The sequence below is a fragment of the Diceros bicornis genome, chromosome 35 (assembly GCF_020826845.1).
Source record: "Diceros bicornis minor isolate mBicDic1 chromosome 35, mDicBic1.mat.cur, whole genome shotgun sequence".
NCBI classification, from domain to species: domain Eukaryota; kingdom Metazoa; phylum Chordata; class Mammalia; order Perissodactyla; family Rhinocerotidae; genus Diceros; species Diceros bicornis.
The window spans coordinates 19,986,619-20,274,976 of NC_080774.1; the positions used below are offsets into that span (position 1 = coordinate 19,986,619).

At 48.9% G+C, this 288,358-nt stretch overlaps 1 protein-coding gene across 1 annotated transcript; it reads left to right on the forward strand.

Annotated features, from left to right (window-relative positions):
- Positions 1 to 1,506: 1,506 nt before the first annotated feature.
- On the forward strand, positions 1,507 to 231,668 carry MYO18B (myosin XVIIIB). Its single transcript, XM_058532289.1, has 42 exons — positions 1,507 to 1,554; positions 3,272 to 3,430; positions 8,419 to 9,669; positions 10,190 to 10,256; positions 11,070 to 11,182; positions 12,512 to 12,688; positions 17,043 to 17,241; positions 19,113 to 19,255; positions 20,065 to 20,165; positions 23,416 to 23,479; positions 34,409 to 34,553; positions 56,404 to 56,577; positions 59,800 to 59,890; positions 61,901 to 62,093; positions 65,585 to 65,665; positions 67,728 to 67,875; positions 74,712 to 74,871; positions 77,688 to 77,871; positions 78,691 to 78,913; positions 82,266 to 82,375; positions 93,544 to 93,609; positions 98,352 to 98,480; positions 100,288 to 100,431; positions 101,488 to 101,577; positions 114,993 to 115,112; positions 115,456 to 115,564; positions 119,156 to 119,280; positions 124,494 to 124,648; positions 128,363 to 128,486; positions 129,318 to 129,518; positions 133,775 to 133,885; positions 138,096 to 138,200; positions 143,485 to 143,637; positions 160,928 to 161,041; positions 162,410 to 162,526; positions 164,835 to 164,918; positions 166,003 to 166,140; positions 168,525 to 168,710; positions 198,155 to 198,285; positions 208,472 to 208,516; positions 209,805 to 209,942; positions 230,432 to 231,668. The coding sequence occupies exons 1-42, from the start codon at positions 1,507 to 1,509 to the stop codon at positions 231,666 to 231,668; spliced, it is 7,653 nt and encodes a 2,550-aa protein (XP_058388272.1).
- The last annotated feature ends 56,690 nt before the right edge of the window (positions 231,669 to 288,358 follow it).

Below are 288,358 nucleotides of genomic sequence, written 5' to 3' on the forward strand. Positions count from 1 at the left end.
AAAACACTAATTTGAAAAGATATATGCACCCCTATGTTCATTGCAGTATTATTCATAATTGCCAAGACTTGGATGCAACCTAAGTGCCCACCAGTGGATGAATGGATAAAGATGTGGTATATATACACAATGGAATAGTATTCAGCCATAAAAAAGATGAAATGGTGCCATTTGCAACAGCACGGCTGGACCTTGTGGGTATTATGCTAAGCAAAACAGGTCTGACAGAGAATGACAAATACCATATGATTTCACTCATATGTGGAAGATTAAAAAAAACAAACACTTAGATATGGAGAACAGATTGGTGGCTACCAGAGGGGACGGGGGTGGAGGGTAAAAGGGGTAAAGGGCACATGTGCACGGTGACGGACGGAAACCAGACTTTTGGTGGTGAACACAGTACAGTCCATACAGAAACCAAAATATGATGTACACCCGAAACTTACATAATGTTATAAACCAGTGTGACCTCAATTAAAAAAAACGTTATGAATATTTGTCAAGGCTCTCATATGATGCTAAATGTGCTAAATCGTTTCTCCAAGCGCTGGGCCAATTAATAGCTTTTGGTTTCCTGCCCTTTCCTAATTTGCATGGTGAAATTGTGGAGCCAACTGCCCCTTCACAAAAGAAAAACACCATTCTATGGTGTTAGAAGTCAGGATAGTGGTTGCTGTTGAGGGAATAGTAACCAGGAGGGGCAGGGGAAGGGTCAAGGGGGCTGGTAAGGTCCTGTTTATTTTTTGAATTGAGATGTGATTTAATACAGCAACATATTCAATCTTCTTTGTACAGCTGGATGAATTTTTACGTTCGATACACTAGTGTCGCCATCCCCTGCATCAAGATACAGGACATTTCCATTGCTCTAGAAAGTTCCTCGTGCCCTTCCCAGCCCAAAGCTAACAGCTCCTCTGACCTCCGTCACTGTAGATTAGATTTGCCTGTTCTCGAGCTTCTTATAAATAAAATATTTTTATTTGAATTTAATTTTATTTTTAATAATTTTAATTAAAATTATTTTCATTTTATTTAATATTTTAAATTTAATTTAATATATTTTAAAATAAAATTTTTTTTGAAAAATTGAAAATAATATTTTTAATTTGATCAGGGTGCTGGTTGTATAGTTATGTTCTTTACCGGAGAGCCGCTGTGCTACACACTTAGGATTATGTACTTTTCTGCTTGTGTGTTATCTCTCCATGAGAAGTTAGAGTGGGGGGTCGAGGGGGAGGATTTCAGGGCACTGTCCACTGTGTGGCTGGCGGCCTCCGTGCTGGCGGTCCCCCTCCCAGGTGTAAATGACAGTGAGTTGTGCCCGGTGGTCTTGGTTCGTGGCGTGGGAGGGGTGGGAGCGGGCAGTGCCCGTGACTGACCTGTCTCTCTTCTCTCCCCTGCCGTGTCTCCATGTCAGTCCTGTGTCCCTCCACCTCATGTGCTGTGTGTGTCCCTAAAGCCTCGTTCCGTGCCGACCGGCAGAGCCCCATCCATCGTCCCAGCATGGCCATCTCATCACGCCTCGCCCTGTGGGAGCAGAAGGAAAGTGACGCTCGGGGCTGGGCTGCCGCCGCGGGGGCCGGCTCCACCCTCGGAGGACAAGCCATGCCCGGGTGGCCCGGGCTGCCCCCTCCCACCTCAGCCAGCGCCTCCTCGTGGCGTGTCCCGTGCCACCTCCCATCTTCTCCCAGCCAGCTGGGTTAGCCGTGGCCTCCCCAGCCCAGCTGGGCATTAGTGACCATGCCCTTGACCCCTCCCGCGGCTGCCTGGTCTTGCCCTGCTCCTCAGTGGGAGGCGGGGGAGTGAGGGTCCACCAGCTGTCCCGTCTCCATCCTCGTGGCAGCTCTGACGAGCACGGGCCTTTGTGTGGCAAGAAGGGGGGGGGTGGAGAGGGGAGAGGCAGAGCTGTCACCTGCCAGGCTTCTGCCACGGCCGTGGGTTTCCGTGGTCCCTGCCTTCTGTCACCACGGAGAACTGGAAACGGCCTCTTCTCCCCAGTTATTCCTCTTTTCCCTTTCGTGTTTCTCGCAAGATCCCACGAAGGGCCGCCTCTCTGAGGTGTGTTTCCTCCGCCCTCATCCCACCCGTGGCTTTGGGATTGAAGAGTTGGAGGCTGAGGGGTGGGACGAGCAGGAAGCTTCTCTCGGGCTGCCCCCTGGCTGCCTCCGCCCTCCCAGACCCATCTGGGTGCAGCGTGGAGAATGAGGCTGGAAGGCAGCAGAGGCTGACCCCCGCTGAGTGCCCTTAAGTCTCCCTCTCACTTATGACCTGGGCTCCGGTCCGCGGGGAGACGGGGGCGTGGTGTAGACGTGAGCCCCGCCTCGAGTGTCCCCTGCTTTGTCTCCTGGCCTGTCCTATCTCCTCCGGATTCTCCGGTTATCAAAGATCACGTCTTTGCCAGCCACACGCAGAGGACCTTGACAAGGAGCCTATTTTAAGCCAGTGTGTAGCTTTGCCATAGAAAGCTCTGGAGATTTCTCTTTTTTTAACTCACGGGCAGTCTCAGTGATGCCGGTTAAAGACACACCCCAGTCGGCCACAGCCAGTCCCAGGCCTCGGCCCCCAAGACAGAGTCTGAGCTGCAACCCAGGTCCAGCCAGCTCTGGCCTGGACCACGGTTCTGGGGTAAAATGCCGGTGTCCACCTGCCGGCTTTAGGGCCCAGTGTTGGGGAGCCCCTGGCTGCCCAGGTCCCGGTTTAAGGAGCATCAAGAAGTCCCAGCACTGGCTCAGCGGCACGGGCTGTAGCCAAGGGTTGGATCCTTATATAAACCGTGGCTGTCGCCCCTCCCCGCCTCACCGCGTTCCTGGCGCCCAGCGAGTGATTAATTCATGGATTAATCTATTCTATTAACTACAAGCTGAGGTGGGGCAGGAGAATAAGATGATCCATTGGATCTCTGCGATCCAACCCCTTCTGGAAACTAGAAAAGCTCCTCTCAGAGGTCCTCCCAGAGATGGATGTTCCCGTGCAAGGAAGGAAACCAGCGGCCTTGATGGTCCAAATTCACATTATGAGGAACTCAGTCCGGGCAGGAACATATTGACTGGAGTAACCTCTGTTGCTCGTGCATTCCATTTTCACGCGCCATCTCGGTGCCTCGCAGAGCCCCGGCCTCGTCTGCTTTGCCGTGGCGTCTCGTACGTGGGCTTGGTCATGCATGTCCCCCTCGGCCCCCTCCCAGGCTCCATCACAAACTTTTTCAAGAGCCACTTGCCCCCGCTGGTTCACTCACTGACCTTTCTTCTTCCCTGCTTCTGCTGAACAGATTCGGGAAGAGGACAAAAGCCCTCCGCCATCCTCGCCCCCTCCCCTTTTCTCTGTCATCCCCGGGGGCTTCATTAGGCAGCTGGTCCGGGAGACGGAGAAAGAGTCCAAGGAAGCGAGACGGAGGAAAGAGGTGGCACTTGCCTCTCCAGAACTAGAGGTAAGTGGCCCCGCGGGAAGGGGACCAGGTGCCTGTCAACACCCCCATCCTGTCCTGTGAGCCTCCGCTGAGTCCCTCTCCATCCTGCCTTTGCCCCTGCTGTCCCCACTTTGAGGAATGTCGTTTCTTCAGCTTGATCTATTGAACTCCTATGCATCCTTCAAAACCCAGCTCAAATAGTACATCTCTGGAAAGCTCTCCCGTTGCCTTCCTCCCTCTGAGTCCCACTGCACTTAATTGTGGTCAGCATAGTAATTACTTGATCATATGACTTATTTGACTAAGGATTCCTTAAGAGCAACAACTCTCTCTCTTATTCGGCTCTGTATCTTAAGCACCTCTCGTAGACTTGGTTTATAGTGAGTGCTCAACAAATGTTTGTCGAATGAATGAACGAATGAATGATATCAGTTGATGTATGATGGTGGGATCATTTTCCCCTACTTTTGCGGAAAGGGAAACCTAGATATTAGCTAAGAATGTGTACCTAGCTTACTTTTTTTTTTAAACTTTTTTATTTATTTACTTTTTCCCCCAAAGCCCCAGTAGATAGTTGTATGTCATAGCTGCACATCCTTCTAGTTGCCGTATGTGGGACGCGGCCTCAGCATGGCCGGAAAAGCGGTGCGTCGGTGCGCGCCCGGGATCCGAACCCGGGCCGCCAGCAGCGGAGCACGAGCACTTAACCGCTAAGCCACGGGGCCGGCCCTGTACCTAGCTTACTTTAAGCAGAAAAGATATTCAGTTGGTATTCACTGGTCATAGCTGAATTGGTTGTTAAACATTGGAATCCTTCCACACCAGGTGGTAAACGGCCATGGCCCCAGCCCCCCAACTGCCCTCCAGGGGCAGTGCTCATCTCGGCCCCTCCTGTGAGTCCCTCGGAATGGCCAATAATTAAAGGGTTAATGCTTAGCACAGGTGAGACCTCCGTACCCTGCTCCTGCTGGCGTCCCTTCTGATTGGTTGGTGTCTATAGAAACCCTTAATTATTCTGAATAGCACTGCTGGGTTGAAGCAATAGCTGGACAAGACGCAGCCCCTGACTTCAAGAACTTGCAAATTTATCCCTGCTGGTGGCCGGTGCCGTCTCCCTCAGCCAGGGAACCTGGACAGGGTGACGAGGCTGGACGCCAGGGAGGCGTGCTTAGAGAGCAGTGCACCTCGAGGAATGCCCTTTGTTCATCTTCATCTATTAAACTGCTATGCATCCTTCAAAACCCAGCTCAAACAGTGCGTCTCTGGAAACAGTACCTCTGTGTTAGGGGGAATCGCATCTCCCTGTGCCCCTCCAGCGCCCCCTTGAGGCGCGATAAATGCTGCAATGATTGGGCTGAGATCTGGTGGCCTCAGGGCCTGGAGCTGGCTTGAGCCCAGCGGCCACCCTGGCCCCACCTCCCCCTCCCCTTCAGCTGTTGTTTGTCTGGCCGGCCCCCCCACGCGCCTGCGCCTGTCCAGTTACAATGACTCGGCTGCGTCAGAGAAGTCTCCGGCAGCTGAACAGCAGCAGCTGCCGAAACCCCCCTGCCAGGTCTTTGTGGGGGAAGGTGATAGGGAGGACAGGCCCTGCCCCTACCCCTGACTGACTCAGACATAAGTGGGAGCCAAAGTCCCCCCGTGGGCTGTTGTTAGATCATGATGAAATGTTACTGTGTGCCGTTTATCACCAGACGACGTTCCCTTTGCTGCTTGCGGGTTTATTTGAAACCCTGTGCAGTAGATGGGGGAGATGGAATTATACCCACTTCTCAGAGGTGGAGACTGAGGCTCTGAGAGGTCAAGCGACTTGCTCAAGGTCGTGAGGCCAGACAGAGGCAGAGCCAGGGCAAGAGTCTATGTATCCTCTGCTCTCGTGAGCTGCCTGGGGAAGGGCCAGTCTGGTGAGTCAGGGCGCTGGTGTGGCGGCCACAGAGGCCTGCAGAGGACAGGGTTCCCCAAGGCTGCAGGCCATGCTGTGTCGCTGTGCACAAGCTAAGAAGCAGGGCCGAGCAGAGGATGGGGACAAACTGTCACCGCTGCGCCTGGACAGAAACTCAGAGCCAAGACGCAGGATGGACAGGCCTCAGGCCACAACAGGTGGCTGGACCAGGGACCGAGACATTCCTGGGCCTGGAGCAGGGCAGCCTCGGGACATGTTCCTGCGAGGTGGCAAGCCCTGGCTGGCTCCTGCCAATTGAATTTTCTGTCCCAATCCGTAGATAACTCCAGACTCTCTCTCCTCATCGCAGCACAGCCGTTTCATTTGATCCTCGCGTCATCCTTGCCAGGAGCCACTGGAATCCATCACCATTTTGTAGGAATGGAAGACGAGGCTCAGGGAGGTGACGTGGTCTTCCTAAGGCCACCCGGCCAGTGAGGGACAGGGAGAGGCTGGAGTAACGCTGGGGTAGAAAGAGACCCATATCGAGTGTCAGGAGGACTGGATTCTGGCTCTGGCCCCAGCACTCTGAGTGGTCCAGGTCAAATCCCTTCGCCGCTCTTGGCCTCAATTTGCTCATCTGTGAAATGGATGTACTGTGAGTTCCCTCTCGGCTCCTGTGACCCCAGGGGAGCTGCTGCTCCCGTGTCCTAAGGAGGCCGCACGGGGGACTGAGGGCTTTGGTGGCTGTGAAAATCCAAACGAAGAGAGGTCACGGGTGGTGGCAGGAGGCTGGGACTGGTTATCCCGTTTGGCCCGTCCCCACGGGACTGTCTCCTCCATGGTTGTTGGTTAAAAATAAGGCACTGACTCACTTTTCAAAATGGTGTAGACGGGGGTGAGATTCACCAGGGGCAGCCAATCCCCCTTCCGGGGCTGTGTCCTGTCTGGGCCCGGAAGGTCAGACTTTCCACCAGGCTACGGGCCCTAGAGCGGTGGTTCTTGGTCCTGTTTGCGCACTGGGATCCCCGAGGAGCCACGGCCCAGCCACATCAGGTCTGGGAGTGGGGCCAGCGCGTGAGTATTTTTACAGCTCCCGGGAGATCGCAGTGAGCCCCAGAGAGACAAGAAGGACATTAACACTCAGCGGTTACGGGCACCGGCTTTCGGCTCAGAGGGGCCCGCATGACTTTATACTCCTGCTTTGTCTCTTGGGCCACCTGACATCTTTGTGTTGGCTTCCTTATCTGTAGAACGGGGAGAAGTTCAGAACCTGCTGTGTTGGGTTCTTATGCGCGGTAAGCAGGATGTGCATGAGGTGATGAAGGGCCCGTTGCGCGGCTCTATAGATGAAGGCTCTTATTAGTATCATCATCGTCATTACAAAGATGAAGAGAGACGCTGTGCTCTTGAGGCCTCCACCACCTAAAAGAGGAGAGAGACCCAAATCAAAGCCAGAAGACAGAATGTGGCCATTGTTGGAGATGGTGGCCCGCCAGTGCCCCGGGCCTTCCTGGGTAGATGAGACCATTTCTGACTGAGGTCCTCAGGCAAAGGTGTGCGGAGGATGTGGCCTTTGAGCTGGGTGTAGAAAGATGAGAAGAACATGGATGGGTGAAGAGGGGAAGGGCGTTCCCGGAAGCAGGCTCAGCATGAACGGAAGCATGGAAGCAAGGAGGCATCAGGTGTGGTAGGAGATGCCCGCGTGGCTAAGGTGTGGGGACAAATGGGGACATTGAGACCAGAATGGGGGGGCTCCTCATTGAGGACTTGGGAGTGGCAGATAGTAGTGTTGAATGATTTTCCCACAGCCTGTGGGCAGCGGCCCAAATCTTTTGATCACATTTAAAATGATGGGCAGCAAATTGAAGGGACGCCAGCTCAGAGGCTGTGACAGTGGCCCAGGTGAGAGAGAGTGGACCTGGGTTTGAGAAAGGAGACAGAGATGTGAGGCTTTGCAGGCTGGAATCAACACAATCCTAGGGCTGTTTTAGACGCAAGAGGAGGATGGGAACCGGACATTCCAGGCCCAGGGGTGGGAGGCTGGTCTCAGTACCATCCAAGATGGCAGAACTCAGACTGGGACAGGTGGTGAGGCCAGGGCAGGGTGGAACTGCCCGTGAGGTCGCTTTCTGCAGAGACAGAGGCAAGGCTGGCCCCGAGAGCAATTCAGGCCACAGCCAGGCTGGTTGAGGATGGAGGGCTGGGCGGGGCTGACAAAACAAGGCAGTAAACGGGCCTGGGAGAGGAGCAGGCAGTGGAGACCTGAGGGGATGACGTAGCCCCAATGTCTGCGTCAGGAAGGAGTGGAGGGCCTCGGGGCAGGACCCAGGGCCCTCACCTGGTATGGGGGCGCAGGTGTGGGTGCCAGGATACCAGACATGGCGGCAGCTCAGTTCGTTCAGATCTCTGCGATTTCCAAAGTCTTTTTCCACATCGCATCCTACAAAATACCTGGATGGTGGGGTGGCATCTGCCTGCATAGATGGAAAACTGAAGCTCAGAGAGGACAGGTGATGTTGGCCATGTCACCCAGCTGGAAAGTGTCTGGGCCGAGACTGGCACAGGTCCTCTGACGAAAAGCCCCAAGTCCTCTCCCTGGTGACACCTTCCTGGCCCAGCAGGAAGAATCAGGCAGAAATAACAATAATAACAGCTACAACAGCAACAATAACAACGGCAGCAGCAGCTACTGTTACTGAGGACTTACTATATGCTGGGCTCAGTGTCTGTGTATTATCCTGAGTCCTCACACCCACCTTGCAATGTAGGCCATGACGATCCTCATGTTGTTGATCAGGAAACCGGCTCAGAGAGAGGGAGTAATTTACCTAAGGCCGCACAGCTAGTGAGAGGCAGAGTTAGGAGTTGAATTTGGGTCTGTCGGGCTCCAAAGTCCACTCTCCTTCCACTCCGTCCCTTGGTCTTGAGGTGCCGGCTTGAGGTCTAGGGTGTTGGGGTTTGACTCATTGCCGGGCACAGTGCCCATCAGATCCTGTAGGTGCCTGAGGGTCTTTGGATGGATGAGTGGCTGGGTGGACAAATGAATGAATGAGTGAGTGAGTGAATGAGTGAATGACAGGCTGTCAGATCAGCAAGCAGCTGAGTAGGATTGTGGTCTCTCTCCTAGACCCCAGAAATTTCCACTAGCCAACCCAACAGCAAGTCCAACGATGGCTCCAAATCTGGAAGCCAACACATTTCCCAGGACAACCGGTCCAGCTCTCCCCAGAACGCGAACATTCCGGGCAAGGAGAGCGAGGGCGCTGGCCCCGCGGGCCCCATGCTGATGACCAGCATCAATGGCGAGAGGCCCCAGGAGGCGGGCCCCGGCGGGACGCCAGCCAAAAAACCCGTGCCCTTCAGGAGAGGTGTGAGGAGGGGCGACGTGTTGCTGATGGTGGCCAAGCTGGACCTGGAGTCAGCCAAGCCGGAGCAGAGCCCGCCCCCGGGGGCCCCCGCCCGCGAGTCCCCACCCCCAGCCACAGACCCTGGAGGGGAACACAAAGGGGACACCTCATGGCCTCCTCGTGGCCCCCAGGCCAGCACTGAGGACGCAGCCCCGAGGGCTGAGGAGACCCAGACTGGGGGTCTTCGGGACTCAGCAACTGTGCTTCCGACAAAAGGCGAGAAGGCTCAAGACACGGTGGGGAAAGGGGGCGGGGCCCCTCAGACCAAAGGGCTGAAAGGCGATGAGCCCCAGGGCAAAGAGAGGCCAGGTGAGGGGGGACAAACAGGGACAGCAGAGAAGGGGGCAGGGGACCCCTCAAACAAGATGGCAAAGGGGAGTCTATCTAAGGATGCAGGGGGTGAAGGGAAGCGGGCTGGGGCTCAAATTCCGGTGAGAAAGTGGGGAGGTTCCTTGGGCAGAAGGAGCAAGGGGGTCGGTCCCCAGAGTGACAAGGACAGAGAGGGTGCGCTCCTGAGTAAGGCCGAGAAGACAGACGGACCTCAGAGCAAGGCGGAGGCGGGCGAAGCGCAGGGGAAGGTCGGGAAGGTGGGGGAAGCTCCCGCAGTGATGGAGAAAGCGGGTGACGCTCCGAGGGTGCCTGGGAAGCCAGGGGAGCCCCAGGAGGAGATGCGAAAGGTGGGGCAACCTCGGAGGGAGTCCGATAAGGCTGGGAGGAAGACAGAGAAGGGCTGTGAAGCCCCTGAGGAGGTGGATGCACGTGGGGAGACCCCGGCGGTGGCCGGGAAGGGGGGCGGGCCGGACAGCAGAGGGCAGAAGGTGAAGGAGCCCTGTGCAAGAGTGGACAAAGGGGCTGAAGCCCTGGACACAGAGCTGGAAGGACCTAGACAGCCTGCTCTGGAGAGCCACGCAGAGAGGCCTCAGACACAGGAGAACCAAGAGGGGCCGGCCCAGAGCGGAGACTCGGACCAGGTGAGGGGCTGCAGCCCTGTGAGTGGGGAGGGGCAGGCGGGACCCTCCAGAGAAGGAGGATGGGAAGGACTTGCCCCTGGGGGTGGACAAGGCGGAGACAGGGATGGACAGGGAACTGGAGAGGGGTGCCAGCCCAGAGGAGGGGACAGGCGGGGGTCTTGAGCACCCCCTGCACCTGTCCCGGAACGAGATTCTCCACAGAGTGAGGAGTTCCCAAGAATGCGAGATGTCCCCTTATGGCTGTGCTTGCTCTCAATGTCACATGATGGTCCTCATACTTGGGGCCGCATAAACAGCAGATTGCTCAACATGCGGATCGCTGGCCCCACCTTGGAGCTTCCCATTCAAAAGGCCAGGGCTGGGGCCACAGCATCTGCATTTAAATAAGCCTCCCCATCCCCAGAGATTTCAGTGGTCCCAGACCACACTGGGAGCAGCTCCCATGTAAGGGGTTCCCCCTCACACGGGGGTGGGGAGGGCAGCGTGGTTCTGCTTTAATCTCTGTGGGCTTTGCTCTCAGGCTCCTGAAGACAGGTGGTACGAGGCAGAGAAGGTCTGGCTGGTTCAGAAGGATGGATTCACTCTCGGTAATTAGGGGTGTTAGCGCATCTGAGGCGTCTAAGATTTTCCTCTTGAGCCCCCTACTGCTGCGAGCTGTGTTTGCCGGGTCCTGATCACAGTCTGGGGAGAACGGAGAAGGATAAGGAGCGGCTGAGACTAGCATGGGGCTATGTGGTTTTGGGGTGGGAATAGCTGAGTGTCAGCTCACTCTTGGCGGCTGGTCCACTCGGTGCTGTTTGCAAAGGCTTTTGAGCATTGGTGATTAATCATTTAACTAATTCATTAATGCAAGAACATCGCTTGGTTCCTACAGCGTTCCACAAGGAATTTGGAGTCTAGTGCAAGTGGGCAAATAGGTTTCGTCTCATGAGCCCACTTTTGTCCATTAGTTGTGACCATGCTCCACCGAGAAGCAATTCTGAGTCCCAGTCAGGACATGGCTGGGAAGAGTGATTGATTAGTGATGTCTGTCATGGGCACTGGGAGGGGAAAAAGCAGCCTGCATGCCATTATCTGCCATCCCAGTTCTAGGTATGTGATGGGTCCATGCACCCAATGACCTGGGTGCCTACTCTGTGCCTGGCACTGTGCCAGCTGATAAAAGCCCAAGGGGGGTCAGACCCAGACTCTGTCCTCAAAGTGTTTGGGTCATAATTCAGAACCCTCCAGTGAATAGGCCCTAAGGGGAGAGGATGCTGCCCCTTTCTGACCTGTCCCGGGACCCCTCTCCAGCTGCCTGGTCTGGCTCTGCAGCTCAGAGCTGTCTTTCCTCTCTTCTCCACTCCCCTTCCCTGCCCTCCCCTCCTCTTCCCTCGCTCTCTGTTTGGCCTGTCCACCAGCAACGGTGCTGAAGCCAGATGAGGGAACAGCCGACCTGCCGGCAGGAAGGGTGCGCCTTTGCATTGATGCTGACAAAACCATCACCGAGGTGGATGAGGAGCATGTTCATCGGGTGAGCCCCCTGTCCCCTCCCTGCCTGCTGCACACCTTCCTCCCCCGCCCCTGCACGAGGGTTCCTTGAACCTGACTGCAGATTCTATGTGGGCTTGCTGCTCTGGAGGGAGTTACAAGAAGACCACTATTCTCATGGCTCTGCTGGAGATATATTGTTAGGGGGTCATTACTCTGTCTTGCGGTGTCCCCTTTATGAAGATACATTAAGAGACAGGTTTGTCAGGTCTTCGGACTGGGAGTTCTTCTGTTTGACCCAAGAAAGTGATGGCTTTTCATTTTATGGACATTGCAAATCATGTTACAGAGCGTGTTTCCTTTTTCACCCTGGCTGCCAGGGAACTCAGAGCCAAATTTGCTGCTTGCCATTACCCATAGCATAGGTTCCAATGGCCTATATTTTGGGTATCAACCTTCCTTTTAGTTTTGCTTTTTCAGTTGTTTTGCGTAATTTTTGCAGCGCACCATAAATCTGTTTGAGGATAAGTCGAAGAATAGTGATAGGAAAAAAAGGTCCTGTCCTGATCCTTTTCCACCCCTCACAGCCTACTAATGGAGAAAGAGTTTCCTCTAGGAACTCCACATGGGCCTTGTTCATCTTCATCCCTCTCTGCTCCTCCTCTGTCCACCCCAGGCCCTCCACTCCCATTGGTGTTGGGAGTTTGCAAAGGGCCAGGGCCCTCAGGAGAAAGGCTGACCCATAAAAGAGCCGAGGCTTGATCCAAACCCCAGAGCATTAGGCCCAGAAAATTCCCTGAAGTTGGAAAGAACGTAGGAAGCCTTTTAGAATGGATGCCCCTAGAAGAAGGTGTAATCGTCCATTGCTTCCAGAAGGGTTTGGGCATACTTCCAAGGGATCAATGCAGGATGGGCTATCAGAGAAAGGAACTGTTTGGCTATTGGCCTCCATCCTTGAGTGTCACAGAGCACACTCAGAGCTCCCCACAAGACCCAGAAGAGGAGGAAACAGCAGTGGATGCCGTCTCGGTCTGGAACACCACCCTTCTCTATGTGGTATTTGAGATACAGAAGGCGCTCTGCATCTTGCCGTGTCTGTCTTAGGAGCATCTCCCCTCACGGTGCAGGGAGTGCAGGAAGGCAGGACCAGTGTGACGAGAGGGTGGCTCTCGGGGTGCACAAGGGGCAAAGGAGAAGGGCCGCCCCTATTTCATCTGTAGGGTTTCGTCTGTCTCCAGAGTCCTCGTGTTCTGTTCTGGTCTTCAGCACACAGCTCTCCAGGGACAGGGCCCCCAGGGCTGTGTGTGTGTGTGTAGGGGTGGTGGTGTAGCGGCCCAGGAGGCCAGAGAACGCTCTCTGTCATGGTTCGCAGGCCAACCCCCCTGAGCTGGACCAGGCCGAGGACCTGGCCTCCTTGGTCAGTGTCAACGAATCGAGTGTCTTGAACACGCTTCTGTGCCGTTACCGGGCTCAGCTGCCGCATACCTGCACGGGGCCGGACCTGATCGTCCTCCAGCCTCGGGGGCCCCCGGCGCCCTCTGCAGGCAAGGTGAGGGGGCACCACCGGGGTGGAGCCCGGGGACAGGCCCAGGAGGGGTGGGGGGGGGGCTCCCTCTGCATCTCAGGGAGAGCAGAGCAGCCAGAGCCCCTGCAAACCTGTCTGTGAGTAGCATCCTGCCAGACGTGAGATTCAGGGGCTTTGTGGGCATCGTGGGCCATCGAGGACCACACGATCCCCCCTTCTCAGGGAAAGGTGAGTAACTGATGGAAACAAGAGTGGGAGCATTAACGACAGTAACTATAGCAAGAGAAAATGTCGAGTGAGTGTCAGCTCCGTACCAGGCACTGCTTCAAGACCTTCACATATTCTCAGTTAATTCTCCGCCCACCTGAACAGACAGGTACCGTCACTAGCCCCATTTTACAGGTGAGAACTGGCTGGGCCAGCTGCTCAACTCGCAGGTTCAGCAAGCAGAGGAGCCGAGATAAAGCCCAGGCCACAGGCTCCTCTGCGCTCTGAAGCCCACGCTGGCCTCTGGGGGGTGCCGGACACCCACATGAGTCGGGAGACAGAAGCCTCGCTTCTGCGTTTATTGATTTATTTCCTGTGAAGTGTGGAAACGGCCAGTTGCGTGAATTCAGTCAAAGCAAAGGCAATCTCTCAGCGCCACCTTGTGGCAAGGCCTGCAGCCACAACTGAGTGATTTGGGCCGATGGATCCCCTTCACTCCTTCAATGGCTGCTGGTGGAGACATTGGTTGGGGGTCTCCTACATGCAGACATGGGGGAAAGAGCAGGGAAGGAGACCGGCAAACAAGCCTGCCCTTGGGAGCTTCCATTCGAGGGAGGGAAGCCACCCCCAAATGATGAGATCACATGGGTGGAGCAGATGAGTGCAGAGGAGGAGAGTGAGGGCCCGGGTCAGGCCAGGTCTGACACGTGGTCATAATGATTCTGTCTTTTACTCTGAGCAGTGGGATGGTCTGACTTACGTTGCAAAAGGATCCCTTGGCTGCTGGCTGGAGGATAAATGGAGGGAGAAAAGGGGGAGGCAGGGAGACCCGTTGGAGGTCAAACATCTTATTTGATCGCTATTTTGAGGACTTGTCCGTAGGGGAAGGCACAGGCTTCTAGAGCACCTGCCAACTCACCATGAGTGCCTTGGAAAGATCACAGTGCCTCTCTGGCCTCGGTGTTTTCATCTGTCAACTGGGGATGAAAAGCCACTTCTTGCCCCCCTGGAGTCCCAGGGGACAAGTCCATTCCTAGCTCTCGAATGATGCTAAGTCCAATGAAGAGGGGGCAGTGGCCCTGCACCCCCCCCTCCCCAAGACTTCTCTTCTCCAGGATACCCACCCCACCTCTTACGTCATCCTCCAGGCCCCTCCCCAGCCTGCTGTCTATGGCCAGGGGCCTGGAATGGCGACAGCTCCGCACGTTCTCTTTCCCCTCCCTTGCTGGGAGGGCTCTGCTTCTGTGACTGCAGCCCAGGGCCTCTGAGCCTCCAAGAAGCAGAGTGACTCCTCTGGCTCCTTAGGAGCCCCCCTTGGGAGGGACGTTTTGTGCAGGCCCCTGGGCAAGCCAGATTCTCACCGGCGGGCGATCCTGGGTTGAGGCATCCATTGCACAACCTGGGCCAAAGAGCCTAAAAGCGCCACCATTGGAACACGGCCTGGAAGGAGGAGCTTGAGTCTCGGGATCTCCCTAAGCCCCTACCCCAGGCCCCCCCCCACCCCAGCTTCCCACACCCAAACCCTCAGCCACCCCCTATTCTCTGGCTGAGTCACCTCTGGTTCCTCAAACGGCCACCAGGTGGGAGCACAGACCTGCAGTGAGGCTGGGACTGGGGCCGCCTGGAAGATGGCCTGGGTGGGGTCTGGGGCAGGGCTGGGGCCTCTCTCACTGGGGGTCTGGGCCCACCTGGTGTCTAGGAGCTGGGTGGGTGCCTGGGGGGTGCAAGTCTTTGTGGGTGTGAGTGTGTGGGGTGCAGATGGGCCCCACTCTGTGTGCAGGGGCCTCTGCCACGGTTGGGTGCGTGTGCCCGTGAGCACGCCCATGTGCAAGCATGCAAGGGCACGTGTGCACAAATCCATGTATGTGCATGCAGGGGTCTGGGCCTGCAGAATTCCCCCTTCTCCCCTCCAGGCTGTGGGTCTGAGGCGCCGACAGATGGGATAGCCTGTCCCCTGGACTTTAGTACTTCCAGAGTGGGAGGCGGCTCCCGGGCTCAGACCCCAGGACCCTTGGCCCGTCATGCCCAGGGCTGTGTCCAGCCGGTGTGGGGGCTTGTCCCCACCTTTGCCAGCTTTGGGGTCCTGCTGAGCCCTGTGTTTTGCATCAGGATAGGGACTCATGACTGTTCCTGGGGGTCTCGGAGCAACAAAGGCCAGCAGTGGATTGGGGGCACCCCTTGGGCCCAGGCTGGAGCTCCAGGCCGGGGGAGGGCCACCACCTAGCGTTTGTGCCCCTGGTCCTGCGGCGGCACTCGGGAGGGTCTTGCTGGGCCCGGTGGTCACCCACTTAGCATCCCGGGCTTCCGATGTCGTCCTCCAGCCAGGCCCTCCCCCTGCGCCCTTCGGGGCCCGTCCGCGGACCTCGCCGTCTCCACTCGCCCTCTCCCCCGCGCGCTCAGCAGGCTGTCGTCACACCAGTGAGCTCCACGCTGCCGCGGGGTCAAGTCTCTGGTCTCCTCTGACTCGACCCTCAGCAGCATTTGAGGGGACGAGCCCTCCAGCCTCCCGCCCTCGCTCCCTTCCTTGGCTCCAGGGCTGCGCTCTCCAGGTTTCCCTTCCGGCCCGCTGGCCCCTCTCAGCCTCCCTTGCTGGGCTCCCTGACCCCTCGGAGTCGGGGTGCCCTGGCCCCACACTCTTCTCTCCTCCTCTTGAAACGCCCCCTTCCCTGGTGATCTCCTCCAGGCTCACGGCTTCCAAATGGCTTCCGTTACGTGTCATTTAATTATTTGTTCTGTTTCTCATCCGTCTCTTCCCAACAGAAGGCCAGGTCCCCAGGCAGGAGCTTTGTGTTTTCAGGCAGGTTTGTTAAGGTACCATTTACACACAGTTCAACTCACCCTTTTTAGTCCTGTAAGTTTTTGATAAAAGTGTCTCACTGTATAACCATCTCCACCATCAATGACAGGACCGTTCCATCACCCCCAAAATTCCCCGGACCCCCACGTCCAGCCCTTGGCAGCCTCCAATCTGTTTTTTTGTCCCTATAATTTTGCCTTTTCTTAAAAGTCGTATAAACGGAATGGTACAGCGTGTAACCTTCTGAACTGGCTTCTTCCACTCATCACGGTGCATTTGAGATTCAACCCTCTGGTGGCAGCTGTCGGCTGTTTATTTCTTTCTTTCACAGTATTTTATTGCACTAGTTTGCTTCTCCATTCATAGGGGACCGATTGTCCTGGTTTCCCCAGGACTGAGGGGTTTTCCAAGAAAGGAGACTTTTGATGCTAAAACCAGGATGGTTGGTTACCCTCGTTCATGAGTTGAAGGACATTTGGGTTGTTTCTAGTTTTTGGTGATTTTGAATGTATATTCAATATAACCAATGACATAGCGGGTTGTTTGTGGACAGGAATGTTCGTTTCTCTTGGGTAAATACCCAGGAATGGGATCGCTGGGTTGTCTGACGGGTGTACATTTCACTGTACAAGAAACCGCCAGACTTTTCCAGAGTGGCTGTATCATGAGCGTTCCCAACATTGTGTGAGAATTCCAGTTGCTCCACGTCTTCACCAGAACCTGTAGTGAGTGTTAAAAAAATGAAGAACACTTTTTAGCCATTCTAATAGGTATATACTGGTCTCTCCTCGTGGTTGGTGGAGATTTATTTTATCTGTTTTGCACAGTGTGGTGTCCCCAGTGCCTGAGACAGTGCCTGCTACATGGTAGACACTCAGTGAATATTTTTATTGAATGGAAAATGAATGAATGGATGAATGAATGAAGTGGAAGGAACTTCAGGTGTTACCTAAATCGGTTATGGCAAATACACAGCACACATACCACCAGCTCCCCCAGGCCCCGTTTTGTTTCCATGGCAGACATTACTAATCAATTTGCCGTTTTATCCGGCTGCCCCATTCCAGGCAGGTGCTGTCTAATAAGTGAGATGAGCCCCACGAGCTAACCCAGCTCTAGTTCAAGCCTCCTGCTGGCTGAAGAGGAGACTCAGGCTCAGAGGAGGCTCGAAGGCCCAAGGACTCATAGCAGTCCAGGGGCAGGACTAGACTCCAGGCTGGGCTCTTCCCAGTAAAATGCGAGACTTCTCTGGCAGGGATGGAGTAGGATGGAGGCAGGGACACGGATCTGGGCTCGCTGGGGTGGGGTACCATCTGGAGTGCTCCCTGGGCACCGGCTGGGGTGGGAAGACTGAGGCCTGGGATCTTCCCGCAGGTGCCCAGGGGCCGCCGGGATGGCCTGCCTGCCCACGTCAGCTCCCTGGCCCAGCGGGCATACTGGGCGCTGCTGAGCGAGCGGAAGGACCAGAGCATCGTGGCCCTGGGCCGGAGTGGCGCCGGGAAGACCACCTGCTGCCAGCAGGTCCTGGAGCACCTGGTGGGGATGGCAGGCAGTGTGGACGGCAGGGTGTCAGGTACAGCAGTCTCCAGGTGACATGTAGCCAGGGGAGGGGGCGTCGTGGGAGGGGGGTAGGGAAAGTTGGAGGGGGGCGCTGGGTGCTATCTATTCAGTAGCATTCCCTGAGCATGTGTGCTGACCCTGTGCTTGCCACTGGGCAGGGCCACCCCTAGCCCGTTGGACACCTTTGTGGGAATTAGAAAAAGGTACTCCTTCCCCAAGACATTCACAGCCATCTGTGGGACAATCATACGTTGATGTTGTTAGAACCAAACCCTGGACTGCCTCGTGCTGGGGAATCATCCTAATCAGTATACAGATCTATGATTGTATGATGAACATGAAGCGCCCTTGGATGTGGTGTCCTTGTGCAGTGCACAACCTGCTGAACTGTACAGAGGACCCAGCAAGTAAAGACAGGAGGGCAGGGCCTATGCTCAGGAGGAGCTGACAGCCAGAAGGGAAACTGAACTGTACATATGTGCCAAACTCAAGGGCTTTGCAGACAGTGCTGGTTAGGCGTGAGGCAGAGGGAGCACGGAGGAGGGGGAGGGGGACTTCCTTGAGGAAATGATGTTTGAGTTAGGCCTTAAAGAAAGAGGGCCAATTAATAATAGTAATAATTTCAATGTTAGTAATGATCATAGTAAACACTTGCTGAGGACTTCTGTTCCAAGGCCTATTCCAAGCCTATTAACTTATTTATTATTTACAAGAGCCTCTAAGGTAGATATTATTATTATTCAGATTTTATAGGTGAGGACATTAAAACTCAGAGAGGTTAACCAGCTTGCCTAGGGCCACACAGCTAATCCATCCTAGAGCTGAGATTCAAACTCAGGCAGCCTGGCTCCAGAGCTGTGAGCCCTGGGCCAGTGTTCTCAATGCTTTTTCATTTTTGTTTCTCGAAGGAGCCCTTTTAGACGTTTCTTCCCCTAGTCATCCCCCACCATGAAATTTTAGTGCCATAGATACACCATGGTCTGTTATGCAGTGTTTGTATATCTGTGCTCTCTACATAAGAAAGTAAAATTTCCCCAACCCCAAGAATAGTTTCTGCCCTCTTGGGGGCAAAGTTCTCCCCGCTGAGAATACGTAGCCTGGGCGATAATGCTTTTCTAGTCATAATAAGTGTAATGCTAGCACCACCATATTTGGAGCACATTCTAAGCACTTTACATTATTAAATCATTTAGTTCTCACGACAACCACATGAGGGAGGTGCTATGATTGTCCCCATATTACAGATGGGATATCTGAGGCACAGGGAGGTTAATTAAATGCCCTAAGTTAGGTAACTAGCAAAGGGCAGAGCCCATATTCAATCTCGCTTAACCACTGTGCCATGCTGCTTCTCCACTGTGTTATCCAATGCTTTATTGATCACCTAGTCTACACCTGGCCCGCCTTAGGAGCTGGGGATACAGTGAGGAGAGGCACCAGGGTTAGAGAGGGTGGGAGTCAGGCGAGGCTGTATCCAGGTGCCTAGCCCAGTGGCTGGCGCAGAGTAGGTGCTGGATAAATAGTTGTGGGGAGACTGCAGGGCTTTTCAAGCCTGCCGTGACGGGGAGTGCCCTGAGAGCAGGTCTGAGAACGTTAATGCCCTGCCCTCCTCCTAGATTCCATCAGGCCCGGGAGGCCCCAGGGCAGCCCTGTCACCCAGATTCTACCAATCCTGGGTCTGTGTACTCCCTCTTCCTGACTCAGTCTTGCTCCTCTGCACCCCTGCTCACAGCACAGGGCCAGGCCAGCAGTGACACGTGTGTGGTTTCGAGCTGAGCTGGGGAGGTGGCAGGCCCAGCATGGGGTCTGGGTGTGGGGCAGGGGCCAGAGGGGAAGGCAGTCCTGTGAGAGGCGAGGGTGACGCCCTGCCCCGTGCCCCCACAGTGGAGAAGATTCGGGCCGCCTTCACCGTCCTCCGGGCCTTCGGCTCCGTGTCCACCGGCCACAGCCACAGTGCCACCCGCTTCACCATGGTGATGTCGCTGGACTTCAATGCCACGGGCCGAGTCACGGCCGCTCAGCTCCAGGTGAGAGCTCCGGGCGGATGGGAGAGGGGGGTCCTTGGGGCTGCAGGGTCCCCAGCCCCTCAGCAGAGTCTGCGCCTCCAGCTGGGACCCTGGAATGTGTCTCCCCAAGCCGTGGCCAGCTTGTCCCCACCCCGCTCAGTGCCCAGAACGCCCCCCGGAGCAAGCCGGCCCGTCTGCGCCCCGGAATCTCACGGGGGTGAAATACTCATGAGTAGGTATGGAGTGCAGCCGCTCGTTAGCCGGGTCTTAAAGGTGTAAGCTGAAATTGAACAGACGGCCTTGGGCGCGGTCCACATGTGTCCACCACACGGCCCGTTCGTTCCATCTCAATGCCACCGCGCCCCTCGCCTCCCCCCAGACCCTCTGTGTGAACAGAGGACAGGATTAGGTCATTAGAAGGGCTGTTTGTACGCGGAGCTGGGATAATATCCAGGCTCAAGGGAGACTCATCGGTGCCAATAAGTCCCCTTCTGCCCCGGCCCCGAAATGCTACCATTTGTCACCATTTGGGTCACGTTATGAGGCGTCTGCTCGTTGAGAAGGTGGTGAAGGGCGGCTCCCGGTAACCGTTCCTGCCTATGGGTCCCTCCATCGGCCGCGTCTGTTGCGTTAGTGGAGTCAGAGGGACTCTGAATTAGTGAGCTAAGGGACTGGTCACACAGAGGTGTCCAGTGAAGTTTGGGCCTGAGATATGGCCTCAAGGGCGGGCCGGGGTGGGGCACCCTCACGGGGCCACGGGGCGGCTGGGCACCAGGCTCAGGGCAGGTGTACCCCAAGTGCTAACCGGGAGCCCGTCCTCTCCCCTGCAGACAATGCTTTTGGAGAAGAGCCGCATGGCACAGCAGCCAGAGGGGGAAGGCGGTTTCCAGGTTTTCTCCCAGATGCTGGCTGGACTGGGCCTGGATCTCAGGTGAGACACTGGGCCAGGCAGGGGCAGCTGAGGGCAGTGGGACAAACGGCACCGGCTCTCCCGGGGCCCAGCCTTCACCCTGCCCAGAGGCGAGAGGCAGTGGAACCCAGTGGTGAGGAACCTGGCCTCCAAATCTAGCTGCCTGGTACTGCTCACGGGCTGAGTGACCTTGGTCAAGGTTCATCCACTCTGAACCTCGGTTTCTTCTTCTGTAAGGTGTAAACAATACCTTGACTGACCTTACAGGATTGAGTGAGATCATTCACATACAGCTCTTCATAAACGCTGGGGGGTGGCGGAGGCTGTGGTGGTGGTGTGTTGGTACACGGCCTGGCAGCAGTGTGGGGGGAGGGCAAGGAACAGCAGACCCCAAGTCTTCCAGAAGTTTCTAACTGGAGCCTTGGGTGCACACGTGTGTTCGCCCGACGGGGCACCTCGGGACAAGGGGACGTGGTGGAGCAGCCAACAGGGTAGCCAGGCAAGATCCATCTTGGAGGGCCTCCTGGAGGAGGTGACCCAGGGAGTCCCCAGCGCTGTAGGGCATCCTTGGGCACGTGGCTCGCTCTCTCTGAGCCTTGGCTTCCTCGTCTGCTGGGTGAATGGGCCAGGTTCTAGTGCAGCCCCAGGGAGAGGGACAAGCTGGGCTTCTCCCTGGCGAGGGGTGATCGTCTGTGTGCCCCTCAGCGTCCCCCGTGGTTTGTCTCTGGCCTTCCTCCCCCACCTGAAGGGCAGCCTCAACCTGTCCTGGGCCTCCTGGTTGGGGCCGAGGGTCAACTGTATCTTCAGGGAGAGGGCAGGTTACAGAGGAAACTCCCAGTTTTCAGCAGAGTAACTGAGTAGTGAGGAAGCTTCTGGAAGGCCTTCTGAACCTAGAGAAGAAGCTGGAGTAGAGAGGTGTACATAGTGGCTCGGACCATAGACTTTGCGGCAAAGCTGCGTGGATTCACATCTGGCTTCTCCACTTGTGGGCTGTGTGACCTCAGGCTCTTCTCCAAAAGCATTGCTTAGAACAGGTGAGGCCACAGCGAATGCTCTGTGTGTGTCTGTTGTTATTTTGGAGGATTAGATGTGCCCTGACACCCCCCTCAGGTCTTCACCAGGTGTGTGCTGGAAAAGACTGACTTTGGAATCAGAGGGATGTGTTTGGATGCTGACTTTGCCCCATGTGGTCCTCTCTGAACCTCAGTTTTCCTTTCTATAGAATGGGTACTAGTGCCAACCCTGTAGGCATTTAAGCCAGATCCCGTGTCAAGGCAGCAGACGCCGTGTGCGGTGCACAGTAGGGGTATAACGAAGGAGAGCATGGGAGTCTGAATCCTGCTTTCCAGCTCCCTGGCTTCAGGTGGGGGCCCTGCATTTCCTCTTCTCTCAGAACCCTGAAAAGCGTGCACATTTCCCCTGTGACCCCACTTTGGGGGCCATCAGTTCTGTACCCCTGAGTGGGGCTCAGTTCTGGGCCTGGAGCCATTGCCTGCTGGAGAGGGGGAGATTGGGGCCCCCCTGGGATGGGCACAGGAAGGATGGGGCTGGGCTGCCACCAGCAGAGGGCACCAGGCCTCTACGCCCGGCCCAGCCCAGTCCAGGGGGCTCTGTGTGGGTGGGCCTGACCCAGGGGAGTGTGGCATCCTTAGGAGCCAGGACAAAGCTGTGTCTGAGAGGATGGGGTTTCCCCACATGGGTTTCAGGGGTCCTGGGAGAGTGGAGGAAAGTGCTTAGAACAACTCAGACCCCTCAAGGGCCATGGTCTCTCGGAGGGCTCCCTGGTAGTCTCAGGCCATCTCCCTTTCTCAACCTCTGCTGCTGCCAGGCTGTTCCTTCACCTACGGTGAAGCTTCCAAAGGACAAACACTGGTTCCCACTTCCACAAATGTCCTTCCTTTCTCCTATGCATTCACGTGGCAAACTCCTATTCATCCTTCAAAACCCTGTGCCGAATCTCTTCTTTAGAGGAGTGCTCTCTAGTTCCTACTCCCTCAGCTTCTCTTTTATGCCATTTGGGTGCCTGGTGTGTGCCTCTGGGTTAGCACCTGCCACGCTGGGGTATACGAGTCTCTCTCCCTCCCCAGACTGACTGTGAGATCTTAAAATCAGGCGCCCTGCCTTCCTCCTTTCTGTCTCGCCAGTACTTAGCATGGGTCTGGCAATGGGTAGATGCTCCTTAATTATTTGTCAAGTTGAACTTCCAACTCATGGAATATAGACCAGGTCAGGTGCAGGGAAACAGATATAAAGCACCTACTGTGTGCCAGGCCGGCAGTGGGAGTTTATATATATTATATCTCACTTAACCCTGTGAGGCAAGTGCTAAAATGCCCATTTACAGAGGAGATACAGGGAGACTCCGAGAAGAGAACCACCTTGTCTGATGCCTGGCTGGGCTGGCGTTGGACTCAAGGCCTGTCTGACAAGGATCCTTCCAGGGCGTGGGGCAGAGGCCGGGGGGCGGGGCCTGTAGAGAAGTAGGGAAGAAGGCACAAAGGGACCCAGAACTGGAGGAACGGGCTGGGGACTGCAGAGTGAGCTCCGCTTCCCAGGACCCGGCTTGAGCCCCCGAGGTGGGTGTGGGCCCTCGGCTGGGCTCCGTGATGCTCTTGCGAGTGGGGCGGCCCGGAGAGCGCGGGGCCGGGCCCTGCCTCCTCCTCCCCCGTGGCTGGCGCACTTCAGGCCTGCAGGCTCGCGCGGCCCGTCCGCGGGCCCCCTCTCAAGGAACCTTCGCTTTCAGCACTGGAGGGGGCTTTAAACATCACGTGACTTTATGGGGGAAGAGAGAGGCCAGGAGAGGGGGCGGGTGGTGGGCAGTGTAGGAGTCTGCGCTCTGGGGGCCGAGAGAGCCCACGTCTGCCGGCTGTGTGGGCAAGACGCTAACCCCCTGCCTCTGTTTTGTCGTCTGTAAAATGGAAATAATATTGGTACCTGGTGGGTGCGGCTGTCACGAGCAATCTCAGAACTTGCCACACAGCAAGGGCTCCTTCCACTTGACTGTTCTAGCATTTTCCCTGAGCAAGTTCACGCAGCAGGTTAGCGGAAGACCTGGAGTTAGAACCCGCTTTCCTGATTGTAGTCCGTGCCTCCTTCTTCCTGGGTTCCTGGCGCTTAGGAAGGGCCGAGCGGGGGCTGTGAGGGAGGAACGTGCAAGGGGGGAGACCAGGGCCTGGGGCATGGTGGGGAGCCCCCCGCCGTGATGACCCCCTGCCCGCCGGGCCGCGGGTGTGGCAGGCCCTCCCTGACTCCTGCTCCCTCTCTGTTCCAGGACGGAGCTCTTCCTGCACCAGACGGCGGACAGCAGCTCCTTCGGCATGGGCGTCTGGCCCAAGGTAGGGGGAGGTCCTCCGGGGTGTGTGGGTGTCCCGGTGGCCAGGACGGAGGGTGATGGAGGGGCCCCTGTGCGACTCGTCTCCTTTGCCCCTGGGGTGCGGTGTTGGCGAGGGCTGATGGTGTCGGGGAGGCGGGCGCCTCCTTTGCGGGGTCTGGACTTGTCAGGGAAATGAGATTTGTCCAAATAATGGCAACCAGGGGATGGTATATGTAGGGGTGAGAGCCTGGGCTCTGGGACAGGCTGCCTGGGTTCAAACCCCGGCTCTGACGCTTGTTATTATTATTATTTATGAATTTATTTTTTTATTGTGCACGTTGTTTATAGCATTGTGTACGGTTCAGGTGTGCATCATTATACTTCTATTTCCGCATAGGTTACATCATGTTCACCCCCAATGGCTAATTACAACCCATCACCACACACATGCGTTTAACCATCCCTTTCGCCCTCCTCCCTCCCCCCCTTCCCCTCTGGTAACCACCAATCCAGTCTCTGTCTCTGTGTGTTTGTTTGTTGCTGTTTTTATCTTCTACTCATGAGTGAGATCATACGGTATTTGACCTTCTCCCTCTGACTTATTTCACTTTGCATAATACCCTCAATGCCCATCCATGTTGTCACAAGTGGCTGGATTTCATCGTTTCTTATGGCTGAGTAGTATTCCATTGTGTATATATACCACATCTTCTGTATCCATTCGTCCCTTGATGGGCACTTAGGTTGCTTCCAAACTGACACTTGTTAGATAGGTGACCTCAGCATGGAACCTAAGCTGTCTGAACGTCTGTTTCTTCTTCGGTAAAATAATGATAGTAGTAGCATCTGCCTCATGGGCTTGTTGTGAGGGTTAAATTAAACGACGTGCATAAAGCACTTAGCACAGGGCTTGGCCCAATCTGTCAGTCGGGTACTCTTAGTAAATATTATTGATGAGTAATGTGGGCAGGTGTAGTCAGAGATGGCTTCCTGGAAGACGTGGTTTGTGAGCAGGGCTTTGAGAGGTGTATTCAATTGTTTAAAAAAACAAGTTGTTCACTTGTTTGTTTATTCTTTTATTCATTTTTTTATATTTTAACAATTGTTTTCTGAGTCCCCCCCCCCCCCCACCATTACCACCTGTGCCAGGCCTGTGCTAAGAGCTGGGATTATGGTCCATATCCATGAATTTTCACTCTATCAGGAGAGAAGGACTTGGGAATTAATGCAATCAGGTGGGGTAAGAATATGCCAGAGGTTGTGCAAGATGCTGTAGGCACCAGGGGATTGTTGAAAGAGCTACTTGCCCTCAGTCAGGGAAGGCTTCTTAGCCAAGGGGACAATTGACCTGGATTTTGAAGGATGAGTAGGAGTTCTTCAGGTGGAGGAGGGTGGATAATTTCCACTCCAAGCCTTTTGTCAAACATACGTGTCTGGGAAACAAACGGTGTCGGAATAGTTGGATATCTTCATGCAAAAAGCGAGTTTCAATCCATGCTCTCGCACCATATGCAAAAACTAACAGAAAAAGAATCATAGACCTAAACGTAAAACTTAAAACCATAACATTTCTGGGAGAAAAATTTCTGTCATCTTGGATTGGGCAGAGATTTCTTAGATGTGACACCAAAAGCACAGTCCATAAGAGAACAAATTGATAAATTGTGCTTCCTTGAAATGAAGAACTTCTGCTCTGTGAAAGTCACTGTGAATATGAAAATCCAAGCCACAGACTGGGAGAAAATATTTGCAAATCACATATCTGATAAAGTATTTGAATCCAGGATATATAAATAACTCTCAAAACTCATGAATAAAACAACCCGACGAAAAAGATGGGCAAAAGATTTCAGCATACGCTTCACCACCAAGGAAGATATATGGATGGCAAATAGACACATGGAAATATGCTCAACATCGTTAGTCTTTACAGAAATTCAAAGTAAAGCCGCAGTGCAATACCGCTTCATAATTATTAGACTGTCTACATTTAAAAAGACTGGTCATACCAAGTGCTGGCGAGAACTTGGGGTGGCTGGAACTCACATCCCCTGCAGGTGGAGACGGAAAATAGCGCAACCATTTTGGAAAACAGTTTCTTAAACAAGTTAAACATACACCTCCCAGGTGATCAACTATTTCACTCCTAGGTATTTACGCAGAAGAGTGAGAGTGTTATGTCTGTACAAAAACTTTTTTCATCAAGTGCGTACAGCAGTTTTATTTGCAATAACCAAAAGCTAGAAACTACAAATGTCTATGAACAGGCGAAAGGATGAACACATTGCGGACTATCCATAAGGATAGTATAGTGGTCAACAATAAACATGAATGAACTGTTGATATAGCCGAGAACCCTGTGGTTCTCAAATAGTTATGCCGAGTGAAAAATCTCAGATGAAAGAGAGTGCAACGGGACGAGTCCCCATGTATGAAACTCTAGAAAATGCAAACTAATCCACAGTGACAGAAAACAGGTCAATCGTTGCCTGGGGATGGGTAGGGGCAGGAGAAGGGGAGAAAAAATTATAAAAGGGAGCTTTTGGGCTGATGGACATGTTCATTGTTTTTATTGTGGTGGTGGTTTCACGGGTGTATATGTCAAAGCTTAACAAATTGTACATTTTAAAGACGAGTGGGTTATCCTTTGTTAATTATACTTCAATAACGCTTTTATACACACGCGCGCGCGCGCGCGCACTCTGCTGGGTACTGTCCACAGAGTTACTGAGTCAGTGGGTCTGGGGGCCTGAGAATCTGCATTTCTCACAAGTTCCCAAAGAATAGCCCAGGGACCCCACTTTGAGAACCACTGTAGTAGAGTCCTTTTCTACTGAGGGCGGGGTGGGATGGAGTGGGGTGATGCAGCCCCCCTATCTTTAAATTCCGAGGGCTAATCCTCTGTCACCCTCCTGATAACCCCTTCACTGGGGGGCTCTCCAGTATGTTTTTCTCATGCTGTTTGTCCCCAAGATCGGGGCCGTTAGGAGCCCAGACCTCGACCTCGACGGCAAAGGATGAGAGGCGATCCCAGCCCTGGGTTTTCTTGTTCATTTAATGAGTTTTGGCCAAATGCATCCATGTGAATCAGCAAGAAGGTTGTTGTTGGTTTTCCTGTTGTTTTCAAGGAGGAAAACGGCCCGAGCCGGGCCCTGCGAGCTCCCCCCAGCCGGACCTGTTTGTTAGCAGCCTCATACAGGCACGGGGCACTGCGGGAATTGTGTCAAGGAGGCGTTTGAAGTGGTTTTCTTTTTTTCCTTGTGTTTCCGGGGGTGTTTCTTTTTTAGACAACTTGATTTGTGGAAACTGTAGGGTGTTCCTTTGTTCTCTCTCTGCTACCTGGCAGGTATGGAGAGAGTGTTTTCTCTGTTCTTTCAGAGCAAAAATAAAGTCTGAGAACTCGTTGGTCTTTGAGACGAGCCTGGGCTAGTTCTCTGCGATTGGGTGGCCCAGGTACAGTCTCAGAAGGGAATTTGGTGGTCAGGAGATGCCCCCCAAGAATAGCAGTTGCTAAGTACAAGCCCCTTAAAGTTGTCAAATTTAGCAAATAAAAATACAGGATGCCCAGAACTTATCTATCTTATATCTGATCTAATGTACAGCATGGTGACTACAGTTAATACTACAGTATTTATTGTACACTTGAAATTTGCTAAGAGAGTAGATCTTAAGTGTTCCTACCACACACATGCTAATGGTAACTGTGTGAGGTGATGGATGTGTTAATGAACTTGATTTCAGAATGTACGCTTGTATCAAATCATCACATTGTACACCCCAAAAATACAAATTTTATTTGTCAATTATAACTCAATAAAGCTGGAAAAAAATACAGGATGCCCGGTTAAATTTGAATTTCAGATAAACACTGAATAATTTTTTAATATAAGTGTGTCCCAAATATTGCATGGGCAGGCCTGGAGGGTTGGAGTCGTATCAGAGAAGGCTGCCTGGAGGAGGTGGCACAAGCTGGTCTAGGACTGAGAATGAAGGTGGACAGGTCAGTCAGGCCAGCATTCCTGCCACACCAAATATTGCAGGGGGATATACCTATGCTAAAAAATGATCCATTGTTTATCTGAAATTCAAATTTACCTGGATGTCCTGCATCTTGTCTGGCAGTTCTGCCGCCCTGACTCATCTCCGGCTGAGCCCTCTTCCTCCTCCTGTTAGCCGGTCCCCCTGGCTCTGATCAGCTCTGCGTCTGTTTCATCTGTCAGAGTCGGTTCCATCGTCTCCTGAAAATTCACCGATGACAGTGGTTGAGAAATGGGTTCTGGGCTCTGATATACGCATGTTCTGATCCTAGTGCCAGCACTTAAGCTGGGGGGCCTTCAGCAAAGTGGCCTTACCTCCCTGGGCCTCAGTTTCCCCAGGTATAAAACTGGGATGGTAATAGTCCCCCATGCCCCCAAGTTAAATGAGATGAAGCCCGTGAAGTACTTGGATGGTGCCTGGAATTCAAACAATGTCAGCTTTATTATTATTGTTGTTGTTGTCGTCGTCGCGATCACTCAGTCTGAGCCGGAAAGCAGCGTTGGACCAGCTGGGTGGGGCAAGGCCTCCGTGGCGCCCGATCCACGTTCCTCATGGTCCACGCCAGGTTTTTTCTCTTACTGGCTTCACTCTGTTCTCCTCTAGTTTATATTTTTAATGAAATATTTACTTAAAAAAATTAAATTAGGGGCTGGCCTGGTGGTGCAGTGGTTAAGTGCTTGCCCTCTGCTTTGGTGGCCCGGGGTTCGCAGGTTCGGATCCCGGGCATGCACCGACACACCGCTCCTCAAACCATGCTGTGGTGGCGTCCCACATATAAAGCAGAGTAAGATGGGCACGGATGTTAGCCCAGGGCCAATCTTCCTCAGCAAAAAAAAAAAAAAAATTAAATTAAATTAATATGTACTTCCGTGGAAAAATCAGGAAAAAACGTATATATAAAACAAAACCCAAAACACACACATTCACACAAACCAAAAAACAAGTGCCAATAACACCACCATCCAGAGACCTCCACTGGTGACATTTCTGCAGATTTCCTCTCAGTATTTTTCCGTGAATATTTTACATAGAACATGACAAACCGTATGTCATCAAAACCGTCACAAACCGTATCTTTAGTGACCAGACATTCATGGCGGAAACATGATTCCCCGAACTATTTGCCCAGTGTTGTCCATTTCCATGGGTTGGAGCCTTCCTGTAGTTCTTAATAGTGAGGTGATAAATATCTTCGTGCATCATCTTAGGCCTCAGCAGCTCCGGCTTCCCAGCCCTCTGTCCAAGGAGAGGCCGCCTGTGTGGTCTATTTTGTGGTTGGTCTCCTTGGTGACAACCTCTCATCGTGTATCAGGCTGTTTGTTAACTTACGGTCTGTCTCCCCTCGGCCCTAAGCTGTAAGAGGATGGGGGGTCTTCTGTGTCCTGTCTGCTGCTTAATCTGCAAGGCCTACCACTGAGCCAGACACACGTCTGCTCAGTAAGTGTTTGTTGAGTGAATAAACGAATGAGTGTGCCCCACTCTCCAAGACTTGGCAAAAATCACGTCTTTTCAATTTTCTAAACTTTGCTACCATGGTAGACAGAGCTACGTTAATTATGCTCTCATTTATCTTGCTGTGTCTTTAAAGCCATTTCCCTAGGGCTTTGGGGATCTTGTGTTTGGGTCCTGGGAGCTGGGCAGTTGCTAGGAATCCCAGAGGACCCAGACAAGGGGATTAGAGAGTTTGGGGCTCTCATCCCTCAGCCAGCCTGGGCCTCCGGGGTCCTCCAACCAGGATTAGTCGCACCACGGGCCCAGCTCAGGGGTGGACACCCTCTACCCCAAGGTCAATGGCTCTTATTCGGGGACACTAAGTGTAGCTCATTGACATTTACTCGTCAAGAGGTATTTATTGCTCTTATCAGGGACCAGGCAGGAAACACAGCAATGACCCAGCTGGGTCTCTGTCATCAAAGGTGGGTGAGGGCTGTGACAGCCACATAGGAGGATCATTCTGAGCCAGAGTGATAGGAGGCTGAACAGAGGTGTGGATAGGCTGAGGCCAGGCTGGGAGAGGTAGAGGCTATCAGGGAAACCTGCCTGGAGGAGGTGACAACGCGCTGATCCTGGCCTGAGCGATGTTAGACAAGTGCAGAAGGCCAGCAGTCTGCTACACCAAGCCCCTGACACAAACGTACAGGTGGAGGGATAGCAAACAGCGAGTGTGGCCGCAGAGCCCAGGATGCGGCTGTGGGCCCTGCAGTGGTCAGCTGGCGCAGGGGCCTGGGGGGATGTGCTGAGACCCCCCGGGTGGTGCTGCCCTCAGTGGCCGCCTCCCGTCTGGCTGCCAGCTCCACCTCCTGGCCCCCGCACCGTGCCGCCCTCGCTGCCTGCCGCGTTTCAGCTTTGAAATGGGACTGACTTGAGATGTGCCAGGGCGCCAGGACGCATTGGAAATCACAAGGCGTTCATATGATTTTCTTCTTCTCTGTGATTTATTTTTCTGCAACCTTGCCTGATTTTTTAAAAAAGTGCCCAGCAGCAGGGGTAACAATAATAATAATCCTTGCCTCTCAGCAGTTTGCTTCCGGCTGTCACATTCCAGGCTCCGGCCCGAGGCGCATTTATTTTTTGTGACCAAGTGTCACTGCGGAGGAACGGTCTCCAAGTGGAAGGATGGGGGATCAGACACTCGTGCTGGGGGCTCCGCTGGGAGCTTTTTCTTATTTAATCCTCCTAGCCGCCCTGTGAGCTAAAGGGTTATTTTCATATCGGGTTTTCAGGAGGAGTGAGCAGGCCAGAGAGGTGAGGTTATTTGCCCAAAGGCACAGAGCTTTTAAATGGTGGAGGGACGACTGGAACCCAGGTCGGCCTGACTCCAAATTTGACCCCCTTGTCCGTCCCACTCTGTCATCTCAGTCCTGTGTCGTGGCTGAAGACCGTGTGCTCTGGGATCTGACCACTGTGCGTCCTCAGGTTACTTGTCCTTTCTCAGCCTCAGTTTTTCCACGTGAGGAATGGGTAGAGCAACCCCAACTCCTTGGTCCGCTCCTAGGGTTGGGGGCCCCTCCTCAGCTGGGTAGCCTTGGACAAGTGCCTAACCCTCTCTGAGCCTCAGTTTCCTCCTCTGTCAATTGGAGATCCCCACCTCTGCCTTAGAGGGTAAAAGCACCTCATACAACGTAGTAGGTCCTCAGTTAATGAGTTCTCTTCTCCCTCCTTGAATGGATGCCCAGTGCCCAGAGAGGACGTGGATCCGTCCGTGTTGAGTGTGGGGCAGAGCCGCTTGGGAACAGGGAGCTCCTGGCTCTGGCCCTGTCCTGCCCTCCCCATGGTCTCCATGAGTTCACCCGCCTGTGCGGGCACCGATGTTTCTTTTGCAAATGAGTCGAGTCAATGTTCAGCCTTTTCCTCCCAGAGCCGCTCCAGGTCCAGGGGGCTGAGGGGTGGGAATCCCCTGGGCTGGTTGGTTGTAGAGACACAGGGGAGCCCACCCCAGCTCTGGAGGAGAGGGGGGCGGGCTACATCCCCATGAGGCCTGCCTGAGGCCCCCCCTGTGCTTATAACCAGGCGAGAGGACGCCCAGGTGCCGGTTCCTTCCTCCAGGGAGGCCTCCAGGAGCCACACGCTCCATCGGAGAGCAGCTCCCAGCTGCAGACTGGGGCTCCCCTGCCCGTCGCTCTGCAGGAGAAGCCTGCATGACATCCTGGGGCTCCACCCAGCGCATCATGTTCCCCCTGCCCACGCCCTTCCGTTTGGAGACCGTTCCTGCCTCCCCAGCACCCACTTCGCCTCGCTCATTCGGGCTGCTTCACCCACCGCTTCTTCCCGGAAGCCTGTGACCCTCCCAGTCTGCTCCTTGCCCCTCTCCAGTCTCCCCACCGCCGCACTCACTGTGCTCTCACTGTCTGTTTGCGCATCTGTCCCCCTCGTTGGGTTGGGAGCCCCTAGAGGACAGGGCCACGCTTGACGCATTTTCCCTGGAGGGCTGGGGGCAAACTGGGGCAGCAGTGGGGAAAGGTGTCCCCGGAAGGCCGAACAGCCTGAGCAAAGGCATGGCGGGAGGGATACAGTGGTGAGTGGAGACCAGCATTTATTGAGCGCCACTGTGTACCGGGCACGGTGCTGGGTGCTTTCTACGTATGGACTCATTTAATCCTCACGACGGCCGGAGGAAGAGGGTAGGCTGTTATTGCCATTCTGCAGAAGCAGAAACTGAGCCTCGGGCAAGGGCAAGAGGTTTGTGCAAAGTCACGTTGCTGGGAAACGCAGAGTCGAGAAGCTCCAGCTCTGTGTGACTCCGAATCCAAACCCAGCTCTCTCTGCAGCATAGGAATCTCCTGGGCGCTCTAAACGCAGACCGGTCTAATGTGGAGAGGCCATTTTGGATTTTATTTTTTTCACTCAATTACCTACAGTCTTTGATCGCCCTTGAGCCTCTGACTGCATCAGACAAACCCTGGGCATCTTGAGTCGACTTTTTTTTTCACTGATTTTTTTTCTTAAAATGAGGTGAAACATACAGTAAAGTGTATCAAGTGCACTAATTTTAAGCGTACAACTCAGTGATGATTATATTCTTAAACGCGCCTGCAACCACAGCCCAGATCAAGATCTAGAACATTCCTCACTCCAACAAAGGCTCCCTCGAGGCTCCTCCCCATCAGAGTTGTCCCTCCCGCCCCAGAGTCATCGTCCTAACTTCTCATATCATAGGTGAGTTTTGCCCGTATTTGAACTTGGCAGAGATGGAATCACACAGCCCGTTGTCTTTGGTGTCTGGCTTCTCTGACTCACGTTGGGTCTGTGGGATTCATGTGATTGCATAGACCAGTGGCTTGTTCTTTTTCATCGCTGCGTAGCATCCTGTCACTGTGCCCTGGCTATACCACCTATTGTTTATCCATTCTCCTGTTGATAAACAGTTGGGCTGTAAATTGACTTATTCCACTAATTTGACTGATTTCTATTTTTACGATTTTGACACAAGGAGTGGCTTTCATCAGGGCGTCATGCAGAGGCGTTTGGCTCTCTAGAAGTTTAAGGAACTGTAAACATTTCCTGATCTTAATTGTTTTGGATCGCACACATGTATATTTGTCCCCCCATGTCTTCCATTGCAACAGAGACTTGGAGTGGGGAGGGCGAGAAAAAGAAGCGAATAAGCTTTCGCGGAAGTTTTCTCATTCTTCCCTTCACACGAGCTACGTGGCGGATGATGGAGCTTGCCTATGATTTAAAGTCAAATGCTCGTGGCTGACAGTGGGAGCCATAATAAATGTGTCACCGCTGTCCTTTTCGTGTCCTTCCTCTGCTACTTTGGAATCTCATAAATAACCGAGAGCCTGTTGCTGAGATGCCTGCCTTCCCTCCGTTTGCTCCAGCGGCGCGGCTGTGGTTGCTAGGTTAAGCTCCTGGTTGCTAGGGATTTTGTGGTCCTGTGGTGGCCCAGAAACATGACAGGTCCGTGGAACATGCTTTTGCTATTAATTGAAAGGTTTCCACAGCGAGTGTCTCAATGTCACTGCATGCTTTGGTGGCGTCCCAATTGGTGAATGATCCCTGCAGGTTTCTTTCCCAGTTAGAAGTGGCTTGAATGGAGGGGACAAAGTGGCCTGGACTGGGAGTCAGAAAAGCCTGATCCTCGTCCTGTATCTGATATTAATTTGCTGTGTGACCTTGGGCACATGTGGTCCCCTCTCTGGGCATTGGACTCCACAAAATTCAAGGACCTGCCAGCTTTGGCAGCCTGCAGTTCGTCACCCAAGCTCTGTAGGCAGGCCAATTGCAAATCGGTTCCTCATTATTTGCTGGTGGATTATTGACAAAAGAATTCTCGTCCTCAGCTCACTTCCTCTCAACCCAGCAGGCTCTGGGCTGAGTCTCCTTGGCCAGATGGTGTGTGTGCAAGAGTTTCAGACTAATTTTAATATTCAATCAAACATAATTGGGATCATAAATCTGAAAAAGAGAAAAACAACACCCTACAACCCATAAACATCTGATCATGTCATTTTCTCTCTCCTCCTGCTTAAAAATCTTGGGCAGTTTCCCGTGGCTTGCACCGGGGGTGGCAAACTGGTTCCATTTCAGTTGCTGAGGCAGATTGACTGGTGGTGGCTGCAAGGGGTGATGTCCTGCAGAGAATCTGGACTCACCGGCTTGCTGTGGGATCTTGATCGATTAATGATGTCTGCCACGGGTCCAGGAATGTAGACGGGGTGCGTATTTGCCAGTCATTCTGGAGCTTAAAGCCCGTGCCCTTTACCGTCGTGTTTGAGGTCTTCACAGTCGGCACCTGCCAGCTTCTGATGCTTTGTCTCCTCCCCTTCTCTGTCTGCCCCACCTCCAGAAATACCTGCTTCTGTGTCACATCCAGTTGGCCACCTGTTGTCTCCAAGATCTCCTCTGTTCATGCTGTTCCCTCAGACAGACAGTCAGGGCCTTTACTGCGTTAAATCGGTCAACTCTGCCTATGATCCTTCAATCACGATTTTGTCTCATCTTCTAGGACATTCTCTTGGGTGGGATTCATCAGCCCATTCCTCCCTCCGATGTCGCATACTGCCCCACTGATACCCGTATCCCGCCACTTCGCCTGTTTCATATTTAGTTACTTTTATGTCTCTTTCCGCTTCTACCTCGAGAGTCCTCAACGTCAAGCTCTGGGTTTTGTTCATCTCGGCGTCCCCAGAGCCCGGCACGGTGCAGAGCCACAGTAAATCCACCGAGTGAGCACATGAATGAATAAAAGCCACACCGCATTCCAAAGTCAGATAGAAATGCTTTTTATCGCTTTCCTAGTAGCCTGAGTTCTGGGTGTCAACACTCCTCAGCTTAATTGTGGGTAATTTACTGTGTTCATAAAGTGACCACGCATTCCCCTGGGACTAAGCCCTGATTCACGTTGAGAATTTGCGTTTTCTCCACCGTGATGGCTTCTTTTTCTCCCTCTTTCTCCCTCTGCTCTCAGCCTGAAGACAAGCCAAGGGCAGCGGCTGCCTTCGCCCAGCTCCAGGGCGCCATGGCGACGCTGGGCATCTCGGAGAGCGAGCAGCGAGCCGTTTGGCGGGTGTTGGCAGCCATCTACCACCTGGGCGCCGCGGGGGCCTGCAAAGGTACGTCCTCCTTGCCGAGCTCACCTGGGCTGCCAGCTGTCTCTACTGGCAGGTGCCGGACAAGGCTCTTCTCTCAATGTGGTGGGACGGGGTCAGTTGGTCACCTTCTGTGTCTGGGGGACTGCTCTTGGGGAGGATGCCGAGCCAGGCATGGTGAGCAGGAGCAGGGCTGGATTTTTCAATCCAACCTTTCAAATCTTGTAGACCAGCGCTGTTCAGCAGAGCTTTCTGTGATGATGGAGATGCTCTCAGTCTACGCTGCCCAGTGCAGTAGCCGCTAGCTTCATGTGGCTATTGAGCACTGGACATATAGCTAGTGTGACTGAGGAATTGAAATTTTTTTTTTTTTGGTGAGGAAGATTAGCCCTGAGCTAACATCTGATGCCAATCCTCCTCTTTTCACTGAGGAAGACTGGCCCTGGGCTAACATCCGTGCCCATCTTCCTCTACTTTATATGGGACACTGCCACAGCATGGCTTGACAAGCGGTGCATCAGTGTGTGCCCGGGATCCGTACCTGCAAACCCCGGGCCACCGCAGCGGAGCGTGCAAACTTAACTGCTGAGCCACTGGGCTGGCCCCAGGAATTGAACTTTTAATTGTACTACATTTTAATTAGCATACATTTAAATAGCCATATGTAGCTAGCGGCTACTGTACTGAGCAGAGAAGCCTTAGAACACATGAGAGAGGTTGAGTCCACGCAATACAGGTGCTGTTTCTGTCTGGACATCTTGGAGATGTTCCCCACCATATGTGGGGAGCTATCCTTCTGACCTAGCTATCCTTCTCCTCCCAAGTCTGCTCCCCCTCCTTAATTGTCTGTTTCTCAAATGGTTCTGATCACACCTCAGGCCCTCACCCCTCCCTATCCAGTCATTCTCCTTGCCCTGTAGATACTCTCTGTGACGGCATTTCGGTCCTGGCTTCTCTATTCTTACTGTTTGCCTTTTTTTTTTTTTTTTCCTGCTTGGACTGTTGCAGTAGCCTCCTTGCTGGTTCCTTCACTTCTTCTGTCTGTCCTCATTGTGACCATTGGGCTCCTTTCTAAAACATAGACCTAGTGTGCCACTCCCTTGCTTAGAATCTTCCTGAGGCTCTCCCTTGCCTGCTAAATCAAGTAAAATTTCTTGGCTTGGCATTCAAGTCTCCTCACCTCCCAGCCCCTTCTGCCATCTCTTCTGGTGCTGTAAAAGGTCCTGGGCGGATAGTAGGGATCACGAACAATGTGGTTCCTGCCTTCATGGGGCTTACGGTGCCTTGTGTTATGATTGTGTCCTTGTCTAGCTCTTTCCAGAAGCGAGTGGCTTCCTTTGGGCCCAGAACGTATAGTTCTGGAGTTGGAACTTACGTGTCAAATGAACACGTGTAAATTGAGGTCTGTCCTCTGGGACTGTGTATCGACTCCGGGCCATTCCTCTGTGGGGCAGCAGACTCTTCTGGAATATGCTGGCACGTCATTCCCGCCATTCCTACACTCGTGGGCCATGTGGCCCATTCTTTTGATTCTCATACATTTGAGCCACATGCATTGGCCCACTGATTTGATTTTGGAAATGTCTGGAAGTTCTGCTGAGTCAGACATAAGTGGGGATTCCACAGTTGGTTCAAGCCAAGGACGGACATGCTTGACCGGGCAAATGTGGAAAAAACAAATGCCACTGGCCTTCCCAAAACTCAGCCTTGGGCCGTGCTCAGCACCTCGGCTGTGGGGACGTCACCACCGTTTTGCTCACGGGACTGTGACGCCTCTCGCTCAGCTTCCTGGTCGCTGGGACCAGCCTGAGTCGTCCACACCAGGCTGTGAGAACACGGTCCCATCTCCAGCCTGGGGGACATTTCTCTTCCTGCCGAGCTCTAGTCACCAGTTCGAAATCCCCACGTCTGCATCCGGCTTCGTCTACACCAGGGATCAGCAAACTACGGCTCGTGGGCTCCATCCAGCCTGTCGCCTGCTTCTGTACAGCCCGCAAACTAAGAATAGTTTTTACATTTCCATTAGATGAAAAACATATATACGAATAATATTTTGGGACTTGTGAAAATTATCTGGTATTCAAATTATAGTGTCCATAATTAAAGTTTTATTGGAACGCAGCCACGCTCGTTCATTTACACGTCTATGGCTACATTCCTGCGACAACGGCGGAGTTGAATCGTTGAGACAGAATTATACGGCCTGCAAAGCCGAGAATAATTACGATATGGCCCTTTACAGAGGAAGTTGGCCAGCCCTATTCTACACCATCCCCATGGAAGGTGTCAGCCCTCGGGGGTCTTTGTCCCTCTGAACTCCCTAACTGTTTCGCTGTGTTCTGAAGAAACTCCTCCATCGTCCTCACACCCAGCCAAACCAGAGAGATGATGTCAGGAATCCGGCTCTGCCCCCAACTTGCTGTGTGACCTTAAGCAAGTCACCTCCCTCTCTGGTCTCAGTTTTCCCAGATGTGAAATTCTAGAATTGGGTCAGATTAAAGGTTCTTATTGTAGGGTTTGTGTACTCCACCCACCCCCCACCAAGAGGTTTATGTGTAGATTTCAGGGCATGTGTTAGTTTCCTGAGGCTGTTATGACTGGGGGGCTTAAACAACAGGAATTTGCTTTCTCACAGTTCTGGAGGCTGGAAGTCAAGATGAAGGTGCCGGCAGGGCTGGTTTCTCCTGAGGCCTCTCTCCTTGGCAAGAAGATGGCACCTTCTTGTCTGTGCTTAGTTTCTCTTATTATAAGGACACCAGTCATACTGGATTGGGGCCCACCCATATGACCTCATTTTACCTTAATTACCTCTTTAAAGACCCCATCTCCAAATTCAGTCACAATTTGTGGTACTGAGGGTCAGTACGTCAACATACAAACTTTGGGGGGATGAAATTCAGCCCATAACACACCTCAGTCCCTGAGATGAGCCAGCATCTACTTTCTGCCCAGACCTGGCAGAGGGATGGAGCTGAGAGGCTGTGGAGACAGAGTCCCTCCTTGTAAGTCTGTTGTTTCATTTGGACAGTTAAAACTTCTGAAGTTGACGCCATCAGCCAGTTTTATAAACTGACCAGGATTGGAGTGTGACTGCATGGTTCAGACAGGAAAGCCATGAGGGTTCAGAGTTGGGACATGGATGTCTGTAGGTTGGGGATGTGTGGAAGGAAGCAAACCCATTTTACAGAATGGAAAGCTGAGGCTCAGAAGGTCTAAGTGCAATAATCCAGGGTTCCGAACTAAACTTCTCTGGGCTTCCGTGGCCTCCTCTTTCAATGGGCTAAGAATGGGGCTGATGGGAGGGTTAAATGGGATGAGGAAGAGGAAGCTGACTTAGGCTGGGTTCCCCTGAAGACAAAGACTTGGGTGCACTTAGATTATTGGGGAGGGATCCCAGGAGGCAACGGTTGGGGAGTGAGACAGGGAGGGAGAGGCAGGTGATACAGGGTACACTGATGAGCGGGTCACCTCTAGGTGATTGGGGCTCAGTCCCGCTGGGGGCCTCCGGGCGACTGAGGAACATGCCTCCTGGTTGTATTACCCACGAGGAGAGGAAGCCGGGATATTTATCCACCACCTCCGCTTCTCCCTGGGTGGCGGTGTTACCTGCTGCACCTCCAGGCTGCCCCGTGGGCTGAGCACGCTCCTGCAGCCAGAGAGAGCAGAGAGGAACAGACAGGTGCCCACAGTGACAGGCCAGGGGCGCTTATGGGGTGGCACGTATGGATGGCCAGGGCGAGGGGTGATGGGACGGTCATCAGTAGCATCAGTAGAAGGTGGCTCTAGGATAGTGTTGCTGAGCCACGGTTAGGTGATTCTCCCAAGGGGGCACAGCCACTTGCCTCTTGGCTGCACTCAACTCAGACTTTCTCCCTCCAGACTCTGCAAAGCCCAGGAACGGACCGGGTCTTGCAGACGGGGGGGCACTGCCTTCTGATTTCCACTGTCACACTTGACCCCTTTCTGCCTCTGACGTGGCAAAACAGAGGCTAGAGGAGCCCCCGGGCCTATTGCCCTGTCACCAGAGAACTTTGCTACGTGAGCTTCTCCTCCTGGGGCACGTGGGACGCCCCCTCTGATGGGGGATCCGGGACCTGACCCGTACCTGTAGCCGCCTGTAATGATAAAAGAGAAAGTCACATTTATCAATATTTTATTAATACATGATTATGGCAATAATTTCTCCCAGCCTCCCCCCACCCCACCTTATAAATTATTTTAGGAGCCGCCATCAGTCTGCCTGGGAGGTCTGCCCAATGATTTACTTACTATATATTCTGCTTTGGAAGATTTCATAATAGGTTGCTCTAAAATCAGCAATTAAGAATTTCAAACTGGTATATAAATGTCTTTGCTTTGTGTCATAACAGATCATTTTGAAATATATTAAGAATCATTTCCATTAATCGTTTTTTTTTTTTTTTTCCATTAAAATGATTCTCTCCTCCCGGGGCGCCTGGCTTCCTTAGCTTATTGGAGAGCCCTGATCCTATTTTTGAAAACCCATATCAGCCCCAGTGGGGAGATTTGGGGCCTTAGAACTGGACTCAGGGTTTTTGAACTGTTATAGCAATAACAACCACCGCCGCTAATGTCGGTTTAGTATTTGGTGGTTTCAAAGCACTGGTCCCTCTCTGATGCCTTTGGATCTGATTAGATTTCCGCAATAATCTGGTGAGGAAGGAGAGTGCCATGGGCAAGAGTTGGGAGTCAGCCTGCTGGGCGTGGTCCTGGCTTGGCCTCTCTGAACCTCAGTTTCCTCCTCTGTAACATGGGGCTAGTGATGGTACCCACTGTGTAGGCTTGTTGTAAGGATTAAATGCATCAGTGCCAAAACGTGGGGAGCACAGGACTTGGCTCATGATGGGGGCTTCCTGAGTGTTTACTTTCATCTCCACTTGATAGATTAGAAAACAGAGGCTCAGAGAAGGTATGTGATTTGCCTGATGTCACACAGCTAGTATGTTCCAGAAGTGAGCTTCAGAACTTTGGCTGGTCTTCGTGCAACGATTGCTCCACTGCCCTAGACTTTGCAACGGGCCCTTAGGGTCATTCCCTGCTGGAGAATTGACTTGTTTTCCTGGGCACTGTGCTGAGAGCTTACAGACATGATGATGTCACAGCCTTAGAATAGCCTTGGAAGGGTGAGAACTATTAGGAGGCCCATTATACAGATGAGGAGGCTGAGGCCTGCCAGAGAGGTTCATCCGCATCCTCCAGGGCACACAGCTAAAGCCAGGGGTGGGATTTGGACCTGGTCCACCAAGCTCTGAGCCCAACCCCCGGGGCCACAATTCCTGCCTCCCTCACTCCACATGCTGCTGCTTCTGTCCTCACAGACTCCGGGAGGGTGATGGTGACATCACTTTGTCACTGGGGCACTCTGAACTGTGTTTACTCACACTTCTGACACCAGATGTGTGGGGTTTTTCCCCACACCGACCAATTCTCTGTTTCTCCAGACACCCACGGGGTGTCCTACAATTCAGTCCAATTCCGACACCACCTAGAGTTAGCACAGACCCCACAGGTTCAGGGCTCAGCCCCACAAGACCCCCCAACTTCAGACCCCAGTGCTAAGTTTGGGACCCCTGGACTGCTGACTGAGCAGCTATTAAGTTGGGGGATTCCCACGACCCCCTCCTCAGGTTCAGTAATTTCCTGGAACAGCTCACAGACCACAGGAAGGCACTTTACCTACTATTACCGGGTTATTATAAAGGATATGACTCAGGAACAGCCAAATGGGAGAGATGCAGAGGGCAAGGTATGTGGGGAGAGCTGTGTCCTCTCCAGCAGGCCATCCTCCGAGCATCTCCATGTGTTCGTCAGTCCAGAAGCTCTCCAAACTCCGGCACTTAGAGTTTTTTGTGAAGGCTTCACTCTGTAGGCATGATCGATTAAAGCATTGGCCATTGGTGATTAACTCAGCCCCCAACCCCTTACCCCTCCCAGGGCCGGAGGGGCCCTGAAAGTTCCAAGCTTCTAATCATGCCTTGGTCTTTCTGGAGACCAGCCCCCCTCCTGAAGCTCTCTAGGGCCCCCCAGACACCAGTCATCTCAATAGCACACAAAAGATCCTCTTCTCACTATGGAGATTCCAAGGGTTTCAGGAGCTTTGTGCCAGGAACCAGGACAAAGACCAAATACATATTTATTGCAGGTGCCAAGCCCTGTGCCCCCACCAGTAACCTCTGGCATGTAGAGCATTGGTCCCTGGGTCTTGCGTCCACCTGAAGGGGCACAGGTGGAAAATGTGACGAGTCCTGATTGAGGCCGGGGACTTGCTTTCCAGTGTCGGCTTCTTCCTCCCACTGTGAGAACTGTGACTTCTTCCTTCTCTTCCGGAAACTTTCTTCCCCTTTTTCCTGCTTTAAAAAGACACCATCCCGTTTTTGCCTCATAAAAGGCCACTGAGCACATGCAGGGTGGTCCCAGGCTGAGGGGGCCAGGCCCTCAGGTCGCCATGTGGTCCCAGCACGCTCATGGGCCCTGCTCCCTTCAGCTTCTCCCCAGGGAGCCTTCAACACCGACGTCACGCACGGCCCCGGCATGACTCTGTGGGGCTCCTCGGAGCCTCTTTCGAGGGGATCATACCCCATTTCCCCTGAAGTCCCATCAGGCCCCCATTGACCCCTGAATTCCTGCAGGGCTCTGCCACCATGACCTTCCCCCACCCGCCTCTCGGTCCCTTCGATAGAAGACACCTGTGACATGCTGTCTTTTATCCCAGGACGCTGGCTCTCTGCAGTGGCTCTGGATCACCCTGTCATAAGTGGTGCCCTGGGCAGCCTCAAAGTCAGAGGGGACGCCTTTCCCCAGGATGTAGCAAGGAAAGGACGTGGGTGTTTTGGAGTCAGCCAGTCCTGGGTTCAGATCTCAGCTTGGCCTTTCGTTAACTGTGTATGAGGGCAGCATACAGCATCTGGGGCTTACCCAAGGTCACAATGACAATAATGCTCCGACTCTGGGCCACCTCCCATGGACAGGCCAGGTGGCTCCTGCCTTAGTTCGCTCATTATGAAGAGGCTTTTTGAAGAGGCCAGGCACAGTGGCCTTTGGGTTTTAGGAAATCTCTTATGGTGGCAGAGAGGCCGAGCCCCCCTTCTGCATCGTGTCTCCATGGTGGATCTCCAGGGGGGGGACCCGGGGGCTGGCTCCACATGGCAGGCAGAAAACCCTGGGTGGTGTGACATCGCGGCTGGTTTGCTGTTAACCAAGGCTCATGGCTTGGGGCCATCCCTCAGGAGCCATCAGGCAACCGTTCATCCAACCTTGTTTTTCTTTCCTTTGGCAAAAAGTGGCTCGTGGAACAATTAGCTGGCACCTGCGTCCTTCAAACAGCAGCAAAGCGATGCTCTCTGGAGCTCGCTTGATGAGGAGAGAGTGAGGAAGGAGAGAAAGCTGAGGCCCTGGAACTGGACAGAGCTGGCTTGGAATCCAGGTTCAGAACCAGAATCCAGTTCTGGACTCTCAGTCCAGTGCTCTCTCCACAGCTTAGCAGAAGGTCCTGTGGACCAGGGCCAGTGCAGGGTAGTGGTCAGAGCAGCCAGGATTGACACAGACCTGGGCTCAAATTAAAGTGAGGATTCTAACACTTGCCAGCTTGTGGCTGGTCCAGATACCAGGCTGCGTAACAATTCAGCCCCAAACTCCGCGACTTAAACAACAGTCATTTTATTCTCTCCCGAGGCTTCTGTGGGTCTGCGATTTGGAAGGGCTCTGCTGGGCGGTCTGGCTTAAGGTCTCTCACGTGGTTGCCGCCGACAGAGGGTGGCTGGTGCTGGGCCTGGCCGGGCATCCCCCTCTCTTCGTGTGGTCTCTGGTCTCTCCATGTGGGCTTGTCTGGCTTTCCTCGTGGCATGGCAGCCTCTGGGTTCCAAGCACAAGTTTCCGGAGAGCAACTTGGAAGCTGCATCATCATTTCTGAGCTGGCCTCGACATCACGAGGCATCACTTCTGCCACGTTCTGTTGGTTATAAGCATGTCACATCTTTAAGGGCCAGAGAATCTAGACTCCACCCCTGGATGGGGGAGTGATGAGGTTCTAGAATGTGTAGGATGGGAGGTATTGGTGAGGCCGTATTTTGCTACAGTGGCCTCAAGCAAGTGACTTAAGCTCTCAGAGGCTCAGTTTTCTGGCCTGTAAAATGGGATGGAAAGGAGTAGTGACTTTGCAGGTCTACCACGCAGATGAATGAGATGCTGTATGTCAAGGGCTTAGCACAGAGCCGGGCACATGGTAGGGTCTGGCCGTTGTAAGTTGTGATACAGCAAAGCTTGCGGAGTCCCACAGCCATGCTTCCCGCTCCCTGCCGAGGTGGCAAGAGGAATCTCCTGGGACTTCTGCTCTCTGCTTTTATTACCAGTGCCCCCGCCCCAATCCTCTGATGCCCCCTAAGGACGCTCTTCCCACCGAAGAGTAAATCAAGGATGAACTCTGTGCCTTCTTTGCAGCAAGAAACAATTTCTCTGTCTCAGAGCCTCTTGGCTGAGTGAGATTAAAATCAGACACAACGTTCTTCCCAGGAATGAGCTCCATGAACAAAATCCTCCCGGAGTCTCCCCGTTCTGCACCTCAGCCCAGGTCTGGGGGTCACTCCACCTGGAATCTCTCTTTTAATTCTCACCTGACGGGCAGGGAAGGAATTCCCAGTTAGTGGTTTGGGGTGCTGAGGATCAGAGAGGTTGTGTAACGTTGCCATGGTCAGACAGCTTCATGTGGGGGTGGACCCGAGGTTGGAATCAGTGTCTGTCTGCCCCCAAAGCTGCTGCCCTTCTCCTCCACGAGGCTGCCCGCCTGGCCCAGGCCTTGGGCGCATTCTGGCTGCCCGGACCTCCACCTCTCTCCTCGGGGCTCCTTCTCAGCTCTGTCTAATCTCCATCCAACCCTCCAATCTCCAGTCTCTGTGCCTCCATCTGGAAGGTCATCCTCTAAGCAGAATGGAGGCAGCAGAGCTCCGAATTGAGGCTAGGGCCGTGGGCCCTGGGACCAGGCTGACCTGTGTTCAATCCTGGCTCTCCTCATGATCTCGGTGATGCCCTTGATCTCTGAGATTCAGTGTCCCTATCTGTAAATTGGGGATAATAACAGTGCCTACCTCCTAGGGTTCTTGGGAGGCTTATGTTATTTAATTTGAATATGAAAAGCTCTGTTGTCGTCATTACTATTGATATTATTATTAGTAATGGACTATCTGTCCACTGTCCCGAGGAGTTTTCCCCAGCGAAGCTCGAGTCCACGGGCTGACTTGGGCTGGTCTTTAATCCTCTCCATCCCTGTGGTCCCGGAGCTGTAAGAGACGATGCAGCTCTCCCTAGGAGGGCTGAGAGTGTTTGTCACTCTGTCCGCTGTCCCTCATTACTTCACAAAAATGACAACAATGTTCAGAATCCGAAATAGCAACAGAGATGAGCGATGCCCGCCCTGATGGACGTGTTGCGTTGCTTTCCTTCTGCCCTGAAGGCCGGCGGGAGGTTTAATTTATCTGTCTCTCGCTAAATTTGCCAGTCTACATGCCGCTGACCCCATGGCCTGATATATGATGCAGTCAGGCCCATATATAACCCGAGGGGGGGCCGCGTGATGGGTGATGAAGGGAGGTGCCAGTCAGCCCGCAAGTGCCCTCCTGCCGTCATGAAGATGTCGGGCCTGGAATGGATGGGGCCGTCAGCCGGGGAGCCCAGAGGGGCACGCAGGAAGGAGAGACAATAGCAATAATGACAAGGGCCCAGCCCCCGCCTTCTGCTGGGACACCCCCACATCCAGCAGCCAAGGCAGTCCCCCCAAGGAAGGGAGGAGGTGGCCTGGCGCTCCCCAAGCTGGGGCAGACCCCATGCGCACAAGGCTAGTGGGAAGTAACAATGTTGCCATCAACACAAAGCCGTGACCTTATTATATTCAAGCACTTCGTGAACTGTTTTTATTGTTTTAAAACAAACGCAGAAGTACGACTGGAAAGTTGTCTTCTTATAAAAAATAGAAACAATATGGAAGAATATAGAGTATAAAAAGGTCCCTCCTCACCCCCCCAGATCCTCTGCTCTCAAAGACGACCATTGTCAAGGCATAAAGTTGACATTTGTTACCACGGATGAGCCCATATTGACACATTGTTATTAACTGAAGTCTCTAGTTTGCGTCAGGGTTCGTTCCTGGTGGCGTCTATTGGTCGGGTTTGGACAGATGTATAATGTCATATTCCACCACGACAGGGTCCCGCAGGCTGGTTTCACTGCCCTAACAGGCTGGGTTTTTTTTCCTCTTCAACTTTTTTTTGTTTTGGTGAGGAAGATTGGCCCTGAGCTAACGTCTGTGCCCATCTTCCTCGATATTGTATATGGGACGCCACCACAGCATGGCCTGATGAGCAGTGTACAAGTCCACACCCGGGATCCGAACCTGCGAACCCTGGGCCGCCGAAGCGGAGTGTGTGAACTTAATAACTATGCCACCGGGCCGGCCCCTCCCTTCAATTTTTTGAGTTGAAACATAGACTCACAGGAAGTTGGAACAACAATACATAGAGTCCCATGACCCCTTCCCCCAAGCGTGGCATTGTACCCAGTGCAGTACATGTCACACCCAGGAAACTGACATCCGTGTGTATTCTACACAAATGGGTCCACACCATCTCCATCTTTACGCTCTCTGCTTTTTTTATGTCACAGTGCGTCTTCTGCCTCTTTGTACGCTGGTTCATGGCGATGTCCCTCATTCTCTTTGTTGACTGCAGGGCCTTGCCCAGAACGGGTGGGCCGCCATCTCTGTGACAGTTCTCCAGCTGATGATCTTTGAGGGTTTTTCCTGCTTGTAGTTGTTATAAACAACGCCACCCTGAACATCCTTGTACGTAGAGGTTCTACACCTGATTGAGCATTTTGGAGGCCTGGTTTCCTGGATGTGGGGCTGCTGGGTCAGAGGGCGTGTTCAATGTTTAACATCTGGATGAAGGCAGCCCAGTTCACCTCCCTTGGGTGTTTATACACAGGTTGGCTCATTTAACCCTCACAGCCTATGGGGTAGGTACTGCTGTTATCATTTCTGTTTATAGGTGGTAAAGCCGAGGCTCAGAGAGGCTAAGTCACTAACTCAGGGTCACACAGCTTAAGTGGCACAAAGCTGGACCTTCGGCCTGCTGTGCACTGTGTCACTGGGGATCAGAGGAAGGCTTTGCATTTTCAAATGGACCCGTGGCCTCCACTTTGGGGACACCACCTCTGTCCACTACTCCAAAATGGACACTTGGCCCATCCAGTCTCTTTGCTTCTCTGAGCTCACTGCAGGGCTCCAAGGGGCCGAAGCCAGGGCCCCATCCAGCAGTTCCTCGATGAGGCGCAGCCCTCTGCCTCGCTCCCCTCCAACTTCGAGGGGCTTCTCCCTCCCTGTCCCACACTCACAGCTGCTTCCTGCCCCTAGTGAGACGGATGCACCCTCGTCACAGGGTGTTCAGAGCGCAGAGTACACGCGCCTCCGCTACGTTTTTCCCAGGAGCTGATTGGAGTTGGTGTCTGGGCCCCCGCAGGCTAGGACCAGCCCTGCCCATTTCTTTAGGCTCTGGGTTAAGGGACGTCAAGGGTCATTGAGGAGCAGGACAGCTGCGGTCTGGGCCTGGACAGCCTCTTTGCAGAGGGCCTTGGATGGCAAACTCAACCTCCCCAGCCTCGACTGCCCGGGGGAACTCCCTGCGTGATCGCAGAGGCCGGGGAGGATGGCCACCCTGCCCGGCCCCGTGAACACTCTTGCGGGGCCCAGGCCAGGCCCCCAGCCAGCAGTTCACGTGCTGAGAAGGGGCTGAGACCGGCAGGCCTGAGCCTCTCTTTGGCAGGGCAGGGACCAAGGCCCAGGGAGGGGCAGCGACTTGTTCAGGTCACACAGCGAGGCTCCTGGGCCATTGTGTGTCCATCCTGCTCGGCCCCTCCTCTTTGCCCTCCCTCCCTCCTCGTCTTCATCCTCCTTTCCTCCCTTGCGTCTTCCGTTCCTCTCTCCTTTTCACTTCCTTCTCCCCTTCTCTCTCTCTCTCTCCACGCCCTCCCTCTCTCTCCCTTTCGTGTCTTCTTCTCTACACCTATTGGAAGACAGGCCCTCGGCTGCCCTGGGACACCATCCCCACTTTCCAAGATAAGAGTTCAGTTTAATCAAGGGAGATAGATGCAGACAAATGCACTGGTGATGCCAAGAGAAAATTCTAGGCAGGAGACCCCCAAAGTCCAGAGTAGTTAGCCTCCCCCAAGGGGTCCTAGGGCCTGGGACCCTTGAGCTGAATCTCCACAACGGGGAAGAAATTGGGGAGGGTGCTCCAGGCAGAGGAACCTGAGAAAGCAAAGGTGTGGAGGCCTGAGCAAGGCCTGGGGCCTCCGTGTTCACATCTACAAGGCATCAACCTAAGGGCCGTGATTAAGAGAGGGTTACCACGTGGCCCCATAGCCTGGAGATTTCATTGATCTGTCCTTGGACCCAGCACCCCCGGGGCCTGTCCTCTCCTGGGCGTTGTCCCACCCACCTGCCTCCCTGTGGCCGCAGGCCCCGCCTCCTCTGCCCTGCCCCAGCAGGTGGCTTGGCTCTCTGCCTGACAGCTGGTGCAGCCGGGCCTATTCTGGGCCAAGGCAAGGATTTATTCTGCGTTTTCTGAGCATATTGAGTTCATTCATTAAGCTGGAATGGCTGCTTTGGGATGTAAACAATTATATTAAAAAACCCACAGAACCCTGAGTGGCTGGCGCTGGAAGGCAGTGTGCACTGGCAGCCCTGTGCCTCGGGAGGGCAGGGTGGGGAGAATGGAACACCTGGGGGACCAGGCTTCAGACTGGCTAAGCCACTCACTTGCTAGGGGGCCCTGTGAAAGCCTCTCCCCTGTTCCTGGCCTCCGTTTCCCCTAAATAATAACAGCAGCTGCTATTTATCCAGTGCTTACTGTGCCAGGCACTATATTTGAAGGGCTTTGGCCATCTCAACAATTCCATGGACTAGGTGCTATTATCCCATTGTACAGATGAGGAAACTGAGGCTCAGAGAGGGGAAAGGACTGACCTCGTGGGGATGGACTAGCTGCTCTCTGGGGTCCCTTTTAGCCTTGATCACTAGAGACACTGTTAACCTATCCTTGGAGGGGAGAGAGCGATGGCTTGGTGAGACCTCGGCTGTGAATGTCTGGACTCACCATTCAGAGACTGAGCACAGCCACACTGCTAATGACAATGATGGCTGTGACAATGATGGAATTATTGACTGTTACTCTTTGCTGAGAATTCACTCTCTGCCAAGCATGATTTAAATGCTTTGCATTGGATTTTTCCATTTAATCCTCATGACCCCATGTGATTGGTTATACCCATTTTATGGATGAGTCAGTGGAGGCTCAGAGAGGTACGGTAAGTTATCTAGGGTCATGGACTTGGGAAGGAGATGAGCCCAATTTTAGACTGGGGAGTTCTGTCTTTGAAGCCTTTCCCCCTGTTCTTTATGCCACGCTATGTTGCATGGTCCATGGCGTCATCAAGAAATGGAATTAGTAATCATAACTTTTCCTATGGTTGTTGCATTGATGAGATTAAGTGCTTAGACAGTGAACACTCGGGAAACACCAGCTACTGTGGGCTTTCCTTGGGGCCCAGGAAACAGCTTCAAAGGGGACAGTTTGATAGGTTGAGTGACCCCTGTGCGGCCTGCCTTGGTGACGGACAGGTAATGTGGAAAGAACACTGGACTGGGGGCCACCCCGGGCTGTGTTTGGTCCTGGCTCTGCCTCACCAGCTGTGTGGCCTCAGCAAGTCGCTCACGGACCTGCTGCTGGTCCCACCCCTGAGCCTTTGCTCGTGCAGTTCCCCTGAGGGGCGCCTTCCTGCTGAGGTCTCCCTGATGACTCTGCTCCTCAGCTCAGATCATCCGCTCTGGGGACACTCCCAGGCAGCTTCACATCCAGTGTCTCATTTCGTCCTTAAAATGACCCGCTGGGAGAGGAACTGCCCCATTTTACAGATACGGAAACTGAGGCTCAGAGAGGTGAGATCTCCTGTTCGAGATCCTGCAGCCGGGCTGAAACTGTCTTTAGATGCCCAGCCTCTGGTTCTTTCCACAATTCCCCACCACCCCAAAAACGCCATGCCAGCCTTTCCCCTCCAGCCTCTTGATCGAATTAGTTTGGGAGGCCCCTATCCACACTCCCCTTCTCTTGTAAATTCCCAATGCACGTTGGCACACTCAAGGTTCTGAGAAGTCCTGCAGGAAATCAGCCCATTTTACTGGGTTTATTCTGATGCTGCCCCAACTGTTCTGTCCAGCAAGCCGTCTTTTCCAGAATGCCCACTCATATTCCCCAGCGCGTTGGGAGTGGTCTACGAGTTGTCTTTCCAGCTGTCAGAGTGTGGGCAGTGATTCATGTTGGATCATGAGCAACTCAGCATCAATTTCTAGATGGCTTGTTGGGTAGGCCTTATAAGGACCACTAACTGTGCAAAGGCCCTGGAGCAGATGGCAACTTTCTCTAAAGCCAGACAGGTGGAACAATATGTCCAGGTTTGTGGGGCTACATGGCACCTGGGGGCAGCAGGGACAGGCAGGAGCCATGAGAAGCAGGAAGGGACTTGAAATTCTGGCCTTTAGAGGATTGCATTTTCCATGATCCCAACAATAGAACTTTACTGGATGTCCCTGGGCAGAAATCTCAGAGTGTGATCATAACTGTAAGAGCTGATATTTGTTGAGCAGAGTCTGTGCTAAGCAATCGCCAGAACTCCCTGGGATATATTTCCATTTTACAGAAGGAGAAACTCAAGTTCAAAGAGGTGACACGACTTTCCCAGCATCGTGTGGCTTTAAGGGGTGGAGGTGGGATTTGAACCCAGGCAGTGTTTCCAGAGTGCTGCCTTTTCTTGTAGCATCTACAGCTTATCTCCTCCCTGTGGGTGGCCTCCTTCTTCACGGGCCTCCGAATTGTAAACCTCTGTGTGAAGACATGTGAACCAGATGCGCTGGCATTATAAATAAGTCACAATGAGTCCAGTAATTCAGGAACAGCGTGGCTATTGTTGGAAGGAGAAATAACTTGGTTATTAACAAACGCAGGAGGCCACGGTAATGGATAGCAATTGAACTCATGGTGCACGGGGCAAAAACAGTCGTGTTATTTTTTTCCTCTCTCTCTCTCTTTTTTTGTATTGAGCGTAAAGGGAAAAATCCGCCTTTGCAGGTGGGTCTGAGCAGCTCTGAACCGCAGTTCCGTTACCTTCTCTTGTTCCTTCCTTTTTTTCTTTCTCTCATTTCTCCTTTGTTTGTTCTCTCTGTTCAAAATCCCAGCCTGCCTCTTACGATGGAGTGACCTTGGGCAAGCGACTTGGGTGATGCAATTTGCCCAGGGTCACCTGGTTCGTTGAGAGCTCTTTCAGCTAAACCAGTATTTCCTAAACTAGTATCTCCTGGGACATTAGATCCGCAAGATACTCTATAAAAGCATTTTGAGGCCAAATAAGTCTGAACAGAACTTCTCCTTCTTGGAGATCAATAAGATGTCCTTTAAAGGCTCTGAGAAGTCCTGCAGATAAGAAACTTGTTTCATCAATGACCAAATTGATATGATACAGGATTCATTTTTTCCCAGCGGCACTGATGAACATTCCAGGGAATGCCCACTGGGAGGAGCCCCTTTGGGAAGCTCTGAGCCCCAGCTGTGTGGCCACTCTGCCCTGCTCCACAGCGGTTCTGCCACCTGGAGATTTTCTGGCTTAGCCCTGCCCAGGCTAGCACGCTGGCTGGAGCCAGGCCTCACTGCAGATGTGCCGATGGCTTCTGAGGAATAGAAAGGTGCAAAGAAAGAACAGAGTGCCGAGACCTCAGCTCCCTTTCAGAGAACCTTCTCCTGGCCTCAATAACTGAAGGGAAAACCAAACCCAACCTTGCTAAGTGTGATCAGCCTCTGAGGCCCTCTCTGAGCCTCCGCACCTGGAATGAGCGCAGCTGCTGAGACAAGAGTTCAAGGGCAGGACCTTTGTGCGGGAGTGGATCCCAGGAAGCACTGGGACGGGCATGAGGAAGGGAAGTGGGGGAGGAAGGCAGCCCCGAAGGGTGTCTTATCTGGCCAGCTACCATTGTGGGCACCTGGGGCTCTATCCCGCTAGAAACCTCTTGGGGGCAGCAGAAAGCAGGCACCTGAGGTACCCCACTTAAAGGGCATTGCTTTCAGGCATTGGCTGAGGGCTGGGGATGTTAATTCCCCGGCATTCCCAACCTGCCCTGCACGTGAGCAAGTGCAGCACCAGAGAACACCCTCAGCAGTAGGAAGCACAGTACAGCCCCTGGGTGGGGTGGGGGTATATGGTGGAGGAGTGACAGCTCGGCTCCAGGTCTGCCCACCAGGTTGCCATCTGAAGTCTGTTCCAGTCTCCTTTTGACTTGACCTACAGCCCATGTGTATGCTCAAGCTAAGTCTAAACGGGAGATGTGGGGGTATCAGAGCCACCCCTAACCCTATGCCTGGACTCAAGTTCTAGCTCAGCCATTTACACGCTGTGTGACTCAGGCAGGACAGTATCCCTTTCTGTGTGTCGGTGGCCTCTACTATAAAATCAGGCTTAGCAACACTCAGCCTGCAGACCTTGCAAAGCAGTTGGGAGGTCAGCCAAGGTCACAAAACCATCCCCCCCCTCAGTGTGGACACACTCAGGTGTGCATCCTCCAGGCCATGGCGAGATGCACGGACCATTTGTCACTAAGAATAACAATAGAATTGGTATTTGCAATTAATTTTTAAATACAGAACAGATTCAAGAGTGCATAGTCTTTCATACATGGACTGTATTTGTATAAGTCTGACCGTACACACAAAGGCGAATGTGAGGCTAGTGGTTACAGACACATGTTTTCTTGCATGTCGTGGCCCCTAAAGGCAAGCCCCCCATTTCCTTTGGTGTTCCGCTGGAGGGAAAGCTTGCTGTATTGGACTTTTGGAAACATGCTCCCACACTGTACGTTATGGGCAATTTAAGAGATTCTCAAGGGTAATTTTAAGGGCTTGTGATCTTTCACCTTCGACTCTGACTTTAGGACGATGCCCCCTCATGAGAGGAGGCCCCTCTGTGCCGCGCCGTGGTTAGGGCGTTGAGTGCTGAGTCTGGAGGCCTGAGTTCACATCCTGCCTCTGCCACTTACCAGCTGTGTGACCTTGGAGAGTCACCCACTCGGAGGCCCCGTTTTCTCATAAGTCGAGTGGGGTTAATACTGACCTCACGGGGCTGCAGGAGGATTGAATGAAGCAGTGCGTGTTCAGAGCTCAGCTCATGCCTGGCAAGGGGTAGGTGTACAGCACGTGCTGCTGGCTGATGTCATGACGTTAAGGCTGCCTTTGTAATACTCTTAGGTATTTGCATTCTGATTCTTTTTCTTGGGAGGGTGAGACGGAGGAGAGGTGACAGGTGGGTACCAGGGAGCCTTTCCTACCGATCAGCATCACGTGTCCCGAGTGATGCTCGCAGAGAAAGTGGAGAATTCCTAGATGTCCTGCGTGTGAAGCCCATTGCAGAGCCGCACCGCGGACGCACCAGCCCCGGGCTCCTGTTCCCCACCAGCAACCAGCAGAATGGCTGGGGGCGAAATGCACACGCCAGAAATGATTTCTGCATTTAGCTTTTGGGATTGTTCTGGGCACAGCCTCCTTGCGTCCTGGTGGGCACCTGGAAGACTGTGTGATTCCCACTGGAGTGGGCCGGGGGCAGGGAAAAGTCCACAAATCCCCCAGAAGCACCCTTTGAGGAGCCGGCTGCGCCCTCTCTCTCTGTTTCCATCTCTGTCTCCTTTCCTCTCCCTCTCTGTGTGTCTCTGCCTCTCTCACTGTTGTTTTATCTTTTATTTGGTCTTTCCTGTTAGAGAAGGCTGCTCTAAGCTTCCGAAGGCTGGTCCCTTGGGGAGAGGGGAACACAGAGATTCTCTCTCCCAAACCTTGGAGAACGAGGGAGGGAAAGTGGGCAGGGCTTCCATCAGCGAGAAACGTTCATTCCTTCGTCGATTTCTTCCTTCATTTAGTCACTCGTTTTACAAATGTTTAGTGAGCGCTTCCTGGTGCCAGCTCTGTTCCGGGTGGAGCAGTGGCCATACAGACGTCTGCTCGTGCAGAACAGCAGGGGCTATTGCACAGTCCTCAGCGCACGAGGGTGGGGAGCTCGCTCTGCCGCTCACTCTCTGTTCCACCCTGGACAAGAAGCTGGACCTCACCCGGTCTGTTCCGTATCTGTGAATGATCTCAGAGGGGTTTATGAGGGTAAAGGGGATGAGGCTGGGGAAGCATGGAACACAGTCCCTGGTACACAGCACATGCTCGGTGCTCCATGGCTGTTCTTGCCAGTTAGATGATGGCTTTGTGGAAGAAGGAGCCATCGTGTACAGGAATATCACTTGTACTGGAATCTCCAAACTTGGTGGCATTCCGAGGACAGCTTTGTCTCTGGATTTGGGGTAGGTTGGTGGGAGGTGCTGAGCCCAACATGTGTCCACCTTTCCATGGAGGAGAAATGCCCTCAGCCGGCTCAGAATCCCTGGGGTGTGACCTGCATCTGAAGTGCACCCATTCATTATCCATTCCACAAACCTCTGCGCTGGATAGACGACCTTGTAGCCCTATGAAGAGGTGTTTGGGGTTTTATGACTCCATTTTACAGACGAGGAAACCGAGGCTCAAAAAGGCTGTGCAACTGGCCCGAAGACTGACAGCCGGGAGCGGCAGAAACGGGAATTGGACCCAGATCCTGTCTGGTCCAAGGTCCACGCTCCTGTCCACTTCCCTTTCTCCCTGCCTCAGGTGCCCCTCAGGGTTCTCAGCCTCCACTGAGAAGGCTTTGGCCTCTCTCATGTCTGAGCAAACAAAAAGGAACCCACGGCATTGGGTCTTGTGCACTCGCCAGCCTTCGAGGAGCTGGGAGCAGAAATGGGTTTTCCTGGCAAAGCTGACTGTGGACCTCCTGTGTGTCACCAGCAGCAGGCTGCCGAGCGGCCCCTGGGAACATCCCCCTGACGTCAGGCAGCAGCGAGAGTCCGGCCGAGTCCCTTCACTGCTCTTCTTCGGAAACAGCCGTTGCCAGCTCTCTTCGCGCCTTCCCCCCAGCTCGGTGGGGCTGCAGAAGGGCCGCGCAGGTGGAGGGGGAGAGACTATTTAGAGAGTGGCAGTGGAGGGTCGATGGGGCAGCAGAGGGACAGGACATCCCCACCTAGAACGTTGTCTCCTATTTAATTCACTTTCAAGCCCCAGCCCAGGAAGAAGGAAGTCTCACCCAGTGCTAATAGCCATCAACGCCCCTCTCTGATACTTGCTAATCTCCCTTTTTAATGAAGAGAGAGCAGACCTGAGGCTCCCAGGTAACTGTATCTAGTTAGAAACTAATGATATTTTTGTGCTCGTGTTGTGTTTATTTTCTGTTTCTATTTGTGACAAGTGATAATGGTGTTGGTTTGCAAACTGGCCGCCATACACAGAGGGCAAGGAGAGATGGAAGAAAGAGGCGGACTATTCCAGATTGGTGTGTGGCAGGTTTAATAAGCAGGGGAACTTTGCAAGATGAGTGGACCTCGGCGTCCGCCGGCCAGAATCTTACGAGTTTGTACAGAGGCCTTCGCTGGGTTCAGTCACGTATAGGGTCCAGATGGTCTCAGCAACACCTTACTCTCCAGGCCGTGTCTTTGAAAACGGCTCCCACTGCGGGAACGGTGGGCGGAATGTACATTTCAAGGAGAGGCCGGGGGAAGGGGCCTCCAATCACCAGGGCCAGCTTGCAGGTCAACCAGCGGTCACTTTCTCTCGATGACCTCCTCCAGCAAATGGCTTCTCATTTAAGATCGTGCTATAACACTGCCTTTTGCAAGGTATTTATTTAGGTGAAAAAGATAGGCAGTCCATTTGAAAAAAAGTCTTATCCAAGGTAGGGTCACAAGGATATGGTACATTTCCTAAAAGTGATATTTGAAAGACTGATTTTGGGGAAATAGTAGTTCTTCCACTTAGTATCAGTCTGATTTCTGGTAACTTCTCTGAGTCAGTTTTCTCATCTATAAAATGGGAATAATACTGCTTTCTAGGACTCTTGTGAAGATTTAATAATAAGAAGAAACTACAACTATCGTATGTTGAGCTTTTTCTACATGTCACGCCTGGAACTCTAATGCAAGCTTTGTGACTCCAAAAGCCATGAGCTTGACAAAGATGACATGTTGAGTAAAATGGGGTCAATGGGTGGTAACTGTTGTCATCACCATCATCATCACTTTAAAAGTGGAGGACTTTTTTATTAGCCATATCACTTCTCTGAGTCTCAGTTTCATCATCTCTAAAATGGGAATAATCTGTAAGAATGTGTAATAAAATGATGTTCTTGTGGTGATCAGTGCTAAGTGGCATGTAGGATCTCAATAAGCAGTGGCTATTTGTGGCCCCCCGGTGACCTGGAGCCAGAGCTCCTCGTCCTTGGGTAGTGTCAAAGTCCCAGATAGTCTTTCTCCAGATTTCCAATTTTTCCCTAAACCAGGCAGATTCTTGAAGATGTCTGCTTGAAGAATTGGACCCTCATGATCTCTTTCTGGTGGATTGAGAAATCTGTTGGCAGCTGTGATTCTTATTTCAAAGAATAAAACACATTTATGGGAAGATAGGAGATGGGAAAAAATTATTTAAGGATGGCACTGTTACTTGTTTTAATAAAAGTCATTCATTTTTTTATTTGAATTACAAAATTAGTACACAACCTCTGTAGAAAATTTGGAAAATACAGAACCCCTCTACCCAGCTGTGATTGTTAATATTTGGATATATTTCCTTTTTACTATTTTTTATAGCAGTTTAGAATGATTTACACAGTTACATCATACTATGGTGTGGTTTTCTAGTTTGCTTTTCATTTAATGTTTGACTGTAAGGATCGTCTGCGTCGTACAGAGTCTTTGTTGCTGATCTTAAATGGGCTTATAATAATCCATTGGGTGGTTCCCCATTGCTTCTTCAACCTCATCTGGTTACTGCCCTTCCCCCCTTACATTCCCGCCTCACTAGTCTTCTTGGCATTTCTCTAACATATCATGCTCATTTCTGCCTCAGGGCCTTTGCACTGCCTCTTCTTTCTACCCCTAAAGCTCTTTCCTGCTTCTTTTGTGGCCAGCTCCTTCTCACCTTTCATAACTCAGTTCCGATATCACATCCTCAGACAGAGCCCTCTCTGACTGCCCTAGATCCATAGCGACTCCTTCAACTTCTCTTGATCTCATCACCCAGTTTTATTTTCTCCTTAGAGGGGAAAAAAATCTTTATAATTTTATCGCTGAGAGTCTCTTATCTATTTGTTTACTTGTTGATTGTCTCAGTCCCTCAAGAGACTGTAAGCTCCGTGAGGACAGGCACCTTGTCTGTCTTGCTCATCATTGATTTTCTGGTGGCTGACACAGTGCCTGTCACATCGCAGGGGCTCAATAACTACGTGTTGAAGAAATGCATGGGTGGTTAGACGGTTGGGTGTGTGGCTGGGTGGGTAGCTGAATGGATAGGTAGGTGGGTGCCAGTGGGCAGTGGATGAGTAGATACACAGATACGTGGGTGGATAAATCCTACTTTTACTAACCATTCCCCAATCCACATTTAGAGCGTTCCTCCCCGTGATCATTTTAACTGCTTTCGGAAAGGGAACAATGCACATGGCAAGAAAGTAGGATAAAGGTGTCTCTTGGGAAACGTGAGTCCTGCCCAGGGACCGTGGCTCAGGGGCCCAGGCCTGGGCAATTATTCAGGCTCCTGCTGAGGGTGGGGACCGGAGGTCGGGAGGTGGCGAGACTCTCCGAGGTCCTCTTGGACGCCCACCCACGCCACACCCAGGCCCCCACCACCATACTTCTGCTCTGTCCCTGGCACAGTGGGCCGGAAGCAGTTCATGCGGTTCGAGTGGGCAAACCACGCGGCTGAGGCCCTGGGCTGTGAGTACGAGGAGCTGAACACGGCCACCTTCAAGCACCACCTGCGACAGATCATCGAGCAAGTGACGTGCGGGCCAGGCCGACGGGGCCCCGAGGACGAGGAGACCAGCTCAGGTACCACACGGCTGCCGTTCCGGGTGGGCAGGGGCCCCGCGGGGCCAGCCCTGGGGCACCCCAGCATTCTCTCACCTGTTCATCAGGGATTTAATGAGGTCATACTATATGTGGACCTCCTAGGTGCAAGGGAAGCCCCTGTGGGTGGAAACGGGCGTGGTTCCTCCCTGCACGGGTGCTTTTGTGGTCAAGTAGTTGGCTCTGTCCAGCCATCACGAAGGCTGCTGAGACCCGGCAGGGGGCGCTGTGCTGCAGAGAGGGGACATCGTAGGCAGTGTCAAGGGACCAACCCTTTTCCTTTGGATATTGTGTTTGCTGGGCCTCTGCTCTGTAGCGGGAATACTGACCTTCCAGTTTGAGGGACAGAAATAAGGCTGGGATGGCTGGAGCGGCTAGGAGCATAGTAGGAGAGGAGATTGGAGAGCGAGGTGGGGCTCAGCTCATGGAAATGTCTGTAAACGAGATGAGAAGCCATGGAGGGGCATAAGCAGGGGAATGGCATGATTTGACTTATTCTTCGTGAAGCTCAGCCTGGAGGAAGACTGGGGAATGAGTGGGGGAAGGGAGACCATTTAGTAACCTGTACACGTCACCCTGGTGAGATGATGGCGGCGGGACAAGGGACGCGGTGGTAGAGATGGGACGAGGGGGACACGTTCAATGTCTAGTTTACAAACAGAGATGATGGCGTGGGCCCTGGGGGAAGGCGAGGGACCAGGTCGGCTTCTAGGGTTTGGGCCTGAGCAGCTGGAGGAATGGGTGCTTTGAACTGCACGTGCTGGAGTGGGGTCTGCTGGGTCCTGCGCCTGCAGCCTCTGCCGGCCAGACGCTTGGCTGCAGAGGTGAGGGCAGAGGGATCACGTGGAGCCCAGGGGTCTCCGGGAACTCTCTAAGAGGAGCTCTCCTGGAGACCGCAGAGCCTGGGAGTAGTGTTTTGGGGGCACATCTCTCAGAGGCCCCTTGGATCCTGGGAGCTGCTCCACATTCCAGGGACTACGGCTTGGTGGCTGATGTCATTGGGACTCCACTGGCCTTCCAGGTCCAGGTGTGAGCTGTATTCTGCTGTGGTTACCCCTCCTCTCTGACACACACACACACACACACACACACACACACACACAGACATGCATATACAGATACGTACATGTGCACAACCACACACATGTGCAAGACGCGTGGCACACACACGAACATATATGTGAACAGACACACACCACACACGTGCACAGACACATGCACACAAGGCACATATGTGCACATGCATTCACAGGCACAAACACCAAACGTGCCCATGGATGCACACCACACATGCACAGACACATACATACGCCACACACATTCACAAACATGTTCAAGACACATACCACCTATGTGTATACAGATACAGACCCCACACCAATGTACACAGACACCGCGCACACACAAGCACAGACACGTGCACACACCACTTTGTGAGGCTGAGTCAACCTCTCAGGCCAAGGTCTCAAGGGTAGATGTTAAGCAGGCAGGGGACCAGCAGAGATGCTGGGAGGCTGTGGGTTGCCTAGCAACGGCCCAGGTTGGGGGTGGAATTAAAGGAGGGATGGGAAATGCTTTGGGGCTGCAGCAGGCTGCCTGGAATGTACCAGCACAACTATTTCTCTAGGCACTAGTGCATGCAGATTTGGAAATTGTGTTTCCAGTTCTGGGGATGGAAACCTAAGAGTCAGGATTTGTGATCTGACTTCCCCCACTCCTCACCCCACTTTATTCAATGCATCCTCATCAAGCCTGGCTATTTTAATGGGACCAATGAATGCGTGTGTATGTGTTTAAACAAAATTGAGACCACAACTATAACAAGAGTTGTCTAAGCTTTTTTATTCCTCCTAAGATTATAGGTGGGCGCTTTTCCATCTCACTCGGCATTCTTCTCTACCTGACTTTCAGCATTCCATTATACGGAGGACTGCAAATTATCTAACCATTTGCTATTGCTGGATATTCGAGTTGTCTCGAAAAAGTGATTTTCGCCCAATTTAATCAACAATCGGGAGAACATATGTCCCCAGAAATCTTTGTTTGTCTGAATATTTTATTAGAATAAAAGCCTAAGAGTGAAATTATTAAGTCCAAGTATACGAACGTTTGATGGCTTTTGATATAAAATTGCCAAATTTCACTCCAGGAAGAGGGAACAGCAGACATTTGCTGAGTCCCCACTACCTGTCAGGCCCTGGAGATTCGAGAGCCAAGAAACCCAGAGACCGTCCCCATCCCCAGGGCACTGCCAGCCTGGGGTGGGGGACATAGTTAATAAAATAACCAGTAAAGATCCGCTGTGGTCAGTGCTATAAAAGTGGGGTAGATTTGTTCTTCTGTGTCTGGCTTTGTTCACCTAGCATAATGTCCTCCAAGTTCATCCATGTTGTAGTGAATGGCAGGATTTCTTCTTTTTTGCAGCTGAATAATGTACTACACGATCCTGCTTATATTAGGAATCTAAAGTAGTCCAGCTCATAGAGGCAGAGAGTGAATGGCGGTTACCGGGTGTTGGAGGGCTGGGGATACGGGAGATATTGATCAAAGTTACATGGTTTCGTTCATGTGAGATGAGTGAGTCCCAGAGAGCAGATGAATCAGTAGATGGATAAGCTGATCGGTAGATGAATCAGTTTACTGTACAGCATAGTCCCTACAGTTAACAAAACTGTATTGCATACTTCAACATTTCTTAAGAGGGTTGATCTTTTATTCAATGTTCTTATCATAAACATACACACACGAACAGGGAGAGGGGAGACTTTTGGAGGTGATGGTTATATCATGGCATTGTCTATAGCGACATATAGTTATCTTCAGACTCAGCAGAATGTGTACATTAAGTAGATAGGTACAGCTTTTTGTATGTCCACAATACCTCAATAAAAATTTAATTAATTAAAAAGAAGAAGCAAGGTAGAGCTGAGAATAGGCCCAGTGGGGTGGTGGTCAAGGCAGGCTTCCCTGAGGAGGTGACATTGGGCTGGGCGCTGAAGGATGAGCAGGAGAGCATGTTGGAGACAAGTGAGAGCCAGGTTACTCAGGATCCTGTGGGTCCTGATAAGACACTGTTCTTGGTCCTAAGAACATGGGTACGTCATTTCAGCAGTGGGGGGATGTGTGTGAGGGAGGGGGCTCTCTGAGGCCGGTGGTGAGCCTCTGCAGTGATGTCCTTGGTCCCTTCCCTCTTTCTCGCTCCAGGCCTCAAGATGACGGGTGCGGAGTGTGTGGAGGGAATGGCCTCGGGCCTGTACCAGGAGCTCTTCGCCGCCGTGGTCTCCCTCATCAACAGGTAACGGCAGCCTCTTCCCCGGCACAAGGCAGCTCTTTGCAGGCACATGAAGGAGTCCAAACGTGGGCAGTCTAGCAGAGTGGGGTTTTTTGAGCCAGAGAGTGGGTTTTTGAACCAGATGGTGCTGGGTTTAAATTCCGCCTTGGGCACCCAAGGCAATCGGTTCATCCCTCTGACCTCCCCTTCTGGATCTGTAAAATAGCTCTCTCCTCCAGCATCGCTGCAAGGACTAAAAGAAATCGTGTGTGTAAATAACTCTTTCTAATCAATCATAAAATACCAATAGTACAAGCTAACGATTTGGGGGCACCTACTCAGGGCTAGGGCCTGCACTCACTGTGTGACCAGACTTGTATCATTTAATAGTCACATCAACCCATTTTACAAATGAGGTGACTAGGGCACGGAGAGGTGGAGCTGGGATGCGAATGCCCTGCTGTACTCCCACCTTGTATCTTCAAGTTTCCCTGAATAACCCATCACGTTGCTCTCATTCATTTATTTTTCTAAAATTTCCTACTGGGAATGGGAAGCAACCAGGGTAGATTTTGGAGAGGGCCGGGACGTGTCTCTAAAATGTGTCTGCGGGGCTGCCGGCGCTGGAGCCTTTGTTTCTATCAACATGAATGATGCTCCGAGCCCGCCCTTGGAAATCTTAAAGCAGTTCCAGTGGGGCCGACCCCAAGCCCAGGCAAGGGCTTCCCCCTCCTCTGGGGAAGCAGGAGGCATGATTAGGCTTCCGACAAGCTGCTAAGGGGGTGAGGCCGTGCGTAGCAGCAGAGCAGCCGGGGTTCCCCAGCGTCACCGCGGATGCAGAATCAGCTCCTGCTCTCGCTGCTGGGGTAATTGCCATCCAGACCAGACACATTCTCTAGAAACCGAGGGGGTCTCGCGTGCTTAGAGGAGGGAGTACCAGAGGTGGAAATGAGCTGCTGGCGGGCGAGGCTGTCTCAGCAGCAGGGCTGCTGCCGCACGGTTTGGTCCCTGAGCCCGCATCCGTGAAATGAGTGTATTGATGATAACGGTACCCGCTACTCCATCATTCACAGGCACCCAGTAGGTGTCTGGCTTTCTGAACATGAACTGACTTAATCTTCATGCGTGTCTATGTGGTGGCTAATCTTGGCCCCATTTTACAGATGGAAAACCTTAGTAAGTAACGGAGAAGAGCTCAGGTTCAGCTAAGGGCCCTCCAAAGCCTGTAGCTGATCCTGCTGATGATGATAACCTCAGGTAGCATTCCTGAGCACTTACCACGCGGCCGGCCTCGTGTTCAGAGCACGGATGCCTTATCACATCCAACCTCTCAACCGTCCTTGAGCTGGCTCCACCATTAACCCTTCCATGGCTGAGGCTCAGAGAGGTCAGGCAACTCTCCCGGGACACACAGCCCCTTGTGGCAGAGCGAGGGTTAGAGCCCACATGGGACTATCTCCAAAGTTGCTTAACTCCTGCATTTTGATGCGAATAATCCCTGCTTTGTCCACTCTGACAGATTCATCAAGGGGATCCAAGGAGGTGACGGACTGAAAGAACTTTGTAAACTGAGGCACTGAACAAAATTGTTTTTTATTGTAATGAGTTACTTAGACAGAAAAGGAGGCTCTAGTCCTAACTTTATAGCTAATTTGCCGTATGACCTTAAACAAGTCATTTCCGCACCCTGGGCCCGGTGGAAGGAGATTTCCTGAAGGCCTGCTGAGCCCATAGGAGGCACTTTCCACACTTCAACTCCTCTGATTCTTGCCGTAGCCCCTGGGATTATCCTACTCATCTCTACTATCATTTAATGGCTGGGGAAACCCATGCTCAGGGAGGTTAAGTCACTTGTCCAAGGTCACAGAGCCTGTAAGTGGGGAGCCTGATTTGGAAGCTAGATCTGCTGAATCCCCAAACCCACCTGGCATGCTGCCGCGTCTTCTCCGTCTCTGTGATGGGGGAGTGGGAGGCTGGGACCCGTGGGGCTCTAAGGTTCCGTGTCGTCTCAGGGCGTTTCTCCTCTCCCCTCAGGTCCTTCTCCTCCCACCACCTCTCCATGGCCTCCATCATGGTGGTGGACCCTCCCGGCTTTCAAAACCCCCGGCACCAGGGCAAGGACCGGGCCGCCACCTTCGAGGAGCTGTGTCACAATTACGCTCACGAGCGCCTGCAGCTGCTCTGCTACCAGCGGACCTTCGTCTCCACGCTGGAGCGATACCGGGAGGTATGGCCGGGCCGAGCGGGGCCTTCACCAGGGCTCAGCGGCAGGTGGGGGGCCAGACAGGGCCGGCGGGGAGTCCGGTCCTCCGATCACCTTTGGCTTCTTCCTGTTTGGCTCACGGCAGAACAAAACCGCAATTCCAGGCTTGGCTCCCCAGGCCTCTGCTGCTCGCCCATCTGCAGCCCAGCCTCCATCCACGGCCCCTGCACCCTACAGCCCAGAAACGCCAGGGGACGTGGGGCTCCCCGGGCCTCGCTCCCACAGCTGTCCCTTCTTCCGGATGACCTGTCCCTCCACGCCACTTCACCCGAGCTGAAGCCTCCTTTAGCCATTAGCCTGCATCTTCCCCAGTGTGGAAAGCGCTTCAAGCTCTGTCTTGGGTGAAGACAGTGGGTTTGCACGCCCTTTGGATCAGACTGTGGTGGTATCTAAGACGGCTGAAGATGCAGTGCCGCTTCTAGGAACTCTGTGTTTCTCTAGGAGACGTACGCATTCCTGTCAGCCCTTCTTTTCTCATCAAAAAAAAGAAAGTTTAGGGGCCGGCCTGGTGGCATAGTGGTTAAGTTCCCGCGCTTCACTTCGGCGGCCTGGGATTCGCAGATTTGGATCCTGGGCGCGGACTTACACACCACTCATCAAGCCATGCTGTGGCAGCATCCCATGTAAAAAATAGAGGAAGATGGGCACGGATGTTAACCCAGGACCAATCTTCCTCAGCAAAAAAAAAAAAAGAAATTGAAATATAACATTTAAAGTGCATCAATCAGAAGTGTACGGCTCAATGAATTTATCCAGACGAACATAATAGTGCATCCACTGTCCAGGTAAAAGGTAGACCATTGCCAGCCCCCCCAGATGCCCCCTCATGTCTACTCTCTCCTTCCTCCCTGAAGGGGACCCTTGACTCCAGCAAGTGCTAATGGCTAAATGTTGGAAATGACCAAGTTGCTCATCAGTAGGACAATGGGTACTGAGATTATGGCCATTTCTTTGGTTGGAGCCCGCACAGCAATCAACATGAAAACATCAACATGGATAATTCTCAAAGAAATGACGTTGACGAGACCTAGGGTCTGACTCTAATAACTCTCACTCTTTGGCTGTTGGGCCTTAGGAAAGTCGCTCACCCTCTCTGATCCTCAATTTCTTCACATGTAAAATAGAACTAGCAATACTCCTGTATCAGTTACATTTGCCACATTAATGCTACATAATAAACTACTCCAAAGCATAGTGGCTTATAAAATAACCTTCTGTTATTGCTCACAAGTCTCTGGGTGGCCTGGGTCGCTCTTCTGGTCTTGGCTGGGAGAGCTCTTGTGCCTGAGGTCAGAGGCAGGTCGGGTGGGTGGCTCTGATGGTCTGGGCCCAGCTCTCATGTGTCTGGGGGTCAGCTGGCCATGAGCTGATCCAGGCAGGCCTTGGCTGGGACACCTCGTCTGTGCTCCAGGAATGCCCCCTCCTCCAGCAGGCCAGCCCAGGCTGTTCTCATGGTGCTGGGCAGGGTCCCAGGAGAGGGAGCAGAAGCGTGCGGGGCCCCTCGAGGTCTAGACTTGGAACTGGCCTTGTCACTTCTGCTGTATTCAATTGGTTACAGCAAGTCCAGGGCCAAGCCCTGACTCGAGGGTGGGCAATACGTTCCACTTGATGGGAGAAGCTGCAACATTTCTGTGCAAAGAGCATGGCTACAGGGAAGGGGAGAGAATGGGGTTATGTTTAGAATCATTTTTACTATGCTGCCTGAAGGGGCTGTTTGAGCATTTAATGCAGTAGAATAGAATCTACCTAACCTGTATTAGGCATTCGATGTATGGTAGCAGCTACTATATTTTTTCCGTAATATTTCACTTATTTCTGATTATCAAAGCAATACCTGTTCTTTATTAAAAAATCTGGAAAGTACATATAAGTGTCAAGAAGCAGAAAACACCATCTCCTTTAGCCTTACCGTCCAGAGGCCACCACTGTTACTGCTCTCTGTTTTATATGAGCCATTTCTCCAGATATCGTCTCCTCTGTAGATATCTGATCCTCTGTCCACATGGTTTTGCTGCCTGCTGTTTTCCCCAGAGCGTTCTGTTATCCACATTTTCTCCCTCCACATACAGCTCTTAGTAAACATGCGTTTCAGTGGTTATGTCTGATTCAATCTCGTCTCTCCTTGGCTATCTGGGTGATTTCCACGATGAAGCCATTATAAACAACACCGTGATGGACATCTTTGTGCAGAGCATGGTCTGGACATTTCTCGTTACTTTTCTATGGCAATTATTATTATCTACAGTCTATGCTTGCTCCCACTAGCACCCAGCACATATTAGGTCTTCAGTAAATATTAGAAAAGTCTGGACTGAATTATCAGTTCCTGATAAAGCTCTCCCCATGGTCGCTGACAGCCCTACAGGCTGAACCATGTCAGCATGTTGTTGGACTGTGGGTCTGCAACCCTTCTTCTCAGATAAAGGCTAAGGGCGATGACACAAACAAACAATTCGATTAAAAAATGGGCAAAGGACTTGAATAGATATTTCTCCAAGAATGATAAACGTGTGGCCGATAAGAAAATGAAAAGATGCTCAGTATCGCTGATCATTAGGGAAATGCAAATCAAAACAATGAGATGCCACTTCACACCCATCAGCATGGTTATTATATAAAAAAAAACAAACAAACCAAAAAACAGAAAATAACAAGTGTTGGTGGGGATGTGGAGAAATTGTAGCCCTTGTGCCTTGCTGGTGGGAATGTAAAATAATACATCCACTGTGGAAAAAACAGTATGATGTTTTCTCAAAGAATTAAAAATAGGATTACCATGTGATACAGCAGTCCCACTTCTGGGTATATACCCAAAAGAACTGACAGCAAGGCCTTGAAGAGATATGTGTCCATCCATGTTCAAAGCAGTGTTATTCACAGGAGCCAAAAGGTGGAAGCAACCCAAGCATCCATCACAGGTGAATGGATAAACAAATGTGATCTATCCACATAATGGAATATTATTCAGCCTTAAAAAAGAAGGAAATTCTGACACATGCTACAACATGCATGAACTTTGAAGACGTGCCCAGTGAAATAAGCCAGTAACAAAGAGACAAATTCTGTACGATTTTGCTCATATGAGGCACCTAGAGTCGTCAAATTCATAGAGACAGAAAGTAGAATGGTGGTTGCCAGGGGCAGGGAGGAGAGGGAAACAGGGGGTTGTTTAATGGGGACAGAGTTTCAGTTTTGCAAGATACTAAAAGTTCTGGAGATGGATGGTGGTGATGGTTGCACAACATTGTGGATGTACTAATGCCACTGAACTGTATGCTTAAAAATGGTAAAATGGTAAGCTTTACGTTATGCATATTTATCACAATTTTAAAAAATGGTTAAAAGAGAAAAGGCTAAGGAGTGACGAAAGTCCTCACTTCCCTTTCCTCCTCCAGAAGTTTTCTCCCCGTTCAGCTCATGGCAAGAACTAACGTTGAACTTCTGTGACTTTCCAGGAGGGTGTCCCTGTGCACTTTGACCTCCCGGAGCGATCCCCGGGGACCACGGTGGCCGTGCTGGATCAGAGTCCCTCCCAGGTAACACGGGGCCCAGCTCTCACCAAGGCTCTCAGACACCGAGAGGACTTTGTATTGAAATACCAGCAGACTTGAGCCTTTGAGCTACTAGTTCTCGACGCTGTCTGCACCTAGACTCACCCAGAGATTGTTAAAAAAGCTCACGCCTGGGACCCACTCCCAGATCCTGTGTTGACTGGTCTACGCGTGGCCTGGGCAACGAATATTTAAATCCCCTCCATTGAGACCCGCTGCTCTGCTCTGTCTGAGTCTGCGTCTTAGGATGCTCTCACACAGGGAGCCTGTGGTCTGAGATGGGGGGCGTGCAGGACCAGTGCCCAGTGGTCTTCAGCCACTCTTGCCTGGAAAGCTCGGGTGTTCAGATGAGGATGCTGTGCCCAGCAGAGACTCGGAGAATCGGGGTCCCTGTGGGATGGAGAAGGGAGCAGTGTTGGGTCCAGGCCCCTGACCTCCCTTGGGGGGCAGATAGGCTTCAGTTTGGGGCATACCTGAGTCTTTACCCGCTTTTTCCATACCAAGAACACACTTTGCTGACCCCAGACCTGCACTTCTGCTCACTCCTCTCCCAGAACTGCCCTGGGCCATTTCACTCCACTTGCTAAGCTCCGATCCAGTCTCGGTGACCTTGGGCACGTTGCTCCACCTCTCCCAGCCTCAGTTTTCTCATCTCCGAAATGGGACTGATCGTACCCCCCGGAGTTGTCGTGAATGTGCACGGGATCTGGCACGTAAAGCGCCTGGCAGGTGCTTGGCACATAGTAGGCCCCGCAGGTTGCGTTTCTCCTGCATTTGATAGTACAGGCTGCTCCATCCTCGTCCCTTGTCTCCTGTCGCCTGGGCGTGGGTGAACCCGGGGCTTCTCTTGGCTCACGGCGGGCCGTAGCTGCCCCTGCAAAGCTCCCTCGTCCGTGAGCCCTGCCAGCTGTTCCCTGCCTGTGCTGTCTGTCGGCACCTCTTGGGCTGGTGCCCCCTCCCTGGAAGGGTCCTGAAGAGGTGACCCAGGCGGCATGAGGAGGGAGGGTCCCTGCTGTGCCCAGGATGGGCAGTGGCTGGGAACGGCTACCTCCTGAGGGTGGGCTGCTTGTCGATTTTGACCCCAATAAAGAAGGCCAAGGTGAAGGTTCAGGACACCTGGGATCCAGCTCCAGTTCTGGTCCCGTGCCTCTCCTATGACCCTGGACGTGTCCTTCTATTCTCTGGGCCTCTGAGGGGGTGGACCAATATTTCCGAGTTAGGGGGACCACCTGTCCTGGTTTGCCTGTGACCTCCTGGCTTTAGCATGGAAACCCTCATGTCCTGGGAAGGCCCTTGTCCCGGGAACCCTGGGACGGCTGGTCACCGTACGCATCTCATTCCCCCCATAGCCACTCGGTGCCATTTTTTGCTGTGCCAACTCATTGTGGGCCCTTCAACAAGCCCCTTAGACACCTCAGGCCTCTCTGTTTCCCATCTGCAAAACCACAGGGTTTTGGTCTCTGACCATTTTAAACCTAGCTCGTGGCTAGATTTAAAATTCCACGTCTGTGCTATTAAACCAAGTTCACCCTCTCCTCTAAAATATTCTCTGGGCATGTTGTTTTTCCCCTTAAGATTTTAGTTTGAAAAAACAAAGACTTCCAAGAGGAAGTAATGCAGACAGAATTAATCCTGTCGTGTTCGGCTGTGCCCAAATATACACAGCAGCCGGTGTGTATCTAGAAATGTGTAATTTACAGTACGTTCCCTTGTTAAATCCTCCCTACGGCCCTCTGAGGAAGGTTTTGCCAGTCTCCGTTTTGCCTAAGAGGAAATGAGGCTCAGAGAGGTGCAGTAAGTTACCCAAGGTCACACAGGAGGTGAGGACAGAGGCAGGATTCAGACCTCTTGTAACGGAGAGGTTGTTAGTTTTGTGGTTTCAACACTGAGATTCTGGGGGTGAGTGGGAGCATCGATCCCGGCTGGTGCATCTGCGTCATAATACCTGGGACTCAGATCCCCCAACTCCCTTAGGTGGGAAGAGAAGCCCAGGACTGGCGTCTGTCAGGGATCAGGGCTCCTCGGTGTATCCTTGATCTCCCACCAGGTCCGCTCACCAGCCGGAGGAGGCGCTGAGGACGCCAGGGGCCTTTTCTGGGTCCTGGACGAGGAGGTCCGGGTGGAGGGCTCCAGTGACAGTGTGGTGCTCGAGCGTCTCTGTGCGGCCTTTGAGAAGAAGGGAGCCGGGGCCGAAGGTAAGGGACTAAGGGGGAGAAGGATGCCGAGTCCACCCTGGGAGGAATCTGTCCTTGTCAGCTGCAGGAAAAGCCCTGACAAGGTCTACACGGTGGGGGGGTGGGCTCTGAGTGCAGAAATGTCTGCGCGTGTGCCCGTGTGTGCTTTCATTCATTTCTGTGTTCATTCATTCACTTCATTCACGTATTCAACAAATGTATTTAGCAGCTACTGTGTGCTGGGTACCGTGCTATACGGGGTGAACCAGCCTGACGTGGCCCATGTCCTCGTAGGGGAGAGGAAGGGGGAAGAGGCCATGCAGAAGCTAACAGATAAGCACATACGTGTACAGTGGGGTGAGCCAGAGATGACAGACTATGGCGCTTGACGTTGTGCATCAGGCAGACTTAATTTCTCCGGGAGCCAGGGGGCTCTCAGGGGGAGATGCACGCAAGTAATTCCGACAGACAAGAAGGAGCACGGTGCAGGACAAGAGGGGAGATGTTGTCTGGGCTCAGACTGCAGAGGCCCTTGCGAACCATGGAAAAAACATTGGTCTTAAACCCAGAGCAATGAGAAAGATCCTAGGTAGTGGGAAATATGGTCAGATTCATGTTCTGGAAAGTTCATCCAGGCTGCAGTGTGGAGATGCGATGGGAAGGTGGGAGAGGACCTGGCCTGCCCCTGGAGGTGGGCAGACTCTGAAAGTATTTAGCAGGTGGAATCGACAGCACTTAGAGATGGATTGGGTTGGTGGGAAGGAGAAGGGAGAGGGGAAAGGGAGACATTGAGCCGGAACAAGACCAGAGACCATGGGATCTGGCATCAGCCAGTCCCAAGTTCAAGTCCGACTGTTCATCAATGCGATGCTGAGCAGACCTTGCATAGTCTCAGGCGGTGTGCTTGAACAGCGGGGATGGGGATCCGATTCACCAGAATTTCCCCTTCAATGAATGGGTGAGAGGATGGACGTGGGGGCTCTGTTATCTGTGTTGCAAGTGTTATTGATGAGGTGAGGCTGTTGATGGCGATGAAGACTATTCTCCTTGTCCTTCAAGGAGGCAGAGGGATGCTGGCTGTACTCCACGCAGGACCCCGTGCACAGACATTAGTGTAGATTGTCTAGTAGAATTCTGTCACGTATTTGGAGGTCGATATTCTTACCCCCAAAAGGAGGAAACTGAGCTGCAGAGAGATGCTTTCAACATGCTTGTCCAAGACGCGCCTGAGGGTAAGTGTCAGAAGGCAGATTCACAACACGCTGGGTCTGGATCTAACCTCTTACGATCCCCACTCCAGCGGGTACCCTCAGGCATTCACAGAGGCAAGTACACCTTGAGATCTTGTAGGTCCCAGCGGGCCTGGCGGGCAGGACGTGGGCTCATTCATTCAACAAGTATTTATGGAGCACTCAATATGTGGCAGCCACTGGCCTAGGCCAGGAGATACATCCCTGACCAAAGCAAATGTCTCCATCCCCACGGGACTGACGTTCCAGAAGAGGAGATGGATAAGACGAGTGAATCTGGAAAAGGGAGATCGAGGACCACAATTCTGGTTGAGGTCATCAAGGTCACTATTGAGAGTTGGCAGAGAAGATGGGCAAGAACTCAGCCCTGGAACATTCCAATGTCAAGGGCCCGGGGACAAGATGAGTGACCACAAGGGAGACTGAGGAGGAGCAGCCAGGGAGGTGGGAGGGAAGCCTGGGGGATGTGGCCCTGGAAGCCGTGGGAGGAGGGAGGGACCGGCTGAATTAAATGCTGCTGAAGGCTCAAGTGAGGCATGGCTCAGGAACGGCCGTTGATTTGACCGATGGGGCTCACTGGAGACGGAGACAAGTGCCATTTCAATGAAGTGTTTGGTGTGACCCTGTAACTGGAGTGGTTTATGAGAAATCGCAAGAAAAGTTGGAGAAAGATATACGACAACTCTCAGTACTATTGTCCACTGGGCTGGCGACGGCAGAGTCCTCCACTCTGAGGGGACCAACCGGGTCCTCTGTCCGGGACATTCATGGAGCATTCCTGTGCTTGAATCAGGACACGAGTTTCTAAGCGGCAGCAGCAGTATCTAATGGTTCCAGCAGCCCTCGTTGGACCCAGCTCAGAGCTCTAACACCCAAATTGCCCCCAGAGAGCTTGGCTCTGCTGGTGACTGGCCCCGGAGCAAGCTTCTCCACTAGGTATGGGAGGGGCGGTGCCTGGGGCCCATGGTGCTTTTAGGGGCCCACGAAAATGTTTCCATTTCTGTTAAAAGCAGAAGAAAAAAATGAACTTTGAGGTCAAATACAGTGTTTTAATATATATATGTTACGGGCTGAATTGTATCCCCCCCCAAATTTGTATGTTGACGTCCTAACCCCCAGCACCTCGGGATGTGACTGTATTTGAAGACAAGGGTCGTTAAGGTTAACTGAGGTCATTGGGGTAGGTCCTAATCTAATGGGACTGGTGTCCTTGTAAGAAGAGGTGAGGACACAGACATGGACGGGGGAAGGACACGGGGAGAAGGCAGCTGTCTATAAGCCAAGGAGAGAGGCCTCGGAATGAAGCCACCCCTGCCGACACCTTGATGTTGGACTTCCAGCCTCTGGAACTGTGAGAGAATACATTTCTGTTGTTTAAGCCCCCATGGTACTTTGTTATGGGAGCAAACAAATACAGTATACTTATGTATTATTAATATGAATCTGTTTTTATATCAACACAGTGAGGAAATATAATTTTTAATATTTTTTTTTAATGGAGGAAGGGGCCCGCAAAAGCAAAAGTGTCTAGGGCCCAGGAAAGTCATAATGTGGCCCTGCATGGCCCTCGCCCTGCAGGAGTCCTGGTGCTCAACTCGACCTTGACAATGATGCCTCTGTTCTCTGAAGGTCACATCTGTTCTCTGAAGTACGTCCGCCCCTTTACCAGCCGGTGAATGAGGATGGGGGAGCAGAGGAAACTGCTGTTTGTGGAGCTCTTAGCCCAAGCCAGGCATCGTGGGCTCTGCTACGCCCCCTACAGTGGGGTACCTGAGGCCTCTGGCCAGGCGGCTGACCAGGGCTCTGTAGGCGCCGAGAGCAGAGCTGGCCCTGCACCCGGGAGGCCTCCCTGCAAAGGCCAGGCAGACCCACGACCCCTCTCCAGGCTGTGAAAGTGGCCCCTGTCCTCTGGAAATGACTTCAGGGCCCAGGAATGGAGGTTTCTGGGGGGTGGTGGAGGAGGAGAAACCTCACCCGGATCCCCAGGAAGCCGGGAGCAGAGCCGTGGAAAGCCCAGGCTTTGGACCCCAGAGACCTGCCTGGGATCCCGCTCCATGGCTTCATTGCAATGCAGGTGACTTCTGGGAAGCCACCTCCCCGTCTGTAAAATGGCAATAATGGTCACACCCACCTCAGGGGCCGGTGCGAGGACGGAAGAGCTAACGTGTGCCAGGAAGCGTTTAGACATCCTTCTCAGACAGAGTAATTGTCCATTACTCCTCCGAGCCCTCCTGACCCCTCTGCAGCCTCGCTGTCCCATCACAGCAACCTGGTTGTGTCCTTCAGGGCCCTTTTCGGGCTCTGGAATGTTCTGTTACCTCTGTGCCTTACTTGCTCTGTCTCCCCGACCTCCCTGTAGCCCCCCGAGGGTGCAGGGTGACCTCCTCTTGTTCTCTGCTGCCTCCCCAGGGCCTGGAACATGCCACAGCCTCCGTGGGTATCTGTCGCTTGCCCTGCCCCGCTTCTCCCTCCCTTGGTCCCGATCGCACCTCTCTCTTTGCTGTCCCTTAAACACCCCACACAAACACCCTGAGGGCTGCCTCAGGGCCCTTGCATTGGCAGTTCCTTCTGCCTGGAATGCCCCTCCGCCACGTTTCAGCACCACTTGTTCCCTCGTCTCCTTGGGGTCTCAGGGCCTGCCTACCACCTTGTGTGGAAGAATAACCCTCCCCACCCACCCGTCTCCCTTCCTGGCTTTACTTTTCTCTGCTGCAGCCACCACCATTGGATGTCACCCCTTTGCCCTCACCGGGAGGTTGGCTCCGCAAGGGCAGGGGCTGTTCTGGTCACCTCTGCATCCACGGTACTTGGCATGGACTGGTGTGAGAAGGATGCAGTGCATGCTTGATACAGAGCAGACAAATATGGGAAAACCCAGTGATCCAGAATCGAAGGAAATGAACTTCTCAGATGCAATGTTTTCTGGATCCCGACTTTTTTTTTTAAGGGTCAGAGGCAGAAGGCGTCTTGTGGGGTGTGGCTCGGGCAGGAGGGGGTTTGGCTGGGTTTGTGGCCCCCTCTCCTTTTTCTGTGAGGTGCCAATCCCAGACACCCCAAGCAGGACTCTAGGAGGCTCTCCGTTCCCCCGGGGAGGGGTTCTGTTATATCCTTTGTGCTGGATCCACTGAGATAGACACATTAACTCAGACATTTTGGTTAAAAAAAAAAAAGATCTTTTGCCTCTAGGACTTTCTGATGAGCTCTGAGTTAATGAGAACGTTCCATCAAGCAGAGCACGTGGGGTTTCTGGCTAACCCAGCGTTCGCTATCTGTCATCTCTCACCTAAGGTGCATTTGCTGGGCGGCGGGCTGAGCAGGGGCTGGGGGCAGCCCTCTCAGAGCCCAGGCCCAGGAGACAGTCAGGCAACAGGCATTCACAATGCAGCTTTAGTGGGTGAATGTCAGGGGCAGAGGGGCGCAGAGAAGCCCCTAGACCAATCTGGGGGTCAGGCTCCCAGAAGAGGTGAAGGCTCTGAAGCCACAAGAGAAATACTGGGTGGAGCTCCATCTCACAGGCGTTTCCAGGGGCTCCTGAAAGTAAAGGCTGCCTGTGAAATGCTTGGATGAATAAAACTGGTGTGAAACCTCCTCCAGGAGAAAGTGGAGAATGAGGGGAACGAGCAGGCCGGTATCCTGGGAGCTCTTTTCCAGGACAGTTCCTGGGAAACGTGGCACCTCCATGTACTGGGCCACTACCCCAGTTGGAGACAGGCTTTGGGGCCGGCAGACCTGTGTCCTCGTCCTGGCTCTGCCCTCCTACCTGCTATGCAACTTTAGCCAAGGCATCTCATCTCTCTGAACCTCAGTGTCACCTTCTGGAAACTAGCCTTGTAACACTCAAGTCACAGACCAGAGCGAGGATGGAATGACATCATGCGTGTCCAGCAGCGGCTGGCGGGGGCTCAACAAACCCGAAAGTCCTTTCTTCTTTCTTGCCTTAGTCCCCTCTCCCTCCCCAAATGCTATAGGGGTCCCCATTCAGAGCCCGGCTCTGCACTAGCTGGACATACGATGAATGAATATGGTCCCTGCCCTCAAGCGGCTTCCAGTCCAGTGCAGGGAGCAGCCAAGCAAACAGACACCTGTAGCATTGGCCAGGCAACATGGACGTAGGTGCCACAGCCTGGCATGCGCTTTGTCACTGTGCGCCCTGTGGGATGCTTCCTCTCCCATTGGAAGGGGACTCCTTGTGGGTGGGGACTGCACGGCTCTGACGGGCTCACGGGGGGCCCATGATGCAGCGACACTTCACTCAAGCAGGAGTGTTCCTTGCTCGTAACTTCAGTTATCCAGAACACAGAGGAGATCCGGGAAGTGAGGACAAGGGACCTCCAACCAGCCAAACACACGGCAGAATCCACACCCTTCCTCATCGGAAGCCTGCAAACTCTCAGACTGTGTTTATTTTGTATGGAATTCCAAGAAATGCAGGTCCCTCGTTTCCTAGCTCACTGCAGTGTAGGGGAAGCAAATTAGGACTTGGGGGAGGGACGTTAGACCCTAGTCCACGCGGGTACATTGATCATAGCGGGATGGGAAAACGGGGAAAGATCGTTCAGAGTAGTTACAAGAACTGAAACAATGCTAGCACTCCTGATAATAATCGGTTTGGGGCCACTGCTCACCCTGGGAGCATCAGTGAGATTAGAGTGATATAAAACATAACCAACAATTCTTTCATTCATTCATTCATTCGTTCCACAAGCACTTCCGGAAGCCATTCATGTGCCAGACACGATGCTAAACGTTGGGGATATGGAGATAAACCCTTTGTGACTCCCGAACACCAGCAAAAGGTTAAATGCAGGAAATGGAGAGACACCCACTACAGTTTATTGAGTGACTGCTATGTGCCAAGGACATAAAATATTTCACACACATTATCTCCTTCGGCCTTATGCACCCTGGGAGGTATGTAGTATTTAATCCACATTTTACAGAGGAGGAGACTGAGGCTCAGAGATTTCAGTGGCTTGGCCCCTGGCACACAGTAATAAGTGGGAGAGTCAGAATTCCGAACTCATGTCTTCTCTGACTCCAAGCCCATTTTTTCCTCCTGTTCTGTCCCTTGCAGCCAAGTGCCTGCCAGCATCTCCCAAGAGTATACTGTGCATTGATTTGGTTGGTGGTATCCAAGATTTTAGGTGGCACACGAATAAATATTTTCAAAATATTTAATAATTGTGTATTTACTTCCATGATTATTAGAAAATAAATGCAGGTGGCATACCAAACCCACAATATAATGCTTCTTTAGAAATGAATTTACTTGTACAAGGGTGAGTCGATTTAAAGAAAACCTTAAGTCCATAACAGCCCAGGTGATAGCTGAATATGGCAAAAATCATGAAGATTGTATGCACTGATGATGTTTGGGAACACAGGTATCCTGATTTAAGAAAGCACGGAGGAACACGGAGGAATACCATCCACTTTGGAAATAATGTGCACAAATGCACAAAGCAGGAGAAATGTGGGTGCCCAAAGCTGGTAGCTTTAGCTATCTGGAAATGTACGAAAATGGAAAAAGTGTGTTCTTGGTGATGTCAGGTGATTGCAGAGTGTCCCCACCGGGCTCCAACACTCATGTGCTGTGTCTGCTTTCAGGGACCTCGGCCCTTCGGACCTGTGAGCAGCCCCTCCAGTGCGAGATTTCCCACCAGCTGGGATGGGACCCCGTGCGCTATGACTTCACGGGCTGGCTCCACAGAGCCAAGCCCAACCTTTCGGCCCTGGACGCCCCCCAGATCCTGCAGCAGTCGAAAAGGTGACCGACCAGGGCTGGGGACGGGTCAGGGGCAGCTGAGACACCGTGTTCCCTCCCCACCGGGGCTGTGCAGTCACGACAACCCGGTGAGTGAGGGCAGGTCTGGGAACCCCTCTCTAATGAAACAAAGAACCATAACCGGAGTTAGAGCGGTTCAACGTCTCCCTGGGGCCGATGCGAGTCAAGCCGAGGAGAGAAGCTGGCCTGCTGGGGAGGTCGGACAAAAGCTAAAGAGCTGTGACTTCTTATTTTGGCTCTTTGCCTGTCATTAAGTATCTGAGAGATGATGTGACTGGAACAACTTTTATGGACATCCTAGAACGAGGGGGTCATAAAACCGAAGTGATAACGTTTTGTAGCATTAACAGAAGCTCACTCCGTCCCCTGACTGCTCTTCTTGGAAGAGCTGGCAGAGGGCTGGCAGCAAGGGCTGTGTTCAGTTCAGAGTTATTGGGAAATGCCTGATGCATGTGTGTGCGTGTGTGTGTGTGTATGCATGCACATGTGTGTGCACATATTCATGGTGACCCTCCCGAGTCCATTGCTGGAATCCTGCAGGGACAGAGCTTGGAGACAAGAACAGAAGCAGAGACTGCCAGGGGGGAGCTGGGGGCATGAGAATGGGCAAGGAGCAGTGTTTACTGACCACCCGCCATGTGCCTGGCATCAGGAGAGATGCTTTATAAGTATCTGATTACTCCTGGCACAACGCTGTATCCTTAGCCCCATTTTACAGACGAGAAAACTGAGGCCCAGGAGGTGAAGCGGCTCTCCTTTGATCACACAGCACAACAATGGCAGAGCCGGGGTACGAGTGGTCCTGGTAGAGGTTCTCAGGACATGATGGTCAGAGTTGATTGGAAACTCCGTATGCAGGGTGGCTCATGGGCACACAGCTCCAGAAGAGAGATCAGGTCAGGGGATGGGGCACAAGGAAGTTAAGGAGCACACGGAGGACCGCATGGAGAGCCAGGGGACGTGGGTCAAGTCCTAGCCCTGCCCCTTGTCACCTGGGTGACCGTGGGCTGTCACTTTCCCTCCCTGGGCTTTTTTGCTTCCTCCACCGTAAAATAAGCATTTGTTGGACGAGGCTATAAGAAACGGCGGCTACTGCACAGCCCTGGAGTCAGACAATGTTCACCTTCTGCTTTTGCCTCTTTGCACAACATGGGCCTCAGTTTCATAATCGGGGAAGTGGGAGTGATGATGCCAAGCTCGCGTGTTTGATGTCAGGCTTTGCTGACGTGACACAGCGGATGGCTTATGAAGAAGCTGGTTGACAGCAGGCCTTCAACACACATCTTGTAGCCTTGTACATTCCCTCCCTGCCCTAAAATCCCGTGGCTCAAGCTGAGGGAGGGGCATGGGGTTAGGAAAGGGCGAGGCACACCTTTGTGGACCAGGTGGCCGGGGAGTGAGGGGCATTCTGGGAGGAAGGAACTGCTTGTGCAAAGTTGGGGCTCACAGGGGTGAAAGAGTGTGGTGGATTTGGGCGTAAATCTCGTTAGGATGTCTCGTTTGCTCGAGAGCAAGCACTGGTGATTTCTGAGAGCCGACGGTGCCTTTTCTTAGCGTGTGCTTCTGCAGCCAAGAGCCCAGATTCACCAGGACTGCTTGTTTAGCATCTGATTCCTGAGCCCCATCTGGTCTCTCTGGGGGGTGCTTCAGGGACTGGCTTGGCTGGCAAGCTTCCCAGGAGGTTCTTACACACGCTCAAGTTTCGGTCAAACACTTTTGCTTTGTATATAGGGAGCTGAGGCCCACAGAGGACACGTGACCTGCCCAAGGTCACACAGTCAGTTGAAGACCAGAGATCAGATCTCCCAACCCCACAGATGGGGCGATCCACGTATAGGAGTCAGGGCTCTAGGTGCGACCTCCTCTCCCTGTACTGGGGGTGGAGCCCATGTCCCCCAAGGCCCTGCCCTCTCCTCTCAGCGCCCTTGCTTCCAGGGTGCTCCTCTGGTCCCCTCCCTAGATTTTTATTTCAACACGAGTGTATTCAAGCCGTTGTTCATCTCTGTGCTCTGCCGTGCGTTTAATGACTTTAAACACCTTCGGCACATTCGGGCAAGACTCATTTTCTTAACAGTTTGGACAGTCAGGGTAGGCACAAAGGGAGACGGATAATGCATCTTGAAGGCTGGGGCCGGGAGTGTGGCCTGGACTTGAGGGAGTGATGGAAGGTGGCTGCCTGCTGCCACTGGCGGGGACGGGGCAGGTGGGACCGGGGAGGCGCAGTAGGGTCTGCCTGGCCTTCTTAGCCCTCTTTCACCCAAACCAGAGGGGAGGCCAGCTCAGGTCTATCAGAGCAGACTTTTACAGAGCCCTGGCCCTCGCCCGCTGATCTCAGAACCTGGACATTACAGGAGTGCCGAGCAAAGGCACTGTCCGCTGCTTGGCATCAGGCCGGGCATTTCGCTGACAGGTCCAGACGGCCTGTTTGACCTGTGGTCACTCATTCCTACATGAAACATAGAGTAAGCACCTCTTATGTGCTGGACCTGTGCTGGGGATGACCAAGACGATTTTGCCCTCTAAGAAAGAGCAGTCTTCGTAGAATTCCTGCAAGTGATGAGAATATCCAGGAGAAGGAGGGATGCTCTAAGGTCGGGGAGGAAGAGAGGCCTGGGGGAAGGAGCTGGCCCTTGTCAGGAAGCAAGGGCTCTTCTGGCAGAAGGGACTGTGACTAAATGGGTAGCAGCTGCGATGTGTGATCCCAGGGGACGGCTCAGTAAGCAGATCAGGAGAAAGCAGGGTGGACCCATTCCCCGGGAGCCCCCTGAAGCCCCCCTCTCTCCCCTCTTACCTGCCAGCGAGGAGCTGAGGAGCCTGTTCCAATCCCGGGCCAAGCTGCCCCCAGTGTGCCGGGCTGTGGCGGGCCTGGAGGGCACCTCCCAGCAGGCCCTGCAGAGGAACTGTGCGGTGAGGAGGACGTTTGCCAGCAGCTTTGCGGCCGTGAAGAGGAGAGCCCCGTGCTCCCAGATCAAGCTGCAGATGGTGAGTGGGTGCCCTGTCTCTATCACGTCCTGGCCTTCCCTGCCACGCGTCCCTCCCTCCTCCAGGATGGGCTATCTGCCTGCATCCTCTCTAACCTCCCCAGCAAGCCTGGAGGGCAGGCATCACCCCACGCTCCTCGGGGGAGGAAACTAAGGCTCCGAGCAGCACAGACACTTGGCCACATCACACCGCTGAGAAGCAATCCGTCCAAGTCTGAGGCCGAAGCCTCGGCTGCTTGGTATTGACTTGAGTGGCTTCAGGAAGTTCCCAGGAACCGAGGTGACAATATCACAGCCAGCCCAGCCCTGCCTGCCTTCCTCAACTCTCAGATGCCTGCGTTTTTACCGCTAGGCTCTCCTGGGGGGAGGCAGCAGGATCCAGCACTACGTATAAATATGTTACCTAGAGACGTTAATCCAATAACAAATGAGAACACTGATGGGTCATTCGTCGGGCTGAGCCCAGAGGGTGGGACACGGGAAGGATACGTTTTGCAAAAAAAATTCACAGCATATTATACTGGAAAAACCCTCAGACTAGATCCTGGGTTCTTATCCACCTCTTCTGTGGTCTGCATGACCTGGGGCTATTTGCTTGCCCTCTCCATGCCTCAGTTTCCCCATCTGTTAGAACAAGGAATAGAGTTCCCTTATTTCTCGTGAGTACCAATCAGGCTGTAGATAGGGGGTCCTTCGTGGAGGACACAGGGGCCCCCGAAGATGCCCAGGCCCAGCTGACTGGATGTCTGGGGAGTGTCCAGAGCCCTGTGTGTCTCACCCCGAGACAGCTGGCCCTGACCCCCTCTTCTCTTGGTCCCAGGATGCATTGACCAACGTCATCAGACGGTCTCAGTTACACTTCATCCACTGCCTGGTGCCGAGCCCAGTGGTGGCGAGCAGGGGCGGGCAGGGGTCTTCGACTCCACTGCAGCCTGGTGGAGACCAGCCCGGGGCAGGCGGGTCCCTGCCCTTGGACATCCCGGCCCTGAGGGTGCAGCTTGCGGGGTCCTGCATCCTGGAGGCGCTGCGTCTGCACAGGACAGGTAAGAGGCAGTGGGGAGCGGGCGCTTGGCTCTGACTCCTGGGACACACCCGCCAAACAGTGGCAGCCGGGGGACGAGAGCACCAGCTATGTGCCCAGAGCTTCCCACGCAGCCTCCCACTGGCTCTTCCCAGGAGCCCTGTGAGAGGGAAGCTAGAATCACCCCCATTTTACAGGTGAGGAAACTGAAACTCAGAGAGGTGAAAAGACTTGCTCAAGGTCACACAGCTGGGCCACGGCGGAGCCGGGATTTGGACCTGGGCCTCTTTGAGCCCAAAGCCCATCTTATTTCCTGAATTAGTGTGCACTCCCAGAAGGCTAGGGCTGTGTCTTACTCATCTTTTCCACAACAAATGTCTGAGGAACATCTGCCTTGGGATAGAGTGGAATTCCCACAACAAGTCGTATTTTGGTCGTCAAGATGCTCAGCCTGGTTTGGGAGATGAGCGTGGAAACAGGCGATGACAATATGATGTGTCAAGGGCACGCACCACACGGGGGTGCAGGAGGTACCGTGATGCCTAGAGGAGGAAGCTCCGTGCTCTCGCTGGGGAGACTGGGAAAACCTCCTAGAGGAAGTAACATCTCTGTTGGGTCTTGAAACAAAGCAAGCAGCTCATCTCTGGGGACTTGGGGGAGAGGGAACCCTCCTCAGAGATCAGCTTATGCAAAGGTAGGAAGGCACGGAAGAGCCTGGGTTTTCAGGGAATGGGGTCAGAATGAGCAGGGGAATTGTGGGAGAAGAGGCTGGCGGGTCCCTCAGGAAAGGCTGTGAGAGCCGTCTTGGGAAGTTTGGCTTCACCAGGTCCAGCTGAGGAGACGATGGGGTGGTGGGGGGAAGAAGGGGTTTCAATTGCAGGAGTGAAGTCGTTAGGCCTGTAGTTTAGAAAGCAAGCATGCACCCGCGGTTTCCACCGTTAGCTCATCTTAAGAGTTGAGTTTGGTCTGAATCCTTCCCGTTCTTTCCTGCCTCTCAGACCCCGGAGGCCACCCCGTGGATTCCCCTCCCCGCCGTTAGAAATGGCTCGGGCTCATTGTCTCCGCAGAGGAGGGGGTGGCTGGGGCTGGGGGAGTCTGGGTGGGCACCCGTTTGTTTAATGTCTCCGTGGTCACTGATGCCCAGCTTGTCGTCACGGTCCCCATCTCCTCCCACTGCGGTAATAATGGAACTCTGGGCACGAGATATTTGACGGAGAAGCTGGGAGCAGCTAGCAGCCGAGCTGAGACCCTCACTCCCTTAAGTGTCGCATTGATTTTCTCTCTCGCCTGCGTAACCACAGGCAGAAGAAAAGAGATAATGTCGCAGGAGAAGAGCAGGATAGTCACAGCCGGCGGCTGATCGATTCTGCCTGGCTGGTTGGCAGGAAGCACTGGGCTTTTGCAAGTGGCCCTGAACCGCCTGTTAGAGCCCCCATGCGCATGCCCGGGTCTGCATGTCCCCTTCCTCGGGCCTCGTGTCCTCACCGCGGTGTCTGCCCTCCGCATTCTCAGCACGGCCTGACTCGGTCTAGACGAGTTTTCCAACTAAGCAAAGGGTTGATGTCTCGTGGTAGAACTTTCCAATTTCTGCCCCCCAGTCCTGGTTCAGTTCCTCATTTTTCTTCTGCTCTAAGTTGCTTCTGTCTCTCTCACACCCTATAAGAAATACTTACATGCATCCATGTAATTATATATCAATTTTTTATGATTTTGGATTTATGCATATGCAACACATATATACATATGCACACATGCATTCATGTGATGCTGTTTATTGAGTATTGTAGAGCCCGCTGCAGACCTTGCAGCGAGTCGGCCTGGGCCTGACTCTGGCCAACGCTGGACGGGGCCTGAGATCGTGCCTCCTTCTCCTCTCCTCCAATAGCTCCGATCTCAGAGAGCTGTTGAGTGGGTTGATGAGTTAATAAGGGAATAACACTTTGAAAAGTGCCCAGTTGTAGGAAAGGACTCAATCTGTGTTAGCCTCTTTCACTGTGATCATCATGGGATTTCATCCTCGTCGTGACCTTGTGACAATAGATCTTGTTATTCTCATCTGACACATGAAGAAATTGAATCGCAAAGAGATGGGGTCATTTGTCACTGGTCAGAGGGTTAATAAGGGCAGAAATGGGACGTGAACCCAGTAAGTCTGACTTAAAAGAGCAGGCTTGTAACCTCCTGGCCCCTCTGTCTCTATGCGGTCAGCATCCTGTGAACCTGGCCTGAGACCTTCCTCCTCCCCCAAGAAGGCTTCCTGGATTTGTCACCCTTGATCACTCTTCTTCATGGTTTATGCATTTGGCTTATTCTGAAGTGAAGTGTCAAAAGTGGAGTGAGATTTTCTCAGATCTTGTCTCATCCGGCCACTCGAGGGGTCTTTTTGAGGCAACCGAGGCTCTACCATGCCCGTTGTATCAGGACAAAGTCCAAACTTCGAGGCCTGGAATTTGAGTTTAAGTTCCTTTGGGCCCCAGTCCCTGCTCACCTTTGACCTCATTGTTGGCTTCTCTCCCCTGGATTAGTTAATGTTGCTGTCTGGGTTTGAATCCCAGCTGGGAGAGTAACCGTCTGTGTGACTTTCGGTTAGGTGGCTTGAACTCTCTGGGCCTCAATTTCCACGGCTATAAAATGGGTACAATAATATGGGCCCCAGAGTGCCTAGAACACAAGGAAGTTGTCATCCTAGTGTCTTGCACACATGAGTGCTCAGTAGATGCTGTCTTTTGCTATGACTATGGAACAGATCTTAGACTTCTCTGCTCCCTCTGCCTAGACTTCCCTTCCACACCAAGTCCCCTGGCAAACTTTACAGCTCCTTCAAAGCCCAGCTCTGATGTCACTTCTTGGTGGCTTTCCAGGTGCCTCTTCCCAGTTTCCCCCACGGAAGGGTGAACTGTGTCCATCCTATGTGTTAGACTTAGAAGAACCCCTCCGTATTATCTGATGTGGCATTTCCACATGCGTCTGTGCGGAATAAGTATTAGACCAAAACGTTTTCTTTTCCGTGGTCAAACAGGTTTGGAAAACTCTGGGTTAGGCAAAGCTAACAAGGCACCTTCCCTGCAGATGTTCTCAGAGCCTTTGTCATCAATGCTGACACACACTGTGACCTTCCAAGGGGCAGACTGAGAGTGCAGCTTTTGCAGACTTTCAGTGAAATGTTTCATAGGGTTCACGTACTGGGGAAGGCATTTGGAAAATGCTGATTGAACCCAAGCTCTTAAGTTAGTAAATGGGGAAACTGAGGCTCCGAGAAGGGAATCTGCAGAGCAGGTTAGTAGCAAGGCTGGGACGGGACCCTGAAGCCCTGCCTGCAGGACTGGTCTTCTCATTCGGACTCCTTGCTCTTCTGCCTGTGCCCACCTCCCCAGGCTATGCCGACCACATGGGGCTGACCCAGTTCCGCCGGCGGTTCCAGGGGCTGGACCCTCTGCTCACGCAGAAGCTCACGCTGGCCACCGAGCGAATAGACGAGAGGAAGGTACGTGGAACTGGGTGCAAGAGCGGGAGGCCCTGGGTGCTTCTAGATCACGGGGCATCGCCTCGGGGGGCATCTGGACCCGCTGGGATCTGAGAGCCGGGCCTTGGGGGCAAAGATGAGGGTGGTGTGAGGGTGGCCCAGACCCTGCTCCAGACTGCACCCCTTGCAATGTCACTCAGGACACTACCTGTCCCAGAGTGGCCCTTCTGAAACCCCACATGAGCAAGTGCAGGAAAAGAATGAGAGCGATAAGAAGGGCATGACCCAGCTAGAGGAGCCCCCAGCAAGAGGAAAAGCCATCCTTTCCAAAGGGAGTGCCACTCAGCACCAGCACCCTGGGATGGTCTATGAAAAGAAGGCTTCCCTGTCCAGAATGTCTGGGGAGCATTTCACGCTAGAGTCCCCGTCTTAGAGAATGACAATGAACACTCCCCCTCAGGGCCTTGGCGTCAGCTGTTCCCTCTGCCTGGAGCACTGTTTCCCCCAGTCTCTGTGTGGCCAGTGTCATCTTGCTATTGAGATCCTGGCTCAGATGCTGCTCTCTGTGACATTCTCTGGTTTTCATGTTTGTGTGGCACTTATCTTTATCTGAAATTATATGGATCCCCTATGTGTTCTGTGGCTCATATAGCAAGAGCTTAGTAAATTTTCTGTTGAATGAATGAATACACATACTTAACTTTGTATTTCTGCCCCTGTGTGTCTCCTCTCTCTGACTCTACTGTAAACTCCTAGGGCTGTAAACTCGTCTTCACCCCTACTGCCAAACCATCAATTAATGTTTCTATTGAGAATGGCCATCCGCTGATCAATGATGACAGAGCTCTTCAGAATTTGCAAAGCCCTCCTGCATCCTCAAAACAGCCCTGCAAAACAAGAGCTATTAGGTCCCTTTTACACATGAGGAAAGGGAGGCTCCTGGAGATGAATTGACTCCCCTGAGGCCACGTAGGCAGGCATGGGTGGGTTTTTTCTTTGAACCCAAGTTTCTTGATTCCAGGGAGGGTAGTTGAAATAGCATGGGCTCCAGAGTCAAACAGACCTGCAGTTGATTCCCGGATGGGGGCGTGAGGACGTAAGCAAGTTACTTTGTTTTTCTGCCTCAGTTTCCTCATCTGTAAAGTGGGAACAACAATGTCTACCTCAATGGGATGTTTTGAGGATGACATGTAATAGTATAGTGGGTGTGCTTGACACAGGACCTGGCAGATAGTAAGGGCTCAATACGTATGAACTACTATCATCAACATCATCAGCATCAACATCAGTACCAGCATCCTTGTTGTCTTTCAAGGCCAGAGTGATGGCAGCCAAGCCATACAGACTCTGTCTTCACAACCATGTTGAAACTTCACCTCCAGGTGAGTGTGCCCGTGCGTGCTAGAGACATCAGCACTGGAATCCTCAGTCAATGAATCACGGGGCTAGAAGAGTTAACAGAGTCACAATAATTAGGTCGTTTCTTGGCTCTTCTCTGTGGTAGGGACCAGGGCATAGGCCACCTCCTGCAGACAAGGCAGCACCTTCTATGTGGCCCTGCTAACTCATCATGGGGAGGGGACATCAGACCCAGCTGGTGTGGTGAAGAGCTCTCCCCTCCCTGGGTGGCAGCCCGTTTTGGAAGCCATGAAACTCTGCCTGGCTTGGCACCACCACTCACTCTGTTCTGATCTTCGTTTAGGGTTCCTTATTCCTGGTCCCCTAAAACTTGATCTCTGTTCAGGACATCTGGAACGGAGCCATTGTAAGGGTCTTGGACTCCTCTGCAGCTGAAAACAGCACCGAAGTGAGGTGTGGGGGAGTTTTCTGCGGGGGCAATGGGTGTAGCATATGGAAGCGTTTCTATTCTGGACGACTCAGCAGTTCTCTGTTGCAGCCAAACCGAAGCCACCTCCATCCACGCGCTGGAGGCCTCAGAAAATGGAAAATTACAAGTGGAAGAGACTTGGTTGGGAGTTTTCACTTCTTCTTATTCTTTTTTTTATTTGCTCACAAATTTCATTTGCTGCAGCATAGAATTTTGGTGGCAACAAAAGGAAACGCCATCCTGCCTCTTATGAAAAAGCTGATAAATATTCATTTGCTAGGCAACGTGATATGCCATGAATTATACATGAACACGTGCTCAGGTGGGCAAACTGTCAGCCTCTCTGTGCAAAGCAGTTAAGACCTCAGGATTTAATAAGACAAGTTTGACAGCTAGAAAAGGTCAATATTGTCATTAGACACTAGACGGCAGCAGAGGGAATTCATTGTCAGGGCCCCGGTGAGGTCCCCTGTGTGCCTAACATGTGGTGCCTAAACATTGATTTTTCATGTCAAGACTATTTATCAAGAAAGTACTCTCATTTGGTGGTACCTGCTGGATATTTTGTGTTCCCGAAACAAAAATAGCATATGCCTTTTACCACATGCGCACAAACTCTCGTTGCAGAATATCATGCACAGTGGGAAAAGGTTACAGATCCTTGACCTGAAACAGCCCCTAAAAGATAAAGCCTTCCCACTCTGGGAATTATCCCCATTTTACAGCAGAGGCAACTGAGGCCATCACCACCCAGCCAGATAGTGGTGGAGCTGGAGTTTGAACTCAGGCTTTCAGATTCCTCACACAGGGCTTTTTACTTTTTATTGTGGTAAAAATACACAGAACATAAAATTTACGATCTTCACCCCCTTTTTATTGTTTTTTGTGAGGAGGACTAACATCTGATCCCAATCCTCCCCTTTTTTTCTTGAGGAAGACTGTTCCTGGGCTAACATCCGTGCTCATCTTCCTCTACTTTATATGGGATGCTGCCACCGCATGGCTTGACAAGTGGTGCATTGGTGCGCACTGGGATCTGAACCTGCGAACCCCGGGTCTGCCGAAGCGGAGCGTGCGCACTTAACCGCTGCGCCACGAGGCAGGCCCCCCCCGTCTTCACCATTTTTAAGTGTACAGTTCAGTGACATTAAGCCCATTCACATTGTTGTGCAACCATCACCACCATCCATCTCCAGAACTCTTTTCATCTTGCAAAAGTGAAACTCTGTATCCATTAAACACTAACTCCCCGTTCCCTAGCCCTCCAAGCCCCTGGCAACCAACATTCTACTATCTCTCTGTGGATTTGACTACTCTAGGAACCTCATATAAGTAGTATAACCTCATATAAGTAAATCATATAGTATTTGTCCTTTTGTGTCTGGTTTATTTCACTTAATATAATGTCCTCAAGGTTCATCTATGTTGTAGCCTATGTCAGAATTCCTTCCTTTTTAAGGTTGAATAATATTCTATTGTATGTGTATATCTCATTTTGCTTATCCATCCATCCATCAACAGACTTGGGTTGCTTCCAGCTTTTGGCTATTCTGAATAACACTGCCATGAACGTGGGTGTACAAATATCTCTTTGAGGCTCTGCTTTCCATTCTTTTGGGTATATACCTAGAATTGGAATTGCTGAATCATTTGGTAAATCTATGTTTAGTTTTTTGAGGAACTGCCATACTGTTTTCCATAATGGCTGCACCATTTTATATTCCCACCAACAGTGCACCAAGGTGCTAATTTCTCCACATCCCTGCCAATATTTTTTATTTTATGGTTTTTTTTTTTCCATAGTAGCCATCCTGATGGGTGTGAGGTGGTATCTCATGGTGGTTTTGACTTGCATTTCGCTGATGATCAGCGACGTTAAGCACCTTTTCATGCTTACACAGCACTTTTGAATGGAAGTCCTTTGAAGACAGGCAGAGTGTTAGTCAAGTTCTGTACAGGATGTGCCACCCATGATGTTAATTTAAAATAATTCTTATTGAATTGAATTCATCCAACATTAACCAAGTACTGCCTTGCATCTGCTGAGCCATGTGCCAGAGACACAGGAATGAACAGAACATAGTCTCATGAGGAGAGGAAGACCATCACAAGCAATTTCCACACAGAGGGATGGCTTCGGGATGCCAGAGAACACCCCTAAAACTTTTGGTGTTTGCAGTAGGGGTGAGGGTGGGGCAGTCAGGGAAGACACCTCAGAGCAGGTAATGATGGACTCGAGACTGTGGGACAATTTGGAGGAATTGGGTGAGAGAAAGAGCAGAGGCATTCTCACGCTGGCTACAGCATGAGATTGCATGGTTGCTTCAGTGTAGCTGGAGCATCAAGGATGCCAAGTGTCCAGAAAAGGGGCTGAGGATGTTGGCAGGGGCCAGACAGTGGGTTGTTGTTAACAGGGACAGAGAATTGAGCTTTACCAGATGGTCAGTGATGGTCCATTGAAAGGTTATCCCCAGGGACGTGGCATGGAAGACCTGATCTTTATTACTTGATTACTTACTTTATTACTGGCTTAAGCAAGATTATGAAGAAAGTCAAGTCCACTCTGCCCATTCTCTGGTCCTCTCTAGGGAGCAATGTCCTCATGCTGACCTCCAGCTATTCAGGATGCCCTGGTCTCTTCTAGACACCCAGGCACCTGCTCAGGTCTCCAGAAGGACACTGTCTTCCCCCTTTAATCATCTTGGGTCCATTTCTCTCTCCCAGATTCTCCCATCTGGTTAAGATTATGCCTTGACCTATGGTGAAGCCCACCCAGAGTGACTCTAATGGTGGCATCTCAGGCAGGTCAGTGGAGGAGCTCTTTCAGCCCACCTTGCCTGTGTCCCAGATTCTGCCCCTTCAGTCTGTCTGCTGCTGAGGCAGGAGTTGCCAGGTCTCTCTGATCAATGTGAGGAAACCCTTGGGCTCGCCTCGCCCTCTTCCCCTTGGAGTGTCTACAGGGTTGATTGATTTTAGTCAACAAAATCTCTGTCCCTGGGGACTTGAGCTGAAGAATACAATTAAGGGTTGTCAATTCATCTTCTCAAAGGCAGCCACTCTTGTTCTGTCTCAAACCCTAGAGACACTCCCAATTTTCTCTGAATTTGTCTGAGTCCCTTTTGCTGGGTGGGGGAGCTGTCCGCTCCCAGGGTGCTGAACGATTATTCTGGGCTCCCATGGCCTTGGCCCTCTGGAAGTTTTCCATTATCCTTTTTTTGCTCAAGTCTACTGTTTTAAGAATTTCGCGTGTTTTCCATTCAATGTTAACCAATCCAATTGTATATATGTGTGTGTGTGTGTGCTCATTTGTTTGTTTGTTTATACAGTTTCTGCCTTGTGCCAGGCACTCTATTTATAGTCCAGAGCATATAAACAACACAGTCCCCACCCTTATGGAATGATTTGATCAATACATAAGTGAGAGGTTCAGTGGTTAAAAGTATGTGGTTTAGAGTCAGACAGACTTGGGTTCAAATCTTGGTTTCTGCCATCTCTCTTTCCATTCATCCATGCCCCTTGATACCTGATAGCTGTATGGCCATGGGCAACGTGTAATAGGATATAACAAAGTGCCTGGCACATAGTAGGTACCCAAAGATGGCAGACATTGGGCCATGGTGGCCTTTGGGCCATGGTGGCCATTGGGTCCTGGTGGCCATTCTGCCATGGCGTGGGTTTCACAGAGGAAGTGCTGTGTTGACAGCAGCCAAATGGTTCATTGGGTCAGCATCCAATTCCACAGACATGGATTCTCCGTATCACACTACTCCTTGAGGAGTGAGTTTTGGAAGCATTTATCAGCTGTGACTCTTCATTCTTTATGGGGTCTCTCACTGCTTGCCTGGCATGTTCAGCTTAATATGAGATGTCAGATCATATGCTTTTTTGGGTGCATCCTTGTTGAACTTTGGAGAGAAAGCTCTTTGCAAAATTCTAGGACACAAAGAGGCTCTGTAAGTGGAGGCATGGGCTGGGTTTCTCCCAGGTACATTCGAGGACTCATAATTTGAGTCTAGAATGGTGGAGGTGAAGGATGTGTTATCACTTCCCAGTGCCAAAGACTGGCTTATAACCTCAGAACCTCCAGCAATTATTAGTATTTATTGAAGCCCGGCATGTGCCAAGCATGATACTGAGCACTGTATGCGCATTATAACAGCTGCTTAGAAGTCTTTGTCCGTTAAGTCCAACATCTAAGCCCACAGAGGGTTCCTACTGACTGCTTCTTTTTGTTACCTTGAGTATAGATCACATTTTCCACTTTATTTGCACATCTTGTAATTTTTTTTGAAAACTGGACGTTTTAGGTAATACGTAATAGCATCTCTCAATTCTGATCTTTTCCCAATTATTTAGAAACTTATCTGGACTAGATTTACAGAGTCTGTCTCCCCCATGATGTGAGATTGCTGATCTCTCTGCTCAGTTTTGTATTCTTGTTTTTATTACAAATTGTGGGTTCTCAGGGGTTGCCCCTGTGTCAGCATAGCTTAGTGGCCAGCAGAGGTAGTGATCAAACACCTTGAATCTGTGAGACCTGATTCTTATGGAGCCGTGTGTGGGTTGGGAAATGTATTCCACATCCGGGCATTTACAATTGTGCCCCACCTTTTGCTTTTTCTTTGGCTCTTTTCTGCCTGAGCACACGGCCCCGTGTTTAAACAGGGATATGTAGACAGCTAGGGCCCTCTCCGTCTCTGCTGTGCGTGCATGTGGATTTGAGCATGTGTGCAGTCTTCCAGATTTTCAAGGCCCACTGTGGCTGTTCCTGTCCCTATGTCTGCTTGCTAAGTTTCCTGCTAGTCCATGGTCCACTGCCCGCTCCAATCGGAATAACAACCTTAGGCTACCTGTGCCATTGACCTTCTCCATTTGTTTGTTGCCAAGATCACTACCTTTCTGACAATGAACCGGGGTGTGAGGTTTTCCTGTGCTTCACTCCATATAAGTGAGCCCCTTCTGGCAGCAAAGCTGCTGGTTTTCACAGCTTGCCTCACCTGGTGGGACTACTGTAGTGACAGAGCTTGGTGGGGACTAGAAGAGTCCTAGTCAAGATTGCCACAAACTCCAGCTGTTTTTGGTAAAGTTCAATAGTTTTTCTTTGTTTGTTTGTTTCTTACTTTCTTTTATTGAGGTCACATTGGTTTATAACACTATATAAATTTCAGGTGTACATCATTATATTTCGTCTTCTGTATAGACTGCATCGTGCCCACCACCAAAAGTCTAGTTTTTATCCGTCACTGTACACATGTGCCCCTTTACCCCTTTTGCCCTCCCCTCACCCCCTTCCCCTCTGGTAACCACTAATCTGTTGTCCACATCTGTGTGTTTGTTTGTTTTAACCACCAATCTGTTGTCCACATCTGTGTGTGTGTTTGTTTATCTTGAACATATGAGTGAAGCCATATGGTAATTGTCTTTTTCTGACTAACTTATTTTGCTTAGCATAATACCCTCAAGGTCCACCCATGTTGTTGCAAATGGCATGATTTTGTCTTTTTTTATGGCTGAGTAGTATTCCATTGTATATATATACCACATCTTCTTTATCCATTCATCTGTTATTGGGCACTTGGGTTGCTTCCAAGTCTTGGCTATTGTGAATAATGCTGCAATGAACATAGGGGTGCATATATCTTTTGAATTAATGTTTTAATGTTCTTTAGATAAATATCCAGAAGTGGAATAGCTGGATCATATCATATTTCTATTTTTAATTTTTTGAGAAATCACCATACTGTTTTCTGTAGTGGCTGCACCAATTTACGTTCCCACCAGCAATGTATGAAGGTTCCTTTTTCTCCACATCCTCTGAATAGTTTTTCTTGAATAAATGCTTCTCAACTTGTTGTATCCCCATGTTCAATGTCGAGAGTATTGAATTTGTTGTTTTTGAAATTTTTCTCCATTTTTATCATTGTTTTTTGGGGGAGAGGATTTATCAAGTCCCTTGTTCCACCATTCTGAAGATCTCACTCCTACATGCTACTTTTGTGACCTCATTAAATTCCCACTGCATCCTTGTAGGATAGCCAGGATTGCCCTGTATTCTAGAATGTGAGGATCAGAGAGGAGGAATGGCTTGCTTAGGGTCACACAGCTAGTGCAGAGTGGAGCTGCAGTGGATCCCAGCATCAGAGGGCAGAGAATAAGCTCAAGAATCTGATTCCTTGAGGGTTGTTCCTCTTTCCTCACTTCTTAGCACGCGACCTTCGACAAGTCATTTCATCGCACTGGAACTCACTTTCTTTCTCTGTAAAATGGGCATAAAATAGTACCTGTTGCAGAGGTTTGAAAATAAAATGAGTTATGGGTAAAGCCCCTACAGCCATGCTCAGACTCAAATACACAAGAGAAAATTATTTCCTTGGAGCAAAGTGGTCAACATTTTACTCAGTGTTCCATGCATCAATTATCCGGACAATTCAGGTGGAATCGCTGATTCCATAAAGACATAGGACAAGGAACCAATTTCTCATGGTCACCTGGATTCTTGCCCTGTCCTCTACCAACCGGCTGTTGGACATTGATTACATTATGTAGAATCAAATTAAGTCACATATTTGACCTAAGTGAGTGACAATTTTATGTAGTTCGATCTAAGAGTAATATTAACCATGATAATGGTAACAGTAATTAAGTGCGAAGTCACTTACAAAGTCTTTTTCACAGATTCTCAGTTAACTGCCCAACACCTGTACAGTCTGGGTAGGGTGCAGAGTCACCATTTTGCAGGGGAGGAAAATGAGGGTCAGAAGTCTAGTTCAATGCCGGAGCCACTCACTCACCTGTCATTTGGACCTAAGCTTTCTTATCTGTAAAACGAGGTCCGCAGGACGGAATATCTCTGTTAGGCCTAATGTTCTTGGCTACATAGACATTTAAGGCCCCTAAAAAAACCAGGAGATGGAAAAGAATTCTTGGATATTGTGGGGGTCGGGGTGTGTGTTTTGGCCATGCTCAGGGTGTCCCTGAGAAATGAGATAGTCTATGTTCTGTAGCACTTCTACCAAGCTTTGACCAAGACAGAGCTGGTAGGACTTGCTCTAGGACATTAGGAGTAGCTCATAATGTTTATTGAGTAATTATTATATGCCAGGTACTATGTGAAGCCCTCCACAAGCACAAACAGAATCTTCTGAAATAGGTTCTATTATCTCCCCCCATTTTTCTGAAGCGGAGGCTACAGCTCAGAGCAAAAAGGTCAGACAGTTCATGGGTGGTAAAACCAGGCTCTCAGTCTGGGGGGATCTAACTCCACATCCTGATTTTTCCCCCAAACCTCGACTCTGGGTGTTAACTCCAAGGTAGACTTAGAAAAATTTCATTGGCTGTAGTTTTCATTTATTTTTCACGCATCCATCTTATTTTCAGCCAGTTTTTATTTTGTTTCCCTCTTGTGTAGAGAGAAAATATGTTGTACTTTGGATATATTGGTGTTATGCATTCTGCTGCCTACAGCTCCCTTGGAACGCTTTTGGCTAAAATGTAATAAGCAAAACCATTGAATTCTTGGAGGGGTGTTATGGAATGTTTTCCAAGGGGTCAGAGGAAGAAAATTCCTCCCAGATTACAGTCTTGGACTAGACTTTTAATAAGTTTTTTTTTTTTTGGTATCTTAGGAAGTTTTCTGTGATACTGATGACCCGTGGAATTGAAACTCATCTGCTAAATTACCCCAGTCTTATAATACCTTTTGCTTCTTGAGTGTTGCAATTACTTTTCTGACAGTTTATTCTGAAAATAGACTTTGTGATTTTCGGTGAATGGAAGGTCCACGAGGGGTGGTGTGGGGGTGGAGTGGGAGGGGATTGGCAGTCACAAAGGAACGGGCACAACCTGTATTTATCTGAGGGTACAAGTCTCTGGCGGGCTTGTTTTAGAGCTTGCAGGACTATATGAAAAGAGGAAAATTCCATTAAACAGCTGATGATTTGGCCAGTGGTGCGTCCAGGAGTCTCTTTGAGTGAATTTGTTCTTCCTGCATGCAGCTGCCTTTCTCCCCTCTACCCTTGACCCCCACTGGATGTCTCTTGTTTGGGTAGTCATTCATTCAGTCATATTTATTGAGCTCCTACTGTATGCACAAAATAGTACCAGGGCCAGTGGAGGAAATAAGAGATGAATTAAACACAGGCTCTTCCTCCATAATCTAGGTCAGGCACACAAGGTTAATGGCCATGTCATTTACTCAGCAAATATTTGTGAGAGTGAGGTAGTCGCTGGCAAGTACAATGAGAGAAGGACAGAGTGCTGGGGAGGCTGTCCCAGAGGACGTTAGTGACACAGCGGGTGAATTCCTCATGCCCTTGGGTCCTCTGGAGCCACCCTGGGCATGTGAAGCAGTTCGAGACTTAGATATTGCAATGTCGCCCAACAGACCTCGATTCAGACCTGGCTCTGCCCGTGTGTAACTTATAACCTTGGAGAAGTGCCTTCGCTTATTTTTTTTAATTCCAGTAAATATATGTAACATAAAATTTACCATTTTAACCATTTTTAAGTGTGCAATACATTCACATTGTTGTGCAACCATCACCACCATCCATCTCCAGAACTCTTTTCATCTTGCAAAACTGAAGCTCTGTCCCATTAAACACTGACTCCCCACCCCCTTTCCCCCAGCCGCTGGCAACCACCATTCCACTTTCTGTCTCTGTGAATTTGACTGCTCTAGGTGCCTCGTATAAGTGGAATCATACAGCATTGGTCCTTGTGACTGGCTTATTGCACTTAGCATGGTGTCCTCAAGGCTCATCCGTGTAGTAGCCTGTGTCAGAATTTCCTTCCCTTTTAAAGCTGATTAATGTTTCATGTGTATATACACCGCATTTTGGTTATCTATTCATCTGTTGAGTGGTTAGTTTGCTTCCACCTTTTGGCTGTTGTGAATAATGCTGCTATGATCGTGGGTGTGCAAATACCTGTTCAAGTCCCTGCTTTCACTTCTTTTGGGTGTATACCCAGAAGTGGAATTGCTGGATCATATGGTAATTGGATGTTTAATTTTTGGGGGGAGCTGCCGTACTGTTTTCCACAGAGACACATCCTTCATTGAGTTTCGTATCTTCAGTTTTGTCTTCTGTAAAATGAGCATGGTAATAGGGGTGCTATGAGGATGAAATAAGATGGTATCTGTGAAGGTTCCAGCAGAGTGGATGGCATACAGTAGGTGCTCAATACATACTTGTCTTCTGCACTCACCTGGGTGAGATGGGGCACTGTTAGCCAAAGCTCACAGATATGTGGGGTCATCCTCTCTCTCATGATGCATCAGCCATCTAGCCAGCCTGACCTTCACCTTTCGGAGTCTCCCATCTTTGATCTCTCTTCTCCTCTAACTTTGTCTTCTTCCCAGGCCGTAGAGGAGCTCCTACAGACCCTGGATCTGGAGAAGAAGGCAGTGGTCGTGGGACACAGCCAAGTAAGTCATGCTTTTGTCTTATGCTGTTCTGCCCATCACATCAGGGACCCAGATGAGACTCGATTCGTGTCCTACCTCAGTGTCCCTTACCTCTGAGTGTCTCCTTTCACCAAACTGAAATCAGGGCTAATGATTTTCTGCCTGCCTATCTTACAAGGTCATGAAGATAAAGTGTTACAATGTGGGAGGAAATGACATTGGGAAATACCATTTATTAGAGGTTATATTCCCAGGGACCTCAATGGCCTGGAAGAGTTAACATTCTGGACCTCAGTGTGACTTTCTGAGCCTCAAAGAGAGCTGCCACAAAACCTGAGAAGAAACACTCGTCCTCTCTTAGAGCCTTGTGACTTTTACTTTGCAACCAACAATAACACAACTGTAGTCCCAGCTGGTTAGCAGCAGTAAGTGTGAAGACAGGGCTTGAGAAGAAGGCACATGATTTTGGAGTTGAAAGAAATAGCTTTTTCCAAACCCGTACTGAGCCAAAAGCTCTTCCAAGAATGTTCAGACATTTAGAGAAGACTCTCACAGAGCCCTAATATGCTCATATTTAAAGTTTTCCAGAGGGAAGATATAGTTTTTAGGGCTTCCCAAACTATTTGACCACGGGACCCTCACCCTTTTGTTTTTGTGGAAGACCCATTACCAGCTCCCAGAGTGAGTGTTCTATGGATGATAGTTTGGGAAGTCGGGTACAGAGATTATAAACTCTAGAACCAGGTGGTGGGCAGGGGAGAAGGGACAAAGGTTAGAAATACAAACTGGAGAGAGAATAGACCAAAGGAACAACTGCTCCCTCCATCTCCCCACTTAGTTATCTGCTGATTGATTGTCAACCAGTGAAGCTTCGTCCATCACCTCCCACCTCCAGGTGCTACGCGAGGTGCTGGGGAAGGGCGCTGGTCTCCAGAAGCCCACTGTGGTGGCATTATTGCCCATTGGTACCTTTTGGAACCCTAAGGAGTCTGCCCCATCACACCTCCTTCCTTGGAGAGCTCATGATCATATACTCTGGTCATTGCCCCGTAGACAGACTGGTCTCTCCCTGCAGACGTCTTGGTCCTGCTGAAGCATATAGTTGAATCTGCTAGTCTGCGGTGGTCTCCACCTGAGTTATCCTGCTGGGAGTTGTCAGCAACTAGACCTCTGCAGACCTTTCCATTAGAAGGAATAAACCTATTGGTTACTGGGCTCCCAGCAAGAGCCAGGTGCTATGCTAGGCAACTTCGTGTGTTGGTCGTCTTTTTCCCTCACGATCTCCTGGGAGACAATTAGTGCATTCCTTCTTCACAGATGAGGAAGCTGTACCTCTGGGAAGTAAACCACTCCTCAAGGTCTTATAGGTAGCTAGGTACAGGTACAGCTCCTGTGAAAACCTGTATTTGTCCAAGTCCCGGGATCTTGTCAATACACCGTGGGTTCTTTTATTTATTAGTGGAAATATTTAACACATTCTTTACACACAGGTCTTTATGATCTGGAATCAGAGAAATTATTCTTCATCTCCAAGGACTTCATCCTTCTAAACTAGCAGTCCTCAACATATGGTCCCTGGACCAGCAGTGTCAGCATTGCCTGAGAGCTTGCTAGAAAGATAAACTTGCAGGCACAACCCCAGACCTAGTGATTCCGAAACTCTGGGGTAGGACCCAGCAGTCTGGGCTGTCACAAGCCCTGTAAGGGATTCTAGGGTATGCTCAAGTTTGAGAACCACTGGTCTAGATAATTACTCAGTTATTTCATGAATACAAAAACTCGGTCCCTATGATCCCAGGAGCTCTTGCAGAGCAAGGAAGAAAACAGAGGAAGAGGAGAAGTCGCTAGGCCCAGGTTCACAGTGGCGAGACCAAGAAGTCTATACGCTCAAACATTCCAATAATAAAACAGTATTATTATTGAGTAATACTTGGTATTCACTAAGAAACTGTCAAGAGCAAATTAAGGTCAATGTATCCTTTTGGAAGCCAGACTAGACTGAGATCTTTAAGGGAACATACAACTTGTATACATTTGCAGGATTTAACACTTAATAGGTGGGAAGGTTACAAACTAGAGAAGAGAATAGGCTGACCTGGTCCACACTCAGGCTTCCCCAGGTCCCAACTGTGTCATTCCTGAGTGAGTGATTTACCCTTTCTGAACCTCAGTTTTCTCATCTGTGAAATGGAGCCACTGCTTTCTACCTCCAACGATGGCTGTGGGAATCAGTAAATTGCCATTGAACCGGGGTTGGCTGTCATCACTTGTTGAATGCATTTGTCAAGAAGGCAAGATGCTTATCAAATAGAATAACATTTTAATGTCTAAAGAATTAAACTCCTCTAATCTGGAAAATTACTAAGAGGAGAAGAGCTAATTCCTCAGCAGGACCAGATATGGGAGCTGTTGCTGTATCAGATTTTTAAACCTTGGCTTTCGGCATTTTTAGAGGAAAAACAGCTTGCATGGCAGCGGTCCCCGTAGATTCCTGAAAGATGGAGATGTTGGGATGTTACACTCTGCTTGGGTTCAATAAGCAGCTGGACCCATGAAAAGCGAATAATTTAGATTTTTCTTTGTGATTCTCAGCCCCTGGTACCTTATGGAGGCCTGTGCCGAGGGCCATGACATTTATGAAAAAGGTGGGATTCCACAATCAGTCAGCCTTCTGATCGGCAATACGCTCTTAAAAGGAGAAAAAAAAAAAATCAAGATATGACTCTGCAGAGGCGATGACTTATTCCTGTTCTGTGTATGGTCGTTTCCAATTATCCTTTTAATAAAAGCTTCATACTTAATCAATAGTGGTTTGGGCAGCCCCCGCCCCCTTTTGTAATATATGAACTAGCGCTGTCATCACTTTGATCATTGATTTTTTTTTTATAGCAGCTTTTGGGACTCACCAGCTTGTGAGATTAATATAGTCATTATTGAGGCAATCTGATAGGTAATGAGTCAATCGTGTCGTTATTTCAATGAGGCTAATTATCTTGGCGGCCCTGGCTGTTAGGAAGTGTTCTGTACGGCGATGGCGATAGAGGGTTGCGAAATAGAATTAGCACTGATTGGGTGTGCTAATTTTCATTTTCCCGTCGAGAAAGGGTTTACTGTGGGATCAGCAGAGTGGTCTCCATTACAGAAAATCGGGTTAGGGGAATGGAGAATAGATGGAGACCTTTTGTCCCACTGGGATCAAATTGCAATTCAACCACAAACTTCAGGCATTTGTATCATAATGAACAAGGAAGTGAAGCCTCATGTTGACATGGAGAATGGGGGCAGGAGATGAACTCAAGGTTTGGGGTTTAAGTCTTAGCTTTGTCGATCACCAACTAGGTGAACTTGAGTCAATTACATAACCTCCCTGAGTCAATAGATTCCTCAAATGGTTGTTTCGAGATTTAAAATGAGACATAGGAGAAAGAGCTTTGAAAAAACGTAGCTGCCATGCAAATGTCAATTACATTCAGTGAGAATTATAGTCTTGTCTGGAGTCAGATAGAGGGAAACAAATCCTGGTGTTGCCACTTGCTAGTGGAGGATAGTGGGAAAGGTGTTTTTTTAGCCTTAGTTTCTCCATCCATAAAATGGGGGGGATCATAATGGCTATCACATAGGATCGTGCATGTAAAGTGCTTTACTTGCATATCAAGCAGTTAGTTCAGATCCAGAATGCAGTAAGGTCTCCATAAAACGTTAGCCATTAATTGATAATGTCACTGATTACTTGATAATACCACTCTGCCTCCAGAGAAATTGAGCACCTTTGGGGTTATAAGCCACAACTGGCAAAGAAACTCACAGGGCTGTTCACAGAAACAAGCAGCATGAGGGGGGTCCGAAAAGGACCCTCCTCCTGTGGCTGACTCAGATCCCACCACCAGAGCATCTTTCCTTTTCCTCTGGGGAGGCGAGACCGGCATAGCTACCCTACCACGTTGGCTGCAGCAGGCGTGGCCCCAAAGTTTCAGATGCTTTCAGAAAATCCTTTCGTGTTCCCTGTGGTCTATTGGAAGGCAGCCCTGCAGGGTGCCTGAGGAGGCACTGATCGCTCTGCTGTGGAGGCTTCATCCGTTATTGATGAGCCGAGGCCTGGAGATTGTGGTGCTCGCGCTGCTTTCTGCTTAATGACTGAGCCCTTCAGTGGCTGGCACCAGCCTGGCCCCATCCTCTCCTGGCTGAGGAGGCTACCCTCACTTCCCCCACATGCTCCGCCCCGCCTTACAAGGCAGGACCGAGTATTTCTAGGGCGCAGCTTTTCTCAGGTAGCCAGCGGCTCTTATCAAAAAGAATGCACATTCCCAGACCTGGCACCAAACCCACTGATTCAACCTTTCCTGGGATGAGGCCTGGGAATCTGCATTTACCATACTCCGCAGGTGATTCTGGTGCACAGAGAAGTTTGGGCAGGTCTGTCCTAGCGGTGGTTCTCGAATGAACGTGTGCGTGAATCGCCTGGGGATCGTGTTGAAATGCCAGCTCTGACTCAGCAGTCTGGGGAGGGGGGCCCCAGGTTCTGCATTTCTAACAAGCTCTCCGGCGGTGACACTGCGGGCGCGTGGACCGTGCTCTGAGTCTCCAGGAGCTAGGAGAAGGGAGGGAGGAGCCACCAGGAGACAACATGCTTTGATAATTTAGCCCCTCAGACAAGGGCAGCTGCTGACCATCACTTTGGGTGGATGCAAGAGAACTGGGGCCTGAGGGCAGCCACCTCCCACTTGAGCAGAGGAGAAATCACCTTCAGCCTCTTCTCCTTCTAGGTGTTCCTCAAGGCTGGCGTGGTCTCCAGGCTGGAGAAGCAGCGAGAGAAGCTGGCGTCTCACAGCATCAGTTTTTTCCAGGCGACTTGCAAGGGCTTTCTGTCTCGCCAGGACTTCCAGAAGCTGAAGGTACGGAGACCGGTGTGCCTCGTGAGCCCGGCGGAGGTGTGAGAGCCTGGAAGAGCACCTTCCTGGCTGGACCAGGGCTGGAATTGCTCTTGTGCACGAATCCGCTGCCGGATAATGTTCCCGTGCAGATTCTGATCCAGTGGGTCTGGGGCGAGCACAGGGTTGGCATGTCTCCCATGATGGAGCCAGTGCGCTGGTCCATGACCCGCCCTGAGCGGTGAGACTTAAGTGATGCTTTGCAAGACGCTATAATTTTTTCTGGAACACTGACATCAAATTGCCAACGATGTTGACCTTGATCTAGATATCCATGAGGTTGTCCAAGCCCTCCTGGGTCAGTTCATGGCTTCAACCTGTCCCGTCTCTGGAGAACTTGGCTTTCACGGGTCAGCAGACAGGGCATGGTCAGGACCCAGCCACTGAGGAGTGGGGGACCGAAGGGCGAGTTCAGAGCCTGCAGTCCTGAACCACCCAGGGCCGCCATCTTCAGAGATCTCTGGAGAATGAATTTCTTCTCCGTAGCCTGTACATTGGAGAGATGGCAGCATGGCTCTGGAGACAAACAAGACCTGTGTTCAAATCCCACCTCCACCGCTTAAAAGCTGGGTGACGGGGAAATGAGATAACGTGTGCTTAGTACAGAACGTGGCACATAGTGACTGCTCAATAAATACTAGCTGCTATTACCTGAGTATTGTCTCTATTAATTAGTACTACTAGCCTGGAGTCTCATTACATGTGCCTCCAGCTTATGTGAATTTGTAAAGTCAAGTATACGCACTTGACAAAGCAGAAAAAAGCAAGAACATTAATCATTAAAATATTGTGGGCAATCCCACTGGCCCTGCACTTGAGTAGCTTATGCCCTTGGAATAGAGGTTAATTAAGAGCCTGGGCTCTATCTGCAGCCAGACTGCAGGGGTTCAAATCCCAACTCTGCCACTGAGAAACTGTGTGACACTGGGCACATGACTACCTCGCTGTGCCTCAGTTTCGCCATCTGTAAAATGGAGATGATAGTAACACTCACCTTCACAGGGCTGTAGTGAGGATTCAGCTGAAGTGGGTAAAATGCTCAGGGTGATGCCTGGCCCTTGGGAAGCCCCATACCAGCTGTACAAGCATCACTATTGTAACAGTGATGACAGGAAAGGATCTTCTGGCTTGTAAGTCAGCACGAGTCTCAGCTACACAGGAATGAGTTAGGTCAGTGGTTCTCAAAGTGTGGTCTCTGGACCAGCAGCAGATGCATCAATTGGGGATTTGTTAGTAGCGCAAATTCTTGGGTCCCACCCCAGACTTACTGAATCAGATCCTCTGGGGGTGGAGCCCAGCCATCTGTGTTTTCATAAGCTTCCCAGGTAATTCTGCACACAAGTGTGAGAAGCACGGAATTCATGTTTAAAGACACTTAGAATGATGTCTATCCTTTAAATATCAACTAATAACATAATCATGGCCGTTGTCTCTTGTGGGCAATTTCAGGGCATTTCAAGGATAGATTTTGCCTTGCACGGTGACTTTTGAACTTAATCCCTATATAAGATGTGACTCTGTTGTATAACATTTTACATTCCTCATCCTGTTATTATTATTAGGTCATGCAAGATTAAATTGAGGCATGATGCCTGATGCTGAGAACCTGACTCCATGAAAGGAAGCTTTATTTTTAAGTTACCCAGTCCCTTCCACTAGGATATAAACCCATTTCCTCCATCGTTTTTGCCACCCTCTGCCTCCTCTCTTTCCTCACACTTCCCCCAGGTTGGGCAGGACCCCTCAAATCTCCGTTCTCCTTCCCCTGCAGATTCGTCGACTGGCCACACAATGCATCCAGAAGAATGTGGCTGTGTTCCTGGCAGTCAAGGACTGGCCGTGGTGGCAGCTCGTGGGTTCCCTCCGGCCCCTGCTGAGTACCACCATCGGGGATGAGCAGCTCCACGCCAAGGAGGTTGGTCCAAGTGGCAGGCAGGGCGCCGAGGAGCTACCCCTTCCCCCGACCCCATCTTAGCACTTGCATCCAGACCCAGTGCTCCCACCCCTGAAAATTCTCGATCTGAGAATGCTCTGCCCAACAGCCCTCCCTGCTCCTTCTAAACATCTCTCTGCTCCCATCAACACAGACCACCCTCCTTCCCAGCTCCTCTCTAGGCTCGTGGGTGCTGGTTAGATGTATCATGACGGCCCTGGGGCACGCGATCACTTACTGCTTATCCCAGGACACCCAGTGGTGGAATCTTTGAGTCCTTTGTCTTCTTAGCTCTCAGAGAACACTCCCCCACTGTCCCTTCTACCCTGTTAGCACCCACCTTCGATAGGTAACCATTTTGATTGGCTTCTGGTTTATCCTGCCGGTTGTTTCTCTTTGCAAAAATTAGCAAATGCACACACTATTTGTTCTTCTCTTTCTTACACAAAAAGTAGCATATTACATGTATTCTTCTGCAATTTGCATTTTTCATTTAAAAATATAGTTTGAGAATCATGCCACGTCCATTTTTCTGGATTTAAATTTTTTTTATTGAAATATATTTGACATATAACATTGTATAAATTTAAGGCGTACAACATGTTAACTTGATACCTTTATATATTGTAATATGATTGCCATTTTCATAGAAATCTTCTTCGTTCTCTTTTCACGGCCATATAGTCGTCCTGTGTGTGTGTGTTCCATAGGTCATTCCACCAGCCTGCTATGAGTGGGTGTTTAAGTTGCCCCTAATGGTGGTATTGCCACCACGTCACTCAGGCGTGCCCAGTCTCAGGTTAAGCAGTGGGTCTGTTCCGAGGATTTGCATTCAGCGCCCAGACTGGGCTGGTGTGGACCAGACCTGTATGAGCAGAGACGTTGGTATTTGGAAACGAGGAAAGAAAAAGTCCCTTGTAGGAACTTAGCATCTGGGCATCCTCACAGAGAGGCTGGCTGAATCACCCACTCCATTCTCCGGCCGCCCTTAACACACGTGGTCCAGAATAGATTCTGCTAAGGTGTTTGTTTTTGTAGGAGGAGCTTACAACACTGAGAAAGAAGCTAGAAAAATCAGAGAAGACACGGAATGAACTCCGGCAGAACGCAGACCTGCTAGAGAGCAAGGTACCCCCATCCCTCCTGTGTGGGGCCCCTGTGCGGGGTGGGCTCTGTGGACCGGGAAGATGGTGATGAGCCTGGCACTGCACTAAGTGCTTTACGAGCCTCCCCAAAATAGCCCTGTGAGGGGCATTCTGTTACTGCCCCCATGTTACAGAGGGGCAGATTGAGGGTCCGGAATGTTAGGTATCTTCCCGAGGCCTCACAACCAGCAAGCATAGAGCTGAGATTCACACCCATGTCATCTGGCTCCACAGGGAAGAATTTCTTAAATAAGTCACAAAAGCACACATCACAGGAGAAAAATGATATTTGATTATATTAAGGTAATCAACTTCTGTTTATCAAAGCATAAAATGAAGACACACCACATGTAGACAAAATTTGCGACACATATAACTGGCGAAGGGTATTCAGAATATGTAAAGAACTTCTTCAAATTAATTGGAAAAAGGCAAACACTGCAATAGAAAAAAAAAAAAAAAAACGGGCAAAACCCAGGAATCGACAGTTCCCAAGTGGGCACTCTTGTTTCAAGAGTTCAAATGCTCAAGAATTCAGATGGCTGTAAACTCATGTAAAGATGCTCAATTAACTAGCAATCAGGAAATGCAAATTAACACCACAGTAGGTACCATTTCACACTTCCGATGGGCAAAATTGACAGGTCTGATGTAGCCAAGTGCTGGCAAGAATGTGGAGAAGCAGGAACTCATATGCCGGGGGTGACAGTGTAACTTGACCTCATTGCTCTTGAACAGTTTAGCATTATCTCCAAAAGTTGAAGCTGTCCATACCTTCTGCCCCAGCACTTCCGCCTTAGGTATACGTGCTAGAGAATCTGTCGCATGCATACATGAAAAGCCGAGCGGTATATAGCAGCAGCGTCAACACCCAGATGGGAGCCTACTGACAGAATGGATGAACACATTTTGTTATATTAAAAACTGAGTAACCAAAAGTGAACATGAATGAAGAGGCGGGCCACCCATGGCCTTCAGGTCAAATCCAGTTCACAACCTGGTCGTTGTCAATAAAGTTTTATTGGCACACAGCCACACCCATTCATTTGTGTGTAGTCTCAGGCTACGGTGGCAGAGTTGAGTAGTTGTGACCGAGACTGTATGACGTGCAAAGACTAAAAATATTTATTATCTGGCTCTTTATACAAAAAGTTTCTTGACCCTTCAACTAGAGATAGGTAAATCAACATGGATTGCCCTCGCAAACATAACACTGAAGGAAAATGATTAAGTTACAAAAGAATACCTAAAATATGATATCTCACATATTAATTTTTTAAATGTGCAGAACAATGCTGTGTATTGATTGGGGCACATACCTGTATAGTTTTAGAGCACAGATATTCACAGGAGCAATAACAGCAAATTCGGAGTGGTGGTCTCCTCTGGGGGTGGAAAGGGACTTGTGATTGGAGAAGATTATGTTGGGGTGTGTGTGATTGCAGGCTGGTGTCTTCTTTCTTTAGTTGGGTGTTGAGTTTGTGGGCTGGGGATGAGAAGACAGTCTCTGCCCCCAAGGAGACTATTGCAAATTATACATTTCTAAACAAATCCATACAATATGATGTGGGGCATGGTCAGCGAGAGTGGGTAGACCAAGGAAGAGCCATTCAAGGACAATTTGCTCTTCCACTTAGCCTCTCAGGACCAAGACTAGGGTGAGGAGAGCGAGGCACTCATCTAGGGCACAAAATGTAAAGAGATGCCAAAAGACTTAGCAAGATAAATACTATTTTAATGCAGTGTCTTTGAAAATGTAAATTAATGCAAAAAAGTCCACGATGAGCAAAATATCAAAATTTTAAATAAATGCAGGATTGGTGGGGCAGAATTAGGGTGAAGCAAGTGAGACAGTCTGCACGATGGGCTCCGGTCTTCATTTAAAATTTTGATATTTTATTCATCACAGATTTTTGGCATTGATTTTGATTTTCTTAAAGATTGCGTTAAAATTTGATTTATCTCGATTTCTGAGATTTTGGGTGCTGTCTTGAATTTTGCACCCTAGGGGGGTGCTCCGTGTGCCTCATCCTTAGTCTCAGCTGTCTTTTTCCATGAAGCCGTGGGTACCTCATGGGGTTCTACTGAAGCTCGGATAGGAGCTTCATTTATTCACCCATTCAACAACTGAGTATGAGCACCTCCCACGTGGCAGGCATTGGACTGGACGTCTCAGGTACAGCTAGGGAGAAGGCAAAGTCCCTGACAGACCACAAGCAAATAAACAAGCCAACTAGTTTCAGATTATGAAGGGCTGCAGATATTAGGCAGAGGGGAGGTGATAACAAAGGGAGGTCGAGTGGGGGCTATTTTTGCCTAAGTGGTCAGGAAAGACTTCCATGGATTGAGATGTTTGATTCTAGATCTGAATGATTCAATGTTGCCATCCATATACAGATCTGGAGGAAGAGGAGAAATGGCATGTGCAAAGGTCCTGAGGCAATGTAGGATAGTATCTGTCAGTGCAGAGGAAAACTAGAGCTTTCTATGCCTGCGAGGCTATACTGTGATTATTACTGATAATATTGCTTTGTTTGGTTGATGGATAGTGGTGGCTTTAATTAGATTCATGGCTAAGCCAACAAAACACATTCTTCTTCCTATGTTGACAGCCCCGGTTGATCCTGGCTGGCTCACGTGGGGACATGGAATGGAGTTGGGGGGGGCTTTTTCTACCCCTTCTCATCCTCTTCATGATTGTGTTCACTCTCCCCACCAAGAGTTCTATTTCTGCTTAGCTCATGCCCACTCCCACCGCCATGGTAAAGCATCAACTGTTGAGTCGACCACGCACGAGGAAGAGGCAGGAGCTTGGAAGGCACTCACGTCTGCACGTGGTTAGGAGGAGCTGGGCTGAGATGCTGCACCACGAGTCTCCCCCCTGATGGAAAAGACTCTAAGAAGGAGAGGAGATCGTGCACAAGTGCTTCACGTTCTGGTTCGAGGCTCTAGAGAGCAGGCAGCCTGACCTCTCTCGCCGGAAGTAGCAATGAGTAGAGAAGCAGAAGCGAAAAATCAGAGAGCTGTGGGCTGGCTGGGAATATCCGTGACTTCCCTGTAGAAATTCCTTCCTGCTGAGCTGACATTCGATGCAGTAATTCATCACGAGCTGTCAGGTCGGACTTGGGGGCTCGTGATGCCTCGGCTGTGGGGGAGACATGGAGAGGGGCGAGAGGAACATCTTTAGCATCTAGTGCCGCAGCATATGGGACACTGGGAGGAGGGAGGGAGGGAGCCAGGCTTCTGAGCCCTGAACCAAGCAAACGAGTGCCAGCACCTACAGAATATTCTGCCAGGGGTCTTTGTGTCTTTGTATCACACATGGTTACGTAAGATGTTTGGGGCCTTTTAAAAATAAGATAAATTTAAAAGCTAAGAAAATCAGAGCAAAGGGAATTAAGAGTTGAAGAGTATACAAAATCAGGGAAAGGGAAAATAGAAATTTACCATTGGTCTCTGGCTCCCTTTCATTCCATGGCCTTTGCACGTGCTGTTTCCTCTGCCTGGACCACTTGTCTCCACCCTCTTCACCTGGTTAATGCCTGGTCACCCCTTCTCACTTAGTTCAGGTGGCACTTCCTCTGAGAAGCCTTCCTTGACTCTCTAAGGGTGAGTAGGCCCCCACTATATGCTACACTGGCCCTGTGCTTCCCCTCGCAGCGTTGATGGGTGCATTCTAACCACCTCCTGTCTGCCTGTGTCCCAGCCAGACTGTGAGACCCCAAGGGCTGGGATGTGTGTTGCTCATCACATTGGCCCAGCCCTGGGTGCAGAATAGACACAGCATGGGTGAATGGAACCGTTAAAGGTGGGCTGAAATTTTGACACTGAGCTTCCTAGCAACCAAAGCAAAGAGCGAAACAGGATATTCCAAAGACAGCTTGTGCCTAGGTTACACACACACCTGTTGCTTGAAAGAAGAATAACTTTTCAGGGTGTTGAGATATTATAGAAATTTCTCCCATAAGTCTTCGTAAAAATGACACTAAGTGATATGGCAATGTACGACCTCAGCAATATTTATACAGTTAATAAAAGAGGGGTTCTATGGGACTGCTTTTGGTCGCCTCATCCTGCACTGCAAGCCAAGGGCATGATGTTGATTCCATCAAAAGGATTCAACTGGGAGTCTAAGCAGGGCTTTATCCAGGAAGCACATTTAGATGGCTGAGTGTTATCATTTCTTCCTCCTCCTTCCCAAATCCTCTCCCGTCCTCTGTTCCTCCTCTTCCTTTTAAAACTTTAGATTGAGGTCCAACATACAAAAAAGTGCACACAGCTCAATGAATTTTCACAAAGTGAACACACCAATGCAACCAGCACCCAGACTGAGACACAGATCATTCCCAGCTCCCCCCTCCACATCCCCCCTCATGCCTCCTTTCAGCCACTCCCCTCCAAGGGTAACCACCACACTGATTTCCAACACTAGGGATTAGTTTTTTTCCTATTTTTGAACTTTACCTAAATGCAATCAAATGTGTGTACTCATTTGTGTCTGCTTTCTTTCATTTGCCATTATGTTTGTGACGTGGATCCATGTTGCTGTGAGGGGTTGTGTATTATTCATTCTCATGGCTGTAGAGGATTCTGTGCTGTGTATAACCACTATTTATCCATTCTACTCTCAGTGAATACTTGGGTGTTTCTGGTTTTGAACGATCATGCATGAGGCTGCTGGGAACATTCCTACACATCTTTTGGTGCCCATATTGTACATTTCTGTTAGGAATATACCTGGGAACGGAATTGCTGGGTTTTAAGTGATTTCTGCGTTCAGTTTTAATAGATACTGCCGGACAGTTTGCTAAAGTGTTTGTATCAATTTACACTCCCCTGGCAATGGGCAGGCATTCCAGATTCTCCACATCTTTACCAGCACTTGGTATTGTCTTTTTTCATTTAGTTATTTTGATGGGTGTGCAGTAGTGCACATTGTGGGACTTTGTGATTTTAATTTGCACCTTTTCACATGTTTTTGACTGTTTATCCTCTTTGGCAAAGTGGTTTTTCAAGTCTTTTCTATTGCTTTTCTTATTGATTTGTAGCAATTCTTTACATATTGTGGATATAAGGTCGGTTGTTGGAGGCAAGTAGTACAGAGATCTTCTTTCACTCTGTGGCTTGCCTTTTCTGATGCAGTGTTTGAAGCATTTGCTGAAGCCCTGAGTCTCTTCCTACTTGCCAAAGGGCTCAGAAGAGGGCAAAGAACTCGGAAGAGGTCAAAGGGCTCAGAAGAGGTCAAAGGGCTCCAGAACTCCCAAACCTGCGTCAATTGCAGTAGATGCACTTCTTTGGTTTAGTTCTATATTTTGTCAATTCTCAGATGCACATTATCTCCCACCTTTGTACATCCCTGGAATCAGGATGCACCTTCACGGTCAATGGCATCTCACACTAAACATTGGCAGCACTTTCTTTTCTTACATTTGCATCTTATAATCAATGACAGCTCAGATTGGGTGACGTGATCAAGGCCTCGTACGTCTTTATGTAACCATGTGTGATACAAAGATGCAAAGAACCGGGTAGAATATTCTGTAGTTGCTTGGTTCAGTGCTCAGAAGTCTGGCTCCTTTCCTTCCTTCTCCCAGTGCTCATAAGCTGTGGCTCTAGGTGCTATGATATTGGGGTCCAAGTAAGATTTTATTTGAAGAAAGGGCTCTAATTTCGCCCTCCACACACACACTCAAAAGCTACCGATTTATATTGGTTGTTTTGCCCTTTAAAGAGCCTCAGAATCACCTGGGAGGAGCTGTTAACCCTGTAGTTTCCCCAGTCCTGTCTCCCAAGGGTTTGACCCGGGAGGGAATCTTGATAGGGGTCCTTCACTGTGTCTTTAACAAGCCCGGAGGTGGTCCTGACGCAGGAGTGATGCTGCATTAGGGTGGCAGTTCTCATACTTGAAAGTGCGCCAGAATCCCCCGGAGGATGTGTTAGAACAGAGAACGCTGGACCCCCTGCCTTAGAGATCCTGAGTCAGTAGGCTTGGGTGGCTCTGGAGGTTCTGGATTTCTAATAAGTTCTCAGGTGAGGCTGAACCTGCTGGTCCGGGGACCACACTTTGAGAAGCATTAGGCTAGAGGACATAGAGACGTATCCCCTTCCATGCGGTTCTACTTTCTTAGAAGAGAGTTTCTGTTAGCAGTTGGGGAGCAGGCGCTCCTCCAGGGCCGTGCGTCATGAAGACACCCCTGTTGCCGATCCTGGCCTCTGCGCCCACCCCCTTGTCTCAATAGCGGGCAAACAATTGATAGCAACGTTGCTGAAACATGTTGTGTCTCATCAGTGGAAACTCCATTTGACTAGGCTTATTAAAAAGACAACAATATTGCAAAATGATTTAAGTGCTTCATTTGCGAAGGAGCAGAAGGGGAGATGAGGAGCCTCCGAGAAGAAGCGTGCTGTAAATATTCTTCAAGCATGCAAAATCTGCCTCGATGCAAAGTGGAGCTTTTAGTTTCACAAGAAAGCAGGCTCGTCTTGTGGAAAGTACCTATAAGGCTTCGAGAGCACATGGGGATACATGAGAGCAGGGTGTTTTCTTCCCTCTCTGGAATATATTCTGGGTTTTCTCTAAGACCTGATTTATAGCAAAAGACTGAGGCCCGTGCACTCGGATGTCTGGCCTCATCAGCCTGAGAAACTTCACTTTTGGTACAGAATTGCTGAGAGAATCCACCAGGATACAGCAGGGACTGGAGATTTTGGTTGGAAAGTCCATTTGCAAAGCACTGAGATTCATCATGATGGTCATGTGTGGGGTTGGCAGCTTCTCTCTGGGAGGGGAAGGGAAATGACTTGCCAGAGGTCCTGTAGTCAAATGGTGACTGAGCCTCAATCACATCGCAGATCTCCTGACTCCTAGTCCCTGCTCTGCCACAGCCTTGTGCCTCTGTGGGGACTGGGGTAGCTCCCGAGCCCCTGGGAGAATAAGACAGCCTGGTTTCCCGTCTGACTCAGGATGTTAGAGTGTCTTGGGCCTTACCTGATGGGACACACTGGGGAGGTCTCCTTCCTGCCGACAGCTGGCTGCAGAGGCTCTACAGCCATAGTGTGGGCGTGTTCATGGATGACCACAGTGGGGCTAGCTGAGGCCCCACAGAGGCAGGCGCAGCTGGGAAGTCCTTTCTGTCTGCCTCAGTTTCCCCATATAAAAATCGGGACCGCAATCTCTTGTCTACTTTGCAACACTGACGAAGAAGCTAGGGACTGTACAAGATCAGGGATGAGTATGATGACCGACCTGGTGCGTTTGGTACGGGAGCGCAGGGTCCATCAGGACGGCTGGCTTTGTACCCTTATTGCTACCGGATTGTGGGCAAATTCCTGAAGCCTCTGAGCCTTCCTGTCATCATCAGTGAAATGGTGACAATGACAGTCACGCAGTCCTCTCCATAGGGTTGCAGGGAGGAGGTGCACGTAAGGTAGTTATCACACTGTGGCCTCTTACATAGCAAGCCTTCACACATTGCCACTATTACCAACATATATTTAATTTTTTTTCATCCACTCCCCAGTAGACTGAGTTCCTCAAAGATACTGCTACGTCTTAGCTATTTCTCACCCCTCAAAACATTCGATGTGAATTGAATGAGTGATGCTGAACTGAATAATTAAAGGAACATTGAATGAGCAATGTGTCTATGCCAGGCGCTGTGATAAATCCTCTACCTGTATTATCTAATTCTACCTTCCAATCCAACTCTGAGAAAGTGTTAGTCCCCCCATGTTCTAGATGAGGAAAGTGAAGACCGGAGAGGTGAAGCCATTTGTCCAACAACGCACAGCTGGTGAGTGGCAGAGCCGGGATTTGAACCCCGGTCTGGCTGACTCCAAACAGCCCGTGATGGAGAAGGAGCATCTACACTGATGGAAATGGGATCAGGGAGGGCTTCTTGGAGGAGGGGACTTGAAGGACGAGAAGGAGCTGGCCAGGTGATGAGGTAGGGTGGCATTCCAGGTAGAGGGTGCAGCACGAGTGGAGACAGAGAGTGGGCTGGCACACGCAGTCCTAGTGGTTGGAGTGTCTCGTGTGCATGGGGTTGTTATGGGGTTGGGGTCGGGCCCTGAGGCTGGGCCAGATCACAGGCCTATGAAAGTCATGTTAGAGGCCTGAACTCCATCCTGAAGGTGAGGGATGGACCAGAGAACATTTTCAAGATGGGATGTGTGGGTGACGGCATCTGAGGGGTTATTTCCTCTTTAGGGGGCTCTAGGGAACCTCGAAGGCCATTTCCGCAGCTCATGAAAGCCCCTAACTGCCCCTTCTCCCCCCAAGGCCAGTCGGTGATGTGTCATCCCCACGTGTCCGCTCAGATGCATGACCCTTCTCCCGGCGTCCTTACAGAAGTGGCCCTGTTTCCGCTGACAAGGACATGCCCGCGGCTGTGGAGTCCTCTTCACTCCTTGGCTCCCTCGCACCTTTCCTAGTTCACTCAGCATGTGTTCTTTGAGCCCCCAAGAGGCAGTGTGGTGGTGTGGCCAGGAGTTAAGGCTCTGGAGTCAGGCTGTCTTGATTCACATCCAGCTCTGCCTCTGGCCGGCTGGGTGTCTTTGGGTGGGTGTCTGCACCCTAGTGCCTCAGTTTCCTCCTCTGCAATCTGGGGATATCAGGACCTACTTCTCCGTGTTGCTGTGCGGATTCCGTGGGTGAACCTGCACTGCGCAGGTGGTAACCGCGGTCTGTGTAGTGATTATTATGAAGGTAACCTTACTATTACTTACTGGTGGATGATGGTCCCTGCTGGGAAGAGAAATACACAGCTCGATGCCTGAACTGGTGCCTAGCGTGCGTCTCTGGGGAACCCCGGAGCCCGCCACTAAGCTAGAGATTTGTTCTGAATTTCTCCTAATGACAGCTTTGGGGGCCGGTACCTCGAGACTGAAACCACAGCTTAATATCCTTGGCACACAAAGAGCATGCCAGCCAGCTGGCTCTGCAGTTGGGCTGGCCCTTCATCTATTGATTCATGTTTTCTACTGTTCTCTCTCTTTCCGATTTTTTTGGATTTTCTCTTTCAGTCACTCAGGTTGATGGGGATGGGGCTTCCCTTTCGCTGGGGGTCCACACAGGCGCCCTTTGGCTGTGGCCCCCAGGCCATGGTGGTTGAGGTCCAGGTCTCAGCTGGCCTTCACTCTGCAGCCCGCTGGCTGTTTAACCTGACCGCCCTGAGCCGCTGCCTCCTGGTCTGCTCCAGGTGGACGATGACTCCTGCTCTGCTGACCCCCAGGGTCCTGGGGTGGGAGATTGTGCTGAACGGTGGATTTGGGACAGAAGGCAGCACCGTAGTCGTGAACCAGGACCTGGGACTCAGGCTGCCCGGGCTGGACTCCCTCTGCGACTTAGCAGCTATGATCTTGGGCAAATCATTTCACCACTCAATGCCTCAGTTTCCTATTCTGTGAAAAGGGAGTAACAAAAATGCTCTCCTCATAAGGCATTTGATGGGCTTAAAGAAGATGGGGTATCCCAGTGCTTTGCACATGTCTATCCCCACCTTTGATGAGTGTGAGCTGTTTCTCATACTAGGGCTTATCATGAACAGATCCTTTTGGTCAAATTGGAAAGTACAGGAAGAGAGCGAAAGGGAGAGCTGTTTGCTCTCTACAGGGAAGGTGATCTGGGAGTTTTGAGAGTATTTGAATATAAGAGCCAAGGGCAAGGTCAGGCTAAAACATGTGGGTGCCCCTCATGTGGTTTTCTTATCTCCCCAACTTGATGGTAGGGTCCTTGTGGGCAGGGCCTGGCACACAGTAGGCGCTCACATAATGAATGACAAGTGATGGTGACAGCCCAGGGGACCCCGTGTGTGCTTGGCATTTAACGTCTACCCAATCCCCGTTACCCACTGTTCCCCAAGCTGCACATGACGCCAGTGTGCACGATATATTATTTCGGTTTGAGTCTGTGCAAAATGTATAGCAAATTCATTCATTCCTGTCCGCTGCTCTCTGACAGACCCTTGGAGTCATTGTCCCTAAGTAGGAAGAGGGTTTCGGATGATTTGGCCAAGCGGTGGATCCAGGGAGGTTTTCAGAATAATTTCTAGCTAATTGGTCCTTGAGTAATCTGTCAGGACCCTTCTGGGTTTGCAAACCAGACTCTCTCCCTTATTACACTGGTTTTCCTTTTGCATTCACCTAACAGCTCTGGGCATGGTGCCCACTGCTCACCTCTATGGACAAAGCCCCTGGGCCCCGGAATGTGGGAAGGGAGAGGGATTTGTGGGGACAGGGGAAGGTCAGGAGCTACTTGTCTCTGTGAAAAGCGTCTGTCATTTCCCCAATTTGCAAGGACTGATTGTCTTTTGGGTTCCAGACTTGGGTTCTGTAGGAACTCAAAATTAATGCATTAAATTAATTTTGCGCTCCCTTTGCTCAAGCCGATTAGCACAAATTAAATTTCACACTAATTGGCTAAGGCAGAGAGAGCACAAACCCAGTGTTTGGGATCGATGCTGATCATGGGGATGAGGAGGCGGGGCTAGGGGTGTGATCTGGGGCTTTCCTGGATCGCACAGGCCTGTACTCACTGCCCATTGCGAATGATCACTTCTCTGGCTCCAGTGCCCGTGTGTCCACAAGCAAATTAACCCATCCAAAGCCAAGTGTGAGGCCAAGATTAGGAAGAGATCCTAACAGTTTCTATGGCAGTAATTCTTTTTTTTTAAAATTATTTTATTGAGGTCACATTGGTTTATAACATTGTGTAAATTTCAGGTGTATAGCATTATATATCAGTCTCCGTATAGACTGTATCGTGCTCGCCTCGAATAGTCTGGTTTTCATCCGTCGCCGTACACATGTGCCCTGTCACCCCTTTCGCCCTCCCCCACCCCCTGCCCCTCTGGTGAGCACCAATCTGTTCTCTGTAGCTACGTGTTTGTTTGTTTATCTTCCACATATGAGTGAAACCACGCCGTATTTGCCTTTCTCTGTCTGACTTATTTCACTTAGCATGATACCCTCAAGGTCCATCCACATTGTCGAAAATGGCACTTTTGTCTTTTTTCATGGCAGTAATTATTAAAACTTGGTTGCACTTAAGAATTACCCGAGAGTGTGTTGACATTCAGATCCCTGGATCCCGCCTCAGAGATGATGGTGGGGGCTGTCTGAGGGTCCTGGAATTTGTATTTTAACAACCTTCCCAGGTCATTGCACTACAAGCATTTTCCCAGAACACTTTAAAGACAACAGCGTAAGGAAAGCAAAAGGAAGCCCCACCCCAAAGACAGCCAGGAACACCCCGGGAGAGCCCCTCCGTCATTAATCGGTGATCATTTCTTGGATTTGGTGGATATGGGTTCAAGTCCCAGCCGCTTACTTGCTGTGTGCCTTCAGAACACTCCCCTTAAGCCTCTCTTTTTCTGTGTTTCTATTGACATCTGCATTTGGGTCTGCGCAGTCGCTGGCGAGGTCAGCAAGGTGGGAAGCGGATGCGCTGGAGGAGAGAAAAAGATGGGGAGCAGAGAATGTACCAAGCAGCCCCCGCTCAACTATTTTTTGGACTCTTTTTAAAAGATATTTATTGTTTTCTGTTTTTCTGATAACACAAGTGGTTAAAAAAAAAATCAACAGTATAGAAATGCATCACAAGGCAGTTGGAGTCCCCTGTGAGCCCACCCTTCCAGCAAAAAAAAATCCCTATTAACAGTTTGGGAGTGCCGCTTTTTGTGCAAGTACAAACAAAAATGGGAACATGCCGAACGTTCTTTTCTACAACTTTGCTTTTTTATTTCCGCTTGGCAATATACCTTGGGGATGTTTGCATGTCAGACTATATAGATTTGCATCCTCTTTGCTGAATGATTATTGAGACAGCCTGTGAGCTGCTAGTATTGATGGGGACTAGCTTGGAAGGACAGCTGGATTCCAGGATGGAAGGGCCACTCAGCGTCTACGTGGTGACACCCCCCAGGCCCCCCCCCCCCAGTACCACGCAGAGAGTCTGATGGGAGAGGGAGGTGTTTTGACAGCTTCGCATGCAATATTAGTGGTGTAGAATGGGAATGCCTGGAGGACAACGGGCACCGCGTAACTCAATGTACTTTACAGCTCAGGTCGCCAGAGCCGCATAGAGGAAGAGACTGGTCCAAGACCACGCAATACGTTAGTTGCTGTGTCTGGACTTGAACCTGTACTTTCCTCTGTTTCTCTTTTTTCCTTCTCTGCCTCTTGACTTGAACCGCCGCCTCGCGTAAGCGGTTGCCTCAGTTTCACAAGCCGCCCTTCTGTGCAAGGTCGTTTCTGAGCCTCTTGGTCATAAAGACTGTGCTCCTATATTTCTCTCCTCATTTTATTTGGCATATCCTTGAGCCCGGAAGGCTGCATTTTGGAACAATTGTACCACAGAAGCCCTGACTCATTTGGTGCTTGTAGTTGGTCAGTTATATGGAAAAAAAAATTCAGTGCAAGTGGAAATTCATTAAAAGTAAACATTTTTATTTTTCACTTTAAACATATCTACCTTAACTCACTGAGGTAGGACCTAAGCCTTCTGAGGATGAGCATCTGACTCAACCTCCACTTCCTTCTTTCTTAAACACCGCCCCTGACACGTGACTGTATGATTTCCAGTTCTGATTAAAGCAGAGCAAATGTCAAAGTAATTTGAGTGCAGACATCTAATTTTTTACGTCTAGTTTTTGCACTTATACCTATTTGATAGAATTCCAAAAAGCAACTCATCTGTATCCATTCCTTCCAAAGCATTCCACCTAGTTTTCATGGAAACTCTTCATCCAGTCGTATTGTATATTTTTATGTGATAGCTAATCGCATAGGTGATTACAGTAAAAATGTGACAGGCATAAACAGGCGAGGAATACACACGATAGATAGGGGTGTGCATGGCTACGGCTGTCACCTGGTAGAAGCAGATGGACCACAGGGAACCAGAGAGAGGTTTCCTGGCTGAGAGCATTCCCATGAGGCGGGCCTCTGTGGGTGTGTCTCACTGAGGGAGCCTGTTGGTCGGTCCAGCGTGAGGACTCACTGAAGGATGGTTAAGGAGAGTTTCTACCAGAAGAGCTATATTTTATTGAGCACTTACTGTGTGCCAGGTACTGTGCTAAGCTTCATGTAGATTATCTCACTTAATTCTCAAAACATTTCTCTAAGTTATACTCTACCTTCTGAAGTTGAGAAAACTGAGAATCAGATAGGCATCCTGCCTGGTTCAAAGTCACACGGATCATGAGTGTTGGGCCAAGAATTCTAACACACCAAGACCAATAAAATTCTGACATCCGTGCCCTTGATCACCTCCTTACACTGAAGGGTGGCCTTTTTACGAGAGCGGTGATCTGTCCAAGGCTGGTCCTGTGGAGTGTGCCTGGGGAGAAGGCTTGGTGGCCCCAGTGAGTGACCTTGCTTTGACCCTCCCCAACTCAGATTGCTGACTTGACCACAGAGCTTGCTGATGAGCGCTTCAAAGGGGACGTGGCCTGCCAGGTGCTGGAGAGTGAGCGGGCAGAGAGGCTGCGGGCCTTCCGGGAGGTCCAGGAGCTGAAGGTGAGTGGTCTGGGGTGGTGGGGGTGGCTGAACAGGGGGGCTGGGAGTGGTTGGGCCTGCCTCCCTCTGCTCACATCTGGGATCAGTAAGCCTAAGCAAGATGCACAGGCTTACTGACTCCCATGCTTAGGGTCCTGGAGGACATTTGGGTCTTCCTAAGGCTTGGCCTTGGAGGTGCCCTGGGTGAAGACTGCACAGAGGGTGGGCAGTCCTGGCTATGGAGGCGCCATGGGTGAGGACGGTGCAGGGGACAGCCAGTCCTGGTTTGGGAGGCACCATGGGTAAGATGGCCAGCCCAGGCCTCTCTCCAGTTCCAGTTTGGACCTCAAGGCCTTTCTTCCAGAGCAAGTATGAGCAAGTCCAGAAGAATTTGGGAGACGTGGAGAAGCAGTTGAGAGAAGCTCAGCAGAAAATTCAGTTGAATGACGTGGAAAGGAGCCCCCCTGTAAGAGGTGAGCAGACTGGGACCCTTAGGGCTGGATGCTGGTGGAAAAAGCTATTTTTCAATGTCATTCATTCATTCATCATTCATTCACTGATACACACTGAGCACTTACTCTGCATGAGACCCTGCAGAGTCTAGTGCGGCTAAGACTTTGGCAGAGCTTACAGTCTATTGGAACAGGCAGACATTAAACAGATAATCCAACAATAAATATCCCAAATAATAAATTATCAATGTGACGGGTGCTGGGTAGTAATTATGCAAAGAATGATAAAAAAAGATAGTGTCTCTGGGCAAGGCATTTTTATATTTATATGAATACTTTTAATATAAATTTTGGAGAAGGCAGTTGAGTGGTTAAAAGTGAAATCTATGAAATCACATTTCTGGATTTGAATCTAGGCTCCATCTCTTATTAGATGAGTGGCTTTGGTCTTGGAAATTGTTGTGCCTCAGTTTTCTTATCCTTCAAATGGATGTAGCCATAGATGATTAATAGAAGAGTTTAGCTACTTACATGGCACCAAGTGCCGAAGAGCTGTTAGCTGCTTTATCATTATTACTAACACTACTAGTAATGGGATTGTAATCCATGCTCATAACCACCCACGGAGCAGGAGCTACTACTGTCCCCATTTAGAAGTGGTGTCGGGCACTCAGCAGTTATTGGATGAATGAGGAGGAAGCGAGGGGACCCCTGGATTGCCCAGTGATAGATGTGCTCAGCAGAGCCAGGAATTTCTGGTGGTGTCCGTCTTACACAGTCGCCTGGGGACTCACATCCCATGGTTGGATGGGCATGGTGACATCTTTGTCAACTTCTCTCTCTGGTCTAAATGAGTCAGGTGAGAAGGATGCCCAGGGTGTCCGTCAGCTTATATAAAATGTTGACATCATTCCTCTGGTGCCCCCAGAGGATTTCTGCCCTGGAACTGTCAGAGACACTCCGAGGAGCAGAGGGCAGGAGGCGGTGGAGAAGAGGCGGGGCGTGTTCTACGCCACTCTGCTCTCCTCTCATCCTGGCTACCCCCAGAGTAGGCATTTACCAGGGAGGTTAAGACAGAGGAGTTTGAGATTTCACACAAGACCTAACAAGGGAGGTATAGGCAGGGACAGGGAAATGTGTTTGCACAGAACATCAGGGGTGGGGGAGCACAATTTCCCCAGAAGAACATCAACCCCAATTCCATCCTGACTGTGGTTTATGTTTCAGTGGTACACCCTCGTTTGTTTTCCTTTGGAAAGATGGGGGAGTTGAATGAGGGGGGGGCGATGTGCTTAGCTCATGAGCACATTAGTCACAATGCTATATAGGCTCTCAGCACTGGATGCTTATTTCAGGAAGCCAATCTACAAATATTTTTCTTTTCATTATGAAAGTAATACATACTCATTATAGAAAATTTCTAAGATATAGGAAAGCTGAAAGAAGCAATGAAACACTTTAATCACACTGCTGCAGTGCCCCCACACCCTCCTCTATGGATCAAGCTGGAGTATAAATTATTAAAAATATATATGTTTTTCCTCTATGCAGGGTTAACTATTTAAAGAGCACATTTTGTGGTATGTATCCAGCACTGAGCTGGACACTGTGAGGAGTTACAGAAGAATTTTAGTTGGGCTCTGCTGTCAAGAAACTTGCAATATAAATGGGGAGGTCAGATAAACTCAGGAAAATGTGACTGGATAATGAAGGGCTGAGTTGTACGTACTGACTGAGAATGGCACCGTGGGGAGGGAGGATGGAGGTGGAAATTGGCCTTGAAGAATGGAGAACAGTTTCCTCATCTGCTCGTGTGGCCCATCCGCTTGCTCTGTAGCACATCATAGCACTAAGTACATGGGCAGCCGCAGAAAAGCTTTCTGCTACGTCTTCCTTTTCCAGGCCACGCTGTTTGCTACTTGAGATTTTTTTCCTGGTAGGGGAGGCGGGATTTTTTTCCCATCATAATATTATTTACCTTGGTGGAAACCTGAACAAGCTCTAACTCCTTACAATTATATCATCCTTCTGTTTGGGTTAGTTATGTGGCAATCCTTATTGGGGTCACCTCCTCCAAGACTCAGTCCTACCATCCATCCATCCACCCACCCACCCACCCATCCACCCATCCACCCATCCATCCATCCATCCATCCATCCATCCATCCATCCTTCCATCCTTCCATCCTTCCATCCATCCATCCATCCACCCATCCACCCATCCATCCATCCACCCATCCACCCATCCACCCATCCATCCATCCATCCATCCTTCCATCCTTCCATCCATCCATCCATCCATCCACCCATCCATCCACCCATCCATCCATCCATCCATCCACCCATCCACCCATCCATCCGTCCTTCCGTCCATCCATCCTTCCATCCATCCTTCCATCCATATACTCACCCATCCATTCACTATTCCAATGAAACTTATGGAGCATTTATGCTACGGTGGGCATTGTAGTAAGTCCTGGGGGCACAATGATTAACAAAAAAATATTTCTGCCCTTATGACTTTGAATCCTCTTCTGGATTTCCATAGGCTTCCCTTATGAGAGCCCTGATCATGCTAGGTTGCAGCTGTCTTTTAACATGTTTGTTTCCCTCACCAAATTCTCCTGGAAAATAGAATGGTTTCTTATTTATTCCATTATTTCTTGTGCCTGATATGGAGTAGTGTGCTCAGTGAGTGCTTGGATAGGTGGAGCGTAGATGGAAGAATATTTAATGGATGGATGGACATGTGGATGGATGGATGGGTGGATGGGTGGATGGGATGGATGAATGGATGGATGGATGGATGGATGGATGGTTAGGTGGATGAATGAATGAAATGGATGGTCTCTATCTTAATCTCTCCACTGGTGGAATGTTTTCCACAGCTCCATTACCTTAAGGGACATCACTCTATTACTCAGAGTCTAAAGATAAGACGTCATAACCTAGTCCAGCCCACTCTATTCAGCCAGTTTTCATCACACCAGCAAATGATTTTTGTAGATTTTTATCAAATCAAGGAATTGTTATGTTAACTCATAGAGATATCTTTTGATTAATGTCTCTGTTGCTATGCAGGTTCAGTAGACCTTTTAATTATTGCTCATTGATTTATTTGTTAATTAATTCAACCAACAGTCACTGATTATGTACTCCATGTCATCCAGTGTGGTTGGCCAGTAGGATGATTCCAATTGGTGAACTTGTACAAACATGTATGGGGAATCACCTGTGCACAGGGAACTCTTCTAGAGGTTGTTGAGGATCCCCAAAAGACTAAAAGATCTCTCTTGCCCGCAAGGATTATGGAATATTCTTGGAGAAATAAAAATATATGTACACTTGTACTGAGAAATTGAACAGTATAGAGCAACCAAACTTAGAAAAGTGAACAATAACCAGACAACTGGGGATGGTCGGGACAGGTTGCCTGGAGGAAGTTTTTTTTAAGCTTGGACTTAAAGCAGGATTTCCTAAACTGAAGTCCAAGGTCGAGGCTCAGGAACTCTCTTAATGCTGTGAAATTGTGTACAAAGAGCTAAGAAAGTGGAGGAGAACCACCGTCACTCACCTAGCCTTTCATCTTGCCCTCCCTGACTTTGTGACACAGCAGACGAGTGGCAAATGCGCTTTGACTGTGCTCAGATGGAGAACGAGTTCCTCAGAAAGCGTCTGCAGCAGTCTGAAGAGAGGTTGGACTCAGAGCTGACATCCAGGAAAGAGTTGGAGCAGAAGGTAAGAGGTATTAGAGTCTGGGTCACAAAAGCGTCAGAGTGGGCAGGTCCTCACCTCTGCTACGGATGATCAAGATGTTGGCCGGACCTGGGGAGGAAGAAAGAGGGCACCAATGATTTCATGTTTTCCCACCTCCACCGATATGACAAATGCTGGTCGCTGTGGGATGTGGGAAAGACTTTCTCTACACGTGGGTCTTCCACACCGGGGAAGGATACCCTGTGGTATAAAGAACATGAACGTTCGCTCAGGATACCTGAGTTCCAGTTCCATTTCTGCCCTTGTGGAAATCACTTTACCTTCTGGGCCTCAGATTTCTCATCTATAAAATGATTGTGATATGCTCTTAATATAGTCAAATTTTACCCATTCCCAATGGCTCTATTCTAACCTTCCACCCCCGTGTCTCATCTAGACCAGGGCAACAGCCTCCCAACTGGTCTCCTTGCCTCCAGCCTCTTCCCTCAACCACTTGCCACACTGCAGCCAAGGGTTCTTTCAGATTCTCTTTCAGATTGTTGTGTTATCACAAGTTATGCTGACTCTCATGGTGGATTGTTTCCTTGTGTGTTTTGTAAATTTTGACTGTGAGCTCATCTTCAGCAGGTCCCTCTACCTCTCACCGCAGTGGCCCCAGGTAGTCTGCATTGTGGAATGTTCCTTGTTTTTTCTTCTGACTCTCATGGTGAATTTTTTTGTGTGTATTTAGCCATTTTTTACTGTGAGTTAATCTTATTTTTAAATTTAAAAACTTTTTACTGATTTTAATGGAAGTCCTGTGTTTATAGGGTTGTGGATGTGTTCTTCTAGAAGAAGCACTTCTGTACTGTCTTCTGCAGCAGCCCCTGAGATTATGCTCAATTCTCTGTTTCAGATTTTTGCAACATGTGCAAACTGTCAATTTGGGCTCTAAGCCCACATGAGGCACAAACCTGGGGTTTTGATTTCTTATGGGAATACTTTCTCTCCACCCAGGGCCAGAGTGGCAGTAAGCTTTCTTACCACCTTCTAGGCCAGTGGGGGGAGATTTTCTTGCCCCCTCTCACTGAATTGAAGCTCTATGAGGATCCTGACTTAACGAGAGTGTCTTCATTCCAACTCTTCACCTTCCATGGGACCAAGGCCTTGTCTCCTGTCTCTGTCTGGGCATTGTAACACAGCCTCTATCCTTAGGAGTATTCTAGAACTTTCAGCTTCTCCTCTTCTCCCTTACCCTGGCTGCCACAGTGCCAGCATCTGCCCGTATTACTCTTGTTTTGTGTCCTCTGCATTTATGACATCCTGAAATTTCCCTTTCTTTCTTGAAAGTACAGATGGATATTACAAATATAATCTTATCTTGTTTTTCTAGGTGAATGTGTTGATAGTTTGGCCTTTTTGCCTATTTTGCTTGGTCTCCAGCCACCTCTAATCTAGTCTACATTCTAATCGGTCTCCACTTTGACTAGTGGTGTGCTGGTAAACTGGTTCTCCAAAAACAAAAAAAAACACCCTGATGTGTAGCATTTGCCAATTGCCAATTTCCGTGGTCTAAATACTCCCACCATGGCTAATTTGAAGCTGCCATTGTGACGTCTCTGAATGTGGAACTGGGAAGAGATGTGCAGAATCAGCTCTCATAAGTCGATATAAGCCAGCTCCATACACCATTGAGTGCAAACACATTCAGTTGTTTAAAGCTCACAGCAAAATTGAGAGGAAGGTACAGAGAGTTCTCGTATACCCCTTGCCCCCACACATGCATAGTCTCCCCCATTATCAACATCCTCCACCAGAGTGGGACATTTGTTACAATCAATGAACCTACATTGATGTGTCATTATCATCCAAAGTCCATAGTTGATGTTAGGGTTCACTCTTGGTGTTGTCCATTCTATGGGTTTGGACAAATGTATAATGATGTGTATCCACCATTATAGTTTTATAGAGTAGTTTCACTGCCCTAAAAATCCTTCGTGCTCAACGAATTCATCCCTCCTCCCAACCCCTGGCAACCACTGATCTTTTTACTGTCTCTATAGTTTGCCTTTTCCCGAATGTCATATAGTTGGGATCATACAGTATGGAGCCTTTTTGGACTGACTTCTTTCACTTAGTAATATGCATTTAAGGTTCTTCCACATCTTTTCATGGCTTGATAGCTCATTTCTTTTTAGTGCTGAATAATATTCTATTGTTTGGATGCACCACAGTTTGTTTATCCATTCTCCTACTGAAGGGCATCTTGGTTGCTTCCACATTTTGGCAATTGTGAATAAAGCTGCAATAAACACCAGTGTGCAGGTTTTTGTGTGGACATAAGTTTTCAGCTCCTTTGGGTAAATACCAAGGAGCATGCTTGCCGGATCAGATGGTAAGAGTAAGTTTAGTTTTGTAAGAAATGGCCAAACTGTCTCCCAAAGTGGCTGTACCATTTTTCATTCCAACCAGCAATGAATGAGCGTTCCTGTTGCTCCGTGTCCTCACCAGCATTTGGTGTTAGTGTTCCGAATTTTAGCCCTTCTAATAGGTGTGTAGTGGTGTCTCATTGTAGTTGTACTTTTAACTTCATTTCCCTGATGACACATGATGTGGAGCATCTTTTCGTATGCTTGTTTGAATCTGTCTATCTTCTTTGGTGAGGTGTCTGTTAAGGTCTTTGGCGCATTCTTTTTTATTTTTTTTGAGGAAGATTGGCCCTGAGCTAACATCTGTGACAATCTTCCTCTTTTTTTCTTTTTTTTTTCTCCCCAAAGCCCCAGTAGATAGTTGTATGTCATAGTTGCACATCCTTCTAGTTGCTGTATGTGGGACGCGGCCTCAGCATGGCCGGAGAAGCGGTGTGTAGGTCCACGCCCAGGATCCAAACTGGTGAACCCCGGGTTGCCAAATCAGAGTACACGAACTTAACCACTACCCCACCAGGCTGGCCCCTCGCCCATTTTTCAATTGAGTTGTTTGTTTTCTTATTATTGAGCTTTAAGAGTTCTTTGTATATTTTGGATAACAGTCCTTTATTAGATGTGTCTTTTGCAAATATTTTCTCCCATTCTGTGGCTTGTCTTTTCATTCTCTTGATAGTGTCTTTTGCAGAGCATAAATTTTTAATTTTAATAAAGCCTAGCTTATAAATTCTTTCTTTCACGGGTCAGACCTTTAGTGTCATATCTAAAAAAGTCATTGCCAAACCCAAGGTCATCTAGGTTTTCTTCTATGTTATCATCTAGGAGATTTAAGGTTTTTCATTTTACATTTAGGTCTGTGATCCATCTTGAGTTAGTTTTTGTGAAGGGCGTAGGTGTGATTCATTCTTTATTTTGCATGTGGATGTCCAATTATTCCAACACCATTTGTTGAAAAGACTGTCTTTGCTCCGTTGAATTGTATTTGCCCCTTTGGGAAAGAGCAATTGACTATATTTCTGTGGGGCTATTTCTGGTTCTCTGTTCTGTTTCGTTGCATTGTTTTTTGACTCCTTCCAAAAATGCCTTATTCTTTCTCACCTCTGGGCCTTTGCATATGCTGTTTCTTCTTCCCAGAACACTCTTTCTTTCTCTTCTTTACCTAGACATCTCCAACTATCCTTAAGAGCTCAGCTTAAATGTCCTTCCCTCCAGAAAGTCTTCCCTGACAGAGATTGGATTGGGTGCCCCTGAATTATTTCCCCAAATATAAGCCTCATCGTGTTGTATTGTAATTCTCCACTTACTTCTTGGTCTCCCCCGTTAGAGGTGCGCACCATGAGAGTTGAGGTCATATTTGCCTGTCCTACTATTATATATATCTGCCCGTGGTGAGAGAAAAGTATCATGTGATCACCTTGCAGAGGTGGGCCAGGGTGGGATCACGTGGGATTTTATAAACAACGGAAGCGAAGCTCGGTATCCTCCACAGTGGTGATGGTTTTAGTGGTCGCTTCCAAGACAGACATTATACTGTGATCCCCAGGAGACATCCTGGGCTGTAGATTACTACACACAGAATGACAAGTGCAGGGAAACAGCCCAGTTCTTTAATAACACATTATAAAGTCGGGTCAGTTTCCCCAAGGAAGGGGGGATATTCATGCTACATTAAAAAGTAATAAAACTGCAACCTTTTCTGAGCAGCAGAATATAAGAAAACATCTCATTTGCCTTCAAATACTGAATTTAGAATTACAGGCTTCATTAACTCAGTGTTTTGCTTATTTAAAGCAATTCTTTAATGAGGCCATTTCTTCAAAGCGAGTGTGCTGAGTTGCTCTCGCTCCCAGATCTAAACTAGGACATTTGGGAGGGTGTTTCCTAGAGGAAGATGCGAGAGCCTGGGATTTTCTGTTTGCTTACGGCCGTGTGCATTTCTGGGTAATTCAGCCCATCCAAAGTGCCATCTATTGCTCTCACCTTGCAGCCCGTCTCTCGGGTTTCCTGGGCAGATTTTCCAGGTGTGCCATTTTGGCTGCTTCGTGGCTAATCCTCACATAGCTCCGCAGATTATGCCAGCTGATAGGGATATTAATTATACAATACTCAAGGGGCAGCCAGCCCTGGTGGTCTAGTGGTTAAGATTTGGCGCTCTCACCGCCGTAGCCGGGGTTCATTTTCCGGTCAGGGAACCACACCACCTGTCTGACGGTTGTCATACTGTGGTGGCTGCGTGTTGCTGTGATGCTGAAAGCTATGCATCGGTATTTCAAACCCCAGCAGGGTCACCCATGGTGGACAGGTTTCAGCAGAGCTTCCAGACTAAGACAGACTAGGAAGAAAGACCTGGCCACCCACTTCTGAAAAAGTGGGCCACGAAAACTCTATGAATAGCAGTGGAGCATGGTCTGATAGAGCGCCAGGAGGTGAGAGGATGGTGCATAAAGACTGGGCAGGGCTCTGCTCTGCTGTCCACAGGGGCACTAGGAGGCAGAATCGACTCAGTGTCACTAACAATAACAAACTCAAGGGGCTGTCAAGTTGAGGCAGGGCATGCAAAGCATCTGTGGGCGTGGTGGCAGGAGGATTATCGAGGAAAATGGGAAACAACCCCAAGAGATTGAAGGAATTACTCCCATTATACCCCTGAGCAAACTGAGGCTCAGAGAAGTAGCTTCCTTAAGGAGACACAGGTAGAAAGCAGTCAAGACAGAGTCTCTCCGGCTCCAGGAGAGACGTTCACCTTGGAAATGGCACTGCGTGAAATAACAAGTAGACAGCCTGTTCGGTGCCAGCAGAGCGGGGTGCTTCATTCTGTTACTCCCACAGCTTGGGGAGCTGCAGAGTGCTTACGAGGGGGCCAAGAAGATGGCTCACCAGCTGAAGAGGAAGTGCCGCCATCTGACCTGTGACCTGGAGGACACACGCCTCCTGCTGGAGAACCAGCAAAGCCGGAACCACGAGCTGGAGAAGAAGCAGAAGAAGTGAGTCGCGTTCCACACCATCCGCTGGGCCAGGGTGGTCGGCGGGGGCTGCGGCCTTCTGGGGTCTCCGAGTTCTCTTCCTAAGCCCCCTCACTTCTGTCAGGGCTCCTCATCCATGGGGTTTAACTCCCTAATTCTGCCCTAAATCCTCCCTCCTCTCACACCTTATTCCTGTAAGGTTCTTCCAAGAATCCAGCAAGAAGTGATTCTTTCCTGTTACCCAGTCTCAGCTCTGCCACCAGTTGCTCGCGTGACCTTGAGGAACTTTCTTGGCCCCTCTGGGCCTCAACCTCCCCATTTATCAAGCAAAGAGTCTGTCTTCGCCAGCCTGCATGGTGGTTAGCGCAATTGCTGATGTCACCCCTCCACCCCCCATGCAAGTCCCATCTGTGTCTCTTTCTAGCTGTGTGACCTTGGACAAGTCACTCAACCCTTCCCAGCCTCAGAGTCTTATCCCTAGGTGGGGGATGAGAACACCTCCTTGTCGTGAGGACTAAATGATACGGTTGGTATATCCAAACGGACTAAATTCTGGTTCCTATGCCGATTGTTGAAAATGGGGAAAGAGAATGAGAAAGAGCCCAAAAAATGGAGTTACTGCCCTTGTCATTAGGGTTTGGACTCTCAGATCACGTTAGCAATTCTGGCAGGGACTGGACCTCGTGCACCAACAAGATGCCGGTCTTGAATCTGCACGATGGTTCCCGTCTTGGCTTTCCCATTAGGATGCTGTCACGGCTCGCCAATGGTGGAGCCTAGATTGGAACCCAGGTCCCCACTCACGGGCTTCCTTATGCAAACCCTCAGCCCTGGGATGCTTTTATTCCTGGATATCCTGGCTGCTTTTGAAGTTCTTCAGCTCGCTTGATGAGGGATAAGGTGTGTAGAGGTCCTGTTTTGAGCCAGACAAGCCCTAACAGAGACCTTACAGGAGGCAAATGGATGAAACACAGCCTCTTTTAGAAGGTCCAGGATAAAAATACAGAAAAACGTTCCTTTGTGTGCCAGGACATGGTTTTGCTGAGGACACCTCTTTTCCAAGAGATAGTCAGCTGAATTTTATTTCCATGAGAGGGGCATAGATTTTTAACTTGATCTACATTAAATACTGTTTCTCTCATTTATCATTGAGCTTTCCTGAGCTGGTTTCTTCATCAGAAGAAAAAGATCTCTTAGGGGTTGTTAGCATGCCCCTCAAAATGAGAGAGGTTTATTCTCTTTTTATTGGTATCTGACTCTGTTTCCTTTTCCACCTTCCCATGGGTGCTCTGGCTGAACCTTGTCCCTGCAGTGGGGAAAATGGCTCAGTCCTACCGTGGTCATTTCCTGGGTGACCTTGTCAAATGACACCATCTCTCTGGGCCAGAGACTGACTGATGTTTCAGAGGAGTCCTTGGACTTAAGCAGGTTGCCTGATGTTGGAGAATGGCTCCACAGACCCCATCTGTCAATCAAGAGGCGGGGACTCCATCATCCCCGTGGTTTCTGGCAGCTGTGATGATCGTGGTGCTCATTCATGGGTTCCACTCCTGTTCTGAGAGGCTGTATGGAGGGTTTCAGCTCTCTGTTGGGGAGCGGTCCTGCCCATGGAGTTTACGCAGCCAGAAAATTCCATCTTTCGGGTCTTTCTGTAACACCCTTGGGCAGAATCCTTTATTCCAGGTATTCCAGAACCTCCCTGTGATGCCCCCTGGGAAAGTCCCCATTTCTTCAGACTTACATTTCCTCCTCTCAAGACTTACCTGTCTTGTGGTGCCCTCCACTCTGCCACCATCTCCTGACAGAAGTAGTTAACTTATGTTTTGATGCTAATTGCAAGTAGCAGCCATTATCTTTCCAGGTGGACTAGCATTTTAGCAGGGAGCCTATGAGGGCAGTCAAAGTCTCAGTCTAGTGGTGGAAGTTCAGGCAGAATGACTGTAGTGAGGGAGAGATCTAGAAGTTAGCAATACTTTCTCATTTCTCTCTAAGTTTAATCAGATTGTAGGTATAGCCGCCTCCTTGCTTTGCTGGGCCCAGGATGGAGGGATGTTTTCCTGCTGGTCAAGTTCCTTGCCTCCGCTTTGGCTTTTAAGTTCAGAATGGCCCAGAATGGCTCCATTTGGCATTGGCTTCCTGTTGCCATGGTTACCCCGTAGGTCACAGAGCTCAGTTCTGAGGGCTGGTGGAACTCCCAGCCTGCTTCCTTGGGGTAAGCCCTGTGCTGGGCGCACTGACCCCCACACTCACGGGAGGCTGGACTCTTAGTGGGGTGAAGGGTGTGTGCGAATCCGTCTGGCCTCAGGCAGTTGGTCAATTGGTGTGTTCCAGAAGTTAGGATCTATGCGAGCCATTGTTTGGCATCAGGTGGCCTGTTAAGTCAAGGACTCCTTTGAAACATCCGTCACTGTCTGGCCCCCACTGGCTTCCCCTTCCTGGCCCAGGGCATGAACAGGTAGATGGGCTCTAAGACAGCAGAGAAGCTGAGCTCAAGCCCACTTCCACCATTTTGGAATTTGGGGCTGAATCACTCCATCTCTCTGAACATCAGTTTCCTCTTCTGTAAATGGATGTAATAACATGTTTCTTGCTGAATTGTTACAAGGACTATATGGACCCCAGCCCAGAGCCTGGCCCTTTGGGACTGCTGGATCATTATGATCATCACAATGTTTCCATTCAGAGGCAGCCAATAGTGCCTCTTGAATGATGTCACCAACAGCCAATCAGAAAGCTCCTGGGGGTTCCAACAGTAGGGCTCCATCATGTGACCCGTAATTGGCTTTCTCAGGAGTCTGAGGCTTTGAATGACCATCTAGTCTTAAGGGACTTCGGATAATCTTGTAACAAGCGAGACCTTCTTCTCACCAAGGCCAAAACTGCGGGCCCAGTTCTGCCATCTGGCCACACCAAGTTCCCTGGAGCAGTGGGCGAGGGCAAATGACCAATGTGGCATCTTACTGAGACTTGGCAGAGCTTCCTCCATTGGTTTCCTCATCTGTGATCTGCATAGAGGCTGAGGCAATTGCATGGCATACTGAAAAGTCCAGGAAGCAATTCTCACCCAGTAGCCACTGCCATGGAGGGGCAGGTGGGCCCCAGACGAGGTGTTTCCTAATTCTAGAGATGGCCCCCAGTAGGACTGTCTAGTCTTTATGTTTTCTGCTGGGGAAACAAATGAAGACAAGACTGAATGTATAAATATACAGCATTTTATCAATAATTATCGTGCTCTAATATGGCTTTTACGAGTGCATAAGCCAGACAATATAATGTAAAATATGAAGTGTAGACTATCCCTTGTTTGTCCAAATATATGCATTCATTAATGCACCAATCAATGAATATTAGATGCCAAACCTGGGCCTAGTAGACTAAAAGGTTCTTTGCTTATAGTGGCAAACCAGATAGAGTAGCTTTTCCCGTATACCTTTATGTGTTTTATTCTTATTTTCTATTTGTATATCGTTTTATGCTATTTTAATTTTTATCTATATATTTTTATCACATTTTAAATAAGTATCCAGGATTTTTGTGGAAGCTTTACATAAACCCTACAAGTTGCTCTCTGGTATTCCAGATTCCTACCTACATCTGCTATCTTGTATAAAAGCATCAAGCAAACCTTCCATCACTTCCTTCTCTCTCGAGTGGTTCTTGGCGAACTGCCTCTCTCCAGCCCGTCTCCTCCCCTGTCCCCAGCACAGCGTCATGACATGTGTTCTGCTTGGACAGGTTTGACGTGCAGCTGGCCCAGGCCCTGGGGGAGTCGGTCTTTGAGAAGGGCCTCCGAGAGAAAGTGACCCAGGAGAACACCAGTGTCCGGTGGGAACTAGGCCAGCTTCAGCAACAGTTGCAGGTAAGGGACGGGAGGCATGGAGCCCTCTCCTCTCCTGTTGCTGGGTCTCAGGAAACCCCACCGTGCACCTGCTGGAAGTGGTGACAAGAGAGAACTCCGTGTGGGTGTCCTGGTCTGCCAGCCAACCGGAGTCAAGGATCTCAGCATGCCTTAATAAGACAAATTGTGGGCAGCAGACTGATCATCAGACCTCCCGAGTGTGATGTAGTGAAATTGCTCTGGTCGCCTGCATGAGTTCTAAGGTGCCCACCTGGGAGGTGTGAGAGGCTTGGCAAAGAATGAGTTAGCTGTAGCCCCAGCCAGGGGCAGTGTCCTGTTCCATGCAGGCTCCAATGCAGAGGGAGTTTATTAAAATATGACCTGGGCACCTCACTCCTTACTATCCTGTGGCTCCCTATTACCCCCAGGAGAACCTCCAAACCTCTTATTCTGGCATGCAGCTCCTTCATGATCTAACCCAAAGTTCTTTGACGCTGGGGCTGACTTTCTAACCCGGAAGAGTCAATTCTGAACACTCTGCCTCTCTGCTCCAACGTCTCAATCCCAGCCTTGGGAGGCGCACAGCTAACAAGTAGGGCACGCGCTTCCTTTATGCACTTTGAGCTCTAACTCCTTGCTTTCCCACAAAGGTCCCCACCCTGCCCGTGTGAGCTGTCCCAGAGAGCAGCCCTTGGGGTCCCACAGGGGGTGCTGTGAGGGGCTGCGAGGCCGGGGGAGAGAGGGCATGCAGCGAAAGGTGGAGAGCGCCGTTCCAGCAGGTGGCAGAGAGACCCCCGGGGAAGGGGCACATGGTCGTGTGACTCTGGATCTCTGTCCCTTTTGTCTCTGTAGCAAAAGGAGCAGGAAGCTTTGCAGCTGAAGCGGGAGGTGGAGATGCTGCAGGCCCACAAGCGGGAGCTGCTGGCGGCCCCTGCTCTGGGGGACAGTTGCGTCGCTGGCTTGAAGGAGCGGCTCTGGAAGCTGGAATCCAGCGCCCTCGAGCAGCAGAAAATCCAGAACCAGCAGGAGAACACCATCAAGCGGCTGGAGCAGGTGGGAAGGCCTGTCCGGGGGCGATGCTGACTCCAGTGCGGAGGGGTGTTATTAAAATACTACATGGGCCCCTCGCTCAGCTGCTCCTCATCCTTCTCTGGCTCTCTACTGCCCCAGAGAACCTCCAAACCCCTAGGTCTGATCCTTCATGATCCAGCCCACTCCTACCATCCTGCAAGCATTGATGTCACCTCAGAGAAGCCTGCCCTGATCACACTCTTGAAAATGGCCCCACCCCTATGCATGCCACATTCACTTTCCGTCTCCAGAGCTAGTTTGTTCTCCTACATAGTACCTGCCATCATATTTTTAAAAATATGCTCAATGCTTCTCTCCTCCATTAGGATATAAGTTTCAAGAAGGCAGGGGTGGGGCCAGCCCCGTGGCTTAGCAGTTAAGTGCGCGCGCTCCGCTACTGGTGGCCAGGGTTCGGATCCCGGTCGCGCACCGACGCACCGTTTCTCCGGCCATGCTGAGGCCGCATCCCACATACAGCAACTAGAAGGATGTGCAGCTATGACATACAACTATCTACTGGGGCTTTGGGGAGAAAAAAGGAGGAGGATTGGCAATAGATGTTAGCTCAGAGCCGGTCTTCCTCAGCAAAAAGAGGAGGATTGGCATGAATGTTAGCTCAGGGCTGATCTCCCTCACAAAAAAAAAAAAAAAAAAAGAAGGCAGGGGTTTTTGTTGAGCTTACTTGGCCAGGTACCTAGTCGTTGCTCAATAAATAACCGTTGACCCAATATCTGAAATTTATTGAGCACCAACTGTGTACCAGACTCAGCCCTAAGCTCTCCCCACTTATCTCATGACTCTGCACAAGAACCGATGTGGTGAGACATGAGTGTGATCCCCGCTTTGCAGGTGTGGAAGCTGTGGGGCTCAGAGGCGTGGGAAGGTAGCAGGGATGGGGTTGGAGCCTGAGCCGCCTGACTCCACAGCGCCTTGAACACCTACTGTGTGCGCAGCGTCAAGGAAGATTGGAGCACTAGTCTGTGGGAAACACAAAAGAACTAAGGGGAATAGGCAGGAACATCAAATACTGCAGTGCCAGCACCCTCCATGACGCGCCAGAGGAGTATTCATCCGCTTGTTTGTTTGTATGCTCACCTTGTCTCACGAAGAATTCAAGGCAGCTTATAAGATGTATGCATAATAAAACAGAAAAATTATAAATAAAACAATCTGAACCCAAAAAACACAAATTAAAATAGAGGCTAAGGAGGAACAGGGATGGTGAATTAATATGCAGATACGCAGAACATGTGATCTGCACACTTTATAGTTTTAGGTCTAAAATTCCTGGTGGCCAGAGAGAAAAAGGAAATGTGAGTTACATACACACTTTTTATTGTCCCCAAGATAAAAACAAACCAATTTTTCAAGGGGAAACAAGGCTTTTCCTGATGCTTAGCTCCAAAGAAATTTCTATGTGGGATTTTATAGGGGCAATTATCTTGAAGTGGTTTTAAGGTTGGGACCCCCTTTGCAAGAAGATCTGACCGTGCAGTGTGAGCATGTAAAGTGGGGAACTCGGGGCAGCTCTGATGAAGTGGCAGGTGGGGGTGGGGGTGGGGGTGAGGGATGTAGAGGGTAGGGCTGGAGTACCAGCCGTTGCTTCTCACTTACCCCCAGTCTGTTGGCACGAAGCCTGCTGAGTATGGAGACGTGGGTGTGGCGGGCGTGGACAGATAGTCTGGAGCAGTTCAGAAAATAGAGTTCCTTTCCTCACTCAGTCAACCTGTATTTACGAAGCATCTGCTTTGTATCTGGTACCATGTAGATGCTAAGGATGCAGCTGTAAACAAGACAGACATGGTCTCTGCCCTATGCAGACACTCATGCTGATGCTGAGTGTTATGGGAAAGTTTAACTTGCAGATCTGGTCTTGGGAGCAAGGTTGGGGAAACAGCCAGGGAAGGCTTCCCGGAGGAAGTGCCATTTACTGAAGCTGAAAGCTGAATGAGTTGGCTGACCGAGAATTCCAGGCAGGAGGAACAGCCCATGCAAAGGCCTGGAGGCAGGAAAGTCATGTGGCGTTTAAGCAGCTGTCATATGGTCCCATCCAGACGGGGTCCTCGAGGCAGCTCATTGTCTGTATGACCTGAGACAAGCCTCCTCTTTTCTCTAGACTTGAGTCTTCTCATCTGTACAATGAAATCGGAGCCTTGTCAATCCCCTAGCTTGCCCCCAGCCCCAGCTCTGAATCTGTGAAGGCTCATGCAGTAAGGGGAATATCTGTGTAGGTCGTTAAGGGACACGGAGGATGGTGCGGCATCACCTAGCATCCCAGAGTCAAGAATAAAGCGAGCACTTCGGAAAATTGTGTTAAACCTTTAATATACCACCAGGGGACCACTCGGTGCTCGGAAGCAGAAATGTACTAGTGTGACCTCAGGGACTCAAAAGTTAATGCAGCTTTCTAATTTCCCGCCCTCAACTTACACGGGAGGCGAGGCTGACTCAACACTTTCATCCATCTCTAGCTTCCCCCGTAACCTCATACTGCGTTCAGTGTGCCCTTGTAGGCATCCAGGAGATGTCAACTGATTACAATACAGCACTTTTTCCGGGGAATTTTGTGTTAACTCATATAAGCTTGACATAAACGGCATTGTAGATGTCAGGGGTGTCCAAGAGGCTGGGAAAAACTGAAAGAGAAATATTATATTTACTTGCTCAAGCTCCTCATTCTGGATTATCTTCCCATAACCTCTGTCATTTTCAAGGAGGCGAGGAAGGAAGTTGACATTTAAAGTGAGCCCACTTTACGCTGGGAACTGTGATAGGGGCTCTGGCATCCACCTTGCTTTTTACTCTTCACCACGGTCCTATGTGCGCAGCAGAGAATATCATCAACCTTGGCAAAGACCAAGACTGTTTTTCTCAATTTAGTTTCCATGTTAGGGACAGCAGTTGTAACCTTCTGGAAGCTTGGTGCCAGGTGCCAGGCAATGCAATGAATAGTCAGAAGGTTATAGTTTCTAGAATGTAACCCATCTACACTATTGGGTTCCAAATGCTGCACCATGGACCAACCGCATCAAAGAGTGTAGACAAACGGAGGCTTAAAAGTATAGATTCTTGGGCTCTGTATCCTGGAGATTCTGATCCAATAGATCTAGGGTGAAGCCTTGAAATTTATTTATTTTTTTTTGGTGAGGAAGATTGGCCCTGAGCTAACATCTGTGCCCGTCTTCCTCTATTTTGTATGTGGGACGCTGCCACAGCATGGCTTGATGAGCAGTGCGTAGGTCCACGCCCCAGATCTGAACCTGTGAACCCTGGGCCGCTGAAGCAGAGTGCGCAAACTTAACCACTACTCCACCAGGCCGGCCCCCCTGAAATTTAAATTTTTAAGAAATGCGTTAGGTAATTCTAACGTGTCACAAAATTCGAGAAGCAAGAGCTTGGGGCAATTTCTCAATTATGCAAATTGAGAAAGTTAGATCTTGAACTAGAACAGGAACCCATGACTTCTACCTCCAGGTCTAAAACCTTTTATACAAGGTTTAAACCTTGTATAAAGCACATAGTTTAAACATCGCACACAGCTCTTTGCCTGCTCTGAGCGAGTTTTGGAGGCTCTCATTTAAAAGGCTCATCTTCTTCACAGGAATGCAGCTAATTATGTCAGGCTGCCAGGAAGGGAGGGGATAGTCCTTTCTCTCTGTTTTGAAAATAATGGGGAAAGAGAGAGTAGTATTTATGTGCCAGGCACTGGCTAGATGCTCTACATGGCTCTTCTCATTTAATTCTCATAATAGCATTCAAAGGTGATTGTTTTCTACAGAGAAAGGGAACCAATCAGAAGCAAAGGAAATTGTCCAAGATGACAACTTGGGCAAGTTATCTCCCTCTCCAGGCTTTCAAATCTTCATAAATAAAATTTTGTCTTACCATCCATCCACCCACCTATCCACCCATGCAAAAAACCATCATTGATGCCTGCTCCAGGGATGACAAATTTGTTTCCTTTTACGACTGTTAAGAAGGATTCTGAGTCTACATCTAAACTCAGTGGGAAAGAGTGTGATTGATTAGTGATGTCTGTTATGACCCCAGGAAGGGATAGAGGCAGCATTGGGGAGATTTATTTACCATTTCTGACCTTCTGGGGTGCCTGGGGGGATAACCTGACTCTCATCGTGCACTCCAAATATGGAAAATGCGATTGGGATGCCAAGGATGACACGGAGGGCCTGGGGAGTTGGTGAGGGTCACCCTCACGCACTGTCGTTGCTGCCCCCCAGCTCCGCCAGCGGTTTGAACTGGAGATCGAGCGGATGAAGCAGATGCACCAGAAGGACCGTGAGGACCAGGAGGAGGAGCTGGAGGACGTCCGCCAGTCCTGCCAGAAGCGGGTATGTGAGCGGCGAGCCCAGCTGTGCCCTTGAGCCCTGGCAGGTCCAGTCTTGATGCCCTCTTCCCTAGAGTGAAGAGGAGGCTGGGGCCTGGGGACAGGCTCTTTCTGCAACCACCTGAGACTTAGCTCCCTAGGTACTTTCAAGGGTGCTGGAGCAGAAGTACCTATCTGAAATACGATCCTGCAACTTCCAGAAGCCTCTGGAGCTGTCCAGAATAATCACCCCAAGATTTCTACGCAGGGCCCATAACGCCATGTGACTGATGCCTGGGGTCAGGACTTGTATGTTTCGAGAAGGGGACCAGTCGCTTCTGGCTATTTCCCTTGCAACTCAAATAATTTCTTACATTTATCCAAGCTCTTTGCAGACATTTAAAACAGTGTATAAAAAAACGATAAGCCCTTGAAATCTCACCCCCTAGAAACCATCGTTATTACTATTTTTAAATATTCTCTCATATGTCTCTTTCCTTGTTTGCACACACATACGTATTTGTAGAGATATCGTTTTACCTAAATGCAGTCATGCTGTTTTGAAGCCTGCTATTTTCACTCGGAGGTTTGTCCTGGGCCTCCTTCCATGTCAGTAAATACAGATCAAACTTCCACGTTTAATGGCTTAACAGGAGTCCACTGTAGGTGTGTGCTCTAATTTATTCAGCAAGTCTCCTGTGGTTCGACACTTAGGGTAATTCTGATTTTCTGTTATCGTAACCAGGGCTGAGACAAACATCTTCATAGATGCATCGGCTGATGTGACTGTAAGATGAATCTTTACAGTGAATTGCTGGAATGCTTGGGGTTCAGCCTCATGTAACAGGCTTCGTCTCTGCGGGACTTCTCCAGGCCTTTCATAGCCTCGTGAGCATTGTGAATCTTCAAGACAGGGCCGAGTACCATTTCCCAGAGTTGACTCCTATTATTCGCTCCCTAACCAGTCTCTCTATGGAGATTCTAGACTGTAGTGGTGGAGATCCTGGGCGCTGGAATCCACAGACTCCTGGTTTGAATCTCTGCCCTTCCGATTTAACCACAGTCTGATCTCAGGAAAGTGATTTTAAGCCCTCAACTTCAACTCAAATCCTTTCCATTCCTTGACTCCTTGCCCCGTACCTGGCGCTGGTCACTCAGAGCCAGTTTATAAAACACGCAAGAAAGCCAGTGTTGCTATGTTATTTGGAGTCACGGAGGCTTGGATCAAGTCCCAACCCCATCAACTACCGAATGTGGGACTTTGGAGAAATCACATAAGCTCGCTAATAAGCCTCAGTTTTTTTTATCTGTACAATGGGCTGATAATGGCTACCTGGTAGAGTCGCAGTGCAGATTCAAGGAGATCGCAGATGTGGAAACATTGCACAGAGCTTTGTAATTATAATCCCTGTTGGTTGGAAATTTACAAGCAATAGCGGCACGTGTGGATTTCCAGGCAGCCGGCCCTTCCAGAGGAGCCAGGGAGCCAGCCTGGTGATTGACTTGCTCTAGGGCGTGATTCATCCATCCAAGAGAAGGAGGGTGAAGGGACCTGGGGCCCTGCAGAGCCCACAGCAGGGCCTCATCCTGGAGCGAGGGGACTGGAGAGGGCTTTGGTGATTGTCAGACCTCAACGGGAGATGGGAATCTAGCTGAGCACGTCCTTGGGGCAGATCGGGCTGCCTTGGCACCCTGTCATTACTCTTAAGAACTGAGCCCATTCTTCACCCCCAGCAGTTGATGCTGCTCTATCTGCTGCCCATCCTGCTCCTCAAATACTCCTTTTGTGGCGCCTTTAAGGCTCAGTCCCTCTGGGGGTTCATCCTGAGGGCCCAAGTGTGTTCCTCCCGGAAGTCCCCAGGGTCAGAAAGAAAGAGTCAATGATTTGGGCTCAGCCAGACCTGTGTGCCCTTGAGAAAGTCTCATCACCTCCCCAAGACTCAGTTTTCTCCTCCGTGAAATGGGAGCAATGCCAGAAAATGTTCTACTCTCCCTTCGCTATTGTGAGGATGAAATAAAAGAATGGGAAGTACCTTGTAAACTGTAAAGTGCTGGGAGTTATCACCAAGGGGCCAGTTTCTACTTATTTTCCATTATTGCATATTTGGGGGACATGAATGGCATTCTTTGAACACCCAGTGGGTGCCGTGCACACGGCTGTGTTCTTTATGTCTGTCAGCTTATGTAATCCTCATAGGAACTCTATAAGGTTTATTGTCCTGGGTCTACAGATGATGTAACCAGAATTCCAGAAGGTGAACTGACTTGCCCGAGGTCACCCAGCTGGAGAGTGGCTGAGCCAGGACTTGAACTCAGGTCTGTCTGACTCCAAAGCCCAGTGTCTTAACCACTAGTTAAGACACTAGTGTTTTTCTTTTTGCAAATGTTTAGACCGTGAAAGACAATTTAGGAAGCACTTGCTGGAAGTCAGCCTTGGGCAATGCTGCGTACTTTAGCGCTTCCTGAATATGAACTTACCAAAGGCTCTGATAAGTCCTGCACTGAAGAACCTGTTAACTCAGTAGTTCCCACACTTATTCTAGCATGGACTTCCCTCCCCACCCCCCACATCATGCCACGTAGAAATATTCTGCAGAACATACTGCAGAAAACTTTGCCTTGCTTGATATATAGTTTTTATTATTTTGTACATGTTTCAAAATGAGTTTTAGCCTTTCCAGTCTTCATTCTAAAAGTGGTTGTGCGCAGAGGGCCTTGTATCTCTTACTCTGAAGAGAAAGTTTTGAAATGAACTTGCTTTCTACATCCGTGACCATCAATCATTACTGTTTCCCCCTGTGGGTCAGGAGACGGAAGCCCTCAAGTCCCTGCCCGTGTGCCCTCAGGTGAAGGTTGCACAATTTATGGTGCATTCCAAGAAAGCCTCAGAGCATGATGAGTGCCCTGGGCCGGGGCCCCGACGAGTTGCGGATGTGACCCAGACCTTCCCGAGGCTTTTCTGTAGACAGATTTATAGAGAGAGAGAGTGAGGTCAGAGAAAGGTGTTTTTCTCCTTATGACAGCCTCTAACATTGACTTCACGTCTTCTGACTGCTCTGCTCAGTCCGTCTCTCGCCGTGGCAGGAAATCAATTGTGAGAGACCTGGGGGGGAATGCTGATGGCTGTCTGGGGTGGCAGAAGAGCTGAGGCCAAGTGACAGAACACTAACTGCTCTCAGCAGCAACTGGCTTAGGAGTATGCCCTTCAGAAAGCTCTCTGACTCAGTTTACCCATCTGTGAAATAGAGTCCTTGATAGCACAAGATAGAGAGGGAGGTGGAGGGGGTGAGATAACATATATGAGGGAGGCTTGTGGGGAAGAGGATGTGCAAAGCACAGTTATCGTGGGGTGTTCACTCCAGGGAGAAGGCCTGCCTTTGCTGCATGGTTACTGAGAAATCAGAGCCGATTGGAAATTAAATGAGTTGCTCGTCGCCAAATGTCTTGGTTTGGGCTGCTGTAACAGATTATAGACCAGGGGCTTAAACAACAAACATTTATTTATCATAGTTCTGGAGGCTGAGAAGTCCAAGATCAAGGTGCTGGCAGATTCAGGGGCTGGTGCGGGCTCTCTTCCTGGCTTGTAGATGGCTGCCTTCTCGTCGTAGGTGGGGAGAGAGAGGGAGCAAGCTCTCTGGTGTCTCTTCCTATAAGGGCACTCATCCCAGCATGGGGCCCCACCCTCATGACCTCATCTAAATCTAATTACCTCCCAAAGGCCCCATCTACAAAAACCATCGCATTAGGGTTCCTTCAACACAGGAATTTTAGAGGGATACAACGTACAGTCTATAACACCAAACAATCTCACATGCAACATTTTTTTTTCACTGCATCACAGTATATTTAATAAGGCAGGTGGATGCATTTTGATATGTTGGATATAGTGTTGTGCAGAGCCTTAAAAATCAGAGTGCCAAGACTGGTAAATATTCAAGCTGGGTCATGGTGTAGGAAGGAGACATGTGTTAGGGAATGGGTAGGGCGCTGGAGGACGGGGCTTCCCAGTGAATGGCAGGGGGCTCCCCATAAATGGCCAGCTCTCCCCATAGCTTTTAGGCTCCTGAGTTCTCCGACAGAGACACCCCCTCCCATTCACTAGCAGCCTTTGTGGAACTGGGCGAGGGACCGTGAGCTCCACGTCATCCGCCTCCTCGGGGGGGTCCCTGCCTTGTGGGATTTGTCCGGATGGAGCTCATTTCTCTTGCGCATGCATCTGCCCCTTGTGCCCACAGCTCCGCCAGCTAGAAATGCAGCTGGAACAAGAATATGAGGAGAAGCAGATGGTCCTCCACGAGAAGCAGGATTTGGAAGGCTTGATCGGAACCCTCTGTGATCAGGTAAGGGGGAGACGCCAGAGGACACCTGGGAAAACACATTCCCTGCCTCTGGGCCTTGTTAGAGAGATGGATTCATGGGGAAGCCACCTGGAAGGGTCTTCAGGACAGGCCAGGGCCAGTCCCTTCAGCCGGCCTCCACCCGCTTCTCCCCAGTGCCCTCTTCTCCACCAGTCCTGGCCCTGCCTACACTCGCTGGCTCTTCAAAGGGGACCTTCTGGTGTCCACACACAGCAGCGTTCTTGGAAGAGCTTGTGAGAATAAATAGAGTGGGCCGGAAGTTGCAAACGAGGTCACAGCTGTCAGGGTGAGAGTGTAGACAGCCCTTGGTTTAATGGTGTGCACGTGAATGTCCACTGCACACCCAGCTGACCTCTTGAGAACAAGACTGTTGCTAGAGGCTTCCAGGCTCAGAGTCAGGCAAATGCAGCTTTAAGCCCTCACTGGGCCGCTTCTGTCTACATGGCTTTGGGCGAGCTAATTCACCACTCTGAGCTTCTGGAGAACAGAACCTTGTGGGGTTGCTGCCATCACTGTATACCAGAGTTCTCAACTGCAGCACGGTGGACATTTCGAGCCACATCATTCTTTGTGGTGGGGGCTGTCCTATGCATTGTAGCATGTTGAGCAGCAGCCCTGGCCCCCACCCACTAGATTCCAGCAGCACCCCTGAGTTGTGACAACCGGAAATGTCTACAGACATTGCCAAATGTCCCTTGAGGACAAAATCAACCTTCCCCCTTACAGAGAACCACTGCTGTAAATAAAGTAGCCGTCAGAGCACAGAGCCAGCTCCTGATTTCATAGTTGGAAGGGATTGCTCCTTCACCCCCAAATATTCCTCTCCCTGTCTGTGCTGCCGCTACATGAAACCCCAACGTTGGAGACAAATCCTGTGGCTTCTATGATTTCTTCTAAAAGATCATAGGAGTGTATTTTACTGTATTTGCTTAACGTGTGTTCATTGTCTTTTAATTAGTAATGATCTTGATATCAAAGACCTTCCCCAGAATCATTCTTTTTGTTCACCAAGGAATGTGGGCCCACTTCAAATGGTCGTCTAGAGCAGCCAGGCCTGGACAATTAGGTGCTCATTATGTATTTTTAAAAAAATTGATTAAGTGAGTGAATCCTAGCTATTTTTGAGGCATAGGGTTCTATGCATGGTAAATGGATCAAGCTTGTTAATTTTGTGATTTAAATATTATACTCAAATATAAGCATAAACCATAAAGGAAAAGTTAGAAATATGATATTAAAACAATGACTTCCTATGAGCTTTGGTTTTGTCTGCTTGATCTGTTTCTGGGAGAGTCCTGTTATATTCCCACTATGATTGTGGTTTTGTCAAGTTTTACTTATAATTTCTGTTTTAGTTTTGTCTTTATATATTTTGAGGTTATATTTTTAGGTACATCTAAGTTTATTATTGCCTTATTTCCTTGGCAGATTGTAGATGGTTCTTTTGATTGTTGTATGCTGTCCCTTTTTTCTCCATGAATGATTTTTGCCTTATTTTATTTTGTTTGATTTTTTTTAGTTGCCTGCAGAACCTTTTTTCATCCCTTCATGTCCAACCTTTCCAAATGTGTGTGTGTGTTAGCTTTAAATAGCTGAATACTTTTTAATCCAGTATTTTAGTCTCTAACTTTTCATAGGAGAATCTAATTCATTTACATTTATTATAATGACTGATATATTTGAAATGATTTCTATTCTCTTATTTTGTGTTTAACATTTGTTGGTTTATTATCCTTTTTCTTTGCTTCTTCTTTTATTCCTTTCCTGCTTTTGGATAGATTGATAATATTTTCTGTGATCCCTTTTGTTCTACTGCTTGTTCTAAAGCTACAAACCATATTTCTATTCTTTTAGTAGATAAGTATTTAATCATAATTTTTTTCCAACATACTTTATTTTTTACAGCAATGCTGTGGGGTAGGTATTATTAGTTTCTTCATATAAATGAAAGAAGTGAGACTCAAAAGGTAATGCAAATTGCCCAAGATTATATAGCTTGTTAGTGGCCTAGGTAGATTTGAAATTAGGTCTATGTTATTCAAAAGCCTATACATTTTTTAAATCTGGCACCATGCTGATTAAAGGTGACTAAGGTCCAGTTAACTAGAATCATCCTTTTGTTGACCATGTTGATTTTTTCATAATGTTATCAGGCAATTCAGCTCTGCCATTAATTTGCTGCACAACCTTCAGCAACGTGCATTCTCTCTCCAAGCCTCAGTTTCCCCATCTGCAAAGTGGCTCAGTTATCCCTGACAACATTTCCGGATCATATTTTAAAAGTGCTTGGAGAGATCTTTGACAACAGACATTTGATAAGTGCCCCAATTTGCCTTTATGATAAATGGCGAAACAATTGAGGTTTAAATATAGTTTCCCACAAGAACACTAAACATCATTTAGATTTATTGGTTAATTATTCACCAGCTTTATCCAAATTCGAATATTCATGCGGCAAAATGTGAACATGCAGAATGACATTTATTTCCCATTAACCTAATGAGTTTTCTTTTTTGCCCTCCTCTTCTGTAGTCATTCATTATGAAGGGGAGGATGACTCGGTGTGAGATTTTGTTTGCGATGATTCCTCTGGAAAGGAGATGGTGCAGCGTTTTCAGGGTCTCTCTGGCAGTGAAGATGGCAGAATGTGAGCCATCCCTACTGCACAGTCAGTGCCAACATCAGAGAATGTTCCTGATGCCAACTTGCCCCACAGGAGAATTCAAGGCACTTTAGGATGTATGCAGAGTAAGAACAGACACAAAAATAAGAAAGATGCAAAACATGCTGCTTGAATGGAATCATGGTAAAGAACATGGGCTCGAGTTAATAAACTAGGATTCAGGTTCCGCAAGGCACTATGGTGCAGTGGTTAGAGACTTGCATTCTAATCCTGAGCTGCCTGGGTTCAAATCCCTGGGTAGCCACTTGTAGCAATATGACCTTGGGTAGATCACTTACCCTCTCCATATCAGTTTTATCAGCTGTACCTCCATTTCCCCATGACAGCACATACTTAAGAGCCCCACACAGCTCACAAGACGTGAGCTGGCCCCAGGCAACTTCTCTCACTCTGTGATCTGCTTCACTCTCGTGTTTTATACCCTCATGCTAATCACCCAGAACTGCATACACAAGATGGTTTCTCAGCCCTCTGTCTTTGCTCCTGCAGGATCTTATACCTGCAATGCCTTTCTTGCACCTCACCCAGCCAGCTCCTACTTGTTTCAGACTCTTCCCGATCCCCTCCCAGCCTGAGCTGGATGAGGCTCCTCTGTGCCTCCAGAACACTGTTTTCTCTCATCACATATTTTATTCAAGTTACCTCTTTGCAGTCAGAAAAGCTGGGTTCATATCCTGACTCTGCCACTTATGACCAGCTGTGTGGTCTTGGGCAAACTGCTCCATGTCTCTGAGCTTCAGTTTCATCGTCTGTAGGATGGGAATCATAATACTACACACCTCATAGATTCATCATGAGGACTAAATATGTTAATATCCATCAGGTGTTTAGAAGAGTGTCTGACACTTAGAAAGCCCTTTATAAATGTAGGCTATTACCACTTTATAAAAGCAATAATAGTAATGTCTATTTTTAAGAGATTGTCACAGGAGTCAAATGCAATAACATGTGACAAAGGGCCTGGCACAATGCCCAGTCCTCCACTCAGCAGGTGAGAACATGTGTGTGCATATATATATATTAGACCCGCATTTTGAACTTAACAAAGCAGTGCATCAGAGAATAAAGAGGCTATAGTCTAAGAACCAACTCATTTTTCAAAGAATTCAAAACTAGTGGTAGAGAAATAATAATGCAAAATCTAGACAAGTACATTCTAGGTCATCAAACAATACTCATAATCCTTTATATTTATAAAGCACTCGACAGCGTACAAAATGCTTTTCGATCCATTATCGCGTCTGATCCTTGTCTTATCTCAACACGGAGAATAGAGATTTTTTTTTTTTACCTTTCCTTTTATAGTAAAGGAAACTCAGGTTCAGAAATGTGCACGACTCAGCCACAGTTCCTGCCAGCAAATGGTGAGGCAGGATGTAAAGCCTGGGTCGCCTCATTCTAAACCCCACATTCTTTCTAGAATATTCCAGGGCATTCTGAGCATCCTAGGAATTGGTTGTGCTTGGTTTAGAGACACAGACATCCAGGCTTGTAGAAACCAGGTCCCACGGTTGAGGCACCTGCACCCTATTTTCTTTAAAGCTCTCCATCTGATCGATGGTGCCATATTCTTTCCTCTGGTCCCTTGAAGAGAAGGGGGCTGTTAATTTCTTCCAGAGACGCAAACCTAATGTTTTTTAAGTCAGTGCTCTGTCTCTGGGGAGACCATGGGCTGTCAGGGTTTCACATCTGGGTTTCACTTTGTGCCTCTGTTGTGATTCTGCATCTCCCTTGGTTTGTCTCAGCCTGTATTGTTGGCTGCTGGGAGTGGTCACCCTCCTGGTGCCACGTCCAGAATGTGGCTTCTTCACAAGCCACTTGACAACTGCTCACTTAGAAGACAGAGCCTGCAAATTCAGGATTCTGGGGGAAGGAATGTGCTCTCCTCTGGGTAAGGTCCCTCTGCTGAAAATGACCTCGTCCGCCTGTCCTTAAACTGGCAAAGGGGACCAGCTCGAGGGACAGAAAAGCTTGATTTAGACCTTCAAAAACAGCAGAGCTATTTTTATTTTAATACTCTTTACTGAAGTGTAACATACACGCAGAGAAGCACACCGTATCCCGCCTGTACAGCTCAATGAATTTTCATAAACTCATATAACCAGCGCCCAGATTAATAACGTGAATAACATCCCCTCCTGCACTGTTCAGTCACTGCCCCTCCAGGGTAACTGCTGTCCCGACTTCCATCAGCAGAGGGCCTCACCTGACAGGTAAGCTCGTGCAAGGTGAGGAGAGGCCCCATTGATGACTTTGGTACAAAAGATGAGACAGAATGACCTTGGCTCCATACAGGCTGTGGTCACAGTAATGATAACAGCTCATACTCGTTGTGCCTTTACTATGAGTCAGGCATGAGGCTGAGCACGTATTTAATGTTCACAGCAGCCCTCTGCGGCTGATGCTATTCCCATTTTGCAGATGAGGAAACTGAGCTTCGGGGAGGAGAAGGGTCTTGGACAAGGTCACACAGTGTGAGTGGTGGAGGTGGGATTCGAACCTGGGGAGCCTGGTTCCAGAGAACTGGGATTTTGGCCATTGTTTTGCTGTATTAGCTCACGAGAGCCTTCCCTTGGCTTCCAGATAGGCCATCGGGACTTTGACGTGGAGAAGCGTCTCCGGAGGGACCTCAGAAGGACTCATGCGCTACTGTCAGATGTGCAGCTCCTTCTGGGGACCATGGAGGACAGCAAGACATCAGTCAGCAAGGAGGAGCTGGAGAAAGTGCACAGCCAGGTGGGTGTCGCGGGGTCCCCTCAGACCCGGGCTGTGGAGGATGCTGCAGCCAGCTGGGGGAGAATGGCCACCCTCCCAGGTGTGGGCGTGGCCACAGGGCTGGCCTTCGACTTCTACAGACCTGCAGGGAGATGGGGGACATTGGGGGCTGGGCGGGTCACATGGAGGCGGTAGGTGAGGAGGAGGTGTTTATAAATGACTGAAGAGTCCTGTTTCTTTCTTTAGGGCTGAGGCAGACTGTGTCTTGAGGGCTTGGGCGGATCGGGGCTGGGGGCAGAAGGGCCGATTGCAGCCTGCATGCTTGTGTGCGTGCATGCGTGCGTGCGTGCGTGTGTGTGTGGTGACAACCTGGGATATGACACAGACAGTAATAGTGCTAATAATGCAAAGCCTGCTCCTAACAACAGCAATAACAAACAAGAACCTCTTGGAATGCTAGTGATATTGATCATGCAATGATGTTGCTCACTGGCGCTGACTTCGGGAGCCCCTCCCCTCCATGTACCGGGGCCTCTGTACAGGATGTCACACTGGGTTCTCAGGAGAACCGAGAGGGATGAGGATCATCATCTCCATTTCACAAGTGAGGTGACTGGGTGGCAGAGAGAGGAGGTGACACACCTAAGTCACGTAGCCAGAAAGTGTCAGAGCCAGGATTCGAACCCGGGTCTTCAGGCCCCACCATCCCTGACTGCCTCAGAGGAGGACCAGAGCAGTGGGTCTGAGGGTGGAGGGGAGGGGAGGCCAAGCAGGAGCTGAGGACCTTGGACTCAGGATTTGCTCCCGTACCCTGGGGAGCTGGAAACACTCAGGGAGGCTCAGGGTCCCACTGGGGGTGTTGTGTCCATGCATTAGTGTTACCTTCTAATTCATACCCCTCCCTCGGATGAGCCATCACACTGAATCCAGGTGTGGGGAGATGAGCATTGCCAGCTGCCTTCACCACCTCTCCTTCTCCAAGCGTTGCCATCCCTTCTTCCGCCTCCTCTGGCCTTCTGTCATGTGGCCTCAGCCATGCCACGTGGCCAGGGGCTTCTTTATCTTCACAGAATATCCCCAGAAACTCAGATGGGTCATCTGTACTTTTTGGACTGACTTCTGAACAAAACTATATACTGCCCGAGGGCAGGGCTCTGTTTTATTCATCTCCAATGATGCCCGTCCAGTCCGCTGCACATCATAAGCACTGAATAAATGCCTCCCTGTGGAGTTCAATGGACTCATCCTCCTCGTTTGACAAATGAGAAAACCAAAGAACAGAGAGGGTGAGGGATTTGCCTGAGGTCACACAGCAGTTAAAGGCAGAGCCGGGCCTTAACACACGTTCCCTGACTCCAAACCCGTGCTCTTCTCTCTTCCCTCTGGAGGAGCTCCCGACAATCAGCAGGTCCCCAGGAAGGCAGCGGGAGGCAGCAGAGTCTAGCTTCAGGTGTTAGAAAGCGGATCCAGGCTTCCACTGCTTCTCGTCTCTGGCATCAGTTTCCTGTCTGTAAAATGAAAGGTTTCAGGTACAGATTATCAGCTAAAGTAGAAGACCTTTTTTAGAAAAAATAAACAGAAACCTAAATTCCAGACTTGATTCAGATTTCACCATTTTCTCCATTAATGTCCCTTTCCTGTTCCAGGATCCCCCCCGGGCACCAGACTGCGTTCAGTTGTCACACCTGCCTGGTGTCCTCTGGTCTGGGACAGTTTCTCAGTCTTCCCCTGTTTTTCATGACCTTGACAGAGCACTGGCCAGGGATCCTGGAAAATGTCCCCACGCTGGGTTTGTCTGAGGTTTTCCTCACGATTAGACCAGGGTTATGGGGTTTTGGAAGGAACACCCCAGAGGTACAGCGATGTTAAACCAGAGGACATTGACAAGCCCTTCTCTCTTGACAATTCGGTGATTCTCAGCAGTCTCCTTCATCAAGTCACTCTCTTCCTGGGTGACCGACCATCCCGGCTTGTCCCGGACTGTCCTGGTTTTAGCTACTGAAAGTCCCGTGTCCCGGGCAAGCCCTCGGCACCAGGCAAACCAGGCCAATTGGCCACTCCGTTCTCTTTATGGCTGCGGCAGAAAACTAGAATCACCTGTCTTGAATGAAGCCCTTCACTCAATCCTCGTGGTATTCTCGGGGGAGGGGAAGTGGTATTGTGCCCATTTTACAGATGGGGAAATTCTGTCCAGAGGTGGGAAGGATTGTGCCTGAGGTGACACAGCAGGTCAGTGACAGAGCTGGGCTTCAAATCCAGGGCTCGGGATTCTCAGTGCAGAATCTGGAGTTCTTTGGCCTCACCCTGCATCTTCCTGTCTGTCCGGCCGAGAGGTGTCTGTGCCTGTGGTCAGGGGCCAGGCATCCAGGGTTCATGCAGCCCCCTTGGCAGGGGCCACGTGCTCTGCCTGTCTCCCACCAAATATTCCTGATGCCACGGCATTCAAGCCTTCTCCTTCCCCACAAGTGAATGTTCTCGAAAAGGAACCATGGTGGGTTTGTTTCCTTTTCTTCTTTTTTTTCGTATTCATGAGAAATCCCTCTGCAGGGTTAAAATGTGTGTTCTTGGAAAATAGTGGTATTTAATGAAGGCGCCTGGAGCTGAATCAAAGAGCTTCATTCTTCTGAAAGTCCTTCTTCCCCGTCTCTGCATCCGGCTCCTATCAAAGGGAATTCACAGCCTTGCCTTTCTGTTGCTGTTGTCATGGAAATGGTTATAAGGATGGGATCGCATGGACCAGAGGTCGGGGTACAGTTGCTTTGGCTCCCAGCACACGTGTCCCGGATGCCGGAGTCGGAGCTAATCAAATAAAGCAGCGATGACATTGGGCATCGTGGCATCTCCTCTCCGATGTACGGTGTTTGTCCTCTCCCTGCAGGCTCCAGGGAAGAGGCAGGGAGAGCCGACAGGAGGGGGAAGGGAGAGGGAGCTAACTTTGCTGCTGGCTGCATCTTCAGTGCTGGGTATGATGCTCAACGGTTCCATTCATTCATTCGTTCACTCATCCATTCATTCATTCGGTATTTACGCAGCACCTACTATGTGTCAGGCAATGTGCAAGATCTAGGTGTGCAACGGTTAGTGAGACAGGTGTGGTACCCTCCCTGGTGACACTTACCTCTAATGGAAAATAAGACAAGCAAATAATGATTCAAATAAATACTAACTGAATAGTACCCACACCTGAATAAAGGAAATAAGTGGGATCTGGACTGGGCAATCGGAAGGGGTCGCCTTTGGCTTGGGTGGTCAGCTACGCTACCCTAGGAGAATGGGAAGCAGGCAGGGAGCAGAATGTGCAGGGCCTGGGAGGTTTGGATTTTATTCCAAGGATGGTGAGAGGCCACTGGCAGATTTTGAACCGAGTGTGACATAATCCGGCTCACGGTTAAAGGGTCGCTCTCCTCTGCGAAGAATGGATTGTGGAGGCAATGAGTGGGTGCCATTAGAGGCTAGTGCACCCTTCTGGGCCAGAGGAACTGGCCACCTGAGTGAAGTGGTGACGGCAATGCGAGAAGGGTCAAGCTTGGGGTTGAAGTTGACGAGACTTGCAGATGGTTGGGGTGCCAGCAATAAGCACATTATTTAGATAATCCTCACCATAACCCTAAGAGATGGAGATTTCTACTTTTTGACTCATTTTACTAATAAAGACACAGGATCTGAGAGGTTGAGTAATTTACCCAAGGGCACACAGCAATATATGTCTGAAAGCTGTGAATGCCAACAGTTTCAGTAATGTACAACTTGGTTTGCACGATAGGGGTCCTGTTAACCTTTGTCAAGCACCTACTGTGTACCAGGATTTTCCCTGGTGTCTGGGGGTCCCCAAACTTGACTTCACATCAGATAACTTAAGCATCATTGCCAAGCTATTGCCAAGCAGCGTGATGAGCTCTTTACTGGGGAGATGTTGGCGCTTAGCTAAAGAGGATGCCCTTCATTTGGCTGTGGGAGAGGAGCTGGTGGCTTCAGCTGTCTCTTTAAAGATGGAAATGACTTGCTGGTTAGGTAAGGTGCACGTGGCCATTCTAGGAGAAAGCAACAGAGCATAAAGGGGTGGGGACACGTGGAGACAGGACGCACATTCTCTTTGGCATGGTGTTCCTGGAGTAGAGTGCCCGGGGGTAAAAGCAGAGACGATAATGTCGGTAATTGAGACTGGACCGGTTCACGAATGGTTTACTGAGGCTGGCTCAGGAGTTTGGTCTTCATCCCAAAGGTGATAGGGAGCCATAGAGAGCTACTGAGCAGAGAAGGGCATGGTCAGAAGTACTCGTAAAAAATGGCAGGATTCCAGGTCCCTCTGAAGCACTGATGTGGGGCATGCCAGGCTCAGCCAGCAGCCTGGGGGGGGGGACTCCCTTAGGCAGAGCATCTTCTAGTGTCCCTGGATTCTTCCCGTATGGACAGGCATCCCCTCTGCCCATCGCCCCACTGTCTAGAATCCCGAGGGAACTATTTATCTCTTTCCTCCCAGTTTCCCTCCACTGGGAGCCTTGGATATAACTCAGATAAGACCTGGGGTTTAAGACCTGATGATAAAACATGGAAGACTCCTGGGGCAAAGTAGAACCTCTTGGTTCGAATCCTGCCTCTGCCACCTAATTGACTGTATGATTTTGGGCAAGCCACTTTCCCTTTCTCAGCTAAAAAGGGGGCATGATATTCCCAGCTTATTGGGCTGATATAAAGAACTATAGACCATGGATTTGAAAGAATTCTCTAAACTGAGAACTAGGAGACAATGATTTTGAAATGGAGAACCCCGCACCGGCTCCCTAGTCCCCCACAGTGGTGTCAGCTGTTGGAAGCCTTTGGTTTCTGGGCACACAATTTTTACAAGACCTCATGGAAAAGGTAGACAAGGCAATGTGTAGGGTGAATCTAATGACACCTGTTCTTTAGGAGCCAATTACTAATTAATTCCCATGGAATGTTTCCACTGGAAACAAACTAATCTGGAGACAGAGGCAATTCCAACAACCAAGATATATAATTGAGATAATCACTGTGCATAAATAACATCTGTGAGTAGCAGATGCTGGCACCTGGCTCTGAGGCGAAAGTGAAAGGTGAGGGCTGCTCCAGGACAGTGGTTGCTTCTTTTTTTTTATTTGATTCATGCTTTTGACCTTTGTCTCTTTCCCAAAGGAAATATGTTATTTGCTTTTTGTTAAATGGAGAAGAGTTTGCATTGAGCTCTTTACTTGTTTACTTAATTCATGCCGGGGGCTGTAGTCACCCCTTCCTGCTGAGAACAAAGCTGTCACCAAGTCTCAGTCATGGTACCCCCTACATAGCTCTTGAATCCATCCCCTCCTTTGTCTCCCCCCTCTTGTTACACACCGTCTGTATCTCTACTTTGGAGTTCTCTCAAGTCTGCTGGCCTCTGGTCTTGTCCAAGCCATCCGTCTGCCACCCGATCATTGGAGACAGAATTTCAAAATTTAAATACAATCTTGGCTCTTTGTGTTCAAGATCCATCAGTGGCTTCCCATTGCCCTCAGAATACAATCCAAGATCCTCAACTTGACCGTTAAGGATGCACAGTCTAGCTCCCGCCCTCCTGTCACCCCTGACTGGCAGCTTAGAAGGGCTTGGGGTCCCCCACACCTGTTTCCACCTCTCCACCTTTGCCCAAGCTGTGCCAACCGCTGCCCTCTTTGCTTCTCCCCTCTGAACACTTTCTCCCCTCCGAGCAGGTTTCAGATGAACATCTAGGGATGAACTAGGATGAACATCTAGTCATCCTTTGAACTTGGGTTTGGGCATCATCTCTGGGGGCCATGTCTGATGCCCCTCCGCTGGGTGAGGGCCCCACCTCTCTTCTCTTATGATCTCCCAGGTTTACCCCTAGGATAGTACACATCATGCCCTCCCACTTGCCCCCTTGCACACCTGTTTCCTCATTTACCTTCCAAAGTCTTAAAGGCAGGACTAGAATGAGTAAACATGTTACAAAACTTGTCCAAATTCACAAAGGTAATAAGAGATCGAGGTGGGATTTGAACCCACAGGGTCTGACTTCAACACTTGGGAGTTTAATAACCGCTACCCCCGAAGCACCAGTGTGCCTCCTGTTGGCCCGCTGCCGTCTCTGGGTGCTCACATCCCTCTGGAGGCCCCGAGTGCTCCTGTGGGCCCGTCCGCTGGGGGATTCTAGCTCAGCTTCAGTGTTCAGTCAGGTGGGCCCGTGGGGCCTAGTGCGTCTCCCACACGATGAACTCCCAGTGGTGGTCAGGTAAGTCTGAGGCCCCCCCATGAGTGCACGGAGGACTGGTAACCCTTGATTCCTCTCCCTCTCCAGGGGCCTTAATGGGGACGTCTGTCACCAGGCGCCCCCCGTGCTTCCATGAGACATTGAAAATAAGTCATAAGCTCTGGGAAGATGACCCTGATGGGAGTCTTTTGTGCGAGTGAACACTTGGGGAACACGTCCCCCCAGCAGGGAACCACAGGACAGGTGGCCTGTATGTTTTATTTGAAGAGACTTTTTTTAAAGATTATATTGGAGTGAGTCAATTCAATATTAACATAACCTCCTGTCAGAGGAGATAAAGACTGAATTGTAATTGGTGAAAAACATGGTTAGCTCAGGTCTGTTCACCCAACAAATATTGACACTTCCAACGCTATGATGAATGAAGCGGGCAAAGGCTGGATTCATTATAGGCGAGGGGTGCCATTTATGCATCTCCCCCAAAAAGTGACCATTTAGCCACGGAGGGCCAGGCCCCAGAGCATCCCAGCCATCCACTGGGGTAATAATAACCATCTTAACAACAACGATACTGATGGCGAGCATCTGTAGTTTACACTATGCCAGGCCCGGGGCCAAGCACTTAGATGTCATGACCTAATTCAACCCCCTTCCCAGTTGGCTGTAGTGAATTCCGTGAGAGCAGGGCCTCTTCAGTCTGGGGGCCAGAGTGTAGGAGTGTGTCTGCGTCCAGCAAGTGCTTAGTGAATGAGCAGGGCTCGACAGGATGGGCCGTGGCTCTCCAGAGGAAGCAGCTAATATTATGCCCATTTTACGTATGAGGAAGCTTAGCATCTGGGAAACTTGCCCACAGTCACAGAGTTTGGGGGGAACTGGGATGTTTTAAAAATAATGAATTTTGAAAGCGTTTCAAACTTACAGAAAAGTTGCAAGAATAGTTCAAAGGATTCGTATATATCCTTTTCCTCCATTCATGAATTTTTAACATTTTGCCACATTTGCTTTCTCATGTTCTCTCCAAATTACATTTTCTGAATTATTTGAAAACAAGTTACAGACGTGACGCTCCTTTGCTTTAATCAAAATCAGAAAATTTCACGTTGATAAAACACTGTTTTCTAATCCAGGAGTCAGCAAGCTGTGGCCCGTAAGCCAAGTTCAGCGTACAGCCTGTTTTTTTGTTGTTATTTTGTTTTTTTATTACAGCCTGAGAGCTGAGAACAGTTTTCATGTTTTTAAATGCTACATTCAAAGTGGTTAGATGAATACCTACATATATATATCTTTCGATCTTGCCTCTTGGCCTGCAAAGCCTAAAGTATTTACCATGTGGCCCTTGAACAAATAGTTTGATGTTATCTGCCAACTATTCAAATTGTGCCCATTGCCCCATTAATGTTCTTTATAGCAATTTTTCTCCCTGTTCAGGATCCAACCCAGACGCAGAACTGCTTGCATTCAGTTTCATGACACGATAGATCCTCAGTGATTCTTTGTGTTTTACGACGCTGGCCTTTCTGGAGAGTTCAGGCCAGGTGTGTTGTAGAATGTTCCTCCATTTGGGTGAACTGGAATTTGAGCCCCATCTTTTTAATTTCAGAGTCATTGGATTTGTGCAGATCTGAGGGTGTTGCCGGGACACAGGACTTTCCGTATTAAAACCAGAAAAGTCGCAGGCAAACAGGGATGAGCTGGTCATCCTCCATCCAGTGTCTCAAGCACTGAGTAATCCTGGGGAAGAGAAAAGGGTCCCTTGGCCTTTCAGTAAGGCCTGTTCTCAAAAGGTACCCATAGATTTAGGGGAGAGGGTGATGAGCCAGAGGCCAGTTTAAGAGCCTTTTCTCGATTATCTGTTCATGTTGCTCCTTTGATGGATTCTCGCCATCTGCGTGTTCTGGCCTTGTGTCTTCCTTTTCTCGCTCCATTTATGCACGTGAAACGTGTTGCTATTGTTGTCTGTACCAGTGGTTCATTCTTCTTGCTGTTTTATGAGACTATACCACAATGTATCCATTTTGCTGTTGATGGCCATGCAGGTTGTGTCTAGATTTTGGTTATTAGGAATAGAGCCCCTGTAAACATTTTTCTCATGTTATTTTACTTTGGGGGGACACAAGTGTGTGCATTTCTGTAGAATGTATACTCTGAGTCGTAGTACACGTTTCTTGAACTGTAGTAGATGCTGCCAGTTGGTTCCCCAAAGTGTCTATAGACGTGTATCCTCCCACCAGCAGAATATAAGCGTGCTGCTGGCGTCCCATCCTTGCCAGCACTTGGTATTGTCAGTCACTGCATTTTAACGACTCAGAGGGAAGACGTGTTTTTGTGGTTCCACTTTGCGTTTCTTTGATGAGTAATGAGGTGGATCACCTTTTCAAAGTAGATCGGCCATCTGATGAGCTACTTCTGCCTGTTCAAGCTGGATGCTCATCTTTCTATGGGGTACTTTTATTATTGATTTGCAGGATATTCTGAATGTAAGCTCTTCGCTAGGTATGTGTGCTACAAATATTTTGCCCCACTTTGGGGCTTAGTGTTAGATTCTCTTAGCAGTGTCATTTTAGGACCAGAAGTTCTTAATTTTAAGGTAACTCAACTGATCACGGTATCTTGGAATCCCAATTTAAAACCACTTGGTCAGACAGAGGGTGTTCTGGATAGCTGAGTGTTCTGGTTAAGCAAGTATCGTGGTGCAGGATGGTGTGAAGCCTACCGCCCTACTTGGGGATCTGGCCCGGCCTCACGAGCCTGTCCCCCGTGTGCTGTCAGTCTCTGCTGAGTTGTTCTATTCCAGGGACCTCAGAGCTTTCTTTGTAAAGTGAGGGAGATTTCAGCTATATCCTGGTGCTTTTCAAGTGTGTGTGTGTGTGTGTGTGTGTGTGTGTATTTTCCTTTTAGCAGAAGAAGCCCCCTTATTAAAGGGAAATCTCGTTAGCAGGCTGTCTGCCCTGACCGTCCCCCGGCCGGGACTTGACTGGGCTTCCATCGTTTATCCCGAAGCGTCCTCCTTCCAGCTTGGAAGAAAGGGACCCTCTCGGGGACCCGGGGTTTGCTGAACAAGTCTGTGGTCACTGTCTCTGTCCAGGTCATCTCCTCCTGCAGGGGAGCGTGCTGCCCACACAGCCTGCCCCTCGTCCTTCCAGACAGCGTCTGGATAAGGGGCCTGTGCTCGGGAGGAGACGGGGGACAGCTGGGCAGTGGGTGGCTTCCCGAGGAGGGGTTTCGGGGCTCTGCGGGCAGCACACATGGGGTGGTGGGCAGCTCAGGCTGCAGACTGGGGCAGCCCCGCTGACGGGTTAGTGATGCACTGAACGGACGACTCCGCCTCGCTCCCTGAGTGCATATGTGTGGGGTCCCCACTGTGTGGCCCTCCAGGAGCCTGCCGTCTTGAGAGAAGAGAGACGTGGAGGCACTCAGACGCTGTGCTATTTAGGGGAGCAACAGGGTGCTGGAATATAAGAAAAAGGAAGGCATAAATGGAATGGGGGGCAGGGAGGGCCTTTTCTGCATATTTTATCTGCTTTTCTAAGTTTTTTTTTGTTTCTTTCTCCCTTTGGAGAGCATCAGTGTGCTCCAAATCCTCCATCACCAGAGGGGCAGTCGGGAAGGAAATTTTTGAAGTCTGTTCAGTCATGTAGGACCTGAGCTGTGCTTAGATCCTATAATACAAAATCAGGAAGGACTCTTAAACCTTCAAAGAAATAGATTAAAACAAGTAAAAGGAGACCTGCTTTACTCAGCAGGTGGTAAGCACACGCCACAGGGCTACAAGAAAAAGCCATGGATTTAAAAGAGACCTCAGCTCAGGTCCTGACCCCCTTCACCCTTTATTAGCTGTGTGATCTTGGCAAGTTTAACCTCTCTGAGCCTCAGTTTGCTCATCTATAAAATGGGCATGAACATACCTACTTCATAGAGTAGTTACGTGCTGCAAATGAACATGTGCATGGGAAACATTCACAGAGAGTAGTTCTGATTATTCCTCTACTAATAATAATGATTATTATTACTCTGAAGAAGATGGAAACAATACCTTCTTGGGAAGAGTTTCAATAATGATGGTCCTCTAGCACAATGTAAGGAAAATTATGGAATGTTTAGTAAATGCCCAAATAGTTTGAGATCAAGGACACAGAGGTTAACCACCATACGGTCTTAGGAAATCTCCCCTTGGGGCCACTGTCTTCAAACTTCTGAGTCGAATAGACCATTGGTGGACCTGACATTTTTAATGTTTCCATTTAATAAATTTGTAGCGTGAGATGTTGGTGGTTCCCTTAGGGCAAGCCTTACTGTTGAAAGTTAAATCCTCCGAGCGTCCTGATGGGATGTTAAGGCCTGGAAAGTGTGGAGATTAGCCCCCCAAAGACACCATTTCTTAGACAGAATGCTTCCCCCTGGCATTTGCGCTGCAGTATTTTTAAATCCTCCAAGTTGTTCAACCAGACCCCGAAATCCAGGTTCTAACCGCTCTGCTGAAATATCAGAGTTTTTCCTCTCCCTGCTTCATCCCATATGTCTAGCCAACCCATCGAGTAGCTTAATAAATCCAAAGCAAACATTTTACCCAGGTATTTAAAGCAGGCAGATGGCTGCGCAGAGGAAAGGAATGCTATTCATCGGTTTGTGGTTGATGGAAATGTGATGGGAATCTCAATGGCCCTCACGCTGAATGAAGGAGGTGGGTGGTGGGAAGAGAATGGCTGGGATGACCTCAGCAATAGAGAGAGCCTTGTGTGCGGAGGGGGCTGTGTGGTGGCCCAGAAAGTTGGAGTCTCGTTGACTTGAATCTGACCGTGGGCAAGTCGCTTCCCCTGCCTGGGCTGCACTTTCCACATTTGTAAAATGATGAGGGCTGTTTCCTTCCCGGCAGTGTGTTGTGGGCTACGGTGACAATGACCATCAGGTGGTCACACAGTGCCTGATACAGTAGGAGATGAAGAAATCTGCTTCCCTCCTCTGCCCCTCATTGAGTAATCGGGAAGGGGGAATATTTATCCCTCCATGGGGAGGGAGCCATCCATAGAATAGGTAAGCAATAAACAATTGTTATTCTGTCACAGGGTTTTGGATGGAGCTACTTTGATCCAATTTTTGGCGTAATAGCATCAACAAACACTACCACCAATGGTTTTGAGTGTTACTCTGTGGGGGACACCGTGTATATGTTATCCCCTCTAACTTGCTCACTCTTTCTGTCTCTGGGTTGCGGATGACAGCAACGCAACTCAAATTAGCTTAAGCAGAAAAAGGGAAGTTATTAGTCAAAATATCTGGAAAGTTTGGAGGCTAGGACTGCCTTCAGGTTTGGCTGGATCCAGGTGCTTAACTGTCTCATTAAGAATGTGTCTCCTGCCTCAGCAACCTTGATGTCACCTTGTATTCTTAGGCAGGCTCTTCCTTCTTGCTGGGAAGAGAAACCTCAGACACTCCTAGCTTATATCCTGCATCAGAAAGAGCCAACTTTGTTTCCATACTTCCAGCAAAAATCCTGGCATCAGCCACACTATTATCCCACAACCAAGCTCTATGGCCAACGGGAGCTGGTGCTCTGATTGACTAGGCTGAGTCACATCATATTCTCTGGGCCTGAGAGGGGAGAGTCAGCCCCAACAGAACCACAGGGACATTTGGGGGGTGGACATTTTTTGCAGGGAAGGTGGGGTGCTGCTATCGAAAGAAGGGGGACTAGATGCTGTTCAGACACATCACAAGATTTCCCCTACAGTGCATCTGGGGTGGGCACTCCTGTTACAGATGGAGTGCAGGGTAATGCTCAGAGTGGGGACTTGGTGGCCAGACTGCTTGGGTTCATATCCTAGCTCTGCCACTTAGTACTCGTGTGACCTTCAGTAAGTTGTTTGACCTCTCTATCCCTCGGTTTCCTCAACTGTAACAACGTGAAGGGTCACTGACCCTACCTCAGTGTGTTCTTTTGAAGATTAAATGAGTTAGTGCATGAAAAGTGTTCAGAGCAATGTCTGGCACAGAGTAAGAACTCATCTTCATAACCTATGTGCATAGCATCCCCTAGGCTTGTGCAGTGCACAACTAATACAACTATACACAGCAGTCCTGTTCAATGAATGTGCACCGTTATTTCCCCTATTTCGTGGATGGAGAAAACCAAAGCTCAGAGAGGCTAAGTACTTGCTCAAGGTCACAGGCTGGTAGATAAGAGGAGTTGGGACTGGAACCCAATTCTGCCTGACTGCTGGGTCTGCTCTCAACCACCATGCAATGCTGTGTGATGTGGAATGTCCCACCTCGTGGTAGATGCGAGGCCACGTTGGGAGAATGCACCCCCACCCCCATCCTTTGATGAAAAGTGTTCAGAGCAGTGCCTGGCACAGAGTAAGAGCTCATTCTCATAACCCGTGGACACGGCATCCCCCACGCTCATGCAACGCCTTGATTCTAGATGGCCCTCTTCTCGTCTTACCGCTAAGAACTCCAGGCTTCCAGGACCTTCAGCATCCTCCCACAGTTGCTGAAGAGCCAGGATCCCCCCAAACATCCCCGGGCCAGAGCTTAGCAACCCTTAATTCATGCACAGGGTCTGGAACTGTGTTCCCACCCATAGCTGCAGTACGGGAGGCCTGGGGGTGGGCGCATGCGCACAAATGGAGGCTCCCAACTCCCGGGGCTGGGAGGGAAATGACACCCTCCGTGGATGCCTGCCTTTCAGAGCTGGAGCAGATCCTGGGGAAAGGTGGCTGATTTAATTAGTGGATGAGAGAAGGACGGAGCATGTGCGAGGGGGAGCGAGTTTTCTGGATATCAAAGGCGTTTTGGTGCTTCGTGCCCCCGTATGTGTGGCTTTATTGTATTGGTTTTACAAGAAACAAGATTTGGAAGAGAAAGGAAAACATGAAATCAAATCAGTTGCCTCGTTGAGAGCCTGGTGTGGGTCCAGTCCCACACGAGGTCTAGAGAGGGATGGAAGTCACCGGGGCATCTATCTCACCCCCATGTCATGGAGGTCCTGTACGAACCCAAGAGGGCTTGTCCTCGGGGTCGTGATGGGGACTTGGAGCTCAAAGGTGTTAGGTGGCAGCTGTCACTGGGGTTTCTCATTGGCGCACTGGCTGCCACGGCTGCAGAATGGACCCCATAGTCACCTGTCACCCGGCTGCCCCGTTCCCCTCTGCTCTCAAGACCCTCCTGGGAAGGCGATTTCAAAGTGGTGGTGGACACTGTCACGCTGCTGAAGGATCTGATCTCGGCCCTAATGTGACTTGCCACTGGACTTCATAAAAACGTCTGTCAACCAGCCCCAATATGGAAATACTGTGCAGTGAGTTATTCTTACTGCAGGTCATCCATAATGGGAAATCAGCCCGAGATGGCCCTGTATTTCTTCCCGCTCCCTAAAGTGTAATAAATTGAAATTTTTAAAGCTCGGCATTAAGACGGCTTGTCAGCGGCAGCCGGGAGCCTGCCTAGTGCGGGGAGGCCTTGGGCTGGAGAGTTTCCGGTCTTGTCCATCCAGATTCTACTAAAGTGTGGGCCTGCTTGATGGGGGTGCCTCTGGGGCACACTCCCCCCCTCCCCAGGCTGCCGGGAAACCTAAAATTCCTCCTTAAGATCATCGCTGCCGAGGCCCCGCCTCATCCTGGCGCTGTGACCTTGACAGCTCAAGTGGCCTCTGCTTGGGTTTCTTCACCTCTAAAATGGGGCTGAAAACCCTCATGGCTCAGGCTAAGGGGATGACAGAGACGAACCGCAGCCACAACCGCCGTTTCATTTTTAGTGCTTTCTTCGTGCCAGGAGCTGTGCCACACTCTGTCATGTTTCCAGTTGTTGATCCTGCCTGGACCCTACGATGGAACCGTCCCTATTGTACAGATGAGGAAAGTGAGGCACGGCCATGTTAAGTGATTGACTGGAGAGGCAGATCCCGCGGGTCTGGCCCTGGTGCCCAGGCCCTGGCCCCCACACACCCTGGAATATGGCATTTCACAAGCGCCAGTAAATGTTGGTTTCCTTCCTCTTCCCTGTGGGATGAACGTGTTCATCTCCGGAAGGTTCCAGTAACAATGCATGCTGGTGCCACCACATTGATTCAAACTCCGAGTTCTGTCAGTTCTCTGATTTGTTTATTTATCTCGCATCCTACAGCCCCCAGCCTGGGCCAGGCCCCCATGACACTGTCTGAGTGGCTTCTATTACGTCACCAAGTCCGTGAGCTGAATGTTTTCTCTTTTTCATTTTAATCCATCCTACCCACCTCTAGACTTTCCATGAGGGGCAGTGGAGCCCGAAGGTAAAGAGCTTGGGGCTCTGGAGTTGGACCAACCGGGCTTATCCACTGACCAGCTGTGTGACTGTGGGCAAGTCCCTTCCCCTCTCTGAGCCTCAGTTTCCTCCTATATCGATTAGTCTTCCTCTAGTCAACCTTCCTCCTAGAGGTGCTGTTATGAAACAAGGCAGATAAAGCACAGAGCACTGGAAACGGTCCCCAAGCGACAGCAGCAGGTGTGGCCATTAATGGCAAAACCATCACGGCCCAGATCATCCCCTCTCTAGCCCGGTAAGAGCGAAGAACCCCGCCAACCGCCGTCTCCACGGACTGCGTGCTCTCTCTGCCTTCACCTCTGCCTGGGGAAAAGTTGGCCCTCTCTCTGCTTGCTCCCGGGAGATTGGGGAAAGGAAGGAGCTTTCTGGATCATGCACCATATACCATCTGTAAAATGGGGATAAAAATAGAGCCTCCTTTCTCCAGCGGCTCTGAGGACCAGCAGCATCACGCCGAGGAAACCCTCAGCGGAAGGAGGACGGGGCAGATGGGAAGTGCTGTCGTCGCCTTGGGCTCTGCCCCGTTGAGCTACGATGGCTGGCGTTTGCCTCCTGGCCCTGGGCCGAGCGACTTGGCCTGGCAGCGGGGCCCTGCGTGATGCCTCCCGTCCTCTGTCAGTTATCTGACATCCTCTCCCGTGACGGCCCATCTGCTCTGGCCTGCCCAGACCTTTTGTTCGTGGCACGCCCACCGGGCAGGTTCTTCCATTTCTCTCTTCCTCTGCTCTGATTGGAGCATCTCCACCACCTCCTTCCTGCAGGACCACAGCAGTGTCCTCGCTGGCTGCCCTATTGCTGAGTTTGTCCACATCCTCCCCACAGCAGCCAGAGGGAGACCGTGCCCCCCTCCTCCTTAGAAACCATCGGTACTCTGCAAATAAACCCGAGCTTTGCCTACTGGCTCACAAGCCTCACTAACTCCCAGGCATTTGTTCAGCATCGCCTCCTCCTCTCCCTCTCTGTCCAGCTGTCCAGCCACACTGGTCATCTTTCTGTTCCTCAGCACCAAGTTCGTTCTTGTTCCTGCCCCAGGCCCTTTGCACTTGCTGTTGCCTCCACTCAGGGCACTCTTTCTCCTAAGTCTGGACATGGCTGTCTCCTGTGCATCTTTTAGGTCTTAGCTTAAATGCCTCTCCTTAGTGAGGCCTCTGGTTTCTGCAGGAATCAGGGGCTGGCTTTGCCCTGCCTGCCTGCAGGGGAGCCCTCCTTCCCACCTCCCTGCCTTGCCAGAGGCCCTGGAGTTGCCTGCAGGAAGATGACACTGTGCCTGACTTCTCGTTTCCTCTGTTGATTACGCTCTAATGATGCCAATTACCTCCCCTTGCTCTGCATCATTTTTCTCAGTGTGTTTCAATCCCTCCCAGGCGCTGAGGCAAATGGGCTGCCACATCCTCCTTCTCCAGGCCCTGAGCTGAGCCCAGCTGCAGGAATATATTGTTCTCAGGGTCTTGAAAATGGGGCTGTTGTGGATTTTGGTTGCTGGCAGCGGGGTGGGGCTGGAACTGGAGGCGCCGGTGTGGGAAGCTGTGGGAGCAGGCTAGGGCCTCAACTTCCTCATCTGTAAAGTGGGGCTATGCTCCTCCGGACCTGGCATGAGGAGGAAAGGGAAATTGCGGGGAGAGTCTTTACCGTGGTGCTTCACAGGAGATATTCGAATGAGTGCAGCCTCCCTTCTCCCTCCTGCCTTCCATTGTTATTATTATTATTCTAACATCTGGGCTGAGCTCCTGGACATTCTGTGTGTGTGTGTGTGTGTGTGTGTCTGTCTGTCTGTCTGTTAGCACGAACCTTAACAGCATGAACTGTTTTGGAGGGACAGAGGCCTGACAATTGAGAAAGCTTGCTGGTCTGGACTATATAAGTGATGTCTTTCTCCTTGCAGCTGTGTGACTCTGGGCAAGGCGCTGTCCCTCTCTGAGCCTTAAGTGTTTTCTTTAAGTGATTTCTAAGGGTGTTTTCTGCTCGAAGATTCTAGAGCTCAGGAATCAAGGGGAAGCTGCCAATCCCAGAATGGATTTAGGATTTATGCACGGCTGTGGTGTTTTTCCAATGGGGAATGTCTGTCTTTTGGGGCCACGTAGGTCATTGTACCTATCTTGGTGGCCCCGCTTGGCTAGGACAGGAGGCCTACTGTGTGCAGGTGGGCAGAAGGATGAGAAAGAAAAGGATGAGAAAGAGAAGCTAAGTCAATGGCTCTTAACCTTCGAATCTAGTGAAAGTCATGAACCCAGGAAAATGCTCATATGCAGAATATTTTGCATACTGTTTAAAGGAGCTTCCCAGCTCTGAAACCTGGTTAGAAACATCTACTCGGCAAGGCTTCACTGACCTCTGAGCGCCTCCTCCAGGCAGCCTTCCCTGACGCCATCCCGGTTCCCAGTGTCCCCATGCCCTCCTCCCTGTACTCCTGAGAGAGGCTGTCACTAGCTGTCCCTGCGGGTCTTCCCCAGGGGAGGGCAGGGGCCAGGCTGACTGTTCCCTGCATGCCCCATGGCTGGCCCTGCGTGGGTCTCAGCAAATATCTGCTGAACGGAAGTGGGGACTAGCTCCTGGCACTGAAGCCGGTGGCCTAGCCTTATTTCCCGGGGCAGCGCCTGTCCAATTTTGAGTGGGCTCGGAAGTCACGTCCTCAAATGCAGACACACTTGCTTCCCCCAGTCGTGGGCTGATGAACAGTTGTGAAGACACGAGGGTCGCCTGAGCGGGGCCGGGCTGGGCTGGCGGGGAAGGACAGTCAAGGCGGCAGCGTCCCGAGGCCTCTCCTCCTCTCTCCCTCTCCTGCCTGTGCAGCTGGAGCAGAGTGAAGCCAAGTGCGAGGAGGCCTTGAAGACCCAGAAGGCGCTGACCGCGGACCTGGAGAGCATGCACAGCGAGCTGGAGAACATGACCCGGAGCAAGAGCCTGGTACCGTCCCTTCCTGGGGCTCTGGGGACCCGGCCAGCACAGGCCTCTGAGCTAGCATGGGCCTACTGTGTGCTCAGCATGATAAGAGGGACTAGGGTGCTTAGTGTACCGTGCTTGGAGGTACAGACATCCAGTGTAGACCTCCTGGGTGTTCCATGTTCCACACTCTGAGTGCAGGCATCCTACTATGCACTGAGCATTATAAAGGCATAAGGGTATCATGAGGGTCAACTGTGTGTTCACCTCTGCAAAGGTAGGCAAGGAAACCTGTGGACCTACTGTGTGCTCAGCACTGTGGGGATGCATCTCCTATAAGCTTATTGTTTGCTCAGCACCCTAAGTGGGAACATAACTATCTATTGTGTGCCCACACCCACTCACCACTGTAAGTGGTTCTCAGTCATCTGTTGTAGTCCTATTGTGCACTCACCACCATAGTCATTATTGTTGGGCTACTGCACGTTCATTCTTACAAGTGAAGACAAGGGCAACCCTTGTGGCCCACTTAGGGTCACTACTAAAATGGACCCAGCCATCTATGTGGGCCTACTATGTGCTCACCACTAAACAGGGATAAAGGAACACACATTATGGACCTATTATGTTGGTGAAAATTGGGTGTGGGTTTCTAAGTCCCCTGGCTGGGTATACAGCGTTGGCTTAAATTTATACTTGATGTGTAAAATCCTAAACTTCAGGTATAGCTAGAGAGTTATAAGAAAAGCTTGTCTCAAGATCCCTACTGGCCCTTTTGTCCCAGAGTTTGTTTGCACCAGCTTAGGGGGAACTTGCCCCCAAACATTCACACACACACACACACACACACACACACACACACACACACACACACATGCAGGGATGAATGTACACACTCACATAAAAAATCACCAGACACACATACAAAATAAATGCCCTCGTAGGGAAAATACACAGCCAAATGCAGCCATATTTGCTGAGCGCCTGCTGTAGCAGGCCACGTGCTGTACCCACAGGGACCCCCCTGTGAGCAGAACAAAGTGCCCGTGCTCAGGGAGATTACAGGGTTTGCACTCACAAATATGTATCATGCATGTTTAAAACGTGTGTACATAGGTTCCCAGGTGGGCTTACGCAGACGTATGTCCATTCACATACACACGTGCTGCATTCACAGTCCCATGCATGCAATACACACACACACGCACACACACACACACAGCTGTCATACCCACAGCGTGCATTGACACACCCATGGCCACCCTCACAGGTAGTTGTTCACTCACCTGACATACCCATAAGCAAGCCCCCTTTGCTCTTCCTCAGCACCCTGCTGTCCCCCACCCACCCACCCTTTTACTTCACCCCACCCACGGTCCTGCCTCCCTCCAGGTGGATGAGGAGCTGTACCGGCTGCAGTTTGAGAAAGTAGATCTCCTGAAGCGCATCGATGAGGACCAGGATGACCTGAATGACCTCATGCAGAAGCACAAGGACCTCATCGCTCAGGTAATGGTCTTACGTGGAAGACGGCTTGGTGGCCCTGGGCTGAGTAGGTGGGGGATATCGAGAAGGTGATGCTGGGCCACTCCCTGGCCTCAGGACCTTGAAGGGGTAAATGCCACAAAGATAAACAGAAGTTATGAAAGTTCATGTGGCCCTAAGGGAGGAGAATGTCACCTTCAGATGGTGTGTGCATCTCTGGAGGACATCTCCACTAAGAAAGATTTTTACTTATTCACACGTCGATCTACCCATCCACCTGCCCACATATCCATCCATCTGCCTATCAAAATATTCATCCGTCCACCATCCATCTGCTCATCAATCCACCCATTTACCTGTCGACTCTTTTATGCACCCACCCACCCACACATCCACCCACCTATCCATTCATCTTTCCATCCTTTCACCCATCTTACCCATTCACCCACCCATCCACCCATCCATCCACCCATCCATCCACCCACCCACCCATCCACCCACCCATCCATCCATCCACCCATCCATCCATCCTTCCATCTATCAACTTCTCCATCCACTCATTCATTCATTCAGTATTTACTGAGTGCCTGCTATGTGTCAGGTACTGTGTGAAGTGCCGAGGATACTGTTTTGAGCAAAAGCACACCCCATTGGTGCCTTCTTGTGGCTCTCAGTTTAGTGGACTGGGCAGACTGTATCACATAGTCCCCCAGAGTGGAGGGGAGACTTGCAAACTGAGCTAAGAGTCCAGAAAGGAAATGAATATGATTCTGCAAACCTTGACCTAGGTTGGGGGTCAAGGAAGGCTTCCCCGAGGAGGTGGCACTTGGATGGAGATCTGAACGAGGCACAGGACTTAATTACATTGGAGTGGGATAGTGAGGACGGGGGCAGTGTTCTGGGCAGAGGGAACAGCACTCACAAAAGGCCTGTGATGGTGCATTTGAGAGGCTAAAAGGAGGCCAGAGAGGGGAGTGTGGCACAAGGTGAGCTCAGTGAGGCCAGCAGAGGAGGGCCAGATTGGGATCTTGTGGGCTGTGGTGAGTTTGGATTTCATTTTACGTGTGATAGGGATCACCAGGAAGATTTTTAGGGGAAAGAGCGAGAGTTGAGGATCAGCCAGGATGCCACCCCAGACTGTCAGCTGCGCAGCGACAGAGTTCTCTTGTCTCAATCCAACTCTGTATCCCAGGGCCTAGAAGGGTGCTGGCATGGAGTAGATACTCAGTAACTACCTGCTGGATAAATGAAAGTGGCAGTCGTCCAGGGCAGAGACAATGGCTGCTTGTTTCCGGAGATGGCGTGGAGACGGCGAGGAGTGCATGGACCCAGGAGAAAATAGGAGGCGTGATGGCAGGATGGGGAGAAACAGAGGCTTTGGGGTGGAGCTGAGGGATGTGATGGGGATCCCCGGCAGATTTCTGATCTGTGTAACTGGGGAGAGCGGACCCCCCAGAGCAATGAGCGTCTTCCGCACATTGTACCCCCAGAGGAGATCCACGGTAGAACACCCGCCAGGCTTCAAATGTGTCCCACAGAGACTTGATCTGAGGGGATTTCTGTTAAACAGGGAATCCTAATAACAAAAATAATCAATTATATCATCAACAATATAACAACCACCATAGAAATAGCCTGTGCCATCTTCTGCCTTTGTGAGTCACACTTATTTTTGTTCAAAATGGAAGTTTCTTTATTTGTTCAATTACAAAAGCAGTATATTCACATGCCTGTTATAAATAATTTAAATAATAAATACGTGTGGGAACTATAAAGTGAGAGACCCTCTTGCCCTCTGGAATCTCTCTCATTGGAGATAATCAGGCTTAACAGTTTGGTTCTCCTTTTTTTTTTAAGAACTTTTACTGTCCATTGCTTCATTTAATCTCTGAATAAACCCTATATCGAGGGGCTAAGTGGAGACTCTCAGTCCATTTCACAGATGGGGATACTGAGGTGCAGAGAGGTTCTGTGGCTTGCCAAGGCCGGTATCCAGGTCTAGAATCCCAGTTACCTGACACTCAGAATAGTTCTCTTCCCTTGGAATCTGGTCCTAGTGCTGTGGCCGGCCCATTTCTGTCTTGGCTGTCAAGGGTGTATAATAAAGTATTAGACAGTTGACCAGAGCTATCGGCTTCTAGAATGGGAGTGACTCAGCGAAGATTGAGATGAAGGATGGTGGGGAGGATGTGAGAGGTAACTTTTTGGAACCAGCTACTGTCACGGTGGCTCTGAGAGACTTAGACGTCTGTGGGTGGGGGAAGAAGGGATTGCCAGGGGTGGTTTCCCAGCAAAGCCTGTGGTCTCACGGTGACATTTTTTGTCTCACCAGTCTGCTGCCGACATTGGGCAGATCCAAGAATTGCAGCTGCAGCTGGAGGAAGCCAAACACGAGAAGCAGAAGCTTCAAGAACAAGTACGTGCTCAGAGCTGCCATATCGTGGGGGAGGAAGGGAAGGGTTCCCCTGGGACCTCACAGTTTGGATCCTGGAAACTGTCATTCATTCATTCGTTCATTTGCTCAACTTCAGTCTTGTGCCAAATGAACTGAGAGCAATCCCAGCAGGCAGACACACACACACACACACACACACACAAACACACACACACACACACACACACACACACACACACACACTAACCCTTGCTTATGCCTCTTCAGCATCTAAAGATGCTCCATGCAATGAGACCCATCAGCCATCCAATGCAGGATTTTCTCCCTCTGAGAAATGGCTCCAAGGAAAAGGGGATGCTCTGTGCAAGACAGGATCATCATTCTTTGTGAAATCTTCCTTTGAAGTCATGGTTCCTCCTAACACCCCTGAATTCCCTCATTAGCTAGTGGGTTGCTATTATCCGTGAAATTCTCCAAGCTCTTCCACAGCTGTTGCGTGTGCCTGCTGAGAGCGACTGTCAGAATGACTGAGTCTCAAGCAGATGTCCACGGGCTCTGAGTCACAACAAACACCACAAAAATAATGGCAGCAGTGGCCATTTGCTGGGTGCTTATTATGTACCAGGCACTAATCTCCTTCAATCTTCACCCCCACAAGAAAAATGAAGAAATGGGGCTCAAGGAGGGGAACTTGCCCAGGCTCGTGCAGCTGGAAAGTGGTGGGGCCAGGTTTTGAACCCTGGTATCTGTGCATGACTCCCAAACCCACTCTTGGCTGTGTCCTTTGATGCTGAGGCTTGCTGGTCAGTCTGGCTTTGCTCCCTTAGCAGAGCAGGGGAAGAAGGTAAGAGAAGCGTGATTGAAGTCTTATATTGGAGGTTGAAGGCCTGGGAAGCGTCACCTTCCAGCACCTGAGACCCAGGGGCAGGGTGTGGTGTGAGGATCCTCAGATTGGAACCAGCAGTTCTTGCCTGAGCACTCAGCAGACAGCGCCTGAGCCGAGAAGGAGGCAGTGTGAATGGGCCTGAGGCTGGTCCTGCACGTGTCTCCATTTCGGGACTCAGGGCCAACAGGTGGCCAAGGGACCTCTTGGGTTTGTCCCCAGCTGCAGGTGGCTCAGATGCGCATCGAGTACCTGGAGCAGTCCACCGTGGATCGAGCAATTGTCAGCAGGCAGGAGGCCATCATCTGTGACCTGGAGAACAAGACGGAGTTCCAGAAAGTGCAGATTAAGAGATTTGAGGTACTCGTTGACATGTAAATATCGCTCAGGCCTAGAGCAGTGAGGGTTTTTGTGCAAGCTCCATCCATCCTTCCACCGTCCGTCTATCCACTCATGTGCCTTTATCTGGATATGTATTACTCATCCATCTCCCATATGAGTTTTCTCCTTCCCTCCCTCCCTCCCTCCTTTCTTCAATCACACTGTCCCACAGACTACCTATCCATAACCTACCCACCTCCATCTAGCTCTTACCATCTCCATATACCATCACTGGTCCATCCATCATCCCGTTTGTTCTTCCGTTATCTCTCAGTCTTTTCTTCTCTTCCTCTGTTCTTTTTTTCTTCAGACCTTGACCTCTCTAGCTGCCCATCTTTTTATCCATTGATGCACTTCTACCCATCTCCATCCACCCACGCATCCACTGATGTGCCCAACACTCATTGTGAGCAGACCTTTGTTTTGTACCTAGAGTGTGCTAGGCTGTTTTAGGGGCATGAGAGACAGGTGTATAAAATAGATTCTGCTTTCCAGAAGCATGGAGCTTTGTAGGAGGCGTGGGTAAGCTATGTACATAAATACCCATAATATGGAGAGAGGGCTGTGAGGTTTGGTGGACAGAGGTCCTTTCAGGCTGGGGAATCAGGGAGGCCTCCAGGAGGAGGTGGCACTGATGCTGGACCTTGAAGGACAGGTTAAGACTTGGATGGGCTGGGGTGGGGTTCAGTGATTATATTCAATTTAGCTCTGTAGGCTAATGACGTGAGACACTTACAGAGGACATCACCATCGTCAAAATCCTTCCTCCTCAGCCTTTCCATTTGACCTTCACCACAGCCCTGTGGGGCTGGTCGGATAGAATGAGAAGATGACCCCAGAGAGGTCAAGTGACTTATTCAAGATAAAGCCAGGCAGTGTTAGTGGCAAGAGTAGATTGACACTTGACCTTCACTCCATCCCAGTCCCAGGCTCTAACTTCTCTGCAGCCGGCTGGTTTACCCACAGTGTGACAGCATGTCTGGACAATGGGACGCTGCCATTCCCATTCTGAAGCATTGTTTCCCAATCCCCTGGTGGGCAGTTGGTCTCTCAGAAGGCTGCTATGGATGAAGAACAGAGAAAAATTCTTCTTTGCCTTGACCCTCTGTGGTTCTCAGAATTGCTCAAGGGATCCCTCAGGGCATAATTGTCTCTGCAGATGACCATGAAACTTTGATCTACTATATTTTAAATGATTAAATTCCTAATGTTGGGCTACATCATAGAACATTTTTTTACTTGATTTGAGCCAAGTGAAGTGATAGCAAAGAAGAAAAGAAAATGATGGGAGAAAAACTTTAAATCACAGATTCTATCTCCAGATTCATTTTTCCCCTCTGCCATCATGATTTGAGTTTAGTAGAATCCCAGGTCCTTGAGACGGGGTGCCTCAGCGGCACAGTTTGAGAACTGCTCTTCGTCCTTATAACCCTCCTGCTGCCCTTTGAAATTGTTGCTAAACTCCATTTGAAAGGCGAGGGGGAAGTGAATAGTAATGCTTTTCTTTCAGGCCATTATTCAGTCTCTGATCTGCAAAGGGACTCAGAGTCCCTGGGAAGGGCCTGAAATATTCATGTGGGCTCTGTTCTCTGTCAACGCCTGAGTATTTGCCCATCGGAATCGATTGGTTCCAGGCTTGTTGACTGACTAATGAATTCTGCAGAACAGCCCTTGGGTTTATTTTCTGTAGCTCTCGTGATGCCCACAGCTCTTTTCTCTCTGTTGTTGCATTGTGTCCTCATGGGTTTTCCCCCCAGGAAAGGAAAAATGCTATAAAATATTACAGCTGAGGCTCATGGGAAATTATCTGCTCAAACCTCCTCATTTTACAAATCGGGGAAACCAGTACCCATGTTGGGGATGGGGTTTTGATCTCCCAGGGTGGCGTTCCCTCCACTGCACCACTCCACCTCCCACACCTTGAGATGAATGAAAGCTGCTATAAATATTAATAATTCCCATTCCTTATCCAGCATATCCTAGGTGCCAGGTACTGAGTTAAGCCTGAATAACTTAACATGTTCAGTCCTGACAGCATCCCTGGAACGTAGGTGCTATTAACATCCTTGTCTCTCAGAGAGGTTAAATAACTTGCCCAAGGTCACACAGCCAGGAAAAGGTAGAGGTGGGATTTGAACCCAGAGCGTATTCAGAGTCAGGGTCCTCATCAGTATGCTAAACTGCCTCTCAGAATAGCAATTATCATTTTCTAGGCTTGTAAAGTACATTCTTCATTTTTGTGTCAGTAATCAGGATTATTATCCTGATGATAAAAACACACAGAGATTCAGCCAAGGATGTCTCTTCCTGGAGCCCACTGTTTCACGCCCCCGGCCTCTAACTCGGGGTGACCCCTCCCCCAGGTCCTGGTGATCCGGCTCCGGGACAGCCTGATCAAGATGGGCGAGGAGCTGTCGCAGGCCGCCGTGTCCGAGTCCCAGCAGCGGGAGAGCAGCCAGTACTACCAGCGGCGCCTGGAGGAGCTGAAGGCGGACATGGAGTTGCTGGCGCAGCGGGAGGCGGAGGCCAGCCGCAGGTGCCTGGAGCTGGTGAGTGCTGCCCCCGGCGCCGGCTCTGCTGTGATTGACGGCTTGGGGCTGGGGGAGCTCTCCCTCCTGCTGCACGGGAGACTCATAGGGCATCTCTGGGGCCTTTGGGGCAGGCGGGAAGCAGGGAGAACTTGACAGGGGATGGGCAGGGAGATGACGCTGCCATTGGCTGCAAGCCCTGGGGGCGGGCCCCAAATGGACCAATGGCATTCACTGCTGCTGGACGGCCACCCAGTGCCTTCCATCTCAGACTTGCTTCTCCTGCCTCCCACATTCTGCACCAGAGGCCGGGCGGCCTCAGGCGAGGAGGAGGGTATCCATGTTTATTAAATGTCTGCCTTGCATGAGTCTTAACATGCGTAATATCATGTAATTGCCATAACAACCCTGCGAAGTCAGGATTATTATCCCATTTTACAGATGAGGAAACTGAGACTTCGAAGAGGTGAGATAGCTTGTTTAAGGTCACACCTAGTCAATGTCAGTGCAATTTCTGGGCTATTAACAGCAACAACAAAGATTAAAACAATAATGCTAAAGCCACCATTTATTAAGTACTTGCTATATGCCAGGTCCTGGGTTAAACATTTCTCTTTTAAATTCTCCAATCGGTACCACGAGGTAGGTACTATTCTTATCTCCACTTTACAGGTGGGGAAACTGAGGCAGGGGACATCAACAGGCCAAATTGAGGCTCAAAATGGTACATTCACTTGCCAGTAAGAATTTGAACCCAGATCCATCCAGCTCCGTAGTCTCTGCTTTTATTCACTAAGCCGTGCTTTGCTCCCTGGTGTGGTCCAAGGAACGTTTTAAAATTTGTTTCCTGCCCAAAGGGAAGGTTTCTCATAGTTCAGCGGATTTTTCTGAGAACAGTTTCCCGCAGGGGTCACAGAGCGTCTGAGAGGGCCTGCTCCTCCTTGTCCCCATGAAGCCAGGTAGCCCTAAGACTCCAGATTTTTGCTTCTGTGACTGGGGAGGCATCTGGCACCCACTTTGCCCACCATAAAGTCTTCACTGAGATGACCCACAACATGCCACGGCCTGGCCCAGAGGTCTCTAAGTCACAGTCATTATTGATACCCTTCTCGTCCTGTCCACTCTGGTTTTGTGACAGATCTCAGCAACTTGTCCTCCTGCAGCAAGTATATTTCTCGGGCCACTGCCTCTCACGGCCGGTGTCATTCCCATCAGTTTGGCCCTTGACAAGCCAGCAGCCTGGCTGCCGTGTGGCGGAGGCGAGGCTCCGCGCAGAGACCCAGGTTCCCAGACACAGTCCGAGCCCCGTGACTGGCGGTTCCTCCACCCTCCGTGGCTCCGGGAGAGAGAGAGGCTGTTTCCTCCAATTGACAGGCCAACTTCCTCATTAATGAGCCCTGCTTCTCATGCAGCCGAGTTCTCCTCCTGCCGGCTCTGGCCTGGAGTGAGAGAACATCTTCCGTCTTTCTCCTCTGATGTCTTCTCTAACTGGCCAGACACCCACGCATTGCGGCCAGATCAAACAGTGGTTTCCTTCCTCTCTCCTTCGCTCTCTTTTTCTTTCTCCCTCTCTCTTCTCTCCTTCCCTCTCTTCTCATTTTCCTTTCTCTATCTCCGTTCCTAGGAATAGATAAAGATCTTTAAAGGCCCTAAAATACTGAAAAGATTATAGTGCAACCCGCATATATGAATAAAAATACAAACAACACAAAACTGTGGAACACAAAGCTTGCCTGTATGCTGAAATTAGACCTGTATCTTTCTCTGTTTTCTGATTGCAAGATTTGGATACGTTTACCGGGACTGAATTTTTCTCTTTATTGTGGTTGGGCAGTGTATTAGTTTCCCAGGGGCTGCTGTAACAAATTACCAAAAACTGGGTGGCTTATGACAACAGACATTTGTTCTCTCACCGTTCTGAAGGCCAAAAGTCTGAAATCAAGGTGTTAGCAGGGCCATGCTCCCTCTGAAGGCTCTAGGGGAGAATCCTTGGCTATGACCACATCACTCCGGTCTCTGCCTCCATCATCACATGACTGTCTTCCTCCTGTATGTGTGTCTCAAATATCCCTCTGCCTTTTTCTTGTAAGGACACCTGTAATTGGATTTAGGGCCCACCCTAAATCCTGGTTGATTTAGTCTCAGGTCCTTACCTTAATTATATCTATAAAGACCCCTTTTCCAAACAAGCCCACATTGATAGATTCTGATGGACATAACTTTTGAACACCCTTCACCCCACTACAGGAGGGAAGAGCACGTTCCTACTTATGTGGCGTTCTGCAGTGATCCACACGGCTTGTTGTTCCTCAGTGATTCTGTGGATGAGCAAGGCTCAAAGGGACAATGTCAAGCTGGCACACCTTTCCCAATAGTGGATGTCCCAAACTCACCAACCTATTTGCCCTCAAATACGCCCCTTGCCTTTGGGCCCTGGGATATTTCCGTGGGGAGAAGAGAGGAAGTCATATTTTCTTGTATCACTTATTTATTCATTCATTCATTCAACATGTATCTACTCACCACCAGCTATGGCCACAGCACAGGGATGGGGATTGGTGGGGAGGTGCTGGGAACCATAAGGTGCCTGCTGTGTAGAAGCTCACAGTGTGGACAGAACACAGCTCCGTGGGAGAGTTCAATGAGCACTGTCGATTTAAGACGAACCCTGTTGCTGAGCCCCCTCCCACTGGCGGGGCATTCTGGTACTTTCCCAGGCTTCTCAGGAGGCATCTCGCCTCTCCAGGTGCATGTCTATGTCATCAATGTGCCTTCCTCCCTCCATCCCTGTAAGACAAGGAGGCAGCTGCTCCATGCCATGCGTTCTCTGTAAATGTCACCAAAACCTGCAAAGCAGTCAGAGTTTCTGGTTCTTTTGTTCATGAGATATGTATCCTTAGGGTATACTGCGGGCCAAGCCCTGAGCTAGATGTTGGGATCCAGGGGGAACAAGACACAGTCTTGCCTTCAAGGAGCTCACACAAATGAAGAGATATGGCTAACTCCATTGTGAGTGTATTTTACGCATTCCTTTGTCAGGGGCGCTCAGGGTTCCCACAGGCAAAACAAGGCGTCTATGAGCTGGGATTTGGGGGTTCTTAGAAGACCAGATGGCACCACGCCCACTGTCACCACCACAAGTCATTTCTTTGGGTAAAGCGTTGCCCTCTTCATCTTCCATTTGTGAAATTCAAATATCCATGGGAGGGCTAGAATGAATTTCCTATCTCCACAGTCCCAGCATTCATTCATTCCCTGGACAAACATTCATTGAGTCGCTCTGTGCTCAAGCTCTTTACAGATGTTGTCTACTTTCACACTTATGTCAACCCCCAGCTGGTGGAGCATGTGGAGGTGCAGATGTGTGAGGTGACTCGCCCAGGGCTGCAGAGTCAGGGGTGGCAGAGCTGGGCTTGATGTCCCTGTGTGTGCAACTCTAAAGCTACCCTTGGGACACCACACTGCCCTTTCAACCCAACGCTGCTGGGAAATGGCTCTGCTCTGGGAGACCCCAAAAAAGGATCCCGCACTCCGGGCCCTGCTGAGAAGCGAGAAGGGTGTTGATGAATGTCCTCTCTGTGTTCCTTTCCGCACGTCCCTGGCCTGTACCATTTGTCACTGTTGGTTTTGGTTTAAAGGGCTGCGAGTTGTTTCGTGTAAATGATTTACACCTCTGGCTGGCACGCTGGCACATCCAGATCAGGATCAATTACCCTGCCCGTGGAACTTCTCTTCCCGGAAAAAAGACAAATGAGGTTTCGCCATTAATTTTAGTAAATGTACTATTCCTGGCGACTACAGGAGCCATTATGGAGAAAAGAATATTCTGGCTCTAAATCATTCAAGTCCCTTTGTCATGGGAGCGATGACACAGCTCACCCGTGGATTTATATCCTGTTGTTTTTCAATAGTTACAGAGCCCAGGGGAAACCTCTTCGGCCCCAGGACAGGTATTCAAGGGAGGTCAAGGGCAGCTGGGAGAGCCGGAGGTGACAGGACGGCCTGCCCTCTGCCTGCTTTCGGCAGATGCACCTGTTTTGGAGGCTGCACCTGTTGGGTTTGCCCTTCATCACCTTGGCCTCACTTTCTGCTCTCTACTTTCCCCGGAGCCGGAAGTCCTTTTCACAAGCTTCCCAGGTCTTGAAAACCTTGGACGGTCCTTCTCCTCACTCTTGTGCATCCACTCAGTGGCCCGCACTAGAAATCGCGGTGGCCTGGCTCCCCCTGGCTCACACAGATTGATGGCGAGGCCTGCTGACTTTAATCTATTTAGGGGTTTTTCCAGTCCTTTCCTTCCTGTTCCATCTCTGCTTCCTCTGTCTTTATTTAATCTGCAACCCCTCTGGTCTGGCCCTCTACGGTTACTTTCTCCCTTGTCTCCCCGCTGTTCCTCCACTCTTGCTCTTCCCTGCATATCTCTCCAGAAGAGACACATCTTACTGTATTACTCTTCTGCTAAGAAATCTTCCACGGCTCTCCACTGACTTCAGAACAAAGTCCTAACTCCGTCAGAGCCTCGGACATCTAGTCTCTAGATTTTTCTGCTTTTGCTTGTCTGCCTCTCATCACCTTGCATGTTCTGCTTAAGCATGAAAGCAAGTGTTCAGGACCCAACGCCATGTTATTTCTTGACTCCCCACCTTTGTTCTCGTGCATTCCTCTGCCTGCCTTTTCAACTGACAAAATTCAGATCGGGTCTCACCTCCAGGAAGCCCTCACTGTTATCCTCACCCCTCACTAAGATGAATACTTCTTTTGTGTTCCCACATCCTCCTGCGTTCACCCCATCCATGCATGTACCACCCAGTTATTGTAGTTGCTTGTGTCTTGCCTTCCTAGACAGAGGGCCCCTGAGAGAGGGATTGAGTTTGATTTGACTCTGGGTCTCCAGCCTCTGGTTCAGGGTCAGGCATAGGGTAGATTCTCAGTAATTGCTTCCTGAATAGTTTCTCCAATATTTTGAGGTTTTATCTCTTAAGAGAACAGCTCAAAAAGTATATCTTAAAAATTAGAACTTTCAGATCAACAAACTTTTGTTTGAATCCTATGTGCCTGGTGCTGTGCCTGATGTTATGAGTGATGCAACATGAGTGGACCAGGGACTGTGGGTCTTGGACAGCTCGAGATCAGGAGGAGGAGATGCATGTGTCCCAAAATATTTCTGATGCAAGATGGGATGTGTGGGCAAAGGAGGAAGTGGTTTGGTACAGCCAGGAGACCCAGAGAAGATTGCATGGAGGGTGCATCATTTGAGTTTCTTCAATGATGAGGCACTATTGGCGGGCGGCTTTGGGGGAGCAGTGGCCTGATCATGTTCATCGTGGCTTCCTCACATTTGCGTTCAGCAAATGTCTAGTGAGTGCCTGCTGTGTGTCAGGCAACGTCCAGGTCTCCAGAAAGGCAGAGATAAACCACATGTCGGGATATAAACACAGACTCTTCCCCTCCTCCTTCCTTTCATGTCTTCCTTCTTCCTCATCACAGCTCCCCCACTGAATGCCACCTGCAAAATCCCTTCCCCCCATCCCAGCCTGCTCTCTTCTGCTGTTTCCCCTGCTCTTCTTCAGCTCTCACGTGTCTAGGCATGGACATGTTATTTCTCTCTCTCTCGTTCCATCACAGAATTGCTCTGCCTCATGTTAGGGAAGATGATGTGTATTCATTTCTTAGGGCCATCATAACAAATTACCAAAAACTGGTTGTCTTAAAGCAATAAAAATTTATTCTTCCACAGTTCTGGAGGCCAGAAGACTGAAATCAAGATGTTGGTAGGGCCACCCTCCCTCTGAAGGCTCTAGGGGAGAATCTTCCCTTCCTCTCCCAACTTCTGATGGTCCAGGTGTTCCTTGGCCGTGGCAACATAACTTTAATCTCTGCCTCCGTGCTCACATGGCCTTCTTCTCTTCTCTGTCTCTATATCCTCTCTTCTTCTTATAAAGACACTAGTCTTTGGATTCAAGGCCCCCCTAGTCCAGTATGACCTCATCTTAACTCATTACCTCTGCAAAGACCCTGTTTCCAAAAAGGTAACATTCTAAGGTTCCAAGAGGACATAAATTTTGTGGGGAACACTCTTCAGCCCACAGAGTTGTAGAAAGAGCAGTGGACTTGGAGTCTGAGATCTTGGGCAGCTGAGTTAACATTGCAGAACCTCAGTTTCCCCATCTGTAAATCAGGAGGGTAAAGTACAGTCAATCTCATTGGGTGGCTGTGAGGATGAAATGAGATGATGTTTGTAAAAGTGCCCAATGGTAGCACACAGTCGGCACTTAACAGATGCTACCTTGTTTTCTTTCTCCTTTCTTCTCTTGCTCCTCCTCTGACTCTCTGACTTCTCCCTCTGCTTCAAGCTTATCTAAGTCTAACAGCTCCTCCTCCACTCCCCACTCCATGTCCATGATGGCCGATGACGATGCTGATGAGACCTAGTATTTGTTTACCACTTGCCAGGTGCTGGGCGCTGGGTTAAGTATTTACAGGAGTTCTCTCATCTAAGCCTTGCCTTTTGAGCTAATTAGCCCTATTTTATCAATAAAGAAGCTAAGATTCAAAAAACTGAAGCAACTTGTCCAGAGTCACATTCCTAGCAAGTGGCAGACTCAGAATTTGAACCCAAGTCTGACCGACTCAAACCCATTCTCTTCCTCATAAGTTGTACATACATAGTAGTTACTCATGCAAGTGCGTTTTTAAAAAATGAGTTATAGAAATTGCTATTGCTTTTAATTCTGTAATCTAAGGTTTCTCAACCTTGGCATTATTGACACTCTGGGTGGGATAATTGTCTGTGGTGGGGGCTGTCCTGTGCCTTGTATGATCCTTAACAGCATCCCTGGCCTCTACGGACTAGAGGCCAATAGCACTCCCCAAAGTCATCACAATCAAAAATGTCTCCAGACATTGCTAAATGTTGCCTGGGAGCATAGTCATCCCCAGTTGAGAATCCCTGCTCTGATCCCATCCTCGCAACAACCCTTAAGGCAATGCCTATGGTACTCCCCATTTTACAGATGATCAAACTGAGGTTCAGGGGACAGTGACAGGATGTGCCTAAGGTCACAGAAAAACTGGAGGAGGGGGGACATATTAGGAAGAGAGAAATTCGAGGATGGAGGAGGAGGCAGCTTAACTCCCTCCACATGCAGGAAAAACGTAACGGTTCCAGCCAAACCCGATCCCAACCTTTCCGAGACCCAGAGGCGACTTCACAGCAGAACCTCATTCTGAGTGGAATCGAAGGCCTCGCTGCAGACTGTGTACTTTTAATAATGTTTAAATAAAACATGGGAGCCCGGTGTGATCTCTCTGAGCCTGGCTTGTCAGCCACCCGGGCAAAGCCATAAATAGTTAATAGACGACCACTTACGGCTCTACTTCTGTTAAATCCAGCATCAATTATAGATGGTCCATGAATTATTTATTTGGTGTCACTTTGGGGTATATTTTCCACCTTTAGGGGGAAAAATGAAAAGAATGTGAGGCCTAAAACAGATGAGGGTCTAGATGGAGAGCCTGGTCTCCCTTCTGCATCTGTGAATTTCCCTGGAAAGAGAAAGCCTCCCACCGATGTGATTGAGAGGTCAGAGTGAATCTGGATCTGAGAGGACTCTGCCAGACCACGAGGAGCAAAGCTTGGGGCAGTGATGTGCTCGTAAATGTTTAACAACCGGCTCTCCAGGGCAGATGGAGTCCTGGCTTGTAGCCTCTGCCCATCTCTGTGGTGTAAATCCTCCCCGCCCCCGGGGCTGATTTCACGCTAACAACATGATGTCACTGAACCTGGAATCGGGAAGCCATGCGCAGTAGCACACCATCATATAGCATTTCTACCGTACAGATACGAAAGACATAAATCACTTCAAAAGCATAGATGATAGTCAAATGTCGGTAAGATAGTTAGGAAGCAATGTGTTTTGAGTATGTGTTGCCTTTGTTTTTAATATGATTTATTTAATTGTGAGTTTATGTCATTTAATTTTTAATAATAGTTGTGTTTAACAACTGGCTTGCAGTATTTCTGAAAATTGAGCCGTCAGCTCTTGCAGGCTGGTAGGAGCTGGTTCCAGCATCCCACTGGCTTGGCGTCTCCTGGGGATGAGGTTGCCATGCCCTGGTAAGGAGGCCATGGCAGGAGTCTGAAGGCTCCCAAATCAAATCCCATTGCTCAATGACTGTCTTGTTTTTAAGCAAAATTACTTCATCCTCAGAACCCTGTCATTTTCAGGGTGTCCTTTCCCCTTGGGGATAAAATGGGTACAATGACATTGACTCAGAAAGATGGTTCATACCAAGCTTCTGGCTCTGCCTGTCACATAAACACCCCTGAAGGCAGGCTGGCCCCGCCATCTTTCCCTCTTCTCTACATTCTCTTGTTTTCTGAGAACCTGGCCACATCTGGTAAGGGCCCTAGGAAGCCCAAAGCCAGATTCTGTTGTTTTCATGTTTATTATTGTTTTTACTTGCTTTGTTTTTTGGCCACCCAAAGACCCATGTCTCCAGGTTCTAGGTCAGAACACAGCCCCCTCCCACCCTTGGCCCAGGGCATTCACCAACCCCAGTTAAGGGTTTCTTTTTAAAAAGCTCTCCGTGTTTTTCTCCCGCAAATGGCTAGGAACTTCAGAGCATAAAGATGAATTATTTGGGCTGGGAACTGAAGTATTTAAAAAGGCATTCCGTATGGAGGGCGTTTGGGGCCATGAGCAGGGTGTAAATAACACCTTTTATGTTTCTCCTGACAGGGAGAGAGTTCTCCTAATTACTGCCCCCTTATCTCAGTGTGATCCGGAATGGCCCAACGTGTTCATAAACTCCCTGTTCACAGCCGGCTTCACTCCCCACTCTTAACGGCCTCCTGCATCTTGAAGAGCTGGCAGGGGAAATGGAGGGGTGTTCATGTCACTCTCTTCTTTCCAGGAACCATGGTCTCTTTTCGTATCCCCACAAAGCTTTCTGTACAAAAGAGACTTGGTCCTAAAAGAGACTTAGGACCCGGGGTCACCAGCCCCAGTCACGTTTCTGAAACGGAATTCCTCCAAGCTGTCTTGATCCCATGTGCTGGATGTGCTTGTCTCAATTCGAGAGGTGTTATCATCTAATGAAATGAGTTTCTTTGCGCCTGCCGCTGAGATGAGATATCTTGATAATAAAATCTATTACCGAAAGCCTGCCTGGGAATAATTGGGTCTATTACTCCCCGACGCATGGCTTTGTTTCTGCATTGGAAACAGGCTCTGCAGTAATTAATCAGAATTTAAAGTTGCTAATACCAATTACAAATAATATGTGGAGACTCGAGATGGCAAACAGAAGAGCGGACACTGATCTAGTCCCCGAGACTGCATTAATTGACTTTCGTCACTTTAGACTTGCTGGAAATTAGAGTAACTTAACTCTGTGATGTTAATTACTTAAAAAAAAGAAAAGGGAGGGGGAGATATTGATGGAATGTTGCGGGTGTACATTAAATTATTCAAATAAATCCAATTCAAATTGTTCAGATGAGATTACGCTTCACTTCATTGCATGTCAGAGAGACTGGAGAAGGTTAAGCTTCACAATCGGAAGCACGAGTGTGGTTACAATTAGACATCTTCAGAAGGTCGTGGCCCCCAGGAAATCAAGGGGGCCCCAAATCAGACTCAGTGTTCTGAATCTGTTTCAAAACTGTAATTTGGTTTGAAGGGTAACTCATCTCTTTCTTGGTGCTCTTTTTTTTTTTTTTTTTGGCTGAGCTTAAATAATGAGAAGGCGGAGACCTCAGAATTGAGGACAGACCAAGCAGGGGGAAAGAAAATGATTTTTACTGGGACAATTGGCTGGTTTGGAACTGCAAGCGTACGTATGGGAAAAGATGAGTGAACTGGTTTAAGTTATGGTGGTAAGTGACAGAAACAGAGTTCAAACTGGCCTAAGCAAAGGGGATCTTTTGGGTCCATCTAGTGAAAAAGTCTAGTGACCTCTGATTTCAGGCCCCGTGGAATTCAGGGATTCAAATGATGTCCACAGGCTGAATCCAGTGTGCTGGGGCCAACTGGTACCAGCTCATTGTGTGCATCTCTTCCCAACTCTGTGTTCAGCGACATCGCGTTGGTAGATTGATGTTAGCTATTGAGGAAGGATTTACACCATGGAAGTTGGCAAATGCTGCAAACCAGGGATTTTTTTTTCCCCAGAGCCAATTTTAAACACTTACCAGCACACCACTGGCTGAATTCTTCTCTTTCCATCTCCATTCTCAGGTAGGCATTCCCTTCCCAGTGGCAACAGTCAGGCTGGAAAACGACCAGCTCATCAACCTCAATGATAGAAGGCCCCTTGTACCCAACAGCTCAAACAGAAGTCTGGAAATGGAATCTCACTGATTCTGATTGGCCTGATTTGGGTCACATGCCCACCCCTAAATCAAGCACCAGTGCTAGAAGGATGAAGTCTCAGGTTGTTCTGTTCTGGAGTACATGCTCGGCCTTGAATCCAGGAGTAGAGTCAGCCTCATTCTGCCCACATGGATGGAGAGTAGGGGAAGAAGAGTTCCCCCAAGGAAAAATAAAATGTGGGTACCAGAGGAAGAGGGAATAGATTCCAGGAAAGCCAACCCCCCTGCCCAATGCAGAGGCTGTATCTGTGTGTCTGAGCCTTGCTGGCTTCTCTCTGCTCTGCCCCAGGTCCCTTTTAGGTTTTCTCATCTCCTCAAGGGAGCAGCTCACAGAGGGGTAGGAGCCTCCTTGAAGCCAGGGTCCTAGATTCCAGCCCCAGTTCTGCCTCTAACTGATGGTGTGACCTGGGGCATGCTCTCCCTGTGCTGGACTCACTTTTTCCCTCTGTAAAATGGACCAGATGATCTCCAAGGCTCTTTCTGCTGAGACTCTGGGCAAGTCTAGACCTACTTGGTCAAGGAGCTGCAAGCTTTGGGAGTGTTTCAAAGGGCTGATAAGTCATGGTGGGAGCCTCCTCTGGAATGAGCACATCCCTCTACCCCAAGACCTCTGCACACAGTCGCAGAATCTCAAACCTGAAGGCGTCTAGGCTCTTTCATCTCATCCCATGCCTTCCAGCCTCAGACCGGTGGAAATTCCACGTCTGCTTATGCAGCTGCAGAGTTGAGGAAATCACTACCTCTGTGGGCAGCAACATCCCTGTAGATACCTTCGTCTCTCCAGAGCATTCCAGACTGTTTCTGTACCTACCCCACAGCTGGATTCCAGATGTGTCACTTTATCTCTGAGGATTTGGTTTCAAAGGGCAGAGAGACACCTTCTTGCTTCTCTCACCTAGGAGACAAGGCATTATTCAGAGACTGCCAGGTTTTGCTTTATATTTTTTAAGTATCCAAACCCTCTTTAAAATCCATAGCTGACGTGGATCTGTGGGAAATAGAAGGAGAGCTCTCCATCAGGTCTCCCCTACTCTTACCCCAGCCCCTGAGGCAGCACCACCAAACACAGCTTGATATCCATGGTCTAGACCCAGGCTCAGCAATCTGCAATCTGTGGGCCAAATCTAGCCTGCCTTCTGTTTTTTGTAAATAAAGTTTTATTGGAACACAGTCGCAATTATTTATGTATTGTCTGTGGCTGCTTTCACACTACGGTGGCAGGGATGAGTGTTTGTGACAGAGACCATTTGGCCCATAAGATCTAAAATATTTTACAGAAGAAAAATTGCTTGCTTTTGCCCTAGAACATTGCTTGGCACATGGTAGGCATAAAAAATGGCATGTTGAAGAAAGAACTTGACAAAAAGGGCAAAGAACTGGGAGTAAGGAGACCTAGATGCAGATCTCAGTTCCCTCATTTTCCTTCTGTGTGACTTTATTCGAGACACTCACCTTCTCTGTTATCTTATCAAATGGGGATGTTCGTTATAACTCCCTTGCAGCATTGCGAGGAAGATTTAATGAGAAATGCATTTCAATGTTTACTGCAGTGCTTGGCACAAGGCAAACTCGTTGTCATTGTCATCATCGTCATCATTGTCTTAGTCCTTTCAGGCTGCTATAACAAAGTACCACAGGCTGGGTGGCTTATAAACAACAGAAATTTAGTGCTCATAGTTCTGGAGGCTGGAAGTCCAAGATCAGAGCATCAGCGTGCTCGCATTTTGGCGAGGACCCTCTTCCTTGTTCATAGCTGGCACCTTCTTGCTGTGTCCTCACATGGTGGAAGGGGCTAAGGATCTCTCTGGCCCTTTTTATAGGAGTGCTAATCTCATTCGTGAGGGCTCCACCTACATCACCTGTAAAGGCTCCGCCTACTAGTACCATCACCTTGGGGGTCAGGATTTCAAGATATGGATTTGGAGGAAGGGGGACACAAACATTCAGACTATAACAATTATCATCATCACCTCACCACCATTATCACCACTACCACCATCACCATCATTACTGTTATCATAATCATCATCACCACCATCATCATCATCTTTATCACCATCATTGTCACTACCTCCACAATGTCATCATCATCTCCATTATGCCATCCCCACATCATCATCAACATCACCACTACCACCATCACTACCATCACCATTATTATCCTCATCACCATCGCCACCATGACAACCACCACCACCATCATCATCTTCATCACCATCATTATCACTACCACCACAACCTCATCATCATTGCCGTTACGCCATCCCCACCATCATCAACATCACCACCACCACCATCACTACCATCACCTCATCCTCATCACCATCTTCATCACTGTCAGCACCAAGACCACCACCATCATCATCATTATCATCATCACCACCATCATCATCATCATCATCATCATCATCATCATCATCATCATCATCACCACAAGAGGGATACTCAGAGCAGAGAGCACCGCAGAGCCCCTTCGAGAGCAGGCAAGCTCTGAGCTTCAGAGCAGAGGTGTAAGCCGAGGCCAGTGGTTGGATCATTTCCAGTTTGACAATTCTGGGAATTCTGTCTGCCACATGCTGCATCCCCCCTTATGATCCATTGGTTCGTAGATGTCTCCTTATTTGTGCTCAGTGTCCTGGGCATCAGCTTCATTGGAATTCTCCTCTCTCCCCAGACTTGCCTTGGCTGCATTCCAGGTAAATGACGCGGAGCCCATCCTGTTGCATGTCACCTCTGCCGCCCGCTCGGATAATTAGAATCAACACATTCATTTCCCTAACAGCATTCTCATCTTCCCCCCGAAAAGTTCTCAAATGGAAAAAGAAAGGCAAAACCAAGCTACATCTGTCCTTGTTCAAGCAATTTGCAGCTGTCCACAGCTGACATCCACCCAGCTGGGGGGCAGAGCGAGGCTTCCTGTTTGCTTTTGGTGGGAGACGACGTGGTTGATACTGTTGTTAAAGTCTGGCAGTGGTTTGGACACAAAGCATCCTGCTGGAGGGAGGCTCATCAGCAAACACTCAGGGGGACTCCTCAGGCTCCTGCCTTTGTGAGCTAATTGCGTGGTGGGTGGGGAGAAAAAAAGAAGACTGATGTCACTTCTCAGCAGACAAAAGGAAAAGAACTCAGGAAATAAGATGGTTTTCACTTCTTCCTGAGAACCTGGCAAAATCACCCAAGGTTGTGCCCAGGTAGCAACTGGATATTCTATGCCAGAGATTGGCAAATATTTTCTGTATAGGGCCAGGTACTAAATAGGCTTTGCAGGCCACATCGTCTCTGTCACAAAAACGTCTCTGCCATTGTAGCGCAAAAGCAGCCATAGATAATACATGAATGAATGAGCATCTGTGTTCCAATAAAACTTTATTTACAAAAGCAGGCAGTAGGCCAGATTTGGCCCTCAGGCTGTGGTTTGCCAACTCCTGTTCTAATTGCTATTGGAAGGAAAAGTGGAGTAGGGGACGCACAGCCAAGCTAGATTTAAATCCTGGCTCTAGCCCTTCCAGACTGTATGTCCTGGGCAAGCCACCTGTCTTCTCTGAGTCTCAGTTTCTTCATCTGTAAAATGGGTTATAAGGTCCTCAAGAGATTAAAGGAGTGTCTTGCACCTATTAAATGGTCAATAAATTCTAACTCTCCCTTGTTCCCACCTTCTCATCCCTGCTAAAAATCATAAGGGAGTAACACTGATGAAAGAAGGCTGTGTGAGTACTTTCCAGGTGGCCCCAGCTACGGTGACAGGTTCAGTGACACAGGTATTTTTGTAGCTCATTTGCAAGTCTAGTGGCTCTGAGTTTCCCAAGGCTGGTCCTTCTCTTGTCCATTTCTACCAGTGCCCTCCCACCCCAAGATGCCTCCCCCTGCTCAGCTTACCCCATGGTCATCACAGAGGCAGAACCCCAGGTTCACAAATCAAGATTCTGTGTACACACTTCCGTTGTGAGAGTGAGCGGTTTATGTTGTGGTTTAATATGGGGCCATCATTAAGGACTGTGTCTGCAAGTCAAAGACACTGGGTTTCAAATCTAAGGATTACGTTTGCCTTGTCACTGGTGTGATTTTTGGACAGGGTCGTAGGGACAATTCAGACTTTTGTGAGATGATCCATATAGTTAAGTTTCATTTAACCAGAAGGGAAAAAAAAAGATTGCTCTTCATAGGAAAAGTGTAAACAGAACCGTGATTTATGATTCATGGTCTTATTTATTTTCTATTGTGGATGTCAGCTGGCGTTTGATTTTAAGTTGGGTTATATATAGTTTGTATTTACTTGTTGTTGTTGCTTTTATGATTATTATTTCTATAACAGTCTATCATGTATGCCAGGCCTAAGCATGTTTTATGCCTTCTGTCATTTAATTCTCCCAAATTCCCTGTGACCTACCACTTTGTTTTTCCAAGTGTGATTCGCAGACCAACAGCCTTGGCTGCAGAAATGCAGAATCTCAGACCCTGCCCCACACCTCTGAGTCACAACCTGCATTTTATTTATTTATTTTTTTAATTTTTTGTGAGGAAGATCGGCCCTGAGCTAACATTTGCCAGTCCTCCTCTTTTTTGCTGGGGAAGACTGGCCCTGGGCTAACATCCGTGCCCATCTTCCTCTACTTTATATGGGATGCCGCCACAGCATGGCCTGACAAGCGGTGCGCCCAGGATCCGAACCGGTGAACCCTGGGCCACTGCAGCGGAATGCGCGCCCAACCACTTGCGCCACCTGGCCAGCACATGACCTGCATTTTAATAAGACCCTCAGGTGATTCGTATGGGTATGAGGACCCTGATGTAGATACTTCCTCGCGACTGTATTATGGATGAGGAGACAGAGGCTGAGACAGGGCTTTTTCCATCCAGACTCAAACTACACAGTCTGCTACCTAATTTAGCTTATGGTTCCTGCCTCTGTGTTGGTGATTTGGTTATTGTGCTTCTGTGTCTTTTTCCCCAACTACACCATCTACTTCCTATCGTTAGGCATCACTTTCTTCTTAACCCTTCCATTGTGGGGCTGAAAGATTAACCACACACCCAGTAGGTGTTCAGATATCTCCTGCCTGAGTGACTCCGTGAAATATTTGCATATGCAGAACTGAGAGCCTGCTATTAAAAGAAAGGGATGGTGGCTGTCAGTACCACTCAGTGGGGTTTCCTGGACACATCTGCCCCTCGGTGCTTTGGGTCTTTAGAATATAGAATAATAACACCTCTTAGAATGTCAGAACCGTAGAAACCTTGGACGTAGAAGCACAGAACCCATGGGCTCTTGGCAACTTGGCATTGCTCCGGTTTTCTCCCTCGGGTGATGGTTTCAGCAGACAGGACAGGTGAAGTACAACAGTTTCCCAGACATTTAGATGATTTTCCACCTCACTACAACATGCTTGAATCCCCCAGAATGGTGGTGTCCAATGTGGCAGCCACCAGCCTCATGGTGCTATTTAAATTTAGGTTAATTAAAATTAAATACAATAGGAAATTCAGTTGCTCCATTGCACTGGCCACATACCAAGTGCTCAGTAGCCACCCGTGACAGCAGGAATAATCTCAAACAGGCATAATTGCTTTGTGTGTAGTGCGAATTCTTCCCCTTTGTTTCCATCTTATTCACAATTCCCTCCCAAATTTCTCCCCAGGGTGGAGCCCACCAGGACACAAGCCACTTCACTTCATTTTCAATCTCTTTTTACACAAGTATGGCTTTTCTCATGATATTGCCATAAGGAGGGGACTTGTTTGTGGAGCAGCCAAGAGTAGCACATGCTCAGTGGGGCCTCATTTGGGCCCTCAGATCCTCTAGGTTAAACCCCATTGATGCCCTAGGCCACCCTAGTCTTGCGACGGCAAGGACACAAACATTGTCACCTACTCTCTGTATGTCATCCATTTTTTCACAAGCTACCACTGACCTGCATTTTTTGAAAAAATCAATTTACTAGCTGAACTCTTTTATGTCTGCCAGTTAACCTTTGTACCTTTCCCTTCCCTAACATAACAGCACTTCCTAATTACCAGCATGGCTACTCAACATTTAGACCCACGGAATCTCAGCATTTGGAAAGAGCATCCTAGAACTGTGATGTATAAGACCTTAGAATCTTCAAGCCAGAAAATCTTGGGACTTACAGAATCTTGAATCATTAGACATACATAATATTAAAGTCTTATTAGGTTGAGCCGTATGAATTTTCCATTTGCACAGTTGAAAATGGTTGAATATAGTTGATTTCTTGTGGCTCAACCTAATAGGAGTATTGAATATTGAAATCCATACATTCTTAGAATCGTTAGCTCCTAATGCTACAGAATTTTTTAACCTTAGGATTCTAGAACACAGGCCAATAACTTGTTTTGCCAAGGGCCAGAAAGTAAGTATTTTCAGCATTGCGGACCACAGCGTCTCTCTGTCTCAACCTCTGAACTCTGAAAGCAACTGTAGGCAATTCATTAATGAATGAATGTGGTTGTGTTCCAATAAAACTTTATTTACAAAAACAGGCACAGGCCAGATTTGACCCATGGGCCATAGTCGCATACCCCTGTTTTGGAACGTAAAAGCTGAAAGAATATCATCAAGCACTTGAATTTGCATAGGAAATTCACAGACCCACTTTCGGGGGTTCCGAAGGGCCATGCAAACGTGGTGCTATTTTAGGGACCGTTTTGCCTGCTTCAGACCACTGTCTCTCCCAGGACGGCGTCCGGCCTCCAGAGAGGTTATGAGGGGCGGAAAGAGCCTCTGGGGGCTGTTACTAACGTGCTGCCTGGCACTGGGAGAGAGCCAAAGAGCCATGTCCTTGAACTGAAGAAAAACGGTGAGAAGCCGTTGGAAGCAGCCCCTGGCTTTCGCAGTGCTGCCCCCGTGGGCCGAGCCCCTCCGTGAGAAGCGGGAGATGCTCCTGAGTGCCCAGGAGGGCAGGATTGATGGCCCTGGCAAGGGCCGGGGGGCCCCAGCTGCCCGGTGGATTTGATGAGGCTGTTCATCCGAGAGGCACGGGCGACCGGGCCGTAACCTTGAGATGCGGAGGGAGAAGAGAGAGAGCACATCGCTTACCCGTGGTTTTCCTTTCCTGCTGGGTCAATAAATGAATAAATGGACCATGAGTGGCCAAGTGTCTGATGTAATTTTAGACTCCATCAAAAGGAAGATCACAAAACTGTATGGAGGGAGCGTCCACGTCTTTATGTTCTGCCACCGGGAGCCCAGGCTGGTGATTGTGACAGTCTGAGAGCATCGGCAAGGAGGGTGGGGGCACTCTGGGAACCACCGTTGGCTGCCTGTCTGCTCTGTGGCAGACGCTTTCCACGCGCCGTCTAATTAAATCTGCACTTTCAACCTTATGAGCGAGGTAATGTTTTTATCTCTATTTTACACATTTTTACAAAGAGGTTTAAAAAAGGTGAGGCGACTTCCCCAAGGCTAGACAGCTAGGAGAGACTGGCACCGGGATACGAAGTCAGTCTCTTGGACTCCAAAACCGATGCTCTCAATCACAATGCTGGTGTTTCTCAAACCGCTCATGCACACAGATCACCCGGGGATGTTGTGAAAATGCGGATTCTGAGTCAGCAGGTCTGGGACAAAGCCTGAGAGTTGGCATTTCTAACCAGCAACCAGGGGATGTTGATGCTGCTCGCCCCAGGAACTCACTTTAGAGTAGCTGGCACGACCTCCTACTTTCCCCGTATTCCAGACCCCCTGAAGTCTGGGAGGGGGTGGCTTATGTTTTTAAGATGAGGTGGCACAGCAGGAAGTGGTTTGTTCAGGATTCAGATTTATATCCTTCTGATCCAGGGTCTGTGTCTTTTCCACAATAATGTCTACCACCTACCCTTGTGCCTTTAGCGTAGCTCTCATCTAGGGTCGACTTTGCCCCTCATGGAGTATTTGCAATATCTGGAGATATTTTTGGGTGGCACACCTTGGGGGTGGGGTGCTGCTGGTATCTGGTGGGTAGAGGCCAGGGATGCTACCAAATATCTTACAATGCACAGAACTGCCACCTCCCCCCGAGCCCCAACAAAGAATTATCTAACCCCAAATGCCAACAATGCTAAAGTTGAGAAACCTTGCTTTTCGGCTCAGTGTTCTTCGGTCCAGAAAATAAAAATCCACCGAGAACCCCTCTTCAGAGGGCATGTAGTGCCCTTGAATTAGAGGAACTAGTAAGCAGTTGAAACCATCCCACAAAAATGTGGCATGAATAAGTGAGACTCATACTTACCAGAAAAGTCCATTTCCCAATCCATAGGTGGAACTTTCCACTACTCTGAGACAAGGCCAGGGTGTTCATGTCTCTGTAACATCTCTTACCTCAGCAGATGGAAGCCAATCAAGTCTGGAAATCATTGTCTTAATCTCCGGTCATTATCACGCCTGGCCGCACGCTGTTTATTGGCGTCTTTTGCTGTTTATGTCGCACGCACTGTTTTCTCTGACAATGACTCCCGCCTCCACCCACTTCCCAGCCAGACGGCATTGACTCTGGTCCAAACGTGGGGAGGCCAGGATCTGGCATTGATTGCCAATACCAATAGCTCTGGTCCATGTCCTCCTGCAGCAATTTTTGGGGGTCGTATCTAATGACACAAGACTATTGATGAGGTTGGTTTACCTGGGAGAGATGTCCCCCCTGCTCCCTCGAGTTCATTCATGATGGTTCTTTGGCTTGTGGGGAATTCTGGCTGGGGCTTCAGTTGTTATGAGGTGATCAGATGTGCCTGAAAAGGGAAGCGGATCTCCAGAGAGGGAAGAAGCAGTGTGATAAATGATGATCTTGCGTACATGCAGCTCTTCACAGTTTACGGAGCACTTGAACGTGATCTGAGCTTCACAACGTTCTGTACTGATGATCGGGAGGGAACTGATGCCTATTGTAGAGTTGAGGGCGCAGACTCTAGGATGTGCTAGTTGGTGCCTGGGGTATCGAAGCAGATGTGAGGCCCATTTCCAGGTCTTGAGTCTGGTGCAGTTCTCAATCTCAACCCTGTGCTCTCTTCTTGTTTGTGCCTACCTGGCGTCACTGTTGGGACGCTGTCATTTTTGTCACTGCTGACCTGGATGAGTATGCAAGGGGTGATATTCTGACTCCTGTATTCATAGGCAATGTCTGCAGTCCCCAGCCAGCTCTCTCCTGGGATGCTCTGGATGCATGTGGATGCAAGCACGGATGAGGCCTGACCTGAGCAGGGGGAGTTGGCACATTGACGATAATGATTTTATCTAATTCTCGGGCATGGTCGCATGACTTGTGACTGGCAGTGAGGAAGTGGGACCAAGTGTGAGCATGTTTTGGTGGAGAGGGGCAGGGAGGGTTTGGGGGACCATGTTTGAGGCCTTAAAATAGTGTGGCGAGTGGGATGCAGGGTTGAGAGTACCAGATGCCTAAATGAGGAGGGTGAGAGGGCCAGGGGAGACGGGGTGAGGGTGAAGAAGTATCAGAATAGAGGAGACCCTGTGAACTTGGCACGTTTCCCCAGCTGTCACCGCGTGGTTCTGAGAACAGAAGAAAGGGTTGTGTATTGAACACCTGCTACGTTTTATGCAGCGAGTCGAGCACTTTCCACCCATGAATCCTCATCTAGTCCTGCAGCATGGTGATGCTGCCATCGTTCCCACTTTACAGATGAGGAAACTGAGGGCCAGGTAGGTGGTAGACAAGACTGTCCCGGGGTCACGCTGTAAGTGGTGGAACTGGGCAGCCCATGTCTGCGTGATTGGAGACCACGGTGGTAAAACCTGCTACATATCACCCACGTCAAGCATTAGAGCTGGGAGACTTTAAAGATGAAATATTTATGTGGGGATTCTAAGTTCCAGGTCCTGCACTAGGCTCTTAGGATGTAAGGCTGAGTTTAGTCTTACTCATAAGGAGCTCAACAGAGCAAAAAATTAGAAATTGGAAAATAATTACAATCTGATAGAGTATGGGCTTATCCCAGTGACTTGTACAAATGCTAAGGGTGCAGAGATGAAAGGGGCTAATTCTACCCAGGGCAGCCAGAGAGGGCATCATGGAGGAGGCCACTGTGGAATGGGTCTTGAAGGATGAGCAGAAGTTTACTTGTCAGAGCAGGGAAGGGCATTCCAGGTGGAGGAATGGTAGCTGCAAAGGCACAGGGGTGTGAAACAACATGGCATATTTAGGAGCTGGTGAAGGCTATCGGAATTACTGGTGTGTGGAGTACAGGGTGTGGGCAGTGGAAAGAGAAGCACCTCAGAGGATGGTTTGGGAGAGAGACTGTGAAGGGCTCGATTCTTCCTTGGATGCTTTATGGAATGCGGATTGGAGAGGAGGCTGGATCCAAGAGAGGAACCAGTTTAAGACTACGAGAACCCTTAGGAGGTGCTGATGAAGATTAAATTTATGATAAGGGAATAGAGAGCAGGAGAAAGGTGCAAGAGATGAGCCACTGTACTGATGAGGTTCTTGAGCCCAGAGAAGGGAGCCAGGGTAGGTAATAACTAACTTCTTCAGATGCAAAACCCAGTGGCCACCTGAGAAGTTTCGAAGTCCAGTGTCCCTGTTTCTGCAATCACATGGGCTAGTGGGCTGAGAAGAAATATGAGCTTCATTTCCATTTAAATTGAAATAAGACATGTCAAAGGTGGCTTGATAATTAGCGCCTGGAACAATGACCCTCTGATGCGGGAAGCGTAGCATGGGAACATGTGGCAGAGATAATTTTTGCATTTGGGACTTAATTATGTTGATATAATTATTCCTCTGTCAGGAAAATTGGGTGGCACAGATCTGTCATATATGCGTTTGAGCAGAAAAACGAAAAGCCTTTTTTCTTTTTTTCAGGAAGCACTTGTGTGGGTGACTCTGGGAAGTCAGGAGTGGGGGGTTTGGAGTTCTCCCCAGGTCAGGACATCTATCTGCAGCTGGTGGCTTTGTGAGAGCCCTGCAGGTGTCAACCTTGAGAGGGGTGGACCCCAGTGACCCACCTTCTTGGCCCCTTTCTGAAGATGCTGCATCAGAAGTCACAGGCCGGGGGCAGTTTTAGGGCTGGGAAAGCTATGAGCTCTGAATAGCTAGAGCTGTAGAAACTTTAGAGAGCTGTTTTTTTTTTTTTAATTTTATTTGCAAACCTTGTGACTCAGACTCATGGCAGAGTTGCATACGGTGCCTGGAAGCCTGATCACCTTCCCTTGGCTGTTTCCATCCCACTGGCCGGAGAGAGCCTCGGCCACATCCCCTTCTGTGTGTAAGGGGCTTTTGCCTGCTCGAGGAGTCTGTGCCCTCCACCACTCCCTACTCGTTTTGGGGAACTTGGGACCCCAAGAATCAAGTACAGAGCCCCCTCCTCACCATTGGAGCCCCAGTCCGTGGCACCCTTGTTGCTCAAGTAGCTGGAGCCAGTGTTTAGGCAAAAATGGCTTCTCCAATGTGGATGAAACGGAGAATGAAAGAGGAGTGCACTTCTAACAGGGAGATGACCCGGGTAGGAAAGGCCCGGGTTCTAGTTCTGCCTCTGCCACCCAGTGGCCCAGCATCCTTGGCCAAGTGGCTTCCTGCTCTGATGGTAGATGGTGTGTGTGCCCACAGACGTATATGTGATGTGTGAATGCGCATAGCAAATAACGCACATCTTCAACTTTCCGCAGGCCAAATCTTTATCATCTAGATTTTGAGCAGCCCAAACTGCCTAAAATGTTAACTTTCCAGAAAACTAGAAAGGCCTTCAGGCGCTAGCTGGGGGCATTTTAAAACAGTCAGCTTGAAAAATGAGAAAGGAAAGGAAAGAATGTGAGCAGGCATCTGGAGCCCCGAGCTCTTCTGCCTTAAGAGACTGGAGAATCCTAGCAGGGCACACTGGAGGGGTTGGGTAGGGGTTCCAGGGTCTCCTGCTCATCTGCATGGCTAACTTCATTCTGCCTTTAATATAAAACCGTGTTACCTGTATGTGTGTCAAATAGACGTGTCTATATACACATGCAGAAATGAACACAGGATGTAAATACACCAACATCATTCAGAGAGGTTGTCTCCGAGTCACAGACTTAAGGGAGATTTTTATTGTTTTTTTTTTCCACTTTCTTTATTTTCTAACTTCTCTATAGTGAACCCTATTAGAACCAGAAAAGAAAAATAGTGGTGTTTAAAAGAAAAATAAAAGATCACATGGTGTTATACTAGTGTGCCAGGGCTGCCGTAACAAGGGACCATAAACTAGGTGGCTTGGAAAAACAGAAATTTACTGTCTTATTGTTCTGGAGGACAGAAGTCTGAAATCAAGGTGTCGGCAGGGCCACACTCCTCTGAAGGCACTAGAGAAGGAGCTGTTCCCTGCGTTGCTCCGAGCTTCTGGTGGTTTGCAGGCAATCTTTGATGTTCCTTGGCTTGTAGATGTGTCACTCCAGTCCCCTGGATGGAGCCTGGGTGAGCCCAGGTGATTTTGTGCTCTGTACCAGTAATTCTCCTGTTTGCCCTCAGATCCATTCCTGCCCCTTATCTGCTCTGCTCTAAATTGAAGGAAACTGTGTTTCCTAGTTTGCCTCCTGGTGGGTTCAGCCAATGAGAGGCAGTGATGGACAGTTGAAAGACAGGAGGACGAGAGAAGCCAGGGTATTTCTCCCTCCCTTGCACCGCCTTGAGGGGCATCTCTAGCAGCAGCTGAGCCTCTGGAATTCCAGATCCCATTAGGGACTCCCATCCTCCCTGGGGGCACTTTCACTCCCATTGGATGGCCCAACTTCTCTGCTTTTCCTTCCAGCCCTACGTAGGCAGCGCCTTCCTTCTCCTGCTGATCTCTTTTGACTTCTCATCTTTTCCATCACCTGGATAACCAATTCCCTGTATTAAATTCCTTTGGTTGAATGATCTAGAGTGATTTCTATTTTCCTGACGGATACAGGCTCCTTCGAGGCATTGTATTAAATCCTTGCGGCTTCAACAAAAAAGCATTAGGTTCGTAGGCTTCGTTTTCTGAAAAATGAGGCTGTCCTCGCTCTACAATACCTGCCGGTGTCATATTTTCAGAGTCTTTACTTAGAAAGAAGGAAATGGGAGCATTTATTATGTATCAAGTATGTGCCACTGTGTTAGGTATACCAGATGCACGCAGTTTTACATGATTGTGTTTGTTCCTCACGACAACCTTTTATCAGGGAATAATGCTGTCGTGTTAAGAGAAGAGGAACTGAGAGGAGGAGAGGATTGGTAATGCTTCAAAATTCACACAGGTGCTTCGGGGTCTTCCTGTTCCAAAGCCTGTGTTTCCCCTGCTGCTCCCATGTTCTTAGCAGTTTGCATCTCCCCCATCCCCACCCACCAGGGTCTCTCCATAAGTGATGGGTCTCAGTTTTGCTCAGTTCCACAGAGAACCCTCCTCCCCCGTGCAAACTAACCAGCTCATATAAACATCTTCTTAGGGGATTCACGAGGCGCCTCCAGAAGGACTGAGGTCATTTAAAGTGTGGCAGAGTTGGGAGTTCCGGCCGATGCTGGTAGATGGAGCACAGGGATGAAGCACAGAGCTTCGTGGTTCAGAGAATGGACTCTGGCCCCAGATCGTCTGGGTCTGATCCATTAGCCGTACCTGCCGTGGGTGAAGAAAAGGATGGAGGGAATTTCCAAGTATTACTGACCCTCTGGAAATGGGCAGGCCTGAGCTTGAATCCGTCTGTCACTTTCTAGCTGTGTGACTTCGGGATCTTGGATGAGTCTCTCTGTGTCTATTACCACATCATAAAAATAGAAGGAGACAATTAGTTTGCAGGATGCTTATGAAGAAAGGACCTTGTGCAGTGATGGATGACCCTTCTCCCCAGTCCCTCTTGCTGCTGGAGGTTGGGCTCTTTTCAGTCTTCAATAAGAGAATCTGATGCATACTTTCGGGTTTTCCAATGGGCACCCCAGCTCTTCCCTTTTCCCAAATGAGACTGAACCCTGCTAGTGCTTGCTCCATTGCCGATATGGCCTTGGAGCTCTCGCCAGGACACAATTCACAGGGCTGTTATTTTCCCCCAACCTTGTTTCTCCCAGGCAAGTGACCTTGGCCAATTGGAATGAAACAATGGCAGTTCCTCATAATTTCTCTTTTGAGGAAGACTCCTCCCACTTCGGGAGACACAGATATCCTTGAATGAAGCAGGAGTAGTCAGCGGCAAAGGGGCAGTTGTGTGCTGCGGTCGAGACCTGGGTCTAACTCTAGATTGGCATGTTCTGGTACACGTGCTTGGGCAAGTGGCTTACCCTTGCAGAGGCTCAGCCTGCTCCTCTATAAATGGGGATAACGAGGCTGCTGCGAGAGACACCGAGCAGGGGGAGCAGGGGCCTGTTCTTTGTACAGTAGAGAGAAATAAAGTCCTATGTTGTTTAACTTTCTGATAATAAAAGTAATTCATATTCTTTGTAGACTATCTGGAAAAATATAAAATGGAAAATAAAAATCACCTGTATCTCACCACACAGAGATAATAACTCTTTCACTACTCTGTTGTAATATTCTCAAGTTACTGGCTATGTGTTTATATCATCTTTGACCCTGAGGGTTCTTATAAAGATTACGTGAGATAAGGTATTTCAAACATTTAGCAGAGTGTCTGCCCATGTGAGAAATATGAATAAATATATCCATTTATTAATTAATTCAACAAGTATTCATTATGTATGTGGTATATGTCAGACTAGGAATATTTGTGTGTGTCTATATATGCACATGTGCACACACATTCACACATATACATAATTATATGTGTGTGTGTATAATTTTTTTTTAGCACCAAGCTCTGTAACATGAAGTTTCTATTTATCTTTACAGCATCAGAAGAAAATAACAAGATCGATTTTCATCAAGTTTCCAGGGGTGTTTTGAGATAGTTTGAGCTATAATATAAACTACGTGAAATTAACTTTCAGAGGTCTTGGGGGGCATCTTGAAAGGTTAGAGAGACGACCTCCAGAGGTGCAGAGGCTGACATATGAGAGTGCTGTGTGTTTGCAGACAGGAGAGTGTCCTCTGAAGACTGAGATGCCCTGAGCAGAGAAAACAAAAAATGGTTTTAAATATTAGCCTCTAATGGAACATCATAAGAGGAGATGTTTAATTGCAGCCAGTAATTATCATATGAACTGCTCCCCACAGGGCAGCCCTGTGGGACATGCTCCAGGGCAGGTAGCTTGGGGTTTAACGAGGGTCAATGATTCTCTTAAGCAGTGCTGGGGAGGCTAACAAGCCTACATACTATACTATTGTGTTTATTTCTGCATGCATGGTGTATATTATGTGTGCATTAGTGAGTGTGTGCAATACCATTGCCCCTCCTTCATTCACCACCTAGAGTCATGCAATAACACCATTCATTCAATCCCAGAATATATATCGAGTGCCTGCTGTGTTCTAGACACAGAGAATACAGATGGATCAGGTCGCTCCAAGAATGTCAGCTTCCTGGAAGTTAGGACTTGATCTGTCTATATCACCTGTGCCTAGATCAGTGCTGCTACATGGTAGGTGCTCAATAAATGTTTATTGAATGAGTGAATGAGTGGTATATGAATATATATATAATGTGTAATATCTATATTAGTATGTTGTGTGTCTCTTACAATGTGTATATCACTATATTCTAGCTATAGATTAATATGGGCATATGGTATATTTATTAGTGGGTTTCTGCTATATGCATCTTACTATCTAAATAGTTTCATATCCTATTTTTTTCTCATCTTCTTCATGCTCCAAGTCTCCAAAGAGGGATAATAACAGAGAAGACCAGGCTCATACCTGGCCTCAAAACACACCCCGTCTGCGTGTAGCAGTCCTAATCCAATCCTGAGCATCGTTAGTCAGATGTCACGGAGGGTGGAAGGAGGCCCGACTCCCGGGCCTGAGATGGGGTGCCTCCCTCGTGCCCCCTTCTTCTTGTGCACCCCCTCCATGTCTCAAGCGGTCTCTGGCTGCGGCCTTGTTTTGTCGGCCCCAGGCAGACTGGGGCACTGCCTTCATTTCGCCTAATGACTTGGTCTCTGCAATCAACAGACTCTGTTTGGTTTTCAAGTTGAAGCAGGAAAGGCTTGCTGATTGCTGATTACACAGACTCTCAATTTCCCAAATCTGTCTTCTTGGAGTATTCCCACTGATGCGAGTTCCCTGGCAGATGGAGGATGGGGCGTGGAGGGCAAGGGAGCACAGTGGAGCGTGGGACGCAGTGGTGGGTCCCCTAAACCCCGTCCTTGGTCCGCGCACCCTCATCCATCTGTGGTTTCCTTGCTCTCAGCTCTCCTTGCTCTGTCCAGCTAACTCATCCCGTATGCTGTCCTTTCTTTCCCCTCATGTCTTTCCTCTGCAGGAGAGTGAAAAAGTTTTGGACCAGAGTCCTGCATTTCAGTCTCCTTATTCCCTGTGTGACCTTGGCAAACCTCCTCAGTGACATGGGGCCACCCACCCAATTGCTTTTCATTCCCTCTGGGAATTAAATGACAGTAATGCCACCATTGGCCAACAGCCCTGTGAAGGAGGGGCTCCTACTGCCCCCTTTGTACCTATGGAGGTCAGAAAGGTTGAGTAACTTGCTGAAGGTCACACAGCCAGTGAGCAGTAGAGCTGAAATTCGAACTCAGGCATCTTGGCTCCAGAACCTACTTCCACTTTCATGATATTATGGATTTAGCCGTCTCAGGTCCCCATTTCCTCTGCCCACGTGCTTAGTCCCAGCCCAGAGCCTCCCAGCCCTGAGACACAGCACCTGTCCCATCCCTGTCCTCCACCCAGGAGGCTCCATGAGGGTTGAGACTTCAGGTCCTAGCTGCTCCCTCTGCATGACACTGACACAGGCAGAGTTCACCCAGGCACAACTGGCAGGGGACGTCTGTGCTCTTTTCTCAACTCTCACCACCTGTGGCCCAAAGAGCTCTCTCTCCTGAGACCCAGTCCTGGATGCCCGTCTCAGCTTTGTGGTCTCCCAGCCGTGTGACCTCAGAGAGGTCATTGTGCTGCTCTGGTCTTTAGTTTCCACGTTCCTAAAATGAACATTCACCACATGCCCAAGATGGCCCAGACGTGGACTTCGGATAGCATCTTCGTGTCCTATGAAGACACAGGTGTCGCATCTCCCCAGAGAAGGTGGCCGGTTCCAGTGATGCCGTCCTCCCCGCCCACTAGGAGGGAGCTGAGCCTGGCAAATGCTCCTGTAAGACGCTGGGATTTTGCACCCAGCCCTTTTCCAGGTGGCTTTACGAGCTGACATGCTGGCGTCCTGGGGCGAGCACCCCGTCGCCATCCTGTGGTGTGTGTTATTTCCTCTGACAGCCCACTGGCCTCCTGCCCAGGGGGGCCCCTGCCTCGGCTCGTCTTTCACCTTGTCAGCACCAAGATGGGGATTTCACAGCTGGCAGCTCCAGTCAGCTACAAGGCTCTGCCAGCCCCCTGTACACCCACCACTGCCTCTCTCCACGCCGCCCCTTCTCTCATCAGCTCAGCTTGGCCTTGGGGCTTTCTCAGTCTTTGCCTTCTCTCTCTCGAATTGGAAAAGACTCAAAATCAGTTGAAAGGCACAGACTTACAATACCGTGAATGGACAAGTGAGTCTGCCAAGGAAAGCTGAGTATGTCCCTATAATGGGAAGCATCCCTGGCTTTCACTGGCTTTCATTAAGGTGTGCACATGTACCCCAGAAAGATTGCTGGCCTGGGAGCAGGACAGACCAGGGTTCGCATCCGGGCTCTGCTCCTTATTGCCCTGAGTGACTTCGCTGGCCTCAGTTTCCCCATCTATGAAAAATAAAGAGAACCGATCCCAGGCTCAGAGAAGGGCTGTGAACTGTTCAAGGCCACACAGCGACTGAGTTAAATGAGGAGCTGAGAATTGCACTTAGGTCTGACCCTAAATCCTTACATTTTCACCCTTTCACACTCTCATCATTTGGTATATATATGTTCCTTAAAACCACAGTCAAAAAATAAACTTTACGTAATTAGAACAGCTTAAAAGACAAATCCTAGCCAATCCCCTCTTCACCGCCATCCATAAATATTCTCAACTCTCCAAGTGTTTTTCCAGGTGTGTGTGTGTCATTTGCATATAGATATGGGCATGATAGTTCTCTGTTCTATTCCATTTGCTTAACAGGATTTCACAGAAGCATTCCACTTTGCCACAATCCTTATTTCTAATGTTAATGTCTGCCTAACAGCATCAAAGTGACAGGCTGTGATGTCCCCAGCCGTACCCGATTGTTGGGTGATGAGGCAGCTTTCAGGTTCTCGGTGTCATCAATAGCACTGCTCCAAGCATCCTCGGGAACAGAGCCTTGCCCTGCCTTTTGATTGATTCCCTGTAGGATTATTTCCCTGAAGACAGGATTCCAGGTTTAACTTAGGGTTTCTCAGACTGGGCTCTGTTGACACTTGGGCGAGGTAATTCTTTATGGTGGGGGCTGTCCAGTGCATTGTAGGATGCTGCCAGTATCCTTGGCCTCTACCCCACTAGATGCTCAGCACAGTGCTCACTAAACACTCAACACAGTGCTGGGCACAGAAAGGTCTCAGTAAATGCCAGTGGTGTTTGCCTGCTCTGCAGGGAGCCTTGCTGGGTTGTCTATCTTTGCCTTTGCCGCCTTTGAGGACAGGAGTCGTTGGGGGAGTCGGGGTGACAGAGTTGAAAGGGAACCATTCTTGTTCTGCCCTCCCCCCCAACCTCCCACTCCAGATCCATCCCTGGGGTAGACTCAGTTTCCGGAACCAGCCTCTGTGACTGTTCTGGGAAACATGAATTGGTTCGTGCATTTACTCATCCATCCAAGGTGTACGGGTGCCCACTCTGCACGAGGCAGCTGGTGGTGCGAGTTCAGAGCGTGGCTCTGGGGTCGGGCAGACTGGATTCAGCACCACCAGCGTGGATGAGTAAGATCTGTCCGTGGCCATGACCTGGAGGCCCCCAGGCATCCATTTCCTCTGTAAAATTCAGAGCATCTCTCTGAGGGTCCAGGGAGCCCATCTGCAGAGAGAGCCCCTCACGAGGTACCCACCATGTAACAGGTGCTCCGTGAACACGAGGCTCAGCCAGGGGTGTCTCCCCCAGAGAACTCACGGGTGAGTGGGGTTCTTGCCCGAGGCCAACGTGTGCCTGTGGTCTCTGTCTCCAGGAGAAGTACGTGGAGGAGCTCGCAGCAGTGAGGCAGACCCTCCAGACGGACCTGGAGACGTCCATCAGGCGGATTGCTGACCTGCAGGCGGCCTTGGAAGAGGTGGCGTCCAGCGACAGTGACACGGAGAGGTAACCTACAGGGGCCAGGTGGGCTGGGCACAGAAGGTGGGCTGGGCACAGAAGGTGGGCTGCACCCTGGGGAGCGCTGCTGTCTTCAGTGGACAGAGCTCCCACTCTCAGATCTGGGGGGGTCTGAGGGCTGCATCTGCTGTGAGACCCAGATGCGTTCGGAGATGGGAGGGATGACTGGCTGGCTCAGGTGAGGAGAGACGGGATGCTTCCCCACTGGTGTCAGTGGCTCCTTGTTACCGTGGAAACCGCCTAGCCCAGCTTGCCAAGCCGTTGGGGAGGCAATCTGAGGGAGTGGCTGCAAAGTGGACTCCTGGGTGTGATCTTGGGCAAGTTACATGTCCAGTCTGGGCCTGATTCCCTCATCTGTACAGTGAACATAATACTGTCAGACAAATCACATCCAATTGCCAGGATTTGACCTACAGACTGGGCATTTCCACCCATTGCCTACCTCGTAAAGTTGTTAGGGAGAGTTAAATGAGTTAATAGGTGATTGTCACGTAGAACAGTGCCCGGGGCATGTAAGTGCTATCAGAGTGTAAGCTATATTTGTACAGAATAGCCAGAAATTTTACAAAGGCAACAAGATTCAAGGATGCAAGATGAGACAGGTGGGTGATGTGCGAGACCACTCAAAGTCAATGTCAGGGTATCTCTCCTTCCTCAGGAGACAGACAGGCTGCTTCCCACGGTCTCTACTCAGGTCTCAAGCTGCCATAGGCCATGAGTGGGCTGCTCAGCTGGAAGGCGTTTGAGGTGTCCTGGCTGGGCACATGGGCCCAGGCTGTGTGGCCCCTGCAGATGGCTCTAAGTGTCCCGTTCCCCAGAGCTGCCTTTGTAGCCTTGGCATGTTACTTCTCCAGAAATCACAGCTGCCCATCCCCATCTCAGCCTCTGCAGCAAAGCCTGGGCAGCAGGGAGAGACGTTTTCTTTGCGTTGCTTTGATGAGGAGCAAGGTGCTTTAACCTAAGCTTCCAATGTGCTTCCTCCCAAGGCCAGCCAGCCGCCCCTGCACACCTGTGCAGGCTGCGTGGGCAACCAATCCCTGTTGATCTTCGTCTCTGGGGGGGATGGTTGGAGCTGCAGCCAGAAGAACCAAACACCAGACCATGGAATGCAACCTTCTCCATTTCCATGAGGACCCCTGACCTCAGAAAGAGCAAGGTCACACAGCAAATTAGCACCATACACCCAGTTAGCACCCTAAGGCTGCTGAGTTTCTTACCCAACCTTTGCCTGTCACACCCCTCTTAACAGGGCGAAGGCAGGGGCCAGCTGCTGACCGGCGGGAGGTATGGACATGAAACGGGCAGCAAGGGGAACGGAGACGGTTGCAAATTGGCTGTGGTTTAGCCAGTGGGAAGAACCAGGCATCTGTGTTAGAGCCGACCATGCCTAGTCAAGAAAACAGACTGGAAGGAAACACACCAACATTCTAATACTGAGGCAGAGCATTGCTGGTGACCTAAATTTTTGTTTTCTTCAAGCTTATTTATATTTTCTAAAATTTCTGCAATGAACGCGCGCACACATCCCTAGCTCGACTAGTGCCTTCTTTAGGAGATTTTGCTCATGTAAGTTACGTACTTTAAACACCTGATTTTAGAATGTGAACACGTTCGTTCCTTGCTGTAGTCCTGGGCTGGTCATGAGCTGCTCAGAGGCGCGTCGTCTCAAACCTTCCCATGAGCAGACTCACGACCAGCATCCGTGAGGCAGAGACCCAGCGGGCTCTAAAATCTTGTCGCTAAATAAAGGGCTTTATCTAAAACATCTTCAGTCTGTGCAAAAATGGCTTCTATGCACATTCGAAGGATTTCTACCACTCCCTGCTAATTTGCACAGCTGCCAAATCGCTAGTGAAATGGCAAATACTGATGTTGCAGCTGCTTCCCAGTTCGTGATTACACGTAGGATCTCCCGTCCGCCGCCCACTCCCCCAGTTTTATTAGTGTCACGACGAAACTAACATCCGTAATTACAAACCCCTATTGTCGATATTGGCTGCTTGATGCTTGGGCTGACTTTTCCATTAGTAGCAACACGGGAGCCTTCGCTTAATTATTATGGGAATTAATGGCTGTATATACTAGCATTTTTAAATTTTTGCCAATGAGCAAAACTTTTGAACTATTTTCACTTGCATAAATAAAAGTTATAAAAATAACACAATTGGAAGGAGGCAGAGGGTCCATGCTTAGAGGTGTGGGGACAGGCTGGGCAGAAGGCATGACAAGAGGCAAGGAGCAGATCCTCACCCAAGGAGTGAGATCCTGGTGGTGAGGTCGCAGAGGATCACAGATGTCACTCCAGTCTCTGCGTATGGGGCATCCTCTTGGGCCTTCAAGGGACCCTGCCCTCACCCTCATCCTAAGAGGAGATGCCTTTATCTGTCTCCGCTCCAGGTGACAAGCCTCAGGCTCACCCCCTTATTCTGATCCAGCTTTTCTGAGCTCCAGGCCCTGGGCCCCTGGAAATCCAGCCTGAACCCTAGCTTTCTGTCTGCGTTTCCATTATCTTTTATCTCTGGGGCCTTAGCTCTCCTTCTCTGCTGGACATCTGACACTTTTTCCTCGTCTGGATTTCTGGTGTCCACACAGCACTTTCATTTCAACAAGTGTGATTTCCAATCAGAGATCCAACAGTTCATTTCTGCATGACGTTCAGCGAGTCATTCAATATCTCTGAGCCTCAGTCTCTCCATCTGTAAGATGGGTTAATAATAAGAAGTAAGTGAAAAAATGTGACCCCATAGCACAGTTCCTTGTACGTAGTCAGGGCTCAACCATCATCAGTTTCATTCATTCATTCATTTGATCAATTCTTGCTGAGCACCTGTTCCATGCCAGACACTGTGCTAGGTGTTTGTTCTTGTTATCATTTTTCTCCGTCTTACAGATGAAGAGAGATTGAATAACTTGCCTGAGTCAGGAAGACGTTAATGTTCTGTTGAATTCCTGAGGAATAGAGAGGAGAAAGAGGATGGGTATAGTCCCTGCCTTCATGGAACCCGCATTCTGATGGGGGCGTGTGTGTGTGTGTGTGTGTGTGTGTGTGTGTGTGTGTTCATGGATAAAGTGAGCAGACTGGTAAATAAAACACTAGACTACAATAGGAGTTTGGGAGGCAGAGAACACGGTGCTGTGATGAATAGCAGGGTGGGTAGACATGGCCTCTCTATAGAGGAAGACATCTGAGTTGAACTCGAATGAGAAGAAGGAGCCAGTCATGGAGAGATCTGGAGAGAAGCGAGTAAGGGCTGAACAAGGCATGTTCCGGGAAGTGAGAGGAGACCAGTGTGCCCGAGTCAGGTAAATGAGGGGGAAGCTGCTCCCCCTCTCTCCTTTCCTCCTCCTCCACCCCGCCGTCCCCCTCTTCCTCCTTCCCCCTCTCCCACCTTTCTTCCCCTCTTGAAATGGCCCACAGAAGCCCACTGAGTCCTGCAGTTCCTTCAAGTACCCCAGAACCCTAGGCAGGATTCACTACATAATTTGTGAGTCCACTATGAAATGAAAATATGGGGCTTCGTGTTCAAAAATTGTTAAGAATTTCAAGACGGCAACAGAAGAGCATGTTAACCAAGCACAGGCCTTTCTGGGCAGGGGTTGCAAGCCTGTGGAGCCAGCCCTGACCCCATGGTGGTTCTTAGGAAGCATTTCCTAATTCTCAGCAGGCCTTGGTCCTAACTCGCTGCCTTGTACCTTGGATTTGAAATTTACACAGAGCATCAATTTCACGGGAATGGGGGAAGACTGGTGAAAATTGCCCACAAAGAAATCTCAACACATTTCAGAGAATTAATATTGTACAGACCATGTTCTCTGGTCACAGTGCAATTGAATTGGTTATCAATGATAAAAACAAATATACGCATTGCTAGTTGTAGAGCTGCTGTCCAGAGCAGGGCTCCCAGCTCCGGCCCCGGTGCCAGCCTATACTCTGCCCATGCTGGCAGCTCCACACTGCACTCCCCTCTTAATTGACTCATCATCTGGGGTAAGAGGTTTGGACTGGAGCCTGAGGGATTGGTCTGAGGTACTTCTCCAAACTGATATCTCAATTAGGATTCAAACCCCCTCCCCGTTCCCTGAGGGAGACAGAGAAAGAGAGATGCTTCAGCTGGAGGTGAGGTTCTTTGGGAGACGTGTCCAAATTATGAAAAGTCACATTTCCCCGTGTTGGGAATTAGATCCGAGTGTAACAGGCCTTCCAGGCTGGAAAGGTGGCTACGTGCTCAGAAAGCCAGGTGGCCCATGCAGCAGCATTGAAACACATGCTGTCCTGCTCTAGGGCCCCGCATTGGACCTTAGACCGTGGCATCAACCTTCTTAGATTGATGGAGAAATGCTTGAAGCTATTCCCCCCGTCCTGGAGCATGCTCATTACTCATGGAGGTGGGGGATGCGTCAGCTGACAGACAGCTCCATCTCTTCCTGGCCCAGAGTCTGTGCTGCTCTGTCTGTGCCTTGGCTGGGAGTGTGGAGGGGGGAGCTTGGAGAGGTCAATGGATGACCTCTGACTCCTGGGTCAGCTGAGAGTGTGTCAATTCCAGCTGGCCTAATCTGAGAAGGATGCTCTGGAAAGGAGTCGTCTATTGCTGTGTTGAGGGTAAGTTGTACATTTTCCAATATATGTCCTCTTAACTTGCAGTAGGACAACTAGAAAGATCCAAGTCTAACCAAAGATGGCACCTGCCACTGAGGGCATAATTCTGAGTTTATTTATTCATTAGTGGAGCCAAGGCTCTGGCCAGGCTGTAAAGGTTCCTGCTATATAGTAGGACAGGCTTTGGAACTGCCCACATCTATTTTCTTGTGAATCTCTTCTCTTCTAATTTTCCCCTCTCCACTACTTGAGTAATAGGCATGCCCAGGCCTGAGGGAACAGCTTAAAGCATTTCTCCATTATTCTAAGAAAGTTGATGCCACATTTCAAGTCACAACACAGCGCCCCAGTGCAAGATAGCACCTGTTTTAAATGATGTCACAGGGGCCACCTGGCTTCCTAAGCATCTTTTAGCTTGGAAGGCCTGGATACCCAGCTAGTGGAGTTCATGGGGAATGAGAGCTTAAAACTACCTTATCCACTCTGACATTACAGGAAATCAGGATAATTGTGATGATGGGCACTCTTTCCTGAGGACTTACTCTGTGCCAGGCTACACAAGCTACCTGTTTTATATACATTGTTCTCACAACGACTCTCTGGGGTTGGTACCATTATCATCCCCAGTTTACAGAAGAATAAACTGGAGCTCAGAGAAATCAAGAAACTGGCCTGTCATTCTGGTGAAGTGTCTGTCACAGTGATGTGGGGCCAGTGCGTTCATGTGTTACTTCCCAGGCAATGTTTGCAGTTAGACCGGAGTGTCTGGCAAAGACTGACCTTAAAGGAATACAACAGAAGATGTTTAATTAATTATCTTGCTCATCAGCAGTCCCCTGTCCACAAATCCTTGGCTCGAGTTCTTTTATGAAAGCCACGTGCACCAAGGTGAGAGAAAGAACCACTGACCTCATGTCAGAAGATGAGGGTTCCAGTCCTGGCTGCGCTGCCAAATAGATCAGGACCATGGACAGATCATCTGCCTTTCCAGGGCCTCTACTTGCCCACTCAACAGATTAAAATCATCATCATCACCACCATCAGCATCATTGAGCACCTTCCGTGTCAGGACAGGAGGTACATCATGGAACAGGCAGACACGGACATGCCTCATGGAGTTTGCAGTCAGGAGATTCTTTCTTCATGTGGTGAAAGAGTCAGGGAGGGTTTCAAGCTCCCTCCTTTAAGTAGATTCCCCTTTCTTTACATCAAAGCAAACTCCTGTAGGAAATTCTAGCTTAGGATGGAGTGCAGCCATCCTCTGATTGGAGTGAGAGAGGAAGGTTTGGGGCCTGGCCTTCCTCCTATGTCCCTCTCCCTGACTCTTAGGAAGCCCATGAGGTCTCCTAGAATTCAAGGACTCCATGGACCATGGGCACAACCTTAAGGACCTGCCAGGACTGATAATCCATGACTTCTATAAAATTAAACTGGTGATGACTTCTACCCATCTGGTTTCATGCTTCTCAGGATCAGACAGAACAAAACTCCTCCTGTTTCTGCCTGAAAGCCTTTCTGCACCCCCTACTCCCAAGCCTCCACTCTAGACCACCTCAGGATAAAGGTGTGAGGTGCCTTCAGCCTGTTCTCATACCATAAGGGTGTAATGTGGTTTCCAGAAGCTCTTCTCAACCCAGCCTCTTTATTTTAAATATACTCTGTTTTGTTGTGACCTTCCCAAATGGCAGTGTGTGGTCCAGGCTGGACACCACCCTTGGTACGGATGGTATTTCCTCATGAGTGGACAAATAGAATGCCTGGTGGGCCTTGACTTCCGCCTCAGAGGTTCTGTGCAAATTCAGTGATATAGGTTCATAGGCAGATGCAGGCAGTGCACAGATACTATAAAACACAGGAGTATTTTCTGTGTGTTTGTACCTGTATCTGTTTATTTCTCCTCGTGGCTGGTTCTCTTCCAGAGCTACAGGCTTAGGAGGGGCTAATAATGATTGCTGAAAATTTTATGTTCTTAAAAGATTCCCTCTTTAGATTCTTCACCATTTTTCCACATGGTGATAAAGGGTATAACAGACGTTAATAGTGCATTGATGGATCATGCCTGCTGCTTGCATGGTTGTCAGGTAAAATGCTGGCCTGGAAAACCCAGGTCTTCCTGTTAAGGAAGTATCAGCATTGCAGTTAGCTGTTGTAATAGAGTCTGGAAAGAACCAGAAGGCGCAGCCCAAGTGAGGAAGTTAATAAAGGGACTGTGTACACAGACATGGGCACAGTGTAGAGAAGATGCTGCACAAAGGATGGTGCAGCTCCCAGGGGCTAGCAACTCCTGGGAGCAGTAATAATCACTGGGACTGAAGGGGATGGAGAGAGAGTGATTGCTGAATCCTTGTGCAGAGAGGGAGGGCTGCCTGGCAGGGGGAGCTTTGGCCTTTGGTTGAGGGATGCAGGGAGCACAAGGAGATGCAGTAGAGATAAATCCAAGAGAATAAATGCTCCAGCCTCCCTCTCCTCCTTCATTCCCACCAGTTGTCACCTGAGTCCCCTGTTGGCTGAGTCCAAGGGGAAGCCACAGGGCAGGGAGCCCATTGATGTGGTCCATACAGATCTGTCTCCTGGGCACATAGCCGAGTGCAGAGCGTGGAGTGGATGTGGAGGATCAAAGAGAAAATGTGTCGCCCATCTGGACATCTCAAGTAAATGGGTCTCTAGTCTGAGGGGAAAGAGCCCTTTCAGAAGGGGGCAAATTTAAACACTGAGTCCACCCCTGGGGCTCAACTCATGGAAGCGGTTAGGATGAATAGTGGTCATGAATTAACACCAGCACGTGCCTTGATTAGTCATATTCTGCTATAAAGACTGTCCTGTGCTTGTTTCAATTAAAGATTGTTTACATACAATCAGATGAATCACATACAGTCAAATGAAGTATGTGAGGAAGTATGCTTTGCTGCCCAGTTGAAAGAGACCTTGTCGCCTGCAGAATTCAAGGCAGTTGCCTTAGGATTATGGAGATATTAGGTTGTCTGGGCACGCATGCTATAGCCCATGTGTGCCCATCCACCCTGCTTGTGGGCATGAGGATCCTTGCTCCATGACAACTCACCCCCCTCTAATTTTTAGGAGGAATCCCACTCCACTTGGAACTCTTTGGCTTGGGCTACAAGGGCCTGAGTTCTTTTTTTCTTTCTGTGAACATTTCAGAAGAGGTAGCCCTGTTCACTCAAAACCCCTCTGCTTCCAAGGGGCCTCGCCTACCACATTGTTAGCTTCTTTGGTCAGCTGGAACCAGTGTCCTTCACCTGGGTCTGTGAACTAGTAGGTGGAGGGAGGGGTGTCCACGCATGAGGTCAGGATGATAGCGTGAACCCTCAGATATTGCACTAAAATTTGAGTCAGTGTTTGTGCATTTGGGGAGGTGAAAGTTCCATAGTCTTCAAGAAAGATTCTCACAAAAGGCCTAGGACTCCTGCTTTAGGGTCCAAATGCATCCTCTCCAGTGCATATAATCTTCAAACATACAAGCTCAACAAGGCCTTGGCTCTTTGGTGCAAACTCTTGATTTCACAGATGGGGACCCTGAGACCTCGAGCAGGGAAGAGAGTAGGCCAAGGACACACAGTGGGGACACCAGGATTCAGTCGCCTTTTCTCTTAATCTCATGTTCTCAGAAAAGACTTGGGTCTCTAGCAGAGTTAGAGTTGGGTTACTCACATTGACCGCTTCAGTTAACAAAGTTGTTTTTTTCTTTTTTAAGTATTTTTAAATAGTTTTCTAAAGAGCGGAATCCCAAAATTTTATATAGATCCTAAGAACATTTAGGGTCACTCACAAAAGATACTTTCATTCTATCTCAGGGATTTTCTATTGCTCCATAGCAAATTATCACAAATTTAGTGGCTTAAACCAACGCAGATTTTATTATCTTACAGTTCTGTTGGTTAGAAGTCCCACACAGATCTCCCTAGGCTAAAATCAAGGTGTCAGTAGGGCTGTATTCCTTCTGAAGACCCTGGGAGAGAACCATTTCCTTGCCTTTTACTTCTTCTAGAGGATACCAACATTCCTTGGCTTGTGGCCACTTCCATCTTCAAAGCCAGAGATGTTGTATCTCTGACCACTCTTCCATAGCCATATCTCCTGACCAAACCTGGGCAAGTTCTCTGCTTTTACAGTCATTAGATGGGGCCCGCCCAGATAATCCAGGATAACCTCTCCATCTCAAGATCCTTCCCTTCACCACATCTGCAGAGTCCCTTTTACCACGTCAGGAAATGTAGTCCCAGGTTGTTGGAATTAGGGATTAGGATGTTGACATCTTTGGGGCACATTATTCTGCCTCTCACAGGGTCATTCACAAAAGGTTCTTTTGCTCTACTGGAGAGTCAGCAAACTTTTCTTTAAAAGGGTAGATAGTAAATATTTTAGGCTTTTTGGGCGATATGGTCTCTGTGGCAACTACTCTACTCTGCCATTGTGGAGCAAAAGCCATCACGGACAAAATGTAAACGAGCAAATGTGGCTGTGTTCCAGTAAAACTCTATTTATAAAATCAGATTGGTAGGTTGGATTTGGCCCACGGTTGAAGTTTACAGCCCTGTCTTCTATTGGATTCACCAAGCCTTGTCTGAGAGAACTTCTGGTCTGGCCTGAGCCCTGCAGCTAAGAAATGAAGAAGACGTGTTCTTGGCCCATGAGGGGCTCCTGTAGTCTGGTGGGGACAGATAGGTGTTAATAGAAGCCCCGAGGGTGACAGGTCCTTGAGGGTAGGTCCCAAGGAGCAGCACATGCACCCCTCGGAGGAAGCCACAAGGTCTTCCAAGGAAGGAATCGCCCAGATTCCAGCAGAAAATAAAGCTGGGAGGTCCTGGCCTGAGGATTCAGGATTAAAATGCGGTCTTAGGTGTCTGAGGTTTGTCGTTTGGCTGTCTATACCCGCACGCTGGGTAATTGCACAATGGTTAAGAGCACGAGCTTTAATAGCTCACGCAGACCTGGGATTCAAAGCTGTGTGACCTTTCACAAGGGTGTGAGATTCCTCATCCCTAAAAAGGAGACAGCCGGGTGGTTGGATGAGGTCGTGTATACAGCATAGTTGTTGAATGAAGGGATGCTCTGTGAAGAATATGCTTCATTGATACTACTATGGTAATTGCAATAGCTACTGTTGTAATTAGTTCCGGAGTTTCCCAGAATGCTCTAGGAAGCTGACCACCCTGCCCCCATGTCTGATATGCTAGCACTCACAAAGAACATAAAGCAAATGCCTTGCATGCTGACAATAATGATGCTACTAATAATAGTGATATGAAAACAAGAGTAGCAGTAATGGTTGCTACCATTTAATTAGCACTATTTGCCAAGAACCACGCCGAGATCTTTACAAGGGTTATCACATTGACTCTGCTCTACAACTCTGGAGGCAGAGCCCCATAATAATAAGCCACATTTTATAAATGAGCACAGGAGGCTCAGAGAAGGCAAGTGACTTGCCTAAGATCACACAGCGGCACAGGTTGGAAGTCGGACCCACACCGAAATTTATCGAACATCAAAGACTGTGTTCTTCCCCAGCCCCCTGCAGCACAAAGATAACAAACTCTTTCTTGTGCCTCCTTCTAGCGTCCAGACGGCGGTGGATCGTGGTGGCGGTGGCAGAAAAGAGATGTAAGTTAACACCGAGTGGACCTGAGCAGCTTACGCTGAAGGCCAGAAGAAGCCCCTGGCTCTCTGGGTCCAGTCTCCAGAGGGAACATCCACACCTCCTTGGAGAATTATCAGCAGTGCCCACGAGACCTCTGACTCCATGGTCATAACATATAGCCTGGGAATATTATTGAATTGTCCAACTTCTTTTAGACGGAGAGAAGCCCATGACTTATCGTGTCACTGTCCCCCTCACACACCTTCAGTGGCTCCCCACTCCTCAGAATAGACCTTTTAGACTGACATTTGAGCCTTGTACACTCTTACCTGGGACTCCTACTTCCCATACTATACGTGTCCTGCCGTTTACGATCTCCATGCCTGTGTGTATGCAGCACCTTCCACCTCAGATTTCTTTCTCCAGGCTCTGCCTGGCCAAGCCCTAACCTTCAAACAAGATGTAGCTCAACAGCCGCTACTCGATGCCTTCCCTTATGACTCTAAGAAGCAATTCAAGGCTCCTTCCTTATTCTCCTTAGAACCTACCCTCTGTCCCTTTCTACAGCGTTGATAATTTTCTCTTTATTTTATGGTGATTTATATAAATGTCAACTCTGCTAAGATGGGGTCTTGAGGACAGGGTCACTGTTGAGTTCATGTGTACCGCTCCTTCCCAGGGTGCCTGGCACAGAGTATCCTATCAATCTATCTATCTATCTATCTATCTATCTATCTATCTATCTATCTATCTATCTTTATAGTGTTGAGCAAGTATATCAACCAGAAAATAATCACTAAGTACCCATATCACTCTCTCTCTGCTGCTTTCAGAATCAGGAGGCATACAAGTAAAGCCCTGTCCACAGTAATGTTTCAGTTAAGGTGGGCAAGGTGTTAAGACCTTCACACTTGAAATATTCCCAGAACACCTCATTTGGTACAAAATTCAATGCTAAGTTTTAATCCAAAATTGGAGATGCCTCAACATCTGTAGTAGAGTGTTTATCTTCCAAGGAGCAGTGGTTAGTAGCCTGGACATTGGGATGAGAGAGACCAGGGTTTGCATGCCAACTTCTTCCCTGACTAGCTGCATGACCTTGGCCAAGACCCAAGTTGGCCTTTCCACATCCCATTACTTTCATCTGTGTAATGGTGTTGTCCTCTCAGGGACTGTGTTGTGAGGGTTGGCTGAGGTTATGCACATACAACACTTAGCACAATGCCTGGCTTATGCTAAGGGGTGAGAATCTAGTTATTGCTGTTACTGTGGTTGTCATTGTGTTGACAGCACCCTGCATTCTGGTTCTAGAGATAACGTCTCCATCATTAGCTCCCAGCCAGAGGGCAGTCTGCAGTCTTGGTTGAGTTGTACTCTGTCCCTGGCCACAGACACCATGAGGACACCCTCTCGACAGTCAGCCATCAGCAGCCACAACCTCAGCCCCAGGTAAGAGCATCTCCCTGCTGCCTCTGGAAGGCCAATAGCTCAAAGACTCTCTGACTTTGAAGGTTATTGTTCCAGTCTTCCATTTCCTCCGTCCTAGGCAAGGACAAGCACGGTCCAGTTTGAGGTAACCCTGCCACTTCCTAGCTGTGTGACTTTAGGCAGGTCATTTACCCTCTCTGAGCCTTCATTCCTCATCTGCAAAACATGAAATATAATTGTATTTACTGCCCCAAACAGTTGAAATGATGACGATCTAATTCAGCCCTCCCTGAAGTGTGGTTTTCCAAATGATTTTAACTAGTACATGGAGAATATTTGAAAAATAGCTGTGGATTTACTATACTTGCCTTCTATCTAAGATAAGTCCTACCTATTGTCCATTTATAGATAGTTCTGGATTTAAACTTTTCTTTATAAACGTATTCGCTTAAAGATGTTTATTTTCGTTTTTGTTTTTTAATGGTGAGTCAGTATGAAGACAGTTAGGCTGGATGATCTCTTGCTCAGAGATTTTAGCTTTGTTTGAATGTCAGGATTTTATATTTTTCAGAGAGAGACGAATTCAGTCATGGCCTGAGATGGGACTCCCGTGAATCTATAGGATTGTCAACAATAGGTTGCTCTCACAAATGGGCCTTGGGATTCACCCTTAGATGCAGGACTTAAATCCATCTTGCCTCTTGCTTTTCAGCTCCATTTCTCTCAGCTCATTCGCATTTCCTTTCCAAGGGCGGCTGTCTTGTAATTAGGAGCTAATGGCCATAAATCAGAAATTATGGATTAAACAGATGCGTAATTAAGATGAAATGCACACCGCTTCTGTGATAACAGAAGAACCAGTGTGATAAGATAGAAAGAAAAATCACAGACTAGTGGAGCAAACCCAGACAACCCCTTCCTGACTTGGAACGTGTTTTCTCTGAAGCAGGGGGCCGTCTCTGCAAAAAGAAGGAGGTGGGAGTTCACGCTAACCTTTCTGGCATATTCGGCAAATGACAAATGTCTGGCGCATGTCATGGATAATGTTAGGCTGAAAGATTTGATGTCGAAAATATCAAAGGGAGGCTTCAAGAATGGGGTGCAGCTGGGGAGTTAATTAAAGCAAGATTATCTGATTACTGCTCTTAATTAAAAACAAAGGCCTGAATGGAGAAAGAGCCATGTCCTCTGTGAACCCCAAATGATGAGGACTCTGTCTCTCGTGATAACTAAATACTTTTGTTTATTTCCATCAGCACATGTATAAGGCAGGAGAAGCAGAACTGGAGGCGGCCAGAGCAGAATGTGAATGCTCATTAACATAATATGCAAGTTTCGTAATTATAATTGTATTAGGGTGCATGATAAGGATGCTTAGCCCTTGAATAACACCCTAAGTTGTTTGGCACCCATTTGAGCAGGAGATGGGAGACTGTGGTGGTTTCAGTACATGGTCTGAAGTCAGGGCATCTGGATTCCCATCCTGTATTTGCTCCTCTGCTGCTGTGAGATTTGGGGCAAGTTGCTTAACTTTTCTGTTCATGTTCCCTCATGAGTAAATCTGGGTTATTGTCAAGGATAGTGAGATGGTGCACAAGTTGTTCTTCACTCAGAGCCTGGCACCTAGAAAGAGCTCAAGAAAATTAGCTGCTTTATTAGTGTTGGTATCTATTTGATGCTCAGAGGAAGCCCAGGAGACAGACATCATTATCCCCATAGAACAGAAGAGGAATCTGAGGCCCAGAGTCGGGGGTGGGGAACAACTGATTCAGGCACAGACTGTCTTACCCCAGCTCCTGTAGCTGCCCCTCGGGCAAAGTGGGTCCTCGGCATCCCGAGGCAGCCCTCTCTAGAGCCTCGTCGGTCTTTCCCTGGCCTCTCCATTCCCAAGTGCTCAGGCTTGTCCGATTACAGTTAGAGAAGAGGCGCCTGCACCAAGGACAACGATGGGGCGAGAGACAAGAAGGGCCCATAAGCTCCTTGTCGGTTTTCTTCATTTTGGTGTCCATAGGGCTGGCACACAGTTGGTGCTCAATAAATGTTTGTTGAGTGAATAACTGACCATAACACCAAGGCTGGAGCAGAAATATTAACTGTATTTGGTCACAGCTCAGCACTGACTGTGACTCAGAGAGGGTCACTAATTGGCTCAATGTCACACAGCAGGGAAGTGGAAGAACCAGGATTTGAACCCAGGTTTGAATCCCTCCAAAGCCTGTATTTGTGTTTGCCACACTTCCGTGACTCTCTGACATTTATCCTGGGGGTGGATCACTCACCTGGCAAAGTTTACTGGCAAAGAACTGGCCTGTTATTAATAATAACATTATTCAACATCCATCCAAAAGATATTTATTAAGTTCCTGCTGAGTGCCAGATCCCACGGCATTAGCCCTGAAGATTTTGAGTCCTATCATTGGAGTAGGTTTACGATGTAAAGATTCTAGAACTTCTGAGTTCAAGGGGACCATTGGGATTGTGTAGTCCAAGTTGCTCATTATATAAAATGAGAAATGAAAAACTGAGGTCCGCAGAGGGAAATATCTCACCCGAATTTATGGTAAGGACTGACTTAGAGTTCAGGTGCCTTGACTTCCAGCTCTTGTTATTTGCCCAAGTAATCTATGAATACTTTCCCCTTTCAAGAACTTAAAATATAACAGAGAAGGCTAAAAGCCTGTTGGCCACCACCCCAATTTCAGCTCCCTTCCCAAAGGTGTCCACCATCTTCAGTTTGGTGTGTATCCTTCCACATCTTTCTCTATGTGTTTATAAATGTGTATGTACTTGTAGCAAATACATAGCACGTTTGTGGGCTTCTTAAAAACATAAATAATGTGATGCTATATTATGTATATTATGCTATACATAAATTCTTACAATGTGCTTGGCTATCTTTCCTTATCAACATGCATAAGTCTATCACATTCTCTTAAATTCCTGCAGAAGATCTTAAAGTTATGCCACAATTCATTTAACTATAGTCTTCCTAGTTCATTTTTTTTTGTGTGTGAGGAGATCAGCCCTGAGCTAACATCCAATGCCAATCCTCCTCTTTTTTTTGCTGAGGAAGACTGGCCCTGGGCTAACATCCGTGCCCGTCTTCCTCCACTTTATATGGGACGCCGCCACAGCATGGCTTGCCAAGCAGTGCGTCGGTCCACGCCAGGGATCCGAACCAGTGAACCCCGGGCCACCGCAGCAGAGCGCAAGCACATAACCGCTTGTGCCACCGAGCTTGCCCCCCTAGTTCACTTTTAATTGCTTTGCAGATTTTTGCTATTAACCTGTGAAGTTTCAAAAACCACACATGGGCAAGTGATTCTCTGGGTTATAGGGCACTTGCATTTCAAACTTGGCTAGATACTGGCAGATCATCCCAGCGCTCGTTCTGCTGGGACACCATGCAGCAGTAGAGTGCGAGGCTCCTGTATGCCATCCTCATATTCCCTGGCACATCATGGGGCCCCGCAAATGAGTCTCATGGGCATTGCCAATTTGACTGAGAAGGAAGGTCACTCGAAAACCAGAAGAGAGGGAGAAAACGGTTTTCTGCCAAAGAAATAGAAGCATTCCTTGTATTATTTATAAGGGGACGTCAACTCAAGAGAAATAAAGCTAAAGCTTTATGATTTATGGCCGGGGAATCATGCAAGTGCTGCTGATAAATGCAAGAGCTTCTGGAGACGAAGACACTAAATTACCTTCGTGGCCCCCAGGAAGGGAGTTTATGGGCTTGGTGGTGGCAGCCACACTTGGCTCAGGAGTCTCTCTCAATGTCTGGCTGCAGGTGGTGCCAGGGCCGTCCTGGGGCTGGCGTGCTCCCCTCGGCCCCTGCTGTGTACCTGGTCTCTCCTTCCAGCCCTCCAGGGCCGTTGCCTTGCTGGAAGAGTGTAAAAGCGAGGGCTCTCTCCCCACTTCCTGCTTGTCCAAACAGCGCATCAGGCTTTCCAGGAGGGTCCAAGCCCCATTTCACTCTAGATCCCCATCCCCACGCCCAGCAGAACCCCAGCCTTGGTCACTCACACAGTTCTGCGGGATCCATGTGCTGACAGGCGTTAAGTGATCCAACTGTACAGACTCGTAACATCTTGTCTTGTCACTGGTCAGTCGCTTCTCTCATTTTACTGGACAATTTACTCAGTTCTTTCAATTTACTGGACAATTGTTCCAAACCATCCTGACTTTCCTCCAGCCCGTATCCCTCACTCTAAAGAGACACTCTAAATTCCTGGTTCATTCAAAGAAAAAAATCACGTCCTCAACTTCTGTGGTGTCTATAAATCCATCTCCATCTGCTGCCATCTTCCCTCTGGTCTCAGAAGGTGACATCCGGTCCTGTCTGAGTCTAATTCGTACTCCTCTCCCTCGTCTCCCATACAGCGCTCCCATCTACCCAGTGTCCCCTCTCGCTCCTGTATCCTTAACTTCCCCCATTTCAGTTCTTCCTCCGCAGGCTATTAACACCTTCAGGGCTTCCCCATCCTAGCTGTATCGTTGCTCGTCACCCTGCAGTGCTGTTGAGTTATGCCTCCTTCTCTTCGGAGCCAAGCTTCTCCAGTGTGGGGTCCACGTGCACCATCTTCACTTAACATTTTATTCCTCAATTTCCTACAGCCCAGAGCCTGCCCCCTCGCTCCACTGAAACTTCTCTCCCCATGTCAGCAGCTTCCAATGGGACAAACCAGGGGACACTATCCAGTCTTCGTCTTTTTCTGGACTTCTCCCCTGCGTTGGCAAATCAAACACTTCTTGGAACTCTCTGTTTGCTTGGCTTGTAGATGTTTCTGCTCCTTGGCACTGCTCAGACTTCTCTATTTTGGTCTCTTCCTTCCTACTCCAGCCCCCAAATGCTGGGGTTCTCAGGATGCTGCCCTCACCTGGCTGTTTTTCACTCCACCTGATCCCAGGCAATCCTCATGATTTTCACCCCCCCACTAAAAGCAGATGACCCCCGAGACTAGACCTCCAACTCTCATGTTCTCCCAAGTATTAAACTTATATATCGTATCTCGTTGCCTACACTAAGAAGATTGCCAACTGGATGTGTCCCTGGTGTCTTAACTCAGCATATGCATGAGGATACTCCTCCCTCCCCACCCACCTATGTTATCAGAATCATTGGGTGGTTCTATCATCCATAAAGCTTCCCAAACTGGAGCCCCTAAGTCGCCTTAGACTATCATCCCTCTCTCTCATCTCCATGTTCAACTGATCTCTAAATCTTGTTTATTCTTCCCCCCTTCAAGCAAATACTCTTGACTCTTTTTACATCTCTCCATCTCCACTGCCAACACCTTTAAGTCAGGCTAACATCATTTCTCTCCTAGATTCCGGCAAAGAGCTTCCAACACCACCATCCTTTAGTCTATCCTCTCTACTTCAACCAGTATGATCTCTCTAAAAAGAAAATCTGGTTTCAGTGGTTTCCCATCACCTACAGCAGGGGTCAGCAAAATGCTACCCACAGCCCAAATCTGGCCCTCGACCTGTTTTTGTAAATAAAGTTTTATTGGAACACAGCCATGCCCATATTTTTGTTTTTAATTTTACATATTGCCTATGGCTGTCTTTGCCCTATGATGGCAGAACTTAATAGTTGCAACAGAGATTGTATGGCCCCAAAGCCAAAAATAGTTGCCATCTGCCCTTTACAGAAAAACTTTGGTGATCTCTGCCCTATAAGATAGAACAGGATGGAATTCAAGCACCTTAGCTGGCGTATGGTGCCCTCCATGATCTGGCTCTTGTCTGCCTCTCTGGTCTCATTTCCCTCCATCTCTTCTTCATACTTTGTGCCCCAAATTGTTTAGAGCTCTTCCTTATACACTGTGCTATTTCCCACCTTTGGTCCTCTGTCCATGATATGCCCTCTGCCTGGACACCTCCCCCATGTTTCTTCACCTGGCAAATTCTTAGTCATCCTTCAAGACTCAGATCATGTATCACCTGCCTCAGGAGCCTTCTCTGACTCCCTGGCTGGGTCAGGTGCCCCTCTGCCATGGTCCTACAGACCCCATATGTTCCCCTTCAATAGCACTTACCATATTATGTTGCAATCACCTGTTTGGGTGTCTATCTCCCTCATTAGGCTGTGAGCCCTTTAAGGACATAAACCTTATCTTTTCCTTCTTGTACCTCAGCACCTAGCACAGTGCCTGGCACATAATAGGTACTCAATAAATAAGGATTTAACAAATGAGTGACCAGTGGATGGTGGAGATGGCCTCTCACCAAGATGGTTAGAAGAAAGATGCTGATATCAAGAGCCAAGGGGGGATTTGCCAGACTGGTTCTTAGCAGCATGGAGCCAGTACTAATGGAATATAGTGCAGAAAACTGAAGGTCTGGGGCTCAGTTCCCCAGAGTACAGACCGAGGGCAGAGGCAGGTGGTGGGCACACTGTGAAACCAGATCTGCAAGGGGCTTTGAAGACACACTTAGGAGGTAGAGGAAAGACAACAGACTTTGCAGTCTGGTAGACCTGGTTTCTAATCCGAACTTACTAGCTGCCTGACCGTGAAGAAGTTACAGTCTCTGAGTCCCAATTCCTCCTCCACATTATATTCCCTTTGCAAGATTAAAGAAGTCATGGCTATAGAGTGGCTGGTGGAAGGTCTGGCACCAACTTAGTGTTTAATGAGCAAAAGCTCCCTTCTACCCTCTTCCCTTCATCCCAGGCCAGGCGGTGAAGCTCCGGGAGGCAGGGATGCTGAAGGCAGGATGAGGGAAAACTATAACTGGGTTATAATCTCACATGCCCGAGATCGTGGAAGTGGCTAGACTCACAGCAGAAAACCATGAGCACAACAGAGAATCTCTTGGCGATGAGAGTGGAGTTTTGGTGAACTCAGTTTTAAGTATGTTGATCTTACTGTGTTTGGGTACATCCAGATGGAACTGTCCAGAGGCTTTAAACTCTGGTCTGGATCCATGGGGATGCCAGGACTTCTCTGCTTGATGTAATGGTTAGGATTCTTTGAGGTGTAGGTGACATAAAACCCAACTCAACCTGGCTCGTATGCAAAGAAAAATGTATTATCTCATGTAGCTGGAAACCAAGAGTATATGTAGCTTCAGGCGCTACTGGATCCAGGGATTTAAAAATGATCCTGGGGATTTGATCCCTCGCCAACCTCTCTGCTCTGCTTTCCTCTGTGTTGGCTCCTTTGTGAGGCAGCAAGATGGCGGCCAACAGCTCCAGGCTCATGCCTGCGCCACTCTGAGTCCAACAGTAAAGAGGGCATCTCTCCTCTCAGGAGTTTCCGCAAAATTCCTGAGCCTGACTTTCACTGGCCCAAAGTGAGTCACTTGTCTGCACTGAACTAATCAGAACAGACAAGGGGAATGAAAGAGCCTCTTCCCTTAGGCTCAAGTTCATGTTCTGACCTAGCTCTAAGAGAGAGAGTTATTCCCACCCAAACCACAGGCACACCGGGGGAGGAAGGGTTTTCCCAAAGGACAACAGAGTGGCTTACCTGAAGCAGGAGAATGATGCTGGGTAGGTTAAAAAAAGTAAGCCAAGCAAATGTTCTCCACCAAGAGGAAGGTTGAATTATGGGAGCAGATAAGATTATGTAGAAGGAGGAGAAGAAAGAGAGAGCTGGGAGTGGAGGGGAGGGGAGAGGAGAGGGAGAGAGAGAGAGAAAACATTAGAGTGTTTGAGATCCCCATTTGGTAGCCTTGGGAAGTCCAAATAAAATTGTGTGTATCCTGGTCAGAGACTTTATTTATCCCTAAATGTCAATGACCGATCTATCTCCACATAATTAGTGACGCTGTGATTGGAATTTACTACCAAAAACGGCTCTCCACTGTTGCTGTTGGACTTGTACCATATTGCAATGTGAGCGTGGAGATTATTGTATAAATTATTCTCACTCACATAATCATCGTGATTTTAATTACTGTGTAATCTTCGCTAATTACTGTTGTATGTATCATTTGCTTTGGTGCCGATTTAACACAACTGCTTTTCGTTTGGCTAAAAGATGGCATTACAACTTTTCCTCTTTCCGGGGAAAATTTGCTTTTTGTAAACATTTGCAGCCCCAGACTCTTGGCTTGCAGTTATTAGTTTAAAAGATTTAGACCTCACCACCCTCCTTTCGTCCCTGTAGATTTTTATTTGGGATAAGGCTGGCTTGAATTAGTATAAAACTCTAAATTACAGGGTATTAAAAAAAATAAAGTTGTATTCCTTTCAAGGAAATGCAATTACTCTACTGCAGAAGTGAAGCCAAGGATGAGTCACGTGGGGCCTGCTTAAATGATTAGATAAGACCCGTTTGTAATTAGTTCATTAATTATGTAAATGTGAATGGATGGTACTTAGCATTAAAAACAGCTTGTTCTCAAAGTAGGTTAAGTATCCACCTCTAATCTTATGTCAATAGTACATTTATTTACTGGTCTCTGCATTCTTAGAACCAGAGCTCAGGGTCATTTTAATCCATCCTGAATATGCTTAATGGACGGGCCTCTCATGAGTATGGTTTTATGTCTTCCTAGAACAAAAGGTTTCTTTTCAGTTTTATCAGTATTAGGAAGATGAGTGGAAAAGATCTTGAAACTGAAAGTGTGGAAATATTCGATGCAAACACATTAATCATGGGCCCAAGGCCTGAGAAAGTATAACCAGGAGAAGTCTGGCCCTGTCCAGGATTCATCTTGGGGCCAACTTCCCTCTTGGACAGGTTTCCATGGAAAGAAGGGCTGTTTTCTATCTAGAATTTGGTCTTGGATGGTAGATCTGTAGATCTTATGGGAATTTTGAGGTTCACCTGAGTTAGCAGTGACTTTATGTAAAATCGTTTGAGATTCATCATTGATGGTTCAGAACATTCTTTTAGAATCTGCGGTTCTCTAATGGAGCTAAATTTTTGTTAAGTAAACTTATTATTGAAATATACATACCAGAAAGTGCATCTTTATGAAATTTTCAAAAATTGGTCAAACCTAGGTAATTACTGCCAAAAATCAAAACCAGACGATTACTAGTCATGACCTTTTCCTTCCTCAAAGGTAACCACGATCGTGATTTCTAACACTGTAAATTAGATCTGCCTGTTTTTGAACTCTGTGTAAATAGAAGCATCCAGTAGTTCTCTTTGGTGTCTGGCATCTGTTTTTCAATATCATGTTAATAAGATTCACCCACATTGTTGCATGCAGCAGTAACTCTCTTGTTTTCCTTGCTCTATAGTCCATAACAGTGGTTCTCAACTGGGGACAATTTTGCACCCCTCTCCCTGCCAAAGGAGAGTTGGTAATGTCTGGAGACATTTTTGGTTGTCATAACGGAGGGAGAGAGGTGCTACTAGCATCTAGTATGTAGAAGCCAGGATGCTGCTAAGAGTCCTACAATGCACATGACAAGCCACAAAGAATTATCTGGTCCAAAATGTCAATTATGCCACCATTGAGAAACTCTGATCTATAATAGTCCATTGTGTGAATAAAAAATAATGATTTATACATTCCATTATTACCAAACACTTAGGTTGTTTCCAGGTTAGCACTGTTATGAATAGTACCTGTGTGAACAATCTTGTACACATCTTTTGTTGTATAAATTTACAGATTTCTCTGTTGGGTATATACCTAGGAGTAAAATTGCGGGTTCATGAGTATATTTCCAACTTTAGTAAATACTGTCAAACGGTTGTACTGATTTACATTCCCACCAGCAGTGAATGAGTGTTCCAGTTGCTCTGCATCCTTTCCAACACTTGGTTTTGTCATTTTAAAAAATTTTAGCTATTCCAGTGGATATTAGTAGTGTCGTATTTTTGGTTTTAACTTGTGTGTTCCTGATAGATAAACCTTTTCATGTGCTTATATAGTCATTGGAATGTACTCTTTGGCGAAATGCCTGATGAAATCTTTTGCCCGTTATTTTTTTCTTTGGGGTTGTCTGGCTCTTTTTTTATTGATTTATAGGAGTTCTTAATATATTCTAGATATGAGTCCTTTCTTAGGTATGTGGATCCACTCCCATCAGTGGCTTGCCTTTTTCACTTTCTTAATGGTGTATTTTGACAAACGGAAGTTCTTAATTTTAATGTAACCAAATTTATAATGTTTTTCCTTTATGGTTGGAGCTTTTCATATCCTATTGAGAATTATTTGCCTACTTCCAAATCATGAAAATATTCCCCTATGTTGTCTTACAAAAGCTGTGTTGATTTAACTTTTTATATCTAGATATACAGTTCATTGGGAATGATATTTATGGTCTGACGTAGGGGTTAAGATTCATTGCCATATGGATAGACAATTGGCCTGGCCTCTTGTCATAAATCAAGTGATGAGAGAGAGAGAAATATAGATAGATGTCTATTTCTAGACTCTATTCCATTCCATTTTTCTATTTGTCCATCCTTGAACTGCTTTAATGTTGCCTTAATTAATATAACTTTATATAGTGAGTCTTGATATCTAGAAGTGTGTTAGTTCTTAGACTAGGTCTTCTTCCTCAAGATCAGCAAATGACTCTAGGGGAGAGTTCCACGCCATGCTCGGTTCACCTCGGTGTACTTCCCTCTTTCCAGAATTTGGCCCTTCAAGTCCTGGCTGCTTTGGCGGCTCTCCAATGCCTTTAAATTTAAATGTGGCTTTTCTGATGTTTCTAAGCAGGGATTTTCTCTGATACAAGCTAGCCTATCATACCTGGAAGCTGGATGCTGAGCTAGACTTTGCCACTCCCTTTGCTAAGTAAACATTTCTTCCTTAGTTTCCACGCCTAAGAAGGCATGAGAGCTCACTCTATTTCGCTCCAGTCGTAACTTGGTGACTCTGCTTCTTACTCTAGACTGTAAGCTTCCTGAATGCAAGAGTTATTCATCTCTGTATCAACAGCGTCTGGCATCATGGCACTCAATAAATGATTCTGGATGGATGTAAGGAGGGATGGATGGATGGATAGTATCTATTCACTTAAACCTGCATTTTCATGAGGAACTGTGCACTTTTATGAATAAGTCTGAGGTTTTATATGGTGATTGCCATTGCACGTGCTCAGCTGAGGCAATGTCTATGTATGGAATGTGAAGGAATTCATTGAAAATTTATTTAAAATATGTTACACCCACCTTGAATCTCTAATCAGTTAGAGATCTTAATTACGTTACATACCTAGTTTTTTTCTTTCAGAACATTGTGGAAATTGTATCAGAAGGTAGAAGACTGGAGTTGTAGAGGCGGTGCTTTCGCCGTCTCATCAGAGTGTGGCCTAGGAAGTCGTCTTCCCGCTTTGTTTTTTCCAGGTGCAGAATGAGGGGTTTGAACTGGATGGGGTCCCAGCTCCCTCTCAATTCTGATATTCTAGAAGTTGATAAAATTCTGTAGAAATGAAACCAGGCTCTTGGCTTGGGTTTAGACACATGAGGAATTCACTCTAGATGGTACTGGAAGTTGGTTTTGAGTCGATTGTTTTTAAGCCAAGAGAAGTGGCTCTGGCTGACTGATAAGTAGGGGAACTGGGGTCTGAATTAACCAGCCAGACGAGGCAGATGGAGACTTCTGTTCATTCCTTCTATATTTCCATGATCCCTCGTCTTTCTCCTCCTCCATTCCTTCATTCTTCCTGTTCCATGAACTTTCCTTGAGGCGCTCTTCTAGATACAGAGGATTCATAGAAGAAAAATATGGTCTAGTTCAGAACTAATGGTCTTGTTGTGAGTTATAAACAAGTAATGATGATAGAGTGATGGGGAAGCACAGGGGTTGTGTGAGCCAAAGGAGACCCCAGCCCAGGCTGGGAGCTGGGGAAAGCTTTCTGGAAGAGGCTACAGTTGGGCTGAGCATTGAAGGGTGAGTAAAAATGGTTGCTTTTTTTTTTCTTTTTTTAGATATAGAACAATGGTTCCTCAGAATCATCTGTAAAGTGTCCCTTCCTCTCTCCCTTTCTCCTCCTACTTTCTTTCTTCCTTTTTTTTAACAACCAAGATGTCTGACCACCATCAAATCTTTGAGCTTCCACCTTAATTGGACCAAGACTAGTGTTTTTTCTTCCAGACTTCATTTCTGCTTTGACCTCCTTCTCTACTTCTATTGATATCTAAACACATTTTGCTGCTAAACAATGCGAAAAGAAGTTGAAAACATTATGACAGTTCTCCTTAAATAGTTTTGCATCTTTCTCCTGAGAAGAAGGACATTTCCTAACTATTGTACTACTACACACCTAAGAAAATCAACAAATCCATAATATCATCCAAGATCTCAACATTCATATTATCCTAATTGTCCTAAAATTGTCTTGTATCCCTGTATTTTTTAAAAGAAGGATCCTATTAAGGACACTCATTGCATTCAATTGTTTTATTTCTTTAGTCTTTCTCTTTTAAAAAAATTAATGGATTTTATTTTTTAGAGAAGTTTTATTACAGAAAATTTGAACAGAAAGTACAGAGAACACCCGTATACCCCCTGTCCTCCCACACACAGTTTCCTCTATTATTAACATCTCCCAATAATCTTTAGTCTCTTTTAAACTAGAATGGTCCCCTCCCCCCCCACCATTGAATTTGATTTTTTTGTAGAGTTCCAGGGGTGATTCTGCTGCGCAATTCTGTTCAAAAACTACTGGTCCTGGGGCCGGCCACGTGGTATAGCGGTTAAGTGTGCGCGCCCTGCTGCTGGCAGCCCAGGTTTGGATCCTGGGCGCGCACCGACGCACCGCCTGTCAGGCCATGCTGTGGCGGCATCCCACATAAAGTGGAGAGAGATCGGCGTGGATGTTAGCCCAGGGCCAGTCTTCCTCAGCAAAAAGAGGAGGATTGGTGTGGATGTTAGCTCAGGGCTGATCTTCCTCACAAAAATACGAAAAAAACCCACTACTGGTCCCAGAACCTGGAAGGCAGTAAGAACGTGTGGGTGAGGCAAAGCAAACTCTGCTGCCCCACGGAAGATACGTGGTCAGGTGTCCACTGAGGGCAGTTCAATGGGTTGGTTTTAAAAAGTGTCAAGGACTCAGCACCCACTTGAGATCAGAGAGGACAGCAAGCAAGGCTTAAGAGTTATCTTGTCTCATAAAAACATTATATGATAAGGAATATAGGATATTTACAGAGTCTGTCTCCTGACTCAAGTCTCTGCACCTTCAGGCCAGGAATAACCAGCTTAGGGACTGTCTGCGACTCATGTCACCGCCTCCTCTGCTTGCAGTTGAGCAAGCTCCCTGGGTTATTCCACCCCATGGCTTCCTTCTTGCTTCGAGTCTTCCCTTTCAGCTGGGTGACCATTCTAAGGCTTGGTGTCCTGGCCTGTGAATTTAGATATCAGTCCTTGCTTGTCAAGGGTTTTGCAGAAACCATTGAATAAGCTAATAATCACCAGGAGGGATCTCCTTCTCCCACTTGGAGTGTCTTCCTCGACCCTCACCACCACCCAAATCCTACCCCTCTTCCAAAAGCCTGACTCAATGCCACCTCCTCCAGAAAGGCTGTGCACGCAGGCTCCAGCACCCACTCTCTCCCTCGCCAGCCTTCTGCTGCACTTACAGTCCGTGGTTCACAGTTTACCTGAAACTTCTCGCACTGCTGACCCTTCTTCATGGGTTTATCCAGTCTCCACACCGACAGTGTGCTCTCTGGGAGGGGAAGGCAGCCCATCTTCTACTGCTGTGAGCTCAGCCTAATGTTGTAGATAGTCAGACAGAGGGGAGAGCCTTGGATCTGCTACTTCCTCAGCAAGCCACTTGCCTCTCAGAGCCTGAGTTTCCTCATCTGTAAAATGGGACAATAAAGGGCAGTAGAGCATAGCGGTTAGGAGGCATGGGTCCCAGAATTGGACTTCTTGTTTTAAATCCATGTTCCCCCATTTATTATATGACAAAATACTCATCCTTTCTGAGCCTCCTTGTGCAGTGGGAAGATTACGGTAGAGTATCTGCTTGGAGGACTGTGATGAGGGTAAACTTGAGTAACGTCTGCAAAGCCTAAAGGCACAATATATGGGAGCTCTTCTTATGCAGAATCCACCCACATCCTACAGGGGCTTAATAAATGTCTGATGTTCCCTAGCGCATCTTGCACAGTTTTGGGCACCATGTCAACTTTTATTACAGATGATCAATTATTGTGTTGGACTCGGTTACAAAACCTTCAGGCCATCTTAAAAGGACATCTGGTTTCCCATCCCAGGCCTCACCGGTGTTAAAGAACATTGATACATTTTTAATTTCCTCTTTGATTTCAGGGTGTGAATGAAGAATGGGGGTGACAGCTCGCCTTTGGGGATGATTCATGGCGTCATTAAATCTGCGTTGAGTTTCACGTGGCTGCGGTTGGCCCAGACTCAGACGTGGGAGTTGTGTGTTTTGCTGTGTGATTGCGTCTCATGCCGGTGAATCCAGCATCTCCTTGACTTGGACCTCCATTTTTTTGGTCATTATGTCTCAGTGGATTTTGGAAAATATATAGGTGTAGATGTGAGTTCAACTGGTTGAGGTTTCTACTTAGCTTTCTACCTGGAGGGTGTGTGATGGGGAAGGAAAAAGCATGAGTTTCAGGTCTGGTTCACCAGGGTCCACGTCCAGGCCCTGCCGCCTAGCGGTGTGACCTTGAGCAAATGGCTTCTCACCAGTGAGCCTCAGTTTTGTCATCTGCAAGATGGAGTGATGATTCTGATCCTGATGAGATGATGTATACAATATACATACATATATAGGTGCATTTTTCATTCTTCCTCCAGTATTTGTGGAGCATCTACTCCTGTGGTAGGCCCTGGAGACAAAATGATGGAGCCGCATTCGCAGGGCAGCCTGGCAGGGGAAGGGTGTGGTGCAGGCGGGAGACACAAATCTCTAAGGCTAAGCAGACCACTTCAATATCCACGTCCTTTTCCTATGCTGCTCAGAACAGGATCATGCATAGGCATTGCTTACTTTCAAATATCTGCACTCAGTCCAGGGCCTTCTCCAGCCCTGATGGAAGGGGCCATTAAAGAAAAACAATCAAGAGAGCCGGCCCCGTGGCGTAGCGGTTAAGTGCGCGCGCTCCGCTGCTGGTGGCCTGGGTTCAGATCCCAAGCGCGCACCAACGCACCGCTTGTCAGGCCATGCTGAGGCAGTGTCCCATATAAAGTGGAGGAAGATGGGCACAGATGTTAGCCCAGGGCCACTCTTCCTCAGCAAAAAGAGGAGGATTGGCGTGGATGTTAGCTCAGGGCTGATCTTCCTCACAAAAAAAAAAAATAGAAAGAAAGAAAAACAATCAAACAGGCATTAAGGTCTTTAAACATCTATTTATTAGTAGCAATGTTTGGGACGAATAAGTAATATATGCAAGTTTAACAGCCCAGCCTTCACCTTGCACAAAGAGCTGGGGGCAGCTAGAGGTGGAACTGTGCGATGCTCGTGGGCACTGACATACCTATGACATATGTCATCTCTACTGCCCCCCAAAACCCTGTGATATAGGGCATTATCGTCCCCATGCTCACAGCTGAGCATGTTCAAGCTTCACAAGACACCTGGCTCGGAGAGAGCAGAGCCAGGGTTTGCATCCAGGCCTGTCTGCTTCTGAAGCCCATGTTCTTAGCCTCGCAGGTTAGAAGGAGTGGAACTTCCACTATTTCTGAATGTTCAGATCCTAGTTTACCTAGTAAGCCTTCATAAATTGAAACCACCAATATTTAGAGCATGTTCATATATATTCTCTATGTAAATTCACTTAATAAACATTTATTGAATGCCTACTATGTGGCAGGCACTGAAGCTTCACTCATTCATCTAACGCATACTTACTGAGGACCTACTATGTGCCAGGGGGCTTGAGATTCACTCATTCGTTCAACATATGTTTCTTGAGCACCTACTGCATAGTAGGACACTGTTCTAGGATTGGAGTATAGTCGTGAATACAAGATAGAAAAATCCCTGCCTCCTGGAGCTCTTTTCTCCACTACGTTGTGAGGTTGACCTGGTCTCTCCCATTTTACAGCTGAGGAAGCTGAATCCAAGAGAAGTTAGGTGAGTCTTCCAAGGCCACATGGCTAGTGAACGGCAGAAGCAGACTAGACTCCAAGTGACACACGCTATGTGGACGATGTGATGTAGCCAATACTATGAATCCGGTATCACATCACAGGGCTCAGGGGAAGTTTCTAGAGAACGATGCTACTGGCTGTGGGGTCAACTAACCTGGGGTTGGAACCCCACCTCTGCCACTTCCACCTGTGTGTGTTGTAGAGGCCGCCCCGCCTTGCTGAGCCTGGAGGTGAGAATCCCTTACACCCAGGGTTGCCATGGAGATTATAAATGAACGTGGCGGTCAGCTCCGTGAGGACAGGAGGCCCTCGGCTTGTTCTCCCTCGTATCCATGGCAGCCAGCACAGTGCTTGGGCAGTAGGTGCTCAGCCCAGCGTAGCTATTGTGGTGGCCGTTGAGTTACAGGCCCAGCCTGGCAGCTTCGTGCCTGGATGCTCAGGGATGCCTGCTGACTCCTCATGGTGGCAGGTATGCTAGAAGGATAGGCTAAGGGCAGGCAGCAGAAGTTGTTTCTGGAGTCTGTCCTTAGAGAATCACAGTGCCCCTGCCTAGCATTTGTCCAACCTGTCTCCCAGTGACTCGGAGAGCCTTCTATCCATCATCTCTCTCTCTCCATGGCCAAGGCTCTCGGAGGCAGGCACGGTGACATCTTGATTATCTGCCATCCATCCATCACGCGATGCCAATGGAGGGGAGCTCCATCTGAGTCAAGCTGTCCAGTGAGGACAGCCAAAAAAAAAATGAGTCTTCCCGGGCCCTTGGATGAAGACAGCAAGATGTGTTTGAAATGTCCAAAGCCAGGACAGAAATGGAGAGGATTGTCCTGCCTCAGACACCAGAGCTGGGACCCTCACCCTGAAGCCTGCAACAGGGCATCTGAATTCAAAGTAGTTCCGAATTCTGAATTCTGCAGCCTCCAACAGAAAGGCTGCAATGAACTTCTCACTTTGAGTGGCAATGCAGATGGGAAATAGACTCTGCAGAGATGTGGGTGGATTTCTGAATGGTAAACCCAGGAGGCAGCACTCAGCCGCGACTTCTTTCCTTCTCTCCTTCTCCCCCTCCGTCCCCCATCTCTCTTCCTCCCTCCTCACTATACCCCGCTCCTACTCCTCTCCACCCCTCACCCCGGGAGCCTGTACTGCTTGGCTTGTTCCTATTTCAAACCCACCAGCTGAGGCTCCGAAGGCACCCGACCACTCCAGAAAGGTGGGACCCCACCCACCCCCAAGAGATCAGGCCCTTGGGCTCCTCGGCAGAGCTCGGTGAGCACCATCTGGTGACGGCCAGGCTGGGGCCTGAGTGGCTGTGCTGGGACGTTGGGGGTGCACACCTTGAGGAAGGTGCTGCTCCTGGTGGGCCCCGGGGAAGGCGGTCAGATCTCCCTCTGGTCTGGCAGAGCTGGGGCTCCTGATGGCGTGAGCCCAGCAGGCCTGTGCCCTGTGTGCCTGGACAGCAGCACTCACAGGCTGGGACCCCAGACGCCCACCCCTGGCTACTGAAGGCTTTGCGTGTGCCCCAGCCCGTCCTGCCTTTTGGTGGAAGATGAGGAGGCCAGACACTCAGCTGCCAGCCTGCGCCCCCTCAGCCACCCTCCTCACTATCCTCCCGGCCTCTGCCCTTCGCTCGCCCTCCTCCTTCCCCTCCTCCATCACCACGGGTCTCTCCTCTTCCTCTCCATCTCCACCAGCCGCTCTCACTTCAACTCCTCTCTCATTTGTCCTGCTTCCTCTTCCTCGTAGACTTGATTTCCAAGGTAGCCTTGAGTCAATTCAACATTTACTGAGCAGCTACTGTGTGCTGGGCACAGTGCCAACTCAGAGATGCGAGTGGGCAAGATCTTGACAGCAGGGGCTGCAGGTCTGATGCCCTCACCTCCTCTCCTCCTGCCTTTTTTCATGCTTCCCCTCCTCCTCCCCTTCCTCCCCTCTTCCTCCTGCCCTTTCTCCTCCTCCTGTGACTTCTCTTCCCTCCCTTTCCTCCTGCCCTGTCTTGGCATCCACGGCCAGCACTGGAGGTGGGAGCTGTGGTGACCGGGATGGCAGAGTCCCAGGAGATTCGGTGACAGGAGCCCTTGACGCCGCCATCCCCACGTGGCAGGCAGTGGATGAGACTGAGCGCCCAAGACACATTCATCATGCCCGCTTCCTTTCAGGGCCAAGACAGCACGGAAATGACTTCTGTCAGCTCCGCGGCAGCCCACTGCCCCTGGCAGCTCCAAGCTGTTTATTAAAAAAAAAAAAAGAAAAGAAAAAAAGAAAGGAGTGCGAATGCCATCTTGCTGAGTATTAAGGGAGCGATTCCAAAGTGATGAAGTTGACAAATACCCCTTCAGGTAATCACACAGGAGCACGCCGGCTCCCTTCCCAGCCCGTGTCCAGCTGTGACGGAGATGGAAGGTGACAGCCAAGAAATGGGACAGGAGGCAGCAGCTCCAGGCAAATTGTGTGGCTTTTGTTTTAGCCCATGGGGGCCAGCCCTTCTTGGGAATGATGAGATGCAAGGTCACTGGCCCATTCATTCTTCTGTTCGTCGCTCTTGGAACTTCATCTGAGGCTTTCGTTCAGTCCAGCAGTGGGTTAGGCTCTGGAGAGTCAGAGATTATTGTTAGTAGTAATGATAATCATTAACTGTTAGTTATTAATGATTAATAGCCATTGATTATTGGTTATTAATTATTCATCATAACCATTAACCATTATTTGAGGAGCTGAGTGCCAGGCACTGTGCCCAGGGCTTTTTTTTCATTCCCGTGACTTCTCCATGAGGTCGGCTCGATGACTGGGTTTGGGAGGAGGTGGAAGGAGGGCTTCAGAAAAAGGAACAGCAAATGCAAAGCCCAGAGGCAGGAAGGGCTTGGCCTGTCCTGGGAGCCCCCTGTGGCTAGGGCAGAGTGAGCAAGAGGGCAACACGTAGGATAGGAGGCTGGGGGGGAGTAGGGAGCCTGACTCTGCAAGAGAAGGACTGAGGATGGTGAGGAGAGCAGGGGATGGAGGTAGCTCATGTACACCACTACTTCGACCCGGTGGTCTCCTCACCACCCCCACACCAGGACATTGGCCCTCTCCTGACCTAGGGAATAAGGAGAGGCAGATGAGCACACCACTCATGGAACCCTTTAACACAGCATTGCTGCCGTGGCAACCTCCCCCAGGTCCTGGGTCAGGGGAGGCTCCTGCCAGCCCTGGAAGAGAGAGGTTCATGGGATGGTCACAGCTCTGGCTTCAGGAGCTCAGGAAGGCATTGTCTGGGTCCCGACCCATGTCCCTGGAAAAGACCCTGATCCCCTACTCTCTCTGCCCCCCCTCGCTTCTGGGCATCACCTCCAGGGGCCATAGGCTTGGTTTTCTTCCCGGATTCAAAGGCCCTTGGGGTCACTGTGGTCAGCTCTCTTCCTTCTAAACTGTCCTGTGTGATCCGGAGGTGGGAATGGTGAGATCAAACTGTGGTGAGCAAGAAACCTTCCTCAAAGTCTTGTGCCAGAATCCCAACCACCCTTTCTGTGTCAAAGGCTGAATCCCACAATTGTCCCTGTCGGTACAGTTGGTGTACCCAGACAGGGAATGGACCTCATGACCGGAAACCTGCGTGCACATCGCTCGCAGCCGTATCCAGGCCCGAGCCCCTGGCTTTGTCTACCATGCCAGAACTCTGCCTTCGGCACCCCTTCTGCTTTTTTATGAATTATAACTGTGCTGGTGGGCGGGAAGGGGGTCGTTTGTCTTAGAGGGAGGACAAATAGATTTTATTTATTAAGGAATGGTTGATGGACTCCAATCTCTATCCTTTAAGCGATGCCTTTTATTTTACAGTCTATAATTTCGCCCTACTGCGAGGCTCCTATGTTTCCGAGGGAAAGTGTTTTTGGCTCAGCTGCTGAAAAATGCCTCTGAATCAACGCCAAGCCTGCTGTAGTCCCAGAATAGAAAGTGTCTGTCCTCTTGTGTATAACATTGGTTTCGAGTTGATTTCATGTAAATCTTTCCCTTTTAGGGGACCGTCTTTTACCCCCATCCCCACCCCATGAAACAGTCAGGGGTGTCCTGGAGCATCTCATGGAGACACATATTTGGGTCATTGACTCTCAGAAGCCCTGCTTAGTGGAGCTGTCCCCTGGGCTTGGCCCCAAATAAATAAATAACCTCCTGTGGATCCCCCTCGAGTCTTCAAGAAGGAAATTACTTATTTCACAGTAGGCTCTGGGATGATAGGTCCTATCATATCAGATATGATGCCTCATAAATCTAAGTCAGCCATCCTAGCTGTGGTTTTAATCTACTCAAACGTACTTAGCTGGGTTTAATTATAGACAGAAATTGCATTTCAGAAAGCAACAAGAAATCATTTACATGGCTTGAATTTGCGCATTAAATCACACGGTTCACTTGAGAGTGCATTGGGATGGCATTTCCAAAGAAAAATAGTATTAATGCCCGTGCTTAGTGGCTCTCACACCAATTGCACAAATTGTACGAATTCACGATTTCTACTGACTGCATTTTTCTTCCTGGCGCAGGATGAACGAGGAGGTCGGGGATGCTGGGCAGCCCCAGCGGGCAGCGGCCGTGAGCGGAGCCCGGGATGTGCACAGCAAGATCTCGGGGGACAAGTCCATTTCTCCCCTCTCCCTCCGCCGGCAAAAGTACTGTCATTTGGGGGATGGCGAAGAGCGTGGCGTCCAGAGAAAGCCCACGGAGAGATTAGGAGCTCCGTCTCCTCCCCCGGCTTCTCGGAGTGCAAACTCGTCCCCATCATCTAGGGAGAAGCTGCCGAGTCCTTCGGCGGCCCTGTCGGAGTTTGTGGAAGGACTCCGGAGGAAGAGAGCGCGGAGAGGCCAGGGGTCAGTGCTGGGCCTGGAGGACTGGCCCACTCTGCCCATTTACCAGACCACAGGGGCGTCCACGCTGAGGAGGCCCAGGGCGGGCAGTGGCAAAGGAGACCTCTCGCCGAGGTTGGGGGCAAAGTCACCCCTGGACACAGAGGCCGCCGCTGGGACATCAGCTGGCCTCCTGCGGTCCGCTAGCCTGAAATGCATCTCTTCTGAGAGCGTGGAGGGCACCACCCTGCTGCCGGAGAAGGTGAAGACCCGGTTCAGTTCCTGCGAGTCCCTTTTAGAATCAGGGCCAGGCTCAGGGAGAAAAGCGAGATCCCCAACCACACCCAGGGACCCGTTCTTGTCGCCCACGCTGCGTCCTCGGAGGCGCTGTCTGGAGTCCTCGCTGGATGATGCGGGCTGTCCAGACCTCGGGAAGGAGCCTCTCGTCTTCCAGAACCGCCAGTTCGCCCACCTAATGGGGGAACCTCTGGGCAGCGACCCACTCAGCTGGAAGCTCCCAAGCCTTAACTATGAACGCAAGACCAAAGTGGATTTCGATGACTTCCTCCCGGCCATCCGGAAGCCCGAGACTCCTACGTCCTTGGCCGGAGCGGCCAAAGATGGGCAAGACAGGTCACAGCATCCAAGCGTCCACTTTGAGACAGAAGAGGCCGACCGGACCTTTCTCTCAGGGATCAAGACCATTTTGAAGAAGAGCCCGGAGTCCAAGGAGGACCCGGCTCACCTCTCCGACTCGTCCTCCTCCTCCAGCTCCATCATGTCCTTCAAAAGCGCCGACAGCATCAAGTGTCGGCCGAGAATCCCGCGGCCGGAGGGTGACGGTGGTGAGCGAACGTCTCCCGAGAACAGAGAGCTGGGGGCAGGGAGGAAGGGCGAGGACGTCGAGAGCATAATGAAGAAATACCTGCAGAAGTAGGAACCAGCTCAGGTAAAAGCAACAAGCTGGGACCGTTCTTGGGGAAGGAAAACGAGACCACTCGCCAGGTCCAACAGCCTGGAGGAAACCAGTTGCTGCTCCAGCCTTTAATGCTGTGGGGCTTTCTCTAGAGACGAGGGTTTGTAGAGGTTTTCACTGAAATATTGTGTTGCTGGATGCAAAGCTTATCAGATGCCCTCTGTCAGGTGCCACGTATTTCTTTGCACTTTAAAATGTAGACCCATCAGAAAGCAAGAGGGTCGTGTGGGACACCGCTAAAGAAGGTGCCAGACTTTTATGGCTCCCTAACCTCTGTCTGTATTCTTTGCAGAGTGGAGGGGCCGGGTGGCGTTCTGTGCACACAGTGCTGGGAGATCCATGTGGGAGGGTCAGGCAGGGTAGAAGAGACCTTGAGGATAGTGGAGTCCAGCTCTTGCGTTAAATGTAGAGGGAGAAACTGAGGCCCGAGGCGGGGGAGGGGAAAGTGCGAAGGTCACAGAGCAGCAATGGGGGGAAGCAGTGTTTCTCTCTGCCTGCCCTCCTCCTCCCCGTCCCAATCCTGACCCTTCTCTGGAATAAAGTTTGGAAGAGGAATGCGTTGCTAATAATGGCTGACACTTATTGAGTGTGTACATCAGGTGGTCTTTTCGTACCCAATATAACCCCAAGAGGTGGGTGGTATTATTTACTCCCATTTTACAGGTTGGCAAACTGACAATCAAAGAGGCTAAGTCACTCGTACAGAATCACCCAGGCAGAACCGGGATTGGAAACTCCAGAATCCCCGCTGGTGTCTGGAACACTTTTCCTTAGGGACGTCTTCCAGGCATCTTCGTGAGTGAACGTAGAGCCGCGTTGAGGGAGCTGGCTCTTTAAAGAGGTTGCCTCCACCGACCTCCCCAATTGGGGTAGACCTGAGAACCCTAAATCTAAAGGGGTGTTGGAACTCACGGACTCCAACCTCACTGTTGCACGAATGAGGGGACCTCAAGGTCACAGTCACCCAGTGGGTCTGCCGTCAGCCCAGCCATCCTGACTCCCAGTTCATGGCTTTCTGCCCTGAGGCAGGGCTGGCCCCTGACAACCCCTCGTAGGGCGTGTTTCAAACCTTAGGGCCCGAGCATGCCACTTCCTGGCTCCCAGCTGAAAGGGAAAGCCCCTTAGGGGAGGCTGGGCGTCAGGTGCAGACACAAGGTGAACCCACAGCCCAGTAATAGCCCACGACCTTCATAAATCTCCCCATGACTGAATCTCAGAACTCGCAGCGGCTCCAGGCCCAGGGGTGGAACAGTCTCACGCGGGTGTCCACACCAGGCCTCAGCCCCCCACCCCTCCTTCCAAGGGCCCCCTAGACCAAGACAAGCCGCACGTCCTCCACTTCTAGAGACCTGCTCCTTCGAGAGGCACCCTCAGCCCATCAAAAAGCCATCGCCCCTCCCTGGAGAAGGGCTTGGACTGTATCGGAGCAAATTAATTTGACTTAACATGGCCTTCTCTCTGCTCTCAATTCCCGAGGAGAGATCTGATGTTCATTTACATTCTTATGCTCTCGGGGACACAGAAAGCAGTTTCAAAGGCCATGCAAAGGGCACACGTCCGTGAGGGGAACAGTCCTTAGCAGAAGTCGTCGCAGAACGTCTTGTCTCTGCCATTTTTTCTTAAATTCAAGTGCCCTCTCCTCCTCCCAGCTGGGCTCACCATGATAATGGAGCACCTGCCGAAAAATTTCCTCTGCCCTTGACTTCCGCACCGGAGTCTTGAACTAAACATTACAGCCCCATTCCCCATGATGCAAATGTATCCTGGGATTTGACCAAAAGAGCCCCAAGGCTCAGTTCTTCCCCGTAACTGGCCACGAGACCTTGGGCAGGCGATGCAGCCTTGCTGAGCCTCTGTGTTCTCAGCTGGAGAATGAGGATGATAGCACCAACTACCCACAGTAACATTGTGAGTTTGACGCGAATGGCAGAGATCCTGAGAGAGATCCTGACAGAGGCTGGCACCCTGTGGCCGCAATAAAGATAGGTAACACTGCACCTGGACGTTTTGACCCTTCAGGAACTCTGTCCCAAATTTCCCTCCATGTGTCCCTTCTGCCACCTGCAATCCTTCATTTCTCTTGCTGGCTTCGCTGCAGTAATGCCACCTGGCAATATGGGCCTCCAGGGCCTCCTCCCTCTTCTCCTCTCCCCATCAAAACATACACTTCCTGCGTCCTGATCATCGGATCTGATCTATGTTTGTTTCCAGCCTCCTGAGATGCACTGCCCTCGAAGGTTCCTGACTCCACAACTGTCTGGAGAGAGAGAGACCCGCCAGGCCTCCCCAGGGGCCCTCAGTCCAGAGCCAGCCAGTGTGGCCGCCATCAAGAGGCGAGAGGGGCCCAGCAGAGGCATATCCTCAGGGTGTGGGGATCCCAGCGTGCCTGGTCTGTACACAGTAAAGTGTTGGCTCCTTGACATCTGTGCCTTCTCTCTGCTCTGTGATCGTGTTACCTGTGGCTCTGGAGGGTCGATGCGGTGCAGCTTGGGGTAGAAGGGTTCCGAGGAATGGAACCAACCCAAACTGTTGGTAGTTGTGGGTACACACTGCTATTTCTCTTCCTACATGTATACATGCAATGGCCTTGCTCCTCTTCACTTGGCCAAATTCAGCTCAAGTGTCACCTCCTCCAGGAAGTCTTCCCTGATACATCAAACTGAAATAAATGCCCCTTCTCCATTCTCCCTTAATTCCCATACTTACCTTCATCAAATTTCCTTTGTCCATTTACTTATCTACACAGTGTGTAAGTGTGCAGGCATTCAAGAAATTTTGATGAATGAATGAATGAACGAACCATGAATGAGTTAGTGAGCCCACACCCCCTGAATGCATGTGACACGCTGACTCATGCGTCCCTACAAATGTCCACCGATATAGACAGTCAAGAACATGTGACATCGGCTCTCACAGCCCCCCGTACACCTCCTCACATACACAGCCCTACTGCGCACACACAAATACACACATGTACCATAAACTACACTCCCATGGGCACACCTATAACTTGGAGAACTGCTTCTTCAAACATCCTTGAAGCACTAGCAATACTAAAACATTGGCTAATGTTTATTGATCACATGCTATGTGCTGGCCGCTGTGCTAAGCATTTAACACAGTGCCTCTCACTGTGACTTTGCAAAAAGTCCCGAGAGATAAATGCACTTATATTCCCTTTATGCAAAGGCAGAACTAGCTACGCACACATTCAGGTAGCCAGCGCTGTCTCATTTAAATTCCCACCGGCATAGACTCTGTGTCCTACCCGTCATGTGCCTCCATCCCCAGGACCCCTCTGGTGTAGCCGGTCCCAGCTCCCACCAATGGGAGGAAAGTCCTGTTTGGATCACTGGTGTGTTCGTCTGCCAGGGCTGCAGTAAGAAAGTGCCACAAACTGGAGGGCTTGAACAACAGAAATGTACTCTCTCACGGTTCTGGAGGTAGAAGTCTAAAATCAAGGTGTCGGCAGGGTTGGTTCCTTCTGATGGCTGAGAGGGTCTCTCTCCTTGGCTTGTAGATGGCCCCCTTCTCCCTGTGTCTCTTCACATCGTCTTCCTCTCGTATGCGTCTGTCTCTGTGTCCAAATTTCTCCCTTTTATGAGGACACCAGTTGTATTAAGTTAGGGCCCCCCCCCAATGACCTCATCTCAACTTGATCACCTGTGTAATGACCGTGTCTGCAAAGAAGGTCACACTCTGAGGTACTGGGGGTGAGGATGGCTTTTTTGGAAAGTCAGGGGACACACTTCACCCCGTAACAACCCACCAGTTGAAGCTCGCTCCCAGCAGGGGAGAGCTCAGCTCTCACCATCCTCCCCAGATGCTGTGGGTAGACGTGGGCAGACGAGGACAGATGGGGTGGGGGGAATTTGCTGGACGCCCTCCCTGGAGGACCTCACCATCTTCCTAATAGAGTGAGTCCATGGAATAGTGGACTCTTTCTCAGATGCAGTAACATTCTCCCACTTGGTGAGTCTGCAGGCTAACGCTATTCGAGGAGCATCCACCACCAGCCTGCCTTCACAGGAGGGGCCCCAGCTCACTGGAGAGAGCCGGGGCCTGTAGAGGGAGCATCCGGGCCCTCTGCCGGGAATCAGAGGCCCTGGCAAGGAAGAGCATGCTATCCATAAGCTCGCCGACGTTTGGGTGTGGGGTAAGGATGGGAGAAGACAAGGGCATGTACGCCAGGCTCTCCCAGGTTTCCTACACTGGATCCCGTGGAGTCTTGGAGCCTCAGACAGGTCACCTCCCTCACTGAGCCTCAGTTTCCTCATCTCAACAATGGAATAATAGTTATTAGAATCTAATGCTATTTGGGGATGGGAGAGTAACTTGCTGTATTAGTTTGCTAGAGTGGCCATATCAAAATACCACAGACTGGGGGGCTTAAACAATGGAAAGTTATTTTCTCCCATTTCTGGAGGCCGGAAGTCCACCATCAAGGTGTCAGCAGATCTGGCTTCTCCTGAGGCCTCTCTCCCTGCCTTGCAGATAGCCACCTTCTTGCTGTGTCCTCACATGGTCTTCCCTCTGTGCCTGCACTCCTGGTGTCTCTGTGTGTCCAAATTTCCTCTTCTTATAAGGACACCAGTCAGATTGGATTAGGGCCACCCTAATGGCCTCATTGTAACTTAATCATCTTTTTAAGGGCCCTGTCTCCAAATACAGTCACATTCTGATGTCATGGGAGTCAGGGCTTCAACATGGGAAATTTGGGGGTCACGGTTCAGCCCATATCACATACTATGCAAAAGTAGGTGGTGATTTAATTTATTAATAATGCCAATTATTATTAATGCAGTGATCAGATAAATATGTTCCAAGCTCCGGGCTTGGTCCTCAAACAAAAGCAATTATGGAAGACAGGACATGATTCACACTTCCTTCCTGGCATTGGGGTTTTGTGGAACATTTTAGGGCCCAGAACCTGTGAGTTTCCATGAGCTTCTCTTCCTGTGCCAGCAGGATTAGTCATTCCGCCAATATTTGTGGGACACCTGCTAAGTGCCAGGCACGGTTCCCCACTCTGGGGATCCACGGTGAGCAGGCAGAGACCCCTGCTTGTCTAGAGGGAGCATCCTACCTGGGGATACAGACAATAAGCAAGAAAATAAACACATTGTCAGAGAGCAAGAGGGGTTATAAAGAAAAATAAAGATGGAATTATCTTGTGAGCTCCCTGTTCAAAATTTTCTGGACGTTTACTTTATGAGGCACATTTTTGTCAAGGAAGAAACCTGTCAGTATTCTTCGATGATGGGCAAGTGATGCATTTGCAAAGGTTAAATCCACGTAATAACAGCAAAGCTTTCCTCACTGTGCAGCAGGAAACAGAAATCCTGAAGATGCTTATTAAAAGTCAATTTCACATCCTAGAAAATGACAACCGTCTCCCTGCCTCTCGAATCTCCCAACCCCACACAGCCTGATGCAGCATGTACTAACCCGACTTGGTCCTCCTCCCCGCAAGCTGACTCTAGAAATTCCAGCCCAGGCCCTGGTGTCGCATCAGTAGTGGGTTAGCCCAGGACCCAGTGCAGTAAGCCTTCACTTCTACCGCTGCTGCGACCCGGGATGACAAAGTGGCTCATGCCCTGGGCTCTGCCATTCCCTCCCTGCACGACCTCAATTTCCTTCTTTCTGGCCCTCCCCAGCCCCCCAGCATCCTGTGAAAAATCAAGCTCTCATGAAGCACTTAGCACATGCCCGGCAGGCACATAGTCAGCCTGCAGTAAACATTGGCACGAGTGATCTTTGGGCTCAGAAGCACTGTTTCCTGATGCCCAAGTCTGAGGCTCCATCTGCACGGCTGTGCCCTGCTATGGCTTCCCTGCTAACAACGCCAAAGTTATTTCAAAGGTGAGGGTGTTGGAGATCACAGATCTAGGTGGGTTCAGTGGTCACCCCAAATGTTTCCTCTTGCTTCCAAGCCCCAAGGCCATTTTTAACAGCATGCCCAGGTTTTACAAGAACCCTAGACTTTCACACCAAGAAGGAAGCCTCGAGGTAATTTTATAGGTGAGGAAATCGAGGCTCAGAGAGGGAAAAGTTCTGTCCGAAGACACTCAAAGGCAGATCTGAGTTTAGAATTCAATTAACGTTTTTTCATGCCATAAATATTTATTGACCTTCCCACCCCCTGCCCCGTTCTGGGCAGTGTTTCAGGCACTATAGCTAAAGCTGAGACTGGGATGGGCAGAGCTCTGACCTCGTGAAGCTGATGGTTTACTGGAGGAGACAGATAATAAACTTGGAGATACATGCATCAGCGGTGACACTGTCACCTGATGCCCCATCAGCAGTGCACCCGCTACAGGTCGTCCTCCTGTGTCTGCACCACCCCAGCCCTGCCCAGAGCCGACCCCAGGCCAACAGACACCCAGCCTTGTCTGCACAGTTCAGGGCCGAGGAATTGGGGTCCTGTACTCCTTCCCAATTCCAAAGAGTGTGGGCAGGAAGAACAGGAGAGGGGAAACATTGCAGCTGGGAGGGGCAGATGCCATGTGGCTTCGGATGTGGAAGGCTCTAGATGTGATTAAGGGCCTGGCCACGCTCCCACGGTTGTCTCAGAAGGAGATGAGCACCCCGGGCTTGCTCCCAATCCCCAGACCCAGTTGCTTATTTACCTGCCAACGTGGGCAGCAAGCTTCAGAGCATGGTGACAGGTGTTAAGCAACAGCCCTGGTAACAAGGTGAGGCGGTGACCTTGTCGCCCTTTGTGAAGAACCATCAGAGCTCCCGTTCCTGTGTGTCTGCAAGGAGCTGGGCACTCTGCTTGGTGCTATTTAAACATCAATTCTAAGAGGCAGATATTGGGGGTCCGCCGCCCTCTCAGTCACCCCGTGCATTCCACACACGCAAGAAAAAATTAAAAATGACTCTCAACGCCGCATTGTGTCCAGCTGCGTGGAGGCCCAGGCCCCGTGGGTAAACCGTGCTCGTAGCACATGCCTTCTTCAGCCTATTGAGCTCCTCTCCCCCAACCATCTCCCGGAGTCCAAAGCTTATGGTCTCCCTGCTCAGGCTGGCTGCAAAGGGGAGGGAGATAGAGCGGCATTTGCCAAAAGCCCTTGGCCTGACCTGGCCCCCAGCTGGTGCCAGGGGGGCCGTCTGCAGCAGGTGGTGGAAGGCTGCTGGGGATGCAATCCTTTAAGGCACAGTGGCCTCGCCACCTGGTAAACAGAGTCCAGTGACCGTGGCTGGCTCTGAACAATTCAATAAACAGAAGATCTCCATTGCTCGGGGCCTGGGGAGAGGGGAGTGAACAAGGGGTCGGGAAGAGGGTGGAAACAAAAGGAGAGGGTTGAGGATCCTCCCCCCGAATCGGGCACTGGGGTTCGGGGAGGACAGGAGGATGGACAAGCAGAGTTGGGATTTGAACCCAGGGCTCTGACTCGAAACCTGGCACTCTCAGTAATGCTGCCATGAGCCAAGCTTGGCAGTGTAGACGGGGCTGTCCCACAGGGTCAGCTGATAGAACAGGCCCATGGATCATACCACTCCACCTTTGCCATCTCCCTCTGGCCAAAGCCAGCCCTGTCTGCTCCATCTGGAGGTAACGCGGCCCGGTCTCTAGGAACGGGCTTGGTTCCTTGAGCACTGTACTAAACCCCTCTAGGCCTTTGTTTCTTCTCGTTTAATAAGGAGTGGGAGAGGAGACTCTGAGTTTTAGAGTCTGTCTGGCCCACAGAATCACCCGCACGAGGACTATTACGCCCATTTTACAGATGAGGAAACTGAGGCTCAGGAAGACCAAGTGACTGACTGAGTTACAAGGAAGGAGCTGGGATTGGAGTTCAGAGCTCCTGACTCCTAGGTCAGTGCTCTCTGGCCTCCTTCCAGTTTCCTGGCCAGGTCACCAGGCTAGTTTTGGGAGAGGTTGAAAGGGGGTTCCACCTCTGACACAGGCAGGGACACCCTGAATGAGGGCCCAGCCCTGGCAATCCTTCACCTCTGTTGTCAGCTCCGATCTCAAGCCACGTCCCTCAAAGGGGGAGTGGGATTGGGGGATGGCTCCACGGGTGCCCAGTCGGCTCTCCTGTCTTCAAAGGAACCCAATTTCATGCCTAATGGGTCGAGTGACTTATACCGAATTGCCATGGCATGAGAAGCCATCAGATAGATTTAAACATGTCCTTTCCAAAAAAGAGGGAGGTTACTGAAATTACTCTTGCTGCTGGGTGGCTCATCAGATGTCTCAATCACAGCTAGGTGGGTGCCCTGCTTATGGTCCGTGGACTGCTGCCCCCCGTACCTACGCGTGGGCATCCTGGGGGTGAGTTTGGAAGGTGGGGGCAGGCGAGGAGGGGCAGGCAGGGATGTTCTCTGCGGCAGAAGAGCAGACACTGCTGGCAGGGCTTCCTTTGGTTCTCAACCTTCTGACTTCCGGGAGGGGTTAGGGGACTCTGCCTCGGTGTTCCCCACACCCGTGTCTCCTCTGCCATTACATTTGCAGCACAGCCTGCAGCTCTCTCCTCTCTCACTGCCCCCCTACCCACCCAACTGTGAGATCCAAGACCCCAACTCATGGTTGAGGCCAAGGAAGTTCACTCACACCACCTGTATTTATAAAGCACCTACTGTGTGTCGGGCACTGTGCTAGCACCGGAGATAGAGCAATGACTCAAATAGACAGACATCCATGTCCTCATAGACTTTGCATTCTAGTTGGGGGTAGGGACAAACAGTAAAAAAGACAAGAAAGTAAAATGTGTAATGTATTAGATCATGAAAGGCGTAAGGGAGGAAAAATGAAGCAGGAGACGGATCTGGGAGGCATTGGGAGTGGTGTGGAGAATATTTCAGATAGAGTGGGTAGAGGAGGCCGCCTTGACAAAGAGATATTTAAGTAAAGACTTGAAGAGTGTGAGATTGCCAACCATGTCTATAACTTGGGGAAGAGCTTTTTAGGCAGAGGGAATGGCCAGTGCAAAGGCCCTGAGGTGGGAGCATGAATGACATGTTTGAACATCTGTAAGGAGGCCGGTATGGCTGGAGTGAGGTAGACGAGGTCAGAGATGTGATGGGGGCCAGATAATTGAGGACTTTGTAAAGATGTTGGCTTTAACTCAGACAGATTTGGGAGCCATTTAGGGTGACCAACCATGCCACTTTGCCCGGGACTGAGAGGGCTCTGGGGACACAGGACTTTCAGTGCTAAAACTGGGGAAGTCCCAGGCAAACCAGGACGAGTTGGCCACTCTAGAGGTACCTCAGAGTGTGGAGCAGAGCTGTGACGTGATCTGACCTGGGATTTATGAGAGTCACTCTATTGACTGGGTAGAGAATAGACTCCAAGGGATAAGAGCAGAATCAGGGAAACCAGTTTGGAGGCCACTAATCCAGGTGAGCAATGAAGGAGGCTCAGACCAGGGTGCTAGCAGTGCAGGTGTGAGAAGTGGTGAGCTTCTGAATAGATTTAGAAGGCAGCGCCAACTGGAAAGTTTTGAGCGACTGTTCCCGGCGTTGACAACCTGGCAGGTGTGCAGGTGGCATGCCCAGCTGCTCCGGGTGGGAGGAGAAGTTGGTGCACCTCTGCCTTCCCTGCGGCTCCTCTCAGCCTCACCTCTTCCTAGGCAGAGGGACCAAGAAATAGTGACACCTGCTCCTTCTGAACGCCCTCCAAGATGCTGTCATCATGGCTTCGCCACGAGGATGCAGAGAAGGCAAGGCAGGGACCCCCTCTCCACAGAGGAGGAAGTTGAAGCTCAGAAGGCAACAGGCACCTGGGCACCCAGCACGCGAGTGTCAGAGCCAGGGTGACACCCTGGGTTCACGCCCCGACGAGGCGCCAGGCAGGCCTGGGTTTCAATGCCAACCCCAGCAGAGTGTAACTCGCCTGAGATGCTTTGGAGCCTCGGTTTTCTCATCTCTGAAATGGAGACAATGACCCTTGCTGGCTTTATTCGTAAGGAATAAAGGAGACAGCGTGCACTCAGCGTGGGGCCTGACGCACAGTAGGCCCTCAATAATGTCAGTTTCTCTTTCTTTCCCTGGACCCTTCTCCCAGCCTCCCCCACAGAGCCTTCCTGAGTCAGTTAAAGGATGTTCTTAAGGACTGTTTTCAGGAGCCCCGTGGAGCCATTCTGTTCAGCCGAGTGGGGAATATTTACATCTTCTTTTCTAAAGGCAAATGATTTCCTAGAGATGCTAAATTAGTTCCCAAGCAGCCTCCGGGCTGTCTTGTAAATACACAGATATAAGTGTTAACGGAGCCCCCATTTGTCCAGCAAACCAGAACTGAGATGCTAGAGGGCTGTAAATATCAGGACTGTGTTTCTCCCAGCTGTGCTTTCTAAAGCCAGACGTTTCTTTCGCTCCTGCTCTCTCCCTCTTCGCACACACGCATTTGTTCATTCTTGAACTCATTCAACAAACATTTACTAAGCACCTGTCATGTATTACGCTGAGCGCTAAGGAACCAGGCAGAGCAAGAAAGACAGGGTTCTGCCCTCACGGCACTTACAGTCTGGTGACTACAAGACAAAATGCTTAAGTGTTAACCATGGTGCTTGGTGCATTAACAAACCAACACTGACAATCATAATAACAACAGCTCGTATTTCTTAATTGACATCAACTTTACATACAATGAAATGCTTAGATAATTTAGGACTTTGTAAAGATGTTGACTTTAACACAGAAAGATTTGGGAGCCATTTAGGGTGACCAACCATCTCACTTCACTTCAGACTGAGGTGTGCTCTTCAATCTATTTTGATGCATGCCTATTAAGACAGCACGTTTAGTCACCCCAGAAAGTTCCTTCATGCCCTTTCCCCATCAAATCTCCCTTCCCTTCTCTAAGCAACTGTCACAGACTAATTGCCCTGAGGAACACAAGGGAGGTTTAGAAGTATTAATCGTTTCTCCAAATTGTTTTTTCTTTTTTGTTATGTTAAGAGACACAGTGTCTGGCCGGCCTCATGGCCTAGTAGTTAAGTTTGGCACGCTCTGCTTTGGTGGCCCGGGGTTCAGATCCCAGGCGTGGACCTATATCACTCGTCGGCAGCCATGCTGTGGCAGCAACCCACATACAAAATAGAGGAAGATTGAAATGGATGTTAGTCAGCGCGAATCTTCCTCAGCAAAAAAAAAGAGATGCTATCACCAACCACCCTGAACCAGTCCAAACTCCAACATAAGAGGCATACCTGTGCAGACGGGTGGAGAAGTGCCCAAGAGATGACCTTCGCTTCATTTTAATACTAAAATCTCTGCCCCAGAAGGAGCCTAAGCCTATTATCATAACATGCAATGTATGTGGAAGCATGTTTTCACACTGAGCCTGCGCAAGCGAATACCCCCCTCTCCCTTTTGAATATTCATTCCCATCTGAAATAAAAGGCCCCTGCTTCCCCACACTTTGGGGAGCCATGGCTTTGGGAAAATAATTCCTTGTGGGCTCTTTATTTGCAGCAAATAAACTCTACTTTGTGTGACAACTACTTCTGGTGAAGGCTCTGATTTCAACTCACCAAGAAGCAGACGCACTTTGGTGCAGGAACACAACCGCTGTCCTGATATGCATCATCATAGGTTAGGTTTTCCTATTCTAGAATTTCATCTAAATGAGACCACGCGAAATGCACATTTTTGTGTGTGGACTTCTTTCACTCAGCAAGATGTTCTTGAGATTCATCTGCTATTGGATGAATCCATAGTTCATGGCTTTTTATTGCTGAGTAATAGTTCATTGTCCAAATATGCCACAATCTTTTAATCTATTTTCCTGCAGATGAATATTTAGGCTGTTTTCAGTTTGGGGCCGTTATGAAGAGAGCTGCTGTGAACATTTGTCTTCAAAGCTTTTCATGGCTGCTTGTTTTCATTTCTCTGGGATAAATACAGAGAAATGGTTTGCTGGGTCAGAAGGTAAGTGCATGTTAAACTTCTTGAGAGATTGCCAACTGTTTTCCAAAGTGATTACACCATTTCGTATCCCTTCTAGTAGTGTAGGAAGGTCCTGGCTCTCCCACACCCTCACCCACATTTGGTGGTGTTGGTCTTTTAATTTTAGCCATGCTGGTGGCTGTGTAGCAGTGTCTTACTGTGCTTTCAATTGGCGTTTTTCTAATGATGAGTGATGGTGAGAAATTTTTCCTGTGCTGATTGGCCACGTGCATATATTCTTGAATGAAGTGTCTATTCAAATCCTTTACTGAATTGTTTGTCTGGTTATTATTGAATATACAAGAATTCTTTATATGTTCTGGATGCCAGTCCTTTGTCAGATATATGTTTCACAATATTTTCTTCCAGTCTGTGGCTTGCCTATCTATTTTCCTATAGGTGTATTTTGATGAGCAGGAGTTTTCATTTTTGGTGAAGCCTAGTTTATTAATTTGTTTTCTTTTGTGATTCATGTTTTCTAAACCCTTTCTAAGAAACCATTGCCTGTCCAAAAGGTCCTCAAGATATCCTGCCTTTTTCTTCTAGCAGCTTCTTGTTTTATCTCTTACATTTAGGACTGTGATCATTCATAATATACCAGGGATGCATCAAGGGCTCAACATGGAGTGTCTTATTTAATTCTTCTTAACAATTCTATAAAGTAGGTACAAACATTATCTCCATTGTCACATAGGAGGACTCTCATTTAGGTCTCTTATTGCATTTCATTCATTTATTCTCTTGTTTGTTCCACAAACACTTATCTGAGAGTTACTTGGGGGATGGATGGACCCGCATCTGAGTTTGCATTTGGCCTACATGTTGAAACTCTCAGTGCCTGCCCAGAGAGACTCCAGGGGATGTGGGGAGACAGTGAGCACGGTCAGGAAGGACTTCACAGAGGAACAGGGCTTCGGATAGCCTTTGGGTGTTGGGTAAGATGCAAATATTCCAGTACACGGAGAAAAGTCATCGAGGGAGAGGAAATACATGGGCAAAGCCTCAGAGGCTGGCAACCCTCTCACAGGGGTGGTTTGTCCAGTGATGATGAGTGTGACAAATCGTAATCACGGTCCCAGTGCTTCATCTCTCCATATACTCTTGCTGTGTCACGTAACCTTGGAGTGCCTCCCTACAAGCAAAGCACTTCCTTTCCCACATGACTTTTTTTTTAAAACAACAGAATGAAGCGGAATTTGCAATGTGCCAGCTCCAAGCCTAGGTCTCAAGAGGTGTCTTAGCCTGCCACAGCTGCCATTACAAAATACCACACATTGGGACGCTTAAACAATGGAAATTTATTTCTTACAGTTCTGGAGGCTGGGAGTCCAACATCAAGGTGCTGGCAAGGTGGGTTTCCTTTTGAGGCCTCTTCTTCTGGCTGGTAGGTGGCCGCCATCTCTTTTATACATGCAGAGGGAGAGAGCTCTCTGGCATCTCTTCTCATGCAGGCACTAATCCTTTTGTATCAAGATCCCATCTGACAACCTCATTTAACCTCAGTAAAAGCCTTATTTCCAAATGCAGTCACACCGGGGTTAAGGCTTCAAGGTATGAATTTTGAGGGAACACCAACATTCAGTCTATAACAAGGGGTCTTGCATGTTTCTGCGTGCTGTCTTGTGTCTCCGGCATCGTCATGGGAACAAGCCCAGGCTGACCTGCTGGTGGATGAGAGACACGTGGAGCAGAGCCAACTCACCCCAGTCATCCCAACCAAGGCTGTCCAAGACCAGCTTACAGCCAGCCAGCCAACCCCCAATGTGTCACTTGAGTTATGTGGGAAGCAGGTGCATAAATGGAATGCAGAGTACAAGATGTTTATTGGGGAGTACCACCTGTGAAAGATAAAAAGGAAAGGAAGTCCAATTGGACAGGAAAAAGCTTTGGACCACAATGCAGATCAGACACCTGTTAAAGGAAAGGAGAGAGGAAGCAGGATTGGGCAGAGAGCCTCAGATGGTGATCCATGACTGATAGTCTCAACCAACCGGAAAGGGAGCTCTGGAGCAAAAAATTTCCCATTGTAAGAGCCTAGCATTGGGCAGAAATGGCCAGGCTCTAGTACTCTGCTGTGTTCATTCATTATCTGAGGGCTGCCCTAGAAGTGTGTGGCCTTGGCTTGAAAGCTGAGGGAGATCCTGAAGGCGCCACCAGCTGGGGGCTGTCACTTAACTGCAATCCTTGCAGTTGAACATAAAACTCTTTTTGAAGCAACATATAAGCAACGCACCTCCATGACTTCCACACACAGACAGGTGAGAGAGCCCCGCCGTAACCAGCAGAGTGGAGCCACCTAGCCAACTATCCCAGGCACATGAGCAATAAACATTTACTGTTGTATACCATTGAGCTTTTGTAGATGTTTGTTACACAGCATTACTGTGGCACTAGGTGGCTGATACAGTGAGTTAGCTCTGTTCTCAACTGACATGTATCTCACTTCTCACTGGGAAAAATGCAGGCTCTGCTCCAGCCAAATAAATAAATAAATTTTAAAAAGTGATTAGTCATCACAAGTGTGCCTGACTTTGCCAGGCAACCCATCTCCACTTAATAACTCAGTGCTTGTGACTTCATTAAGTACTGATTTGTAATGATTAGCGCAATGGTGGTACTTCAGCAGCTGTCTGGGGGAGGTTTTGCACAGTCAGTAAAATTCAGCAACTGTCAGAAAACCTTGGGACACTTGCTGATTATCCACGCTCGTCCACTTGTACTCTTGAGGCTTGGGAGCCCATGGTGGGCATTGCTGGCCTGTGCTCATCAAACCTGGGGAAATGCCCTCAATACCAGCCTCTAGGAGAGGAGAGGAGGCACTTACAACTTCTAACTTGCACTAGCTCTCAAGACTATTCTGAAGTCGTCACCATGGTGGATGTGAAAGGCTCAGAACTGTCCTCAGAGGCTCCTCCCAAGTGTTTCCCACGTACATCTTCACCTCCTCCCTATATATCACCTCCTTTATCCAACCAGTCAGAGGGACTTTTGACCCTACCATCAAAATATCTCAAATAGGTCCATCCCTCTCCACCTCCACCACCACCGCCCCTGTCAGAGCTGCCAGCATCTCTTGCCTGGATGCTGCCATCATCTCCCACCTAGATTCCCCATCCCCACTCTTGCCCTGGTAGTCTCCTCTTAGTCCAACAGTCAGAGCAATCTGGTGAAAATAAAGTCAGATCGAGTCACTCCTCTGCTCAGAATTCTCCCATGGTTCTTCATCTCACTACCAGTTAAAACAAATCTTTACCCTGGTGTTTTGTTTCTCTGTTACTACGACACAAACCACCCCAAATCTGAGTGGCTTAAGAACAAGATATTCTTTCTCACAATTCTGTGGGTGGACTATGCACTTCTCCTGCTTCACCTGGAGTGGGCGGGGACGCTGGGACAGCTGAAAGGTCCAAAACGACCTCACTCACCTGGCTGGAAGTCAGAGCTGGCTGCTGGCTGGGAGCTCAACGGGGAGCATCGGCTGGGTGCCTAGCTTCCCCTCCACGTGATCCTGTTCACGTGGCTGCTCTGGCTCCCTCCCAGCACGGTGGCCGAGGCCAAGAGAAAGCATTATAAGAGGTGAAAGTGGAGGTTGCAGAACTCCTAAGGCCCAGCTTAGCATCGCTTCTGCTGTGTTCTATTAGTCGACCCATTCTTATTGTGCGAGAGGTCTACAAAAGCGCGTGACTGTTGAGAAGCACGGTCTACTGGGGTGAAGGGGGGATGTCACCAATGTAACTGCCTATCACCAAGACCTTACACGCTCTAGCCTTGCTCTGTCCAACATGGTAGCCACTGGCCACATATGACTGTTGATTGCTTGAAACGTGGCTAGTCCAACTTGAGATACGCTGTAAGCATTAAACACAAACCAGGTTGCAAAGACATAGCATGCAAAAATGTAAAATATCTCATTAATAATTTTATGTGTGTGCTACAAATGGACATGATCACATTTTGGTTACATTGGGTTAAATAAAATATATATTTCACCTGTTTATCTCTACTCTTTTGAATATCTACGAATTTTAAAATCACAAACGTGTTACAAACAGCCCCCACCTCTCTGACATCTAATACCACTTTTTCGTTCACCAGCCCCTGCTGTGCTGGCTTCCTGTCAATTCCTTTCCTGCCTCTGATCCTTTTTCTATGCTGTTCCCTGTGCTTGGGATGCTCTTCCCCTTGAAGTCCACGTGGCTGGCTCCTTCTCCTCCCTCAGATCTCCGTTTAAATGTCTTCTCCTGTCAGAGTCTAAATAGGCTCCCCCTGGTTACTTTATACCTCGCTCCCCATTTATTTTCTTTTTTTTGTTGTTGTTTTTGTTTTTTTGTTTTTTTGTGAGGAAGATCAGTCCTGAGCTAACATCTGCCAATCCTCCTCTTTTTGCTGAGGAAGACTGCCCTGGGCTAACATCCATGCCCATCTTCCTCCACTTTATATGGGACGCCGCCACAGCATGGCCTGACAAGCGGTGCGTCAGTGCGCGCCTGGGATCTGAACCGGCGAACCCCGGGCCGCCACAGCGGAGGGCGCGCACATAACCGCTTGCGCCACCGGGCCAGCCCCCCCATTTATTTTCTTTAGGGCCCGAATCACAAGTTGTACTTTAGTTATTGGGCTGCTTTTGTGCTGTCTGTTTCACCCACTAGGCAGTAAAATCCACGAGGACAAGAACCTTTTCCTGGCGTGAAGCAGGAACTCAAAATACAATCGTGACATGAATGCTATGAAAAGACTTGGGGCACAGGCTGAAAACCCCCAAACTCTAGACTAAAGAGATAAACGTATGGTGGACCCCTACATCATAAAATCAAGGCTTAGATTTACATGGAGTGATATTGTTATTATTATCATTATTATTATTGGCTGTAGATTAAAGACCTGTAGGGAATTCTTAGGGACAGAGTAGGGATGCAGATGTCAACTGCCTACAGGGTCTTTGTCCATCGGCAGAAAGGAATATGGTGCAAGAACTGACAGACTCTCTCACAGCTGGGATATATCATTCAATGGCTCCCTATTGCCCTGGGAGCAAAAAAAATTCAATTCTTTGTCATGGCTCTAGGGCTATGGACACATAGTTGATGTGCATCTGTTTGTTGAGTGTTTGCTTGTTATCTCCTCCCATTATAAAAAAGGAAACCTGAAAGGAATGGCTAAGTATGTGGAGGGGAATAGCAGGCTTCCAGGAGGGGGGCTGCCTGCTCTGGGGCTGTTCTTAGTTGTGAAACCAAACCCTGTAGGTCTCCAAGGCGACGCCCAGCCCCCAGCACCAGGAGAACTCCAAGTTCATCCAAATGCAATGGCAATGGAAAGCAAAAGTCACCCTTCTGGAGACCCAAGGAGCATTTTAAGAGCAGCAGAGAGCAGAGAGTGAAGTAAATGAAAGAGGGACGGTAATTTAATTTAAATGCAATCGCTTCGAGTATAGTAAACACAAGCCTCTGGTTTGGGAAAGATTGAGTGGAAGAGGATGTGCTTTCAATAACGGGCCACTCCAAAGTCACAGGTCTCATTGACCATTTATTTAAGCATCAGGGAGTTGCAGTAAACTTATTCAAAATGAGATAATGGGTGTGGATGCATTTTGTAAACTTTCAAGAGCTTGCCAAAAAGCCAATGGTTCTTTAGCTAGTATAATGTGCTCCTGACAGAGTAGTAATAAAGGTTCCATAAATGCAGAGTTGTGACCGTCTTGTCCAACATTGAATCCCCAGTGCCCAGCACCGGGAGACACTAACGCATACTTGTTGGATAAATGAGTGACTAAATGAGGAAATAAACCACCACAGGCCTGGGACTCCAGAGGCCTGAGTTTGTGCTCTGAACATACCTCTAGGTGGCCTTGAGCAAGTCACTTCACCTCTCTGAGCCCTGTTTCCGCATCTATAACCATAGTACCTGCCTCTTAAGCTGCCCTGAGGATTCAGTGGGAAAATGAGTGTTAAGTACTGGGCACAGCAGCAGGTATACAGTAGTAAGTGCAAAATAATGGCAAACCCTCTTTTGCATTACGAAGTCAAAATCCAGATTAAATACATTGGAGGTTTTAAATTTAATGTGCAGTTGTACTTGCAAAGCCATTCTGAGTCAATTCTTGAGTTGATTTCAATTCTTACAAGAAACGGCCTCAGAAGAGCAACTCTATATATCTCTGGTGGGAAGTTAGATTATAAAACAAATAAACAAGAATGAACACCACCCATCCGACCACGACAATGGGTGTGTGGAAATTGATGGGCCGTTGTTAAACACACAATACCTCCTACCAAACCACTATGTAAATGCAGATTGGCAATATGGGGAAATGAGCCATTTATCTGTGGCTGGAGATGGGCTCACAGATGCACCTATGCTGTCATGATTATATACCAATTGAGTATGCAGTACAGGTTACAGAGTCCATTTGGAGCCCTGGCATAGCGCAGACTGGGTGGCTTCCTTGGGAGTTTTGAGATGTGGACTATGGACCAGAAGTGTTCTCAAAGCTCGGACATACCCCAACCAACCTGGAGAAGCTATTTAAGGTTCCCTTCTGCATCTACTTATTCTACGGGTGTTGGGTGGAAGGACGATGAGGAAAAGCATAACAAATCTATTTAAATGGGTGAGGGTTACTAAATGGAGAAGATGGAAGGGAGATCTCTGTGTCTCACTGTATCAGAATTTTCTGGACAAGGTACAGTAGGAATACAGGAGGCAGAAGCACAACACGATGCTACCAGTTCTTGGCAAGTTTCTTAACTTTACTATGTCTCACCTTTAGTTTTCTTGTTATACAGTGAGAATAATAATAATCCTTACTTCCCTGAGTATTTGCATGAATTAAGAGTTAAAACAGTGTTAAGGGCATAGAAAATGTCCAATAAATATTCGATATTATTATTTTTGCTCATGGGCAGTAATAAGGGGGCTCTGAGAGAGTCCAGCAACCAGTGGGCTCCATCGTAGGGTCTCAAGTTGGGTAAGGTTGGGTAGAAAAGTTTCTGGAAAGAGTTAGAGAGGAGAGAGTAGTTGAAGGTAAACCTGGATAGGTATTAAGTTCAAGGGCAAGTGTAGCTCTGAGAGAGAAGGAGGTGAAGATACAAGATCAGGGAACAGAGAGTATTCTGGACTTGTGTGATCAGCAAGGCCATAGACCAAGACAGAAAGACTACCATTTATGGAGCATCTACTGTGTTCCAGATGCATGCTGGGTATTTTGTGCACACGGTCTCACTTAAGTCTCACAACCAGGCAAGTAGATAATTGTTTCCACTTCATAGTAGGAAAACGGAGGTCTAAGAGGTGAAATGCTTTGCCAAAGTCACATAGCTGATGAGTAAAGACATGAGATTTGAATCCGGGTCTATCTCCAAGAGTGTGCAATTTTTCTCCTAAAAAGAAAACGTTCCACCTGCCTATGGAAAAAAAATATTTTCTTTTGATATGCCGTGAAAAATACTTCCTACCCACTTCCACACTGGTCCTATTCCCCAGGGGTAAGCCGCTCCCATTGGTTTGCATTAATCTTTCCTGAGATAGTTTTTATGCACGGACAAGCGTAAATGTAAGGTACATGAATTTTAAATGTATAAAACGATTTTAAAAAATGCAAATTAGAGAATATTAAATAAGTGATTCTGCACTTTACTTGTTGTACTTAAAAATATACCTTGGATATTTCCCTGTGTCAGCAAAAAGAGGGCCACCAGAATATGCCTAGCATGAATCCACCATAATTTTTTAACCATTCCTTCTTGGTGGACATTTAGGTTCTTTCTAGCCTATTGCTTTCCAGCCTAGCCAATGTTCTAAGGACTATCCTTGAAGATATCTCTGGAAATATGTTTGAGGTCATTTTTTAGGATAAATTCTTAAAGGTTAAGTCAAAAGATTAAGTGCATTTTTTGGGTTTATTTTAGTAGGTATTGGTAAAATCTAAAGCAGGTATGCTTTCTCACTATTCTGGGGCTCTCCCTTCTCTGTTGTTGGCTAGGCTGGAGGTTGGCTTGTTAGGGGTTAAAAGCATAGATTAGGGGGCTGGGAATCCTTCCAAATTGGTGCAGGTTCCTTTGAGATGATTTTGACCACTTCACACAATATCTTCTTGAAGAATGAGAAAAGTTATCTCAGTTTGTAGAGTTGATTACCAAAGATAGAGGTGGCAATTCACCAATTCCTTGTTTATTTCCTGTCCTGTCTTGCCCCGTTGCATTTTAACAGGAGAGAAGAGACTAACGAATGTGTGTTGTCAGCCTCATCCCCTCCCCTCACCAATCCAGGAAAATTTTCCTCTTGTTTGCTCAGCATTCCCACCCTCCCTCCTAGAGTCCCAAGTATTTATTAGGCAGAAAGAAGGAGAACTCAGCTGGAGGAGAACCAAGAAGTGAGGTTGGAGAGATTTATTTAGGAGGGAAAAAAAGTGAACAGAAGAAAGAAAGGAGAAGAGGAAAAGCTGGTCGCTTGGGTGCTGAGTTTTTGACTCAGAGTTGAGAATCACGGGGAGGTGAGGCGGCTACCTCACAGCTACGTTGGGGCAGCTACCAGGTGGGAGAGTAAGAGAAGCTGGGCAAGGGAGTTTTAAACATGGCACTGTGATTTATGAATTGGATGTCTCTTTGAGAGAGAGAAGTGAATATTGGAATTGCTTTTTAGTACCTTTTGATTGTTGGACCGTGTTTCTTTGAATGTCACGCTACTCCCAAACCAGACCATGTGGTGTCCCAGCATAACTCAGGTCACGCTGTTATTGCTTTCATCCTCCTCAATTATCCTCATCATCATTACTGCTATTTGTTAAACACATTTGTGTACAAGACACAGCATTAGAGGCTTCACATAATTCTTAAAAACTGGTAAGGTAGATAATACTACCATCCGTATTTTACCAAGGAAGAAACAAGCTAAACGTGGTTCAGCATTTTGCCTATGGCCTCATGGCTGGTGCCAGGACTGGAATTTACACCCACGTGTGTCAATGTCAAAAGCCTAGGCTCTAATCCCCTATCATTCTGGTTAGCATCTTATTAGTGCAAGCTGTGTTCACGCAGAGGTGTGCTTAATTTGCACCATATGCCTTTCAGCCCCTTGGAAGCGAAGCTCAAATCCATGGTTACATAAAATTTTCCTGGAAGGCTGGAGTGTGTACCTTGGGGGAAAACAACACATTGACTCTTAAGAATTGCATACAGGACACCAGGGCTGAATGCACTTGTGGGTAATAGAAATAGCGTGTGCGGCGACATGAAGGTGAGAAGGTCTATAGATGCTCAGAGAGAGTGAATCCTGGTGCAAAAAGATGAGACTACAGAACTAGACAAGGACTAGCTCATGAAAAGATTTGAATGCTGGGCTAAGGGATTGGTTTTATGATAAAGACACGAGTAGTCTTTGAGGGATTTTGAGTAGATTTTCCTTCTAAGAAAATCATTCCAGCTGCAAAGGAGATTACACATCAGAGAGGGGCATGAGGGGGGGTTGGGGGACAGTGGGGACATCATTGCAAAAGTCCAGGTAAGAGATGGCAGTGGGTGAACTCAGACAGAGAGGAGGTGATGCAAAAGGACCTAGAAACTAATTGGATGTGGAGGTTGAGAAAAAGGGAAGATTCCAGGATGCTTCTGAGGTTTCCAGTCTGGCTGACTTCTATTTTCCCAGGTCACTGAGTAGCATCAGCCCAGAGCAGGGAGTCCCAGGACCGTATACAAATTCTGCAATCCAGGGAGACAATTCTGCTGTATCGCCTACCTCTGGGGCTGCCACTGAAGAACCTGTGTCATGAACCACATTGTTTTGCCCCGATGTAACAACTGCGTTTTTGCCTCATTCTTAGTCCCTAATCCTACCCCACAGAAGGAGGCAGCCAGCACCTTACCAGGCTCCGTAAAATTAGCTTTGCGCCCACCTGATTGATTCCTGAGCCCCACGTGCTCGGGTTCCCTGCCAGGAAAATCTGCCCAGGCAGCGGGGCCCCACACCAAGGACCTGCGATCCCCTGCTACTCTGATTAATTTGGATAAACATGTGTTGGAGAAGCACCAGAGAGTGGGTGTTCCTCAGTGAATCAGAATGAGCCGTGTCGAAACTAGATCACCCAAGCTCCAAATCTGGAGACAACTTCCAGGGGCCATGGGGTGGCGGGGAGAGTGGGCAGGCAGAGTTATGGAATTTCAAAGCACCGAAGATACTTAAAGTTCCTCCAAGGGAATCTCCGCGTCACATCTGCTCCTTCTGAGTTAGCAGATAAACAGGGCTGAGAGCCCCGGAGAGAAAGTGAGCTTCGTTTTGCTCTTCATAGAGCCCTGAGAAACAGCAACTCTTTGTTGAGACAGTTTAGTTGAGGCAAGAGCTTTGCCATCAATGTCAACTGGACATGAGGACAGAGGCTTGCTCTGCCAATTACCATGGGACCTGAGTCCAGAGACTTGGCCTCAGAGTCTCATTTTTCTCATCTGTACAACATAAGGTGATGGCGTTATCTACCTCCTCCAGTATCTTGAGGATCTAATGACGTAATAACATATATAAAGTGCATTTAAGCAATACAAACTTTTGAGTATCAGCTATGCGCCAGGCACCATGCTAAGCACTGATTGCTGAAGAAGGCAGACTGATCCCTGGCTTCTTAGAGCATATAGTCTAGTAGATAATAAGCTCTTCACACCCACCAGGCATCCTTAGCAACTTCCTGGTGTGTGCCAGACTCCACACTAGGAGCTCTCATTTGTTGTCTGCGAGCCTCAATTGAAAGCTAAGAGGTAAGCCATCTATAAAGCACAAAATCGTTTCTCTTTAGAAAACTAGGTTCATTTAGAGATGGGACCGACATGATGATCCATCCACTGTGTGCTAGGTCCTAAGTTACAGAGAACCACTGTGTAGCATAACAACCCTCCCTTGCTACATGGGGAGAAACTATCTTAATACCGCTGGCTTTTCTTGTAACTTCATTGTATTCTGTTTACTTACATTGGGGAGAGCCGTATTCTGGTCTAGGCTGGGGTTTTTGTAACCCAGAGCATTGAAGAGGGACCTGCCTCCTGTCATCCTGTGAGAGTCAGGTTGCTAAGGAGACCATTGTCATATTAACTCAGTAAACACAGAGCTGCTGATGACTCTAGTGAGGAGAGGCTCTCTCTTTTGAGAAAGGAAAATCTCTCCCTTTAGACTGAAGGGGAAAAGCTATCATGGAGATTGCTGCCATCATATTGGCAAAGGGAGTCCACCACTTTGCAACTCGTCATCTTCCCGTTTGTCATGAGGCTAGAAAGGAGGCAGGGGAGGTGGAGAAACTCCATAGTCATCTTTTAGCTAATCAAGAAATCTAGGCTCCATGAGGTTACCTCTGCAAATCCTGTGCCTTATACTTTAGAACAAGTGATTTAAAAAAGAAAAGCAAGAGAAAATAGAGAAAAACAAAATCAGCAGAACCAATTTAGGAGTGAATACACATCTCTTTTTTTTTTAATTTTTTGTTTATTGCATTAACATTGGTTTATAACGTAAAAATTTCAGGTGTACATCATTATACTTTTATTTCTGCATAGATTACATCATGTTCACCACCAAAATACTAATTATAACCCCTTACCACACACATGTACCGAATTATCCCTTTCACCCTCCTCCCTCCTCCCTCCCCCCTTCCCCTCTGGTAACCACCAATCCAATCTCTGTCCCTATGTCTTTGTTTATTGTTGTTATTATCTACTACTTAATGAAGGAAATCATACGGTATTTGACCTTCTCCCTCTGACTTATTTCACTTTGCATTATACCCACAATGTCCATCCATGTTGTCACAAATGGCTGGATTTCATCGTTTCTTATGGCTGAGTAGTATTCCATTGTGTATATATGCCACAGATCAATGGAATAGAATCGAAAGCCCAGAAGTAAATCCACACATCTATGGACAGCTAATCTTTGACAAAGGAGCCAAGAACATACAATGGGGAAAAGAAAGTCTCTTCAACAAATGGTGTTGGGAAAACTGGATAGCCACATGCAAAAAAATAAAAGTAGACCCTTACCTTACACCCTACACAAAAATTAACTCCAAATGGATTAAAGACTTGAATGTAAGACCTGAAACTGTGAAACTTCTAGAAGAAAACGTAGGCAGTACGCTCTTCGACATCAGTCTTAGCAACATCTTTTCAAACACCATGTCTGACTGGGCAAGAGAAACAATAGAAAAAATAAACAAATGGGACTACATCAAACTAAAAAGCTTTGACACAGCAAAGGAAACCACCAACAAAACAAAAAGACAACCTAACAATTGGGAGAAGATATTTGCAAGCCATACATCTGATAAGGGCTTAATCTCCAAAATATATAAAGAACTCATGCATCTCAACAACAAAAAAACTACCAATACACGCCTCTTTATAGCTGGGTTGGAGAAGCAGGCTTTTGATGATGCGAAGACTTAGATGTCGGGCTGACTTGAAGATGCAGACAGGATTCCACATTCCCAGGGGATCTAATCCTGTGTCTGAGATGAGTTCATTCTGCTCGTTTAGGAAAAGCAACGTGAAAGCATAAATCTATTCTCTGATTGATAAAAAGTGCCTGTGTATGTATTCCTGCAATAAAATGTTTATCGTGGATAAAAAGGATTGATTGACCAGAGGAGTAAAGAGTATTCCACTTCATTGGCATTCTGTGTTCTGTACTCTAACAGATATGGATTTATCCAGTGTGTATCCAAATCTGGGAAACCCTCAGTGTGGTCAGTTGAGGTTCTGTTGTTAGTACTCAGATTGGGTCTCTATGAAGCTAAAACAGAAACCCACCAAAGAACTCAGTTTCTCCACCAGCTTTGGTTCATGGAATCACAAATCCATGGGTTGTAGGTGCTGAATGGAAACTCAATCTTACCCAACAATTTCAATTTGTAAGAAAAGGCTGGGAGCCAGAAAGTTTTGATTACTTGCTCAAGGCAAACAGGCCGTCACCAGAACCCAGGTATCCTCTCTCCTAATCTTGTCTACCCTTCACACCAGGAGAGCTGTTGGTTTATTTGATAGCTTCAAGTGTCTTCACTGAATTTACCCACGGTTATGACACCACGTGACCTCACCTCCGTTTGAGCCGCAAGAACACTGACCTGATCAATCAATTCCTGCCTCATTTTTCTTCCATTCCCTTCACTCTCACAGTACTTAGCATCTCTGTCACCAACAACTTCAGCTCCCACTCAGATCTCAGTTCACTGCAATTCCTGTCTTGGCCGATCCCTTCAGAGCGGGACAGGGTGATGGACGGGCGTGGGGAGGGAAGATGGACAGCCGGCAGGGAAACTTCTGTGATTTGGAGGCCTTTTGGTGACACGTACCACAAAGAGCTGAGGAAAGAATGGCTTTTTCAAACAGCATAAATAGAAAACCACCGGGCCTGAGTGCTCGCTGCTACATAATGAGCCCGCTTGCCTTTTCCTAACAACATTTTAAGTCGGTAATTGGCCCAACAGGGGAGGTGAACTGTACACTGAGTCACAGAATAGTACAGAAAATCTCAGAATGGCTTCGCCTCCCACCAAGAGAGCTGCCTGTGTGCCGAGCCCTGTGGAGACACGCTCCCGGCATTTAGAAGAGTGCAGACATTCAGAATAAGAAAGGGCCTTAGAAGACTGCCATCCTCGGGGTCTCTAGCCTCTTCCACATCAGAGGGCTCTTTGATATGTGCCCCCCCCTCCCCTGGGGTCTCATGTTCTAAAGGATGCAGCCAGCGAACTAAACTGCTCTGATCATCTGAAACAGGATGTGTTTTCCCACAGAATAACCTTGGATCTATATAACTTATGATCACTCAGTTAATACAATGCCTCTAAAAGATAGGTGGCCTATTCCATCAAAAATAATAATAATAATATCAGTAATAATGTGACTTACTGGATGTCTTATTGTGTCCCAGTTAAGGGATTTATAAACCATATCTTACTTAATCCCTACTAGACTGTCATGAAATTGTCCTCATGTCACAGTTTAGGAAGTGGAGGTACAGAGGAGTCCGTAACTTGCCCGATGAGCCTCCAAATTTGGATTGATCTGACCACAAAGTCACTCTTAACCATTACATGCTACAGCCTTTCATTAGTCTTTTTGAAATATCGACTGTCATTTGGCGAATGTCCAATTTCTTTACAAGCTTCTGCAAGATTAAGTATTTTTGTTTTGGTCTCAACTTTTCCCTTAATAGTTAAAGCAGTGGAGGAGAGAGGATTAGCAATTTGCTCTGTATCAACCCAGCTAATGAGCAGCAATGCTAATTCTAAATCGCAGCTTTTCTAACTTTGGGTTCTGAGCTCTTTAGATCCCACTCAGCTTCAGCAAGTAATAGTTGAACAACTACCATAGGGACAGCAGATAAGTAGCACGCATGTCATCACTCTGCTAGCCTATATCTGTTGCAGACATTACTAATCAATCATGGAACTATTTCCTGCTGAGCCTACATGTGACTCCAGGTGAGCACTCCCAATCAACTAGATTTGGCAAATGAGATAAACCCTATTTACTTTTGTCCCCATGCATAGCACCGTTCAAGGACTTTAAGATGACACAAAACAAGTATGAGTATCTGCTATAAGAAATTTTATCACCTTCAGAAAATTACATCAGACCAAAGTAATTTTTTTCAAAGTACTAGGGAAGACCAATTTCTAATGCTGGTGAATTTTGGAGATAGATGAGCAAAGTTATGAGTTGCTGCCTATTCACTGCTCACAAGGTCAAGATAAACCAGGATGGGAGTGGGGTTGGGGACCACCATGAGGGAACTGGATGTGAGTGGGAGAAGTTGGTAGCTGGAGGGCCAGTCAGTATGAGACAACAATAACCTGAGAGTAATCGGTGAGTGCAAGAAGCCAAGGATGAGGGACAGACACTCTGACCAAGAGGAAAGTTGAGACTGACAGCTTAGAGAGAAGGTGGTAACACTGGGTTTCAGGGACAAAGCTGAGATTCGAAGGTTGGTGGAACAGGTAAAAAATATGAATTGTATATATTCAAGACCTCTGGACAAGATAGCTCTTCTCTTTGCCCCCTTCCTCTTTTACATGGTGGCCATGTAAAAGGGAGGGTCATAGAATTAGGAGAGAAGGGTAATATAACATTAGCCTTCACAATATCTTTAAGACCTCTCTGAATAGACTTGGACAAGGACACTTCCTGAGTTGGTAGTGGACGTGCCGTGAGTGGTGGATGCTGTGTGGTCAGCAAATTCGGTTCAGATTGTTCCAACCAAACATGTCTGTGTCATACTGGTTGTTACAGCAACCATGGCTATGGGGTGATGGATCTTGGGAGCACTAACAAAGGGAGTCAAAAAAACAAAAGGAGGAAGACCAAAATGTGGGGTGAATGAGGTAGAGGTGGGGGGAGCACTAAGTCTAGAACAGCCCACCTCTGGGCTGGGAAGAGAGAGTGTACGCAAATTCCAAAATGAGTAGCTCTATTTCCATTTCCAAGAAATGTGGGCGTTCTAGAGAAGTTTATCTTCATGGGAGGAATTCTCTTTCCCAGATGTGTTAAAGTTTAGTACCAAACCCTTCCCCCAGGCATGGGGAACTTAGGCTGGGCATTGGCTGTGCTCTGAGCTTGGGGAAGGGGACAGCATCTCCCTGAGCTAAGCAGCCACAGTCTGTACCACTTTGGACCAATTCCAACTTGAATACGTTGCTACTGCCTGCCTAAATCCATCCTCAAACCCCAAGAGGGCGTTTCAGAGAATTATTCTCACAATTTCAGAGACAGAATTAGCCTCTTCAAACCAATGAGAGAGCAGCCCTTGACTGGTGGTTCATTATGTACAATTCAAAATCAACCCCCCACTGTTCAAGCTTCCCTGGTGTCCGGGGCTCTTGGAAGAAGAAATTACGTGTTGTCCTGGAGCAAGTTGGAGATGCTGTGTGGGTACAGGTTGCAACACGTTGGTGCATCTTAAAGACACATGCAATAACAATGTAGTAGATTGTTGTGACAGCCTAGGAAAGATTTTGCAAGTCAGAATCCTGGGAGAAACAATTTTAAGCATAAGAATATTTTTAAATGGTTCTTTTATTAGCCTTGTGATCTGTGTGCAGCCCAGGATTCTGTTCCTGTTGGGAGACGTGAGGGAGAAGCAAAGAGTTCACTTCCTGAGTGTCAGATGCAAAGATAATAACTATCTCTCACACATCCCCAGATCCACACATCCCTGTGGGCCAAATCCGGCCTGTAGCTGTTTCTATAAATAAAGTTTTATTAGAACACAGCAATTTATTTACATATGGTGGATGGCTGCTTCACACTATAACAGCAGAGTTGCATAGTTGAGACTGAATGGCCCAGAGAACCTAAAATATTTACTACCTGGCCCTTTACAGGAAAAGTTTGCCAACCCCTGATCTAGGGGAACATATGGGAAACCACATAATCTGGGTTCGCAGCTGGAGTTCTGGATTGGTCCATGAACTCTCGCCTTTTTTTCTGCTCTGTTCAACAAAGCAAGAAATTTCAAAGGGGCTGACTCCTCTTGGTGCATTTCAGGCTTGTGGATCACTGGCTTCTGTCTGGGTCCAGCAATGGTCCAGGAGACTGGAGAGGGAAAAGAAGGATTATTTAAACACAGACACACACACACACACACACACACACACACACACACACACGCTGGTCAGCATCTCCAGTAGCAACTATCCTCTTTATAGCCCCAGATTCTGTTGAACTAGCCCACTGCGATGCCAGCTTCTGCTGGAGTACCCCAGGCCCTGGGCTCTGTTAACACTGTCTCCCTACTTTGAAGCTCCTATCAAGAGATGGCAGGGGCTTCCTGCTGTATTACTCTCTGGGATATCTCCCTGGGGCCGTTCAGCTTCTCAGCTCCTCCATCGCCTGTATAACCAAATTCCCTGTGTTAAATCCGTACCGTTGTTTCTGTTTTCCTGGTTGGATCCTGACAGATGCAAGTCCTAAACTTGAATCCCAGGCTGAACGTCCTGTTAGAGTCGGCTTTAGGATGTCCACCTTGATTGAGCTGTTAGACTTTTGCTCTGAATTCTCAGTGACTCTGATCTGCCGTGTGTTGGGAGCAGACAGCCCCATCAGCTAAGGAGTCCTAGCTAGGATCTTAGCTTCTCTACCCTCACCAGGTAAATGCCCATCTCCATCCTCCAATATTGCTTTTATGCCCACAGTGAGACGGGCCTCCTAATAGGTGGCACCATTATAGTTGCTAGCTCCTGGTTCTTTCGGCCACTCCAGCACACCCATGCCCGGTGCCCCTACCATCCAGGAAAGGTCAGCCATCTGATGCTCTTTGCCTGTTCCTAAACTGCTCACTCTTTCAACACACCTCTGCCCAATGCCAACCTCCTGGTCCAGTAACACCAACTTCACTCCTGTCTCAGACTGTTGGGCCTTGGTGTTCTTGGCATCTGATCTTGGCCCTCCCTAGCCCATTTAGTTTTTTTGAGATTTTAAAATTGATTCTGAAAAGCAAAAGGATCCGTGGTCAAAACATTTTAGGAAGTGCTGGATTAAACAAATTCCAGAAGATCCCTTCACTGCAGGGCTTCTCACAGCCTTTAAAATACAAGGCAATTGAGATTGCAGCGTTCTCGAAGCAATCTGAGCGTGGAACTTCTCTTCTGTGTGTGTGTGGATCATCTCATGGGACTTGGGATCCATGAAACGTTATCTGATGTGATAAATGTTTGTCATTTTTTCTGTCTAGCTTCCATTCCCTCCCCCTTCTCCTGGTGAAGGGATACTTCTCTCCAGTCAGAGACCTTCTCCATCCAATGTAGGTGGGACTGACTCCCTCGCCACCATCTCCAGGAACAGGATTGAGATGTGACCCAGTCCTGTCCACAGGGCTTGGCTGAGGATGAGAATGTGATCTAAACTGAACCAATCAGAGTCCTTGCTAGGACTTTTTTGGCAAGGATTTCAGGAGAGACTTGTTCTTTCTTCCACTGGGCATGTTGAGTTGCTAGGATATTAACGAGCCAGGAGGTCAAATAACTGTCAGGTGAAGAGAACCTGTTGGAGAAGAAACCCGAGCCAAGAAAGGATTGAGATAGAAAGAGTGCAGAACCCTGACAATATCTCCTGAGCCTCTGGGCCCAGTCAAGTCGGAAGCTGGTTCCGATCCTTTGACTTCTTTTTTTTTTTTTTTTTTTTTTTTTGTGAGGAGATCAGCCCTGAGCTAACATCCGCCAATCCTCCTCTTTTTTTTTTTTTTGCTGAGGAAGACGGCCCTGGGCTAACATCTGTGCCTATCTTCCTCCACTTTATATGGGACGCCGCCACAGCATGGCTTACCAAGCAGTGCGTCGGTGCGCGCCCGGGATCCGAACCAGCGAACCCCGGGCCGCCGCAGCGGAGCACGCGCACTTAACCGCTTGCGCCACCGGGCCGGCCCCCCTTTGACTTCTTAATTACATAAACTAATAAATCCCACCACCCCTTTTTAAATTTTATTTTTGCTTAAGCTAGTTTGAGTTCACTTTTCGTCTCTCATAAATGAAACATACGTGACTAATTGACGGAGAAAACACAGCCTCCTCTGGTTCAATGTGTGTGCCATTGGGTCAGAATCTCTCTGTGGTCCCTGAATCCTCGGAATGCAGTCCCCAAGGTCAAGCTCCATGGCTGGTGTTCTGGTCTACCCATTCCAGGTTCCCCAAAGACAGAAGGCCGTGTAGACGTGAGGGGTTGAACATGGAGCAGACAGATGGAGCAAGGCAAGAGTGCAGCACAGCCTCCATCCGCAATTCATCGTCGTAATGCAGGGTCACAGTCTCAGCACCCTGGGGATCGGTCATATACACACCCACGGGGTAGGCTCCTAGAGACATGCTCACCCAGCCCTGTGCCTCCCTTTGCATTATGTCATGATTCCAAGTTTGCTCTAAATTTCTGCTTTCTCTGCTGTTACACTGTGAACACACCAAAGATCACTGGTTCCAGCCCTGGAATAATTTACTTGGTGCAACTAGAAAACAACATATGTTGACTTGAATGATAGTCAGATTAATGAACGAGAGACTCCAAGGCCTTCCAGCTGAGTGGCAGTTTTAATTTGGAAATGACTCATGTGGAATGGCAGAAGTGCCCAGAATACAGGTGTAAACAAGTGGCAGAAATGAGAAGAACCCGATGCGTGAAGAGAACAACGAAAACATCACCTTACACGCTCAACGCTACTCCAAGTTGGAAAAGAGTTTCCACAAACAATCTTGTTGATACTCAAACCACCCTCTGAGCGGGGCAAGCTGATTAGTCCCATTTTGCAGAGGAGATCATCAAAGGATTTTCCCAAGGTCACATAAGCCAGAGGGGAGAGGTCAGGGCTTGAATGTGGGATACTTGGCTCTGGTCCAGCTCTCTTTGCATACCATCTCACAAGGCTGTGTTGGCTGGTTCCCATCTGTGGTCAATCTGGGACTCTATTTCTCATTTTTCCAGCCAGTGGGTACAGTGCATCTGCCCTTAATCTTCACCCCAAGGTCTAAAGTTGACCCCACAAGGTAGACACTGTTTTGCTAGAATATCTGTGTTTTCCTTCCACCACTAGCCTTTCCAGTTGCCACCTGAGACTATAGATTCCAAATCAAACCATAAAGGGTCAGAGTCTGAGAAGAGTGTAATGGCAATTTAGGCTCTTCTTGTTCCCAATCATTCATTTCTTGATTTGATGGTTTAAGGCCTTGATGGCATGTTAACAAATCAAAGAGCAATTTTTTGGAGGAGGGTCAAGTATTCCAAAGATAATCCTTGAAAACATGGTAGACATAAGTAAATTTGATGATTCTTCATAGACCCAATGAACTCCATTAAGATGAGCTAACAGTCCCTAATGACGACAGCAGCCATCAGTTAAATCATTAATCTTCATTTCTTTAGTGCTTTCTCCCCAACTCAATCATAATCTCCAGGAGAAATTGTGCCTGTCTTGTTCATCTCTCTATATCCTAGTAGAACACTGAGCACATAGTAAGTACTTAAATGAAGAAATTATAATAATTGAATAAACAAACAACCTGTTAAGATGAGATAATCAAATCAACACAAATATAACTTACTCATTGGATGACCCTAGATAAACATTAGCCTCTGAACTTTATGGCCACCAATGAGCTCTCTGCTCATTCACTGTAGTTCACCACCATTCAACAAAGCAGTAATTGTTCTCCTACTGTGTGCCAGGGGGTCTTAGATTGAGAGCCACTTCATATCCTTTTTAGATTGACTCAAGACACAAACACACAGACACTCAAACATATAAACAAACAGACACACAAACACATACTACACACATACACACACACAAACATACACACACATACACGTACATAGCAACATATATCTACACATAAAATATATTTTTAAATATATATATTAAAAGTATTAATTTGGTTAAGATGTCAATACTACCATAAGCCTCCTACAGTTTTAATGCCTATCAAAATCCCAATGATTTTTTTTGCAGAAATAGAAAAACCCACCCTAAAATTCATATGAAATCTCAAGGAACCCCAAGTGGCAAAAATAATCCTGAAAAGATGAACAAAGCTCAAGAACTCACTCTTCCTGATTTCAAAACTTACTACAAAGCCACAGTAATCCAAACAGTGTGGTACTGGCATAATGACAGACATAGACCAATGGAAAGGAATAGAAAGTCCAGAAGTAAATCCTCACATTTATGGTTCCATGATTTTCGACAAGGATGCCGAGACCATTCAGCAGGAAAGAACAGTCTTTCAAAAAACGATGCTGGGAAAGTTGGATATCCACACGCAAAAGAATGATGTGGGATCCCTACGGAATACCACATACAAAAATTCACTCAAAATGAATCATAGATCTAAATATAAAACCTAAAACTACAACTCTTAGAAGAAAACATAGAGCAAAATCTTCATGACATTGGATTTGGCAATGATTTCTTGGATATGACACCAAAGGCATAGGCAACTAAGAAAAAAATAGACATTAGGACTTCATGAAAATTAGAAAAATTTTGGGCATCAATTTTCACTCTACCAACAGAGTAAAAAGGTGACTCACAGAATGGGAGAAAACATTTGCAAATCGTATATCTGATAAGGGATTAATATCTAGACTATACAGAGAACTACAACTCAACAGCAACAAAAAGCAACTCAACTCAAAATAGACATGGGACTTTAATAGCCATTTCTCCAAAGAATATAGACAAATGGCTGAGAAGCACATGAAAAAATACTCAACATCCCTAATCATTAGGGAAATGCAAATAAAAACCAAAATGAGATACCACCTCACATCCGTTAGAACGGCTACTATAAAAAACACATACACACACACAGAAGGTGTGTTGGCGAGGGTGTGGAGAAATTGCGACCCTTATGCATTGTTGGTGGGAATGTAAAATGATACAGCCACTGTGGGAAACACTATGGTGACGTCTCAAAAAATTAAAAATAAATTACCATGTAATCCAGCAATTCTACTTCTGGGTATATACTCAAAAGAATTGAAGGCAGAGTCTCAAAAAGATATTTGTACACCCATGTTCATAGTAACAGTATTCACAAAAGCTAAACCATAGAAGCAACACAAGTGTCCATTGATCAATGGATGATAAGCAAAATGTGGTCTATCCATACGATGGAATATTATTCAGCCTTACAAGAGAAAGAAATTCTGCTGTATACTACAACATGGATGAACCTGGAGGACATTATGCTAAGTGAAATAAGCCAGTCACAATGGAATAATTCAAACGCTTATGATTCCACATATATGAGGTACTCAGAGTAATCAAGATCATAAAGATAGAAAATAGGATGGTGATTGCAGAGGATGAGGGGAGAGAGGATGGGGAGTTAGTGTTTAATGGGTGCAGAGTTTCAGTTTTACAAGATGAAAAGAGTTTGGGAGATGGATGGTGGTGATGGTTGCACAACAATGTCAAGGTACTTAATGTCTCTGAACTGTACACTTAAAATGGTTAAGATATATAAGATACATAAGTTTTATGCTATGTGCATTTTATCACAATAAAAAAAATTGGAAAAAATGTCTTGGCTTGCTTCTCTACTAGTCAGGATATGCCTGGGTCTGACCTTTGCCTATTTGCTCCCTTCGCATCTCTAACTACCTGATTTCCGCATCCACTCCTCCGTGCCTAGCAGAAAGGACCAACCCTGGATGCAGATGGGCCATATTTAAGCCTCTGTTGCGCCCATGCCTTGGGGCTGCCCATACGCTAGTCTTCCACTTGGGCCTCTGCCTTGTTCCCTGTGCCCTCTGCCCTTACCCAGTGTCCTGGGTCTCTATCTCTGAGATGCCTATGCCCTGCCTCAGTCTTCCCAGTTCCTCTTGGGCCCTGGACCCAGCACAGAGGTTGGGTCCTGCAATGGATCCCCTGATGCCCATTTCTCTGGCCTCCCCAGTGCCCTGCCACTGGGTCACTTTGGAATCCCAAAGATCATGTTTGCTAGGACTTGAGCTGACCCCATGAATGACAGCATTTTCCTGCCAGCTTGAACTCGCTTTGGGCACCAGCATATGGGATGTCTCCTCCAGGAGGAAGGATGAGCTCTGATCCTTCTGACTGCCCCACACTATTGTAAGTAAATGGACAAAGTCCCTGGGGAGGCATGGCTCTTGCACATCTATTTGCTTTGAATAAATGTGCATGCAGTTTCTTTACTTGTTAACTCTTAGAACAGTTTCTCTACTGCAACACTATTGACATTTTGGACTGGATAATTCTTTGTGGCGGGGGCTGTCCTGTGTGTTGGAGGATGTTTAATAGCATCCCTGGCCTCTACCCATGAGATGCCAGTAGCGCCCCCATCCCAGTTGTGACAATCAAAAATGTCTCCATTGTTGCCAAAAATTGCCCCAGTTGAGATCCACTGCTTTGGAAAATTCACGTGATTTCCCCTGAATAGAGAACATATTGCTATTCCCATATCTCACTTCAAGAGCAGTCACATGGATCCAGGGACAATATCTATCTTACAAGGCTTCTGTAAGGATTAATGCTGATAGAGCAAGCATCAGTGGGTTATGTCTGTCCAGTTTTCATTCCCCATGTTGCCCCTGATGTTCCTTTGGGGCACCATCGCCTCCCCAGCTCTCAGGTCACAGAATTGGATGGGGCTGATGCACCCCCCTCCTTCTCCCTTCCACTCAAGCTCTAAGTGGGGTCACATGACCCAGACATGACCAATCAGAGCATTCCATCCTCTTGGCCACAGGGACGGGTTTAGGGATGAGCAATGACTTAAGTTTGTCCAATGAGAGTCAGCCCTGGGACTCTTGCTGAACTCTTGGGACAGGGAGCTCTTTTGCCTACAAGACTTTTTAGCTGGAAAGGAGCAAACTTGGAGCTGTCTGTGGCCAATTTTACCATCTTGCACCTCTCTAGGAAAGGAGTCAACACATTGCCTTCCAGAAAGTAGAAGTGAGAAAAAGAGAATGTGAGATAGCAAAACTAACTGACGATTGGTGTGAACGTCTAGTACAGCCACACCTGAAGAACATGCACCTTCATATATGGCGGTCAATACAACTTTGTTTGTTTAAACTATTTTGAGTTGGGTTTCTGTCACTTGCAACCAAAAGAGTCCTGATGAATATATCTGAGCTATGTAACACCTAGCCTAGTGTTAAAACATAATTGGTAATCAATATTAAGAAAATATGGTAACTAATCATTTAGTTGACAACTAGTTGAATATCCACTACGTGCCAAGCATGCTAAGTTATGTTAAGTGCTGGGAATAGCCGTGACATACTTGACGGCTTGGATTTCAGTCGCTGGCTTCATCCCTTGTATGTGATCTTGGATAAGTTACTACTTCTGTCTGAGCCTCAGTTTCCCTCATTTGTAAGAAGATGGGGTTGGAACAGCTCAGACATTACAAATTGGTGGTCAAGGGCTAAATCCAGCCCTTCTTCGGTGTTTCATTTGGTCTGCATGGTATTCTACAATTTAGAAGATTTCGTATGAAAAGCCAAGTATCCAGCTTCTTTAGAAAAATTGGGAGTCAGCCTGCATTGGGCCCCCATTGCCACATAGCAATGACAGACAGTTTTTGGAGGGGCGTATATACTGAGTCACCCCAGACCCCACCCTCATCATCTTACACTTGCCTGCTTCACTCAGCTCCTGACCTGCTGGCCACACAAAGCTTTTGAGTTTGTGTTTTCCAGACCAAATCTTCTTTTTCAACTCTAGTGTTTTCTGAGAAGGCAGAACATACCCTTCAGGGTCCATGGAAAAAGATGGAAATCGAGCAGGAAAACACCACCGGAGTTGGGAAACAATCTGTTATTCTAACCTCTCCAGGGTAGCTGGGGGGTCCTCAGGCCCAGAGAAATGGCAGTGGTCAGGGGGTAGCGAAAAACTGCCGAGACTGCCTCTCTTTGCCTTTCAGCCCGACAAAGAAAATCCCTCTCCGTGCAGAGTCCCCCCGGCAGGCTTTGATGTCCCTCTTCCAAGCAACACCACTTCAGACAAGAGAGGCAGGCAGGGGCAGAGAGCCGCGAACAAAGAAGCGTTTCCTGGGCTGCTAATTATTCTCCTTCTGTGTAAATAATTATCTGGAAGGAAAAAAACAGTTCAGGGCTAAAGAGCTGAAAAACAAAAGGAAGATGAAAGGGGGCTGGGGATTTGATGCATCCCTGGGAGCCATCCTTCTAGGGAAAGTGAGGCACGGCAAAGCCCTTCTTCCTTCCTGTGTTTTGAACACCTAGCCTGGGACTTTCAAAGCCATTGGCATCGGTGCTGTAATTAAATCACGGTTCTGGAAGCTGGCATGTGGATAATCCCAGTTTCTGGCTCTGGTTCCTGCTGGACTCTGCTGGAGGAGAGGCAGGAAGTGTTGGAGAGGAAGGCTTGGGGGTCAATTGAGTCCGAGCTTGAACCTGGCTCCACTGCTTCTTATAAACATGATTAAGGACAAATGGCTTCTTCCCACCTTAGGGCCTGTGCCGACCTCACCCAAGGCTGGGTCTGGGTTGCAGGCAGATGAGGCCAGTGTCAGGGAGACCCGCAAGGCAGCTGAATCAGTTTTGAGACGAAAGACCAGCAGACACACGGGGCCAGAGAAGCAGGATAGGGGAGAGGAGGCAGACAGATGCCTGATGTCGAAATAAGTTTATAAGTTCTGATCATTTTGTTCTGGGTGCAATGGCACATTTGAGTTTCTCCCTGGAGGCACGGAAAAGACAGGTGAGTGGAAGTCCAAGCCCCCCCAACTGGCAAAGGAAGCAAACTGAGTTGGGGGTATCGCTGCCTGCTGTCTGCTCGTCTCCGCCTGACAGTGGGGCCATTCATTGGCTGGGCATTCAGAGACCTCCACGCAGGATATTCAGAAGAAAGAAAGAGAAACAGAACACCCCTAATCAGCCAGCCATCCACAAAAGACTCTTTGCAACCAGGGGTGTGTATACCTGATGGACAGAGGAAGAAGACCTTGCATTTGGTTCTTTGGACGCTCCCAAGCAATGCATTCGAGTAAGATGACACATTATTATCTTATCTGCGACCTGGGGAGTCCGGATTCCAAAGAGCCTCTTCCGGAATCTCTAATCAGCACCGGAGAACTGCAGCCCCTGAGCCTCTGGCGGGGGCAGAGGCATTTCCTCCTCTCTCACAGGATCAAGAGACAGATGATACTCAAAGTATTGGTATTGTGTTGTGGAGGTTGGAAGCGGAGACTGCATGGCAGGGCTGTACTGGCTACATCTGATGAGCCCCTGCAGTCCCCATCTATCAAGGGCAGTCAGAGAAAGTGACAGGATGGGTCTCAAATGGAATTGTGGGCTGATCACCAAGGGTTATTGGTGAAGACACAGAATTAGCATAGACCCCAGATGAGCCAGGAGGTGGATATGGAGCCAGTTCATCTCCTCTGTGTTGGGTGAGCCAAGGGGGTCAGCTGGGGGTGGGGTTGCTAACCTTAACCTTAACTCTAACCCTAACCCTAGTTAAATTTGAATTTCAGATTAAAAATAATAATAATAATTTTTAGCATATGTATGTCCCATGCAATTTTGGGGACATATATATACTAAAAATTATTCACTGTTTAACTGAAATTCACATTGATCTGGGCATCATCTATTTCATTTGCTAAATCTGACAACCCTAGAGGGGAGCTTGGTGGAAATTTAATGTAGAGGCTGAAGACTTGTGGCTTGCTGACTAAAATGTTTTGGTTTGGCCAGCACAGTGCTTCAAAAATCAGGACATTTCACATAAAATGCAGACTTCCATGCTTTCTTGGGAAGTCAGCGGTCTGGTCACACCTTCCTCCCGACCATCAACTCACCACCATCCTCTTCACTACTTGCCCACCTGGACCCAATTTGCTCTTTTGTTGTTGCTTGCCTGGACCTTATACTGTTTGAGTTTGCAACCCATTGGCTCGCCCCAGGGTGCACAGGGAGAGACCCTGGTTCACTTGCTGCAATGGCAGACCCTCCAGATCAAGAGCTTGGAGTCATTGGTCAGAGGTCCAACTCCATCATGGTGCACTCCATTCTTCCTCTATTTGGGTCTTCATTTTCCCATCTGTAAGATGGAGATAAGTCCTGCCCTACCTCACTCTGGAATATGATAAAGATGGAAAGAAAGCATTAGTATCAAAGTTCTCTGAAAAAGGAAGTGACCCTCATCATGACCTTCACCAGACCTCCATTCACAAATCTTCCACTCCACAGCCAGAAAAATCTCTCCAAAACATATATCCTGCCACGGTTTCCTGTGAGATAAAATCCAAACTCCCTCAAGTGGCTTGCAAGGTTCAGGGGTTCGGCTCACCCTACCCCATCTCCAAACCCATATACGCCTCCCACCTTCTACTCAACGCTCCAGACCCTGAACTTCCCAGTTCCTCAAACTCACTCTGCGCTCTCACACCCTGGGCCTTTGAGCACAATACTTCCTGTGCCCAGAACGTGCTCCCTGCCTCTCTCAGTGGTCACAGCTGGAATGCCACCACTCCCCATCCCACACTCTGTTAGGATATAGTTGTTCCTGCTATGTGTCCCATGTGACTCTTCTTCCCCAGTCGAGATATTTGCCCTACGTGTTCCCTCTAGGGTCTAAGTGTCAGAAACTGACCCTGGCTCATCTGAACCAGGACAAGGAGTTACTAGAAGAAATCCTGAGGCTTCTGGAAGGTCATGGACCGGGCAGGCTTCAGGGATCATAAAAGCAGGAGTAGGAGGATGGTCTCTCTAAGACGTTGCCATAGGTGACACAGTCCCAACTACTTCCTGTCTCTGAGCATCTCTGGTCAAAACTAAATTCTTGGACAACAGAATGTGATTGGCCAGGCTTGGCCTATACACAAGTATCTGTGGTCATCTGTGATTGGCAGCCTTACCAGAGAAGTGTCAGGGCAAAGGACGTGGAGGTGGGAGGAGAAAGTTCTCCAAAAGAAGGAGAAGGTGCCATTATTCCAAGAAGCAAGGAAGAGGCTCAATAGACCAAACCAACAGGTAGCCTGCACAGGCTTATATTGTCACTGTTTTTTGTTTTTTTTTTTTTCTTTGTCTCTCTGTCACCACCTGACTGCCCATTCCTTGACCTCAGAACCTTTTGTTCCCCAGCACACACATAGCCTCATAGTCCCAGAAACTTAATGGGAGCTCCATAAAGGTTCATAGGATGAGTGTAAGTGCTCTGAAAAGGGGTCTTTGCAGGAAAGAGTTAAGATAACAGGCCTGAGGATGTGATCTTCAGAAAGGCCTGCTTGCAAGATTGGTCCTCAGCTGGCATCTGGGAACTTGGCTTTCAGAATGCTTCCTCCCTTCCCTAACTGATAAGCTTGGTTCTCTGGGCCTAGACTGTTTGTACAATGTGATTTATGGTGAACACCTGTTCTCCTCCTGGGAGTCTGGAAGTAGCTAGACAGAGAAATCTGTGTGGGCAACCCCCAATTAACAAGCTAAACTCTGAGTCTCAAATAGGCTACTCCGGGCATTACAATATTACAGATGTGCTGCATTTCTGATACTGGAGGGAGAGTGCCCCCCGTGTAACTCCACTTGGGAGGGAGAGAGCATAGCACCCTGCGCATGGATTCCTCCAGACCCGACCTGTGCTTTTTCCCTTCCCGAGCTGACTGTGGAACCTGACTGAGTTGCTGTAATGAACTTAACCATGAGCGTGACTATGTGCTGGGTCCCGTGAGTGCTTCTGGTGAACCACTGAAGGTGTGGATGGTCTAGGGAACCCCCAAGACAGGACCAGACCTTTAAAGCAGGGTCTACAATTTGCAAGGCACTTTACAATATCATTGCATTAATCTTCTTAACCATCCCATGAGGGAGGTCATGTTCTTACTTTTGAGATTAGGCCACTAAGGCTCAGAGAGGTGAAGTGGTTCAGTCAAGGCCACAAAGCTAGTAGATAGAAGAATGTTTCTATTAACCTGTATATTTGTCCGGCCCAAAGGCACATGATAGCAGCCTCCCTCACAGGGAGGAGAGGCTGTCCCCATCACAATAACCCTCTAGCATCCAGGATGGCTTCACTCTGAGTCTAGAGAGGGGAACGGTTCCTCTGGGATGAGTCAGTGGGTGATAGCAGAGTTGATATTTGTACCCGTGCCCATTCGACTCTGGGGTCCCCAAGTTCAGAGCCATTACAGTGTTTTGGTCTCTGACATCTCACCCCATTGCTCCAAGCATTCATCCCTTCATTTGTAAAAGAGAATTGGCAATCATCTAACTGATTGTGAGAAAACACAAACATGCCTCTGAAGCACCTGGTGAAGAGCCACCAACGCTGGCCCTTCCTCTTCCCCGGCCCCCCTCTCACTCCGTACGTGAGCCTGTGTGAGTCCTACAGCTCTCTCTGTCTGCTTCCCCGTCTGTAAAATGAGGAGGATGGTTTTGACGTTCCCGGAGTCCTTCCGGGGCTGGTATCCTGTATCAAAGAATGAGCTTCTCTCTGGAGCAGTCTTTTAAAATCCCGCCAGCTCTGATCATAAGAGGCAGATCAAACCCATCGTCTGCCCACTTACAAACAAGGCTGTGTGCACGTTGCACCAAGACGGTGAGGTGAAAGCACGCTCCAGCCTCTTCCAGACGCTGGTCCTGGAGAAAGACAGGCCAGAGGGTTGAAAAGTTCTTTGTTTAACTAAGGTGTGGGCAGAGGGAAAAGGGAGGGTAGAGGGTTTATAGATGGGGTCGGACTGTCTACAGCCAGGTCATCAATCTAAATTCTGATAGAACTCAGTGGATAATTTTTATGGATCTTGGTGGAGAAGAGTAAAACAGGCCTGTTTGGGAGACAATAGGGAGTGGTGTGGACTGGGGCAAACTGCAGACTCTACATTTAGTCTTGGAGAGGGAGTCTCTCAACTCCAACTTTTACTGCCAGATGGGTTTCTGGCAGATTATCTCCTTTTTTTAAAGAGAAGTCAGAATTTTGAAGTAAAGTATCTCAATTTTTAAGTGTTGGCTTGAATTTGCTTAAAGATCTTTGCGAGTATAATAAAACTCTTCAAGTGGCTAATCTGGTCCTCAGGCTGTTTGTTTGCAATCTCTAACGGCCAAGTCTCATTTGCAGCATCTTTGCCACTAAATCCTGAGGAATTTGTGGCCATAGCTTGCCTCTGCATCTTCTAAGATGGTCAGTTTCAGACACATGAGAGGATGATCTTTAAGAAGAGCCAGCAGCATTTAACTTTTTGTGGTTCCCCCAAATACTATGACTCTTCATACCTCTTTACTTTTGTTCAGATGTGTCCCTCCTCAAAATAACATCTACCTGGACAACTCCTATTCAGCCTTCACAACCCAGCTCAAATGTCCACTCCTTTGTGAAGCCTTTACTGATCATCAGCCTCTTTTCCCGGGGGGTTAATTCCCTGCCACTCCGCTCTCCACGTTCACACTGCGTATCAGTCAGGGTCTCGGTCAAAAACAAATGGCCCATTCAACCTGGACGATGCAAGGAGGCTTCAGTAAAGGGGCTATTTATAATGGAGTGTACATTACAATGGGCAGGGGGTTTTTTTTTGTTTTTTTTTTTTTGCTGAGGAAGACTGGCCCTGGGCTAACATCCATGCCCATCTTCCTCTACTTTATATGGGATGCACCACAGCATGGCTTGACAAGTGGTGCATCGGTGCGTGCCCAGGATCCGAACCCGGGCTGCCAGCAGCGGAGTGCGAGCGCTGAACTGCTATGCCAGGGGGCCGGCCCCTGCAATGGGCAGGCTTAAGGAACCCAGCTAGATACAGGGCAGCACCTGGGGCAGCCACACCGGGGAGCTGTTACCCCCAAGGCCTGAGCCTGCGAAGGGAGGAACAGTTACAGAACTCACAAAGGATAGAGCGATAGGACCTCACGGTGACCTGTCAGGGAGGGAGCTGGGAGAAGAAACCCCCAAGCTCACTTCCCTCCTCCTCTCCAGGATCGTGTTGGTGCCTTCCATTGGCAGAGCACAGCTGACAGCAAGAAGGCAAGGGAGTTCACTGGTGCAGTCCATATGGGTCGGCCTCTGGAGGCTGAGCGGTGTGGAGAAGTTGCCTGGCACCCACCATCCTCTGTATAGGCCTCTCTCATAGCACTTGCTGCTGAGCTCCAGGTCCCCCAGCGACTGGGAACTACTAGAGGACACTCATATCTACACCCCCAAATCCGGCACACAGTAGCTGATCAACAAGTGGTTACGGGAATTACCAGGTGCATCTTACAGCTCCTGATAAAATATAGACAAAAGTTAGGGATTATCTTTAGCTTCTGCATAGGTGTGAAGTAATCAGGAACATCTTCCTCTCATCCAACATTTTATCAGCATCTACTGTGCGAGGTATTGTCTCTGACCTCCAGGAGCTCTTTAATCTTAAACCAGAATCTCCTAGAGCACAGAAGTCAGATGGCCTGTATTCAAAATTTCCCTACGTGAGTGCCACAGAACACCGGTTTGCTGTGATGCTCAGAGATATTATATCAAAGGAGAAAAGTCCATTGTCAAGTGTAAGGTCGTACGGATTAAGCAAATGTCTTTTCTGTAGGACTTGTCAGAGCCTTTAATGTGCCAATGTGTGATGAGAATCTCTTGAAGAGGGTCGTAGCAGACAGCCTTTCCCAAATTATTTGGTCACAGGATCTTGTTCCCATGGAGCATCTTGTAAAGCCACTTTATTGGAATATACTTTGGAAAACATGGGCCTTCTTTAACCAGTTCATTTTGCAGATGGGAAAACTGAGGCTCCAAAGCAGCTGTCACCAATCAATCTAGCAGGGAGCACAATTTGCGTAAGGAAACAAATGTCAAACTTGCGTCCACTGTCGCCTTTTGGTCTTTCTCCACGTTATCATCAGTTCTTTCTCAGCGGGTGTCTCCCCCAGCAATGATGGGGGGTGGATGGAGACTAGCAGGTGGTCCTTCCCACGAAACCCCCACGGGCCTCTGGCTGTGGCTGTCATGGAACATTGGGCTCCTAACTGATGGGGCTGACCCGTTGTGAGATGTTGTCAGGATGGTGAAGGAGAAGCTCATTGGGTTGTGCACGGAGAGGAGGTGACAGTGAGCGAGGGGAGGGAAAGCCTAGTGGAGCACAGCCCTCCTCTGGGGTCACATCCTACTGTTTCTTGTGGCGAAGGCCCCTGGCCATCAGCACCAGGCAGGGAAACCCCACTCTCAACAGGACAGCAGGAGTGGTTTTCCAAAACAGCAAGCCTGACGATGGCTCTCTTATGCTAGACACATTAGCGACTTCCCTTTGCCTTGGCACAGAGTCTCAGCTTCTTGTTATAGATTTTACCTTCCTCTTTGGCCTCGTCTGGTGCCACCAACTGCCTCCTTGACCCTCCCCACCACACACAACACATTCCAGCCAGTGTAGACAGCATCCAGTCCCTCAGACTGCCCGCTCTGCCGCTCACCTGCAAACCTATGCACGCACTGTCTTTCTCCCCCTAAAGCTCCCTCTCACCATCCAGATCAACTCTTGGCTAGCCTCCATTACGAGAGGTGGGGTGGCGGCTGGTTAATACATGGGCTCAGAAGCCTAAAGGCCTGAGTTCAAACCCAGCTTTGTCACTTCTTAGCTGTGCAGCTTTTGGCAAATGACTTAACCTCTCTGGGCCTCAGTTTCCTTGTCCCAAAAATGAGGATGACAATAATACTACTTGCCTCAAAAAATGTTTTAAGGGGTTAAATAAAATAATGCTTTACCTGTCACATAGTAAGTGATCAAAAAGTGGTGGTCATGATTCTTCCTCCTTCAAGTTTCAGTTTAGATGCCAGTCTTCTGGGAAAGCTTCTCTGACTTCCCCCAACACACATACACACGCACACACACACATGCAAGTGCACACACACACACACCCAGCCCTTGCATATCTCCCCAAGGCACCTATACTTTCTCCAACTCTGCCCCCAGCATTTATCTCATCGTAAAGCGATTATCACCTTACTTTTCTACATCTCAGCTTCCCTCGCTCCTCAGCTCTCGGCAGGGAGGGACTGTATCTTGCTGCATCCCCAGCACCTGGGGCAGTGCTGGGCTCAGAGCAGGTGCATCTGACACACCCTGGACAATCTCTATTTGTGCTCAGGGAGAAAGAGCCAGCGTCAGAGCAGGGACTGGGGACCAGACTCAGGGAGGGGGAAGCGTTTGTCCAAAGTCACGCAGCTTATCAATGGCAAAGGCGCGATTGACCCAAGTCTCCGGAGTCTTGCTGAGACTTTCTCAGTCCCAACTGAGGCCACAAAGGAAACCCAGTTCCCACCACTGCTGAATCCTCAAGATTGTCATACTCTCTCTAGTTTTTGATGATGGGTAAGGAAAATCCTCCCTTTTTTCCTCAATTCGCTAAGCAAGCATTCCATTTCCTGAAAGACAATGAGTTCCGTGTCCTCTTCAGCATAGCAGCAGTGGTCTCCTTGCTGAATCAGTCACTGATGACTTCTTTTAAAGAGAGCAGTCAGCTTATGGAAATGTGTTACCCAGGTAAAATGACTCTGGAGGGGCTGGGGGTGGGATCCGGGAGAGCCTTTGGACTCGGACTTCCCCAAATGAAACGTGCAGCACTTGTCTCTGGTTTCTGCTGTGAATCGTGTCTTTCAGGCAGCCCAGCTCTGGGCTGGGTCATCAGCACTGAGCCCATGGGATCATCTTGGCTCTGTCCAAAGCAAGCATGTCTTGTTCTATTGGGTTCCACTCCTCCCTGGGTGCAGCTGCAGGGGTGTCTGAAAGGATGACCTCCTTTTAGCACAAAGATTGTTCATGGTGCTTAAAGCAGCAAGGCGGGCTTAGAAATCAATCCTGGTCATCTCTTTACCTATAGGGAAACTAAGGCCAGGAGATGGAAAGCAATTGGCTTGGGGTCACACAGCAGGTGAGTGGCAGAGCCAAGTGAGATCTGTCCACCTTTCTACTGCACCTGGACACTCTCACTGGCTATTTCTGGACATCCACTGGCTGATGAAACAATCATACTACAATATATTTGGAATAGCCACACACAAAATGACAGAGCTCCCACTTACCTATTGTAGGCTTCCTTGTGAAACCCCCTGGTGGCCCATGATGGAAGAATTTAAAATATAGAAGATAAATATGTTTGCTAAAGTTTGTTGAGCCCTGAGTAGATACAAAAATGTTCCCAAGTGCTTTATATTCACGGCCTCATTTACCATTCCCAGTGACCCAATGAGTCCTTACTCTTTTATAGATGGGCAAACTGAGGGTAACAGAAGTTGAGAGACTTGCCCGAGGTCACACAACTGAGATATGGCAGAGTCTGGACATGACACTGTTTTTCTGACAGTAGAGCTTATGCACTTAACTATTAGGCTATCCTCCCTCTTGATCCACACACATTTTGTAAGGACCTCTCTGTGCAAGGCACTGTGCTGAGTGCTAAAGAGTCAAGGATGAATGAGATACAACTCCTGTCCTCAAGGAGCTCACCTTCATTTAGGAAAGAAAGACAGAAGCAGATAATTACTAAATTATGTGTGATCAGAGCTAAACATGGGAGCTATGCTCCCTTCTGTTGAGTTACTTTTTCTAAGTTCTTACATTATTCTATCTGTGATTGCCCTTGGAGCCACACAGCCCACCAAGGAAGCCAGTGGAGGTATTACCGGCCTTTGACAGAGGTGGATGCTGAAGCCCAGAGAGGAGAAAGGACTGGATCAGGTAACAGATCAAGTTGGTGTCATGCCCAGGTCTCCAGCTTCCAGCCCAGATTCTTTCTCTGCTAGACAACCAGGAACATTCAAACAGGCTCCTGGTGGCCAGAATTAGTCCAAATGCTGAAGCCTGGTAAATGCTGAAGTAGAGAGAAATCACTCCATTCATACCATTCACTTGTGAATCCTCCTTCATCTCACAAAGACATCTAAGGAGAAATCTCTGGATGCAGTAGAGGTGTGGGGAAGTCGCTGGCAGACCTTACCATGGTCTTCTGACCTTGTTACCATTTGGGCTTCTTCTTCTTGGTCCTTATTTCTTGGACCAAAAATCCCAACAAATGGAGTTTTTGGAGTTATAATCCTAATGGTCCAACCTGTGACTTTGCCAGTGTGTTCTGAAATTTTCATTTCTCTCTCTCTTATCTTCTCCGCAGTTCCCCTCACACACATACCCGTTTTGCGAATAATGAAGGCTACAGTACACTCTGCAGCCTCAATCTCGCTGCTATTTCTTGTGGAAATGAGTTTTGACCTTAATTAACTGTTCAGCAACTGGGCACATGCTTCCCACTGTGATCAGAGCAATGAATTAGCCCTGAAGGTAAACAATAAGAGTTTAGGGTAGTGGCGGTGGGGGGTGACTTAACGGAATTATAAAGTGAATAAGGAAGCATTCAGACTCCCTCTGAAGATGCTATTTAATTCATTGCAAGACTGATGGCGGTTATGCTGAAATGAACATTGGGGGAATGTTGCTTCTCCACTGAAGTGCTCAAGTCCTTAATAATTTCTGTCGCTGTCCAAGGTACTGACTAAGCAATTGGAGAGTTCAAATAGTTGACCATTTCCAGGGACTTCCACGTTCTAGGTAGGGCGGGAGGCAATGTCTTGGTCTGAGAATGAGTGTAAGAGGTCATGGCTGGAAACCCATAAGAAGACATGGATTGAGATTGCAAGTCTATTATTGATTCTGGTGACACTGGTCTCAGCCTCTCAGATCTCTAATCTGTCTACGGTGGGAAATGCTTGTGCTACCCGCTCCACAGAGATTTAAAAAGATTCAGTATCATTAAATGTATTTCCAAGTCTGGTTTTGGGACCTGAAAATGTGATGATGATGATCATGATGATGATGACTATCACATTAAACTTTCAGTAAAATGGAAGAAATATATGCCTGGCATTGTTCTAACTACTTTACATGTATGAATTCCTATAACTGCCATAAAATTTCCTTATATTATTAGATTTTATTTTGCTCATTGTATAGATGAGAAACCCACAACACAGAGAGTTTAAATCATTTTCCCTAGCTCACACAGCTAATGGAGTAGGAGCTAAATATATGGAAATAAGTATTACTATGAAGGAAAGACTAGGTATAAATATGGATTGTGAATTCCCTTCTAGATCTTCAGCACTTCCCAGAATAGGGTCTCTAATTTTCATTCTCTCAAAAGGGAGGCTTCATGTCTACCCCCCAAGACCAACCTCCACATTGTACACAGATTGTTCTGAACCAGTGGTCCCATCATATCACCCTTGTGCCTCGAAACCTCAATGACAACCACCTCCGTTGTCCATAGGGCCATGTCCAAATGCATTAGTTTGGCCTCAATACCACTCACCATTAAGATTTCCTGTCCTAGTGACTCCTTTTCTCCCACAGTCAATGCTCAAGCCACCACCAACTTCTTCTTGCTTTCTGAACATGTTATGACTTTCCTACCTCAAGGTCTTGACCTGTGCTGTTCCCCCATCAGAAATGCCCTCCCTTGTCTAACAGGATAACTCCTATTCAGTCTTCATTGCCCACCTTAAATGTCTCCTCCTCAGGAAGACTTCCCTGATTTCACTTTCTCTTTTGTGCTTCTAGATCCCTTTGTATTTCTCTCTCCTGTAAGACCTAAAGTACATTTTAACTCTTAGTAGGAATATCTGTCTCCTCTCCCCACAATCAGAGCAATTCCAAGGCCAGCGTGCCTTATTCATCTCTCTATCCACAAAACTGAACCCACAGCTTACCACTTACATTGCGTGTATGAAAGGATGAATGCGGCTTCTCCCAGAAGGAAGAGAAAGGAGACATTAGAGCTATTTCCCAGGGGGGAAAAGGCTAAAAATAGCACCACAGATTCAAATTTAAAAGTCTGTGCCCAGCAGCTGAAGTCTAAGCAGAGAACAACAGAAAGAACTAGAGCTTGGAAGTCAGATGGTTCCAGGTTTGAAGCCTTTCTCTTCACTTGCCAGCTCTGACCTGGAAAAGCCTCTTTTCTTCTCTGAGCCTCAGCTCCCTCATCTATAACACCAAGAGGATTATATTATACATGGTGGGATCTCTACAGAGATTAAATGAGAAACTGGGAACAGCCCAAGTTTCCATCAACAGAAGAATGGATATAATGGAACACCAGGCAGCTGTAAAAATGAATAAACTACAGCTACAGACATTAATGTCGATAAATTTCAGAAAGTTAATACTGAGCCAAAGAAATAAATCCCGTAAAAATCCATAGCATATGAGACTATGTATATAAAGTTCAAAAACAAGCAAAACTAAATGCTCTTTTGAGAGACAGAATAGCAGAGTCGTTAGAGACTCTGGAGCCAACAACCACTTCACGAGTGGGCATCCCCTACGCCTAGCTGTGTGACCGTAGTGAGTTACCTAACCTCTCTGTGCCTCAATTTCTTCATCTGCAGAATATTGACAACAGCAATGGTTTCTACCTCCAAGAGTTGTTGTGAAGATTAAAGGAATTAATACATGTAAAATGCTTAGAAGAGCTCCTGGTACAGAGCAAACACTATATAAATGTTAGCTCCTATTATTATTTTTGTCTTTGTATTGCTACTACCATCATTATTATCATTATTTAGGAGCATGTACATGATGGTAAAACTGTAAATAAAAGCAAGGAAATAATTAAAACAAAACTCAGGATGGTGGGTTCTTTTAGGAGCTTCTAAATTATTAATAATGTTCTATCTCATGAGCCAAGGGGTGAGTACACTGATATTCATGTTATTATTATTTTTAACTGTCTATATATATTTTCACTATTTTGTATGTATGATGTGTTTAACAATAAATTTTTTTAAAGATTAAATGGAGTTAATTATTGAAAAGGATCAGCACCTTTTTCCTCCCCCTCCCGGCTGAAGTCGAGCCTTTTCTGCGGTCCTTGCGATGATGTATCTGCCTTCACAAAGGGGGCCTCAACCTCCTGGAGAGGAAGTGATCTTCTCAGCAGCCTTCCCATCCATCATCCCCCAAGCAGTGTGTTTTACATTCCCCTGCAGATGAAGATAAAAGGGTGGTGTGGTGCCCTCTTTAAGATTGCTGGTGGGATAAGCATGAAGAGGAAGGCTTTCATATTTTACCCCAGGCTCTCCAAGCAGTTGCTGTCCTCAGAATCTAAGACGTTTGGCTTGCTTCCCAAGTGCTATTTGAGAAGCAAAATGCCCAAAGAAGAACAGGAGACGCCAAGCCCCAGAAATGCAACCTCTCCAGGTTAAGCTTTTGTTGCCAAAGCCATCACACTAGTTGAGCATTCTGAAGTTCCAGAGATTTGCCCAGCATGCTCAGGCTGTTATTTCACCATGGCTTCAGAGCTCAACAGCTTTATTAAAATAATAATGGTAATAATTGATTAAGTACTTGCTCTGCACCAGGCTCTGGGCCAAGTATTTTATATGCATGATTTCCTGCAATCCTCACACTGGCCTTATGAGGTACTCACACTTATCTCCATTTTATAGTTAAACAGAGGGTCAGAAAGGTGAAGACACTTGCCCAAGGTCACACAGCAAGTAGGGAGGCAGAGCCAAAATTTGAGTAAAACTCCATCTCCTTTACACTCACAATCTCATTGGATTCCTCCATGATCCTGGGAGAAAAGGAGGGTTCCCATCCCTGTTTGACAGATGAGTAAACTGAGTCCCAGAGAGATAAAGTCGCCACCCCAAGATGATGCTGCTAGAAATGTCAGGACTCAGTCTGAGCCCCGTCTGGCTCCTTAACCGAAGGGCTCGACCGCTCCCCACCCTGCCTTCCTTTTCCTGTTAATAACAAGAAGAACTTCCTGTGAACACGCATGCCAGTCTACACTACACTCAGAAGAGTCAATGGAGAAAAACTACTGCCTTGCATGGGGGGTTTGGGCGGAAGTGACTTGAAATTCCTGGACCAGAAGAAGGATGGCATCAGAGCCAGAGAGGGCAGGAAAGACAGCAGAGGGTGTGGAATTGAGTCTGAGGGGCAGTGAGCAGGCACCGTTCACATCTCCAGAAGTGAGGAGGGACACAGGCATCTCAGGAAAAAAATGTGTGCAGTAGGAGCATGGCTAAGAGATGGAGGTAAGAGAATGGAAGAAGCAAGCATGGGTCATGAGAGGCTGTATACAGCAGTCCCCTTTATCCGCGGTTATGCTGTCTGTGGCTTCAGTTACCCACAGGTCAACTGTGGTCCGAAAATATTAAATGGAAAATTCCAGAAATAAGCAATTCATACGTTTGAAATTGTGCACCGTTCTGAGTAGCGTGATGAAATCTTGTGCCATGCTGCTCCGTCCTGCCCAGGACGTGAATCATCCTTTTGTCCAGCGTGTCTGTGCTTTACTGTATAGGAAAACACACAGTATACATAGGGTTCAGTACTAGATGGTTTCAAGCATCCACTGGGGGTCTTGGAACGTATCCCCTGCAGATTAGGGGGGACCACTGTACAAGAAATCCTGTAACAAATATGGTACCTTATCATGCAAATGAGATAGGAAACCATTGGGGAGTATTGAGTGGAGAAGTAACGTGATTTGATTTTATTTTAAAAGGATCCCGTGTGGAGAATGGAATATGGGGACAGGAAAGGGGGCAGGGAGGACCATGGTGGGGCTACTACAGTAATGCAGATTAGATATCACGGTAGCTTGGGCCAGGGCAGGTTTAAGAAGTCATCAGATTCTAGATTATTTGGAAGGTCGGGATTTCTTGACAGAGGATATGTGGAGAGTGGGGAAAAGGAAGCAGTGAAATTGACTCCAAGCAGCTGGAAGGATGGAGTTGCCATTTATGAGATGTGGGCGGTACAGCTGGGAGGAGGTGGACACCTTTGGTTGGATGCCTATTGAACATCCAAGTGAAGATGCTGAGCAGGACCATATGGGTTTGGAGAGACTGGGGCTGGAGATACGTCCTGTACGTGGGAGTTGTCAGAGCAGAGCTTGTATGTAAAGCTTGGAGACTGGATGAGCCTCTGCGGGAGTGAGTGTGGAGAGGGAACAGTCCTGAGTCCTGAGATGCCCTGGTATGCTCAGTGAGGGGGAGCCAGGGAAAGACGTGGAGAAGCAGCAGCCAGCAGGGAGGAGAAAAACCAGGGGCATGTGTGTCCTGGAAGCCTAGTGAAGAAAGAGATTCGAGACGAAGGGAGCAATCAGTTGCAACAAATACTACTGATAGTTCGAATAAGATGAACACTCAGGATGGCCCATTGGATGTGAGAATGGGGATCATCGGGGACCTTGCCAGGAGTAGTTTCCATGCAGCCGGGCTGAAGTGGACTCAAGGGAGAATGGGAGAGGAAGAATTAGAAGAATATGGACAACTCTTTTGAGTAATTTTTTTTCTAAAGGGAACAGATGGTTGCTGGAGTGGGATGTGGGGTCAAGGGGAGTGTTTTAATTTTGTTTGTTTTGTTTTGTTTTAGGAGGCGAGCTGTGGCAGCAAGTTTGCTTGCTGATGGGAATGACCCAGTAGAAAGAGAAAAAGTGATGAGGCAGGAGAGAAAGGAAGCTACTGCTGGGGTGATGTGCTTAATTAGGTGAGAGCAGAGGAACCCAGGGCCCCAGAGGGGGGGCTGGAAGCACGGACGCCAGCCTCCATGGGCACAGGCAAGGGGTAGGTGCGCAGGTTCACCTGGGGAAGGTTGGCAGGTGTGGAGGCAGCAGGATCACAGCATGGAGAAAATCTCTTCCTGTTTTCTCAGGGAAAAGGAAGCAAGGTTATTAACCAAGAAAGAGCAGGAAGAGTTGGAGGGTTGAGGCGAGAGTTATGAAAGTCATTTAGCAGCTGGGATCATGGAAATGCAATAGGGTTGTGAAGTCAGTGAACGTGAATTTAAAGTGAGAAATGGCTGGGGTTTTCCTCCAGCCACGTGGATCTATGTAGCCACAGGTGTGGAAAAGGCCGGAACTTGGATTTAACTTGGTTGAGGTTTTGCCAGATGAGGGTCCCGGAGCCAAAAGGTCGAGAATATTAAGGTTGAAAGAAAAGGCGTGATTATAACAATGGGCCATCTCTATCTCTGAAACGCACACACACACACACACATTTACACACCTAGACACCTTGAGGGGATGTGGGGGGATGTGTTTGTAACTTTCAGAAATATGCTAGAACTGTCAGCTATGTTACAGCTCCATAATTGTGATGTGAGCTGCATCCATTTTGATCCTAAAGTGACTGTTGCATTTGTTCTGCATCCGCATAGCATATCTTTTCCCATCAAGCCAGAGAACAAAAGCAAAGAAGAACTGTGAGCATCAGAGAAGGAGGAAGTGGGAACAACCACCACAAAACCAGAAGTGTACGTCTGCAATTGTTCTCTTCATCCCTCAAACCTTTAAAACAAAGTCCCCGGCACCCACGGGTCATGAATGATTCTCTTTTCCTCTCATCCAAGAATTCCTCCTGCCTTGGAGAGGAATCAGTCTCAAGGGGACCCATTTGGGACAAGCGGACTCTCATCAGCATCTAATTCAAGTACAAGGAAATTGCAGGGGACAGGCAGAGGGCAGGGAGCTAAATTCAGCTGGCAGGAGGGGAGACTGTGGGCAATGGCCACTAATACGAATGGGAGTGTTCAATCTTATTGGGAAGGCTCCTAATTATGTGATTCAACACCTAGATAAAGGATTTTTTAAAGCACAAATAGCTTTTTCTGTAATAGCTGTTCCTTTTCTCAGGCATCCGTGGGCAGAGAGCCAGAGGACAAAGGAAGATGTCCCAGTGACCCAAACACCATGGAGTACTGTGTGCTCAGTAAGACAGAGCAGCCCAGGTTCCTGGGCTCATGACTGCCCAGAGCAGGGGCCTGGGAGTGGGGATGAGGGTGGGGTGTGGGCAAAGAGTTGCTGCTCCTGGGCCCAACCCCACCCAGTTGTAAACGGCTGACCATTTACAACAGCCCTGTGCAAGGAAGGATTTTGAGGCTCAGTGGGAAAGACTGTGGGAATCGATTAGCAATGTCTGCCATGAGCACGGATGTGGAGAGTAGTGGTACGGATGCCATGTATCAGACATTTGTGATTCAGAATGTTTTTGTGGAAAGCATACCAATCCAGCTAAATGGGAGTGTGGCTTTAAGGTAACAGGGCAGAGTGTCAGGTCTGTAGACACCCACCAGAAGGTAAATCCAAATTCTACATCCACCGTTCTATTACCCATGTGACTTTGGGCAAATGACTACATCTCTTAGAGTTTCTCTCTCTTTCTCTTTCTTTTTTGGTCTGTACCTTGGGGGGGATAATCATGACATCATTGGTGATTTTAAGGATAAAACAACTATTAAAGCCCTTTGTGCTCTGTGAATTTCTGTACAGGGGCAAGGCATTGCTGATATGGTTACAATGGTTTCTATTACTAGTTTTTGGTCTACTGCCCACTATGTGCCAGGTAGCCTGCTTAGTGCTTTTATGTGTGTTGTCTTATTTGTTCCTCCTAATGGCTCTGCAACTTAGGTGCTCATGATTGTCTCTGCTTTACAGAGGGGAAAACTGAGATTCACAGAGGGGAGGTGACTCCCTCATTGTCACACAGGCAGCGGGATGGATACAGGATATGAAGCCAGCTGGAGAGATCCTACAGCCATCGCTTTTAATCTCCACTCTGTTGTTGTCTTAGCGCCAACCAGCCTACGAGCCCAGCTTCCTGAGTCCGAGTCCTGGTTTCCTTGAAGACCCACTGTATGTCCTGAGGAAGTCACACCCCTACCTGAAACTCGGTCTTCATGTCTTGGAAAAAGACAGTCAGAATAGACCTGTAGCTTTCAGACTGTGTTCCTTAGAGTCCCAGAGGTCTGCAGAGTTTCCCCCAAGGGGCGAGAGAAGCCAAGCCTGGTAGTGGGGGAGATTTGAATCTCTACCCCCCTCAAACCTGAGCATCTCTCATTGCTTTATTTTTCATGGCAGTGTTCTACGTACAATTTAATTTGAAAAGGATTCTTGCTACTTAAAGGAAGTTAGCAAACCATCTCCTTGGATGATAGTGGCTGTCATTTATTCAGCATCTATTATGCCAAGCCTTTCACATATGCTATTCCCAGCCCTCAGTAACAATACTACAAGGTAGGCATTACTATCCACATTTTTTAGAAAATGAACCAGAGAGGTTCAGTCTCCGGCTTAAGGTCACCTTGGTAGTTGTGCTGAAGCAGGGATTCCAATTCAGATCTGGCTGATTTTGAAGCCCATGGTGACACCTCCAGGTTGCTGCACCATATCTCTTATTGGAGGCAGCTTGTAATTAGCATTATTTCATTGTTATCATGGGAAAAGAGACTTCCAGTAAGCAACAGGCCAAATGATGGCTCGAGGTCAGCTGAGAGGTATTTGGCTTTCTCAGCAGTGGATCTCCGGCGCAGACAAGGGTGGTAACCTGTTTTAACAAGCGACCTTCTTGTTCTTTGAGAACGATCCAAACTCAGTGAGCATTAGTGGCAATGCAGAACTGAGAGCAAGATTTCACCAGCCCAGACTGCACGCCCAGAAAACTTTTTTAGTCTTTCGGGAGCATCGCTGGCAAACATAATTTGAAAATCTTTCTCCTTTACACCCTGCCTCCTGTCAAAGAATAGGATTCTCATGCATATTTCATCCTGTTTCTTTTTAATTAAAAGCTATTACATATTTATTTTTCAGCTGCTACAAAGGGAGGGGGGGTAAGCATTCATTCAATGAACACTTGTTATGCCCCTTTGACATGTCAGCCCTGTGATGGATACCAGGACATGCGAAGATGATCAAGACACAATCCCTCCCCTCAAGGGGGTTACAACCCAGTTGTGGGGGTAGGGAATAGATAAGTAAACAAGTATGATGAGGGGTGCTAAGTGCTTCCAGTGATGGAAGCATATTCAATGTGGGGAAGAATTCCTAATAGGTGAATTATGAGTCAAATTGATCCCATGAGCATATTTTGAGGTCCTCATGAAAATTGAACTTACGGCCAATTATCATCAGGAGGTTTCACATAAAAATCTAGATTTAGACCTCCCCATGAAAAATCAGAAGATCTGGCAACACCAGGCCTGGATTTCCATACAATAACCATCAGCTGGAGCTGAGTAGGGGCCATTCCCTCCTGGAAGGACTTAATTCTCCAATTTGCCTCAGTCTCCACCACTCTCTATTGCTCTACAGCTGGCCTGTCAGGCTTATTTATGCTGCCTCCCTGGCCTCTGGATGGTTTGCGTTCATGACACTGTATAGGGAGGTAAGATAGCAAGGCCTCGGGCCTTGACTTGCTGCTTTCAGATGTTCCCTTGGGCTACACAGCCTGGTCTCCAACTCCAGCTCTTGGTAACCCTGAGAAGATCACTTCTCTCTAGACCTCAATTTCCTCCTGTTTTATAATTGCTGAATTTTGGTACAGGTAGTCTTTCCAAAAATTTGTTGAGGGAGGGAAGGAAGGAAGGAAGGAAACAAGGAAAGAAGGAAGGAAAAAAAGGAAAGGAGGGAGGGGGAGAGGGAAGAAGGAACTGTTGTATCACCTTCTCAGACTTTTTGTGAGAGTGAAGCAAGACGTTATGAACATGGTTGTAAAATTTAAGGAATATGCATGTGTAAGATGTTTTTTAATACATAGTTATGTTTTTGAACTTACAAAAAGCCTCCCTATGGAAGCCTAGAATAGTGAGATTCTACTTAAAAACATGTATTATCAAAGAAGTTTGGAAATGGAGTTAAATTCAATTTTGTTTTTACTGCAGGACTTGTCAGAGCCTTTATTATAACTTAAAATGCAGTGTGCATTCTCAATAGAGGAAGATCTCATGTGGGTATCTCACACCTGGTGGGCCAGGGAACACGTATTTCACAGAATGTCATGAAGGACAAGTATTCCGTGGTACATACTTTGAGAAATGCTAAGTTGATTTTATGCATGAGGACACTCTGATCAGTAGAGAAAGTGACATGTTCATTATCACATAAAGAGAGAGTTATAGAAAGTATAGATGTTGAGCCTGAATTTCAGTCCAATGCTCTTCGCACGATAGAGCCTTTCTCTAGTGTTCCTTCCCTGACCGCTGCCATTTCTCCCAACACTTTAGGCTGATTTGGGGCCTCCTCTTGGCTTCCACAATTTCCCCCTCCTCCATGCTTCCTCCAACCCAGCATACAGCATCTGGGTTGTAATGCCCTAGAAGATGGGTTCCATGAGGGCAGGTTACATTTTTCTTATCATGTCTGTCTTGTATATCACTAAATCCCCAGAGCCTAGCACAGCACCTGATACATATATTCTCTCTCTCACTCTCACTGTAACTCTGACACATATTAGATTCTCTTATATTATATACACATTTTGATTCTATAGATAGATAATAGGCAGAC

What these genes read in the sequence shown, in the direction of transcription:
- MYO18B (XM_058532289.1), top strand. Translation starts at nt 1,507, where the DNA reads ATGGCCATCTCATCACGCCTCGCCCTGTGGGAGCAGAAGGAAAGTGAC. An exon ending in CGCCGCGGGGGCCTGCAAAG is followed by an intron (nt 34,554 to 56,403) that starts GTACGTCCTCCT and finishes TCCCTGGCACAG; the next exon opens with TGGGCCGGAAGCAGTTCATG. An exon ending in GCTGCGTCTGCACAGGACAG is followed by an intron (nt 78,914 to 82,265) that starts GTAAGAGGCAGT and finishes CCACCTCCCCAG; the next exon opens with GCTATGCCGACCACATGGGG.